Source organism: Vipera ursinii, assembly GCF_947247035.1.
Source record: "Vipera ursinii genome assembly, chromosome: 4".
Lineage (NCBI taxonomy): Eukaryota > Metazoa > Chordata > Lepidosauria > Squamata > Viperidae > Vipera > Vipera ursinii.
Genome location: NC_139514.1, coordinates 66,869,752 through 67,113,544, shown reverse-complemented (window position 1 = coordinate 67,113,544; position 243,793 = coordinate 66,869,752). Strand labels below are relative to the sequence as shown.

The window sequence follows — 243,793 nt, the reverse complement described above, 5'->3', positions numbered from 1 at the left end:
AGACAAAGCAGCTAGTACTTGAATGGGAAATCATCAGGAAATCCAAGGTTGGAAGTTAGAGTGGAAGTTGTAAAATATTCCAAAAGAAAGCACTACTTTGGTAGTGTTACCAAATGACTATATGGACACTTAAGGTTCCCCCGCACATGCGTGCTAGTCATTTCCAACTCTAGGGGCTAGTGCTCATCTCCGTTTCAAAGCCGAAGAGCCAGCGCTTGTCCAAGGATGTCTCCGTGGTCATGTGGCCGGTATGACTAGACGCCAAAGGCGCACGGAACGCTGTTACCTTCCCACCATAGTGGTCCCTATTTTTCTACTTGCATTTTTATGTGCTTTTGAACTGCTAGGTTGGCAGAAGCTGGGACGAGTAACAGGCACTCACTGTTACATGGCACTCAGGATTCAACCCGCCAAACTGCCGACCATCTGGTCGACAAGCTCAGCGTCCTAACCCACTGAGCCACCATGTCCCTCATATGGACACTTAGGTCAAGCTTAATTAAGAGCATCCTTGCCCTAACCTTATATTGAGTACGTCAGCTCTCCATCAGGCTGGAAAAGAATATACATACATACAACTGCTTCTGTATATAGTTACTGTATATTTTCTAACCAATAATTTGTTTCATTAAACTACGATTTGTGTTATGCCCCAAGAGCCTGGTGTTATTCTGCATATTACTCCAGTCCTTTCAGTCAGTTCTCCTCTACTGAACACCCTATTCATGTTAACGACTGTAGCCATGTACTTCACACTCACATGAACATCCCTACAATCCTCTGGCACTGAATCAGAAATCCAAGTGACAATGGTCTTAGGAATCTACCATTACAAAATGTTATTGCCTCCTTTTTGAATAGAATGGAGCTTCATGTTCGTTTCTACTGTATCATGAGTCAACCATCTAATAGAGTTGCCCTTACTTGAAACAAAAAAATTATTTTAGGCCAAAAAGACTGCCTTGGAATGGTGAGTCAAGTTGCATATTCAATGGCACTCAAATATTTATTTCTCATAAAATTTATTTAATAGTTTTTATTATAAACTACAGTTGACACATATTAAGACATGATTTAGAAGTCACAGAGACTATGTACATCTTATACCAAGGCAAAACAAATATTTAAGAAAACTTTAGCATCTGAATAATTTATAGGGGTATCCAATTTATCATGATTTACTTGCAAAAAATTCTGATGTAAATATTTCAGGGAGCAAAATATGATTGAAATTTCAAGTGAAATCAAACTGAACAACCAAACCTGCTGATTCAAAGGCCCTGTTTATCATAGTAATACACGTTTACTCAAGAAACAGCTTCAGGGTGCCAAGAACAACAAGTCAGTCAATTCCCAGGTCCCTGATTATTGCAATCACCTACAAGGAGAAACTGTTTCAGGCATGGGAGGCAAGCAAGAGGTGGATTAGGAAAAAACGGTGTAATTAATCCCTTTAGCAAATCTCAGAGATGAATGGGAAGACAAGGGATCGGGTGGATGGAAAGGATCAGATCACCAGAATGCCCTTTAGGGAATTGCAAGCTATTGCCAGAGATAGGAAACTCAGTAACTCTGTCCATTTGGTCAGCACTCGACTGGGTGACCCCTAAACTTCTCTAACAACAGGGGGCATCTTTCCAATAGAAGAGAATATCTGTAGCTCAGGGTTAAACTGTGGAATCCTTGATCCTCTCTGGGCCTGGTTGCTTGCTTGCAAACATTTCGTTACCCAACCAGGTAACATCATTAACGGACTGTTGCACATTAGCAAGGCACTGACGGTGCTACTCAACCAAACAACCAGGCCGAGAGCACCAAGGCTTCCACTGGGAGGTCTCCATTCCCTCCTGTAAAGCACGGAATTGTAGCCTCTTTCAGCCTCGAGCACATGTAGCGATCTGCAGAAATCGGTTCCCCACCTCCACCCCCAGCCTTGGTGGAGCAGTGGGCTAATGCCTCCTTAAGTAACACCAGCTGCCTGCAATCAGTGCAGGTTCGCATCCCACCAGGCTCAAGGTTGACTCAGCCTTCCATCCTTCCGAGGTAGGTAAAATGAGGACCCAGATTGTTGGGGGAAATAAGCTGACTTTGCAATAATGCCGCTTGGGGGTGTGTGAAAAAGCCCTAATAAGCAGGCATATACATAGAATGAAGGCTACTGCTAAGTTTGTAAGCCGCCCCGAGTCTTCGGAGAAGGGCGGGATATAAATGGAATTAAAATAAAAAAAAAATAAATTTGAAATATTGCGTTCCTGGGGGAAAGACCCTTTTTCGCCTCTGCGCCCCTCAGACGGATAAACTGAGAGGCCGCGAAAGCCATGCAGCGCGCGACTCCCTCGTCCCGCCCAGTACCCCGCCTCCCTGCGCTTTTTTGGACGCGGCGTCCGAGCGCGTGGGCGGCTGCGCGCGTGGGCGGGCGCGTCAGGAAGGCATCTGCCTCCTCGCTCCCGCGTGGCAAACTGCAGCTGCTTTCTCGCGCGCTCGCGGGGAAAGCGACCGCTTTGCGCCGCACCCGACTGGCCCGTTTGTCAGCAGATACGGTTCTGCCACGGTTCCGTGCAAGCCACCCCCTTCCGTTCCGCGATACGCCCAGAGCGAAGAACTGGTAGCTTACAAATTCGCACGTTGCGATTGTCCTACGTTTGCATATCTCCCGAGGCAGATTCCTGGAAGGAAGGCGGAAAGACGACAGCCGTTCAATGCAGGGCCTCTTCCGCCGTCAGGCCTTCTCAACCCGTATTTGCTCCCCCCCCCCCACCTCCCCCGGTCTTTGTAAACGTCTGTCTGAAACGCGAGTCGTAGTGCAACGATCGTCCATGCGATTGCCTCGGCTCTTCTGGGAGCATAAACTGAGAATGAGCGCTTTGGCCATAAATCAGCAGCCCTCGAACCTCGATGCAATAGATCAGCCGGAATAAAAATGCAATAGTCCCAGTTAAATTTGTTGGCGAGCGTGTGTAGAATTCCTGCCACTGCCTTAGTGCTTTGACTGGTTTGTGCATAAGTTTTGAATGAATGACCGATGATTATTCGTTGCTTCGATCGCAAAAATTTAAGGAAAGGCGGTGCTGGATGACAAGATTTCTAGATGTTGATCGGTTGCCGCTATGGTTTTACTAATCAGATTTCAGGATCCAGGACTATTATTGACGATGCTGAACATCGTGGAGATTGATAAACCTGTGTATGATCCAGCAAGCGAAATATTAATTCCCTATGGGTAGCGCCGTAAGAAGCCCTTGATAGCTTATGCAGAAAATCTGAGATGGTGGTATGCATTACTAGTTTATTTATAAATGGAATTTGTGTAACTTGTGAACTGCAATATTAGGTTAGATGTTAGAACTGAATTGTACTTGGAACTTTAAAAAAAAAGGTGGTTCCACTGGGGCTCGAACCCAGGACCTTCTGCGTGTAAAGCAGACGTGATAACCACTACACTATGGAACCTGTACAAAAAGCCAGCTTGCTTTAAGTCTCCTTATTCTATGTTTTAAAGGCTTCCCAGTTTGACGTGCTATCTGTTCTAATTTCTACTCTGCACAGCGTTGCTAGCAGCTCTTCAACTTATCTGAGACAATGTTATTCTTAAACAGCAGTTAAAAATTACGTTTAGTCCAAAATGCAGCAGCCTCTATGTTTTGAGGCTTTCAGAATTGGGAGTACATAGCACAGGTTGTGCAGAAGCTGCATTGGTTGCCAATAAGTTGATTGGTCCGATTTAAGGTGCTCTTAGGTAGAATTCTTTATTGGCCAAACGTGATTGGACGCACAAGGAATTTGTCTGCGGTGCATAAACTCTTATTGTACATACAAGCAATCGTAATAAAATACAACCATCTTGTTATAGGATCGTTCTTTTTCATAGCAACGCCAACACAGTGGAAAAACCTCCCAGTTTTGAGACGGTCAGCTCCCTCTTCATGGTTTTTCAAAAACTGAAGAATGAGCTACTGTGGAGAGTTTCCTTAATGTGATGTTATTGTATTGTTATTGTTATTATTACAGATTGCGCAGTTGGAGCTTTTATTTTATTTTTTTAGAACAAATGTTTTGAATTGTATTTTCAATGAAAAGCTGGTGAGAATCTCTTTGTGGCAGCACAGAAATATGTTTAAAATATGTATAAAATACTTTATGTAAAGAATAAAAATCAAAATGTCTTATTTTTATTTTGCTTTAGATCTATATTTTGCTAATGTTGTATAAGCTGCAGCTTTCCTTTTCTACCCTAATTAGTTGTCTGACTAAAGAGGTGTATAAATATAATAATCTCTCAATTGCAGAGTAGTTTGTTTCTTCTAACCTCCTTTGAAGTAAGCATAGGGAGGGAAGAAGAGTAAATCTATGCCCGTTAGCTGAATTCCATTTGCTTAGCTAGCTGACCAAAATAAACAAGTTTTCAATGAAATGAATAGAATAGAATAATAACTTTATTGTCACTTTGGATGTATACTAATTGGCATACATTAAAATGAAATTTCATTCCATACAGGTGTCAAAGGGTCACCACCTCTGATATACACTACATAAATATGGCAAAAATAAATAAATAAATGATGCATATACCTGCATATATTACATGACACAGAGAAACAACAGTCTGGTTCGAGTTATGTATACATGTGTGTGGCGAGAAAAACGAATCTTGCAAGTTCACCAGACGGATGGCATAGGGAACAAAGCTATTACAGAATCGGGTAGTCCTGCTAGAAATACTTCGAAACCTCCTCCCAGAGGGGAGCAATAGAAACAAACTGTGAAGTGGGTGTGTAGGGTCTCTAATAATGCTTTGAGCTCTAAGCACATAGCGCTTATAAGCAACATCCTGAATACCAGGAAGCAAGCTTCCTATGATCTACTGCTAAGTTTGTAAGCCGCCCTGAGTCTTCGGAGAAGGACGGGATATAAATAGAATTAAAATAAAAATAAAAATAAATAAATCTTCTCGGCTGTCCTTACCAATCTCTGTATGGACTTTCTATCTGAGGCACCAGATAGACAGTGATGCAGTTTGTTAAAATGCTTTCAATCACACCTCTGTAAAAAGTGGCCGGGACAGATGGAGAAAGATGTGCAGGAAATGCAGATGCTGGTTTGCACCCTTCACTAAGGATGACGTGTGGAGAGACCAATTCAAACTGTTAGTTATCTGTGCCTCCAGATACTTAATACTGTTGACCACCTCTACAGCTGCATCCTTGGTACTGAGTGGAGTATGACTATGCCAGCTCTTTCTAAAATCTAGAATGATCTCCTTTGTTTTATCAACATTTAGAACCAGGTTACTTTATTGCACCAGTCCACCAGAGCCTTCACCTCTTCCCTATGAACATCTTCATTGTCATCCCAGATAAGACCCACCACTGCCGTGTCTTCTGCATACTTCACAATATGATTCGTAGCAGATTTGGCAAGGCAGTTGTGGGTCACTAAGGTAAACAGTAGCTGACTCAGGACACAGCCCTGTGGAGAACCTGTACTCAAGGAGGTGGAATTGAAAACTTTCTTTCCAACTTGCACAACCTGGGGCCTATCAATAAGGAAATCAAGTATCCAATTACATAAAGGAATATTAAAACCTAATAGGCCAGTTTGTTCACCAGATACCGAGGGATGATTGTGTTGAATGCTGAACTAAAGTCCACAAACAGCATTTGCACCTGAGTATTCTTCCCTTCCAGGTGCGCCAAGCTAAGATGAAGCACTGAGGAAAGTGCATCTTCTACATAGCAGTTCTTCCAACAGGCAAACATTAGAGTCAAATGTAAGGGGAAGGCATGAACCATGTAGTCCTTTACCAATCTCTCAAAACACTTCATCATAATGGAAGTGAGTGCAACTGGACGGTAAACATTAAGGCATGTGACTGCAGTTTTAATATATGATGGAACCACGGCCTGATGCAACGAGAGATTGAAGATGTCTGTGAGAACAGTTGCCAGCTGGTCAGCACACTCCTTAAGTACTCGCCCAGGGATATTATCAGGGCCTGCAGCTTTCCAAGTGTTGACTTTTCGCAGGATGTTCTGAACAGCACTTGTATCAAACCTGAACACCTGTTCATCAAGAAGGGGAACAGTCTTCCTTGCTGGAACATTGCATAGGATCTTGAAAGAAATTCTGCACTTTCTGACTATAGGCCCGCTTTGTTGATTGTATAGCACACCTCAACTCAGCTCTTGCTATTCTAAGTGCTGCCGCATCACCTGATTTAAAATCTGTGTTTCTCATCTTCAACATTGCACAGACCTTTCGTGACATCCAAGGTTTCTCATTTGCTCGCATGATAATAGACTTAAGAGCACTGACATCCTCCATACACTTTTGGATATAAGCAGACACAGTAGAAGTACACTCGTTCACATCAGTACATTGTCTATTCGTTGCAGCCTCTTTAAATATGATCCAATTTGTGCACCCAAAACAGTCTTGTAGAGCTTCCATAGCTCCTACAGGCCACACACTCACTTGTTTCTAATTGATCTCTCTCAAATTTAAAAAAAAGGCTTATATGCTGGCATAAGCTTCACAGAGAGAAGATATGAGGAGCCAAAATAAAGGCGAGGGGCAACCTTAAATCCTTTCTCGAGTAAGCTAAATCCAGAGAATTCACACTTCTGGTAGAAAAATCCATGTATTGATGGAAATTAGGGAGGACTGCTTTCAAGCCAGTCTGATTGAAGTCCCCTACCACAATAAAATTATGACTGATAAGAATGGTTTGGATACAGAGGGGAAATTAAGCTTAAATAAAAATCTTGAAAACAGGACATATGTGACTTAATAAGATGACTTTTATAAACACAACTGAAATATAAACTGATAAGAAAAGATGCTGTATGATGATGTTACTGTTATTTGTATAAACACAAGAAAAAGTTTATATTTAACTTTATATGTATTGAATGTTAAGAATTTTTTTTGTTTAATCTTGACAAAAGGAGAATATTATTGGATGAAGAGAAGATCAAAGAAATATACAGTCCTGTGAGCAGCGAAGCAGTCAAGGAATTCAGGATGCCGAGCCCTCCAGCTGAGTTTCTTCCTGTTTGGGGACCTTAAATGGGCCAGAAGCTGCCCCGGAGAGGTGGCAATGAAGGAAGGTAGTCCCAGGGATCTAAGACAGATGGCGGTCTCCCCAATTGGTCCAGGAGAAGCCTTCCAAAACCAACAGGAGAAAGGCTAGCTAACGCCATTGTCTAGCCCCAGCTACAAGCAACGGAAGTCAAAAGCTCTACTTTAAGCTGATTGTAAACAGCGCATTTGAATCTGGGTAAGAATATTGATTTTCTCTATCCTACCTACTTTCCTGAAGAGGAGAATTCCCAAGAAGCAAAAATAAACCTCCAAGAGTGAAGAAGGGAGGGGTCCCCCCCCACCTTTTGGCTATTGGAAGCGGCCATCTAATTGCCAAATATGCCTATAAGAGGAGACCCCTGTTTGCTGCTTTCATAGACCTTACAGCAGCATTTGATATCGTAAATAGAGAAATTCTATGGAGTAAATTGACATTTCTTAAAATAGAACCCAGACTCCTAGCTTTGTTTAAAGCCCTTTACACAAGTAACTGTTTGAGGGTGCGGTATGGGGTTAATGGGGCTCTGACTAACAGGATTCACACAAATAAAGGGATAAGGCAAGGGTGTTTCCTGGCCCCAATATTATTTAGTTTATACATCAATGACTTGCCAGGGTTAATGAAGGATCCCATGGTACACATGCCGATGATCCTAAATACTTACTGTAACAGCTTGCTTTATGCTGATGATATGATTTTATTATCATACTCACAAGTAGGATTACGTAGGCTATTAAGAAGATTCAGCTCTTATTGCTAGGATAACTCCCTAATTAGCAAATCTAAATCAAAAATAATGATGTTTGGAAGACACCATCAGAGACATAAGTGGCAATTAGAAGGTGAAGCAATTGAACACATTAACACCTTTGTATATTTGGGCATAACTTTTTCCAAGACTGGATCTTGGGCCTGCCATCATCAACATACATTTAGAGGAAAAGCCAATTTGAATTTACTGCTCAAACTAAAGAACCATAGTTACCCAGGGTCCCTAGCCCCATTAATTAAGGTTTGTAAGGCTACGGTTAGCACAATGCTCTTGTATGGAGCAGAAATTTGGGGACTTTACTCAACCACAGTCCTAGAACAAAAACAGTCCCAGCATTTGAGATGTATCTTGGGTGTAGATCCAAGAACATCTGCTGCAGCAGTTAGAGCTGAATTGGGAATTCATACAATTCATGCATTATCTAAAATTAGAGCTTATAACTACTGGTGCAAAGTTAATGAAATGGAGACTGATAGACTCCCCAAGTTATGCCTACTAGAGCAATTAAAACTACAATCACAAATCTCCTGGATCACCAAACTAACAAATTTTGTAAGAAGCTGTGGCCTTCCTGTCTCTTGTGTAACAGGAGAACAATCCAAAAAAAGAGTTGCCCAAATAATTAAGGATATAGAAGCACAAACTGATATAGCTATCCTTGGTAAGGTGGGTAACTTGAACTGGCTGAGTAAATACAAACGTACTTTTCAAGTAGACAGTTATTTGAAGTTACAACTGCCAAAACATCTTAGGGAGATATTTACACAAGCAAAATTTAAACAGCTTGACACAATGGCCAGATAACATGAGATTTCATGTTATACCCTACAATGAGCATCTCTGCATTTGCGGAGCGGCAGAGGTAGAAGACCTGGCTCACATCCTATTTGACTGCTGCCTGTATAAGAGGGTGAGAGACAGGTATCTTGGTCTATATAACAAATGAATGACCCATTGGGATCCCCATATCAAAACAACTTACCTTATGTCTGGCCAGAACTTGAAAATAACATTTAACACAGCACAGTCCTTAAACAAAATGGTTCGGTTGAGATCTGCATATGTGGGACTGATTGGGGTAGATTGCAAGGGCAACTCCAAAATATAATTTTATCATATTTTATGTATATTTTAAATTATTGTACACTATTGCAATTTCATTTTAGATTGTATTTTATTCCCATTTCATTTTAAATTGTAATTTATTCTAATTCCATTTTAAATTGTATTTTACCAAATTCCGTTTTAAATTGTTTTTATCAAATTTTAGTAACAATTTGTTGCTGGAACTTTGCATTTTGATATGGCCCAAGGGCTAATCAATAAAGACTTATTATTGGCTATTGGAAGCATGGAGGAAAAAGATCAGAAAGATCTGAAAAATGAACCAATGCTGACACCTACTGGTGGATGAGAATTATGATACTCATGGTAAAATCCAGGGACAAATCTGCCTATGACCTTCAAAGTTTTAATAAAAAACAGCTGTTTAGATAAAGTGAGACATACAAATCTGAGGGAACAGAAACAAAGGGGAAAAAGACCTTTTTTATGATATTTATTTACTTTCTATATCTACAGCAATACCTATGATCATACGGAAAAACCCTTTGATTCAGCAAAGTACATTGATTAAGAACGATACTGGGCAAAAAAAAAGATTAAGATGGAAACTAAGAAAATAGATGATGGGACCTATCAGAGAGAATACTTAAAAAAGAAGCATTTGTTCAAATATGGTTAAAGAAATAGAAAATTTTTGGAATATACCACTCTAAGTGGGATGAATTATTCAAATAATATAGTATGCTTCTTTCTTTTCTGTAAAAAAAAAAGCTGAAATGGCTTAAATAAAGCAAATGTTGTAGATACTTAAATGTATCTAAAGTATAGATAGAAAAGTATTAAAAATGTTTTGAATCAGAGTCAAGGGATTAGATGAGTAGACCTATTGAATGGAATGTTTAAAGATTAAATATATTCTTAACTATGGTTAAAAAGAATAAGAAATTGAGGAATTAAATATATATTAACCTAGGAGGGATATATATTTTAAGTAGCATGTTATTTCTTATGTTTCGTTGCTCTTGCTTTCTTTTCTTCTTTTTTTGTTTTTCTTTCTTTTCTTCTCTCTTTTCATTCTTTTATCTATTTCTTAATAAATGTAAAAGTGTGAGATGGCTTATATGAAAAAAATAGAATTAAATCTGTCAATGTAAATGTAATCAATCGTTGAGAAAATTTTCACTAGTAAGAATATCTAGAATCTGGTGGGAGAAATAAACTAAAATAAGGATTGTAACAGGACTTGTGATAAGGCAACCAAAATGACTGAAAAGAAAAGAAATATTATACTAATATAATTATTATTATTTACGAATATTGGAAAAAATTATATACTCAATTGTTATTTATCAGAACAATAAGAATTGTATTAACTCAATGCTTGCAAAAAACGATATTTTGGGGAAAGAGGAAATCAACTGAAATTAATATATGGAATACAGATTATAGAAATTAATTGTTAAGGATTATTTTACAAATGTAACCCAGACAACACATTGTTTACCAATTATTGAGTGATTTATGCTTTGTTAAAAAATCAATAAAATATATTATAAAAAAGAAATATACAGTTAATTAATATATTGATTATGGAAATGTAGAAGTTAATTATGATTGATTGTTTTTTCAACATAGGAACCCAGACAATATTCTCCTAATAAAAGGTCCTTTGGAAGAAACTGCTTCCACGAGTTCTGCTTTCTTAGGATGAGGTATTGAAGTGGGCTTGATGACCAAAAAAAAAAAAAAGGAAAAAATTGGTAAAATACAGGTAGTCCTTGACTTACAACAGTTCACTTAGTGACTGTTCAAAGTTACAAAGGCAGTGAAAAAAATAACATGATCATTTTTCACACTACTGTTTCAGCATTCCCAGGGTCATGTGATTTACATTCGGATGCTTGGCAACTGATTCATATTAATGATGGCTTCAGTGTTTCAAGGTCATGTGATCTCCTTTCGCAACCTTTTGACAAGCAAATTCAATGCGGAAACCAGATTCACTTAACAATCTTTTATATCAGGGGTGTCAAACTCAATTTCATTGAGGGCCACATTAGCATGGTGGTTACCATTGGGGGGGTTTCCTTCCTTCCTTTTTCCCTCCCTCCCTGCCTCCCTCCTTCTCATTCCCATCTCATTCCTGCCTTCCTTCCTCCCCTCCCTCTTTCCCTCCTCATTCCCATCTTCCTTCCTTCCTCCCTCCCTCCCTTCCTTCCAGTGATGGCACTTCTGCAGAGCCCTGCAGAATCACCATGATCAGCACCGGGCTCCAGCTGATCAGCGCTTCTGGGCGGCTCAGCAGAAGCACCAGGTTCAGCGCCAGACTCCAGCTGATTGGTGCTTCGGGTGGCTTAGCAGAAGCACCAGGTTCAGCGCCAGGCTGGAGCTGATCGGTGATTCTGCTGGTATCAGCAGAAGTGCCAGGATCAGTACCTGGCTCCAGCTGATCGGTGATTCTGTGGGGCTCAGCAGAAGCGCCAGGATCAGCACTGGGCTCCAGATGATTGGGGCTTCTGCAGGGCTCAGCAGAAGCACCAGGATCAGCACTGGGTTCCAGCTGATCAATGGTTCTGCGGGGCTCAGCAGAAGCGCCATGATGACCGTTGGTCTCCAGCTGATCAGTGATTCTGTGGGGCTCAGCAGAAGCACCAGGATTAGCTCCAGTTGATCAGTACTTCTGGGCAGAATTCAGCAGAAGCACCAGGATCAGCGCCAGGCTCCAGCTGATCAGTGCTTCTGGGCAGCTTAGCAGAAGCGCCAGGATCAGTGCCAGGGTGCAACTGATCAGCGCTTCTGGGTGGCTCAGCGGAAACACCAGGATCAGTGCCAGGCTCCAGCTAATCGGTGATTCTGTAGGGTTCAGCAGAAGCGCCAGGATCAGAGGCGGGCTCCAGCTGATCGGTGATTCTGGGCAGCTCAGCAAAAGCTCCAGGATCAGGTTTATACTGAACTAATTTGGGTGTGGTCTCTGAGATTGTACTTGCCAAGATCCACCAGCCTTTGCAAATACTTCAATAAAACCTGTTTTGTTTTCCAACACCTTTGAAGTGGAATTTATTTTATTCCTCACAGTTTTAAAAGGGTTAACATTAAAAGTCACAAACACAGTTTTTTCTACTGCTACCCCTTCCCAGGAACATCATCTCCCTTAAAATCAGATGATTACCAAGGGTATTTGGGATAGGATTGAAATTTGGATTTCCTCTCTGCAGTAAGTGAAGTAGCAAATTATTGAGTCAAAAATACTTAAATCCAAGTTAGTTACTATTTAGAATCAAACCAACATTGTGGCAAAGATGCAACAAAATGGGGTACTTTATAGCTCTTTCATTACTATACTAAATTGGAGCAATCCTAATTATTTTCATTCTGGAGCTAAAGCTTTGCAAAGCTATGGTTCCAAATATACTTCCTGTTTATTTTCTCTCTGAATTCACTGTTCCCAAATTCTTTGTCTGTATATTTGCAGTCGGGTAAACATCTAATAAAGTATACTGCAATTCAGAAGTGTTCACAAATGTCTTTTAAAGGGCTTTGAGATACTTGCTATTGTTGCTTGCATGAAGCTAAGATAGCATTGTCTCTTCCCTAGAAAATACATTTTCTCTGTTCTTTACTTTGCTAATGTTGTGCTTCTTTTCATAATTAAGCCTCATCTCATACTTTAGCTTATTCTGTGGTTTTTGCAAAGCCCATTTGTGCAGTATCATTGGAACAATGGCCGTGCTGCTGGGAAAAGGCCATTTCGATAGGAAGCAGACCTTTCTCTCTGAGATTCACGAAGCTTGGTAACAGAAGTACATTAGTGTGCCTGGCTATCTGAGCTGCTCTTCCTATCCGCGGTACAGAGCCCTTTTTTCACGACTGGATGAGGGAGAGGAGTTGTTTACCTATTCTCTTCTACTGTGCAAAATCTGAACGTGAGATCTTTCAGTATAAATACAAAAGGAGTAGAAGTACACCCGTGAGGAGGCAATTGAAGGGTCGGCTGATTTCATGCCATATTCTATGCACTCTGCCTGGAAAGAAGATTTGTTTACAAAACCTGCTGATGCATTGAAAGAAAGCAGGTAATTTCTGGGTGATGGGTGGGTGGGGGGCAAGAATCTGTTAATGTCTGCTTTTGTGTGGAGGTGGATGGGTTTTATTTTTCCTAACATATCAGCCTATGTTGAGAGAAGAAATATACAGTCCAATAAAACTATGATGCTACACATCAGTCCTAATTCTCTTGCAGCTGAAATTTATGGCTAAATAAATGTTTCTGGGATATGATTTGGATCAATAGAAATCTTGATAGAAGACGATCTCGGTGATGGTGAAAGAAGTAATTATTGTTGCTTTTAATAGGATCTTAAAATTTACTTGTTAATCATCCCAAATTTGAGATTCCTTTGCATTTCTAAGATGTTATTAGCTTATATATTCAGCTGCATATGCAGGGATTTATCTGCCCACTTGGGCCCACAGAATGCTGTATATTTCATGGCTGTGTTCTGCAGAGGAAGGAATGGTAACAGATGCTGCAACTAATACCACAGAGCAGAAGTTGTGAATGAAAGGGAGTACACCTGCCAGGATGCCCTCTTGTTTGTCACTATTAAAAGACACACCTTTTTCTCTGTTGCATCTGATCATGCTACTCAGAAGAGATCTGGCTTGCAATACAGTACTGCCTCTTTCACTTTCTTTGTTTGAAATCTGACAATTTTGATTCTCATTCCATACTCTAGGATTCTAGAACTACCATTGAAGGGATTTTGGATCCTTCAAATAATTCTGCCAAGGCAAATGGTTGATTTTTCATGTCTCACAAATCAAGCTATTCTTGAAAACCAAGCAAGAGTCACTGAATTTTAATTCTAGATTTTCTATGCAAAAAGATGGCGTTCATTAGAACAATAATTAAGTAATCTCTTCTCAAAATCAGTGGCATATTTTTTCCTTCCTTCAAGATAAAATTCAATGTGAATTATATTAGTGCTAATATTTTAAAATATGAATATCAGTAGAATAATGTACCTCCAGATTTGCATTTAATTTGCTTTTATTTCAAATTTCATTATGCTTGCTCTCAGGAGCCCTCTCGGGCATAGTCAAAAAAGTCAAGATGGTGCATAGATGATAGGATTAAATCCAGTTGTTTTACATGTGTCTCATATTTTAAAAAAGAGGCAGGGCTTCAGCTGAGACATTCAGCCTCATTCTAAATTTTATCCCCTTAGAACGTTAACTAATCAATTTCACAGTGAATATCTTTACACATTTCAAAACCAAGTAATCCTTGGCATAACCCAACCTGTTTTGCCCTCATGGTATTTGAGTAGTTGCAGATGAGGTAGATCCAGTATGGAATTCTCTCTCTCTCTCTCTCTCTCTCTCTCTCTCTCTCTCTCTCTCTCTCTCTCTCTCTCTCTCTCTCTCTCCAACTTACCTCAAAGGGTTGTTACTGTGGAGAAATTAGGAGGAGGAAAGAGTATTAGGTATGCTTGCCACTCTGGATTATTTATAAAAATAATAAAGGCAGAATATATATTTATTATATAAATAATAAGTCATGTGAAACAACTGCAATGACACTTTGCACAATTCTTCCCAGAGTTTTAACCCAGTTCCATCATTTCCAGGACCTCCTATGACCCTCAATTTTTAAAGAAATTCTATGTTTGATAGAGATACAAAATATATGAGCATCAGAGGTGAATGCTTGACTATTCTTTGAAAGCCTATAAATTGTGTCTTAGCATTCAGCCTCAACATTTTTTCTTGCCTTGATTATTAATTCATTTCCTTTGTTACCTTTTTTTCTAGATAGCTTAAAATCATTGCCTTCCCTTCCTGCAAAAATCTTTTTCCACTCAATAAATAAATTTATAACATTGTTAATTATGGAATTTGGCCTCTCCCTTTGTTTTAATCCATGATGCCTAATCCTGTATCATGTCAGCTTTTTTCTCACCATTGAAAACAATGTATTTTCTATCCTCTATCAATCAAGCAACTTCTTCTGCTATTGACATATTTCACTACAGCCTATGTGTATGTAGTTCTCAAGTATTACTAGAAAGAAAAAAGTATTTCAAAATCATTACAGAAACTTCTAGTCACAAAACATTAAATACCTTTACCTTTTATATGTATTGCAATGTATGTAATTTATTATTGTTTTTTTATATTTTGTCTTTAAGAAGGTCATCTGTTTGGAATGGAGTCTGTTTTATTTTGATTTACAAATAAACAGTTTTGGGGGAATACTTATATTAATGTATACATATAATTGCTTCAAGTAAAAGAATTCTACCAAGCTCAATATACTCATCATATATATATTAGCAGAACTATAACTGGAAATTATTTTTGTTAAAATTAATTAGAAAATAATTGTTTAGCTAAAAGTAGGTAGCTCAAGCCAACTGAAGTTATTTTTAAAACATTATATAATAACTTAATATCCAGAGAGAGAATGAGACAAAATGTTAAATTATTAATTGTATTTATGAATTTATTGAAATTAAAATTTTATTTAAATTTTATAGCTGCCATTTCATAAGTATAGCATTGCAGTGATTGATCTACAAATCCTTAGTTGCTGAGCAACCTTGTTTGCTGAGACTGGGAGCGCAGCTAGGCATTATTTTATACACGGCAGATTTCTTTGCATTTCTTTTTTGTACATTTAATTTAAAAAATCAACAAACAATTGATTTTAAACATGTTTATCCCACTGATTTTAATTAGTGGAAATGTTTAATATTTCAAGTGGCAAAGTTCTCTATGGAAATAAGGACAGGTTCTGGTTTTCAACAGGAATTCAGTAGGCAGCAGGGCATTGATAACAAAGCTTCCCAATTTAGTTTGGACCATCACTACAGAGCATACTGTATGCTGGGATAATAAATTTGCTCAAAGGGTTTTTAGATACTAGACAACGATTGTCGTAAAATATAATTTGAATTCAATTTCCGGGGGGAGCAAGGATTTCTTTCCTTACCTGCCCCGCTTGTTCTGAGGCCGCTTTCTGCTCAACTGCATTGCTCTTGCCAATGGCCCGACCACCCACTTCAGCACCCTCCCTCCCCGAGCCTCCAGTGCTCCACCTGCTGCTTTGATGGCTCTGTTAGAGAAGAGAACTTCACAGCTCTGCCTACAGAGCCACCAAAGCTATAGCTGAATGGGCAGATGAGGGGGGAACCTGCCCCACTTGTTCCACGGCATTGCAGTGGTATTGGGTGCAATACACAAGGCAGCAAACAGCCGCATCACACTGAAACCAGCCGTTTGCTGCCTCCTGCCCAATGCTGCTGCCATGATGCTGCAGAACAAGCCAGGTGGTAAGAAACCGGTATACTGGTTCCTTACCTCTACCCAGCTTGTTCTGTGGCCTCATAGTAGCGGCATTGGGTGAGATGCTCAAGGCGGCAAATTGCCACAGCTGGTGGCAAACGCCACATTGCGCCAAAACAGTCCATTTGCCACCTCACTTATTGTGCCCAATGCCACTGCCATGAGGCCACAGAACAAGCCAGGAGGAGGTAAGGAACCACTATGCCAGATCCCCCCTCCCCTATTCTGCCTGCTGCTGGAGGGTTGGCCCGATATTCGCAGCAGTCTGCGAAACCCCAGAGTGTACTGGTTGAGGGGCTGGCAGGCTGCGGCTGCTGACGGATATAGTTGGCCCCCATGCACTCACTGTGTGCAGGGCCGATGGTGTCAGACAGCCGCCGCCCCGGCCCCTGCCTTGCCTTGCCCTGCTGCATTGACACCCCTGCCCTGCCCCCTGCCTTGCCTCACCTCACCTCACAGAATGAGCCTCCTGCCCACCATCTCACCTGCCAGAGACCCCCTGAATCTCCCCCAACCCTGCCCAGCCCCCACAAGCAATATTGAGTTGGCCACACCCATCCTGGCCATGCCCACCCAATCTGCCATGACCACTGCAGCCATGCCCACCCAGTGGGCCATGCCCACCCAGCACCCGATGATAAATAAGTGGGGTTTGGTTGCAGTTTGGCACTCGGTCTCTAAAAGGTTTGCCATCACTGATCGATGGGAAACAACAATGAAATAACAATATCCCAACTTCCTTTGCAATTTCTACAACAACAACAAAAATCACAATGATTGATCCAGTTAATCTAGATCAGCAGTACCCAGCCTTTTTTGGCATCAGGGACCGATTTTGTGGAAGACCATTTTTCCATGGACTGGGGGGATGATTTCAGTTTTGCTCACTTGCCCATTGCTCATTTCCAGCTGTGCAGCCCGGTTCCTAACAGGCCACAGACTGGTACTAATCTTTGGCCTGGGGGTTAAAGACACCTGGTCTAGATCATGCACCATATATGTATAGAGGAAAATCAGTTGCCTAAAAGAGATGACGGAGCCAATCATGGCTAGGAAGTAGCTCCTATTGTCCATAAAGCAATTCTTAATGCCTCATGATAAATGCAGAGAGTTTTTATAACCAAAAGATTTCTATATCTATGTCATGATTTTCACTTAAGGAGTAGGTTTTATACATTGAACAATAATAAGCTTATTAAATATTGTTGAAAGAAAAATCTTCAGGTGCAGTCCAAGCCGGGAATAAGAAAATGGAGACTACTTTAGGAAAGAAGGTCCAGTTTATTGAGTTGCCAGAAACCTCAGTGAAACTGCATGTGTTTCTGGGGTGGCTGACAAAATGGAGCTGGGAGAGGTAGTTTTTATAGCTTCTTGGGCTTTTGTGTTTGGAGTTGTTCCTGTTCCTGTGGCATTGTATTTGAGGCTCTTCCTGTTCCTGCGAATGGAACTTTAACCTGAGGTTCAGTGTGCCCTTTTGGAATTCTAGTGGTGGTAGATTAATCCTATTATGTCCTAAAGGTCACGTCTTTAGATTTTGGGTGGGGGATGTACATTTTTAGAGGTCTTTGTCTTTCTAATCCCATCAGCTCCAAGCTTCCTGGCTCCAGTCTTTTTGAAAGGATTATCAAATCTGCATTTCTACAGAGCTGGCCTGCTGAGCTTTTGCTTGAGGGAGAGGGAGAAGTTTCTGCCTTTTAAGATTTTCTCCCATTATTTCTTTGGGAAATATAATATTCTGCCTTTTTAAATATCCCCCCAAAATATTTCCTTCTCTGGGGGGGGAGTGCTGACTTCCTACAATATATTAGGACAGACACGTCAAACACAAGGCCCAGGGGCCGGATCCGGCCCGTGAAGTGGTTTCATGTGGCCCGCGAAGCCATCCTGGAAACAGTGAGGGAACGGCCCCCACTGCTTTGGCCCTAGCCCAGAGACCCTCCTTCTGCCAGAGACCCTCAGATCTGTCCCACTCCTGCCCAGGCCCCCATAGGCACCCTTGATGCGAATGATGTAGAGCTGGCCATGCCCACCCAGTAGGCCATACGCACTCTAGCCACGCCCACCCAGTAGGCCACACCCACCCTGGCCATACCCAATGCTGATGCGGCCCTCAATGAAATTGAGTTTGACACCCCTGTATTAGGACATTCTAATTGATAGTACTGATTTGGTTCTGTCATCTATACAGCAGGAATATATTTCACATTTTTGTTAAGTGAATTTTTTTTTAAAAAAAATTTTATCACAATCACATTAGTTCTAGCAAGACTTGTTTATTGTAACTTATTGACTACCACAGAAAGGCATCAATTAAGCTTCCCCATCTTTAAGAGCTGAGGAATTCAGAAGGCCTCTTGGGTCCTAGAGTACACAAACACCACCTTTAGATGAAGCTGTAAACGTAGTATATGATGACTGCTTTCCAATCCATATACCTAGCTGCTTATTAATTCCTTCTTCCTGAATCTATTTGGCCTACTGCTTCATTATTTTTCTTAAGGGTTTTGGTAGCATAGCAAAAAATAGGACCTCAAACCTTGTTAGATGAAATCCTTTTTTTATTTACATTGTGATGTAATAAGTATGCATGTATAACATGACTGATAATTGTTATGAAGATTTTTGAGGAACAGAGAAGCTTTGGGAAGGAAACAGTTGATCTTATGTTATTTTGCCGTCTGTGGAAGTGGGAAAAATGTTTTTGTGCTTTAGAAGTGGGGGGGGAAGTAAGGGAAAGTGAGGAACTCAGACAAAGAAAAATATTTTTTTAAAAAAAATGTTTAGATTCAGCCTCAAAGCAGCAACGCGCTATTTTCAGAACAGGTGTAAAAACCAGTGGACTATTATACAATGTGCTACTACATTATGCTATGGTAAAGGTAGCTTTAAAAATACTAGAGACAATGATAAGTAGTGATTTAGTTGAAGGTACATCCTTACCTTTGCAAAGTAACTAATTAACTTCTTATTGCAGCACTCTTAAATAGACAGGAATTCTCATGGCAAATTACAGGAGAAACTGAATTTCAGAAGTAGACCAGAAAAATGAGCTTTGAGGTTGCTTCCATTGTTCATAGGTAATTACTAAATTGTGGTGTTGTCTGTTCCTGCTACTGGTCTGATCTGGCAATAGGGTAGCCAGGCAATGTCTATAAACCCTAAATTTGATATTGGTGAGGGGTTTCTGTCCAGCTGTGGAAAAAGCTTAATATTGGGGGAGGGGGGATATGAGGCTTATAAAACAGATGGCAAATGGTATCAGCAAACAGTATGGGCATATCTGAAATTTCTGGAGCTTAAAAAAAAAGAAATTGTGAAATGCCCGCATTACAAAATGGTAGGAAACTGCTATCAGATTTCAGCAGTTATAGTCAAAGGGTCTCTGAGCACAGAAAAATAGGACTCTGAGGCCCATATGGTTCTGGGACCACAGGTTGCTCATTCCTGCTTTTATGTGCCTTGGTCACATTTCTCCATTAGTGATCCTATTGAAATACCTCATTTTAGAGATAGACGGGGGGGGGGGAATTGAGAAAGCAATCCATTGCCTATATGTATATAATTGTATTGAACTACTACAATATAATTCCATTGAACTTTTTTTTCCTCAATAATTACATGACAATTCTCTGCTTGCCGGATTCTGATCCTGGGATGTAAAGAGACTCATCCATGCTAAACTGACAGGACAATAGCTACAGAACAGTGAGCCCTCCTACTTTCACTGGTGTATGGATGACTCAGGTAATTATGGTCCATTGTGCCTTAGCAGCTGACAATACGAAATCAATGTTCATTGCATTCTTTTTTATTAGGGAAAATAAAGAACTGATTCATTACAGCATATTGTTGGATCGCTTTCAGCTAAAGAATTCATCCAGAATGAGGATACTTTAAACCAGCAATCCAGCCTTTACTTTACTGAGTCATGGGATGTGGCACTTCTGGTACAAAAAGCCAAACAAGTAAATCAGAAAAAGGTAAAACTTGCTTGCGCGATACAATGTTCTGTGGCAACAAGTAATACTATTGCACTTTCTTAATTTGTAAGTTTGTGGTTGTACGATTTGCATATGTTTTGTCATTTGTTTTATATTCTGTGTGTAAATATATAACTATCTAGGTAGACCCATCTCTCTATTTTCATACCTTACTGTTTTGAGTGGGATCCAGCATTTCTACAAAGTGATTGGTGGGATGTGAGATATAAAAGATTGAGAATCACTGACATGTAAGGCACATTAAGATCAAAAAACAGGAGCTTTTACCCAAAGTCCAACTGACCCTGGCTGCTTCGTTAGACAGGTCCACTCCATATGCTTGCATGTAGTCTACATGGGTGACGAAAAATTGCACTTGCTTTGGGTCTCTTCCGTACTTCAAGCCCAGGGCTGGGGCCTCAACGCCCCCTGGAGGATGGACCCCCTTGTGGCAAGGGCTATGCTGCCTGAGCGGCTGGTGGTGGGGCTGCCTGGGCGTGAGTGGGTCCAGGTGAGATTGCTGCCCCTCTGGCCTTGGCCAGTTGCATCGTGGTGCCATCTCCCACTGGTTCCAGGACCGTTCAAGGCTTGGTTAACTGGGTGAGAAGTTCGCAAGGTATCTCTCAGTACTCTTCAGGCTTGCTCCACTATGTTCTCCTGCTCAGCCAGCTCCCCTTGGATTTCTTCTTCAGCCCAATCGACATGCTGTTCTTGTCTCCGGGCTCCATGGCTTCCCCTTGTGTACATTACCCTGAGGGGTTTTCCCTCTATCTTTTGTCCCCAGGGTGAGCGACCACCAGGGCTTCGGCGCCTCCTCACTGATGCGCACGTTCCCCAGCCATTTGCTCCTGTTTTGGGCGATGTAGTTTGGTGGGGGATGGGCACAAGCTCCAGCCTCTTGCAAACCACTTTCATGGCTTGTCATTTTTTGGCTCAGTCCCCTCAGTAGACATTGGTCTCCTGGTTGACTGTTACAGCAGAGCTTGCCTACTGTCAGATTGGCCACAGCCTGCTCCCTAGGAAAGAACATCTCTTGCCTCCATAGATGCTAGAGAAAAGGTTCTTTCACTAGAGTTGCTGAGTGCAGCACGAGTGAGGCAAGCTCGGAAGAAAAGCCATGTGAAAATCATATATTGAAAGCAATCCCCAATGTCGAAAACCCTCCACCCAGTGAGAGTAGTCCAATCAGGCTCTGTTCTGATGTTTTGGGAACCTGGTGCTTCGGGCATTGTTGTAAATTCCTTTCCCAGGGCTGGCGTCCTTGAAAGCAGGAAGATGGCTCGGTTTGGCACCTCTGGTTCCTGTTAGTGTCCATACCCCCCCCCAAATTCTCACAGCATTCTTTCGCATCTCCAGCACTCTTCCCCTCACAAATGCCCCCTCCTCCTTTGTTATGGCAGTTGCTAGCTACAGTATCTTCAAAGAAAGTGAAGTTAGGCATCTGACACAGTATATGACAGTAAAACAAAATAAAAGCATAATAAAAATAGTAAGATGTACAAAGGAAAAAAAGAGCAAGCTCGTAAACAGTGACATGCTGGAATTTTTTTTTCTGTTTCATATTCTGTACTACTTTACATTGGAGCTGTGTTTGTTTTATTCATATAACAAATTAAATGTATCATAATAATATCGCTTCACTATTCCAAAGGAAAATGTTTTGCAAATGTACTCATCAATACAATGAAAACAGATCCCGTATGCACAGCTGATGACTCTAAAGCTATTGGAAAGGGAGTGGGGAAAAACAAAGAAGACTTCAATGGAATCTCTTCTCATGCTAAAAGTATATATAAGGATTTTCTGTGATTGCCTAATCTAGTCATTCCAAGGTTGTTTGGTACCTTTATGAAGGAAAAGCATGCATGATGTAGTCCATAAGGGTTTTGTAGGAAGTTGCTGTAACTAAATGTGTTTGCTCACCTGGACACCAAATGTAGAAGGAAGGAAAAGGAGGGAGGGAGGAAGGAAGATTAATTTTCTCTTTGAAGCCTTTATGTTATCACTCTAACATTAATTTGGATTCTTTCGTTGATTAAATGTTCAGTTATAGCACTTCCATATAGCTCTGAAGAAATTTTCTTTTAATTTAAGAGATATTGTTATTATGTTATTTTTATTTCTTTTACACTGTGTTTTTATTTCCTGTGTTAATGTCAGGACCCACTTCAAACCCACATCTTAAGAAAGCAGAACTCTTGGAAGCAATTTCTCCCAACAGGAACTTTTATTAAGAGCAGTTGATAGCAGGCATACTAGACAGGATCTGAGATTTCCCACGCAGAATGATAGGTTAAAGTATCCCGAAGCAAGACCCCACCCTGTAGTTCGTCCGGTCAGTGTGGGATGGCCAATCCCCAGGTGTTAAGTCCATCGTGGGAAAAGGGGAGATAACATTGGCCCGTCTCTGGTTCACACAGCAATGTTCGGGCGGCTCTTCAAACCTTCTTCGGAGAGCATAGAAATAAGCCAGGCACTGGAGTTTACAATCCTTGTTCCCTCCCTTGTTCTAGCTGACAGTTTAGGGAGAGAAAGTTCAGAGAGAGAGATAATGCAGGAAAGCAAAATGTTGCATTGTAGCAGATAGAGGACGCAGAGGCAATAAGCCCGCAGGCACATCCCCCCTCCCCCTTGGGAGTATGGCAGAACCCAGGGAGAGGTGAGATTTTATATAGAAATGAAATAGGAATGGGTTCTGACATCTTTATTTCTTTGAGTCACCTTGTGCAAGTAGGTGGCAATATAAATTTTCCAAATAAATAAGTAAATAAAAATTCAAGGTGAACATTAAAACAGAAAAGTCCTCCCAATGACATTACAGGCTGTGTGATTACTTGTTAATGGTTTCCACCCCAGGTGGCTTCTGGATGGAAGAATGGGGCTTGTAGAGTATATTAGAAGAAAAGTGATTGTAACATCTCAACTGAGTTGAGCACAGATAAGACAGGAAAGCTTTAATATTCAAATAAAATAACAAAATCAAAGGATAGAAAAGCAAAAGGATCATGAGATTAATATATTTTAAAAAGAGGGACAGGATACTAGTCACTGAGTATTGGAAGAGGTGAAAGCAAGGTGTGTGTCACATTCAAATATTTTAGAATTTCATTCTCTAACTTACAGATACTTCAGATCATATCATATGTGATCACAATATTTCCCTTCAACACCAGATGTTTATATGAATTCTTGGAAAGTTCAGCAATGGATACCTGCTGTCTTCTGAATCTTTCAGTTTGCTCCTTCAGGCATATTGAATATGGGCAATTCCTCTTGGGAATTGCTTTGGTGGGCATCATTGATAAGATACCTTGATTTATCATCTTAATAACAAAGCAGTATTTCTATCTGAATGAGAATTGGAATAATGAAATTATGAGCAATGATAAGAGCAATGCTCCAAGGACAACACATTCCTCTGCCAAGAATGTCATAGTAAAGGCAGGTTATAACTTGTTTGATGTGATATGTATACCTCTTAACAACTTAGTTTGTTCTACATATAGCAACATTTAGTTTTGCTAGCGTTGAATTTAATGATACCTACAGTATATTTAGCTAAGTATTTCTATAACTGTTAGCACCTTTTAAAACATATAGTACACTTTGTCTAGGTTACTAATGTCTTCAGGTTTGAAAAATTAGGAGCATTCATTTACAAAAAGTCAGGTCAATGATTCTGTGTCACAGAATTCAGTACTATCTGCTAATCTGTGTATGTACTTTTTACAATGATACAAAGGATCTCAAACATTATCCTATAAATTATAATAAAATTACCATTGCATTTGAGTTGCAGTGATATTTATAACCTTATTGTTTACCCTTCTGTATTTTACAAGAAACCATGTAATAGAAATAAATGTGAAATACAGGGCTCCATGAATTTCATTCATTTTAAAACTCTAGAGCCAAAAATCTGCAGAAATAATTAGTTGTCGCCAATTAATCTTATTTGGGGGGCACATCCTGTTTTGACAGCTATTAAAGCAGCTATCCTTATTCAAAGATGGTATCGGTCTTACATGGCCCAGCTAGAAATGAAGCGTCGATATTCCCTGACTATTTTCCAATCAATTGAATATGCAGATGAACAAGCACAAATGCAGGTTTGTATTCTACATTTCTTTGCCACAAACAGTTAAATCAAGTATACCATGTTTTCAGAGGAAGTTCTCTATAGTTCTTTTGTCTCTTAGTTTTGTGTATATTTAGACATTAGAAATTGTAGAGAATATTCATAGCTCAAGTTGTTGATTTAGGCAGATGTTACTAGTTTGGTAATGAAACCTCCGGGAGTCAAGCAGTAAGCTTGGAGGACAAACCTCTGCCTAAATACTTCATATTGTTTAAGGCTTGCAAAATAATGCCATATTGTTGGCTTTGTAACTGGTATCTCAGGACAATAATAATACAGTAGAAATATAAATATATAAGTTTATAAATATAACTGTATTTCTACTGTATTATTATATACCAGTCTTTTTTTCAAGTGGATTTTAAACAATGCTAGTTTTCATACGACTGAAAACATTTGCCTCTTCCTAAAAGCTGACTTTTTAAAAATGCACACTGGATCCAGGTTTTTCTAGTATTTAATCAATGCAAATGTTAAGGACCTTGGAGCTGGTCTTAAATCAAGTTATGACACTGGCACATATAGCACAGTATTGGGGATGGTTTGCAAGGTTTCAGAAAGGATTTTTTCAGCTCTAATGGATAATGCTGAAGATATAGACTTGGATCTTCTGCATGTGCAGTTCTATCACTGTTGTAAAGATTTAGCGCAAATAAACCTTTTGTTCTTATATATGTTACAGTACTTAAATAATGGAACATTTTAGGGCACAGTTTTAAGTACATGGTAGAATGTTATATTGTATCTGCAATGTGCTTAGAGTTGCACTGTAAAATCTTAGACTGTTTAAAACATGAAGAAAAAATACTGTTGAATTGCCTGGATGGGACACACACTGTCTTTGGACTTACTCACTTATCTTTTGGCATACATGTACATAGCTCTTCTCCCCGCACCCCCAATCCCCTTTTTTTCTTTCAAATACAACTTGGGGGCTGTGACTAGACTATGGCGAAGTGAAAACTTGTATTTAGATCTCCCTAGTCCTAATCTTCATTTGTAGGAAGTTGCTGTAAGAATGTAGAATGTTGCTCATTCTACACTCTGGCAGCAATATGAGTTTTCTTTGGGACACAGGAGGCAGAGAGAGAAAGTCCAGAGAAAGAAACATGTCTTGGCTTTATCCTTTTCTCTTCCTGACACTATTGACCTCCCTTGTAACAAGCAAGCCAATACAGATAGTCCTGGACTTACAACTGTTCATTTAGATCATTAGAAGTTACAACATACTGAAAAAAGTGACTTATGAGCATTTTTATACTTACTACCTGTAGCGCCACCCCTGAAGGGACTGCTGAAGTCCGGGTTCTCCTGGCCCTCTTGGTCTGGCTGCTTGGACACCTCTGCTTGACAGAGACACGTGGTGCGGTGGTGCTCTGTCTCTGTCGGCACCAACTCACGTGAGATAATGGCGGTCAGTCTCTCAGCAGGCAGCTCGTGTGAGGTGATGGCGGTCAGTCTCTCTCTCAGCAACAGCTCACATGAGATGATGATGGTCAGTCTCTGGCAACAGCAGCTCATATGAGATGATGGCCAGTCTCTAGCAACAGCAGCTCACGTGAGGTGAAGATGGTGGTCAGTCTCTGTCAACAAGCAGCTCCCATCTCTGGCAGCAACAGCTCATGTAAGATCATGATAGTCAGTCTCTTGCAGGCAGCTCACGTGAGGTGATGATGGTCAGTCTCTCAGCAGCTCATAGGAACACCCCCCCCCCTTATTCTATCTCCTCTACTCTCTCTGACCTTTCCCCACTGAAACCTCCCCTTCTCTCTTCCCTTCTCTCTCTCAAGCTTGCTCTACAGAAACCTCTCTATCTCTATTCCCCACTTCTCCATCCAGCTTGCCTCACCAAAAAGAATAAAAACAAAACCCAGCCAACCTCCTCCCTTGTTCTCCCTCCGTTTGGCTTGCCCCCCTGGAAAAAGGGACAAAAACTTCTTTTCCCTCAGTCAATTTCCTCTTCCTCTTTAAAAAATCCCTCCCCAAGAGCCACGCCCCACCACCAGCCACTGTGGAGGCCACCGGAGCTCCCGACCTTTCCACCGAATCCGCAGAGCTCCAGCAAAGCCTCCCAGCCAGCGCTGAACCCAGCCAGCACCAATCCCACCCCAACTCCCCTCTCCACTACACACTCCCCCCGCCCAAAAATTCTTTGGTCCCCCAAAGAGTGAGAAATGCTTACCAAGAGTCTGGGATGTCCGGGGGTGGATCAGAATTTCATCTGGCAGTAAATACTGCCTCTTCTGTGCTGTGGCTCAGAGCATCATATGTCAGTCTTCTAATTGGGTGTAACACTGTACTTTGGGTTCAGCTGTAATGAATGAGATCCTCCCGGGGCTTTCCACACCCAAAAGTCGCTGGGACTGGAAGCCAATTCTCTGGTTCTAGCTGTTGTGGGGCATGTGGAAAGGTTAAAACTGTCTCCATAAACTTCTCCAGCCCAGGAGCCTCTGGAGCTGGTGGCACTCTCTCCAGTTCTGGCAACTCCTCAGACTGCTCGTCAGCCTTCCACTCAGGTTCTCTAAGAACTTCTCCCCATTCCCAAGCTTTAGATACAAATTCAGGGGCATCTCTCAAGCTTGCTCTACAGAAACCTCTCTATCTCTATTTCCCCCTCTTCATCTGACTTGACCCTCCAGAAAAACAGACAAAAGCTTCTTTTCCCTCAGTCAGTCTCCTGTTCCCCTTTAAAAAATCCTTCCACAAGAGCCACGGCCTGCCACCAGCCACTGCTGAAACTGCCGGAGCTCCCAACCTCTCCACCGAATCCGCAGAGCTCCAACAAAGCCTCCCAGCCAGTGCTGATTCCACCCCAACTCCCCTCTCCGCTACACACCATTTCAGCATCCCCATGGTCACATGATTAAAATTTAGGCATTTGGCAACTGACTCATATTTATAACAGTTGCAGTGTCCCAGGGTCATATGATCATCCTTTGCGCTCTTCTGACAAACAAGGTTAATGGGGAAGCAAAATTCACTTAACCGTGTTACTAACTTAACAAATGCAGTGATTCACTTAATAACTGTGGCAGGAAATGTTGTAAAATGGGGCAAAAGTCACTTAACAACTATATCACTTAACAACAGAAATTTTGGGCTCCATTGTGATTGTAAGTTGAGGACTACCTGTACAGTGTGTTCTTGCCATACATCTGAAATGACTGCCTGAAGAAACTTTTGAAATGGGGCCAATGGCTACAGGAAATTAGGTGGTGGGGGTGCTGTAGTGCAAGGGCCAAGAGTTGCTTACTCCTGATCTAACATCTGCTCTGTACATTAATCAGGAACAGGGAGGAGTGATAGAGAAGTAGACCAGTTTTTATGCACAGAGTAGGAGTTATTTATATTTACGTCTTTTGAGCTGGAAAAGGTTTCATGCATGCAAGGGGTAGCATTAAAACTAAGTATGATGCTTGGGATTTTGTCAAGCATTCTTCTAGTACAGGGGTGGGGAACATGACTGGCTCAGGAATTCTGGGAGTTGAAGTCCACAAGTCATAAAAAGGACATGGTTCCCCACCTCTGTTCTAGTAGCTAGATCCCTGGTAAATGTGTAATAGATCAATGATTTTGATTTACAAACTAACAGATGCTTTCTTACTCAGCTCTCCAAATTCTTCACATTTATGCTGGACCATTTTACTCAGACCAATAAGACAGATCCAGGTGAGAATTTTAGAAAAATACTTAATTTTTAATAAACTGCATGGACATATTTTGCTTAGAAAAATGGCAATCTGCCACAGAAAAGTCTATAGGTATTGATACTATTTTTGTGAGTATCTTCAAAGCCACTTTAGGATCCACACATGCAGATGAAAGCTTTATGTTTTCCAAGAGTAAAAATCTAAGAATTGGATAAGCACCTGTGCTGTTCCAATTAAATGGTCAATTAAAGTAGGAATCGATTATTCATAACCACAGTGGTATAGCAGAAGAACTAGCACCTTTGCTATCCTGCTCAATGTATTTTTAATATTGATATTCAAGAATTCTAGCTGTTATAAAAGACTTCATTAATCTTAGAATCAATAGTAAGTAGAAAATAACAAATATTTTATTTTCATATTCATGCTAAAATATTTTCATGATTATCTAATTTTGAATATGCCAAAGTGTATTCCTAATGTTCCTGTGAAAAGTTATATTTGGCAATGTTTGTAATTCTGGTTTTAAATATTTTTTCCTCTTAAAAATTATTATTAATGAGTTTTTCTATGTAAACTAGTTATTTTTTCATGCAGAAGAGAACACGCTCACCAAAATTTGAAATGCAACTCCCACTAGTTACAGCTAACGAGACTAATGGAGGGATGCTAGAAATGGTGGCTCACTAACATTTATAGTTTTAGTAAGTTTAGTTTGTAACAGAAATAGGTGTTCTCTAGTGGAAGAAAAAATACTGATCATGAGAATAATCCTTTTTGCAGTTTCTACAATTAGGGGCAATTCCTGGCAAATAGATGGGGCAGAAATGGAGGTAGTGACAGATTTTATTTTCCTGGGCTCCAAGATCACTGCAGATGGGGACTGTAGCCAAGAAATTAAAAGACGCTTGCTCCTCGGGATGAAAGCAATGGCAAATCTAGACAGCACACTAAAAAGCAGAGACATCACCCTGCCAGCAAAAGTGTGTATAATCAAGGCTATGGTCTTCCCAGTTGCAATGTATGGCAGTGAAAGCTGGACCATAAAAAAGGCTGAGCGCCAAAGAATTGAGGCCTTTGCTGGAGAAGATTCCTGTGAGTCCCTTGGACTGCAAGGCGATCAAACTGGTCAGTCCTAGAGGAGATCAACCCTGACTGCTCTTTAGAAGGCCAGATCCTGAAGCTAAAACTCAAATACTTTGGCCACCTAATGAGAAGGAAGGACTCACTGGAGAAGAGCCTAATGCTGGGAAAGATTGAGGGCAATAGAAGAAGGGGACGACAGAGAATGAGGTGGCTGGATGGAGTCACTGAAGCAGTAGGTGTGAGCTTAAATGGACTCCAGAAGACGGTAGAGGACAGGAAGGCCTGGAGGAACATTGTCCATAGGGTCACGATGGGTCGGACACGACTTTGCAGCTAATAACAAAGGGAGGGAAAAATGGAGGGGGAACAAAGAAAAATCTGGCTGCACAATTGTGAATTTTTGCAAGGTTTCTCAACCTTGGTAATTGTATAGGTGGGCTTCAACAACCAGATTTCCGAAGGCATCCATGCTTAGCATTGAAGCCCACCTATCTTAGAGTTGCCAGGATTGAGAAACATTAATATATAGCTCTGAACATGCTATAAACAAATATTTTTTGTAATTATATCCATGAAAAGAATATACATAGTTTATAGTTTATTGAATCCATGTTATCATACAACAATTGAAAACAGCTGTGCTAGAAGGGTTTCCGGTTTGCGTGCATGGTGCTTCCGAATGTGCAGGAACAGTCTGCTTCCTGCCATCCATTTCTTTCTTTTTTGGAGGACCCTGAAAAGGGTCAAAAATCACCCTGGAGGGGCGATTACCGAGACGAGGACTTCCCTGCGATTGCAGAATGGTGGCAACCCTCCGCTGGAATCCGGGATCATCTCCTTTGGCCCGAAGAAGAGACCAGCGATAAAGATGGCCGATCACTAAGCCGCTCCCTGCCAAAAGCCAAAAGTACTACCTAGCACTAAGAAGCAATCTGGAGGACCTGCGTGAGCTTTTGCCTTTCCTATTCCCTTAACCATCTTCCTGTGGGACTTTTCTGAAAATCTCCTTCCCCATTTTTTGAGAAAACGGCAAATATCTACTTTCGGAACAAATCTAAAAACCTCAAAGCTACAAAAGAAATTCAATTAATTCAGCAAAGAATTTAAGCAATTTCATCTGTATTTACGAAAAAGCTTCCATTTGTTGCTGGGGATCCACTATCATATCCTTTCTCTAAGCTGTAAATTAAAGAAAAAATTTGAACTAATCCTACAAAAGTTCTATATTAATTTGGGGGGGGGGAAGAAAAAGGAAAAAAATTCTTACATTGCATGTCATATGTTATTGATGACATCTTGTGGCGAAACCTGGTACAGCAAGTAAATTTCCTTTTTCTGTTGTGAGAGCTGACTGAATAACAGAGCTGTCCTTGAAACAATGCTTAAAGATAAGTGTGGGAACACCTGGTACAGCAAGTAAATTTCCTTTTTCTGTTGTGAGAGCTGACTGAATAACAGAGCTGTCCTTGAAACAATGCTTAAAGATAAGTGTGGGAACACCTGGCACTGAATACAACTCTTCAGGAGGTGTAAAATCTTTGACTATTATTAAAACAGCCTCCATGGAAGATTTAACTGCAAACAATAATGAAATGGATGAATATATCTCACCACTTCATTATAAACTGATACTGGACACGATCTTGGCAATGACAGAGCAAATTAAAGCCAAACGCCAAGAAAAATCTGACAACTTAAAGCCACCAAATCAAATTCTGACTGTAAATGAGGAAACAATAACCCAAAACCAAATAGAAGAAGTGGAAACTAACACTAAAATAGGAGACTTCAACGAACAACAAAAGCAACCTTCAGAAAACCTTAAAGTCCAAACTTTAATGGCAACTACAAAACTTACAAGCCAAAAAGCAACAGCACCTGAAGAAAGCAACACCAAGAGTCAAGACACTAAAGGCCTTCAAATACACTATATTGAGAATTCAACTAATCAAATGACAACCATAATACCAACTACTACTTACTACCTAACCCAGATAGAATTGGAAGAACAAAAAGATTTGACTGATTTAATGACAATTATATTATATCAACCATCAAAAACTGAATTCTCAAAGCAAAAATACAATGGTTACAAAGGGGACATTTTCCTTGCAAAACTGACATTTGGATACGCTCCCTGGATTCAAATAAGGGGTATAGGAAGAAAGGAAGATACATTTGAGAATTCAAAGATGCCAAGAGGGAAGCCTGATTGGCACAAAAGGAAGGCAAGAGTTAGATTTAAAAAAATTGAACTTGTTTATCTTTTGGGATTCCTAAAGATAGACTATAAAAATATCTTTCTATAGATTAATGAGAATCTCTAAAAAATATCACTGATTTTACATTTAGCTTTTAGATCTGTAAAGGAAAACAAAAGTAAGCTTTTAGAATATAACTCCGAACTATATTATAGAATTTGGAATGATATATCAAAAGATATGTCATTTTAATAATTGATGTATGGTCAAGATGACTTATAGAATGTTCAGTGGTTACTTTTGAACTATAGTATAGAATCTAGAACTTTATATATAAAAGATAGCATTTTAATAATTGTTGAACTGTTAAGACAAAAAATATATTTCTAATAACTGGTGATTTGTTAACATGAAAACTAGACTTTAATGGTAAAACATAAGAATGTTTTGTAATGAACAATATAAGTTTTGTAGACAAAACAATTATTCTTTATTGAAATAGAGAATTGTGGGTTATCCAAAATTAAGCTTTTTCCTATATACTATAGGCTATGCTAGAATATCTTATTGCAATTAGATAAAACTTAAAAACAGGATATTGATATGTATTAGTGAAAATATATTTTGAATTTTGTTGATTGACTAGGTCAGGGGGAGGCAACCTCGGCTCTTTTATGACTCATGGACTTCAACTCCCAGAATTCCTGAGCCAGCTGGGAGTTGAAGTCCATGAGTCATAAAAGAGCCGAGGTTGCCTACCCCTGGACTAGGTGATAACTAGAAGTGTACTAACTTGCTTATTTTGACTATGTAATCACTAAGGGAATTAGAGAGCGCATTTCTGTGGATGTAACCTGAACTATTTACAACTGGTTATTTCTTATTTTAACTACCCAACCACCATATTGTTTCACAAATACATGTTTATGTAAATATTAAAAAATCAATAAAACTTGTTTGTAAAAAAAAGAAAAAAGAAAAAAAGCTGTGCTTGACAAGGTAGCATGGAGAGCACTTGCCTATAAAGTCACCAAGAGTTGGACTCGACAAAGTGGTTAAAAACAACATAGTTTATTGAAAGCAGCATTAATTACATCTTGCAATTGCTCTTGCAAAACAACACACTTTTAAAAGACTGAAAAAGAGAACTTTGCATTTCCATTCTTAAGTGCAGTTTAGCCCAACATGCAAAGCAATACAGTACTATAGCTGCTGAATATCCCAAAAGTGCTTTTTCAGGAGGCAACTGGACTCTCTTGTTTTTTCTTTGAAGATATTTCGCTTCTCATTCAAGAAGCTCCTTGAGCTCTGACTGGATTTATATTCCTTGCATGAAAATGACCAGTTGTCTGCAAGGAATATAAATCCTTCCATTCCCCACCATCCAGTCAGAGCTGAAGAAGCTTCTTGGATGAGAAGTAAAACATCTTCAAAGGAAAAACAAAGAAAGTCCAGTTGCCTCCTGAAAAAGCACCTTTGGGACAATTATGACCTGAATGACTGAGAATCTCCATAGACATTTAGTTAAGATGGCACCCCACTTCCTCTGGCTTAGCCTAGAGCAGGGGTAGGCAACCTCGGCTCTTTTATGACTCATGGACTTCAACTCCCAGAATTCCTGAGTCTATGCTGAGTCAGGAATTCTGGGAGTTGAAGTCCATGAGTCATAAAAGAGCCGAGGTTGCCTACCCCTGGCCTAGAGTCTGCTCAGAGTAGGAATAAATGCTACATCTAAGCCATTATCTGTGGACATGATTATTAACAAGATAAAATATTTATTAGCTGCATTTTCTGCTTCCTTTATAGAAATCAACTCCCACTTTTTCTCTACTAGTAGTGATTTTGATGCCATATCAATCTCAGATCATGCCATGACAGAGCACGAAAGAATAATACAAGTACCAACCTCTTATCCTGGGCCTCACCTTTCTTTTCCTCTCACTGTCACCGATACTGAAGTACTTCTTCAGGCTTTCAAAGATCAACAGGCAAGTTAAGACCAGTGGTTTAATAATTTTAATGCTTTATTTTATAATGTATATTATAATTACAAAATGGGAAAATGAGGTATCTCTTATGATAGTCTTTAAAGAAATACATCTACCTAGATGGGGTCAAATCAAAGGTAGCTCTAGTACAGGAGTCGGGAACTATGGGCCTTTTATGACTTGTGGATTTCAACTCCCAGAATTCCAATAATAATAATAATAATAATAATAATAATAATAATAATAATAATAATAATAATAATAGTAGTAGTAGTAGTAGTAGTAGTAATGGTAGTGGTAGTAGTAGTGGTAGTGGTAGTAGTAGTAGTAGCAGTAGTAGAGTTGGAAGGGACCTTTGAGGTCTTCTAGTCCAACCCTCTGCTCAGGCAGGAAACTCTATCTATATCATTTCAGACAAATGGTTGTCCAGTCTCTTCTTAAAAATTTCCAGTGTTGGAGCATTCATAACTTCTGGAGGCAGGTTCTGGGAGTTGAAGTCCACAAGTCATAAAGTGGCCATAGTTCCCATCTTTATTCTAGTACATCATAATTTGTGGGGTTTTTTTCTTTTTCATTTCTTTAGTTGGTTTTAAATCCAAACCATGGACTTTGGATACCTTGATAACCAAGCTGAGACTATTTAGCACTTAATTTTTTTAAAGGAGTGGCTTTTCAACCAGTGGTAGGGGTACCACCTGTGGTACATTGGCACCTGGCAGGTGGTACATGACCATCCTAGAAAAGTGGTAGCGGGGGAGGGGAATGAACTGAACCAGTGGCAGCACCACACATGCCTAAGCGAGAGATGGCTGGAGCTGCAGGGCTGTCAGGACTCAGTGGAAGTGCCAGGATCAGCGCCAGGCTCCAGTTGGAGCTCGGCGCTGATCCTGGCACTTCTGCTGAGCCCAGAGTAAGTGCCAATCAGCTGGAATGTTGTAGCGTCTCCAGGGTCTTGTGATTTACATTCAGATGCTTGGCAACTGATTCATATTTATGACGGTCATAGTGTCCCAGGGTCACGTGAAGTGACCAAAACCTGCTGCAACCACCCAGCAGACGTGGGGAATAAAAACCAAACACACCTCCCCACCCTCCACCCCCCGCTGCCAATCCTCCACAAAAGTGCTCACAACAATGAAAATCTCAGGCAGGAGGAAGAGCGCCTCCAGGTGCGCAGGCAGGTGTCTTGCTCATCTGTGGGTTGGGCACTTTTTTCAGTGCCATTGAACAGTCACTAAGCGAACTGTTGTAAGTCGAGGACTACCTGTACATCATCACTTTTTTCCTTTTTTTTTTGGTCAAGTTTTTGACATCTTGCTAGGCAACTGGTGGTACTCGGATGTTGCCATATCCTAAAAGTGGTACAATGGGTGAAAAGGTTGAAAAGCCCTGGTACAATACACTGGTTGCAACCAGTATTGCCCAAGTACAGTTCAGAGATCTTTATTAGAATAGCGTTAAAGATCTTGCCCACTTGTTCTTCGAGTGAGCAGGGCCTCTAAATGTCCTCTAAATGTTAAATTTTCTCTCAGACAGACAACATCCTTCTTGCTTAGCTTTAGTGAATGGATGCCAGTAACGTGCTGTTTTTGTCTTCATATATGATACTCTGCAGCAGTTACATGCTCGATATGTGCTTCAGCTGTTTCATGAGACCAAGAAAGTCCTTCAACAAATGCCAAACATCACTTATCTCTCAACTTCTTATGCCAAAGAAGTAACCATCTGTGGTAAGCTAGCAACATTTTTCTTCAGTGAAGCATAGTATCAGGGCGATATAGAATCTGAAATATCTCTTGAATTGGGAGGGCTGTGCAATATTTTTAGCTATCAGTGCCTTTGAGATGATAGCTCCTTCCTCCTAGTACAAATCCTTCCCAATTTGTCTTTATCATTCCAAAAAAGGATTGGTGACTCACACTCCAGAACATATTTTAAGTAAACCAAACAACTTCCTCCCAGTTTTTTTCTGTCAGATGTTACTGAATGAGTCAGTGATCCCACCAGGCAAGCTTTTATGAAAAGAGCTGCAATTTCCATCTGTAAAAAGTTCTTTTGTGCAGTAAATAATTAATTTCAACTCTAACCTTCTCCAGTCTTCAAGAAATGGTTCTGATACATTGTTACCAATTTGAAGGTACCAAATCTGGGCTGCAAAATTCAAGATGAATACTAGATGGGACCAAAGAGTTAGATATCTGCCCCCTAAAGGTTGTCCAGATTTTTGCCATCCACATCTGATCATCCTATTATAATAGAAGGAATGCCTATTAAGAAATGCTTTTTTCCGGAGCTATTAAAATTATGAAAATATACAAAATATTAGGAATTGTAATGTATAAGCTATATTTTAATGTATAGCTAAGAGAAAGGGAAAGTAAAAAGGAGAAAAAGTAAAATTTTCCACCCTTGCCTTCTTTAAATTTTTGAAAAGGCATTGATTGAGACTTGGGAATTTTCTGGGTCAAAATAGCACTGTTTGGTGACCATAGGCCAGTGGTGGTGAACCTATGGCACGGGTGCCAGAGACGGCACTCAGAGCTCTCTCTGTGGGCACCCGCACCATGCCCCGGAGGTGGCAACTATTCCTCTTCAACCAGCCACCTGCTAATTCACCGAGGTCCCACATGGCTGAATGCATCCCAGCACGGCTGGTTTTCCTCCCCCCCATCCCATCCCTCCTGGCCTTGCATGCTCTCCTTTTCCCAGGCACGACCCACTGCATCACCTCCTCAGCTGTTGGCCGACCATCCATCTTAGAGGCGGCTTCTTTGAACTGCTGGCGATGGGCTGCGGAGCCCCAGAGTGCACTGGTTGAGGGGCCAGGAGGCTGTGGCTACATGTGCGCGGGCCGATGGTGTCAGGCAGCAGCTTCCCCAGCCCTTGCCTTGCCCCATGGCAATGGCACCCCTACTCTGCCTCACCTCACCCCACAGAATGAGTCTCCTGTCTACCGCCCCACCTGCCACAGACCTCCTGGAGCTCCCCCAACCCTGCCCACCCCCCCAAGTGTCCCTCTCCACAAGCAACATTGAGGTAACCACACCCACCTTGGCCACACCCACCCAATCTTCCATAACCACCACAGCCACACCCACCCAGTAGGCCACACCTACCTGGCACCCAGCAATAAATAAGTGGGTTTTGGGCTGCAGTTTGGGCACTTGGTCTCTAAAAGGTTCGCCACCACTGCCATAGGCCATCCGTGTCTTCTCATTATCATAAATATTTTTATATCAGTAAAGATGTAAACATTTCAAGTTTCCTAATCATTTTTACTTGATTACATTGACATAATGTGGTTAAAGTGGTATAAGTACACAGCATTATTGTAGCACACAAATCAATCAAAGCTCTCCAAAACAGCTTAAGTAAATCAAAGTAGGTCAAGTAGAAAAAACAGGGCTCATCGTGCAACATACAATATAAGCACTGTAACAGCAATTATGTAGGACAGAGAAGCAAAAGACTAGCAGGGTATACTTTAAACAACTAGCAGTCAGACACAATGAACATTGAACATTCCTAATCTCACAACCCACAGACACACTCAATCACGGTTTAAGGGGGAAACTGTGAGCATCCTAGACCAAGCTTAATCCAAAATTGATAGGGAATTCCTGGAACTTTAGCATTTAGACAAATCAACTATCAATAGACACATAGAAATAAACCATATTTACACACCATTCAAACGAGACAATAAAAACGCCCAGAAGGAAACAAAAATACTAGAGCACATCCTCTCCAGCAGCCAACAACCAGATAAGCAGGGATTAAAATCAGGCAAACAATCTAGCAGAAAACAATACCCAAACAATACTCTAATCAAAGAATTAGTAAGGAGAAAACCACACCACCAAAGTAATTAGAAAGGCAAGCAACTGTATATAAATAGGGAGCAAATTCCCCACTTATTCACAGATATTACTGTTGAAAGAAAAATCTTGATCAGGGTCCAGTCCAAGCTGGGAATAAACAAAATGGAGACTGCTTTGAAAGAAGGTTGTAGTTTATTGAAGAGCAGAACCACAAGACATGTGGCTCTAGAGCATCTGACCACATGGTGCAGGGAGTGGTGGGTTTTTATACCTTCTTGGGCTTTTGTGTCTGGAGTTGTTCTTGTGGCATGAACTTTGACCTGAGGTTCAGTGTACCTTTCTGGTATTCTAATAATGGTGGATGTTAACCCTATTATGTCCCAAAGGTCATGTTCTGCTTCCTTGGGGCTGTGGCTGATGGCTATGTCCTGTGTTGGATTTTTTTGGGTCAGGGGTTGTTGGTTCTAGGGATCTTTGTCTTTCTAATCCCATCAGCTTTAAGTTTCCTGGTGCCAGTCTTTCTGAAAGGATTATCAAATCTGCATTTCTACAGATCTGGTTTCCTTTGGGGAAATATATTCTGTTTTTTTTAATATCCCCCAAAATTTCTTTCTCTCGGGGTTGCTGTCTTCCTACATTACCTAGTTGGGTAATGAGATATCTGCAAACAAAAAATAAGCTCAGAAACCACCAAGGACTCCACAATTCAAGCTTGCATATACTCTTTTGTTAGAGCAGTGATATATATTATGGATGAACTCCCCGAGTCTGCTTGAGGAACTTCAGCAATTGCAAAGAAGAATAATTATTTTGTTATAACTCTCAGACTCAGCACTGTATCTCCCAATCACAGGAGCAGCTAGCAGACTGAATTCATTGTACTCATGCAATATAAGAATGTTTTAATCAGCTTTTAATCCACTCATTGCAAAGCCACATAAGGAAGCTTCTATTTATATTTTATACAATTCAGTGAGTTCTATTCAGTGACTGCTGTGCATAAGAAAATACCATTATATTTCCTCAAAATGTGAGCCTCTTAAATAGGATGAAATTACAATTGTTCTTGCAAGCAAGCCTGTCCTTGCTAATCCATATGTACTTCATCTAACCGGTGTCCTCATTTGCACAATTATAAGAATATCTGAGAGAGATTACGACCTGCTCTTCAAGCAAATAATAGTTTCCATGGCTGAAATCTAATTAGTGACAAATGAAAGCATCATTTTTATTGAAGCTCAAGCCAAATTTCTGATTAGAAGTAAATGAGACATATCCTACTTCCAGCAAATCCTTTTTAGCTCTCTGAGTTGGCATTGAAATATTCATGTAGTGAGTTTCTTTATGTTGGTTCTTTCCCTTTTGGCTTCCAATTCAAAATCTATTAAAATACACTTGAGTGCCTACATTTGTTCCTTCACATATATATTTCTTTAATATCAGAGAGTTATGATTTCTAATTCTGGCAGCTGATAAGTTTCATCTGAAAGCTTTGTACTATATACAGTACTAAAACTGTTTTTCTTTCTAGGTGATTTACATGGAAAGTTAGATGATCTTCTGCTGATATTCTACAAAGTAAGTAACTAAAACATCGTTGAGTTTTTAAGATAGTGCTTAGCTCAAATGACCTACATACAGATGATCAGCACTTTTATGGTATCAATTATTAAGCTTTGGGCATCTTTCCACTGGCACACTGTTAATTATAATTGGAGGCTGATTGAAAGCACTACTAAAGGATATTGGAAAATGTGAAACTTAAAAACAAGGAGACTTTGGGATTCTTTACAAAATGTAAACGGAAGTTGAAATAGCTTAGAAGTTTTCTTCTTGAAAAGAAAAGCAGTTAGAAGCTTGGATGTTGTGAAGCATTTTGTTAAAAGAATTCAGAGTATTTGAACTTATGGGTGGGGTTGTTCTTTTTTGAAAGACATAAATATATAAAGTGGAGGGGCTATTGCTGGATGGATAGGTAGACGCTGTGTCCAGGGCCTTTTGCTCAGTTTTGGGTAATGTGCCAGTTGCAGGCTTACCTGAACCTTAAGGATCTTTGTGCAATAGTCTGTGAGAATGTCCTTGAGAGAAAGGAGAAAAATCCACAGATTAGACACCAGTCAGATAAGAGACATCTTAGCTCACAGAAGCAAGGGAGGCATGGCAAACATCTCGGAAGGGGCCATCCCTACTTTCTTGGACTGTAAAAACAAAGTGGGAAGAGATGTACTTTCAGCCTTGCAAGGTTCTGCTTCTTTAATCTTACATAAAGCTAGTATTAATACAGTGTAAGAGTCGTGGTGGTGCAGTGCTTAGAATGCAGGACTGTGGACTAATTCTGCTGACTGCTGACTGCCAGCAGTTTGGCAGTTCGATTCCCATTGGCTCAAGGTTGACTCAGCCTTCCATCCTTCCGAGGTCAGTAAAATGAGGACCCAGTTTGTTGGGGGCATTATATTCCCTCTGTAAACTGCTTAGAGCAGACGTGTCAAACACAAGGCCCGGGGCCGGATCCGGCCCGCGAAGTGGTTTCATGTGGCCCGTGAAGCCATCCTGGAAACAGTGAGGGAATGGCCCCCACTGCCTTGGCCCTGGCCCAGAGACCCTCCTTCTGCCAGAGACCCTCAGATCTGTCCCACTCCTGCCCAGGCCCCCATAGGCACCCTTGATACGAACGATGTAGAGCTGGCCATGCCCACCCAGTAGGCCACACACACTCTAGCCACACCCACCCAGTAGGCCATGCCCACCCTGGCCACACCCACCCACCCCCCTGAGGGCAACCGCAATGCTGATGCGGCCCTCAATGAAATTGAGTTTGACACCCCTGGCTTAGAGAGAGCCTGTAAAGCACTGTGAAGCAGTATATAAGTCTAAGTGCTATTGCTATTGCTATTACTGGTTGGTGCTTTTTGATTGGACTATCTTGAAGGACTGATATCATGCAACAATAACTAATGTTTTCATTACCATGCACACTGACTACTACAATGTGTTCTACATGGGGCTGCCTTTGAAGAATTCCTGGAAACTATGCTTGGTACAAAATGCGGCAGCCTGGTTGCTAGCAAGTGTTAACTAACAAGAAAATATTAGACTTGTGCTCAAGTTCCTCTATGAATGATAGTAAACTTCTGTCTGCAGTTCCAAGTGTTGCTTTTTATCTGAAAAGACCAAAGTATCATCATAGCTACGTTTTCCACTCAGAACCATTCTATCTGGTGTGTACACCATGGGAAAAACTGCTGGTTCTTCCATATGTTTGTAAGCTAAAAGGAGGCTGGAGCAAGGAAACAATGTTGAGGAACAGCCTTCCTTTTCACATTAGATTAGTCCCCCCTGAGGAAGCCTTTTTGCGAACAATTAAGACCCATTTTTCTTTGGTAGTTCAATGTTACCTTGCTTTTTCTTGTTTAATGATGGGCTGTTGTACCGTATCTAAAGAATATTAAATTACATATCCTATTTTATTAGGACAGTAAGGTATTATTTAGGACAGTAGATTATTATAATATTTATTGTGTTTGTGAATATTTTAATATTTATTATTACTCTACAACTTAATATATTTATATGTACCATGGATGTTTTATTTATTTGGTGGTGACACAGCCTTCCATCCTTCCGAGGTCGATAAAATGAGGACTCAGATTGTTGGGGGCAAGATGCTGACTCTGTAAACCACTTAGAGAGGGCTGTAAAGCACTATGAAGAAGTACATAAGTCTAAGTGCTATTGCTATTATTTGATTTTTTATTATTTTTATCTAATGAAATAGGAGCAATCTTAGTTCCACAAACAAGCTGTATTTTGCTGCAAAGGATTTCATTTTCATTCCATTTACAAAGGACAGTAACTAAAGCTAAAGCTGTTACACACTTAAGAAAAGGAAATGGAGACAGGAAAGTCTTATTATAATTTAAAATGGATGGGATGTTTTGCATATACAATTTAAATTTAATGGCAGATTTAAAGATACTTTAAAAACTAATATTACAACACACACACACCCCCCAAAAAACAACAGCTTTCCCAGCCTGGATAATTGTAACTTGCATATATTTTCAGAATATGCTTCATTTGTTATTGAGGACACTTTTAATTCACTGCTCCAATAAGTGTGTTCTGAAAAGTTTGTGGCTTTTTGTACTACAAACATATTCCTAATTACATGGGCAGGTGGGAGCTGACACATGCGTGAGAATGGAAGTATATATCTATCACAAAATATTATTATATTTATATAAAAGTAAAATGCCTCGTATTGGAGAAAAGAAAATTTTAAAATGTCTTCAGTTTCTTGTTGGTAAAGCAGATTCTAAATGTAACGAATTATTGTCATAATAATTTCACTGTAATGACAACACAGGCAATAATATATAAAACATGTTTTAACACTGATTTATATTAGTGTTACTTGCCAAAATTGGCTCAGCTAGGACTGTATTGTCCTATACAGAAGTTGATCTGTGTGCTGAAGTAGGTTGGTGATGGATGTTAATTTATTTTTTATTTGTATGTTTTCAGTTGATTTGTTTTATTTTAATTGTAATGGAGTATTTTATATTATCATTTTTCTTGAATGAACTTGAGTGCTATTTGGAGGGATATATGGATGTAAAAATATTGAATTATCCATTATATTGACATAGAATCTCAAAAGTTAGATAAGGCTATAATGCCTTCATGATTGATACAGCCCTCCTATTATGAGCTCTGGCAGAATTGGAAAAGTATTGCTAGGAAAGAATATTATATAGTATTCTGGTAATTATTGCAGGAATATTTCTATAATATTGCATTGCGATGTTAGCTACTCTGCTGTTTTGTTTTCTTCTGCAGAATGGCCTTCCTTCAGAAGAAAACCCTTACGTTTTTAATGGTGATTTTGTTGACAGAGGGAACAATTCCATGGAAATACTTATAATCCTGTTTGCATTTCTCCTTGTTTACCCTAACCATTTACATCTGAACAGAGGGAATCATGAGGACTACCTGATGAATCTTAGGTATGGCCATTTTTATTCTTTCTCCAGCCTGAGCTCTTAAATATGCTTTCTTTCTGAGAGTTTGATATTAATGTTTTTGACCTAACCATGATTTTCATGTGTTGGTATTTGAAATTGTATTTTACTATACTTTCCTCATCCCATAAATCTGGCTTTGGTTTTAATGATATGCAGGCAACATAAGACAGACATTTAGCTGGGATGCCTTTATTGCTTCTGGTGGATCTCCTGATTGAAACCTCTTCTGGGCTGATTTCTTCTTTTATTCCACTTGGACAGTCTTTCTCAGTTAATTTCTTTATTATATCAGGACTTCTGTGTCCAAGTCATCTGTCCCATGTGTGAATGCAGTTTGAATGTTTCTCCCTTTAGGCAGTATTAACCACCTGATTTCAATTCAGCTGATACAATTCATCATTGCTTAGATTAGCCCTTTCATGCAATTTTTGTTGTCTTTCCCACATTTCTTTAGCAGTTTCATACTTACATGTATGATTTGATCATCTTATATACCAAGAGAGATGGTGCTCTGAATTTTCTGATCTTTGTCTATCAACTCATCTGAAGGTTGTTCTGGCCTAACTTCATTTATACCAGGGGTGTCTAACTCAATTTCATTGAGGGCCGCATCAGCACTGCAGTTACCCTCAGGGGGCCAGGTGGGTGTGGCCTGGGTGGGTGTGGCCTACTGGGTGGGCGTGGCTAGAGTGCATATGGCCTACTGGGTGGGCGTGGCCAGCTCTACATTGTTCGCATCAAGGGTGCCTATGGGGGCCTGGGCAGGAGTGGGACAGATCTGAGGGTCTCTGGCAGAAGGAGGGTCTCTGGGCCAGGGCCAAGGCAGCGGGGGCCGTTCCCTCACTGTTTCCAGGATGGCTTTGCGGGCCGCATGAAACCAATTTGTGGGCCGGATCTGGCCCCCAGGCCTTGTGTTTGACATGTCTGATTTATACATTGCCGCATATCTTCACTTATTAGCACACTGGTGTCAAACTTGCTGCATCATGTGATGTGTCATGACGTATCGTGACTTCTTTTTGCATTGCCTGAGCTGGGGTGGGGGCGGCCTCAGTATGATGCAACCGGCCCACGGGCCGACAGTCTGTATTAGCAGAATTTTCATCTTGAATTTCCAAGAGTGGTAATTCTGGTTTGTCAGATTTGCAAATGAAATCTTTGTTCCAGCTTTGTTACAGGCCATTTTCTTTTATTTATTTATTCTGTTGCAGTCTTCTTTCTGTTGCTGTATCTTGCACTTATTTCCCGTAGCTGACTATGACTGGTTTGCTCCATTCAGTGCTGAACTTTATATTTCTCCTCTAATCTGGGTTTAACCTGGGTTTATACTGGCTTACCTCTGATTTACCTCTGAGTTCTGGGTTACTTTAGGTCAAAGCTGATTTACCTGGATTTATCTCTGGGTTAAAGATGGTTTATTTTGGTTTACTTGGGGTTTCATCTCTGAGTACTGGGTTTATCTCTGGTTTATCTCTATGTTGAAGCTGGGCCCATAAGTTAGAAAATTCTGTTTTATTCTATAGAAATTCTATTTTATTCTATAGAAATTGTACCAGAAGATTACAGGTAGTCCTCAACTTACAACAGTTTGTTTAATGACCATTCAAAATAATAATGGCACTGAAAAAGGTGACATGACCATTTTTCACACTTATGACTGTTGCTGCATCCCCATGGTCATGTGATCTAAATTCAGATGCCTGGTACCTGACTCATATTTATGACGGTTGCAATGTCTCAAAGTCATGTGATCACCTTTTCCAACCTTCTGACAAGCAAAGTCAATGGAGAAGCCAGATTCATATAACTACTGTGTTACTAACTTATCAACTGCAATGATTAACTTAACAACTATGGCAAGAAAGGTTGTAAAATGGGGCAAAATTCATTTAACAAATGTCTCATTTAGCAACAGAAATGTTGGGCTCAATTATGGTCGTAACTCGAGCTCTACCTGTATTATATAGCCATGCAGATTGGTAACAGATGATGGTTACATAGCCATATAGATCAAATAAAATGTACAGTGTACAGTCACCATGAGCTTTGATGGTGTCAACTGACACAGGAAACTCTCCTCAGAACATAAAGAACCATAGATTATAACCATAGATGCAAACTAAACACTGCCATCTACTGACTGAATAAATTTGTAGTTGTTGCAATGTAAAATGCATTCTAACATGTATTGCAACAATTATTTTTAATTTCAGATATGGTTTCACAAAAGAAATTATGAAGAAATATAAGGTTAGTATTTTATCTCCTTTTGATAAAGGCCATCAAGTTAACAAAGCGACAGAACAGATTGTGCTGTTTTACAAAAATTATCAGGCCATTAGCAATTACTGTCCTACATATGTCCTAAAAATACTTGCTTTCAAATTTGTTCTTGTTTTATTGTAAAGCCAAAATGAAGCTGTCCATAGATTCCTAAGGAATAGTTCAAGAGTGTCTAACCTAGTATTTCATTTGACAGACCTATGGGAAAACAATTTTGCATCTTCTACAAGATGTCTACAGTTGGCTTCCTCTTGCTACTATTATTGACAATCAAGTTCTTATTTTACATGGTGGAATATCAGATACTACAGATTTGAATTTCCTAAATTCATTCCACAGAAACAAGGTAGGAATTATACATATAAAAGTATGTTGTTATCTTATTGGTTTTAACTACAGTCTTGCTCACAAGAAGTAAAATTCTAAATTCAGTAAGCATTAAGCCTACTATTTTGTATGATTAAAGTACTAAAGATAATATATATAATATTAGGATAGGTACATTATTAGCAATTCTATAATAGTATGGATTATTTGTTGTATTATATACACATTAATCTTTGCATTTCATCTTAAAGTGGTTGAAGTCATGTTTTCAATATAAATACTTTCTATTTTTTTAATGTAAAGCAAAAATTGTGAGGATGGTGTTAGATTATTACATTATACATATATGTTGTTGTTGTTGTTGTTCTTAGTTGCGAAGTCATGTCCGACCCATCATGACCCCATGGACAATGTTCCTCCAGGTCTTCCTGTCCTCTACCATCTTCTGGAGTCCATTTAGGCTCATGCCTACTGCTTCAGTGACTCCATCCAGCACCTCATTCTCTGTCGTCCCCTTCTTCTCTTGCCCTCAATCTTCCCCAGCATTAGTCTCTTCTCCAGTGAGTCCTTCCTTCTCATTAGGTCGCCAAAGTATTTGAGTTTCAACTTCAGGATCTGGCCTTCTAAAGAGCAGTCAGGGTTGATCTCCTCTAGGACTGACCAGTTTGATCACCTTGTAGTCCAAGGGACTTGCAGGCATCTTCTCCAGCACCATAGTTCAAAGGCCTCAATTCTTTGGTGCTCAGCCTTTCTTATGGTCCAACTTTCACAGCCATACATTGCAATTGGGAAAAACATGGCCTTGACTATATGCACTTTTGTTGGCAGGATGATGTCTCTGCTTTTTAGTGTGCTGTCTAGATTTGCCATTGCTTTCCTCCCCAGGAGCAAGCGTCTTTTAATTTCTTGGCTGCAGTCCCCATCTACGGTGATCTTGGAGCCGAGGAATAAAATCTGTCACTACCTCAATTTCTTCCCCATCTATTTGCCAGGAATTGAGAGGGCTGGATGCCATGATCTTGGTTTTCTTAATGTTAAGTTTTAAGCCAAATTTTGCACTCTCCTTCTTCACCAGCAACAAGAGGCTCTTTAGTTCCTCTTCACTTTCTGCCATTAGAGTGGTATCATCTGCATACCTTAGGTTGTTGATATTTCTCCCGGCAATCTTAATTCCAACTTTTGATTCATCTAGCCCTGCCTTTCTCATGATGTGCTCTGCATTTAAGTTAAATAGGCAGGGCGACAGTATACAGCCTTGCCAGACTCCTTTCCCAATTTTGAACCAATCAGTGGTTCTGTGTCCAGTTCTCACTGTTGCTTCTTGGCCCACATATAGGTTTCTCAAGAGACAAATAAGATGGTCTGGTACGCCCATCTCTTTAAGAACTTGCCACAGTTTGTTGTGATCCACACAATCAAATGCTTTAGCATAGTAAATGAAGCAGAAGTAGATGTTTTTCTGGAACTCCCTAGCTTTCTCCATGATCTAGCGTATTTTGGCAATTTGATCTCTAGTTCCTCTGCCTCTTTGAAATCCTGCCTGTACTTCTGGTAGTTCTCGATCCACATACTGCTGGAGTCTAGCTTGTAGGATTTTAAGCATAACTTTACTAGCATGAGAAATGGGTGCAATGGTGCGATTGTTTGAACATTCTTTGGCACTGCCTTTCTTTGGAATTGGAATGTAAACTGATCTTTTCCAATCCTGTGGCCAATGTTGAGTTTTCCAAATTTGCTGGCAAATTGAGTGTAGCACTTTTAATGCATCATCTTTTAAGATTTTGAATAGCTCAGCTGGAATACTGTCACCTCCACTAGCTTTATTGTTGCTCACTTCACATTCTAGGATATCTGGCTCAAGGTCAGTGACCACCTCATTGTGGTTATCAGGGATGTTAAGCTCATTCTTGCATAGTTCTTCTGTGTAATTTTTCCACCTCTTCTTAATCTCTTCTGCCTCTGTTAGGTCCTTGCCATTTTGGTCCTTTATCATGCCCATTTTTGCATGAAACGTTCCCTTCACCTCTCTAATTTTCTTGAAGAGATCTCTGGTCCTCCCTATTCTATTGTTTTCTTCTATTTCTTTGCACTGTTCATTTAAGAAGGCATTCCTATCTCTTCTAGCTATTCTCTGGAATTCTGCATTCAATTGGGCATATCTTTCTTTTTCTCCCTTGCCTTTCGCTTCCCTTCTTTCCTCAGCTATTTGCAAAGCTTCCTCAGACAGCCATTTTGCTTTCTTGCATTTCTTTTTCTTTGGGATGGTTTTGGTTGCTACTTTGTTGTACAATGTTGCGAACCTCTGTCCATAGTTCTTCAGGCACTCTGTCTATCAGATCTAATTCCTTAAATCTATTTGTCACCTCTACTGTATATTCATCAGGGATATGATTTAGTTCATACCTGAGTGGCCTAGTGCTTTTCCCTACTTTCTTCAGTTTAAGCCTAAATTTTGCAATGAGAAGCTCATGGCCTGAGCCACAGTCAGCTCCTGGTCTTGTTTTTACTGAGTGTATAGAGCTTCTCCATCTGTGGCTGCAGAGCACATAGTCAATCTGATTTCTGTGTTGACCGTCTGGTGATGTCCATGTGTAGAGCCGTCTCTTGGGTTGTTGGAAAAGTGTTTGCTATGACCATCGTATTCTCTTGACAAAATTCTGTCAGCATTTGCCCTGCTTCATTTTGTACTCCAAGGCCAAACTTGCCTGTTATTCGGGTTATCTTTTGGCTTCCTACTTTAGCATTCCAATCCCCATGATAATAAGGACATTATTTTTTGGTGTTAGTTCTATAAGGTGCTGTAGGGCTTCATAGAACCAGTCAATTTCATCCTCTTCAGCACCGGAGGTACTTGGACTACTGTGATATTGAATGGTTTGCCTTGGATTCGAACTGAGATCATTCTGTCATTTTGGGGATTGTATCCCAGTATTGCTTTTCCTACTTTTTTTATTGACTATGAAGGCTACTCCATTTCTTCCGAGGGATTCTTGCCCGCAGTAGTATACCTGATGGTCATCTGAATTAAATTCACCCATTCTTGTCCATTTTAGTTCGCTGATTCCTAAGATGTTGATGTTCAGTCTTGTCATCTCTTAGGTTTAGGTTTATTAAATTAAATTAGGTTTAGGTTTATTAAATTTATATGCCGCCCTTCTCCCTGAGGACTCTTGTTTGACCACGTCCAGCTTTCCTTGATTCATGGATGTTACATTCCAGGTTCCTATGGAGAAAAAATCTTTACAGCATTAGACTTTCCTTTCACCACCAAATACATCCACAACTTTGGCCCAGTTGCTTCATTCTTTCTGGCGCTACTAGTACTAGCCCTCTGCTCTTCCCTAGTAGCATATTGGATGCCTTCCGACTTGAGGGGCTCATCTTCCAGCATCATATCTTTTTGCCTTTTGGTATTGTCCATGGGGTTTTCATGGCAAAGATACTGGAGTGGGTTGCAATTTCCTTCTCCAGTGGATCACGTTTTGTCAGAACTCTCTGCTATGACCTGTCCATCTTGGGTGGCCCTGCATGGCATAGCTCATAGCTTCATTGAATTACACAAGCCCCTTCGCCACGACAAGGCAGTAATCCATGAAGGGATATACATATATAATGCACATATATACCCACATATCTATACACAGCATATATGTACATACTCTATACCAGGGGTAGGCAATCTTGCCTCTTTTATGACTCCTGGACTTCAACTCCCAGAATTCCTGAGCCAGCATGGCTGGTTCAGGAATTCTGTGTATTGAAGTCCACAAGTCATAAAAGAGTCAACCTTTGCTGTATACATATCTGTTTATGTACTTTATATATACTGTACATACATATATCAAGTATTGTCTTAAGCAAGTTCTTCAGAAAAGAAAAAAAATCTTTTTAGATGGTACTTTCCAATTGTTTAGATTAAACTGATGACAAACAAGTTTGAAAGAAATGTTACTGAAAGAACAACTGCAGGTAATTCTATGCAATATAATTCTTTGACATTTCTTTGTCAAACCATAAGAGGGTACATTCCAAAGGTTTGTCTTCATAGTCACATGCATGCATACATACATACATACATACATACATACATACCCTTTAAGTATGCTTTTTTTCTTTGTGTCTCCACTTACATTTGGAATGGGCTCCCAGCATACACTGAAAGACAGATTAATCTATTGCTGACCAAACAGCATTTGCATATCAATATATATCAATGTATTTGCTCTGAGGATAATGATCATAAATTTTATCTTCATAGTTGAAGTCTTTGCTGAGACCAGTCAAGTCAAATAAGGAAGCAATCCATGAGCCACAGAGAACAAATCTTACAAATCTCAGAGAAACAAAAAAATGCAATTCAGGGCAAGACAAATCCAAGAAAAATGTAGTAAGTTCTACATTAGCATCCTGTGAGAGAAGACAATATGCCAAGGAAGTGAGTGATGTTAAAGGCAATCTTGATGGCATCCATGACAGAACCAGTTCTAGCCCATTTCAGAATGCACAGTGTCTTAAGCCTTACAACTTGACTACCACAAATGCATCTCCAGAATTAACAGCAAAAGAAAAGGAACAAGTATGCTGAAACTTTATACATAGTCTCTTTTTCCAAAATATGAGTTATAAGGATGTTCGAACTGGTAACAAAATAAAATAAAGCTTTAATTGGGTAACCAACTGCAAGCTGAATAAATGATTTCTACTAGAAATTTGCCACCCCAAATTTGTCTTGTTTGTTTATAACAAATACTTGCATGCTAACAAAAAATGTGGGGTAATGTGCAGCTCCTGTCTTCTAGAGATTCCATTTTTGTGATGATAAAAAGGCCTTATATTCTTATTAATATATCAATAATTGGGCGTCTATACTGTAATTGTCTCCCATTTGGGGAAGTTCCCTCTAGGCACTTTATTTAAACTTTATTTACCACCAGATGTTAGAATCAACTGCTAGAAGATGGGCAGAGTGTGTCAGCGTGGGTCTATTTCACTGAAGCTAGAGAGATAATTTTCTCAACTGCAATTATCAAAACCAGACTGCATTGTGATTTAACTTTCTTACCATTCTAATTAGTCCATCAGTATCATAAGTTTCACTGTCATACATATCAGTAAAGACATGAGTTCCAGTATTTCAAATACTGGAAGATAATAGGATTGTTTTATGTTCATTCATTTGCATGGAAAGGTGATGGATATTCTCTGGAGTGATCCTAAGCATCAGAATGGTTGTTCACCAAATAAAATTCGAGGAGGAGGTTGTTACTTTGGTCCAGATATTACTGCCAGATTGCTGCGGCGTTATAATTTGAAATTGCTCATCAGGTCTCACCAGTGCAAACAGGAAGGTTATGAGATCAGTCATAATGGAAAGGTAATTGATACTTTAAAGTTCAAATTTCACAAAAATGTTCACCAGCTAGAAAGATTTTACCAGATTGTACTAGAAAAACAGCTCCAACTCAGTATTGATATGGCAATCATTATCCACCAAAAGAGTACCTAATCATATGACAGTGTAATTTCTTGTGTTTTAATCACAATTTCATTTTCCCCCCCAATGCAAAATAGAATAAGGAGGAATCAGTACTCCATATTTAGATGGAAAGACTAGCTGAAAAAGAGAAAAATATAGTTATATTAGTTTTCTGCTTCTGTAGGAAATTGCTACAACTCTATTTGCCATTTTTGTTTTATCCTCTTCCATACATTGGAAAACATCATGACTGCCAGAAGCTTGGATGACTTAATTTTCTTGCCCTTCTTTCAAAACACACAAAATCTCTTCCATATTTGAGAATGTAGAATGTTTGATGAGGGAGAAGCTTTAGATACAAGGAAATGGATATCTACAGTATAGTTATTCCATTCTTGATCTGTAGGAGTGAGCTATAATATGTGTACATCAAAACACATTAAAAGATGTGTTCAGAACTAGATTATTTTCACTTTTTATATATAGAGAGCCATAGCTATGAAAACTTCTTTTTCATTGTTTTTCCAACAAAGGAAAAAGCTACTTATATAGTGCTCACAGTACATAGAATTATAGCATAATGCTTCATTAATTCTGTCATTTGTTCACCTGTCAGTCTGGTTTGAAGCATAGTGTATTTCAAGTGACAGCTGTGTTCTTTTTCAAATAGGTCATCACTATTTTTTCCGCCTCAAACTACTATGAAGAAGGAAGCAATCGTGGGGCCTATATCAAACTAAATCCAGATTTGATTCCTCGTTTTGTTCAGTATCAAGTCAGCAAATCTACACGTAAGCAGACACTTCATCAAAGGTAAGACTAAAAAAGCATGCCTATTGCTTAAAACAACACACATATTTGGAAACAGAATGCTAAACTATCCATTGGTATATATTACAGGTAATCCCTAAGTTATGAGCATTCATTTAACGCTCGTTCAACATTATGTGATGAGTGTCCCCTAGTGCTTACGAGCAAGTCCCAAAGTTATGAATATTGCAGCACCACAGCAGTCGTTTGCTCTTATGAGTGACTGCAGTGGCTCTACAACACACACCCTGGTTATTCCCTTCTTCCCCACTCCTGCCCTGGGTCTCCCTAAGCACCAGGCCATCAATACTCAACCTACAAAGATTGAGATCCTTCACTTTCTTGGCTGCTCCAGGCCTTCGGTGCATTTGCAGAGAATGGAAGCCTAAAGTAACGCAAGATCACAAGATCACGTGAGATCAGTGGGGCGAGATCTCATGCTACTAAACTTGCGTGATCTCATGGTAATTTAGGCCTCTGCTCTCTGCCACAGAGAATAGAACCGAAGCTGGGGGACACTTCCATGTGCCTCCAGGAGCCTGGATCGGGTTGGGAGGCATGGAAGTGTTCCCCAGTCTCAAATCTGGGTGGCAGCAGCCTGGAAAAGGCCTTTGGAGCCTGGATCGGGCCGCCGGGGGCTGTGGAAGCATCCCCCAGCCTCAGATCTTGGTGGCAGCAGGAACTGTGGCAGAGAGGAGACGGATCTTTTCCAGCTGAGTCCAGTGTGACAGGAGGGGAGGGGGAAGCATGCAGTATCTTAGTGGGTCAGGAAGGCCTTGGGGGCCTGTTCCATCACTAGGCCCTCCATGGCCTTCCCCACCCTGAGATATCTCATGTTCACTTAACGAGTGCTTGCGTTTTAATGAGCAAGGGACTAATCTGGTTCAAGGTATGAGATTCACTCTACAAGTTTTCAAGTTATGAGTGGAATGGGCAGGCTCCATTACACTTGTAACTCGAGGACTACATGTACTTGATGTCTGGCTATCTTGGAATTAAGGGCCAACCTATGATTTTAATTCACTGATAGCCCAGTGATAGCCAAGAGCTCCTTTAGCTTGTGCCAGAGGCAATTTGGCCCTCCTGCTACCTTTTTTCAAACCTAACTGGCAACCATGGCTAAGAGATTTTGCTTGCATCTGCTTCTATTCCACAAAACTAGCTGTTGATCAGCATTAACAGTACGAAGGTAAAATGCTGTTTGTAGGACTGCCAGAAAAGTTGAAATGTAGGATAGTAATGCTAATAACCATCAAACTCAATTTGTATTTAATCCAGTATAGCCCTTAACTTATTTATGCTTTGTTTCATCCTTATTATCATGGTTGTGCTGCATGTATGTAAATGTGGTAAGCATCTGTCTGTTGAATGTACATACTTTCTTGATTGGCCACTTTGCTTAGATTTCCTCACTTTTTCAACTTTTTTTTAGTTTATATCTAAAGAAAAAAATATAAATTTGTAACATAAAATCTCTGATTACAAGAACTATTGAGGTTATTTTTTAAAAAAAATTAAAATAAAATAAAGAACAGTTAGAATATTATAAAATTTGGAATAAATTTTACCTATGGTGGGAACAGAAAGTAAGTTCTTAATAGAGGTATACAAGATTATGAACTTAAGTAATATTAGAATAAGGTGGATGATAAGATTGAAGAAATTTATTGGCATAAATATATAAATATGTTTAGTGCACAATTGTATATAAATGATATGTATATAAAATGTTTATAAAACACAAGAAATGATATAAGACAAGAGGTATGTTAGACCGATAACACCATGTCCAAAGTTTTAAAATATTTTAAATAATAAAATTTGTTAATTTTTTAAAAGAACTGTTGAGATTATATTTCCACTCATGCAGTTGTTTTCCTAAATGCAAGTTTATTTTTTTCAATTTATTTAGCACTACTCAAGTTTACCGCTATGTTTAAGTATTTTGTTTGTTCTCGATATGGGAGTTTCAGAACTCCTAAAATTCTGTACTCTAACATGGACCTGTAAAGAGATTTTGTTGTTCTAATTGCCAGGTTTAATAATTTTCTTTGTAGAGTGACTGCAATTGAGCTTTCTGCTTTAAAGTGTTTGAAAGAGAAACTTTATACCCACAAATCAGACCTCATTGCAGCTTTTACCCAGTATGATCCAATTTGCACAGGTAATGTGATTTGAAAAAGTGTTTCATTTTGTTTGTCAGTATTGTATTTCCTTTTATGTACAAGCAATTTCATATGTTGCAAGTTACAGGAAGGAAATGTGACAAAGAGCTGTAAAAGTAGCAAATTGTATAACAGAAGAATAGAAGCAATAGATTCTAGATTTGTATGGGACAGATGCTACTATGAATCATTCATAAATGAGGCTGGATTGAGTAAAGATGCAATTTATGGGTGATATCAAATTATTTAGAATAATGGACACTCCTGCCCCAAAAATAGTGCATGAGCTTGGAGGCTGATCAAAATGACTCATGCAATCTTTTCCAGCTCTGTAATTCTTGTTTTTTTAAGAATTCCAGTGACAATGTTTCCAGTGTGCAATGTCTTTTTCAGACCATTAGAGAACAGTTAATGCCTAGCAGTAGAATTTAGTATCTCATTACTTGTATTAACATAAGTATATTTACCAAACCAAGGGAAATAATTGTTCCAATTTATTCTGAGAGTTCTGGGGATCACCCTTTAAAAGGGATGCAGACACATTAGAAAATATTCAAAAAATGATGGCAAGGAAATCAAGGGACTGAAAACCAAGTCCTATGAAAAGGGATTGAAGGATATTTAGTTTTGAAAAAGCCTAACTGAATATAATGGTGGTCTTCAAACACTTGAAATATTGTCATAGAGAACTTTAAGACCTGTTCTCTCTTGTCCCATAGTGCAGAATATGAAATGATGTAAGTTACAGAAAATCAGATTTCAATTCAATGTTAGAAAAAATTCCCTAACAATAAGAGCAATTCAATAGCATACAACCAATTCCCTGGAAAAGCAGTGGTCTTGTGTTCGTTGGGTGTTTTCAGGACAGGATTAGAGAGATACCTGACTGTCTGGGGAGCTTTAAGTTGGATCCCTGAGTAGAGGACTCTATCTAATGGCTTAAATGGTTATTTCCAGCCTTGTGATACTAGTAACAATCTGAATAAAATCAGATGAGAGGTAGAGATTCTCCTTCAAAAGAATTAGGAAATATTTTGAGGACAGGATATACCAACAAAACGGCTATTGTGAAAGAGTTACCTGATCAAAAGTTGACTATAATGTAATGTGCTGTAGACAAATACATCTGTGGGCGTATTTGTCTGTGGAGAGAATAGCCTTGCAGGACAGGAAGGAGAGCCTTTACCCAGGCAACAGTCAGACAAAACCGAACTAATCCTGGCCCAAGAAAAAAAATTGAGAAAAAATCTCAGACAAGCCTCTCTTTAGTTCACATGAAGATAAAAGGGAGGGAATAAAAGCACATTCAGATTTGCAAGATACTGTTACAGTAAAAGTGGTACCGACTTACATGTCATTGGTACCTCAGTCTGTTTTCCCTTGTAAGGGGCAATACATATCCAGTCCCAAACAGCCATTTATAAGACGCTGAAAGTAATCCTCTATAGTGCTCTCTCCCACCCAAGCAAGATCTTTCTGGGGCTTCAAGGTATGCAAATACCTATAATTTTAGAGCCTGCCTGTTTTTTTAAAAAAAGGAGTCAGGAAGCCTAGTAAGTACTAAGAGACTCAGAGCGCAGTTGAAATAATAGCTTCCCCTAGAACCGTGGTGGCAAACCTATGGCACGCATGCCACAGCTGACATGCAGACCCCTCTCTGTGGGTATATGCGACATTGCCCCACTCCTAAGCCTTCAGCTGGGTTTTATAAAACCTTTTCGCTTTAGGCCTCTGCCATGTGCAAAAAAAAAAAACAACCAAGGTTCAATCAATCAATTTCAACTTCTTACGGGGAAAAAAAATCTTGCCAAGTTGGAATTGATAGAGCTTTTTAGTCCTGCCCAGTCTGCCATTACCAACACAGCCACACCCACCCAATTGCCCAACCCATCCAATGGGCTACGCCCACCCGGCACCTGACGATACCCGGCACTCGATGATACATAAGTGGGTTTTGGGTTGCAGTTTGGGCAGTTGGTCTCTAAAGGTTTTGCCATCACTGCACTAGAAAATAATGAGAAATCAATAAATTATAAGTATCTCCTCCTATCTTCTGTCCAAATTTTGTAAATTGACATATCATACAGTAAAAGTAGCCTGAAATCTTAGGCAATTTAGATAAGTTGAAGATCCTCAATAGCTCAGAAGTATCGGCCACACTTGAATTAATTATGCTTCTCCCACTAAGGAGAAACATCTTGCTGTACAAAAGAGATGCCAGTTTCCCTTCCTTCCTTTTCACATTCATGGCCAGGGATATCATTGGAAGAGAGTACAAAGAATCAAGATGTTGCCCATGACTGCAAGATTCATGCTGTGCCCAAAAAGCATGGGGCTGCCACCTTGACCTTTCAAATCCTGCTCTTGGTTGCTCCTGGCTTGGTATTACCAAAGGAAAATTGCTTCATCCTACTTTGTGACCGTTGATGGGGGACAAAAGATCAAAGATAAATACATTATCTCAATATGAACAAAAAAAGAAAAAGCATATGTTACAGCCCTCTTGAGACTGCAATTAAAGAATTATACGACTCAAAACTCCAATTACCACATAAGAAAAAACCCTCTGATAATTAACAGCTGCATTTGAAGTCTAATTCTTCCATACATAAGGAATGTTGAAAGTGCAGAAGAGATAATCTGGAAGAATGGTATTGCCAATATGTATTTGCAGGAGGAGCTACCGTATTTCTGTTGAGCATATAGCTAACCAGGTTCTTCTTCTGTGCTCCAATTTTGGTGTAACACAACCTTGAGATCAGTTTTTTTCTCAGACATGTCCTTGCCCCTGATTTTAAATGAAGATTGCTATTGTTGCATTAGTATCTTAAAGAATCCACATATGCCAGTATTGGCTAATTAGGAAAGCATGCAGATGGCATCATAAATATAGATTGTCCACTAACTGGTGATTATTTGCAAAGCCCAATTATGTGAACATACTAATGAACGTAGTAAACTTACTAATGAACTCCTAGATGTACAGAACACCAATCAGTATCCACGAAAAATAGCAGCATTTGCAGGGAGCTCTCTGCAGGTTTCACAGTCCAACAGAGAAGACAATGGTATATGAAATAATATTGTTTTTTTAAATGCTTCAGATTATGAAATTATATATCCACTATTTGTGGTGTGTGTGTGTTAAATAATATTTTATTGATTTTTACAATCATAAGTGCCTAGTAAACAATGTGTTGTCTGGGTTCATTTTTTACTTGAAGATACATACTGAATTCCTGATCTCTACCCCTTTTTCCGGCCAGTGATAATCTATATCTCTTATTTAAAATTATTCTGTGTCTTTTTTTTTGTCCTTCAATATCGCTCTGTCCATTTCTACACATTACAATGTTTTCTTGATCCTCTCTTCTTGAGGTAATATTTCTTCATTTTTCAAACACTAAGCAAATACAATTCTTACTGCTATTAATACATACAATATATACATACAATATATAATATATACTTCCTCAACTTATTTTTCTAATATTATATCTAATAAAAATAGTTCCAGTTTATAACACCTTTTCTATCCAGCTCATATCTCAATTATATTTGCAATTGTGGCCACCTTATTAAACCAATACCCTGTTTTCCCAACTCTTATTTCAATTTTGGTTTCCCTTCAGTATTCAAAATTTCTTTATAGGTTACAATTTTCTCAAAAGTTGGTTAAGTTTGGGTGAATAAAATTTTCCCTTGTTAAAGGGCTTCTGGTTTTGAGCAGTAGTGCAGCAGCCGAGGGATTGTGGGGTTCTGCACCCTACAGCTGATTTCTGCCTGCTAGGGGACCCTAAATGGGCCTGAAGTTGCCCTGTAGAGGCAACAAAGAAGGAAGGAAGTCCCACTGATTGCGGAAAGATGGTGGTTGATCCGATCGGTTTGGAAAAAGCCCTCCAGAAACCAGCAGGATAAAGGCTAGCTTAACTTCAGAGTCCAGCCCAAGCTACGAGCAACCAAAGCCCAAAAGCACTACTTTAAGCTGACTGTAAACAACATGTTTGGAACTGGGTAAGAACAGTGATTTTCTCTTTTCCACTTGAAAATTGATTTCCTGGAAAGAAAAGAAAAGAAAAACCCCAAGAAGCAAAAAGCCTCCAAAAGTAAGAAGGGGGGAAAATTTTGCCACACCCTCCTACAGATGGAAGCTGTGAATTAAACTTTTCAGGGGGAACAGAAATATACTGAAATGAAATGAATATAAGACTTAATTTGAATAAGTTTGAAATTGGTGGAATCTGTTAAGATTTTTCTTTTAAATCATGAAAATAGAAGTAAACAATTGTCTATTACTGACTCGTGCTGACATCTAGTGGTGGATGAAAATATACAACAGCAGTTGCTTTATTACAGGGACTGGCAAAGCCCAGGAAAAGATAACATGGTTTTGGTGACCTTCAATGTCTTAATAACAGATAACAGCTGTCACAAAAAAGAAAGAAAACATTTTGGGCTATCTACAAAGTGAGAATTATAAACTCTAAAAAAAAAAGAATTGACCTTTCTGGATTACAAATACCAACTCAACGGTGACTTTAAAGCTGTCTGCAGAGAAAGGAAAACCCTGATTTTTAGCTATCATGGAAAACCAGAGATCTGCAGAAAGAATATACCAAGAAAAAACGAATACTTTCTAGAAGGAGATCTATGCTATGTTGCAACTAATCCAAACAACAATGATCTCAAACCAAGAGGAAATTAAAAATAACTTTGAAAATATAAATGAACACATCTCCAATTTAACTTTACAACACAAAAAATCTCAGAAAATAAAAACAGAGAGTGAGCAGAAAAAACAGGCAACTAAATATGAGACAGAGGAGAGAGATTTTAAGATGGAACTTATCAATAGAAGAAAGTAGGACTTAACCCTGATGGGGAAAATCTTACAGGAAATACTGGACGTGGAAAAGATAACCTAAGATTACAAAATAAGTTTGAAGACATGAATTTTTTTTGACAAAATGGATTCTGCCAGGAGAACTACAAGAACTTGAGAGACAAAAAATGATAAATAAAATCAAGAAAGAAAGAAAGGAAAAGATTCTCAAAGAATACGAAGGGGCAAAACCTTCTTAGAAAAACATCTTACCTGTTTTGCCTTTTGTACCTGCAACAACACTTTTAAGATTATGGAGTCTTTGATTCAGTGAAGCAATACTGATCAGGAAAGATGTTTGCCCAAAAAAAGGTTAAAGTGAGAATTAAGACATTAGATGATGGGATTTACCAGAGGGAATATTTAAAAATTAAACATGTTTGAATATGGTTAAAGAAATACAAAGATTTTGGATATAAATTAAGATTAGTTTAAGAGGGATGAAGCCCTCAAGTAACATAGTATTTCTTTCTTTCTTTTTTCTTTTGTGTTTTGTTTTTTGACATGAGAAATATAAAACTGTTGGGATGTTTTGTTTTTTTGTGTGTTTTTTAACATGTGAAAATGTAAAAGTGTTGGGACGGCTTGTATGAGAAAAAAGACTTAAATACTTAAAAGGTAGTGCTAGTCGTTTCCAACTCTAGGGGCCGGTGCTCATCTCTGTTTCAAAGCCGAAGAGCCAGCACTTGTCCGAAGACGTCTCCGTGGTCATGTGGCCGGCATGACTAGACGCCAAAGGCGCACGGAACACTGTTACCTTCCAACCATAGTGGTCCCTATTTTTCTACTTGCATTTTTACGTGCTTTCGAACTGCTAGGTTGGCAGAAGCTGGGACGAGTAACGGGCACTCACTATGTTACGCGGCACTCAGGATTCAACCCGCCAAACTGCCGACCATCTGATCAACAAGCTCAGCATCCTAATTTTGAGGAAAATCTTAACCAGTAAGAATGCTTTGAATATTGTGGGGAAAACAAATTTAAATAAGAATTCTGTAACCAGGATCTATGACAAGGCAATTAGAAAAAAAGCTTTATACTGATTTGGTCGGTGCTTTTTTTGTCATAGAATGCACTGGAACAGTGTTCCGGCACCTTTTTTTGAAGGGAAAAACCAGTTCTTTCTAAGTCGCCAGTGCAAGTAAAGCTCTGGCTTGGTGAAAGGAAGCTGCCCGGGGAAATCAGGGGCATCGAAGGTCGACCTGGAAACATTTCCACGGCCCTGAAAGCAGACCCTCTCGTCTGCCTTGGTTCACAGGACTCTCCCCCGCCACCACCTGACCTCACCCCCACATTGGCTGCCAGGGACCAGGACTGGCTCCTGGAGCGAATTTCTTCAAGGGACCAGGTGCATTCCCAAAGCAGCAAAAGAGGTGGCAGAAGACATCCCAGCTCCAAATAAGCACTCTCTCAAAAGTCACGACAATGGCATCCATCAGCTGATGCTGCTCATGTGATATGTACCTTGGAAGCTCCCTAAAGTGATTCCCCCCCCATTAAAGGGCTTTCAACTGGAGCTGGATGTGGGTTGCTAGAGGCTTCTGCCAGTCCACCAGAGCTGTGTGAGTTCTGGCACCTGTTTTTTTTTTTTACAAAAAAATCACTGGATGTGGTTATTATTTGCAGAAACATGAGAAAAATGTCTATATTTAATAATAAGAACTGTATTAATTTATGGTTGGCAAAAGAGAATATTATTGGAAGAAGAGAAAATCAAGCAACTATAGACTATAGAACAGACATGTCAAACACAAGGCCCGGGGGCCAGATCTGGCCCGCGAAGTGGTTTCATGCGGCCCGCGAAGCCATCCTGGAAAGAGGGAGGGAACGGCCCCCACTGCCTTGGCCCTGGCCCAGAGACCCTCCTCCTGCCAGAGACCCTCAGATCTGTCCCACTCCTGCCCAGGCCCCCATAGGCACCCTTGATGCGAACGATGTAGAGCTGGCCATGCCCACCCAGTAGGCCATACGCACTCTAGCCACGCCCACCCAGTAGGCCACACCCTCCCAGGCCACACCCACAGGGCCCCCTGAGGGCAACCGCAATGCTGATGCGGCCCTCAATGAAATTGAGTTTGACACCCCTGCTATAGAATTATAGAAATTAATTGTTATTGTTTTTTAAATACTAACCAAAACAACATGCTGTTTACCAAATATTAAGGGGATTATGTTAAAACTCAATAAAACAATTTTTTTTAAAAAAAAGTTTCCCTTGTTAAGAGCCATTCTGATGTTTTCATATTTCCCATCCCATGTGAAATAATATTTTTTCAATGCTTCAGATTATGAAATTATATATCCACTATTTTATGTTTTTTTAAGTGCTGTTCTCCTGCCATTGTTACATTTATTACCCTTCAATATATAGAATCTCTTCAATTACAAATTATTTAGATCTAGAATACATAGGATGGAATTGATTCTGTTGTTATACCCAGGCTCACATTTCCAAAGCAGAAGAGGTTAAGACTTTGCCTAAGGCAAGGTTTTGCTTTTTCTCTTTCTTCTGTAGCCTCCAAGTAGAGGTTGGGGGACAAGACCAACAGAGGATGGAGCAGAGCAGACAGACAATAAAGATGAGCTGTGATTCTAAGAGGAGTAATTGTGAACTCATAATTATCAAAGTTTCTAATTTTTCTTCTCATTCCTCATACAATACCAGGAACAGGTAACATTTGAGAAGCCAGATTTTTGCCACCCTCCCCCCACTAATGGTTAACAGGAGGGAATGGGAAGACCGGAAGCTTAATGTTAAAATCCAATTAACATTCCCAACTTAAATCTTACCCCCAAGTTAGAAACCAGCCATTTTTTTCAAGGAGGGATGACTTTTAAGGAAAGATAGTTTATTGATTCATTAGTCTTACCAACATATCAAAAAGACTCTTAAGAATGGAAATAACCTTGTCTTTGAGATTTTAATTTTCCATTCTCCCCTTTAAGTCCTCCCCCACCTGACAATCAGACATATACAGACAAGCTGAAACCTGCACACCTTTCATTTCATTTGAGAAATTTCTGATGTTTCATGTTGACAAGAAAAAAAAAGCAAAAGCAAATTAAAACTCAGTGCTGAAATGTAACTGTTTCCCTACCAGATTTCAGTGATGTGATGAGATGTGCTGCAAATAGCATACCAACAATCTGTAGGTTGGTCATCCTTCTCTATTCCCTATTCTACATAGTGTACTTCATAAGCTCTAGTGAAGCTGGTAGAATGTTTGTGTGTGAGAGAGAGGGTGTGTGTGTGTGTAGTGGTCCAGTCTTCAGAACAGTGATTTTCAACCTAGGTCAGTTTGATATATGTGGACTTCAACTCCCAGAATTCCCCAGCATGTCTGGCTGTGGAATTTTGGGAGTTGGTCCACATTTAGAAGTTAGGCACTATGCTTGGCCAGTTTTTATTAAAAAGTAGCCCTGTAATTTAGTTTATTGAAATCTCAATGCTACAATACCTCCTGCAATGATGTTTCAGTTGAAACATAAAATACTTTTCATTTTTTAACAGGAAGGATTTCCCTTAGCCAATGGGCTTCTGCCATGGAATCGGTTCTGCATCTTGACCTACCCTGGAGAACTCTCCGTTCTCAACTAGTTTGCCTGGCTCTGGATGGAAGTGTGGAATATCTTTCATGTTTTGACAATATAGAAATCATACTACCCATCAAAGAGGTGAGGTGATTTGGAACAAGGATGATCAACTATTTTTCAGAGGGTCTGAACTTTATTTTGAACAACAGGCTGGACATTTCATAGAGAGGCAGGGCAGGACAAAATAGTGTGCAGAGACAGAAGGAAAAAATGTTATTATTCCATTTAATTTTATTTAATTATAGTTATTTAAATATAGATATTAAATATAGTTACTGTGATCACGCCCTCTATTTTTATGTATATACAAGAAAGGAAATTCAAACATACATGCTTCTCAAAACTGATAAAAACTGGTTTTGTATGTTGCAACATGAAACATTAAATCAGCATTTAAATCAGTGTATTTAACAATAGCAAAACATGGGAATATATTAATATATATAGTCCAAATTTTAAAATGGTCCTTCAGTTGGAACTTTCAATAGTATATAATCCTTATTCAAGTACATGTTGAGTTTTCAGATCATTGCATGACTGACAGAAGATACATATTTTTCCAGGCCCTACATGCTCAATAGGTTTTTCTTCTGTCACTTTAGAAATTATAAAAATTCTATTTGGTGACAACCTTTGGATGGGATTTAAAGGACATAGTAGTGATCTCAGTCTTGAAGCTCTAGGTTGTAGACCTTAATGTAGGAAATGGCTGAATTAATAGCATTGTAACTTAAAAAGGTTTGTATAATACTATTAATTTTATTTAGAAACTTGTAGACACAATTGTGCAATGTGACTCAGTGTACACATAGGGAAATAACGACTAGCATTACTAATCAATGGCATTCTATTAGTTTCTTCCTTAATGAATTTTCTTTTGAAGTATGAAGGATAAAAAGTGGCAAAGTTACCAATAAATAAACATCTGGAGTTATTCTACATTAGAAGTTTAATCTGGAAGCTTTCTTAGGATAATGCATATCTTCAATTAATTTTTAAATTAAAATCCTCCCTCACTCTTTGGTCAGCCTCACTTTCAACTGGTGTTTCTTCTTGTTTTTTGGATTCCGGACCATCTCACTCCAGAAAGGCTCTGTGACTGTCAAAGAACTCCATTGCTTTAAGTGGTGTATCCAGTCTGTATCTTTTAATCTACCCAGTAAATTAAAATCCCTTCTGGAATCAGCCATCTAAAGTTCACTCCTTTTTCAACAAGTTTCTTAGTTAAAAATTGGTAGTCTCTTCAGGCCTCTGTTATCCTTCTAGGGATTTGCTTGAGAACCACGATTTCTTTTTCTTTGTATTTCAACGATTCATCTCTTACTTCAGCTGACGTCACCAGAAACTCCTAAATTAAAATCCTTTAGAGTTTAGAATTTGCATTCTGGATGTTGGTTTTGCATGAAATAAATTGCATTTTAGAAAACATTTTTACAAGATATAAAATAGGTTGCAGTATTGTGATTTCAACCATAGACTGAGTATTGTATATTATTATTTCTAATCTCTCTCTCTTTCTGTCTTACTTTAGGTTCAACCATATTTGGTGGAAACTCTGTGTAGATACAAAGCTGATTTGGAGATTATCTTTAATATGATTGACCAAGACCATTCTGGTATGTTAAAACTTTAGCTTTCCAAAAATTCCATAGTAGTGTATCTGAGCCTAGAAAAGAGAGTTACAGATACCATAGTAGGATGAATTAGGGGAAGACGGTCTTGTATTTATTAAAATTATCTTAAAATACTTTAAGTTGGCTTTTTTTAATTAAAGGCACTCAAATATTGATTTTCAAGGATATGTGCAGCAGTTGTTTATTTCTACCTAGTGAACGAAGTTAAATCACAATACATAATTAAAAATACAAATTTTAGTTGATTTTTCTAGTCACTTAATTCTCTTAAAAAGTAGTGCCTCTTGATCATGTGATGCTACACTCCAGCGAAAAACTCATTAACATCTTCTTGTCAAATGCCTCCATTTCTCCTTTCCCTCTTTGCAGGTTGGATCCCCAAAATGATTTGGTTTCAAGAATATGAAACATGATGCTCAAACAAGCCAAGACAATGGCAAAACAAAGTCTTGATGCAAAACAAACTCCCTGTGTCTTATGTCCCTATCCTGCATTTATAGCAATTTCCTTGACTGATGACTATTTTGATTATTGTGCTACTGATTAGCACAGCATTCGGAAAATAATGGATTGGATGTTTAAAAAAATCCACTGAATTTTTAAAAATAGAATAATAAGTAAACAGTGCCAATAGAGGGCATGTTAGTATGTTGTGGAGTCTATTCTGCACAGATGTTGCAGAACTGGCTCTTTACAGCCTGGACCTTCTCTGAACAGCAGTTATGGAATCTTTGCCCTGAGAGTCACATCAATTTTCTGTACCCATCCAGTCTTGGAAGTTACTGCCCAAAGTTATGAATCAGAATTCTTAGTAGAACAATAATCTCTTACAATCTAATAAAATAACAGGGGGAAAAACTTTTCAATAATTTGCAAAAACCAAACCAAGCCATGTTTTTAGGGTAAAGAATTCCATGTTATGATCACATGTGCAACCTTCCCCCTCAGCCTCAGCTTTCCTATTTTATGACATATTTAATTTCTAAAGGAAGAGATTCTAATCATTCACATGAATTACACAGATTCATGTGAACCTAGCCTGCATTTAGGTAGGAAGGTCCTATGCTTTTTAAAGTTTTTATAACCAGCTTTTGAAATCACACCAGACATAGATAGCAACATGTACAACTGATGTAGCTTGAAGTTCTACATTGTTTTCTAAGTGCATTCTCAAATAGAAGTAACATATAGTATTTAAATTCTTTATGCAAATTTGTAGTGCTTTTTGTAACACCAGATTTCCCTTTATTTAGGCCTTATTTCTGCTGATGAATTCCGCCAAACATGGAAACTCTTTAATGCACATGTGAAGAATGATGTGAGTGATGAATCCATTGACAGTTTAGTTCGCACCCTGGATTTTAATAAAGATGGTAGCATTGACTTCAATGAATTTCTGGAGGCTTTCCATGTGGTACATAAATTTAGAATTGGTACACAGTAATGAAGTTGGATTTTAGACTCAGTTTTTTCTGTCATATTTTGTTATTAATGAATTGTGGTCTTAATGTTATGTTACAGTTATCAGCTTGAAGAGCCAACTAGTTGGAGAAAGCCCTTCTTCTTTATATATTAATATTTTATAAAACATGGCAAATTTATTAATGAGAAACAATACAGACTGTTCAAGATGAATTAAGGAATAATTTAAATAATTTAAATAATATTTTTAATTTTATTCTTTTGAAACTCTTTTTCATAAACATATTTTTCTTATACAAGTTGAAGATCATATTTACTGTTTTTCCTAAGTTGGTCTCTTCAATATGTATTGGTTTTCAACTTCCATAATTCTTAGTACATGCATTAGTCATGCTGCTGAGGTAATGCTTAGCAAAAGATATGAACCATGGATATCTTCTCTGATGAGTCATAAACAGTGAAACTGACATTGTATCATCTTCATACCTTGTGCGTTCTTAGGTGAAATTGAGAAACAATTATATGATATAAAATAGCCAGAACCTATTTTAATTACAGAATATAGATGAGAGGAGACGTGAAAGATCAGTAGTTCTACAAGTATAAGCATTTTTTTACTATATAACTGTTGCTTACTAGTTTTGACATTACAGAAATTACAAACATATAATTCTTGCTGGTTCCAACTATGGGCTTATCTAATCATATCTATAGTGCCAATAAGCCCCCAGGCAAAAAGTAATAAAAGATGATCGGAGATCCTGCATGACTTTGGTTAATGCCCTTTTAAATCCATCAACCAATCATGTTTATACAGCTAATTCCATATTTCAATTGTAATTATGTAACATTTTCCTTTTTCTGCATTTCTTCATTGGATGTCTCCCTCCCCACTTTTTCCATACCATGTACATCTCTTTTAGTATGTCTTTTTTTTCTGAATTAAGAAAACAGAAGTAGACATGGTAGCAGTTCCTCACTGAAGAGTTTCTCCAGCCCCTGCAAGATACTGAGATGAACTCACCAATTATCTTGGCATTTTAATTGCACTCAGTGGTAGAATCAATGCATTGTTCAATTTGGCTTCCTGGAATTACTTCCCTTAAATGTTCACTTCTTTCTTGGCTGCTTTTATGTTTTTGAAAATGACTGTGGTTTTCATGCACCACAAGTAAAATGTATTTTGTTCCTGAACTATTAGAATTCTTCCTGAAAGAAATCACTTCCAATAACTGGCTAAATGGATGGATGGAGGAAAAGTGCTATAGAGAATCTGGCCCCTGCTATAAAGGAGAGAGGATGGGAGAGAAGGGAGGAGAGGAATTTCTGAAGGCATGTGGATGGGAGAAGGATCACTTTCAGATCTTCAGGGGATAAATTATGTGAATACTATAGTTACTAGGGATGCAGGACTATAAGATTTCTGCCCTACACACCAATTGTGAAAATATAATTTAGATATGTGTAGTTACTCTTCATCTTCAGCTCTGAAGATAGTCAAAGAGGTCATTCATAAAAAATGCTAATTTATGTAGCCTGCAATCCTTTATTTTCTTTTGGCATTTCTGTAACCCCTTTTAAAAATAACTCATTTTCAAAACACTATTTGTGGTGTGTAGGTGCCCTCTAGCTGTTACAGCCAGGGAAGTGCCAGGATCTAAGATGATTCACACTTAATTCATGAATTAATCCAGTTGGATCTACGAATTGAAATTTTTTTAAAAAAATCATAAGGAATATAAATTTCTACCTCCTTGTTAATACTTTGTATGAAATTGATCAATTTTTAAAGTAAACTTCAGGAATAGTCATACAATATGAGGAATTTGCAAAACTTCAAGAAGCATACTAAATACCTCCTTGATTAAGCTAGCAAACTTGTAATTAATATCTGAAGGGTAGATATCTCAACACCACTTTCAGTTCCAAAATAGAAAAATGAATAATATAATGAATAATCTCTATACTTACTCTGTGAAAAAGGAATACTAGAGGCATTAATGCCATTTTGGATCTCACTTGAGTTTTGACTTCAAACACTGCTGAAATATTTTATGACATTATCTGTCTAGCAGTGACAGAGGAAATACTGTCAGTGGTTGATATACTTCACTATTATTATACAGAATAACAGAATAAAAGAGTAAGAAAGAACCTTGGATATCTTCCTAGTCCAATCCCCTCTACAATTCAGACAAAAGGCTGTCCAATCTCTTCTTAAAAACCTCCAATGATGGAGGTCACACAACTTCTGGAGGGAAGCCATTAAATAAAAGTTATAGGATTAAGTTCTGACTTAAACTCTAAGTATGTACAGAATTATATTTCCAAAGACAGCATGTTTTTGTATGGCAAATTATTACAAGTAATAATAATAAACCATATATATATATAACTTAGATCATAAAGTTATTGAGTGAACTTTACTTTCACAGGCTTTATAGCTGGTTTTATGGCTAGATTTCTTCTGCTTTTAGCTTTTATGTGATTATTTCATTGTGAAATATGCATGTGAATTTGAAGTATCACTATCCAGCAGCCCACTGAATCTGATTATGCAAGCTCAAGGCCAATAAAACTTTGGTAAAACAGACTGTCAGAAACCTCTTCAATGCTTCTTTTTGGGGCTCTGCCATTCTACTGGGAGGGGGAGGATTTTCTCTGATGGGAGGGGGCCTTGTGGCTGTACTTCCTCTACTTTGTTCTTCCTCAACTTTGATCTCTTTGGGTGTGAAAAGGGGAATGGAGTGTGTCAGGGGCCATCTGCCTTATCTTCAGTCCCTTGCAAGATCTGGTGAAGTGCCTGGAAACCATCCCTTATCAGCTCCGGTTCCCATAACAACTTCACACCTGTGGATTGGCCGGATGTGAATTGGACAGTTCAGCTCTGAATTGGGGTTTTCTGAAACAAAAGTTTTAATATAGCAATTTGTGCAGGAAACCTTTAGATCTTGTTTTGTTTCCTTGCTATCACTATCTCTCAATAAAAGTTCCTTTTGAAACAATGCCTGTTTCAAGAGTTCTGCTTTCCTGGGAGGAGTGGTTGAGACAGGACTTTACATTAAGCAAGTTCTGCAAAAAAGGTCAACCCAGATAGGCAACCACCTACCGTGGGGCCCGTGCACATCATGTCCCTCCATGGTAGTGAACGAGACCGAGAGTTGGGGAGAGACCCACCCAGAAGAAAGCTCCTCCAATGGATGGAAAAAATGTAAATGCAGAAAGTTCCATGAAGCCGAGATGGTTGGTCAGAGTAGGGAAGATAGGAGAGTGGGAAGAAAAAGTCCAGCAAGTAACATTCACCTGAGGCAGCCGGAAGAAGGGCTGGAAGCAGTAGATGGAGCTGCTCTCCGATGATGGGCACGAATCCGAAGGAGAGCAGGAGTCGATGGACCAGATGACCTCCAAGGTCCCTTCCAACTTTATTATTATTATTATTATTATTATTATTATTATTATTATTATTATTATTATTATTATTATTATTATTATTATTATTGTTATTGTTATTATTCTGAAGCAAACCGTGCAATACATGGTGGAAGCCTTTCAGGACCTAAAGACAAAGTCCAGGCGATGCAGGAGCAAAAGGAAGGATCAATCGGAAGAAACAGTGTGTGGGGGGAGTGAGTCAGGAGTGACCAAAAGCTGCGGAGGGGGCAATTGGATCTACAGAAATGACAATGGCCACCCTGCTGGCACAGCAGCCTGCAGCCCCCAGAGGAGGGAACACCTCACCAGCCCCTAGAGGGAGAGACCCATGAGAGGAACCAAAACTGGTTCCAGTGAAATTTGATGGAGACTCCCAGCAACTGGGCTTCTTCCTGGCCCATGTGTTCACCTACATGCAAGTGTATGGGAGAACCCTCCCCAGCATGGAGGCCAGAGTCAGGGTCGTCACTCTAGTCCTGGAAGGAACCGCAGCTTGGTGGATGGTTACCCTGCACAACTGTAATGCACCAGAGCTCCGAAACTTTAATCATTCGAAGACTGCCTGGCTGATTGGGAGGCACAGGACTGAAGCAAGACTGTGAGGCAGGGGTGTTGACCGGTGGCAGAGTAAACGGAGGAGTTCTGAGACCTGGCATTCTCAGCATTCCGAGACCTGACCCACTGGTAAGCGGGCTGATTGCACCGATGACCATGCCCATAGAACCGTTACATTCTAGGCCAAGAAGGAAAAGTAACCCTGACCGCCCTTTTAGATTCAGGATGCACCAGATGCCTGGTCAGCCCATCCCTGGTTGGGAAATTAGGGTACGGTTAAGAGAGATTAAGAACACCAATCTCCTTCTGCCAACTTGACGGGTCCATTGCAGAGGGTGTCCCAGCCACACTAGATACAGAAACCCTGGGGTTAATCATAGGGACCCACTCAGAGACTTTAACCTTCATTGTGGCACCTGGAATGGAGTGGCCTCTCGTCCCGGGGTTGGCATAGGGCAAAATAAAGTATATTTTTCTATATCTATTAAGATGAGGCAAGGTTTGCTTGTACATTAGCGAAGATGTTTCCACAAAGCGATAATTACATTAACATAGTTTATAATGTTTCTTTCATTACATATTGTCTTTGATATAAAACCATGAATAGAAAACCGCTTTCAACTGCCCCCTTGGATGTTTTCAAGGGAGTTTTGGTGTACCTGGACTACCTCCACTTTGGTGCTGTTATATTGCGGCATTACTTAGTGCAATGCTGAAATAGTAGCAAAACAAGTGTAAAAAAGCACTTATCCAAAACTAGAGGACTAAAATTCTATGTCAGTCCTACAATAGGTTTTTACTTTTCAGACATTTGCTTCATATTCAGTATTTTTCTTTTAAAATGTAGGATAAAATAAATATGAATGTGTGTTAACATTCTATTACCTCTGGAAAATAAATTCATATCTACTGTATAGGAAAACCTGGTTGAGCTGCATTTGAAATTCAATGTCTGATGAAAAAATACTATCCTGGATCAAATCAAGACATTTTTTCCCCAGTCATATCAAAGAAGGCAGGTCCTTCTTCACAACCAGTCATTTCAACTGATAAATGAACTGGCCAATTTTGGCCAGCTGATCCTGCCAACATGCTTAATGTGTTGATGTGGTTTTTAAGATGCTTTCTGTTTTACTGTGCTCCAAGTAAGTGTACAGCTACTGTGTTTCCCCAAAAATAAGACCAGATCATTTTTTTTCCCTCCAAAAGAGACACCAGGTCTTATTTTCAGGGGATGTCTTACCTTAGGACTGCTGCCTCCCATACCCTGACACCTGTTGTGCTGCTGACGTCTTCAGCAGCTGCTTGCTGCTGCTTGCGGCTGGACATGACATGGCACATAGTGCTAGTGCCGCCGCTCATGGCAGGAGGCTGCATGGTGCTTCGGGCCAGTGCTGCTACTTGTGGCAGGAGGCCACATAATGCTTGGGGCCGGTGCCACTGCTCATGGCAGGAGGCTGTGCAATGCTTTGGACCAGTGCCACTGCTCATGGCCACATGCCACATGGTGCCAATCATGCCAGTGCTGCCGCTTGTGGCAGGAGGCCACGTGGCACTTTGGTCCGGGGCTGCTGCTCATGGTAGGTCATGCAGCACGTTGCATTGCGCCATGACGCCTGTGAGTGGCAGCACAGATGCAAAGCACTACACAGCCTGACATGAGTAGCAGCACTGGTATGAATCACCACGTGGCCTCCTGCTGCAAGCAGCGGCACCAGCCCGAAGCATTGTGTGGCCTCCTGCTGCGAATGGTGGCACTGGCCCAAAACACTGTGCAGCCTCCTGCCATGAGTGGCAACACCATCCTGAAGCACTGTGCAGCCTCCTGCCATGAGCGGAGGAACCAGCGCAATCAGCGCAATGAACCATGTGGCCACAAGTGGCCACAGAACTTGGGCAGCAGCGCAACAGGTGTCAGGGCACGGGAGGCCTAGTTGTGGCTGTTGTGATTCAGGGTCAGCCTGTGGGTTCGGCAGTTGGGTTGGACGACTCAGAGGAGGAGGGGGGTGTTGAAGAGCTTGCTGAGGGGGTTGAAGATCTTGCTGATGAGAGCCCTCAGCCAGGCCCCTCCCACCTGGTCACGACGGAGACCCAGCTGTGTGAGCCTGACAGCGTGGATGAAGATGACCCACAGCTGGCCCTGTTCAAGGACGCCCGACGCAGGAGGCAGTCAATCAGGAGTAAACAGAGGAAGGCAATGGGGCACCTCGGAAGGAGGCAGAGAGAAGCCACGCCCTGAACTGTATAAAAGGGGAATGTGTGGGAGGGCTGGTTTGCTGAAGGTAACCGCTTCCTGTTTCATAGCTGCTGTTTCATGGTTGGTGTCTTGTTTTGCTCTGTTTTATGTTAATAAATTTGGCAGGCTTAATTCCAACCTCTTGCCGTTTGTAAAGGGGTTGTCCCTACCTTTTCTGCAGGGCCGGTAGTAGGCTGGTACAGAACAGTGGCAGCCATACCAGTAAGGTAAGCAGGTTCAGGGCACATGGGGCACCTCTACCTCTACCCCCACCCCCACCCTAGCTAGATTTTTAGGCATGTGCCTCACCCCAATAACTAGGGCTTATTTTGGAGGTAGGGCTTATATTACACCCACCCCCAGAAATCAAGCTAGGGCTTATTTTCGGGGTAGGTCTTATTTTGGGGAAAACACGGTAGTAATTTCTTGTGGAACAGCTTTACTTATTTTTCAGTCTATGCAGATGTCTGACAACCAGAGAAACCAGTTGCCTAAAACAGATTAGAAATAAAGGAACTGACTGACAGCATTCTAAAAATACAAATTCATTATAGATAGATCCCTGCTATGATAATAGTGGAATAGCTACATGCTCTCAAATAGCTTGAGAATAGATATACTCAATTTGGAAAACAGCCTTCACTTCTCCTAACAGTCACTGTTTATTTTTAAAGTTAGATTCCTGTATTATAGTATGAGGAAAGCAAACTTCTGCCTAATATATTGGCAAGTGCTATATATTTCATTCCAAACATCAGGTCTGACTCTGAAATTGAAGTGATGGAGAACAGAACTATGAATGGGTATGCATCTCAACATGTGTAGGAAGATGGCTTAAGCCAGTCCTGCCAAACACTTGCAGATCAGTCTTAAATTGTGAAAATGATCAAGGTCCATCTAACCTGAACTTGGTCTGTTCAAGAATGTATGCCGTATCCAACTCTTTACACAAGAAAATGAGTGTTTTCTTTTTCTCATGTGAGGCTGTGAAAAATTATCAAGGACAATTCACAGCCTGGTTTAATGGTATGCACCACTCTCTTGGCAAGGTATATTTGACTTTTCTATTGACCTACCTTTGTTCCATAGGCAGATCTCCTGAAACTTGAAGGCAGCAGTGATTAGTTCCTCTCTTACCTCATTTCAGCCAGCACATTTGAATTAATGTAGTACCATTATTTGATTATATGGAAACCTTGACATTAGTGAGTTTAAACCAAAGAACAAAGATTAGTAAGCCAATGGCTGAAAACAAGTAGCTTCATATAAATTGTCCAAGATAAACCATTACCCTGAGATAAGCTCAAAAGTAAAGGAAGTCAGGATATAGCGCTGTATTAAATATCCTAATATTCTTGAAAGAGAACATAATTACCAGAAGTGTAGCTTTCACCTTTTAAAATTTAGAGCTACATGCAATTAAAAGGAGCAGATTGTAGGACAGTAGGAGAGAACTGTAATTTGGCATTTATTTCACTGTAATTTGAGCCAAAGAGATTGATTTTGCTAATATCAGAATTATCTCATATTGAGAGATGGGAGCATGTCAAGACATGCAATTTAATTATAAACAATCAAATATTCAAAATATGAAAAGCTTGTACCTCCAATCTGTATAGATATTATTTTCCCTCATTTAATAAATGTAAGCTTCTCTTATGGTAGGAAATAATAAAATGCTGCTAATTCTTGCTCGTGAATGCTCTTGTATAGTGATGATAACTTTATTGTCACTTTGAATGTACACCAATCGGCATACATCAAAATGAAATTTTGTTGCATACAGCTCTCAAAGGGTCACCACCTCCGATATATACTCCTTGTTCGTGGCCCGCTCAAATTTCACATTGTCCATTTTAGTCTCTAGGGAGTGAACCTAAGGTTAACCTAAGGTACTAGAGTTCAGCTGTAAATGGTTTTTTCAACACAATACAACTGGATTACTGTAATGAGTTTTACACGGGACTGCCCTTGAAGAGTATCCAGAAGCTTCCACTGGTACAGAATGCAGTGCAACAGACTGTTATGTTTGCTCCCAGAAGAGCTCATATTACATCTCTACTTCATAAGTGCATTGGTTGCCAGTCTGTTCTGGATCCAATTCAAAGTGCTAGTTTTAACTGCCCCTTCATTGCAAGGGGATGAATTATGAGGGACCACCTCTTCCCAATTAGGTTAGTCTGTCTCATTAGATTGGCAAAAAAGGCATAGTGCAGGGACCTACATTTTGTGGATCCCAGGAAGTGGGCCTTCTCTGCCATGATGCTCTTCCTATGGAACATTCTTCCCTTTGAACCTCAGGTTAACTCCATCCCTTTTATTTTGAATGACCTTCAAGAGCTGTTTATGTCACCAGGTCTTTGGGTCCCAGGGAACCAAAGACATTTTAGATGCCTCCATTGTGGTTGATCTTTTTTACTTTCTATGCGTGATTTGTATATTTTTTAGAGTGCATTTCATTTTTTTTGTTCTTTATATTTGTTATTTTATTGTTGTACATCATCCAGAGCTGCTTCTTGTTAAATGGGCAGCCATATAAAATAAATAAATAAATAAATAAATAAATATTGACTGTTCTCTTAAGATACATACATCTGAAAGCACATTTCATCTTAGACTTTATTACTTAATCCATTAACAAAATAACTTAATATACACTGTCAAATCACACATATATTAATCAGAATAAAGATACATGGTCCTTTCATAAGCACTATTGTGACCTATTAACGTGCTTTTGTTATTAAAGTAGCTTCAGTTCTTTAAGCAGAAATCCAGAATTTCTTCCAGTTTAGACATACTGTATGCCTTCTTGGAGATAATTGATTTTTGTTTATTGTTTTTGTCTGGAGTTGCAATATTTGAGTTTGGTTGTTTAATAATTGTTGTTTATGATCATATTACAAGAAAGAGACTATTGCTCCAAATAGCCAAGTCTGGATTGCTGAGGAATCTTCCTCTTCCTCTGCAGTTTCATGTATCTTTTGAATGAGAGACACCAAAGAGCTACCTGGACAGGAAGACAAGCACCGCAGACAAACCAAGCATGGGAAAGTGATCATTATCTCCTCTAATGAGGAACCCCCACTAGTTCCCTGTGACTTATATGCTCAGAAACAAAATAATGTAGCCATGCTTGTAATTTACAGGACCAGTTAAGTTCTTGATCTTCTATCACACATGGTAGATATATCAGCAGTACATTTTGCCTGATCATCTGTCCTTCAGACAGCAAAGTCCATTCATTCCTCAGTGTTATAGATATTAGGAAATGACACTATTTTTTTTAACCTCTTTTCCAATACACTCTGAAGTAGAGACTGTTTCACTTGAAAACTCCTAGCATTTGTGGGTAAATAAGCTTTACTTATGTTGAAACATCCAAGAGAAATAAATCTATTTTGTGAATATCTAAGATATACAAACAATATCCTTTCTAATAAAGAATAAAGGTAAAGGTTCCCCCTGCACATGCGTGCTAGTCGTTTCCGACTCTAGGGGCCGGTGCTCATCTCCGTTTCATAGCCGAAGAGCCAGCGCTTGTCCGAGGACGTCTCCGTGGTCATGTGGCCGGCATGATTAGACGCCAAAGGCGCACGGAACGCTGTTACCTTCCCACCGTAGTGGTCCCTATTTTTCTACTTGCATTTTTACGTCCTTTCGAACTGCTAGGTTGGCAGAAGCTGGGACGAGTAACAGGCGCTCACTCTGTTACGCAGCACTCGGGATTCGACCCGCCAAACTGCCAACCATCTGATCGACAAGCTCAGTGTCCTAACCCACTGAGCCACCGCGTCCCTTAATAAAGAATACCCTTATATAATAATTTATTTTATCTCCCCTGACAGGATTTATGATAATTCTTTTCCTATTAATTATTAAATAGCTTTTTTCAATTTATCTGGGTCATTTTATTTTTGAATTGTCACACAATTAGGTTGCATGGATATAATTCTATAACAGTTGTATATATACAATGATGCATTTGCAAACTCCCTGTATTCTGCCTCTGGATCAAATATCCTTTGGGAAGATACTGAAAAAAATTATCAAAAAACAGATCTGTGAACATCTAGGAACAAATAAAGTTATAACTAGTAACCAGCATGGGTTTGTTAAAAACAGATCATACCAAACCAATCTTATTTCATTTTTTGACAAAGTGACTAAATTAGTAGACCAGCAAAATACTGTGGACATAATATACTTAAGGTTTTAATTTTTAATTATTTGGGGGCTATTTAATTTAATTTTATTTTAACCTGTATATATTGTACTGTTTTAATTTGCCCTGTAAACCGCCCTGAGTCCCTCGGGAAAAGGGCGGTATATAAATCGAAATAAATAAAATAAATAAATAAAATAAATAAATTTCAGCAAGGCATTTGACAAAAGTAGACCACAATCTATTTCTTGGTAAACTAGAAAAATGTGGGATAGACAGCATCACCGCCAGATGGATTTGTAACTGGCTGACAAACTGTACTCAACAAGTATACCTTAATGGTACTACATCTACATGGAGACAAGTAAGTAGTGGGGTACCACAAGGTTCCCTCTTAGGCCCAGTACTCTTCAATATCTTCATAAATGACTTAGATAAAGAAATAGAAGGGGAATTCATCAAATTTGCAGATGACACTAAGCTGGCAGGAATAGCCAATACCTCAGAAGACAAGCTCACGATCTAAAAAGATCTTGACAGACTTGAACAGACCCTATCCAACAACATGAAATTTAATGTGGAGAAAAGCAAGGTTTTACACCTCAGCAGGAAAAATCAAAGGTACAAGTACAGATTAGGCGAAACCAGGCTCAAAAACAGTAACTGTCAGAGGGACCTTGGAGTCCTAGTGGATGATCACTTAAACATGAGCCAGCAGGGTGCAGCAGCCACCATAAAAGCTAATACCATCCTTGGTTGTATAAACAGAGGCATAGAGGAATCAAAATCCTGTACCACTTTATAAATCTTTAGCAAGACCACATCTGGAATACTGCATCCAGTTTTGGTCACCACATTACAAAAAAGATGTTGAGACTTTGGAAAAAGTGCAAAGAGCAACTAAGATGATTAAGGGCCTAGAGATAAAAATATATAAAGAAGGATTGCAGGATTTGGGTTTGGCTAGTCTAGAGAAAAGAAGGGCTAGGGGTGAAATGATAGCAGTATTATGAATAGCATTCTAAATGCTGCTTAGGCCAGCTTGCTTTAAAGTATAACTTTATTACATGAGGCACTATTTAAAAATACAAAACTAACAGTGCAGTTATTTTAACATGTTCCTAGTACTTTAGCTAACAGTGGTAATCTTACAAGTAATTTCTTATTACTAACAATGAATTGCAATGTTTAACAGCTGTAACTTAGTTCATTTGACATATTTCTTTGCTATTATTATATATATGGAATTTTAAAAGTCCCACAATGGAGGGAAATGTACAAAGAACCTGAAAAAATGACTGATCCCAATAATGTTTTGGACAGCAGGAACAGGCAAACCTATTTGGCAACACTTATTAGTTAAATAAACATTACATATAACAGTAACTTCTCCAAGAAGAGAAGTTCTTAGTTGCTGGACTTTTTTTTCTGTATAAAAGACCTGCCCATGTTGTAACAATTTCCTACTCTGACTTCTATATTATAAGCTACCTGCCAAGTGGCAAACACTTTTCTGATGCTCAATCTGAAATCTTCCTATAGATACATGTACGCTATCTGAGGAACAATTTAAACCATCTTTAAGATCAGCCTCCACACAAAAAATTGAAAACATAGCACTTCAATCACTAGTTGTCCTCCCAGTTTACAATATGTGAACACTCAGCAAAATCAGCCAAGCATTCCCAGAAAGCTGCTCTCTTTTTCCTTCTCTCTCTCTCTCTGCAAGATTTTCAGAAGTAGTTTGCCACTGCCTCCTTTTCAGGGCTGAGAGAGTGTGACTGGCCCAAGGGTCCGGCCCTAAGGCAGGACTAGAACTCATGGTCTCCCAGTAAAATTTTAGTAACCAATACATCTTAAAGCAGAGGTCTCCAATCTTTTGGGCAGTAGGGACCGGTTACGTGGAGAGAGGTTTTTCCGTAGACTGGAAGGGGTGTGGTTTTGTGTGCTGCCTGCATCCCACAGATGGGGCTTTGCTTGTTTGTACAGCCTGGTTGCTGGCATGCTGTGGCCCAGTACCGGTCCACAGACTGGGGGTAGGACCCGTCTTAAAGCATACATTAGCTGTTCAACCAATGATCAGATTGGGGCAGATGTTCTATCCATGGGTTTGCTGGCTAGAAATGCTTCCTTTTTCATTGCATTATCTTTTAGACTTCCCTGCTTCAGTACTCTCAAATTGTTAAGTACTCATTTCTCATTATGCCATTCCTCTCCATGGAATTTTTCCCATTAATTTCAGCTTAGATTCATGCTAGCTTTAGTAGTGCTCCTCCTCTTCATAAATGCAGAATAGGACTCATTTTATTATGACAAATGAAGAGTTGATCACAATTAGAATCTAGCATTGATATGCTTAAATTAAACCAACAATGCAAAATTCAAAACATGAAGCAGGTTCATATGTGTCTCTGTGTGTACACATGTGCATGCTAGAAAGCTATTTCTCTCCCTTGAAATTAAATTTAGCTTTTTTTCCTCCTGCACCAATAAGACAACAATTAATTGCAGATACCTGAGTCCGAGATGATCCAGACAATGCTCTGCAGATCTGCACAGAATTGTGCCTTTGGTCTTGCTTCCAAGCTGAGGCTTTATGTTCATAATAAAACGATGCAGGTAATGTTGAGGTAGCATGAGGAGCTACAGGGAGCCTTCCCCAGCAGTGTCCAGATGTAGTAGGACTCAACCTCCAGAAGTCCTAGCCATTGAGGGCTCAAAAAATTATGATTATAGGAAAAGTCCTTTAAGAATGGATGCTTGTATTTTGGACAGTTTACTGCATCAAGCAGCCTGCGCTTGGAAGAAATTCATGGAGATAACTAGCTAGTGCTTTTGTTAGATAAGTCATGGTTCCATAAGCACCACTTGGAGCACTGTCATAGAAAAAGTAGCAGATACCTGTGCCTACATCTTGTTCCAAGAAGCCATCAGCTAGTCCGAGGGATTTCTAGGGGAAAAAAGTGAAGAGAAAGAGGTATGTAAACATAAAACAATCCTCAGTTGAAGAATGGTCAAATAGCCTAAAGCATTATTTTTCTGAATAGGAGTTCATCAGCTTTAATTTCAAAAAGGGGCTGCTCCTCACTCTTGAATGAGCTGCTGAGACCTGTATGCATGTAGACTTATTGTATGAGGGTCAGTCATACTTTCCCTCCAATTCTACAGTACATTGTCAATTGAGAATAGTGTCAATCAAAGTCAATATGAGTTTGCTCAAGTGCTGACAGCCACTGCAAGGCAAAGGTGAGTCATGCACTTGAAAATAGCAAGAGAGAATGCTGCAGTAGGAAATTATATAGCAAACACCAAGAATATAAGTAGAGAGCTGTTAACCTTAAGGCAAATGTTGTCAGCCGGCGGTAAACTGCAGGCTGTGTTAATTGTGGGTAGCCAGGAGAAAGTAAAGAAAAGGATTACGTGACCTTTTCTGCACTACCACCAGCAGCACTAGTCCTAAATCCCATAGGAGTCTTTCTGCATTTCAGTCATTAAAATATATCCTTTCCCCCATTCCCTGTGATTCAGCCACTAGTGTATTTTTACAATACAATACACTCTCCCAAGTGACCAGAGCTCTTGAAGGCTGTAGCAAGGAATAAATAAAAAGGGGGCTTTGTACCTGCACTACCCAAGATAGCTGGCCTCCTTCCTTAACTATATTTACCCCCACTGGTCAGCACTATGAGATGCAAGGTTGTTGACTGGAGTGGCCACCCCTGCTTTGCCTTTTTTGTAACTAGCTGGTCGTGAGTTTGCATGGTGGTAATAAAGGTAAAGGTTCCCCCGCACATGCGTGCTAGTCGTTTCCAACTCTAGGGGCCGGTGCTCATCTCCATTTCAAAGCCGAAGAGCCAGCTCTTGTCCGAGGACGTCTCCGTGGTCATGTGGCCGGCATGACTAGACGCCAAAGGCGCAAGGAACACTGTTACCTTCCCACCGTAGTGGTCCCTATTTTTCTACTTGCATTTTTATGTGCTTTTGAACTGCAAGGTTGGCAGAAGCTGGGACGAGTAACAGGCGCTCACTCTGTTACGCGGCACTCGGGATTCGATCCGCCAAACTGCCAACCATCTGATCGACAAGCTCAGCGTCCTAACCCACTGAGCCACCGCGTCCCTTATGGTGGTAATAGAGGAGTGCTAATTCCACTGCCCAGTATTTAAAACAATGGTTTTTAATTTTAATTTTTAAATTAAATTGATAATCTAGTGTGGAGCAGAGAGCAGTGTGGTGGTCTAGTGGTAAACACGGTCACCTCCCACTTGGAAGTTTGACAGTTCAATCCTAGGTAGCAGCAGATGTTTCTCTTTCAGGGCGCAAAGAGAAATTATCTGCTGCAAACTCCATGCAGGTGTCAGGAAGGGCATTCAGCCAATAAACGCTCAGCTCCATTCAGTCACCTGTCTCTATCCCAAATTAAGGGATTATAAGGTCTTAAAGAGAAAAAATCTAGTGTGGAGCAGATGGAATAACAGAGAGACGACAATATGGTTGATAAGATATTCATTTATCATTTAGTTATTTTATTATAATAAAAATAGTCAGTGAAACTCAGGCTGAAGAATGAAGGAATAAATCTGCATGCAGAGGTTTTGTTTTTGTTTTTCAGAAATCACATCAATAGAAGGAAAAAGCCAAGAAATTAAGCCACAATCCACAAACTACTACAGAAAGAGAATTCAAACAGGGTTTACAGATCACAAAAACAAATTTATTTTGGAAAAGGTTAAATAGGAAAAGTTTAAACAGAAATGATTACAATGATCTGTTTAATAGAAGGGTGTATTTTTTCAACAATCAATGGTGAATGAACTATAAATATGGTCATAGAACCAGAATGCAAGAATAATTTAACTGAATAAGATCTAAATGCAAAATTAAATCCAACTTTTTTCTGCATGTGAGAAATGGGGAATCTATGATACTGGGATCATAAAACAAACAAATAAATGGAAGCTCTAAAATAAGCCAGTCACAAATAAGCTAGTCACAGAAGTCAGTGAGGCTTGCGGAGGCTTCCTCTATTACAGGGGTGTCAAACTACCGGCCTGCAGGCTGGACGTGTCAACCGGATGCTGCGCCTACCCCATTGCCAGCAATGGCAAAACCATCCCGATACGTTGCACGATGTCACGTGATGTCGTGAGTTTGATATGTCTGCTCTATTATCTCAAAAGAATCCAGAAAAAATTAAAAATCCCAATCAAACATGCATATATGATTTGCCTATGATATTTTGTATCATCACCTGTTCTACTTACAGTAGGTGATTCCCACAAAATCCATTATATAATATAGATAAACGAGCAAATGTACTGATAAAGCTACTAGGGATTTTTGATGTAATGCAGACCCCAAATGTAGCTCTGAATAAAGGCCTGATATTAAAATTTACCATAATCGGGTCCTTTCTAAAATATACACCCTATTAGGGACATTTGGCAATTGTTCTTTTAACTGTCTCATTAAATACCTTGCTTGAGAGAATGCAAGCAAGAAAAGCAGCTGCCAATAAGTCACCTCTCTGTACATTACCCTCAGGATTGAGCAAGCAAATGGGTATTAACAATGGCAAATAGGGTATATAAAAATGGGGACTCTGCTATGGACCTCCTACCCAAGAATCCTCCCATATTCTACAGCTCACACATTCAGAAGTCTCTTTAGGTAAGAGGAAATCCTCCATTATACCTACCTGTTCCTGAAGGAAGAGGTCATTTGCTATGTGCACAATCCGATCCACATGAATTATACCCCCAATGCTGTTCACATCTATTTCTGACAATAGGGTCAGTACAAGGATGGCCTCCACTAATAACTGTCTGTATTCAGGCTGGGGTACATGGTTCAGCACTGATTCCACATGGACAGCAAACTTAATTTCACAAGCAGTCATCTATTAAGAAAATATGATGTTGGTAGGAAAAAAGAGGAAAGAGAGTAAGATTAACAAGAATGACATCACTGAAACTTCTAAAATAATGTTTAAATGTCAGTGTCAGTCAAATGTCAGTGATACTAGAATTGCGAAGCAGACAAGCCAGTTGGCATAGATGATCTCCATCCCATATACCCCAAGCATCTATTCCAATGTTAGCAGAAGTCTAAGGATATACAGTATATGGTGCTTTTCATGTTGAATAGGACCATATCCGTATATGTGAACAGAAAGAGATATACAAACACTATCTTTTTGAGAAGAAGAAACCTGGGAAATTATGGCATTCATAGAGCACAGTTTTGTATACAGCTGCAACTTTCATTTTAGCAGCTTTCACTTACTTTAGATAGTGTGAGGGCTATACATAATTTCCCTGCAGTCTCAGGGTAATTGAGAACTGGGTTTATATTAGAATGTGTTCTACAAAAACTTCTGCAAGTGACTCTATTGCAATATCTCTTAAAGACACCAGGAGAAGGTCTATGATGAATCAGTAAAATTTATTTGGAAGCATTTCCATAAAAAAACAGAAATACTTAAAAAGAGAACTAAAATTAGCTTGTGGTTTAAATTTATATTCACAGAGAGAAGAGAAAGAAGAAACAACCTCAAAATCAAATACATGGAGCGTACTGTCAGAATACTGTCAGATCACAACCCCCTCATTATTGCAAGCAAACCCAAGCAATCTCATTTGTGTCAGAAAAATATGGAAATTTCACATGGAATCATTTAGGCTCAGGAGTTCTTGGACTTAACTAGGTTTGATTCCTGTTACACAACAAAACTGAATTCTGTCAAGGTCTGACAGGCCTATTAAATTGATTCCAGGATTTTCAAATCTTCTCTAATTTATCTTCTCCACACAATTATATTACCAAGACAAGAAAGATGCCAAAGCACAACACTGTTTTTAGTTCTTTCTTTCTTTCTTTTTTTTGCACGTGTAGAAATAAACTAGCACCCTGGTAGATAATAGCTGGAAATTACTTTTGCCTCTTGGTGGATTCCTGCTCCACCTAAAGCATGATTGGTTGGGAAAAAAAAGTACATTGCTACTCTGTTTGGGAAAAAGGCAACACACATGAGTGGGTGAGGAAGGGTAGACAGATATACTCTTAGCAAGGAGCTGCTCGCTCTTTTTTTTAAAAAAAAAGTTAAAATGGAGTTGCAAAAGAAAAAATATAGAAACCATTTAAAATTGTAAACAGTGACATTGCGTTTGGACACTTTTTCAGCAGAGTCCAGTCTATTGCTTACAAGACGGGAGTAGTATGCCCAGATATAATATTTATCTACAAATACTTGGCACCTTCAAAAATATTGTTTAAAAGAAATGGACCAGATTTCTTTCTTTCTTTTTGTGCTAGTTTTGTGAGAAATTTGAGGGTTCTTTAACTTGTATGAATTGGTCTTTTCTAGCTATAGATTAGTTTTGATTTCAAATCATAGAACATATTAAGATCATTTTGGAAATAAATATACTATTTAAACATGTAAGATAGTAAACTATATTTCTAACATACAGAATTTGAATTTTATGTAGAACTTTGGCTCTATTGAGCCTAGGGCTTGACAAAGTGGATAATCTAATATACATGGAAGGATACTTATTTTCCTAACACTAAGGAAGTGACTCAGGATAACAGAGTTGTATTTTTTTAAAGCCTTTACCTTCTGAAAGTCATTAGATGAAGCAATGTTTCCACATAAGCTTAAGGATTAAGTTAATTCTGTATTGCTTCTAAATGGATACTACTGGATCTTCTTTTTTTCTTTAATATTTTCCTTTTTTTGTATATTCATTACATATAGTGTATTTTAGCCATCACAATATACATACCGGTAGGTTCTTCCTTATTGTCCATCCACTGCTATATCTCCCCCTTTCCCTTGATATTATAATGGTTTGTATTTTACTAGTATTTCACTAGTATTAAAAATGTTTCTATGACCCTAGACAACAACCAACTTTCCATTTTTCTTGCTAAAAACTGGACAAATAAATTTCATTGCTAAAATTAGCATTTGCCATGAAGCCATAATTAATAACCCTTGGCAAGAACTGAGCTGCTCAAAGCATACAGCTGGCAATGGATTCTCCTCCCTGCCTCTTCCCCACCCCCCGTCTCCTCAGTAAGTAGCAGGCAAAGGAAAGAAATTCAATTTTTTTTCCAAGGACAGAAAACACAGTAGTAGTAAAAATTGAAAATGCCAAATTATTATGGATGAAATGCACTGCAAGTTTTTTATATCTTACTAAAAAAAATAAAATGTGAATACATTTTAGTTTTATGACATAACCTTAAGAAAAAAAAAATTCTTTGTAACTATGTGTAACAATTGTTGCACCTGTGTGGGGATAAAAAGGTAAAGGTAAAGGTTCCCCCGTACATGCGTGCTAGTCGTTTCCAACTCTAGGGGCCGGTGCTCATCTCCGTTTCAAAGCCGAAGAGCCAGCGCTTGTCCGAGGACGTCTCCATGGTCATGTGGCCGGCATGACTAGATGCCAAAGGCGCACGGAACACTGTTACCTTCCCACCGTAGTGGTCCCTATTTTTCTACTTGCATTTTTACGTGCTTTCGAACTGCTAGGTTGGCAGAAGCTGGGATGAGTAACTCTGTTACACGGCACTTGGGATTCAACCCACCAAACTGCCAACCTTCTGATCGACAAGCTCAGTGTCCTAACCCACTGAGCCACCGCGTCCCTTTGTGTGGGGATAGGTCTATCTAAATTAATATGCCGAGGGTTGGATTCTAAGGTTTAATTTATTTATTCACAACTTACTAGTTTCTGCTCAAGAATCAACTGAATAATTCAAAAAAGAGATGTGGTTCTTTAGGTAAATTGAGTGCTAACCTTAAAAAATTACCATGCTATTTGTTTCAAGAGACAGTTGTCAGCAATCAATGTGCTTTGAACCAATCATTTTTTTTCACTTGCCCTCCTAATCCTAAATAGGTAAATAATGGACTGAGTAAGATTCAGAGACACACACTTTTCAATATTAGCAAACCCCTGCTATTAACTGCAAGCACCAATACTATTAGGCATTATTTCATTTTACCTCATGCTATACTAGGCTTCCTTGTACCATAGTCTCTATAATAAAATGAAAGTTTCTCTTACCTCCCTTGTGGTTGAAGATGGAAGGACATACCCATCAATGGAGAGTCCATGACACTACAAAAACAATACTGCTTTACTATAAAAATATATAAACCAACTATAAATAAACAAATTAATTACAGGAATTTGTTAAGATAGAGGATGGTTTACGTTCTTTAGTATTAGTATCACCAACAAATTTAACACTGGTCTAGTATAACTTTCAAAGAAAACATTTTTATATCAGACTAGAAGGTGGGCATAGTCTCAATTCAGTGGTTTATTTGGGGAAAAGAGCTTGCCATAAATTCTTCTGGAATGTTTCTTGGATTTCTTAGCTTAGCCTACAGCCTTTGGGTTTTTTGGTGGTCTGTAAGATTGCATCCTTTTGGGGAGGGGGAGGGAGTCAATCAAATTTAGCTAAGTGCTACTATCTGATGTAACTAAAGCACTGAATCTGGAATTCTCCATGAAAAGCATAGTTTTTTAAACACAAAACCAGCTTCTCTCTCTCTGTCATATTTTTTCTATAAAACAAATTTTATATGCTCTTTATGGCACTAAGAGTATTAAAAACTGGATATTTTGCACAAATAATAAAATCATGATAATTTTAGTGGAATTATTTTTTATAAAAAATTAGCAAACACCAAATATTTTGGAACAGAAAGGGTAACCAGAATAAAAAGTACTTTCAGTTAATTCTGCTAAATATGCAATTTTACTCTGAGAAGTTTGTCAAACTTCTTTGTCATTTCATTAGTTTCACTAAGTTCTCATTAAGACATCTGTCATTTTAAAGAGCTTATTGCTGTCAAATAGTTCTCCATTATACTGAGGTGTATTTCGCCTCTCTTCCATTTATTGTAAAAAAAGAAAGAAAAAAAGTTTTGACTCTTAACTTTTTACATTTAACCTTACTTTGCATTTTTTCAATGATGAAGATTTTTTAAAAATGTGTAAAAGTGTTAGGGATCAAAGTAACTCTAGTGAAAGCAATTTAAAATTGTGATTTGGTATACCTACAAATGCTTGAATGAGTTTTATCTAGTACACAGGAGGATGTACCATAGATTTTTTTAAAAAAAACAAAACCTCAAAAGCAGAAAATATTCTGAAAATATTTTCAGAAAATATATATATTCTATTTTAATGAACATTGAATTTTTAAATAAAGTCAAGTGTGCTTATTTTGTTCATAACTATTTGACAAACACATTTCAAAATATTTCAATATAATAAGTTTAGCCAGAGATTTCACTGACTGTTTTAAGGTTTTTTAAACCAAGTAGCTAGATTCCAAATGTAACAATGCACATTAAATTCACATGGCAGTATTATCAAGCAACATTGTTCTGCCTTCTGGCTTTTTCTAATTACCTTCTGAAGGATCTTCCATACTTTCTGATAGAAACCCACAGGGACTCTATTAATGGCACCATCGAGCCGTCTCCTGCGAAGCCACTGCCCTTGTCGGTCACCCCAGCTAATAAAGTGTCCAACTGACCCAGTTAGGGATGATGTACTAGTAGGAGAAGATGGGCTACTGCATCTCTGTAGAAAAGACAAAATTAATCCCGTAAGGCAACAGAAACACCAATTTCTTAGAAACACCTCTGAGAAGATAGAAAAAAAGAATGCTTGTAGAAACCATTCCTGTCCTCATCTCTTCAGTGCATGCCCAGCCTATTTTCTCTTGTTGATGCAATCTTTCTTTTCATATGCCTTTTTAAAAAAAAATCTGTCAAGAATTTCTTGCACATTTGTCAGCAACATCGAAAGAGGAGCTAAATCCACAGTATAGATCTAATATTTATAGCCCGAGCTAAGTCCACAGTATAGATCTAATATTTATAGCCCCATCAAGTTATCTAATGAGACCGCTGATTAGATGAAAAGACATGGACATTTCATTAAAACCACTCTATACCTCTTTTTCCTCCCAGCCTCATTCAGAAACCTGAAAACCAATGTGGCTGATGTAATTACAGTAATAGCAGATGTGCTCATGTAAGCTAACATTTCAAAGCTAACATAGCTTTATAAACTATATATAAACCAGCAAAATTAAACTGTAATTTATTTAAAATATTTAAACAGCTCACGTACTTTAATTAGTTATGGGAATGTGACATTTAAGAACAAAACATCTATTTTGACCAGTGACTAACATCCTTATATTTCAAAGGTCTGTCTGTTAACCTATTTAATACTATGCATTTATTGAAATGGACAACTAGCACAAAAATGGAGAAGCTAATTATTTAAAATGCTTTTTTCCATAAGCCATTGTTTTGGGATTATTGTGCTATTCTGCCACCTATTGCTTTGTATGAGCAGGATAAACTGCCTCACCAAGGATAATAATGGGCTGAGGCTTATTTATTTATTTCTTAGATTTATATCCTGCTTTTACTTTGTCCAACTCAAGACAGCATACATAATGCTCCCTTCAACTATTTTCCCCACAGCAATGTGAGGTAGGTTGGGCAAAAAGATACCTAGTCAGTTTCTGTGCCTAAGAAAAGATCCATAATCTCTGTAAGTCCAGCTCCTTAACTGTTAGGCCACGGGTGGGCAATTAATTTCCCCAAGGGGTCACAAGAGGAACTGGGACTGTTGTGGAAGGCCAAACCAGTATCTCCCAATTGCGGTCCCCCCACTCGCCTGAAGGCCACACTTCAAGTGAGGTGGCCGTGAGTGGCAGAGCCTGGATCCCCTCACATGATGAACACCGCCACCTCCACAGGGATGAGCACTGCCAGGTACAGAAAAGCACTTTCTCTCCTCGCCTCCAGCCGACTGAAGGAGTGCACAGTAACTGCACAGAGCCAGACTCAACTTGGCTTCTTCTTTCACCCCCTGCAGCATGCTTATTTATGTTTGATTTCTGATTTCCAATTGACCGCACATTGGACAGGGACAGCCAAAGGGTTGGATATGGCCCAGGGGCCGTAAAATGCTCAATTTTGCATACTGAATAAAAAATTGAAATAAAACATTTATTAGACTACCCCTTTTACTAAATCAGGGGAGAGATTCCTAAGTTAAGTTTTGATGAGCTTCCAATAATGAAGCAATTATATCATGATAAATATATATCACATTATTTACAAAATATTACATACATTTATTTAGATAAAATATTGATTATAAATGTATATTTCTTTTGTATTATGCATGCTAAACTAAAGGTCTTCAGGCATTTTATGAAGAACTCTGGCCCGCTATAGAATACAATTTATAAGGGTGCATTCTTTAGGTGCTGTGCTACACCAGTTAGCCTGGCTTAGCTTAGACCAATGTTTCTCAACCTCAGCAACTTTAAGAAGTGTGTATTTCAACTCCCAGAATTCCCCAGCCAGCTCACTGAGGAACAGCAACAATATAAATCAATATTTTTCAAAATGTTTCACAGAATTTGTAATGGCAGAAAAAAGAAGTTTGGTTTCCATTGTTAGAATGTGCATTACATCTCAGATCTCAGTTAACGACCTTTTAGTGTGGCCTCCAAGAATTCAAGATGATATACAGTAAATGATTCTCTCCTCCACAGATGTTAACCTTGAGAAAATCCGATAGCTCAAGCTCAAAGTCTCATGACCAATTTTACATTATGCCATACTGTGACTGTTATCAGAGTATCTGGATATGGACCATACCATCAGCTATTAAATTGCCAACCATAAAGTAAACTTCTTGATAGGTTTACTACAATATGCAAAATGTCAGAACATATATTAACTATATCATTTATAGCATTTGAAAACTCTTGCATAAGAGCCTGGACAGATGCTGCCAATCAATGAGTTACATTGGACTAGATGGAACAATAAATAATTTGCAGATGTTGCAACTATCTCATCTCTGCACACTTCCTCAGAAATATAAAAGCATCCTATGAAAGACCTCATGCTTTGCAAGGCTGATTTATTCTGATATGTAGCCTTATGCTTTGAGAATTGAATTACTGATCTATGTTAATTCTATTTAAACCTAGATCAGAAGAGAAGGAAACAAATCCATCCCCAACCCACTAAAGTCATTTGAATGATATATGCTAGGGGTGTCAAATTGCCGGCTTGCAGGCTAGATGCGTCATGCTGAAACCGTGCCCACCCCATTGCCAGCAATGGAAAAAAGTCACGATGCATCGCAACACATCACGTGACATTGCAAGTGTGACACCCGATATATGCTGTCAGATACAAATAGTCCTTGAAGTACAAACATTCGCTTAACAATGTTTTGAAATAATGGCAGTGTCAGACTGGCTACAGCCTGCTCCCTAGGAAAGAATGACCCTTGACTCCATAGGTGTTAGAGAAAAGGTACTTTTACTAGAGATTCTGAGTGCAGCCTGAGCTAGGCAAGCTCTAAAGAAAAACTGTATGAAAAGCATATATTGAAAGCAACTCCCAATGTCCAAAACCCTTCCCCCTGTGAGAGTAGTCCAGTCAGGCTCTATTCCAATGTTTTGGGAACCTGGTGCCCCAGGTGCTGCTGTAAATCCCTTTCCCTGGGCTGTTATCTTGAAGGCAGGAAGGTGTCTTGGTTTGACACTGCTGGTTCCTGTTAGTGTCCATACCCCACAAACTCCCACAACAATCTTTCATACCTCCAGCACTCTTCCCCTCCAAATGCTCCCTCCCCCTTAGTTATGGCAGTTGCTAGTGAGCGTCAAAGAAAGCAAAGATAGGTATCTGACAGGTAGCATCAGAAAGGGTGCTTTACAACCGCTAAAGTACTTCCAACCACTGGAAAACATCACGCCAACCCTTTTGCCACTCACATGAAAGTGCTCTAGGTGCTAGGAACCCGTTCATACTTAAAACTGTCTGCCAAGCGCCCCTTGATCACATGATCACCATTTGCAATCTTCTCTGCTGTCTTCCCCAGAAAATTAATGGGGAAACCAGCAGAGAATGTGGCAAACCACTGCCACCTGCTGAAAAGATTCCCCCTTGTGTCTGGGAACTAGCTCAAAGAGCTGCCTCTCCAAGGACTTTAGCTCCCCAGGGATCTGCTCCCCAGGCATGGTGGGGTAGGGACCAGGTCCAGGGCTGTGGCAGGTTTCCACATGTTAGTGGGTCCTGTAGCCTGCATCAGGTCTCCTAGGGACTCCCCCACCCCATGAGGCTCCCCTGCACTCTGCTTAACATCTTATGTGAATGTTTAATGATCACAACTGCTAGTCCTAGGGTTGCAGTTGTTGAGCAAAGCAGCTTTGTTGAGGACTATTCAGCAGAGATGACGACGAGTCACCTTATGGTTCAGTTGAAGTGCCAGCACTGAAGCAATTAGAGTCCTAACTACTGGGATTTTTTTTTCTTTGTACCTAAAATTGCTAAAATTCTTCTACTAATAAATCATTGCAAATCAATCTTTCAATCTAGGTGAAAGCCTATTCCAATACAATTTCTTTTCTAATCGAAAGGAAGGAATTGGGAAAGAAAAGTAAAGTATTCTTCTCTCATATCAGCAGAATTTCAGATTGATCCAGACTGACCATTCACACTGGATTTATTATTATGTAATTTGGCATTATGAAATGTAATAATAATTGTATTAAATCACATTTAAAAAGATTGCCCTTGTGCTCATGGAATTAGGTATTACAATAGTTTCTGATTCTTATTTGATTTTAGTATTTAGATAACTGCATCTTTGTATGTGGACAGAGATTGTGTCAATTTATTCCCGTACCAAATTTGAAAATATTTTTATTTAATTAATAGAAACTTATTTTCTACTTTTTAATTTTATAAGCATGTGGCAAATTATGAGTTCACATAATGAGTCATTTTAATAAAAAAATTTTTTTTAATAAAATAAATTTAGATTATATATTCTGGGATTCATTTCTCTGATAGCATTACAACCAATATTACTAATTAAAGAAAGCATGAAGATTAATAGGGAAAATAAATGGTTACTTTACACCAGGGGTGTCAAACTCAATTTCACTCAAATAAATCTGGAGATCTCTTGCTTGTGGGCCAGGGTTCAAGTGAATGGCAGTTTAAGCTTTGCCTGCCAGATGCCAAATGGTGCTCACCACTGCCTGTTGTGAGAAGGGTCAGTGTTCTGGGTTCATTTATGCTGATGCATGCTTTAGTTATGTGGTTGGGCACAATGGTATCCGGCTGCCTTTTTTTTTTTTTAACTACATTTACATCTTGCTTGCACAAATATAATGCCCTCTCCCTTAGCAAGTAGGGTGAACAAATGGCTGCTTTGTAGTTCCTGAGGTCCCATCAGGTACATAGTGTTGAGAAATGCTCCTATTTCACTGCAGCAATTTAGACATTCAGAACACAGAAGAGGAAGCCCATGAATCAGATATCATCGATTAGATACCTTGAAGAGAAAAGGCCCTTTGAGCACCCTTGGGAATGGTCTGCAGCTGCCTTTGGCTGGGGAATTGGGTGGGTGGGGGCCTCATCTGAATCCCAAAGGTAAAGCTCTGCTTGGAATTAATTGGGTATTCCGTTGGATGGTAGGCCAAGACTCGCTAATAACCTGTCCCATATACGTTTGAAAGATCAGGTGTTGGAATTTGCCAAAAAGAAAGCCTAAGTAAACTGATACAGTTGGGCCTCCCTGGCTGCAAAGCCAAAGGTAGAGTTGGGGCTGTTGCTGTGCAGAACTGCGTTTATCCTAAAGACCTTCAGGTCGCTAGAACAGACTAGAGTAGACTGTAGCTTGCTTTTGAAAAGCCCCAAAGAGAACACAGCAGTAAAAATCTCTGCTGGGCCTCGGAATGCCGTCTTCCTTCAGGAGCTTAGCTGGTGGCACACAATGCCTGCTTAGCCCCTAAGAGCCGAAGAAGGTGTTCCTTTGGGCTGCCCCTCTCCCCTCCCCCTGCGAAAGCTGTGCTCCACGGGGATCTGAGAATGGTGCCTAGCTTCTAAGTTATTATTTAAGATTTTATTTTGAGGGGTGCCTTGTTAAAAATGACACGGGCTCCTCTTTTTTTTTTTTTTTTGCTACCCTGTACTCTGAATATTTTTTAATCAAATATTTAATTTCCTGATAGCAGAGTAGGGAGCTCTTTCTTTCAGTCTGCTCAGGAGATTGGATCTTACAGCTTGGCCCCTTCTTAGCAACATATCTATATTCTGTGCCGCGCCGAGCCGCTGGTTGACTCTGGCGGCATCCCGGAGCTGGCTCGGCCTCAGCTGATGGGCCGCGGTTCGCAGGGTCCGCTCATCGGGCTGCCAGGCTTCCTGGCAGCACATCCCGCAGGGGAGGTCTGCTAGGGAGGCGGCAGTCAAGCGTTGTTTCCCTCCTTGTGCGTGTGCATGTGTCAGACCTGCGGGAACGGCTGGTAGAGGTGGCGGCAGTCCGGTGTTTGCGTTTTTTTGTGTGTCGAGCCCCGTGGGCCCGACACACAGGAAGGGGGGGAATACCGGAATGCCGCTTCCCTACCAGCCATTCCCGTGGGTCTGACACACACACATATACACACACGCACGCACGAGGGGGAGAAACAACGCCGGACTGCCACCTCCCTAGCAGACCTCCCCTGCGGGATGTGCTGCCAGGAAGCTGAGAGAAGGGGGCGGCAGGGGCTTGCAGAGCCACTCCCTTCGGCTCCTATTCGGACCAGACAGGTAAGAAAAGGGGGTGGCAGAGCAGATCCCCATACGGGGGGGGGGAATGCCTCTGGGTCCCTGCACAAACAGCGACAGGGGCGGTGCACCAATGGCTTGGACTTGTTGCCAAGGTCAGCAGGCCTGGCAGGCACCACAGGGGAATCTCTTGTAAGGTCTGCCAGCCGCGGCACGCCAAAAGGCAGGGGCTGACGGAGAAGCTTCTAAGACCCCTGTGGACCCCCGCCCCAGGCTAGCAGAGGTGGCGGTGCAGCAGGGCAAGGGGAGACCTGCCGGGCAGGGAAGAGGCAGGCCCCCCGGGGCCCCCCAAGACTGGCCGCCCCCACCCACGCAGCAGGTAGAAAAAGGGCCCACTCACATTTCCAGTCCTCCAGTCCCTTCCTCCGCTGCCCCCACGTGCAGTCTGAAAAAGCAAGTTCAACCAATCAATTCAAACTTTGCAAGGGGTTTTTTTTGTGAGCAGTTTGAATTGATTGATTGAACTTTTTGAGTCTCACTATTTTTTCCGAAACTGCACATGGTGGAGGACTGGGAGCCGCAGGAGACGGCTCTGGCCAATGAGCTGTCGAGGGGCTAATGAGCTGCAAATGTTGCTGGGCTCCACCAGCCCACGTGCACTTGTCTCCTACTGAGCAGGTGCTCAGCTGGGCCGGCGCCAAGATGGTGGGGGCCGGACCTTGGTAATTTCCAGGAGAGTTGTGCGGGCCGGATTCAATCGTATGGCAGGCCATTTGTGGCCCGCGGGCCTTGTGTTTGACATGTCTGCTTTACACAATTTTGTCCCTTTTCTAGCTTTTGTTACTGGAAAATCTACATGCCCTGTAATTCTAATCACATGAAAGCTTAATTTTTAATTAATAATTTGTATGACTTTCACTGTAAAGAAAAAGATTACAATATCTTGAGAAATTAAGGCCAGGTGATCTTAGCTATGTGCCTCTCCATAGTAAGGGAAAAGAGAGAATTTAAGTTTCTGAATGATGGATTACCATAGACCTGGATGAATACATGCTGCTGGATGTGGAATGGCCCCCATAGAAGAACTATAAAACAGAAATACAAAACATATTAAAATAATCAGTAGGTAAAATCAACAAAACATAGATAAAATTACTAGGCGTTAAAAAAGAATAAAACTCAAAACACTCATTTCTCCCTTTGCTAATGTCTGCTAAATGGTTACATTACTGTACTTTCAGTAGTATTAGAGAAAACTGAATATTTTCATTGTGCCTGAATGAAAATATATTCTATTCTGTTTGACATACTTCTGGAATTTCTGTCCAATACTGTTACTGAGAATACTGATGTACCAAATAATGAATGAAATCCACAAGCTTTAAAATATGAAGCAAATATGCAGTAAAGATCAAAATCTTGGCCTATATCAAGAAGATGCATGCAAAAGCAATGTCAAAGACAAGGTTATTGCAAAAATTAAAGTTAATGGATCACTTTGCTGAAAATGCAAGGGTTAAATAAAATTATTCATATATATGTGTGTGGTGTTGTTTTATCCATGTTATAAATCGTATGAATCTTCTAGGAGTGCAACAGTATAAAAAAGTAAATCATTTCTGAGAAGCCGCTTTCTCTTCCTTTTCTGCAAATACCAATTCGGTGCATCTTCTTTCGTGAATTTTAAATTCACAGAACCACAGAGAGGAATTCATTTTCTCCATATTTAAACTCTAGTTTTGCATGTTCTCCTTGCTGAGTTTCTAAGCTACTTATTGCTAAATGCAAAACGGAAAGACTAGATTCCTGGAGAGGGATTTGAGAAGGCCTATCAAACTGGCATAGAAGTTTGCATCTAAAATACTATTTCTAATTTTTGGAAAAAAGGCCAGGACACAAATATATTAACCAACCAGCAATTTGCTGCAAAGCAGTGGTATCTGCATGCAGGAAATGGGAGGGTCAAAGAGATGAAAGCAGAATCACAATTGCCCCCTTTGTACATCATTCTGGCAAAGGCAGCAATTGTCTCGCAGGGTCTGTTCTGGCTTTCGAAGGCTGTGATTAGGTAAGTATGAGTTCCATCCTGAAAAATCCGGTTTTGGGATTTGGGGGCATCCCATGGTGAATGATGAAAGAAGCACCCTATTTATTCTTTAAAGACTAAAGCTTACAGAAATTTAAAGCAAAAGATATATTCACTATATAGGTTTTCACCATCCTTCCCTAAGTCAGTTCATTATTTATTATTATTAAAATTTATATATCACTCGACTCCCAATAACTCTGAGAACTACACAAGTAAACATTCTTTTAAAATGAAGATAAATCTAAGTAAAACTTCAAAATTCCAAACTTGGATCTGTTGTACTCCTGTTAAGTGTCCTGACCTTCAAAAATTCATTCTTTTACAACCATACCATCCCACTAATCAGTTTATACTGTAATACAATAACACCTGTAACGGAAGACTTCTAATGGAAAATTATTTCACAGTAAGCAGTTAATATACTCAGAGAAGTGGAGTATAACCTGGCCACATATATTTTGAGATTTGTTTTTTAAAAAAGAGCATTACATAAGCATCTGTTAATAGTGTTATAGAAAAAATAATTCTAGGTAGGACTGCTTCCTAATCAATTCTAAAAATCACAATTAGGTTGAGGTATATCATTTCTAAACAATTGGACTTGTATGTAGGAAAAAATGTCCTCAACTTATAGTGGCCATTCAAAATTATAACTTCACTGAAAAAAGTTACTTATGACTGTTTTTCACTCTTCTGACTGTTGCAGCATCTCCATGGTCATGTGATCAAAATCTGGATGCTTGGCGACTGGTTCATATTTATGATGGTTGCAGAGTCCTGGAATCACGTGATCACCTTTTGCAACTTTCTGACAAGTAAAGACAATGGGGAAGCCAGATTCAACCATGTTACTAATTTAACAGCTGCAGTGATTCACTTAACTGCTGTGGCAAGAAAGATTGTAAAATGGGGCAAAACTTACTTAGCAAATATCTTGCTTATCAAATTTTGATAAGCTCAGTTGTGGCTTAGTTGTGGTTGTAAGTCGAGGACTACCTTTAGTTCAAAGACAGAATACGCCAAGAAATGTCAGATTCAACTCTTGAAGTTCTCTGGGTAAGACTGATTAGACCTTGTTTGAAATCTGCCAGTCAGTGTAGATAATAGTATTGGGCAAGATAACCCCAAAGAAAACTTTCTTTATTCCCCTGAGGGGGGTATGTCTAATAATTGAGCTAGTGGTTCTAAACAGTGTAAAACAAAGTTGTTAAGTTGTATTTATTTCCACTATCACTTTCAAGTCGGGAAAGTAGTAGTAAAAAGACATAGCAAATACAGAGACTTCAAAGAGCTCTGGGTGGCTGAATCTCTACTTCTCAGAGAGTCAAAAGACAAAAGGAATTCTTGATAGTCCTGGCTTGTTAATTGGCCCTAAATCATACACATGTTTTTCTAGTCATCTTTACCCTTTTCATATTTAAATGTGCAAACACAGTGAAATGGCACTGAGAAAATTGCTACTATAGTATGATAGTCCTGCTATGCTACAGTAACAAATTACAAAAAATATTATAGATTCAAGAAAACAGCCTTGAATTAGTGAATCTGGAAACAGTCTGGAGCCCACATAAGCAGAGCAAGCCCATAAAAGCTTCATATTACGCACGTGCCTCATAATAATGTATTAGTAATTTTACTAATAATTTTTGATACTTTATTCCGTGCATCTGCAAATGCAGCTGAGCGATACCACAGAAAAGCATGCAGATTTAACAGCTTCCTGTGCATAGATAGATGATGGTTCATTTCACCTGTTCATTACTACTCAGTCTCCTATGTTTCTAGAAAAAGGGGGAAAAACCATTGTCAATAGTTATATTAATAATGGTATAAATATTAAATAGTCTAGAATTATGAATAAAGCTGGTACAATAAGTGCAACCTGCAAGTTACTACTATCATTTCAGAGATATCACAAGTACTTTTCTTTAACAAAGTATTTGTAAAATAATGATAAATGGTAAACTTCCCTTTTTCAGTTGCTCATGCAATATTAAGCATTGCTCCAGAAAGCCCATCAGCCTGAAGAGACTGTGATCAACAGTGGCATTCTTATATCATCATTATCACTATTTCAATTTTTCACACACTCATTTCACAAGTCCTTGGGTAAATAAATTTGGCCTAGTGGTTAAGGTACCAGCCTAGAAACCAGGAACCTGTTGAAAGCTGGCTGGGTGACTCTTGGCCGGTCACTTTCTCTCAGACAAACTCACTTCACAGGGTTGTTGTGGTGGGGGAAATAGGAAGAGGAAAGAGCATGATGTATGTTCACCCCTTTGAGTTATTTATAAAAATAATAAACATGGGATATAATAATACATTAAAATATATAAAAAATAATGACATACGACAATGTTGGTGTAGTTCCAAATCCTTGGTGGATGCAGTAACTAATATACAATCCTGGGAGCCCAGGAAAGATATATACAAAAATTAAGAAGTGCTTAGGTCAAAGTTACTGACGGGTTGTAGCAGTGCTTTTTTTGTAAAAGAAAAAGGTGCCAGAACTCACACATGTCATACAACCTGCCTTGCCTACCCTACAAGGTTCCATCCAAAAAAGGTGCCGGAACTCCGTTCTGAGCGTTCTATGAGAAAAAAAGCCCTGGGTTGTAGCCACCATAAAGTAACACTTTTCTGTCTTAAGGTGCTTAAAGAGAGCCGTGGTGGTGCAGTGGTTTAGATACAGTATTTGCAGGCTAATGCTGCCCAAAGCCCTGGAGTTTCAATTCTGGCTGGCTGAAGGTTGACTCAGCCTTCCATCCTTCCAAGGTCAGTAAAATGAGGACCCAGATTATTGGGGGCAATATGCCAACTCTGTAAACAGCTTAGAGAGGGCTGTAAAGCACCATGAAGCTGTCTGTACTTAAGTCTAAGTGGTATTGCTATTGCCTAAAGCTAAGCAAAGAGGAAACATGTGTTCACCTGCTTCATCTCACTCTTCAGCCTCATAATGCCACTTCTTTCTGTCTTTGTGGCTCCAGTGTTATCCACTTCATGGATAGATATAGCAGGGCTGGATGTAGAAGAATCAAGAGGACGCACTGAGAAGAAAAAGGAAAGATACCAAAAATAACTTTTTAAATACATAAAAGTGGATTTTTAAAATAAGAAAATAAGAATGCTCTGTGTGTGTGTTTGTGTGTGTGTGTGTGTGTGTGTGTGTGTGTGTGTGTGCATATGTGCATATATTACTGCTCCTTTCGACTCCAAATTCTTTTCCACTGAGAATATGATGAAGGAGATTTTTCATATCAAAGGGACTCAGATTCATTAAGCTTTCAGATGCTTCTTCACCTGTAGGGGAAAAAATAAGACCCTAAATTTCAAGGGCAAGTAAAATGAATGAAAACATATTCTCAAAATCATTCATTTTGCAGGGATAAAGTTGCTATTGCTCAGCTTAGTAAAAGTATGATGAACATTGCAGTCAGTTCCTTATCCTGTAAAAATCAATAGCTAGTGCAATTGTTATCAGGAAGATAATTTTAACATTTTTCCCCACTGTTATCCTGCCTATAATTCCATCATAAAAAAATATCACGTTGTGCCGATGAGGCAAAGTACTACTCTTCCCCCTCCCCTGACTCAAACCCATATCTCAAAAGAGTATTTCATTTTTGACACCTAGAGCTTAGCTTTTTATTTATCTATAGTGAGGAAAATATTATTTGATCCTCTGCTGATTTTGTACGTTTGCCCACTGAAAACGAAATTATCAGTCTATAATTTTAATGGTAGGTTTATTTTAACAGGGACGCGGTGGCTCTGTGGGTTAGGACGTTAAGCTTGTCGATCAGAAGGTCGGCAGTTTGGCGGGTCAAATCCCGAGTGCCGCGTAACAGAGTGAGCGCCTGTTACTCATCCCAGCTTCTGCCAACCTAGCAGTTCGAAAGCACGTAAAAATGCAAGTAGAAAAATAGGGACCACTACGGTGGGAAGCTAACAGTGTTCCGTGCGCCTTTGGCATCTAGTCATGCCGGCCACATGACCACAGAGACGTCCTCGGACAAGCGCTGGCTCTTCAGCTTTGAAACGGAGATGAGCACCGACCCCTAGAGTCGGAAACAACTAGCACGCATGTGCGGGGGAACCTTTACCTTTACCTTATTTTAACAGTGACAGAATAACTATAAAAAAATCCAGAAAAACACTTTTCAAAAAAAGTTATAAATTTATTTGCATTTTAATGACTGAAATAAGTATTTGACCCCTTCGCAAATATGACTTAGTACTTGGTGGCAAAACCCTTGTTGGCAATCAAAGAGGTCAGATGTTTCTTGTAGGTGGCCACCAGATTTTCACACATCTCAGGAGGGATTCTGTCCCACTCCTCTTTGCAAATTCTCTCCAAGTCATTAAGGTTTTGAGGCTGACATTTGGCAGCTCGATTCTTCAGCTCCCTCCACCGATTTTCTATGGAATTAAGGCCTAGAGACTGGCTAGGCCGCTCTAGGACTTTAATGTGCTTTTTCTTGAGTCACTCCTTTGTTGCCTTGGGCGTGTGTTTTGGGTCATTGTCATTCTGGAATACCCATCCACGACCCATTTTCAATGCCCTGGCTGAGGGAAGGAGGTTCTCACCCAAGATTTGATGGTATGTGGTATGTGGTCCATCATTCATTTGATGCTATGAAGTTGCCCTGTCCTCTTAGCAGAAAAACACCCCAAAAGCATAATATTTCCACCTCCATGTTTGACAGTGGAGATGGTGTTCTTGGGGTCACAGGCAGCATTCCTCCTCCTGCAGACACGGTGAGGTAAATTGATGCCAAACAGCTCGAATTTGGACTCATCCGACCGCAACAGTTTCACCCAGTTCTCCTCTGAATCATTTAGATGTTCACTGGCAAACTTCAGACGGGCCTGTACATGTGCTTTCTTGAGCAGAGGGACCTTGCAGGGGCTGCAGGATTTCAGTCCTTCATGGTGTAGTATGTTGCCAATTGTTTTCTTGGCGACTATGGTCCCAGCTGCCTTGAGATCATTGACAAGATCCCCCTCGTAGTTCTGGGCTGATTCCTCACTGTTCTCATGATCATTGAAACTGAGGTGAGATTGAAACACGAGGTGAGATCTTGCATGGAGCCCCAGACTGAGGGAGACTGACAGTTATTTTGTGTTTCTTCCTTTTGCAAATAATCACACCAACTGTTGTCACCTTCTCACCAAGGAGCTTGGCAATAGTCTTGTAGCCCATTCCAGCCTTGTGTAGTTCTACAATCTTGTCCCTGACATCCTTGGACAGCTCTTTGGTCTTGGCTATTGTGGAGAGTTTGGAATCTGATTGATTGTTTCGATGGACAGATGTCTTTTATACAGGTAACAAGCTGAAATTAGCTCAGATCATTATCTGTATAAAAGACACCTGGGAGCCAAAAATTTTGCTGATTGATAGGGGATCAAATACTTATTTTACTCATTAAAATGCAAATCAATTTATAACTTTTTTGAAATGCATTTTGTGCATTTTTTTGTTTTTAAACCTACCATTAAAATTATAAATTGATCATTTCTTTGTCAGTGGGCAAATGTACAAAATCAGCAGGGGATCAAATAATTTTTTCTCTCACTGTACATAGCAAAATATTTCCTGTACTGAAGTCTTTCTTGGACTATTTCTGAAAATGGAATTTGGGGCACACGGTATCAACCATAGAAATCCCAATGAAAACTATTTAATTTGACCGTTTTATTAGACAATCTGTTGCAGTCTTTGTCAAACACATGAGAAGCTGTGAGATACAGGGAGAAGTAGCAAGCCAATGGATTTTTTTTCATGGTAAAATATGAGACATACACGACACGTAGAATAACTTTCTTCAAATTGGTGCTCTCTTGTGTATGGATTACAAATTATTTCTAGTTATGCTTTGCTATCTGGGAATTAGAGAAGATGTAGCTTGTGAAGGAGAATATCTGGTTGCAAAGATTCTGCAGGAAAAAAAAAGAGCTTGTAATCCTGTGCATGGTAAATCCTCTCTAGGGGATATGAGCTCTTATCTCCTTGGAATTTCAATGCAATCCATTTATGCATTTAGCTGCAAACTCATCCTGATATTGAAAAAGAAGCCATATTATACGGATGAAAGACTTTAAGTTCTATAACAGTTATTATATAATTACTGGATTGTTTTTAATCTATGTAATAATTACACCAAGATAACACTAAGATAATAATAATAACACTAAGATAATAATTACACTAAGATAATTACACTATTATAACTCTAGCCATTATATATCTGTGCTCCAGGTTATAATAGGTCATTTATTTATTTGCTCAGAAAAATATTTATTTATTTATTTATTTTATTACATTTATATACTGCCCTTTCCCTGAGGACTCACGGCGGTTTACAGGGAGTTAAAAGACCAGCAATACAAAAGTTAAAAACCAATTTAAAAAAGATTAAACTAACCCTGTGCAATTAAAAAACCCCCGATTAAAATAAATTACTCCTCTATAAAGGCAAATATAAATCCTAGCAATAGAAATGTCAGATTTTATAAGTTGCTTGAAATTATATTCTTTGAAGGAAAAGAGAAAATTAACAGGGGAAATTGATTCTGACTGTAATCACCATTGGGTCACATGCTCACAAGGCAAGAACAGGCAGTATCAAGGGATCCCAAAAAATATCTTGTCAATTATTTATTTTATTTATTTATTATTTAAATTTATATACCGCCCTATTCCCATAGGACTCAGGGCGGTTTACAGGGAAATTAAAAGTTAAAATACATCACCTTAATAGTGTAGGTTAACAAAAATAAAAAAGAGAAGATGGCCAACTGAATAGATCCCTGAGGGGATTTTCCCAGGAATGTAGCTGCTTCAACTATTAACAGAAGGAACTAGCATTCCTTTAGTTTATATGACTCTCCTGAGTTAAGGAGAGTCCTAGAATTATCCCTCAAGAGCCTCCAATAAAGCAACAGGTCTGCAAGTAGCTTCAGGAGCTGTGTTTCAAAGTAGCTTGTGTGCTGAAAGATGAGGGGGGGGATGTAGGGCTGCAATCAGTTTGTGGTTGAAGAAGCAACAGTTTTGGGATTTATTTTTCAAACAGACAGTATGTTGTACATTTCATTTCTTAATTTTTAAGGACTATTAATCTTTATTAAGCTAAAAGATTCCTTTTTGAAGATCTGTGCCATTTTGGGGATTTCTTCTTGTTAAACAACTGCTTAGGCTGCTTAGACAAGGTAAAATAAGGAAATGTGAATTATCTTTTTAAAAAATTGATGAGGAAATATAAGGGCAGAAAGTTGGGTTTTAGTTTATTCTTTTTAGTAATTTGTAGCTTGGTCTGCTGTGGATGACTGAAACTAAAACTTTCCAATTTTTATGATTCATGATTGGTCAGCAATTCTTAAATGACTTACAAAAAAGCTACTCTTTGACTAAAGAAGGAGTAAAGAAAATGGAGGAGCAAATTATTAGAGATGTATTTGAAAAATCTTTAAATAAGATATATCAGTTTATTGATCAGCTATGTTCCAAGGATTTTAAAAAGACTATTCAAACTACTTCAGAGATGCAAATATGTGTAGAAAATCACCAAGCCACTGAGGCAATTTCACAAGTAGCTGACAATGCAGAGGAGTCAACTGTAATTTTGGAATATAAACCTGACACCAGTTTTTATTGTGATGGCTAAATAGAAGATTCCCAACACAATTGAAAGAAGAGCTCCAAGAAAATTTGCATGTTTTAAAAGGACAAGTTTTAAAAGGATCCTTTCCTTGTAGATATTAACAAGGTTGAGAAATCCTTGAGAAAAACAGAAGCTTATAACTACTTGACAAATATTCCAGAGAAGAAAAAGATTTTATCCCATGAAGACAAACTGGAAGGAGTGACTTAAACTTAATGAGTCAGTTAGAATTAGGATGGATTTCCATCGGTTTGATATTTATAATTGAAAGTCTTAATCTAAAGTTTGAAAATGTATTTTTCTTCATATGTAAGGCTTAAGTAATTCCTAAAGTTTGTAAAATATTATTGAAAGTGTATTTGAAAATATATTAAGAGAAAGTTAAAGAAAAAGATATATTAGCTTAAAGAAAAATCTAGACCTTTAAAAAGGATGTATACAAGAAGAAAAATTATTCTATGAGGGTAACTTAGAAGGAGTGTCCTAAATTTTATGAGTTAATTGTAGTTGGAATTTTATTGGTTTGAAAGTAAACTTTAAAATGTGTATGCTAAGAGCACGTTTTTTAAAAAAGATGCATTAGAATGTTTTAATTTTAGAAATGTTCTTAAAGAAAAGCTTAGCGTTTAAAAGTGGATGAAAAAATATTTTCCCTTTAAGGTTAAATAATCTGAAATACCATAAATTTTGTTAATATAAATGGTGATAGTTTATAAAGATTATTAAGTGCAAATAGAAATACATATTATTTCAACAGAAAAGAAGATAAAGCAGAAATGGTTAAATTGGTTGTTCTATGCAAAGAAGAGGATATATTTATACTTTTTATTTGGATATCACTTCTGGATTTTGTGCTTCTGATAAAAAAAATGAAACTTTAACTTTGGTTTTGCCTATTAGATTTGTTGTTATAGAAATGGCTAGTTATATACTAATGTGTAAAAGTAAAAGTTGAGTTGTAATGTTATCTTATACTGTGCTAAAAAGAGTCGGAAGTCAATGCCTTTTTCTTTCTTCCCTTGTACCTCATATTTTCTTTCCCTTTTTTCGTCCCTTAATTTCCTTTTTTTATTTTTCTTTGTATTTTATACATTGATAAAACAATAAAAGGTTTATTGCAAAAAAATAAAATAAAGTATTACCTATGAGTGTATTACTCCCTTAATATACTTTCTACTGGCCTTTACCCATAATCTTTTTCAGTATGCTTATTATATGCAAATCTTCTAGTCATCCACCTCTGAAATATACTTAGAATCCCCTCTTTTATTCCAGAGTAATAGGAAAGTAGCCTTACCTGAACAATTCAAGCTGCGAGCAAGTTCTGTTGCCATCACTTGAATAATGAGCCCAATGCGGAGTCTGAGCATTTCTGCAAAGAGACTAGGTTGTGACCGGACATACATGGCCAGGTACACTATAATTTCCTGCCAGGATTGGGGAAGAGAAGAGAAATTGATTTTAGAGATCTCTATCCACACAATGGCAATAATAAAATAATTTATTCAAAAACATTAGCAAGGCTTTTTTTTTCATGTTACCTGTGTAAGGACTGCAATACTGATATCCTGACCACTGGCTTCATATATTAGTTTGGTCAGTTTTTCAGGAGGCAAAGGTCTATGGAAATTGAATTTATTAAAGGCATAAGCAAAAATCTGTCAGTAACTCTATGGCTATTTTTCAAGAAGACTTTTCAGTACCGTAGCCTTATAAATTACTCTCCCAAATTATCAGACTGCAATTTTTATTAGACGGCTAGAAGTCTAGCAGGCTGTGTTGCTTGGTTTTAATCTTTTTTGCCCTCTAAATCAGGGCTTTTCAACCAGTGGTACGGGTACCACCTGTGGTACATTGGCACCTAGCAGGTAGTACGCGACCATCCTAGAAAAGTGGTAGTGGGGGAGGGGAATGAGCTGAATTGGTGTCAGCACCAGACAAGCCTGAGAGAGAGACGGCTGGAGCTGCAGGGCTGTCAGGGCTCAGCGGAAGCACCAGGATCAGTGCCAGGCTCCAGCTAAAGCTTGGCACTGATCCTGGCACTTCTGCTGAGCCCAGAAGAAGCCCTGATCAGCTGGAACGTTGCAGCATCTCCAGGTGATTTAGATTCAGATGCTTGGCAACTGATTCATATTTATGATGGTCATAGTCTCCCAGGGTCATGTGAAGTGACCAAAATCTGCTGCAACCACCCAACAGATGGGGAGGAATAAAAACCAGACACCCCACCCCACCCCTGCTGCCAATCCTCAACAGAAATGCTCACAACAATGAAAACCTCGGACAGGAGGAACAGTGCCGCCAGGCAGGCAGGCAGGTGTATTGCTCGGCTGTGGCTTGGGGGGTACTTTTTTCAGTGCCATTGTAACTTCGAACAGTCACTAAGCTAACTGTTGTAAGTCGAGGACTACCTGTACTTCATCACTTTTTTCCTTTTTTTGGATCATCAAGTTTTTGACACCTTGCTACGCAACTGGTGGTACTTGGATGTTGCCATATCCTAAAGGTGGTACAATGGGTGAAAAGGTTGAAAAGCCCTGCTCTAAATGAGTTGTAAAAGAAAGCCTGCCTTCATGCAGCCTAAGATTGGAGAAAAGTAAACTTGCAGAATAAATCTTTCCCTATCTCTACCAAATGACTAACACCTGTTTTGAACTCATAATTGTTCCTGAATCCCAGGACAGTTAATAAATCTGAAACTGTAGAATACATTGAAAAATCCTCCTTTTCTAGAATTTATTTTTTATTCAGTTACATGTAGTTGGGGAAAAAATGGTTCCATTGTTTCAACCTTTTCCTGACTATCAAGCCACAACAGTGCTAATGAAAAGGACCATTTTTGCTATTATATATTTAACAACCTGGCTAAAATCCTGTACGATCTCAGACATGACTCATGTTTCCTAAATTAATAGTTTTACTACTAAAATACTTTCTAAACAATCTTATAATGTAGCTGTCAAGAAGTATGAAAAATAAGACATTGGTTTAAGATGGAGAGGTTCACATACGCTATAATTGTTTTTTCACGGGGCTCAGGTGGGAGGCCAACTGTAAGTTGTTTCTGGTGGGATAAAAGATCTGTACAGGCCTGGCACACAACAAAGGAAAAAAGAAGATTCAAGTTATTAAATATGCAGTAGCAATTGCACTGGACTTAAATTTTGAAAAATTGATTTAGTCATTCCATATCACTAATGTCAACATGAAGACCAAGTCCATATTCTTCTATCTTTGCATCTGAGATAGAAAAACACAACAAGATTATCTCTCAATGTTTCATAGGGAGGTCCAGCAAAGGTAGCAAGGGTTTTGTTCTTCATCCAGTTAGACTGGATGCAGAAGAATGCAGAAGAACATGCTTGCCAGCTCCCTCGCAAGTCAGAAGCAAGCATTATAGAACCTGCTGACATAAAGCAGCATTTAGAGTGCTATTCATAATACTGCTATCATGTCACCCTTAGTCCTCTTTTTCTCTAGACTGGCCATAGCCAATTCCTGCAACCATTCTTCAAGTTTTTGTCTCCAGGACCTTAATCATCTTATTTGCTGTTCTTTGCACTTCACACTTTTTCCAAAATCTCATCATCTTTTTTGTAATGTGGTGACCAAAACTGGATGCAGTATTCCAGGTGTGGTCTTACTAAGGATTTATAAAGTAATACTAATACTTCATGTGATTTTGATTCTATGCCCCTGTTTATACAGATGTAAAATCTTGCTTTTCTCCACATTAAATGATATGCTGTTGGATAGGGCCCATTGTTCAAGCCTCACAAGATCTTTTTGGATCCTGAGCTTGTCTTCTGGGGTGTTGGCTATTCCTGCCAGCTTCGTGTCATCTGCAAAACTGATGAGTTCCCCTTCTATTCCCTCATCTAAGTCATTTATGAAGATATTGAGGAGTACTGAGCCTAAGACAGAACCTTGTGCTACCCCACTGCTTACTTTCCTCCATATAGCTGTTGTACCGTTAAGGATGATTCATTGAGTACAGTTTGTCAGTCAGTTACAAATCTATCTGGTGGTGATGCTGTCTATCCCACATTTTTCTATTTCACCAAGAAGTAGGTTGTGGTCTACTTAGTCAAATGCCTTGCTGAAGTCTAAGTATACTATGTCCACAGTATTTCACTGGTCTACTAATACAGTCACTCTGTCAAGGAATGAAATAAGATTGCTTTGGCATGAACTGTTTTTAACAAACCCATGCTGGCTATTAGTTATAACTTTATTTGTTTCTAGATATTTTTTCCAATATCTTCCCAGGTAAATAACTACTTCTGGCCATTTGAACAGGGATTCTCTGTAAGGCTTGAATGCGTGGTACAGGGGCAATTTTTTTAAAAATAAAATGCTCTTCAAAGTTGAGAGAAACTGAAATGGAAACAATGTATTTGATCCATACCTCAGCCAGAACTTCAACTTTTTTTCTCAGTATGCCAGAAATGTAGCGGATGAGCCCCCATTCTTGGTTTACGCCTGCTTTGCTGTACAATTCATTGAGGAGGCAATGAACTGTGACTCCGCACTGGCCATAGAGATGTGTTTCCCAATCAAGACCTCTTACAAAACAAAAAATATCATAGTGGTTATATATCCTTATTTATTTTTTTTAAAAGGGAACGTGGATATTGTAAGTCATGGGTGTCCAACCTTTTGGTTTGTGTGGACTGCACTGAGTGAAAAGGAATTGTCTTGCGTCACATATAAAATATATAATATAGTTAAGGTATAAAAATCACATAATAATGTTAAAAAATTATGATCTTGTGAGGCCACATTACTAGCTGTCCAGGGCCACATGCAGCCCATGGGCCATGGGTTGGACATGCATGCCATGGGTTGTATGTGTATCAGTCCTGACTGAATTGCCAGAAGTTAGTAAAAGTTCCAGTCTTCAAAGCAGTTCTTGATTTAAGAACTTAAAAATTCAGTGAAGGTTACAGAATTACAGGTAGTCCTTGTTTACTGAATTGGTTTTGGGAAAATGGATGCTCATCAACACAGTTGATATGTGAATCCCATGACAGAGAGAGATAGAGACAGACACACAGATACACACACACACACACACACACACAGAGAGAGAGAGAGAGAGAGAGAGAGAGAGAGAGAGAGAGAGAGAGAGAGAGAGATATCACTGGTTGCTGCTGTGTTCAAATAAAGTTCTCTTGTACAGGTAGTCCTCGATTTACAACAGTTCACTTAGTGACAACGGCAATGAAAAAAAAGTGACTTAGGACCATTTTCATACTTATGACCATTGCCGATTCTCATGGTCACATGATCAAAATTCAGACTCTTGGCAAATGGCTCATATTTATCATGGTTGCAATGTTCTGGATCCTGTGATCACCTTTTGTGATCTCACAAGCAAAGTCAACAGGGAAGCCAGATTCACTTAGCAACTGTATTACTAACTTCACAACTGAAATGATTCACTTAACTGTGGCAAGAAAGGTTGTAAAATGGGGCAAAATTCACTTGACAACTGTCTCACTTAGCAATAGAAAATTTGGGCTCAATTGTGGTTGTAAGTTGATGTACCTGTACAATGTTCTGTGCCTGATCCATTCCCCCCCTTTTGTTTTGCCTCACAGGGTGGAGAGATTGCTTAAACAAACTATATTTTCCAGAGTTGTTTTTCTTCTGTATTATACCATATCCCTAAAAAGTGCTAAGAGCAAGTTAACAAGCTCACTCTGTAACCTTAATTAGTTGATTAGAATCTTCCCACCAGAACATAGTTTTAGTTTCACACTGAAAGCTTCGGCTACTGTGGATGTGTGCTTATTGGTCAAAAAGGGATTTTTATTACTATTTATCACCACTGTATTTGCAAACAGTTGCTATCCAAGGCAGTTGCTAAATAAGGACTATCTCTACTGATTCAAAATTAAACAAGCATTTATGCATTTTCTTTGTGCTTGCTCAAAAGACTTTTGCATGAAGAGTTTTAAGCCTTTAAAGCTTAATTTGTAAAAACAAATAGCTGCTCCACTAATGGCAGTTTGTCTTGATAATGAAATAATAATTTGACAATATGAATATGGAATACCAAGTGAAAACCAGATGATGTGTCAGATGAGTTTATTGGCACAGGTAATCCTCAATGTATGGTACTATTGAGCCTGGAATTAGAGTCATAAATTAGTGCATTGTAAGTCATGGCATCACAAGACTGGATCCAAATTTACAACAGTTTTTTACAATGGTTGTTAAGTAAATGCCACGGTTGTTAAGTGAACCCATTTTTGCTAAGGGGCATTTTATGAAAACATTGCAAATCATGATCACATGATTGTGGGATACTGGAAATGGAGGTAAAGGTGAACTGGTTGCCAAGCACCCAACAGGTGATCATGCGATTGTGGGTGTCTATGCAGCCATCGTAACTCCAAAAACAGATCATAAGTAGCTCTGGAGAGGTCCATTGTAACTTTGTGAGGCAACCAGTCATAAGTCAAGGACTACCTGCATTATTAACTGGAAGTAAAATAAGCAATACTAACAGGAATTTCAAGATTAGAATTTCAGGGACCAGGAAATACAAGGTTATAATATAAGACTAAGCAGGATAGAAACAAATGGCAACCTCACATAAAAATCAGTACAGCTGAATATTTCATTTTCTGGAATATCATTTTTAAAAATAAATTAAGAACTGTCCATAGAACATAAAAAAACTTACTTTATTAGATATAAGATGTATAATATATCTGCCTGGTCATGTAAAGTAGGACATTCTGTTAGCTGCCCAACTAATTTCTCACAATCCAAATCACCATGAGCATCCTTGGGCAAATGAAGAGCAGTTTTAAATTCCTATTAATCAAAACAAAATACAAAAAACTTTTTTGGAATATGTAATTTACCTTAATTTTCCAAATAAAATAAAAAATTATTTAACACCCCCCCCAACACACATGAAATGACAAGTCAAAAGGAGGACATATAAGGATACATGGTTGAACATTCATCATGAGTGCACTCAAGGCAATGCAATATACAGTATATAAGCATTCCTATAATGCTCAGATATCTACTATGTTTCTCTACTAATCTCTATTTATTTAAAAAGCATCAGGTCACACCAACTGTGACCTGGTGCTTTTTTTAAAAAAAAAAGATAAAATCCCTTGCAAATTATAAAATATACATATATTTTGACTGATTGAAAAAACAACATGGGTTATAACTGACAAGTATCTGAAAACTTGGTATACCATGTTGACGCTATGGAACTAAGGCTAGAGTTAGATTTCAGAAGATAACATTGGCAATTAAGTTGCAATCAATTAAGACATAAAGGAACATAACAAGTTGTGAAAGATAAGCTCCAAAATAGCAGAGATGTACAACTTAAAGGATGTATGTCTGTATTTGATTTCTAACAACCTCCAATATTATTGCCAGAGATTCCAATAGCTGGTATCAAATAGCAGTTCTTAACATATTATTAAATCCTGACTGACCATTCTTACTATCCATTACATATGCATTCACAAAATGGCCCTCAAATGCCACATAAAGCTAGCTAACAAAAGTGATTCCTGCTTGGGGTCAAGGGCTGTCTCACTATTTTTATATGGTTAGGTCTCACATCTGGGTGGAGCCAGAGAAAAAGGATATAATCAAAACATAAAGTAGTTTATCAAACAGATATTTTCCCCTCCTATCCTTTCTTAAAGCCATTAAATTTAAATGTATAGCTGCTGTGTGAAAGTCTACCTCTGTTCCAATTGTACATCTTCGACTTTGATAAATGAATTACAGTAATTTATATAACTAGTAAATATAATATTTTCCAAAAGGAAATAATAGAACTTCTTACTTGCTCCACTTGTGGATGAGGGGAGTCAACTAGGTTCAGAGATTTCCGGTGAGTGTTTAAAACTTTTGTAGGCAAGGACATTGAAACATCTGGGGAAAAATAATGTAAAGCCATTTTACAGATCTGCTACTGTACAAATCCAAATGTTGATGGAAATCAAAATATAAATGATACTGAGGATCAGTTACAGTATAAGCAAATGAATTTAACCAAACTCCAAAGATCTTTTACAAGAAAGCTGGCTTGTTATGGAATAGTTTGCCTTGTTGAAAGAGGAGAATATATTGTCATTTCTAAAGTAGATTTTCATAAAAAGAAAAGGCTGGATGATTCAAAGTTTGGTCATACAAATCTGTAACTTCTATTTAGATTATTATCAATGTTCTTCTACCTAGAGAAAAAAAATGCTAACACTTGTGTTCAAATCCAGAAAGATATATTGACATGAGAATATTCCAGTATCAGCATATTTAATAATAGCCAAAATGTTAATTCCTAAATGTATGAAATTTTACATACGCCCACATTATTTCATGTCCATGTGATATAAAAATGTACAAGGTTGCACATGCAGATATAATAATAACAAGAACAAGAACAACAACAACAACAATAATAATAATAATAATAACAATAACTGTCCGTATATATATCCAAGATATTGCAATGGAGTTTGGCTTGGACAAATGTGCCACACTTACTCTCAAACAAGGAAAAATAGTGAAAACTGAAGGAATCAAGATGCCCCACAAAAATAAAATTAAGAGTCTGGATGAAGACGATTACTACAAATACTTGGGTATCCTTCAAGCTGACAACATCAAGCACACTGAAGTCAAGAAAAAGATTACAGGTGAATACTTCAAAAGAGTGAAGAAGATCTTAAAGTCCAAACTCAATGGAGGAAATACTGTGAAGGCAATCAAGACCTGGGCAATTCCAGTCATTAGATACACAGCTGGAATAGTGGACTGGACTCAAGCAGAACTAAAAGCAATGGATAGGAAGACCAGAAAAATAATGACAATGAATCATGCCCTTCATCTATGCAGTGACATTGACAGAGGCAAACCAAGGCAAATAGGTGGACGTGGAATGCTGCAAGTACATCAGATGGTTGAAGAAGAAAAAATGGCTTTGGAAGATTATCTGAAGGACAATGATGAAGATGCACTGAAATTAGTATATCAGGAAGGCTTACTGACTACTGGAGAGACCAAACTGGCCTACAAGAAAGACCAAATGAAGAACAGAATAGAGGCATGGGAATACAAAGCACTACATGGCTAGTACATTAAAAGAAAAAAATAGCTGGGGAATCAGATAATAACAAGACCTGGCAATGGCTAAGAGCAGGAAAGTTGAAGAAAGAGACTGAGGGACTAATTCTGTGTGTACCAAGCCTTAAGGACAAATGCATACAAAGTCAAAATTGAGAAGACAGTAAGTGCCACCTATGCAAAGAAGCTGAAGAAACAGTGGACCACCTGGTAAGCTGCTGCAAGAAGATCGCACAGACTGACTACAAGCAGCGGCATGACAAAGTAACAACAATGGTGCATTGGAAGATCTGCAAGAAATATCATTTGCCTGTAAGCAAGAACTGGTGGGATTATAAAATAGAGAAAGTCATAGAAAATGATAAAGTTAAACTGCTCTGGGACTTCAGAATTCAAACAGACAAGCACCTGCAACATAATACCCCAGACTTAACAATTGTCGATAAGAAAGACAAAAAAGTCTGGACAGTGGATGTGGCAATGCCTGGAGACAGCAGAATAGACAAGAAAGAACTGGAGAAGATAACAAAATACAAAGACCTACAAATAGAAATAGAAAGACTGTGGCAAAGGCAAGCAAGGGTAGTATCAATAGTAATAAGTGCCTTGGGTGCAAACAACTGGAGCACCACTTGAACACCATTGGCATTGACAAATTTGCCATTAGTCAATTGCAAAAGGCGACCTTACTAGGAACTGCTTCCATCCTGTGACGATATCTATAATACCATCAAACATCCACATCTGCCTATCCCAGGTCCTTGGTAAGGACTTGATAGGTAGACAAAAATGCCAAATCCAGTCTGAACATCTCGCTGACTGTGCAACAATCAATAATAATAATAATAATAATAATAATAATAATAATAATAATAATAATAATAATAATAAAGTTGGAAGGGACCTTGGAGGTCATTTAGTCCAATCCCCTGCTCAGGCAGGAAACCTTATACCATTACAGACAAATGGCTGTCCAGTCTCTTCTTAAAAACTTCCAATGCTGGAGCATTCACCGCTTCTGGAGGCAGGTTGTTCCATTGGTTAATTGTTCTAACTGTCAGGAAGTTTCTCTTTAGTTCTAGGTTGCTTCTCACCTTGATTAGTTTCCATCCATTGCTTCTTGTCCTGATTTGGTTAGGACTTTTATGTGCTTACTTTACTGTCACAGATTCTAACATACCATGTTATCCAGACCAGAAACTGTAGTTCATCACAAATTCTAAACCAATGTACTTTTTTAAAATTTTACATGTTGAATTACCGAAATTGTATTATAATTAACATTCTCTCCTCAAGGCAAAACAGATTCAGGGAATCTGGAATGAAAAACTGCTAAAGAGAATAGGAAACGGAAGGGGTGGTCAAGCCTAGAGGCTCATTTTGGGGCTTTCTCATAGTGGTAAATCATGGCAGTTTTGTGTGCTAATAGAGCCATATAATTTCCCAAATACTGAACCAAGAATTGTTATAGTTTGCACTCAATTTTGTCCTGATTTTCCCTTTACTTTTAAATTTTAGCACTTCATAAATAACTTACCTAACCAGGAAATCTCTGTCTCTAGCCAAAATAATCAGAGGAAATATTTTTGACTTTTTAATTAGTTGAAACTTTTCTTCCTCCACCTTTATCACAATGTATTTTGTTGCTTAAAATAACATGATTCACAGCCTGCTCTATTCATCAATCAATACAGTATTCTCCAAATGTTGGATTCTTATTTCTATCTGTACTTACAATATACTTTTTTTTAACAATTTATGACCAACTGGGCAAATTTCCCAATAGGCATGTACCATGATAGTGTCTGTTCTATTAACTATATGTTGGGGGCAATAAGCTGACTTTGTAATAATTCCGCTTGGGGGGGGCGAAAGCCCTAATAAGCAGGCATATACATAGAATGAAGGCTATTGCTAAGTACATTGATTTGTGCTTTAGATTGTAAGCCGCCCTGAGTCTTCAGAGAAGGGCGGGATATAAATGGGATTAAAAAAAATAAAAAAATAAAGCCTTAGTTTTTTGGAAAAAGTGTTGTAATCTTACTAAAATAAGTTTATTTCACGTGAGATGACAGATTTTTGCAGAAGCAAGCTGACAGCATTTACAGGCATTCCATCTGTTAAATGACATAAATTTAAAGTGTTATAAAAACTTACTTGGAACATCCAGTCCCTTAGCCTTGGCCATGATTGATAGTATTTCTCTAGTAGAATGAGCAGCACTGAACACGTAGGATGAGCCTGTGCCTTTTGTGAGTGGAGGCAAGTATGATTTCAGAGCAGTACTCTGTAATATATTGTTTATGTACTGGTCCAATTCATCCTGGCTTTCTGTCAAAAAACATTTTAAAAAAGCTGTTTGAAGTAAAGCATTTATGCTTCCACCCAATTAACTTTATATTTTGTCATATAAGTCTTCGACTTACGACCAGAACTGAGCCCAAAATTTCTTATTTTTTTAATGTTTTGTTGATTTTTTAATTTTACATTTAAGTGGCAGCTTAGTTAATCGATAATTCAATGACATACAAGTATCTTTAGTACAAGTCTCAAACTACCACATCAGATATTTCCTCTCTTTCCCCCTCTTAGTATTTACTGTCTCATGTTTAAACTAATACGATTCTTATTATACCAATTAAATAAAAATAACATTCTTACATTTATCAGTAATTATACATATCCTGGTTATTTTAACGTTCAATCTTTATAGACAATGTATGTCCTAATTAGTTTTTCACAATTTTTAGTTTCCCATTAATATTTAAATTTAACATTTAATATTTATAATTTCCAAGTTTTAAGTAACCCAAGTTCCCTTTATGACAATTCATCACAAAGTCTAATATTCAGGATACACGTCTTTATCTATTTGAATATATTCTATTTCTCACCATCTTACATCATCTAATTCTTATTTTCTTTTCTTTTTTAGTATTTTATTAATTTTACATTTGAGTATTTAAAAAGCAACATGGTGACTGGTTAGTCAATAGTTTTCAATAACAAAATCTTTACTACAAATCTCAGGTTACAACATCAGATATTTCTTCTCTTTTTCCCTTACATTCTCATATTCAAGCTAATACATTTCTAATTATATCAACTCAATAAAAACATCATTATTACATTTATCAATAATTTTTTTAGCTTATACATATCTTAATTACATCCAATCTTCATAAACAATCCATATCCTGTTATTAATTTTTACTCAATTTTTAATTTCTCATCAATATTCTAATTTAACCTTTGATATCCATAATTTTCAGACTTTGGGTAACCAGGGTTTCCTTTATCTCACTTCGTAACAAACTATGAAATCCAAAATAAATAAATAAATCTTCAGACTCTACGAATACACATGTAAGATGTTAAAATTAGTGACTGTGCATACTCTCAATATTTAAGATTTTTATATTATTATAACTTTTCCAGCCTCAGTTTTTCATAAATAGGTAGCCTCTTCAACTATTCTGTTATACATGAAGGCCCAAATTCCTTTTTAGAATATCCAGACATCTGGTCCCTCTGCAGTTAAAGAACTTAATCAACTTTTAACAAACCACACAAGTGTACTTGCTGAAATGTATTTTCTGATATATATATATTTTAGTTTTTTGCTCTTTATTAATATTATCTATCAAATCATTTCCATTTGGCCTGCCATGGACTTAATTTAAATTTTTAACAAAGCTTGAAAAAAATTAAACAAAAAAAACATATTTTAAAATAGAAAAAAAAATTGAGGTAATTATAGCATAATTCAGTTTTAACTCCTCTTTTAAAATTAAATGAAAGAACCTCTCTGATTTCCTCAGAAAAATTCCTCCACTGATATATCCTAGAGAGAACTTTGTCCATCTTTCTGCTAATAAAGCCTTTCTTGATCCTTTCAAGTAGCTCTTGATTACAGATTCATTTGAGAGATGAAGGGGGGGGGCATTTAGGGATATTATCTCTCTCCAAACCATTTGAGGATTTATAAGTTATAATTCTACCTATATAATTATAGTTAGAAATGAATTGACAAGTTTATTAACATAATATAGCCAACAAACTCACATCAAAAAAAATCCAGTGTATGCATTTTGTACTTACTATAGCTCCTGAACACTCATCCACTCATCTCAATTGTAGAACATGCCATAATACTCATTAAGGCATGATTACTGTGGCTACATATCCAGAAAGGGCATGTTTATCAACTGTGGCCAAAATTGCTCTTGGTTACTATTTGCAATTTCTGTACATGGATATACTGCTCAAATGAAATGAAAAGACATCATTACCTTTATTACAAAAGTCTGCATAATCTTCTAACTCATAGCCACTTTCAGGGCTAGAGTAGTCTTCACTTTGATCATCAAACAGCTTGCTGTCACAATCAGGATCCAAGAAGCTTAGGTTTGTATAGAATGAAGTGGTCAGAAAGTCCGAAAGTTTGCCCAACTTCACTCTGGAAAAGAACAGATTGAAGAGGAAGAATACATATTTGTTACACACACACACACACACACACACACAAAATATCTATGCACACATACAAGCACACAGATACACGCAGGCACACAAATATATACATATATGCATACTGTTGAAAAGAAATTCACAAGTACCACACTGTTCAACAATTGATAAATAAATGTTTTTTTTCACAAGTATTTGAATCATGATGGATAAGCAACCATATTAAGATATATTGTTCCATAGCCAGGCGCTCAGGAAATAAAGATGCCCATTATCATCGCATCTTCTTTTTACACTCTGCAGAGTCATCTAATTTGTCTCCTTGCATTACCTTATACTTCCAAACTTCCTATAAACCTGCAGCCTAATTTATTCATTAACCCCTTTTATACTGAATTTCTGGAACTGAAAAATATTTTAAAATATACTGAATACTAAAGTAGCAAATGTAAATACAAACAATCCAGCATTTATACAAATTGTACAGTAACATCCAATCAGAAAAAAACATTAGGCAGAAAAGTTTTACCCAATAATCAAAAATAGGAAAAAGGAACTCTCTTGGTTATTTGTAATGCACATCAATGCTCACCTTGCTCCTCCAAAATATCCATCTCCAAGCTTTCTTATGGTGGCAAGAATTGCAGGATCAATATCAGTCCCATCATCCACTAAAATAAATAAACAAACCAACCAACACATACTTACATATATTTTGGAAAAATATTTTTAATGATTCACTTAAAAAGAAAATCCAGTATGAAAAGTTTTGGCTTAAGCAATATCTAACCTAGATTGTCTATCATTCTGATCTTCCCTTCACAGATGAAGAAAAAGCAGCAACACAGCACGTGTAGGCAATTTTATTCACCATACAGAGACATATTACATAGATATTAAGCATTAGGGCCGAAATCTTGAGTTCAATTGGATTATGTCTTTTCCCAAGAGTGGGAGGAGGGACTGTCATGTATTTCATAACTCACTGCAAAAATTATTCAAATTCTATACTGCATATCCAACCAAGAAACGAGTCTTGGGTTCACCTCAGATAGTTTGATAAAATCATTTACACAGTGTGCTTTAAAGAAGGCAAAAACCATGCTGGTGTCATTCAAAAAGGGCTAAAAAAAATCAACTGATAATATATATATAGTGTGTGTGTGTGTGTATGTATATATATATATATATATAGTGTGTGTGTGTGTGTATGTATGTATGTATATGTGTGTGTGTGTGTGTGTGTATACGTGTTAAATATTTGTCAAGTCATTTGAATATGCCTTGCTAATTAACTCTTTCTTTCCTATTTTGGCCTAACTTAAGGCTATCCACAGGATATAGTCACAACTTATGACAGCTCATTATTTCTGTAAATTATTCAAATTGCTAATAAAGAATTTTAGGGAGGCTGAAATGATCATTTCAAACTTATGTTCTCATCAGTCAGTCATACCCTTTTTTTAATCTGACATACAGCTCACAAAAGCTTATGACTTTTAATAAAATGTGTTAATTGGAAATGGTGCCATCACACATCCAATAATATGTTTCTAGTTATCAAAAGGAATATTGTGGAAATGGAAAAGGTGCAGAAGGCAAACAAGATAATCAGGGATCCGATATACAGTATAAGGAAAGGATGCAACAGCTTAGTTTAGAGAAAAGATTCTTTTAAGGAGATATTATAAAATTATGCATTATAAGAAAATGGTGACATTTTTCTATATCATTCATAATACTGGAACAAGAAGCCACCCAATGAAAATAACTAGTAGATGATTTAAAAGATAAATACTTCTTTACATAGCTTGTACTAAATTATCTTGTGAAATATACTGCCTTTCCCAAATGCCAAAGATGCTGAACAGGGGCTGTAAACTAAAGCAATATCATTTCCCTTTGTTCTTAGGAATAAGGAGATCAAGCTGTGAAAGAAATATCTTTGTCCTGTTATCTTTGTTAAAACAAAGCACCCTTCAAAGAATTGCAGAAGTCTCCTTGGGAAAACCAAAGGAGGTTTTTGCACATGCACATCACCCACATAGAAGCCTCATCTGGCTTTGATGAACACTGCTGGAGAACACTAAAGGACATGCTAAGAGATCAGCATCTCTTCCTACATTTTCCTCTAGCACACAACAGCCGATGCATCTGAGAAAACCTTCAGCTTCTAACTTTGTTGAAATCCAAGGTTATGGTGTGAAATCAGTAAATGTGCAAACACTTTTTCTAACTTTTCCAGTGTCAGAGGTAAGAGAGAAGAGAATATTTTAAGGCAACAAAAGGGCTTTATTGAAGCAAATCATATTGACTCTTTGCTTGGATGAAGAAAATCGTTTTCCCTGTCCAAGTTGACAATAAGTCACTTTACACAGGACTATCCTAAATGATTTGCAATGAGTATTTTATTTCTGTGAATTCTATTATTTTAAACTGTTTCTTCTTAAGAAAGCCAGGCTAACAGCAACCTATAACAAAATCGAATTTATTTTCAATAGTAAACCAATATTTCCAAAGATACTAATTTGTTACTTTGTGTCTTCATGTTGGTACCAAGTAGGGAACATTGCTTGAAATCAAAATGCTAATATTCCATATTATATGAGCTTAAACATTTATAAAAATACCAAATAAGTTTTCTTACTGACCAAGCATTGTACTGGTGATTGGGAAAGTAAGAATTGGTCTTCCAGTCATTCTCCAACAGGAAGTTAGATAAGCCAACTCAGTTCGTAGCATCTCCACAATCATCCGATTGTCTAAAGCCAAGTAGAAGTGATGCTGATCTGTAAACTATGAGGAAATTCAAAGTATTATGCATTTAGAGTTGGAATCCCAAATCTGATGTCTTCCAGATGTGTTGGATTACTACTCCCAACACTGCTGGACAAAGTACATATTAGCATCAGACTTATATGACTATAATATGTAAGGTCTGTATCACAGCTTTCATCAATTCACACTGGGACTGATGCTTAGTTAAACATCAATGGCCTAATTATAAGCATTCAACATTTGTTAACTTCCCACTTGGTCCATTGAATTTTATAGGGAATTCTCCCTGAAAATGCTTTTGATACTAGTTACCACAACAATAAGATCAATAATTGGATTAGAAGACCTTCAAGTTCCCTTCCAACTCTGTTATTCTTTAAGTTCAACATTTGGATTATAGGTAAATAGTAATTTACAAGGACTAAAATTTGGAAACAGAATCCCTCAAAATCATCCTACTTCTAGGTAAATCTCAAGCTAGGACAGAGAAACATTTGAGCTATACATGTGCACTACTTCTGGCTGGATGCAGGAAACTGGAAGGCATGATTCCAAAATTATCAGTTTAGTTTTGAGGGTTGCTCACATTCGTGTTGGAAGCACCTAAGGCATTTTCAGGTTGAAAGGATTAGTCGGTGACATCACCATTGCCCTGGGAGACTCGGTTGAGGACTCCATTCATGTCCCCAATAATGTGCCTATTGAAGTTTTATCTATCTATCTACTTGTGAATGAGGGTTTAAGAACTTTGGGAATGGAACTAGGAGTTAACTATGATACAAACCATTACCTTCTCAATTTAAAATAATCTCCAAAATGCCCTGAAATACAAATATTTTGCTGCAGAATTTCAGTATAATGATTTTTAGATACTTAGAAGCCAGAAGTAAGGTACAAGATTGCATGAAGTATGCCCACATTACTTGAGCTTGGTGGGATTACCTGTCTCAGCCTAGTGTTACTGGTGGTTGTATTAGTTGTTTTTATGTAAACCACTTCATAAAATTTCTAAGATGATCAAAAAAAATGCATATCACAGTTATTTTTTTTATTTTAATCCCATTTATATCCCGCCCTTCTCCGAAGACTCAGGGCGGCTTACAAGCTTAGCAGTAGCCTTCATTCTATGTATATGCCTGCTTATTAGGGCTTTCAGCCCCCCCCCAAGCGGCATTATTACAAAATCAGCTTATTGCCCCCAACAATCTGGGTCCTCATTTTACCTACCTTGGAAGGATGGAAGGCTGAGTCAACCTTGAGCCTGGTGGGACGCGAACCTGCACTAATTGCAGGCAGCTGGTGTTACTTAAGGAGGCATTAGCCCACTGCTCCACCAAAGCTCTAGTTATACGTTAGAAGTTGGCAAAGAAGTAAAAGAATTATGGTCAGGCATTTTTTTTTCTAATTAATGGTGATAACAACCTGATACCTAATGCACAAACCAGAATCACTTGTCAGGCCAGATTATACCATAAGTACTAATAAATAAAATTAAAGTTATTCATCAAATGAAAGGAGGATTACCAGGAACTGCTATGCTTCCAAGCCTTTTGCACAAACCTTCGAGTAATTTTCGAGTAAGAGCAGTCAACAAAACATATGTAGTACAGTATGAATTTATTATTCCTTTTAGGTTTGTGCCACTGGCAAGACTAGGATTCTATAAGTGGAAGTTAAAGTTTCTCAGTACTTCTACTTTGTCCTCCTCTACATAGCTCTACACAGCTTAAATAAAGATTTTTATCAGTTCAACCTTTGTAATATCAGTTCCAAAAGCAAGTAGAATAGAGCAGTAGGAAGGAGCCAATGTTCTTGTTGATATTTGCAAAATTACCTGAGGGGTAAAGGTAAATATTTGGTTTCTTATGATATATAATTTGGATGTTCCCAGGACACCAATATGCCGATAAGGCCTCCCACTCAACTTCATGTTCTTGTTACGTCCTAAATGAAGCAAACAAAAAACATCCCAAAGCTAATATTTGGTGTCTACTTGTATTTATCACATTCACATCTTAGAACTGCCTATCTCTGTCACAGATGGACTCTGTATATTATATATTGTTAAGCAATTCAAATGTTTCATCTCTATATTCTGGTACTTTAAGCAAGTTTGGCTGTACCCTTCACAGCTGAGGGTGTGTTAGAAAAAATGGATGCTAAGCTATCGTTTAATTGTGGTTTATTTATAAGTAATAGTGACTTGGTTCACACATAAACCATAAGCTACAACACTGTTTTTCAACCTTGGAAACTTTGTTTGAACTCCAACTCTCAAAATGCTAGCATGTTGGCTAGCGAATTCTAGGAATTGAAATCCACACATCTTAAAGTTGCGAAGATTGAGAAACACTGAGTTACAATTTCTCCAACTTGCTCAAAATTGTCAACAGAAATGAACACTGCCACTCGAGATTACCTAGTGTTGAACTGTATAGAATAATTGTGAGATTATATAATAAAGGCACCTGGAGTTTAACTCCTAACACAGTTTTCTCAACAGTATAGAAGAGTTTGTCCAACCCAGGATATATTTCTCAAATTTCCTAGTAGTCTCTTCTGCAGATGTTAATCAGTCCAACAGTTCATCATTTTAAATCAACCATGGTGGCATAGATGCTGCCACCTGCTGGGGGGACTAGAAATAAAATTAGTGTATATTTCCCAACTCAAAAGGAACTCTTCCAATATAACTGTTAACTACCACTCAGTATGTTTATGGAGATTCAAAAGCTTCTTGGATGAGAAGCAAAACATCTTCCTCAAGGAAAAAACAAAGTCCAGTTGCCCTTTGAAAAAGCACATTGGAGACTTCCAGTCAGTTTGGGGCAAAATAGACAATTTTTTGTAAGGGCTAAGAAGTTAAGGCAACCCAACTGTGTCTTAACTACATTTCAATCCTGAAAAGAAACCGGTCTGACAATGTTTTCCCTATGCATTTCAAAAGTGCCTTGGGGGCCACAAAAGGGTGCTTGACTTCTACCCTACAGGAAGGTCATTTTTGTGTTAAGCCATGGCATGTTTTAATGGTTTGTTAAATATACAATGTAACAGCAGAAGCCATAGAAGTTGCTATTTTTGTAAGAATAATAAAGCAACATCCAGGTATTGGATCAGAAGAGACATCACAATGCATCTAGAAAAGAGGTGGGCCTTGCATTGCCATGCCACACTGCCTCTTTTGTCATTCTGGAACTTGTTTGACCACCCCTTCCCCACCATTGGTGCCAATCCAAAATCAGACAAACCATATCATAGCTTAGCAAGATGGGTGAATCTTGCTTTTTGTAACAATACAAAATAAACACATTTGTTATCACAGGTAATGCAATAATTCCTTTAATATAAGAGTACAATTCAGTTCTGAAATCCTAAAAACATGCAGTTGTGCTTCTTATATCAAAAACTGAACTTTATAAACCAATACTGTCTGTCAGTATTTTTTTAAAATAGCTTACTGAAAAACAATCATTAAAATTTATTAAAAAATGTCTCAGTGGCGCAATGCTGGAAAAGTCCAATAAAATTACTCAGTTGTTTTTTTAATAGCACCTACCAAGCTTGGCATAAAGATTACTCAGAATCCGAGATGGCTGCACTCTGGTGGGACTCAGATCAGCAATGCTTTGTACATTAATTCCATGATGTCGTAAGAGTTGCTTAATTTCATTTGTTTCTGCTAGAACGTTTACTATTCAGAAAACAAAATGAAGAACCACAATCAAGGATGACAATTACTTTTATTTTTCTGTGAACAGAGCATAATCAAAGAGGATCTTCAGTAAAAAAAAAGACTTTTTCACTAGACTAGTGTTGGACTAGTACAAATAAATGGAAATGATTGCCTATCAGAATGACACTTTACTAGGTTTGTACCAAGCATTCCAAAAGGTCTTATTATAAAGCATATTAGAATAGGCACAGCACCTCTTCTCAGTATTTTAGCTACTTTAAAGATTCCCTGGTTCTTTACACATGCATGTGCATACCCGGATAACATCATTTCTAGCACATCCAGCAGTGCAACTAGACACCTGCAGGCACAGACACTGAGGGATACCTTTTGGCAAAGTTGTGTAAGCATCCAAGAATGCAGCTGCTTTAATGTTTCAAGGAGAGGGGCTTCACAAAGCACAATTCTAAACAGCACTTCACCTTTTCCAAAGTTTTGGAATACCTAGGTATTAAAAATGATGCAATAGGAACTTCTGAAGAAATGGGCTTAAAAAGTCCCCAGATGGCAGTTCCATTGCACAACTGAGTGAAGCCCTGCTCTTTTTGTCTTTGCGTTGGCACTGCACCCACACACAAATAGGAAAAGTTGTGACTGAGTGGTTGTGACTATATCTTGGTGCTATAACCCTGACTCTGCTATGCATCAAAACAGTCTGATTTTTTCCTGACTTTTGTACAAGCCTGAAAACAAGCTGCTGGTGTTCACTCATTCACTCATTAAAAATTATAATAACTTTTAAAGGAGCAATACCTTCTTTCAATCCCATGTCTAAATCTGTGAGAGATCTGATTACTTTAATGAACAGCAGCTTGTAGAAGGTAAGAAACGCTTTTTCCTGAATCCTTGTGAAGCCATTTTATAACTGAACTAGTTACAACTAGTGGCCATTTTTTATCAGACTGATACCCATTTTTGTCCTTATCCTCCCTCCTCTGCAGCTTCAATCCAGAATTCTTACAAAGTCAGTAAAGCAAAGGCATGGTATAAAAAGACTTCTAAATATTTTCCCCAATATGTAAAAATGATCTAAATAATAGGCATTTCTGAACAACTTAGGTTCAACCTATATTTTAAATATTATTAATGACTATGATTAATTGCTATACATATGGATTTGCTGACTCCGGGATTTGGGAAGGTACAACATGTGATTGAATTTCATAATTAGTACTAAGAAACTCCTCTGACCCCAGTGTAATTTAATAAACAGTAAAGCATTTCAAACTTTATTTCTGCTGATGACTTAAACTACCATTTGAGTTACAGTGAAGTGATTCTTGGAACAAGGTGACATGAAATTGCTAAAAATATATTTTAAACTATGATCAAAGTAAGTTGACCATGACTCTAAGAATATGTTTTTGTATTTGATAAAAATGAATTTCCTTAAAAGAGTGACAGAAATTGTGATGGTATCCAAAAGTTCTGCTTATCCAGGTTTCTCAAGTTTCCTTGCTTCAATGTCAAAAGCAGTTTAGACTACATAACACAGTACGCACGTGTAGAAATACAACATCATTCTGAATAATGATCTTTTACACTACAGGTAGTCCTCGACCTACAACAGTTCATTTAGTGACCAAAGTTATAATGGCACTGAAAAAAGTGACTTATGACTGTTTTTCAGTTACAACCTTTACAACATCCCCGTGATCATATGATCAAAATTCAGATGCTTGGCAACTGGTTGATAATTATGACCGTTGCCGCATCCTGGATCATGTGATCACCTTTTCCAACCTTCTGATAAGCAAAGTCAATGGAGCAGCCAGATTCACTTAACAATCAGGTTACTGACTTATCAACTGCACTGGTTCACTTAACAACTGTGGCAAGAAAGGTCATAAAATAGGGCAAAATTCACTTAAATGTCTCACTTAACAACAGAAATTTTGGGCTCAACTGTGGTCATAAGTTGAGAAATACCTGTATTCACAATGCTGTGAAATATCTACTAAAAGGAACAATTAAGAACTCGATGTGTGGATGCCATGAGGAATCAAAAGATACAGGGAGTGTGATAATTAGGAAAGTGTCACACATTTTGATAGCTGAACTGCAGCAGCACTTGTCTCAGCAACAACCTGAGATTTAGTGACATGTCTTGTTAGTTGCCGCTACCCTTCTATACATATAACACCTCACGAGTAGAAGTGACAGCCTTCTATTACATTATTTCATTTCCTTCTCCACTTTTCTCTACAGAGTTAAAAATTTCACATGCATCATCACCAACCTTGAACAACCACATCAGGCTTAAAAGCTGTTGAAAACCTTCTATTCAATGGATCAATCTCACCCACAGCCAAAAATCCCTAAAATGAAAGAAAGGAAGAAATGAGGCAGATTTCAGTGGTGATAATAATGTTCTTTAACAACTAGCATGGGAATTTCAGAAATATATAAATTCATTAAGAACTATATCAGGTGTCCAGTAAAAAATGTACAATTCTCAGCTTAATGGATAAGGCCTTTGGTCTATTTTCAAAAGGCCTCAACAAGCAATTCCAACTTATAGAAATATTCTAGCCTGCTGAAGGAGCAGAGGTCTCTGCAATGAGAGGGGCAAAGGGGGGCAAAATGGCATATGTGAACATTCTATGTATGAAGAAAAGGGTGGGATATCCAATGGTGGTCATGCCTGCCATTTTGGCTCACTTGAAGACATGCCTAAGAAAAGGTAAGGACAAAAGGGAAAAAAGTATTGGAAAAGACATAGAATAAAAAGAATCTTTACAAAAAAAAACCACACCACCACACAAATTGTATAAAAGAGGACGTACCTCTGCTAGGAGGGCAGAAAGAATATATAATGACTGGCCCCAAAGATGAGGAAGTTTCCCAGCTGGAACACGATCCACTGTGTGAGGATTTTCATACTCTTCACTCACCTGGAAAACCAAACAGTGAATGAACACTGATTCATATGAATTTATTCACAACTTGTAGATGCTTAGTGAATAAAATCTAGAAAGCTTTTTCTCTTTTAGCAAGAGTTTATTTGGCAATTACAAGCAGGTTTAGAGTATGCTTACAGCAAACCCTCTATTGACAAGTACTTTTAAAATATTCTTCAAGACTATAATCTTTGCTTGCAATAAATGAACAAAGAAACAACATATAAAAGTTATTTGGTATAAGGTGTAAAATACACTAGCCCATCTATGGAAATGTTAATTTATCCACAGATTTTTTTCCCCAATTTTATAGAGAGCATATGATATTCAGTCTCAAATTCAGTATGGGAGAAGAAACACTTATTTTGATAGCAAAATTATTAGAAGCCACAAACTGCAGTGGAGCTTCATCTCTGTTATATCCACAAAAATTCACTAGGTAAATTTGGATCAGATTTATAGAGAGATTATGTAAACAGTAATCTATCTACAAATCAAGGAAGAGCATTTTACGTCATAAGTGAATTATTTACAGATTAAGGCAATTTGGGAGGAAGACCTTATCTGAAGGAACTGCATACAGTTCTGGCATCAGAAGAATTCCATTCTTTTTTCTAATAAGGATCCCTTCCAAAGCTTCTCTGTATTCCTGCACCTAGTAAATACAAAATAAGACTTTTACCATGCAGGCTCCTATTTCTAGGAGGCAAAAAAAAACACAAAGTGAACAAAAGGAAAAGAAAGTGGTGAGATAGTCAGACATATAATCCAATAAATAAAGAACTATGTTCAAATAAAAGGGGGAAAAAAACTAAACAGTACAGAAACAACCTTATTCTCCTGAACAAATTCTAATAGTGAGAATGTTGACGTGTTGTTGTCAACAAAGATTGCTTTGGCTTTATAAGTCCTCACCAATGTTGAGCCAGAGAACAAATTTAAGAGAGCAAAGGGCCTGGCTTTGCAACCAGGTAAAAAGCACTTTAGAGTAAGAGAAAGGTGACATTTATGCTTGCTGCATTTAGAAACTCAGTGCAAGAGTTGAGACTGAGGTTTCTGCCACCTGATGTGTTAAGATTTTTTCACTTACAGGGGATTTCTCTTTGATTTTTTTTTTAGATTAGACCACCTAAATCAGGGGTGTCAATTTCATTGAGGGCCACATCAGCATTGCGGTTGCCCTCAAGGGGTCAGGTGGGTATGGCCAGGGTGGGCGTGGCCTACTGGGTGAGCGTGGCTAGAGTGGGTGTGGCCTACTGGGTGGGCATGGCCAGCTCTACATCGTTTGCATCAAGGGTGGCTATGGGGGCCTGGGCAGGAGTGGGACAGATCTGAGGGTCTCTGGCAGAAGGAGGGTCTCTGGGCCAGGGCCAAGGCATTGGGGGCCGTTCCCTCACTGTTTCCAGGATGGCTTTGTGGGCCACATAAAACCACTTCGTGGGCCATATCTGGCCCCCGGGCCTTGTGTTTGACATGTCTGACCTAAATCAACTCTTTTCCAGCGTATAGAGACCAGGCCTGGCCTCGCTGCAGGTGTTTGGGGAAAAATGGTGTATGTCTGTCTGTGTGTGTGCGTGCGCATGCACTTTAGAGCCCATCCTTCCACTATCCTTTCATCCAGAAAAAAATGATCCAAAAAGTTTTATTTTACCTACCTGAATTCTGTCATTATTGAACACTCCATCAATTAAAAAATATGCCCAGAATACAGGCCATTCACATTCTATGTTCTCAAATAACTTGAGTTCAGCAGGATCATAATGTAATCTGTTTGGATCCTAGAAATACATTAATTGCATAGTTTATTGTTACCATTTCACTTTATTGCAGAAAACATTCTGCCACTATTAAAATTAACATCCTATCGACCTCCAAGGTCCTAAGGAGTTTTGCCTGATGAAATTTTCACCCGACATTTATATGTAAAGTAATCAAGCCTTTTAAAAACACCAAGAAACTGAGAATTCTGGAGGCTTTGTCATCTATCCCTCTAATTGCAAGATGTTTGGAAAGAGAAAGGATAACATGTGAGAGAGAAAAATAATCCTCCAAATGAATTGTGTCAATAGGACAGATTTGATTTCTAGGAACATGGTCTCAACTATCCAATGAATTTCAGCTGGCATAGAATAGGCTGCATCTTATAAGGAATAATACATTTTTATTTCAGTGCATAGTGAGCCTGATCAAGAGGGCTTTCAATTTAATCCTGTAGAGATTGTAGATAAAAATCCTGCAAAGAATATCTCACTTTAGAAGGAAGTGAGAGTGCTGCTGTGTGGAAAATATTCTGCAGCACTTTAAGTTAATGACTATATCCTGGCACTCAGAGTATAGAAAATAAACAAGATAAATGGGATGCATCAAAAATAAAAGGAAGAGAAAAGAATCAATAAACCTGTTGTTCATGAAGAATATAAATCAGGCATGTCAAACTCGCGACGTCACGTGAAGTTGCGTGACATATTGTGACTTTTTCCCCATTGCCAGCAATGGGGTGGGCACAGTTTCAGTATGACACATCCAGCCTGCGGGCTGGCAGTTTGACACGCCTGATATAAATGATCAGAAACATAGGTACTAAGAAAAAAGATTGAAGGAATATTTAGCTTTGAAAAGGCTGAAGGGAAGATATGACAGTATTCATCAAATAACTTGGGTCAAAACCTGTTCTCAGAAGAGTGGCAGCTAGCTGTGGCCATCTCAAAATGATAACATGTCCATTGTGACATCATAATGAATGTTTTGCTATGTTTTGTGAAAATGTGCCAGGAGTGGAGTTTCCAGTACAACATTGTGATGTATTTTGTGTTACTTGCTACCATCCATCGTCTGTTCCCATTTCTCAATATTGTCCTTTGTTGCTCGAGTAAGAAGCCAAACTCCTTGAATGAGAAAGGAGCTGTGACCCATTTCTCCGAGAAACCTAACCTTCATTCAATAAGGTTAGTTTCAATAAGACAAACATCAACAATGGTACTGAAATTTTAAAATGGGATCTCTAGTCCCTGTTTATTAGACCCTGCTAATTTGTTCTTAAATATCATAATGTATATATCTGTACTAATATTTTATAATATTCCAATGTTTAATGTTTATTCGGAAGCTAGGCACAGTCCATGTAAAAATTTTTATAACATTGTTATTTATAAAGTTGTAAAGCTTAGAAAGCTTCAGCAATCCAACCTCTCTTGGTGTTTTATAGCCATCTCGGAGGAAACGACAGCAGCCATAACGCCCCTGTAAAGATATAAAGTGTTTATGATGCAAGAATTGTTTTATATAGAATAATACTATTCTTAATCATACCGAATTAACCTTATCCTTTGGAAACAAGCAAGGTTGAACATATTACTCAAAAAGAAATTAATCCAAGATTTATTTTAAGCCAAAATTAAGGACATACTTGCAACTTGGTGATAATTTCATTTTTTGTTGCATTAACAATATTCATATCTTCTATGGCAAAGGCTGGATAAGAAATAATGGACAAAAGGCCAGCATCAATCTCCTTTGATGTGGATGCCCTCGGTAACATGGAGTATAGAATAGACTGAGCAGGACATACATAAGCAGCATTGAAAAACAAGAAAAAACAAAGATTAAAAAAAGCATTAGTTTCATTCCAAAGTATATTATCAGATGTAGAAATAGTACTAGTTTGTATTCTAAATTGTTATTAACAAGACGTTCTCCAAGAAATTATCTTCCAATACATCCATGCTTGATTCTTCCAGCAACAGCATAGGACTGTTATTAATCAACTGAAAACCATGATCATCAGGAACTTGATTCAATTACCTATGCAATTTGTAAATGTATGTGCATTCCATAGAATAGAATAACAGAGTTGGAAGGGATCTTGTAGGTCATCTAATCCAACTCCCTGCTCAAGCAGGAGACCTTATACTATTTCTGAGAAGTGGATGTCCAGTCTCTTCTTGAAAGCCTCCAGTGATAAACAACCTGTAACATCTGAACTCAAGCTGTTCCATTGGTTGATAGTTCTCACTGTCAGAAAATTTGTCCTGATTTCTAGGTTAAATCTCTCAATTAGTATCCATCCATTGTTCCTTGTCTGGTCTTCTGGTGCTTTGGGAAATAGGTTGTCCCCCTCTTCTCTGTGACCGCCCCTCAAATATTGGAACACTGCCACATGTCACCCCTGGCTCTTCTCTTCACTAGACTAGCCATGCCCAGTTCTTGTAACTGTTCTTTATATGTTTTAGCTTCTAGGCCCCTTTGTTGTTCTTAAAAAGAGAAACTGGCAATAGATCTGGGAGGTAGATTATGTAAAACTGATTATAATTAATCCTTCAAGTCATTTACCAGATGCTGCTTTCACGTATGGAAGGAGAAGATTGAAGAATATAAATATTTCAGAATACATGAAAGAAAATTCATCTTTCTCTCCTCGCGTCCCTCCCCTGACGTCACTTGACTTCACATGCATTGTTTGGTTAAGAGCTTTAAAGGGCTTTGTTACAGCTTCTTGGATATCCCAATGAAAAAGACTCAGATTTACCTGACAATGTTCAACTTCATCTGGGAGTACATGAATAACTGACTTATGTCCTCCTCCAGCTCCAAACAGGTCCAGTTCATCAATTGCTTCCAAAGCAGCCTTCAGAAAAACATTTGTCAATTCTTATTACTAGAAAAGGAGATTTAACTCATATGCATATTATCCCTGAGCCTGCTTGGTGTAGTGGTTAAGGCAATAGGCTAGAAACTGAGAGACTGTGAGTTCTATTCCCACCTTAGGTACGAAGCTAGATAGCCTTGGGTTACTCATTCTCTCTCAGCACTAGGAAAGCAGTGAACATAGAACATAGAATAATAGAGTTGGAAGAGACCTTGGAGGTCTTCTAGTCCAACCCCCTGCATGAGCAGGAGACCCTGTATCATTATAGACAAATGAAATCAATGATGCAAAACAAAGCATTTCTGAATGGCAAAGCATTTTTGAAGAACCTTACAAAAAAAACTTTAGAGATTGGTCCAGGCAGTTGTCAGGAGTCACGACTGACTCAAAGGGACCCCATCTATCTATCTATCTATCTATCTATCTATCTATCTATCTATCTATCTATCTATCTACACATACATACATACGTGTGTGTGTGTGTGTGTGTGTGTGTGTGTGTGTGTGTGTGTGTGGAGAGAGAGAGAGAGAGAATTTCAATTTGGATGAATTTCTCCCATATAAGTGAGGATAGGGGTGCTATCAGATATTAAATAGTGTATGCATAAACTATTAAAATAATTAAGTATTAAGGCAGTGCTAAGCATTCCAAAAGAGATATTTTGCGACTAGCAGGCATGAATTTAAACCATTTATTTTCAAATCATTAATGCAATCAGAATAATGACCATCAGAACCAATTTCAAAAGCAGTTGCACAAGTCTTGCAATCAGCTCAGCTGTATTAATACAAGAGAAAGATTCATCCACAGTATTATGCACTGTGAAACAAGTTTTTAATGCTTTGTCATATTAAGTGTTTCCAATACTTAATTTTAAGTATACATTTTTAAATATTAATTTTAAAAACAATTTTTTCACAAAAACAGGTGGATCTAGAAATGATCTTGTTTTCTTCAAGGTGACTCAATTTAGTATCTTTATACTGTCCCTGGTTGATATTTACTAACACAACTGCCATATAGTGAAAATATCAGCTTTAAGAAAAACAAGCCAGTTTATATTGAGGTATATTAGCACGAGCATCCTCATTAAATTGTGTTTGGTCAGAATGGTCAGTTGCAAGAGGATCTATGGTTAGTAATACTTCTATACATTTTGGAACTTTGATCCTGCAACTGAAGATGTGCAAAATCCAGTTTCTTGATTTCCCTATCCCCAAAACCTCAGCTGATCCTTATCCACTGGCTTGTTTGCATATATTTTACTTTCACAGCCAGAAAATTAATCAAGATCCTTAAACGTGAATATTCAGAAATAAGCTTTGTTAAATTCAAGTCTATAGGTATAGGTCTTTAAGTTTCAATCAACTCACAAGTAGCTGTGATTATTTCTGATCTATTTATAAAAAACAGAAACATTCCTACTTTTGCCATTCCAACAGAGCTTGCATTCAACTCAGGAATGCCCTGATTTGTCTTATCACCACGTTCCCACATGCCATAATCCTGAAACAAAACAAGAGAAAAAGAGCAAAGGCATTTTAACAACACAGATCCAAAAATATGGAGAAACAGTAATAGATTGTTATGAACAACATGGAGATGCCAACCAAGTCAATCAATCTGAAAATTGTCATTTTATAGGTTCTAGTTCAAAATTATGTACATGGGCATATCTGCACGAGGAGCAGATGAAAAAATATGTCTCCTCAAAGACATTGGCTCCCCACATTCCATTAACCTTAGGAAAAATACTCTGAGAAAAGAAGAAATTAAGGAAAAAAGAAAGGGGAAAAATAGATGGAAGCAGAATCAGGGCTTGGTTATGAACATCCTGCTAGGATTATCTCTTTTTAACCAAGCTCTTCACAATAAACATGGAAAGAGCTTATTTAGGAAGGTTTTAAGGGTTGGTTTAGTAAGGCTGACTCTGTGGATTTTATCTGGAATTCTCTGAATGTGGCATTTTGGTTTGAGAAGGAAATTAACATTTAAAGCCCTCCATACATGCAAGACTGCATCATTCATAGTTCACCCCTTGTATTCCAGATTGGAACAAGATTTGTGACATTCTGCATTTCTGGGATTTGGACAGTAGGACCCAGAGCATGTTCCTTTTTATTTTCCTAGAGGTGGGCTAAAGAGATATCTTAAGTAGGGTAGGGTAGGGTAGGGTAGGATAGAATAGAATAGAATAGAATAGAATAGAATAGAATAGAATAGAATAGAATAGAATAGAACAGAACAGAACAGAACAGAACAGAACAGAACAGAACAGAACAGAACAGAACAGAATAGAATAGAATAGAATAGAATAGAATAGAATAACAGAGTTGGAAGGGACCTTGGAAGTCTTCTACTCCAACCCCCTGCTAAGGCAGGAGACCCTATACCTAAATGGTTGTCCAGTCGCTTCTTAAAAACTTCGAGTGTTGGAGCATTCACAGCTTCTGGAGGCAAGTTGTTCCACTGATTAATTGTTCTAACTGTCAGGAAATTTCTCCTTAGTTCTAGGTTGCTTCTCTCTTTGGTTAATTTCCATCCATTGCTTCTTGTCTTGCCTTCAGGTGGTTTGGAGAATAGCTTGACTCCCTCTTCTTTGTGGCAACCCGAGATATTGGAACACTGCTACCATGTCACCTGTAGTCCTTCTCTTCATTAAAGTAGACATACCCAATTCCAGCAACCGTTCTTTATATGTTTTAGCCTCCAGTCCCCTAATCATCTTTGTTGCTCTTCTCTGTACTCTTTCTAGAGTCTCAACATCCTTTTTACACCATGGTGACCAAAACTGGATGCAGTATTCCAGGTGTGGCCTTACCAAAGCATTGTAAAGTGGTGTTAGTACTTCACTTGATCTTGATTCTATCCCCCTGTTAATGCAGCTTAGCACTGTGTCGGCTTTTTTGGCAGCTGCAGCACACTGCTGGCTCATATTTAAGTGATTGTCCACTAGGACTCCAAGATCCCTGACACAGTTACTACCATTGAGTGAGGTACCACCTATACTGTACCTGTGCATTTGGTTTTTCTTGCCTAAATCTAGCACCTTACTTTTTTCACCATAGAATTTCATTTTGTTAGATAGCACCCAATGTTCAAGTCTGTCAAGAGCCTTCTGTATCTTAAGCCTATCTTCTGGAGTGTTGTTGACTATTCCTGCCAGCTTGGTACCATTGGCAAATTTAAAGAGTTCCCCATCTATCCTCTCATTAAATTCATTGATGAAGATGTTGAAGAGTACTGGGCCTAAAACAGAGCTTTGAGGTACCCTACTGCGTACTTCCCTCCATGTAGATGCAGTTCCATTGAGAACTACCCGATGAGTGCAGTTGGTCAGCCAGTTAAAAATCCATCTGGTGGTGATGCTGTCTAACCCACATTTTTCCTATCTTATTTAGTAGTAGGTTATGGTCTACTTTATCAAATGCTTTACTGAACTCCAAGTAAATAATATCCACAGCATTCCTCTGATCCATTAATTTTGTCTCCTTGTCAAAGAATGCAATAAGATTTATCTGGCTGGCGTGATCAGTTTTTGACAAACCCAAGTAGCTAAGAACTCTCCAAGTGGAGAGATTAAACAGGATAAGGAGATGACTATTGTTATTAACTTAGAATAAATTTCTGATAGGGAGATTTCAAATGATACAAACTCTCAATTTGGAATGCCCATGTAAATACTTACAGCAACTTTATAGGCAGCCTCGATGTAAAATACAAGATTCTGTATAAAGGCCACTTCATCAAGTGTGAAAATAATACGCAATCCTGATTAAGAAAGAACCATTAATAAGACATTTAACATAAATCACATACAATAAAATGAACTACGTGTTTCTATTCCATTCATTTATCATTCTTATAAGAAATTTCTCACATAAACAAATTTTAAAAGAAGCATGGGCATATAGGTGCTTTCCTTAAAATACAATTCTTTGCAAAACAACCTATTTACAATTCATACTTAAACCCAGTTAAAATATTTCAGAAAAAAAAACCATATATGACCTTCTCAAGGATGAGGAAGACTAAGAATTTTAGACAGCTACTAGAAGCATGAATAGTAACTTATCCATATCTGCTTATTGAATATGGCAAAACAATAAGTCAAATATTGAAGTTAATTATTTTTATACAGCTAGCTGATTATGACAACATTTAACTCTCCTCAGAAGGTCACTATTATTATGACATAGCTTACCTGATGCTATCATCTGAGCCAGGAAAAGAAGGTAAAGGGAAGTAGCATCTACTTGTAGATGCCCCCACTTGTCATCTGCAACTACTGTTCCACAAGTAGCCGTATTATATTTGGCATGCAGGCAATCCTTGGTACTCTGAGTGTGCTTGAACTTTTCAACCTTATCTACCTAAGGAAATCAGGCAACATTCCAAAATCAATTTTCAAAGCATAAACTTTCATAATTATAATTTTGTCTCAGGACTCAAATTTTCACACAGTTTAATTTCAGGAGATTTAATCAACAAAACTTTAATAAAATATTGTATGTACATGTGCGTACATCTTTGAATCAGTTCTGACTCTTAGCAAGTGCCTGGACTAGTCCTTACAGAGTTTTTTGCTAAATTTCAGGAATGGTTTGCTACTGCCTTCTTTCTAGAGGGAAACTGACTTGATCAAAAGACAGATAAATTTAACAAATAACTAAATGTCAACAGCTGGCTTTATGCTTAAGGCAAGACTAAAAGTTACTAGTCTCCCCATTTCTAGCCTGGTACCTAAACCGCTACACCAAACTGACTCTTTCTCATTCTCATTTAAAACATTTATCAAAACCAAAATTTAATTGAGCAGATTACTTTTGAATGGAATCATTCAATCTAGTGAAGCAGCATATTACTGCAACAGTAATACCTTGTTTTATTAAAAAAAAACACAAGAACAACTGAAAGCTTAAGTGGGAAATCCATCATTGTGTAATCAGGTATATATTACATCACATTGGGATAACTAGCAAAAATACAATATTTGGAACTAGCAGAGTTAGGTAGTATTCTTAATTCTCAGCTGCTAAACAGGGATATAAATTACTCTAAATGCGGCCAATACATCATGCTGGAATTGAAAATTTTGGTCAGATTTTTTGGGAGGGAGGGGAACCTTGTGACCATTTAAAGTACCGTATATACTTGAGTATAAGCCGAATTTTTCAGCCCACTTTTTGGGCTGAAAAATTCCACTTCGGCTTATACTCCAGTCAACAAAAAAACTTACCGAGGACTTGTGCGCGGCCGAGGCTTTGGTGCTTCCGGGATCGCGCGCACCTCTCCCAAGCCACCGCCATCCGGAGACCTGCCGAAGTTTGGGGAGGTTTGGGGAGGTGCGCGCGCACCTCCCCAAACCTCCCCAAACGTCGGCAGGTCTCCGGACCTCCGCGCCTTGCCTGCCTGCTTCTTTCCGCAGCGGAAAGAAGCAGGCAGGCAGGGCGCGGAGGAACAGAGACCTGCCGACGTTTGGGGAGTTTGGGGCGCCTCCCCAAACCTCCCCAAACGTCGGCAGGTCTCCGTTCCTCCTGCCGACGTTTGGGGAGGTTTGGGCGCCTCCCCAAACCTCCCCAGGTCTCCGTTCCTCCGCGCAGACCTGCCGACGTTTGGGGAGGTTTGGGCGCCTCCCCAAACGTCGGCAGGTCTCCGTTCCTCCTGCTGACGTTTGGGGAGGTTTGGGCGCCTCCCCAAACCTCCCCAAACGTCGGCAGGTCTCCGTTCCTCCGCGCAGACCTGCCGACGTTTGGGGAGGTTTGGGCGCCTCCCCAAACCTCCCCAAACGTCGGCAGGTCTCCGTTCCTCCTGCTGACGTTTGGGGAGGTTTGGGCGCCTCCCCAAACCTCCCCAAACGTCGGCAGGTCTCCGTTCCTCCGCGCAGACCTGCCGACGTTTGGGGAGGTTTGGGCGCCTCCCCAAACCTCCCCAAACGTCGGCAGGTCTCCGTTCCTCCTGCCGACGTTTGGGGAGGTTTGGGCGCCTCCCCAAACGTCGGCAGGTCTCCGTTCCTCCGCGCAGACCTGCCGACGTTTGGGGAGGTTTGGGCGCCTCCCCAAACCTCCCCAAACGTCGGCAGGTCTCCGTTCCTCCTGCCGACGTTTGGGGAGGTTTGGGCGCCTCCCCAAACCTCCCCAAACGTCGGCAGGTCTCCGTTCCTCCGCGCAGACCTGCCGACGTTTGGGGAGGTTTGGGCGCCTCCCCAAACGTCGGCAGGTCTCCGTTCCTCCTGCCGACGTTTGGGGAGGTTTGGCCGCCTCCCCAAACCTCCCCAAACTTCGGCAGGAGGAACGGAGACCTGCCGACGTTTGGGGAGGTTTGGGGAGGCGCCCAAACCTCCCCAAACGTCGGCAGGTCTGCGCGGAGGAACGGAGACCTGCCGACGTTTGGGGAGGCGCCCAAACCTCCCCAAACGTCGGCAGGAGGAACGGAGACCTGCCGACGTTTGGGGAGGTTTGGGGAGGCGCCCAAACCTCCCCAAACGTCGGCAGGTCTCCGTTCCTCCGCGCCCTGCCTGCCTGCTTCTTTCCGCTGCGGAAAGAAGCAGGCAGGCAGGGCGCGGAGGTCCGGAGACCTGCCGACGTTTGGGGAGGTTTGGGGAGGTGCGCGCGCACCTCCCCAAACCTCCCCAAACTTCGGCAGGTCTCCGGACGGCGGCGGCTTGGGAGAGGTGCGCGCGATCCTGGAAGCACCGAAGCCTCGGCCGCGCGCAAGTCCTCGGTAAGCTCCGGGCGGTCACTTGCTTCGCGTCTCCTGAGGGAAGGGGGGGCGACTGGAGCGGGCGTGTTTCCTCGCCTGCTGGGCGCCGCGATTTGCCCAGGGAACGCGCGGGCCCCGAATGGCAGCGTGGAGCGAGGAAGCGGACAGCCAGGGCTTCCCCGAGAGCCGCGGCCACACAGGGTATTCCTGTGTATTCAGGCTTGCAAAATGGCGGATCGAGCCTCTGCTGGCGGCAGAGTCTTGCAGAACGGTGGATCGGCTTATACTCGAGTCAATAACTTTTTCCAGTTTTTGGGGGTGAAATTGGGGGTCTCGGCTTATACTCGAGTTGGCTTATACTCAAGTATATACGGTAATACTATAAACATATATATTACAGAAACTTAATACATTGTGTATAACTCTTTCCCATTCCAAAAAGAGGAGGAATTCAGCTCTTTTCCACAATCTAGAGGGATCCTAGTGCTACTAAATAGTGTTCAAAACTCACAGTCACTTATACATTAAGTTAATAAAGATTTGTGTTGATTTTTACCTGTCTCATCATACATTGTAAGAGCCCCCGCATTAGTTTCACAACATTCTATGGAAGCAAAAGAAAAAGAAAAACCATTACTATCCAATTTAATTTTTAGAAGGTATACCTCCAGTATAACTAATAATCAATGCTTATACAAAAATTGAATATCTAGATCTACGCATTTATATACGGTGTTTTAAAACTCTTCCAGGATTTAAAAAAACATTTGTCTTAGATCAGTGGTCCCTAATCTTTGTGGCTTGGCAGCCCAGCAAGCGGTGGGCCAGCATGCACGAGCACACAGTACGCACACAAGTGCCCACCAACCGCCTTTCCTTCAAGTTGAGCTACTCGTGCGCAAGCTCACTCTCTGGTATAGCTCAGGAGTTGAGGAGCTCTGTCTTAGATAACATTTTGACATATTACAATATTAAAGATATGCTGTCAATTTATGTGGTTGTAAATTAATCAAGATATCATATAATTAAAAAAGATGGCATGCCAAAAGCTTTAAAACAAAGTTGTTCTTATTCAAAAATCCATGTTTATCTTTTTTCAGTTCTCAAGTTTTAACATTACTCCCAAATTAACAGATTCTGTGATATATTTAAAATGAAGGGCACATTCTTAGAAAAGCACTGGTGATATTTACCTATCTATATATTTCACACACTGTATATGGAAATAAGTGTAGTAGCAATCAAAGGTCTACCTGTTCTAATTCATATGCTTTGGCTTTATCTTCATCCCGGTCTGCATTCTTCCTGTAGGCCATCCCTAGGCCCCAGACAGCCAAAATGCTGTATATATTATCTCGTACCCAAGCATCTTTTTGTTCTGTGCTGGCAGAAAGTAGTCCTGTAACTGGATTCTAAATTTTAAAAAATGAATGGAAGAAAATTAAGAAGCATTTTATTAAACAGAACAGAGAAAGTTACTGTTCCATAGTGGTTGAGGAGTAAAGCTGAGTATTAGGAAGGTTTTTTTTCCCCAAATGTAATCTCTATAATGAAAGTAGATGGCCATGGGCACTCTACTATTTAATTAACCAACATATACAAAGTCTATTACGAAACATTACCAGCTACGTTATAGGGTTACTTTAAAATTTATTAAAATGAAGAACACAATACATTTTGAGACAATGACCACAAGATCCCATTTACTTCCCTTTGGTGAACAGGAAGCTTTTACACAAAATAAAGACATTCTAAGTTGCCATTTGATAAACCTCACCAGATTGAAGTATGAGATTGCAGGAAAACGAGCAAAATGCAAATCCACTATGATAAAGGCAAGATAGTTAATTCTAACACTGTCATTTTGTCTAAGACTTTCTGTTGACCATGCAATATTAGAAGATACTAGACAACCCATGACCCATTGGATCATCACTTCAGAGGGATTTCCTTACCAGACTCCTGAATGCCTTTAGTAATGACAAGAGCTTCTAATGCACTTGAAAAGTTCTTTAAAATTCAGGGAAATATTCAGAGATTGAAAGTTGCACAGCTCTATAGATGCCACATTGCAATACAGTAGTCCAATTGGGAAGTGATCAAAGCATGACTGACATAAAGGGTTTCCCTGTCTATGTATGGCACTACTGGTACATGAGATGAATTTGGGCAAAATACATTCTGATCACAGCTATTACCTGCAGTTATGTTCAATTAAAACATGACAACAGCCAATGTTTGTGTAGTATTATTTTAAGCAGACTGTGTTTTTCTATTGTTGTTTAGAGTGCATTTTATGGCCAATTCATGCAAAACTCTACGTAATCCCAAAGGGTTCACATACTTTTTCTTGCAACTGTATATATTTGTGTGTGTGTGTGTGTGTGTGTGTGTATGCATATATGTATGTGTTTTCGTAGATTTCGTAGATATATGTATGTATATATACACATTTATTTTATTTTTTTTTATTTTAATTCCATTTATATCCCGCCCTTCTTCGAAGACTCAGGGCGGCTTACAAGCTTAACAGTAGCATATATTATGTGTATATATATGTCTATGTATATAGATACATATACATATATATACACATAATATATGCATATGTATGTATATATACATGAACATGTACTTGTGTGTGTTAAAAAAGCTTAGCTGTCCCTGTATTCTTACATACACACACACACAGTGTATGTGTCTGTCTATCTAGGTGAATATCTGTAGCTCTGTAACAGAAGTGAAATTGTCACAAAACATTATTTTGTACATTGTCTTGAGCAAATACCTGTACCTTCTAATCATACATAAGTGCATGATGTTGTTGTTAGTTGTGAAGTCGTGTCCGACCCATCACGACCCCATGGACAACGTTCCTCCAGGCCTTCCTGTCCTCTACCATCTTCTGGAGTCCATTTAGGCTCATGCCTACTGCTTCAGTGACTCCATCCAGCCACCTCATTCTCTGTCGTCCCCTTCTTCTATTGCCCTCAACCTTTCCCAGCATTAGTCTCTTCTCCAGTGAGTCCTTCCTTCTCATTAGGTGGCCAAAGTATTTGAGTTTCAACTTCAGGATCTGGTCTTCTAAAGAGCAGCCAGGGTTGATCTCCTCAAGTGCATGATATGTACATTTTAAATATAGTATATATTTATGATTGAAGAGGTTCTTAAAATAGATCTAATTCCAGTGAGTCTGATAGTGTGTGCGTGTGTGTGTGTGTGTGTGTGTTTGTGTGTGTGTGATGAGGGTGAAAGTTCATTTTCCAAGCTTGTGGGTTGGTTTCTGAACGTTTCATTACCAGGCTAGGTAACATCTTCAATGGAGTTTAGGGGATGTCAGTGTCAGCTTTTTCTGTTAATAAGGGCTTCAGGTGTAGGTGTATCAAGTGAGGGTTCTGTGACAGTCTTGAGATGGGGCAAGTGTGAGTCATCACTGAGTCTTGTATACACAAGAACAGGATCCCCTTATCCCCAATTGTGTCTCTGCATGGAATATCGACATACAAACTAGCAAAAACCCTGTAGAGGAAACTCAGACATCTGGTCAATGACTCAAACCGCTCAATAAACTCCCCAGAACAATTTCTCCAATGCATCAAACATACCAAGATCAACAAGGAAGAAATTCTGGTCTCCTTTGACATCACCACTCTCTTTACCTCAACTGACATCGACCTGGCTAAACAAATCATACACTACCTACTCACTAATCACTATACCCACAAAGATGATGCCACTACAGAACATTCCATGTCCACAGAAGCCATCATGAAACTCCTACGCCACAGCACATACTTCAAGTTCAATGGGAAAATCTACAAGCAAGTACAAGGCACCCTGATGGGATTACCCATATCAGGCCTAATAGCAGAAGCAGTCACACAACGACTCAAATCCATATCTCTATCCACTATCCAACCAAAATTCTAGACATGCTACATCAATGACACCTTCATTTTCAAACACTCCCAAATTGAAGAAACATACCAGCTACTTAGTAACATATTCCTTGGGATCAAATTCACACATGAAGAGGAAACAGACAACTCCCATTCCTTGACATCGACCTAAGGAAACTGGACAGTGGAGAACTGGAACCCCCTGTCTACTGCAAACCTATGCACATGGACCAGATCCTCAGCTTCACAGGCACCCCACTGCACACAAAAGAAGCTGTGTCCAGACTCTCTTCAGAAGGGACAGGACACACTGCAGCACCACAACACTAAGAAAAGCAGAAGAGAAACGACTGTTCAACATCTTTCTCTGTAATGACTATCCAAATACACCCAAACTATAACACCACAAAGCCAATCACCACACAAAAACTAACCCCACCATACACAAAACAGGTGTCAAAAATGACAGCCAGAATTCTCCAAACTCTAGGAATAGCAATAACCCACAAGCCCACAGCCACATTCTGCCAGGAATTATCCAGAACCAAAGAAAAGATATAGAAGGATGAAAGAAACAATGTAATCTACAACATAAACTGTAACCATTGCAACCAATTCTATATGGGACAAACATCACATCAATTAAAAACCAGGATCCACAAACACTGGCTGACAGTCAAACACCACAATCCCAAATCTTTAATCTTTACCCACACCGACACCAAACAGCACCAGTTTGATTGGAGCAACACAAAAATCATTGGCTACACTACCACCTGCCACACTTGTGAGTATCAAAGCCTGGCACTCCACAAGCAATTCCATCAACTTGCACATCGACCTACAACCAGCCTATGAACCTTCAGAATCCAAATCAACTGCAAAGCCAATCAAAGACAGCACCGACCCTCAACCAACCCATGCAAGCCACCCTCCCACCTGCCAGTGGCGTAGCGTGGGAGGTGCAGGGGGGGCTGGCCGCACCGGGTGCAACATCTGGGGGGGCGCACTCGCACTGAGCTGCTCAGGGAGCCCCAAGGGCTGCACACAGTCGGCTTGGCTCCGCTTTCGAGCTGCTCTTTCTTGCAAAGCGAAACGAGTCCGGCAGGTGAGATGGGCGGCCACATAAACTGAATAAAATAAATAGAAGCACCCAACTCTCCGCCCAGGCTCAGGCCAACCTCAAGCGCCCCACAGGTGCCCCGGCAGGCTTGGCCGAGCGAAGACGGACCCGCCGGCCGGCCGGCCTAGCTTCGTGCGCATGCGTGGCTTTATTTAGTGGGGCTCACGTGCAAGCTTGAATGCAGCGGCTCTTGCAGGTCGGAGCACCGCCCAGCCGCCCTCGAGAGGGACCCAGAAGCATCCCGCATGCGCGCGACTCTTCTTGGAAAGTCTACGCCGCTGTGGGGCACGTCTTTTTGGCGGTGCCGTGACGTCACTTGCCTTGCCCCGGGTGCTGACAACCCACGCTACACCACTGCCACCTGCAGTTCATCTCCCAAAGACCCTGACCTGATGTAACCTCCCCATCACAAGACTCAATGATGACTCACACCTGGCCCATCACAGGACTCATCACAGACGCTCACTTGACACACCCACACCTGAAGCCCTTATAAACGGAAGAGCACTGTCACTGATATCCCCTAAACCAGACATGTCAAACTCGCGATGTCATGTGACATCACACAACGTATCGGGACAGTTTTGCCATTGCTGGCAATGGGGTGAGCGCAGCTTCCGGATGATGCGTCCGGCCCGTGGGCCGGCAGTTTGACACCCCTGCCCTAAACTCTGCTAAAGATGTTACCTAGCCTGGTTCAGAAACCACAAGCTCAGAGAATGAACCTTCACTCCTACACACACACACACACACACACACACAAAATTACATCAGATTCATTGGAATTAGTTCTATTTTAAGGACTTCTTCAATCATAAATATATACTATATTTAAAGTGTACATATCATGCACATAATTATGTATGATGAGAAGGTACAGGTATTTGCTCAAGACTATGTAGAAAATAATGACATAGAGGTAGAAATAACCAAAAAAACAAAAGCAATGCTAACTGTTATACTAACAGAAGTGAAATTGTCACAAAACATTGCAACTAATCCATTCTCCCACTTTTTTTATTTAAACCACACCTCAATGTAGTTTGATATTCTGTAGCTATTAAGAATGCTCAGTAAATATTAACTTGATACCTCAATCCTTTTAGGTATTTGGGAAGGCTGGAATTCTAAAAATAGGTTTCCTCAAATCTACTAATACTCCCTCTAATATATTTTTGTTGCTGCTTTGGATACATAAATAAGCAATAGCACTCATAATCTGACTACCTGAATCAACAGGAGTGAAGTTTAACCTGTGAATTTCTTACTAGACAGAGCACTCAGCACTCAGAGCACTTAGCTATTTTTTTAATGGAAATGTTACATTCTATAAGCATATTTATAGCAACAGTCTTTAAAAAGGCCTTTAACTCTTCTTAATCATGCCGTTTCTGCTATCAGATTTCCATTCTATGAAAGCATCATGTGAGATAAATACTTATGGATGAGGCAGTTGCTTGTAAATGATTCCTGGACACTTGGATAGGAAAACCAGAGAGAAGCCTGGGGAGGGAGTAGGACATTCTTCCACGAATATCACACATTTTATTATTGTCAGATGAACAAAAATGATAGGAGCAAGGAGAAGACAAGCCTAGTTGGAAGGGGGAGCTAAAAGAACAACAAATATCTGCCTAACTACAGACTTCAGAAAGATCACAACGGTCTATGATGCAACCACACAAGTAGAGACCACATGCCATACTTTATTTTTCAGGAACATGCCTTTTCATTCTAAACCATTTAAAGCTTTTTCAGCTGCCTCAAAAAACTTTGGAACAGATTAGTAGAATTACTCAGAAATCTACAAAGCTTCTGATTTTAACCAAAAATAAATGTTTCTTGTACTACGTTGGCACTTATTCACAAACACCTATCCATATAAAACCAAAGGTTCAGATTTCTTTAAAAATAGGGGAATTGAACTTTTATCAGGCTGCAGAATCCTTTAGTTAAAACAAAATCCCAGAAGCGCCGATTAAGATCAAAGACATAATGATAGAGAATTAGCTGAATTCAAGTGGACTCTTTTTTCCCCTTATTCTAATAGAACGCTAATCATGTTCTCATTGGCTATTGCTATTGCCATGCAATAGGGGGAAAAACAATTCTACATAGCCCTAAATATCTCACACAGTACATTTATTTATAGAGCCAACAAATCTAGAGAGATGTGCCAAATTATAACCAGTAATGTACTGTACTCACCTGATGATTCAAAATTGTCTGTTGAACAAGCCGAGCGTAGCCATCTAGGCGGACTCCAGAATTGCTCCTGCTCCTCATTTCCAACCTCCTCACAATCCCTTACGAAACATGAAAAATGTGGCTGGATACTGTGCAAGTTGACAGAGCCGCTTTCTTTCTCTCTAGCATCCGTTAGCACGTGGTTCATTCACTCATTAGCATGAGGAACCGCAATTCTTGCTGGCAACAGGCAAAACAAACAGCAGCTATTAACAAGCAGATAAAGTTTCCCCTTTAGCCTACATACCAGGTGCAGTCAAAATGACAACTTGCAACTTATATGTTGTTTAAAATTATAAATTATCACAGCCTTTTTCTTATTTTCTTCTTGTGATCACAGGAGCATAAAGATCTGACAGTGGTTTGTGAAAAGAACTGTGGTTTAATATACAATGTGAAACAATAATATTCAGGAGCATACAGAACACAAGACAGTCAATTACATTCAAACGGTTGAAGTGAACAAGCAGGTTCCAACAGCAATTCACCTCAGACACAGTCTCTTAAAGGGATACTACCCCAAATACTCTGCTGACTCTGCTATCACTTCTGCCGGTCAGCTACTAAATCATAATTACCTTGCCACTCCTCCCATTTAGAGCTGAACAGCTGATAATCCGAATGCCTTTACCCAATTTTGATGCTTGTCTGAACTCAAAGGCTTTGTTAATAATATCAGCCAAATTATTTTCAGAGGGGCAATGCTTTAACTCTATTAGTTTATTCTTTACTGCCTCTCTTACATTGCAATATTTGATATCTGTGTTTACTCCTGCTTCCAACTCGTCCTGTTGCCATTGTTATACATGCAACATTATCTTCCCATACTGATATAGCCCCTTTTTTGTGGCTCAGTGGGTTAGGACGCTGAACTTGTCGATCGGAAGGTTGGCAGTTTGGCGGGTCGAATCCCGAGTGCCGCGTAGCAGAGTGAGCGCCTGTTACTCGTCCCAGCTTCTGCCAACCTAGCAGTTCGAAAGCACGTAAAAATGCAAGTAGAAAAATAGGGACCACTACGGTGGGAAGGTAACAGCATTCCGTGTGCCTTTGGCATCTAGTCATGCCGGCCACATGACCACGGAGACGTCCTCGGACAAGCGCTGGCTCTTCGGCTTTGAAACGGAGATGAGCACCGCCCCCTAGAGTCAGAAACGACTAGCACGCATGTGCGGGGGAACCTTTACCTTTAGCTTTTTATATCTTTTAGTAGTTGTACATATTAAATTAACTCCGAACACGCCTCTAACAAAGCTATAAATTAGGCCTCTGCAGTTGAAAGTGCCACTGAGGATTGTTTTCTAGATTTCCATCCAATTACATTGCCAGCAAATAATATTACAAAACCTGTGTTTGATTTTCTATCATTCATATCATTTGCCCAGTCACTGTCTACATAGCATTGTATCAATAGGTTACTAGAATGTCTTATCCATAACCCTAGGTCCATTGTTCCTGTCAGGGCCCACTTCAAAACCTCATCCCAAGAAAGCAGGACTCTTGGAACAATTTCTTTCTAAAAGGAACTTTTATTAGGAGAAAGTGATAGCAGCAATGATAGGCAGGATCTGAGGGTTTCCTGCTCATATCAATAGGTTAAAAGAGTCCCAAGCATAATCCCACCCCAATAGATCATCCGGTCAGTTTGAATGGGCCAATCCCAAGGTGTTAAGTCTGCTGTGGGAAAGGAGCTGATAGGTCCTTTCCCATGCTTTCCCATGCTTGTGAAGATTTTGTTGGGTCTTCGCAACAGATGTCGGAAGCACATTCCTTTCTCACCCCAAGGTAACATCAAGGGAAAGACAGTTCAAAGAGTAAGTATATAGGAACAGCAGAAAGGATACATTGCAGCAAAGCAGAATAACATACCACAGAGCCTTCCCCCCCTCCCCTTCAGAATGGCAGAACCCTCAGAAACAAATGAATTAGGAAAGAAATGACATAGATTCCCCGCCCAGGGAAAGATTGGCTTCTGGTAGTTCCTTTTAAACATCATAATAGTCTTTTTATCCCTATCCAGTGTTGTTCTTTTGGCGCTGACATGTGTCTACTCAAAATGCTAATTGCATTTGTTATATCAGTCCGTGTCTTTATCATATTATGTGTCATTTTTCATCTCCATATTATTCTGGAATCCTAAAACCACAGGAGTAGTTACTTGGTTACATTCAAGCATGTCATGCTTGTGTGCATAAGTATCCCTATTAAATAATTTATTGACGTAAAGATTTTACTGTTCCATTCTTGTTCCAGGAATCTCAGTTTGCATGGGATTTTTTTTAACATTTATCCTTACAAAAATCTTGTGGGGAAGAAGGTGGAAACACTGTAGCAAATCTACATCTTGAATAGCATACATGACAACTGGCTATATATGCTTCAATGTCCTTCTTCATTTGTGGCCAACAAAACTGTCTCTTTACAAGGTGAAGGGTTTTCACAAAACCAAAATGCCCCACTGCCTTTGCATCATGGCTTTGTTGCAATACTAAAATCCTCTGGTTCACCGTAACATGTAGCTTATTCTACATTCATGCCAGTCCACTGCTTAATGACAGTTCACTCTTGTCTTGCTGGAACCACTAATCCCCTGCCAGGGCTTCTTTTAGTGGCCGAGTTAGATACGTGGTCAATGTTGATAATGATGCTTCCTACTGTCTCATGAGGGCTGGTGCTATTTGCTTGGAGGGGTTGATGGAGTTGACTACCTCTTCTTGAGCAATGTTATATAGTAGCATCTGGGAAAGGGTATCTGCCAAGAAGTTCCGGCCTCTTGGTAGGTAGCAAAGGATGAAGTGGGATTAGTCAAAGTATTGGGCCCGTTGTACCTGTTTGGGAGACAGCTTTCAGGGACTCTCAATGCTTCTAGATTTTTATGATCTATACATACTTGAAAAGGGATTTTACTGTCCTCCAGGAATTGTCTCCAAGTAAGGAGGGCCCAAAGGGACGCGGTGGCTCAGTGGGTTAGGACGCTGAGCTTGTCGATCAGAAGGTTGGCAGTTTGGCGGGTCGAATCCCGAGTGCCGCGTAACAGAGTGAGCGCCTGTTACTCGTCCCAGCTTCTGCCCACCTAGCAGTTCGAAAGCACGTAAAAATGCAAGTAGAAAAATAGGGACCACTACGGTGGGAAGGTAACAGCGTTCCGTGCGCCTTTGGCATCTAGTCATGCTGGCCACATGACCACGGAGACGTCCTCGGACAAACGCTGGCTCTTCGGCTTTGAAACGGAGATGAGCACCGGCCCCTAGAGTCGGAAACGACTAGCACGCATGTGCGGGGGAACCTTTACCTTTACTTTTTAAGGAGGGCCCAACAGACTGCATAGGCATGCGGGAGGTGTAAGCACATAGCTGTAATTCTCCCTTTGTGTTCTTCTGAAGCAGCACCACCCCCATGGCCAGGTTCGTGATCAGTAGGACCATCTGAGCGAACGTGGGGATTAACTAATAACAGAAGTTAGCGAAGCCAAGGAAACTTTGTAGTTGTCTCCTTGTTTGTGGAGGCACCCACTCTAGGAATGCTTGGACCTTCCCAGAATCATCTCTATGCCATCATTCAAGAATTGGTTGCCTAGGTAGTCCAAGCTGGTCTTATGGAAATCACACTTGGACAGTTTCACTAAAAGCTGAACCTTCCACAATTTCTCAAGCATTGCCCTGACAAACTTCACATGCTCCTCCTTGGTGTTGGTATAGATCGGTATATCATCCAGATGCACCACAACCTCCTTGTACAAGTGCTCATCTAAGACCCCATTTATTAACTACATAAACACTGTAACCCAAACGGTACCACCTGGAATTGGTAGCAACCTAGAGGGCAGTTGAACACTGTCTTCCATTCGTCCCCCTCCTTAATTCTCACTTGGTAGTACACCTCCCTCAAGTCTAGCTTTGTGAAAATGTTCCCCTTTGCAAAATGGCCCAACATGTCCTTCATTAAAAGGAGGGGGTACAAATTCCCCACACACATAAAATTTAGTGCTCTATAGTTGACACACAGCTTAAGGGACCCATCTTCTCTCTGAACAGCACAGGGGCCACCATTCTCAACTTCACTGGTTGAATGATGCCCTTAGCTAAGTTCTTATCTATGAATGTGCTCCCATATCCTGGGTGTCACTGAACATAGCTTTGGCAGCTTAGCCCCGGATAGAATTTCAATCACACAGTTTGTGGGACAGTGGGGCGAAAGCGTGTCAGATTCCCTTTCACCAAAGACCTCAGCCAGGTTACAATATTCCTTGAAAATCAGTCATTCTGAGTTATCACTCTCTTTTAGTGTATTCTGTTTCCGCTTTCACTTTCTTAACTGTAGGCACATGCCAGCTTCTTAGAACTTTCCCTAACTCTTGCTGGCTGGATGCTTTCCTTCATATCTGCCACTTGTCTCTGTCCCAACTGGGACAGAGGGCTCCATTTTTTCCACCATGCTGGGCCCAGGACCATGGTTCTGTCATCCCCAGAGCCACAATAAGTCAAATAGTGTGGGTCCCGACTTTTAGCTTCACAGGCTCAGTTAGGAAGGTTGTTGGCACTCCACCTGTTATTGAACTGTCTAGCTGGGGAAATGCTATGGGCTTCTTTAGCTTCCTTAGTCTCATTCCTAGCTTCTCTACCACTTGGGGGCTGACCAAACATCTCCAACCTGTTGCCCCACATGAGTTTTCTCTTTTGGCTTCAATGGAGTTTTTGTCTTCTTCAATTGAGTTGGAGGAGGGGGAGTGGTCATTGGCCATGGTGTGAAACATTCAGCAGCTCAGTGTCCCTCCTTTCAGCAGCAAAAGCAACCACCAAGGTTCTGCTGGGGTCTTCCTCCTCCAGATGGAGGTGCACTCCTCTCCCTTTCCTGGAAGCTGAAGAAGCTTCTTGGATGAGAAGAGAAATGTCTTGAAAGAAAAACAAGAAAGTCCAGTTGCCTCGTGAAAAAGCATCTTTGGGATAGCTATAACCTGGATGACTGAGAACCTCCACAGACATTGTGGGAGCTGCTTGCCTCTCCACTGGCCAGTGGGTCGAGTCTCATGCCTGGTGTCTTCATGGAATTCCAACAGGTTGATCTCCACCTCTGTGGCCATGTGGTACCATGCTCACAGGTTGCACTGCACCCCCTGGGCAGGTAATTCTGGTTCAGCTCCTTGTTTAACCCTTCTCTAAAATGATGAATTAGCAAGCATTAAGGCCAGTCTTCTAAGTGGCTGGCCAGGCAGCGGAAGTCTTGGATGTACTCTGTCACCGGTCATTTTCCTTGCTTTAGGGAACAGATATGGGCTTCTGTGTGCCAAGCCACCATAGGGTCCTCAAATTGCTCTCGTAGAGCTGGCATAAAAGCGTCCAGGTCATTCAGCTCTGGGGCTTCATCACACAATGACACCAATCACTCCAAAGTGCTCTCCTCCAGGTTGACTGCTGTGACATGGATCCAAGTTGCGTCATCTGGGTACATCGCCCCATAAGATTCCATCTGGTGCCAAACTTGAGCAAAGACATGGGCTAGGTAACTTGGGACTACTAAGGGGGGGCTGCTGATCCTCCCATATTAGAACATATCCAGGAGGTGTAATGTCAGTTGTCGCCACCAGTCCTTGGACCCTGGCTATGAGTGCTTGTGCTACGGCCCCAACCATTGGTGCTGCCAGTTGCAGTGGGGAAGGAGACATGACTGCTGCTTGTGTTGGGGCTCCAGCCACAGCTATGGCTACTAGTGCAATCAGCTGAAGTATAGGGGGAGGGGGAATCGCCAGGTCCATCAGGGTTTTCATGGCCACTAAGCAGGCAGTAGCAGCCACTGCGTCCTGGCGTCATTGCTGTATGAATCTCCATCCCTCTGAACTTCTCTCTCAACTGTTCCATGGACAGGCTGTGACCATCAATTGGGATCTTCCATTCAGTGGGGTCATCCCAGTTGGCTAATCATCTCACTTGCCATTTATTGCCTCAGGCCACAAAGACCTCCGTAGGGAGAAGAGGGTCTTCGGCCTCTGGTGCATTACCTATGTTCGTCGCCCAGCGGGCCTTCAGCCCTGGTAGGGGCTTTCTTCACTTGCTGCTTTATGGCTGCAAGTGGCTGCTCAGACCTCTGTTTTTTGCTTCAGGGGAATATCAATAATTTGCCTCCATGCTCCAGCATGAAGCAGTGCCGGTTCCTCCCAAGCTGGGATTTCTCCTGGCTTTTCTCCTCCGTGTCTTTGGCTGTAATCTCAAGGTTGACCTCCTGGTGGAGTCCAGGTAGGCTATTACTGAGAGAACTGGTTTAATGTCCATCATCCTGTGACATTTTTTTTTCTCCAAGAGTATACTTTACTGAAAAGCCACGTGGGTATAGAAGTGGAAAAGGCAGTTCTAACATTTCGTGCACGAAAGCTTAAGATAAATTCCCCTTTCCCGCCCCCATGGTCCTCTCACGGTCCTTTGTCCACCAATCAGTTCCACCTGGGGTGTTTTGAGAACAATCTGTTTGCTTTGGACATTCCCAGTGTTGGTGACCTTGGGGTGGAACTGTCTCTGGCTCCAGATGCACACTTGCATTCCAGAGTTTCCCTCCCAAACCACCCTCAGATTCCAATGCCTTCCCTTCCCCCTCCCATTATTGTTTTTTGGTTGCAGGCAGGCAGTGTAGCAAGTCAACCATGGCAGTTCAGTCTCCAAAGAGTAGAGGTGATATAATTGAAAAGATAATTTTGCTGTAAGAGCAATATTTTGTCTCTCCCCCCCCCCCGTTTTGCAGGATAAAGAGGGGCTTGTGAAAAAAATTTCCTACCTCCAGCCTTAAAATCCTACCAACCCCCCAAATCGGCTTAAATTGAACCCTTAATACTATGTATTAACTTGATGTATTGATGTATGTATTAACCTGGTCCACACTACATATTAAAACATAATATGGTTTGCTTGTTTTGGCTTCGCCATAGTAGTTAATAAACCATGGTTTATAATTTGTCATGCATGAACATAGGCTCCCTAGAACCCTTCTTTGCCTAAAATGTTATAAAATATGTTTATCAAGTAAACATTAGAGCAGGGATGTCAAACTGCCGGCCTACGGGCTGGATGTGTCAGGTGGAAGCTGCGCCACCCCATGTCCGGCAAGGGAAAAAAAGTTGCAATAGGTCGCGACAAGTCACATGACGTGGTGAGTTTGAAATGCCTGCACTAGAGCTACTAGATCCAGGCTACAAAAAATTATCATGACCACCAGATGGGAAGAAACAGATACAAAATACTAAACAATTGCTGCTATCTTGGGCCATCTGATCTTTTGAAATACAGATCATATATATGAAAATATGAACAAAGAAAGCAATTGTGCATTTAAACTGGCTGCAATTTTATACAAACTATATTAAATCTATGACAGTTCTATTTTCTATCTATCTTCTATTTCTGCTTCTATTAGTCCAGACAGATCTGAAACTTATTTCTGCAAAATGCAGCTCCAAAATTACCGGTAATCAAAATGGAGAAACAAACTAGTCAACTGCCTAGGTTGCTTACATTCAAGATTTATCTTTTTTCCTATATGTGAATCTAGGCAGCCATTTCCTGTTTTCTGGAGCATGCCTTATAAGTAAGAATGTGAACTTTATGTTTACCACATCAAGCACAATAGTGTTTGTTAACTGAAGAAAAAAACACTAATTTTCTATTTGGAAGCATTTTAGATAAAAAGTCATATTACTTTCTGTACCTTTTCACTTTTTTAACTTTAACATGAGTATTTTACAATGTGATGTGTAGATCTTGCAAGGAATAGCATGTTAGTTATATAATAAAATGAAAACTACAAGATCCAGATTTGAAGACTTAATGTAGCCTTTTCTATCTTGCACATTCCTCTGCTGATGCATTGGTCTCTCTTGATTGAGAATTTATGGGAAATTCAACCTAGCATGTCAGAAAGGGACCAGATCACCATAAAATGGTGAGCATTACAATTTGTGTAGAATGTGATTAGGAGAGCAAAAACGACTAAAGACTTTGTGACTTAATATTAAATCATATTACTTCATTACACATTACAGATGTATGTCCAGGGCTCTACGATGTCCTCCAATGCCGAAGTAAAAGTGATTCCAAAACATTATGACACATACATGAATAGCTAGATAGAAACACAAATATACGCAGGAGGACTAGGAAGAGGTCCCAAGGTCATCGAATCTGGCTCTCAGTAGATTCTTATTTGATACTTCATCGCAAACAAACTAATCCCTCGTCCTCATAACTCCAATGCGCCATAGGCAGAGATGCCGATCTTACCTGCCAAAGACTGACACCAGCTCTCATTTTCCAGCTAGCAGCAATCTGCTTCTCGAAGCTATTCTGTCGGAAGGAAATATTCTTCGCCCCCCCTCCAAAAAAAACCTAAAACCAATCCACCAAATTCTTGCCCAATGTTACAATCGATGTTGTTTGCCCTCTAAGAATCCAGTGGCTAGTTTGCAAGGTTGCAGCAAGGGTATCTTTGTTGCCGGTCACAGGGTTTCGCGTGGGGGGGAGGGGGTTAGAAGACTGTTCCTGCGGGAGCCCGCGAACCTAAACATGCTAGGCGAGGCTAATTACGTCCACACGTCACCAGGGCCTGAAGAGTGTTCCTTCCTCATTAATAGACTCTTTACAGGATCCGCAAAAGCCGGAACCAAACGCCATCTCTTTCTTAAGAGGCTCGCGCTTTTAGCCGCGTCCTGAAAGCTCAGTAGAGAGCCTTAAAACTTAAGATGTTGGCATCGTTCTCCAGATGCGGGCAGGCGACGGGAAGAGATTTTATTTGGTAACGTATAGGCTCAGCGTAGGGGAAGATCGCCCTTCGTTTTATTTTCAGCGTTATGTTAAGGTTTCTTTATGAGGCTATCAGGAAGCGAGCGGCTGCAGCCCGCCTTTACTTTTGCGTCAGCAGGATCCCCGGGAGCGATTTGGCGGTTCTGAAGGTCAAAGTTGTGTATTGTGCGTGATTGGCTCACATAGAGTTAACAAGCTTTAAAGTGCGTTTAAAATTACTGTGCTGCTAAAAAGATAGCTATGTTAATACTATGTAAAACATAACCGCGAATAATTCTAAAGTATTTGGGCGGATAACTTTAGACTTCAGACTGAATATCCTTAGGTAACCCTTTGAATGCATATTTATTTTAAAATTTGACAGCCATATTTTAACTTTTTACCAATTCTGCCGTGTGGTATTTTAGACACTAGAATCTGCAGAGATTTGAGATTAAAGTCCTTGTAAAACCAAATAATGCCGCTTGGGGGTGTGTGTGAAAGCCCTAATAAGCAGGCATATACATAGAATGAAGGCTACTGCTAAGCTTGTAAGCCGCCCTGAGTCTTCGGAGAAGGGCGGGATATAAATGGAATTAAAATAAAATAAATTTAAAAAATCATATTCATTTTGTAGAATGTGTTTTTATAAGTATCCATTTTTATGGGTGAAAATATTCTGAATATAGAGATAAAACATCTATGTCATTATGATATGTTCACCAAAACACATTATGGTATCTTGGCTACTACTGGGAGACATTTTATAATACTTAGATATATCCTTCATTTCATGCACACTTAAGCGTAGTTCAAAGGAAAATAATTCATGTTTATTTTGTTTATAGGAAACAACTGAAATTGACACTGGGCAATATATTTAGTATGATGACAAAATAATAATCCTCTATTGTGTATGTGTGTGTGTATGGGTTAAGAAATAGCTCAAAATTAAATCATTGCAAGAATATAAAAGTAAATTGCTTATATTAAAGTATCAGGCATGGATATAATTGCAGGATGCAATTAAGACTTCATCTCAGCAGTATTAGTTGTCAAGGTAATTATAATTTAGTGGCTGACTGGCAGAAGTGATATATAGAGAATGAGTCAGCAGAGTACTTGGGGATAGCAGTTGGAACCTGCTTGCTCACTTCAACCATCTTTGTATTCTGTATGCTCCCTAAATATTGTTGTTTCATATTGTATATTAATCCACAGTTCTTCTAACAAACCACTGTCAGATGTTTAAGCTTTGGTGTTATCACAAGAAAAAAATAAGCAAAAGGCTACAATATTTCTAAACAACATTAGTTGCTGAAATGGAAAATAGTACTTGATTTTCTATATTTAAAAATATTGATCCAATTTTTAAAGAGACTTTTTGCCTTCAATCAGATATGTATTTCTTAAGAGGAAAACAAGAAAAAGAATCTGTTTATATTAACAAAGCTGATGGATTTTCCTAGTATCTAGATATGCATCCTTGGAGAGTAGAGAACTTTCTGAGATCTTGATAGTCCTAATAACAAGATTGCCTTGCTGTGGAATTTTTTGATTTTCCCCCACGTCTTGGAAAATATCATATTAGATGAACAAATATTTTTGTAGTGCTTAAAGCTAGAATATTTATCTTGAATCAATGTCTTACCTAGAGCTGCCTTTGTCCCGTCCAAAGAGATGAAAGGTGGGTAGGGTGGTATAGATACAAGGTATATACCTTTAACCTGAGCTTGAGAACGGACATAATTTTCCTCTGAAAACCAAATAGGATTTCTTTTTCCATACTTTCTGCCACTCCACCCCCCAAAAAACCATGGAAAATATTCATGGAGTTATCTAAAGCACGGGTGTCAAACTCAGTTGTGTCACAAGACATATCATGATGTATCATGATGATTTTTGAGTTTGTGGAACCTGGGTGGGTGTGGCCTGTGTATGGCACATCTGGCCCATGGGCCGCCAGTTTGACACCCCTGAACTAAATTTCATCACCCTGATGAAGCTTTGATTGACCTATTTGCAATCGGTTGTCCAATTAAATATAACTTGTGGCAGCTGTCTTAGAACCTGCACTCTTTCTGACATTTCTGACATTTATTTAAAATTTATGTTACACTTTTATATTAGAAATCAACCTTGGGTTTACAGCAAGATTGTCGGTTATATTTATCAGATTTCAGGGTTGATTTTTTTAAGCTTGGTAATACTGAATTGGATCCCAGCCCTTTCCCAACTTTTTTTTTTTGCATGAGGCAAACTAGATCTCCAAAATAATTTTTAGTAAAGCACTGTTGAATAAAGGTTCAAACTGTGTATGTGTTATATATTTCTAACTATAAACATTTTAAAAGAATATACTGCACAATTTTCTAAATAGAAGAGTAAATTAACACTTTAAAGTATTGCTGAAATCTATTAATAAACTAGAATAAATCTTAATATGTAATTAAAGGCATATGCTGTTTTCATTATTTTGTATAAATAGAAATTAAAGCAATTTCATGCGGGACAGTGTTCAATTTGTTATCACATATTTTGATGTTTAAGGAAAAAGATCAGATCTTTCATAGATTTCTCTTCCAAATATTTACATCTTTTATCTTTATCTTTTATCTTTATTTATCTTTTATCTTTTATCTTTACAGTAGATTGTAAATCTGCATGCAAGAAGTCATCTTTTAGGTAGTTTTTAAACAGCAACAAGGATTCAAGGAGAAATTTATCAATTTACCAACAGAGATCAAGGCTGGCTTCATGTGAAAATACTATCAATTTCTCTTGTCTCTACTCCTTTTTTCTTGTTAAAAAGTATCTCTGGCAGACCAGTCAACTACCCAACTGTGCTGCCCATAAATAGTGCATTTTGTTGAACGAGATCGGAAGGTCGGCAGTTTGGCGGGTCGAATCCCGAGTGCCGTGTAGCAGAGTGAGCGCCTGTTACTCGTCCCAGCTTCTGCCAACCTAGCAGTTCGAAAGCACGTAAAAAAATGGGAAGGTAACAGCGTTCCGTGCGCCTTTGGCGTCTAGTCATGCCGGCCACATGACCACGGAGACGTCCTTGGACAAGCGCTGGCTCTTCGGCTTTGAAACGGAGATGAGCACCGGCCCCTAGAGTCGGAAACGACTAGCATGTATGTGCGGGGGAACCTTTACCTTTACCTTTACCTTATAGCCCAGCTATTGTTCATTTATTCCTGCTTGCTTTCTGTATTATCTCCATTATATTCTAAATTATGCTGACCAAAGAGAATGTTTCTGTTACTTTAAACTGTGTTGTTCCAATAAGATAGAGACTGAGACACCCAGCTTATTCCTTTGATCAAAAGAATAAACCTATGTTTATATCAACTGCCTCATGTTCAGAGTCTCATTGGGATTTATTTGGATTCTGAGCTGAAAAACCTTACAGTTTTTAAGAGGATAAAGGGAAAATGTACAAAGTACTTCTGAACAAAATATTGTCCCATTATTAAAATGAAACCAATCTGGGTTGAGAGTTGAAACAAATACTTCAGGTAATAGCTACAGTATATCATGACATTTTCCAAAGGAAGGAAACTGTAGGAGAAATTGGTTTCTTAATGATCACTTGAGATGGACTCCGATTTGTAGTTTCCAAACAGATGGTGTGGGAAAAGATCTGTAGTATTTAAACAGACCCTTCAGCAAACAAAATGCACTATGTATAAATCTTTTATGTATAAAGATTATATTTTAAAAGATAGTATTTTGCTTGATCTCTACATTCCTCCCTTTTTTTTAGGAAAATAGAATGCTTTCTATTTTCGAACTAATAGAGCATATTCTTCAGGTAGTGGCATCAGGGTTAGGACCTTAGCTGGTTTATCTTGCTTTCCTGTTGCTATAACAGTCATGCCAGAAATTGTGCTAGCAACAATTGATCTTATTAAAGGTATTAAGCAAGGTAATAACATTAATCCTGCAAAGGATAGAGCTATGAGGAACAAAATTCTTTTCCAATCTCCAAACATCCCTCCAAACCTTCCAGCAGAATCTAGAATTCCATCCTAGGTTTGGACAGGCACGTGGGCAAGTTTCCTTATTCGGTCTGTGATATCCTCAATTACTTTTGCATTATCATCAATCTGGATACAGCAATTAGTTAATTTTTCCACAGACTCCTCCTTCTTTGGCTAGAAGATAGTCTGGAGCCAATCAATTTTGATAAATAGCAGTCCTTGTCTGAGAATTAGTTTTTGCCAACATATTAATGGCGGAAGAAGTTTTATTAGTAATAATTTCCAAAACTGCTTGTAATCTAATGATTCTATTTAGCATATATGGTTTGATATCCCCACATACCATCATTGACTCAAACTGCAGAATCATACATTTGAATGATCTTTTCAGGGGGCCACTCCTTATCTCTTTCCCAATCACCTATACCACAAGGTATTTCTCTTTTTACTCTTCCCAGTTCATTATTGTAACCCCATGTTTTTCTCCTTGTTTGAGGGGTAACAAGAAGAAACTTGATTTGTTGGTTCCCAAAATACAAGCTCCTGTCTAGTTTAAAAGTAGCTGAGTATATGCCCTTCATCCACAAATCCAATACCAATGGCCAGGTGTGACCCATGATTTAGCCAGGGCTTTCCGGTTTACTCACAACGGAGTCCTCCATCGTTGGTAGTCACGAAATTACCAGGGGCAATGGCCCTGAGAGCGCTCTTGATGTCTGGAATGTCGGGTCCAGTTTCCTCCAGGAGTTTACAAGAAGGCTCTCTGTCGTATCCAAAATGTTGACGGCCAGTGGGGGCTGAATGCAAGCCATCCTAAGTTCTTCCCCCCATCTCAGTCCTCCCTCCCTGAGATCAAGCAATTCATAAGGAAGTTGAAACACTGATAACCAATAAAGCAAGCAGCTTCCATTGTTGTATAATTCTTATTTACAGGTAGATGGTTTATTTAACTTTACCATTTTAAAGCTATTTACAGATATAGATACAAATGGTTTGTATGCCAGAATAATAAAGCATTCCATGTTTGTACAATAATTACAGTAAAACTTCAAAAGTAGACTTATTTTTGTACAAAGGAATATTAACATTAATTAGAAATAAATATACACTTATTGGATAACCAAAAGACAGTTTTCTGTATATAAAAATATGTCTGTGACCACACCCTGATAAAAGGAAGTTATAATACCATGTACATTATTCAGAAAGTCAGTATTAGCATCTTTTCCAGAGTTTAGCTTATTTGTATGTATGTTAACATAGCATTACGGCATTATAGTTTGAGCTATTTTTAACTCTGTCAAGTACATAAAAAAACTTTTAAAACTCATTTTTGGTGTGGGAAAAGAACAAATATGCAATTGTTCATGTTTTGCAACCACAAAACTAGTTTTAAAGTATGTTGTTAATATCTATCAATGGCATTAAGAAGAGCAATAATATTATAGAGTCTTTGACCTCAAAGTTGAAGTTTTGCTCCTGTACATTACATGACTTTCTTTTTCTTACATTATGGGTAACAGTTAAAATAAACCTGTATATTATTTGGTAAAATAATGGAAAATATTTTAAAAATCATAATGGTTCCATAAATTGCAGGCTCTTTTTTTTTGAAGTCCTTCTCAGTGAAATGCAAGACTTTTTATGGGATATATCATTGTTTTCATGAAAGACATGCTGTTTTACTGAAAACTCAGGAAGCTGGACATCATTATTCTGTACATGGAAAGAAACACCATTTTTTTCCAGGAAGATATTTCCTGAAATGTAAAATTAAAAGAAAAAAGTTTATTACAATGTAGCATACTGGGCCTCAGTACTGTTTTCCTGTGATGTGATAGGTACACCTAATCTTATTTATTTAGTTATTTATTAATTATTAAATTTGTGTCCCTGATTCATAATGTCTACTGATTACTAAAACTAAACAGCCTGTGAAAAAAGGTCATGTTTTCCCCCCTGTAATATAAATGATTAATCAGGGCTGAACAAACATTTCAGAGTCAAACATGGCAAAGGCACTCCAGAGGACCTGGAGGCATACATGTAGTACTTTTCTGCAACCCCTTAAAGCAGTTGCCTCTTTCCAACTGCATATTCCTTGGAAACATGCATTTGGATTAAGGGGTTGCAGGCAGATGTAACATGGTTACATGGTTCAAACGCTCTTGCTGCTTTCAAACTCAAAATACTGTCCTATCTTATTAACCTTGCTAAATATGGTGGCAGTACATAGCCAAGATACCATAATGCATTTTGGTGAACATATCACAATGACACAGATATTTTATATTTTAAAAAATTACCCATAAAATTTGATACACTTATAAAAATGCATTCCAAAAAATAAAAATGGTTTGGCTTTACACGGACTTTAATCCGGCCCTATCACATAACTGACCCATTCTTTAATCTATCTTATTTTATACTGCCTACATTAAACATATTGTTGCTTATAAAGAATACTTTAACATACGTACCATTACTATTTGAGTGCACAGAATAATCATTGCTCATTAGCATTGATGTGGAATTAGTAGAATTACTATTGGATTGTAAAGAATGTGAAGAATTGGATACACCTTGATTAATATTCTGCTTCCTTAAGCCATTAGTAGCAGTTCTACTCCAGTCTATAGTAAAAAAAAAGATTACATAACATAGTGTGGTATATATTAAAGTCAAAATAATAAATTGAAATTTGTATCTAATTTAAAGATTCCTAGTAGGATCTGCAGGATTATCCTGCTTTTGTCAGAATGACAAAAGCAGGTTTGTCCAACAATGGCGCCCACTCTTCCCTTTTGTGTGTGGCGTATATACATTATACAGAAAAGGGGTGTCATCTTTAATCAGTCCTGACCTTGCTCCCCCTTTCCAGCATAAGTATCCCAGCAAACCAAAATTGCATCAAATGGTAGTATGCATGCAGTCATGTCATGGTACAAATTCCACCCCATCCGATGGAAGTATTTCTGCTTTTTTGCATCATGATACAATTCATCACTTGTTCTGCTTACTTCCCCTGGCATCTGTGTTCAGGACGAATCAGATTAGCTGTGTTTCCCTCCCATCTTTTGAAGCTAGCTTTTTTTGAGGTTGGGATATCTGAAATGCATAAAGTCCCAAATACAACATGTAATAAAAAGGGGTGAAGAACTCAAGGCTCTAAATTACCTTACTCTTTCTTGCCCACAATCCAAATCAAAATATAAACAAGCTATTTAGCTATTTTTCCTCCCATAATTTGTAATAATAAGAAAATAAAATGGCTCTGGAAGAGAGCAGAGAGACCCAACTAATTTTCTACCCTCATTTCTGCCTTGCTGCTATAGCATTTTGACCTGAGGAAAGAAATGCTGGGTTGCTCTGTAATTCTACTTTAAAGTCCATGCCAACATAGAGCTAAGAAAAAAGTGTATACGGATATCTACAATCATAAAAACAAAAAACTACATGCATTTTCTTCAATAGCAAACAATATATTATGGAACAAGTTTATTTGCCTTCAATTGCCACATTTATTTGAGAAAAATATAAAGTGAGTAGAAGAATCAATAAAAAACAGTTATTTATACAATATTCCCCACCTTCTGCCTTCCACTAATCCCATTTCTAGCCCTGGCTTCCAGCTATACTTGCTGAAATCCATTTCAGAAAGGGGTGGGGGGGGAAGAAGACTCTGAAATAAAACCAGATGGGATCATGGAAAGACATAGAGGGCTGAGGTTTCAACAAAAATAAAACAGTTTTATACTCAAGTAACAGAACTTCAAATCACTGTGTCTGTAAACTGCATAACTAAATACAGTCTTTTAATAAACTAAATACAATAGTCTTTTAATATTTACCTGAATTTTCAGCCAGCCGGTATTTTCCACAACACAAATATCTTCTCCACTGTTTGCGAACATTCTCCTTTGCAACACAGTAAAAAACAAAAATGAAAAATCCTGCAAAGTAATGTTTAAAGGAAGTTATGATATTTTACTTTAAGAAAATAGATACAATTCAAACCCCATTTTTTCAGAAATTATTTTACCTTTTAAAAATCTGCTACATGAGGGCAATTTTGCATAACACAGATGCCAGCATGCCTGCATATGCATGCCAAAAAATAAAAATGCAGGTAACATTCATATCCTCTGCAGTTCATAGAGCAGAATGAATGCAGATAGTCTTCATTTAGTGACTGTCTCTGGCAACTGTTCATAGTTATAACAGTGATGAAAAAGTAGCTTTGTGACCTATTTCATATACTAGGGCCTTTGCTTTAAAGCAAAGGAAAGCTGAAGTAGCATCATAAACACAACGGTGGTTTCATTTAGTGATCGCTTTACTTAACAACTGAGTTCCAGTCCCAGTTCTGGTCACTAACTGAGGACTCTGTGTATGATTTTGCCTCTTACGAGAGAAAGTGGAAGTCACCTTTCAATTCCTTTTGTAACATTTCCTTAGGTCAGTGTTTCTTAAAACTTTCTCACGACCCCTTTTCATTTTTAAAATTATAGAGGACCCCAAAAGAGCTTTTCTTTACGTAGTTTATATTTCCTAATATTTAAAATATTAAAAGTTAAAATTGATGCATTTGCTGTTATTACCACTTCTTGCAATTGTTTAATGGGATTTTAATACTATATTATTTTTCAACATAGACTGGCAAATGATTTTGATTTTGCAGAAGGGTATTCCCCCCCACCAGGGTTCCTAAGACTACACTTTTAAGAAACATTGCCTTAGGTGCTTTAGATTCTCTTCTGTATTTTAACCCGAGAGTTTTTTTCATTCATTTGCTGATTCTAAATTTAAGGGGTCTGCAAGAGGAAGTGTCAAAGAAAGTAAAAGTGGCAGCTAGGTTTGCTCAATCAACATCTCAGCCCTTTTGTACATGTTTTGACCTCAGACACATGTAAAAATGGATGGGGTTTTGATTTTGTGGTGATGATTACCACACTGACTTTTTCAACTCTTCCTCAGAGACAGCCATGTCAAATATTTATGAACAGTTTTGACAGCGTTTGCAATGTAATAAAATAACATTTGTTTTACTATCACAGCATCATGCTTTTCAAAAATGCCTTAGTTAAACATCAATATTACTAAGCGGTGCTTGGCTTATGTGATTTACTGTTTTGAAAAAGATTTATTTAAATATAACAATAATGCAATTTAAAGCTTATACAGAGCTGATTGGGTTAATTATTTTATAGAATGATAAAGCAAAATAGTAAAATAGGATGAAATAATTCAATTTTGTACAGTTAAAGAGTATCAGTCTATTGTGAGATACTTAAATCACATACCTTGCAAAGTATTAAAAATTGCAAAGAGATACATAAAAATAAGATTTACAGGACCCCATGCAAAAAAGGCAAATCCCCAAGTAATTCCCAATAAGAATGTAAGGCCGGCAACACTCCTGAGATCTTGTATACTAGTTTTCCTCTGGGCACCAAGCTGCTTCTTCTTTTTGATTCTACAAAGCTGAATCAGTACTACTATGAACATACTGATGTTCAGCAAAAATATTGTACAGAAGTATCCCACAACTGTGATGTAAAATACAATGTCATTCTTAATCCAGCAGCTAAAATACAAAAAAATAAGGTATAAATCAGCTGAAAATGAAGAGGCCAAAATTTAGATCCAGCAAGTCAGCTAACTAGACCCATTAATTGAAATTAACTGAAATTAATAAGTAGACAATATGCATTCCTTAAAGATATATCTAGCTTAATCTAGCTTACCTGATTTAATGTACAATTTGAACCATTATTGCAACTCATGAATCATATCTACAATAAAACCTTTTTAATATCCAAGGTAAGCCTTATTTAAATTTTAACTTTTATCTTTTTATTTTTATACACGTAAGTGCTAGAGAAGTTGTTACTATGTTGATAACTAATACCATAGAGCAGGGGTGTCAAACTTGCAACGACACATGATGTGTCGTGACTTTTTTGCCATTGCCGGCAATGGGGTGGGCACAGTTTTGCTATGATGCATCCGGCCCGTGGGCTGGCAGTTTGTCACCCCTGCCGTAGAGGGAACTTTGTGAGCTTTTCTCTTGGATTCTTAGCAAGAAGCCATTGTTGCTGTTGGACAGCTGATCATTTTTTCCCACAGATCAGTTGGGGTGCAGCTCAAACAATAAAACTCTCATTTTGCAATTTGTGATACTGGAGCTTTGGTAGTCTTGAGGAAATTTACATCAGTCTTTTGATTCCCTGATCTTTTCCCTTCACAGCTGCCAGGCTGCTAGAGTATCACAATGTCCCCATGACGTGCTTCCGAGTAGTTTTGTAGCTAATGACATGGACTGTTTCTTTCATGACTTCACTGCAAAAAGTAAATACAGTGAAAGTCAAGGAAGGGAATCACAGAGATACTGAGGTTGAGTTTGGCCCTCCATTACTGCTCATTTGAAGATGGTTTGTTGTCTCTGTTCATTCTTTTTACAACAGTTGTAGCAACAACAATAATATAGTATTACCAGACTAAGTCTGAAAGTTTGAGAAATATTTCTGGAAGGACAATGGAGAGTGGCTATATAGCAGCAAGTTTGCTGTGGAATTCTGGCAGTTGAAAACAATACATCTTTAGCTGATATATAACAATGTCCATCATATGTATTGTAGAGAAATTTAAAAGACTTGTGTTTTATAAGAAAGGAAACAGGTTTCTTGCTACTATTTAATACATACAAATGTTTTAGATGATTGCCTAAGTTTTACTTACAATTCATCCGATGAGCCATTGGGAAATTTTCCATATGATCCAAGCCCATAGTTATATGGAGATACTGCTAGTACAATGATTACTACTATGGCTGGTAACCCTGAAAAATCAAACACCAGCTTGAGAATATGGGTGGCTATAATACATTTGAACAAATAAACAAGTATAAATTACTTAAGAGTTGGCAGTGGGATTTTCAAGAAACAGAAAAAAAAATTCCCAGTGGATTTCAAAAATTCATACCATTTCATTTCGCTATCTCAATTTATCCTATAGATCTGGAATGTTTTATAGATAGGATGATGTTTTGAAATCTACAAGGAAATTATTGTAACTGTCATTTATATAGGTCTTTTTCCAAGAGCGCACAATAGCTAGCAATATACAAATATCCTTCCATTTGAATCATATTTAGGTACTAATTAAAAATTTCCTTTGAGTATTAAAAAAAACCTTCCTTTTAAGATATCTAGATTGGTGTCTACTAACAGCAGTTTTATTTGCTGGACCTTCACATGATTGCTACCTAGGATAAAGAACCCGCTCCAATAGCTTAGTATGTAATTTGGTCTGTTCTTCAAATCACCCCCATATAGAAGTAACACTCATAAATGAGGACCCAGATTGTTGGGGGCAATAAGCTGACTTTGTAATAATGCCACTTGGGTTGGGGGGCGAAAGCCCTAATCAGGCATATACATAGAATGAAGGCTATTGCTAAGCACATTGATTTGTGCTTTAAATTGTAAGCCGCCCTGAGTCTTCGGAGAAGGGCGGGATATAAATGGGATTAAAATAAATAAATAAATAAATTAAAATAACAGAGAAGCACAAATTGCAGAAGGTAAAATCTGAAGACTCAAAAATGTGATGGGAGGCTAATATGAATGTTCACTTATTTACCTAATATAAATTACTTAAATTTAGCCTTTGCAAAGTAGGAAGCATAAGAAATGCCATATGAGATTCTATATAAGGTATTAACAATGTTAGTATTATAAGCTGTTGAATATTATGATATATATATGTACTTTCTTAACGTATTGGGTGATAAAATACACTGGAAGGGAACGTGAGTTGCAAAGGTTAATAGTGTGTCTCAAAACCAAGTGTTTTCGTAAATATTAGCCCTGTTCAAACCAACAGTATACAATATAGTGATGTATAAAACAGAAACAATATAATCCACGAGGCTGAAGCTAGTTTTCATGAAGCCTAACTGCCCATAACTTCTCCATATTGATAGTTCTTGTCCACTGGAATAAATAAAAGTAAACTGTAGTCTTTACAATATAAATTCGGAACATACATATATTTATACATATACTTACCCCAGCCAATAATGCAGAACTTTAGAATATATTTCCTAACGTACGTATTGAATACTTTCACAAGGGCAAGATACATATGAAAGGCTTCAAGGCCCATCCAGGTGAAAGAAACCAAAAGAAAATAATGAAGAAAGGCAGCAACTGAAATGCACAGACCCTGGATCTCATACAGAGCAATCCAAGAATCCAGCAGGAAAACCAGGTTTAAAAGAAGTAGAGCAATGCAGAGCTGGATAAGAATTTTAGATGGGTAGTCTCTTCGGATTTTCCTATAAACTCAAATAAATTAAATATGTAAGATGACACCTTTTTTGATACATTTAATAATATACAATATGATGTAGGGAATATTTATATTGTTTTAATCTCTTAAACAAAAAATGTAACCTTTTTCAAATGCTGTTGTAAGATCCTAGAAGCATGAGAATCCTTGCAATTTCTACCTGAAATTACAACTTTCTACATTATTTATTTTTTTTACTTGCATGACAAGCTGTAAATATGTTTTTCTAATAATGGCAAGTTAGTAAATTATAAAACTATAATTACTGAAGTACCAAAAGTTATTACTTGAAAATTGCAGGAACAAAATCTCTATAATATTTTGCTAGTAAAATATAGAGAGAAACCAGAGAATAAAAAAACAAGGAACAGGGTTTTTTCCAGGTGAAAAGGTATTAGGTGAGGAAAACCTTGAATAGACCCATGTGAAATCTGTGTCAGGACCCACCCCAAACCACGTCTTAGGAAGACAAAATTCTTGGAGTCAAATCTATTCCAAAAAGAATCTTTACTATGACATGCTTGGTTGTAGGAAATGAGACAGGACTTAATATTATCCCACGAAGTAAACCCTTATAAAGAGTTCCCGGTTTAACCCCCCTTAACCCCATTTGGTCAGTCCCCCATCCTTTCTCTCGTATCATCCATCTCGTGGGAAAAAGGAATTTAGGACCCTTCATGTTTATTGCTCTCTTCCATGACAAAAGCCAGATGCTAGCCCCCCCTTTTGTTTCCCCAGTTCAAAAGGCTTCTCCTTTCCTTTGAAATGCCTAATACCAGTTCAATACACATCTATTCTCTTCTCTTCGGGAGATGGCAGAATCCATGGAATAATGTTTGAAACATTCCATTTATGAATATGATATAAATGGATTCTGACAATCTGTGAAAGGAAAATCTGTGGAAGCCACTCATTTAAATCACTAAATCTAGAATCAAAAATTCTAGGATATGTTGATATATTTTTTTATTATGAAATGAATTGAGAAAATCAGTTTGTCTTATTTGACATATTGCTTTTCCATTTCTACACTTGGCTTCCTAGCTAAATAAAATGGTTGTAATCTAAACTTCTTTTACTTTTCAGTTGTTATTTATAAAAATTCTTTCTCAGGCTAATCAAAGATGCCTTATAATATCATAAACATGCCATATAATTTAGCATAGCCAAATACGTACTCAAATGCAATGTAGGTAACAAGAGTCACAGAAAGAAAAATAGCTGAAAGTCCACAACCTATGTAGGTGATGAAAGTTAGAATTAGCACTTGAACTGGAGATATAGTGGGGTTTCTTGATAAATCCTAAACAGAAAGAGAAATATTTTTAAAAAAATCTTATTTAAATTTTAGCAGTTTGTCAATATACACAGCTATGTGTATATTTGTGCGTATACATGTACGCTATATCCATTAATTATGTGAGTTGCTTTGAGTTATAAATGTGAGATATGAATTAAATAAACACACACAAACATCTATATACTACCAAAACACTCATGTTTGTAAACTTTAAATGGATGAAATGATGCATCATAAGGCACCTTTTCACCTAAGGCAGGGGTGTCAAACTCGCAATGTCACGTGACATGTTGCGATGTATCATGACTTTTTTTCCATTGCCGGCAATAAGGCGGGCCAGCAGTTTGACACCCCTGACCTAAGGTCTCTCAAATAAGTTAACTTACAGAATGCATCAAACATCTGGGACCAATGATTTATGGAATTGAAACTATACAAATTTTATTAATATTACGATACACAAAAATGATCATAAAGCATTTATAACATAATATAAAAAGTCTTAAAACATTTCTCATGGTCAACTCCTAATGTTTGACTGTGCTATGTTATTAAGCATGGGTTACTTTCAAGACAGATACATCTCTGAATATCTTTCTAAATTTTTAGGAACTTTTGAAGTACACTAGAAGCTCTGCCATTTTTGAAGGCATTGCGATATCTGATAAGGAAATATCTCTGAAACGACGACCAAATTGTTTACAGGTTACATGTAGTCCTCAATTTACAACAGTTTATTTAGTGACTGTTCAAAGTTACAATACTGAAAAAAGTGACATGACTGTTTTTCACATTTACAACCGTTGCATCCCCATGATCACATGCTCAACATTCAGACACTTGGCAACTAAGTCATATTTATGATGGTTTCGGTGTCCCAGGGTCATGTGTTCATCTTTTGCGATCTTCTGATAAACACAGTCAATGGAGAAACCAGATTTACTTAATCGTGTTACTAATTTAACAACTGCAGTGATTCACTTAACCACTATGGCAAGAAAAGTTGTAAAATGGGCAAAACTCACTTATCAAATGTTTCACTTAGCAACAGAAATTTTTGCTCATTTTTGGTTGTAAATTGAGAACTATCTGTATTTACTATATGTATACATTTGAACCATTTCCTCTGCCTGCCCGCCTCCTATTCCTGAATCCAGAAGCTTTATATTTTAAAACTTATTATAATGGCAACCTGTGAACCTTGAAGTAAGTTGCCTTTTCTCCCTTTCCATCCCACATTACAGCCACTGAGAAACTCTCAAGACACGCTAAGCCTCTATGCAGCTTTTGCTTAGATAGTATAAGCATTACCAGTAATATGCCAAAGCTTGTCAGGTGATTGCAGCTACAGACGGTTTCATTCATTGTTGTTTCTTTTACCACACAACCTTCAGAATTCCAACTACCTTGGCCATCTGCCAAATATTAAAATACTTCTATTATCATATTATAAGCAATATAGTTTTTAACTAGCTTAGTTGACATAAATGAAGTCATATGATTGTGAAACATACCATTTTTATCCCAGAAGGCACATCTAACAGTCAGATTCGCCTGATTGGAAGAGGGGAAAAAAGCTTAGCTACATATCACATGATTCATATATTAAAAAGAAGTACCACTTGTTTGCTTAGATGTAGGTACATCTATCACTTCAGACTGTTCCTCTAGAGCAGGGGTCTTCAAACTTGGCCCTTTTATGACTTGTGGACTTCAACTCCCAGGATTCCTCAGCCAGGCACGCTGGCTGAGGAATTCTGGGAGCTGAAGTCCACAAGTCATAAAAGGGCCAAGTTTGAAGACCCCTGCTCTAGAGCTACAAGGAATTATAAAATACCACAGAAACTCCCTACAGAGTTTGCTCAGGTAAGTCCTCTGAATCAGGGTCCTAATTTATTCCTGTTTTTACAAATAGAAAGTACTAGTACAAAGAATAAATCATGAGGAACTGAGTGTGTAGGAGTGTTCTGGATATCTGTCAAAATATGCAAAACATCAAGCAGATTTTGAACCTTATACAAAAAGGCTTATAAAATCTCTATTTAGTAATGCAAAGAAAAATTAGCAGAAATGGACCTTTTTTATTAGTAGTATAAATATGGATCTGCAGCTTCAGTTTGAAAGACACATCTGCCTACATTATGTCAGAATGACAACATAATTAGGTAAATTGTACCTAGATTTAAGATTATTCAGCTAGATTAATAAAAATATCTAAATATTCAGGTAATTAAAATGATTAACTTCTGAAATAAAGCATAAGGAAATAAAATATAGTGGTACCTGATTAGGCCTGATATTTTGTAGCGTGATAGTCACATTTGTCTTCAAGTTGTTGACTGAAAGGTTAGCAATACTTGATGATATAACGTAACTGAACAAAGAGAAATTTTTCTGTGTAGAATCCTATGAAATACAACCATGTGTGTTCTTATTAATTAAGTATAATTTTGATTGCAAGAAAAATTTCAAGCATGCTTTGAAACTATAAAAATACCTGGAACAGAGTTGTTTTTTTAAAAAAGTTAAATGTAATTCTAGAAGCTATATGCTTATCTTGAGGTTTCAAGTCTGCCATTAATGATGATGGAAGTGTAATGGCTCCAATAATCTTTGATGGCACTTCAATTCCAAGGATAGCCTTTTTTAAAAAAAGAAAAAAAGAACACATTGTTCCCTAAAAATAGATAATTAATCTATATGCTTTGTGCTTTGTATAATAGATCAACATTAATGTAATAAAAACATCCATGCTTGAGGCATGAAAAGCAGGCACATAATTTTGTTTATTTTCATCCCATCTTTATTATTTTTATAAAAAAAATTCAAGGTGGGGAACATACATAATATTCCTTCTTCCTCCTATTTTCTCCATGGCAAGCCTGTGAGGGGGGGGTTGGGCTAAGACAGGGGTAGGCAACCTTGGCTCTTTTATGACTCATGGGCTTCAACTCCCAGAATTCCTGAGACAGCACAGCTGGCTCAGGAATTCTGCGAGTTGAGGTCCATGTGTCATAAAAGAGCCAAGGTTGCCTACCCCTGGGCTAAGAGAAAGTGAGAGAAAGTCACCCTGTTGGCTTTCATGTCTGAGGCAGAACTAGAACTTATGGTCTCATGGTTTCTAGCCTGATGTCTTAACCACTAGACCAGACATGTCAAACTCAAGCCCTGTGGGCCAGATCCAGACCGTGTTGTGTTTAGATCTGGCCCACAAGCAGACTAGTAGGAGGAAATGACTTTTATGTAGTGCGGTTGTGAGCTTGCATGAAATTTGTCCCTGACGCAAACGCTGATTACAAAAGTGAGATAGCAATAGTTAGGCTACAACAATTGCTTTTTGTTCCAGTTACAGAACCTCTCAATAGGTTTTTCAGATTTAAAAGTTTATGTGTTATGCTCAGTGCTTTTTTTGTAAAAGAAAAAGGTGCTGGAACTCACACATGTCATACAACCCGCCTTGCCTACCCTACAAGGTTCTATCCAAAAAAGGTGCCGGAACTCCATTCTGAGCGTTCTATGAGAAAAAAAGCCCTGGTTATGCTTATTGCCACTCTTTATAGCAGACAAAAAGTGCACCATTATATTAGTAGCCATTCAAAGTTACAATTAATCTCCAAAAAAGGTACTTATGACCTGGATTTGAAATTTCAATGACCAGGCCCTACCCCAGTCCTGTGACGGCATTTTTAACACTCAGCAAGTTGCTTGCATTTACAACTACTGTATCTGCAGTGTCCCACAGTCACATGACTGCAATTTACAATGGTTTTTTCCTGGAAACTGGTATTTGGTTTTGCTTAATGGCAAAAATGTTTGCTTAATGACCATTGCATTTATTTGATTATCATCACATTTGCTTAACCACAGCAGATAAGGTTGTAGTCAGACATGCTCATGTGATGACCCACTTGAAGACGGGCACAAGTTATAATTGTAATTCTGAGCTCAATTATAGTCATACATTGAGGACTACCTGTATTGCATTCTTTAGAAACAAAAGCCCAGCTGGGGCTAGTTAAATAGACATGCAGGATGTATTCACAATAAAGCACACCTATACCTGCCTGCATCAGGTTATACAATGTACAGATCCTATACTTTTAATTTTAAATTATTTTAAAGCCAACCTAATTAAAAATGGGCAAAAATCTAAACGAGTTGTATTTATCTGCTCTTCTGATACATCTTTAGCTTTGGAGACTTTGGATTTACTAACAAATTCTATACTCAAACTTATAAAGAGTGTTACTTAAAGCCCTAAAGAAATTTAAAAAATAAAAAAATATGGCTTACCTCAAGATCTGAGGAATGTTGAACAGCAAAAGAAACTTTGCTAAAAGAGCTACTGTTGACTTTCAGGACAGCCAGAGCCAAAGTAGGAGTGGTAAGATTAATGGATGTTGTTGAGAATTTCAATTTTAATCCAATTACATCCACAATATTTATTATTCTATTGAGATAGTAATATAGATAATTACTTGTGTGATTTTTATTATCGATTTTTAAAAGTACAATAATTTCATGAAAACGTGTCTCAGTTGAATTACATTAAAGTACAAACATGTTCATAAATTACTATGAGAAGTTAAATTTCTTGAGAAAAATATAGTTTCTCTTCTATACCATCTCAAGAGGATCATGTGAAATATATTTGGAAAACAATGAAAAATTACATTTCAAAGACTTTAAAAAGAATCACAGGACATCTGTAAACACAACGTTCATTTCAAGAAAAAGATTTTATACAGAAATATGTTTCTTACATTATAGACACATACCTTTTAGACACTGGATATATTTGTGATTGGGGCATGCTTAGAAGGAAGCTAACCCTTTCCAGCATCGACTGTCCAAGAGATGGTGCTATTGTTTCTGCAGTTAAGTAGCCTTCAAGCTCAGAAACTATGCTGCTGACATTGGAGGTATCAATACTATTGGTAGTGCTTGAATTATTATGAGAGATTTGCTCTGCAAAAGATAGAGAGGGGAAAAAACAGCACTTTTAAACAAGACTGAAAATTGGGAAAATGAAATATTCCATAAATATTTGGGGTCTTTTGTTTCCTTACTTGAATAAAAAAAAAATGGCATGGGCAAAATACCATTAAAAAACTTCAAACCATTATATATGTTTTGTTTATTAATGCAGTCCTTTGAACACATTCCCTTTAATTCATAGTAGAATCTGATGCACATGTATCTTTTTTTGGCATGAGTGCAGTGGAGGCCAAAATCAGCTCGATGAATAAATCACCACTGGATGGAGGACAGATACAGAGGAGAAAAGATAACATTCTGTCAGGTCCCCAAATCCTTATTGTCTCCCTGTCACATATATATTCTTGTGCTTTGCTTTAGGGGCTGCCATTTAGTTGAGGGGAGGGGGGTTATTTGCTTTTGCTTGGGATTACTTTTGCTTTCTGCTTTTCTTCATCTACCTCTATCCACTTGAGAAAGGAATGTGTCTCCCTTATCAGAGAGACGATTACAAAGAAAACTGGAGAAGACCTTGAGATGCACACCAACTGTGCCAGTTACCTGAACATCTTTGCCACCTGTGGATTGGCTGAATTTCAAATTGACATTATGACTATGGTGGGAGGAGGAATATTGCTGGTTTAACTATACTGTTTAAGCAGGATTTTCTCCTGTGTCTCCTCTTGAAAACTCTCTCTTACAGGAGTTTAAAACTGCAGTAGAGACCAATGAGTGGTTTCGAAACCACAATAACCTGTGCGTGTTAAAGATGGACTAGCATGGATTGGGGAGAAACTTTATGTCCCAGCACCTTTAAGGCTTAAAGTAATGCAAACAGGGTATGACTCAAAAACTGCTGGACATTTTGGATTTGTAAAAACTTTACATCTCATTAAAAGGCAGTTTTGGTGGCCTGCTTTGAAAAAAGACATAGAAAGCTACGTAGCCAGCTGCCCCGTGTCTGCAGTGGCTAAACAGTGACAAGGAAAATCCCCAGGATTGCTTCAACCAGTAGCAAGTCTGTCAGCACCTTATAGAGAGAGAGATCTCTATGGATTTTATCGTAGAACTGCCTGAAAGTACTGGAAACACTGTAATTTGAGTTGTAACAGATTTGTTCTCTAGACAAGTGCATTTTATCCCATGCCCCAAGATCCCAACTGCAAAGACCCTTGCCAAACTCTTTGTGCAGAATGTATATTGTTTCCATGGGGCCCCACAACATATAATTTCACACAGAGGGGTTCAATTCACCTCTAAGTTCTGGAAAGCTTTTCTGGACTTGATGGGTTCTAGTCAAGGGCTATCATCTTCGCACCATCCTCAAATGAATGGGGGGACAGAGAGAGACTGAACTCAGTTCTAGAACAATACCTGAGATGTTTCATTAATTATCAGCAAGACAATTGGTCTGTCTTGTTACCATTTACTGAGGTGGCTTATAACAATGCTGTGCACTCCAGTACAGGTTTTATTCCATTTCAAGTAGCTATTGGTCAAACATTTGTGGCCATGCCTGAACTTCCTATCAAGGAGCCTGAAATCCCCTCCTTGCAAGAATGGATTAAATAGTTACAAAATACCTGGTCAGTAGTCAGGAAAGCTCTGAATGAAGCCAGAGAAGCCTATAAGGTTCAGGCCAATAAACGGAGAATGGAGCAAAAACCATATATATAGTATACCTCTCCACAAGTATACCTCTCCACAAAGTATTTGCAGTCTTTACAGCTATCTAAGAAATTAGGCCCAAATTTGTAGGATCTTTCCCTATCAAATGCATCATCAATCCTGTGACAGTTGAATTAGACTTGCCAAAGAACCTACGGAAAATCCACCATTTTCCACTGCAGTTTACTCAAACCAGAGGTCACTTCTAACCTTAGGCCTCCTGCCCCTCAGGCACCTACATCTATCATGTTTGAGGGTGAACAACACTTTGAGATTAAGGACATTCTGGACTGTCAAATACATCATGGAGTGACACAATATTTAATAGCTTGGAAGAATCTCCCTTTTGCTCAGAATGAGTGGGTGTACAAGAGACATGTTAGAGCCCCTAAACTTTTAAGATGTTTCCATTCTCAATATCCTGATAAGCCTAATTAATCTGTATATATTGTTGTTCCCCTCCCCTTTTTGTCTTTTATGTGGATTTCTCATTCTTTTAGGGGGGGGATACATCAGGTCCCCAAATCCTTATTGTCTCCCTTTCATATTCTTGTGCTTTGCTTTGGACCCTGCCATTTAGTTGGGGGGAAAGGAGGTTATTTACTTTCGCTTGGGATTACTTTTGCTTTCTGCTTTTCTTCATCCACCTCTGTCCACTTGAGAAAGGAATGTGTCTCCCTTATCTGGGAGACGGTTACAAAGAAACAAAACTGGAGAAGACCTTGAGATGTGCACCAACTGCGGCAGTTTCCTTTCGAGACAGTGCCTGTTTCAAGAGTTCTGCTTGTGGTTGTGTGAAATCAAAAGCACTTCCATTTCTGAAATATGCACAACCCTAGTACTTCCACATACTAATCAAACTTCATGCATATATCAGGGTCACAATAGAAGTTCCATTTAAATCAATGTTACCTGTGCTTTTTTTACTTGGTCCTCCAATATCATTAGTGTAGATCATGGAAGAAGACATAGACATGATGGCCGAAGAATCTGATGTTGTATGCTGAGCATTAGATATGGTAGATGTTGTAGGATATACTTCAGGAAAAGTAGTAATATGCTGGATAGAATGTGTTGTAAAATCTGAATTAATTGTTTCAACCAGGGTTGAAGGAACAAATATATTGGTTGACTTTGTAGGAAATTCAGAAGAAAGCACTGTAGTTTGCTCAGTGGAAGGATTATGAGTAACATATATATTAGAAATATTTATTGTTGCAAGCTCAGTGAAAGGAGGTGTCAAAACAGTTGTTGATTCAGAGGATGATTCAGAGGAAAAGGCTTCATGCTGCATTGTAAAAGAGGAAGGACCTACAGGTGAAACTGGAGAATCAGGAGTACTATGACCACTACAGGCAATTGGTTCATGAATATCACTATAAGAAAAACAGAATATTGGCATCGATTTAGTTGCAGCTTATACTTTTAAAAGGATAAAGAAAAATCCAAATCTTTGTCTGCCCCATCTTTTCAAAGAATTTGATTATTATAATATTTGCTGATTTATGCTTTTATTTTTACTATTTTTAATGAATGCTGCACAGTGTTATGGTGTTGGACAGCTTTCTAAAATTAATAAAATATGTTTACCATTAAAATATCCTAAAAGTCTATTTTTGCATGCTTTCAACAGCATTCTTTACTACATTTAATCATCAATTCTCATGTCAAGGGGTTTGGTAAAAATATATACTAAAGAATTTAGCTTTTCTATTGTCTCTTTTGAGTAGCACATACAGGAAACAAAAAGACTAAAACATTTCCTCACTACACAGTCAATACCCAGATAAGCAGGAATAAACCCCAGACAAACAATCAGGCAATAAACAATACCCTGATCAAAAAACTACCAACTCAGACAATCAAGTAAGCAGTAACCAACAGCCTAAACAAGGAACTACCAAGGAGAAAACAATACCCCATTAATAAATAAGCCGCTTTAAAACAGAGAGCAAACCTCATTCCTTTCTAGCACTGAAAATGTTACTTAGTCCAGTAATGAAACATTTGTATGCAGATAACAAAGCTCAGAGAAGCACCAAGCTCTCCACAGTTCAATCATGAGCTACATGTATTCTATTGGTACTAACACTTGAAAAATATTCTGTCATCATACCAATTCTTCTCAGATATATTTTGAAAATTATGCTTAATATGCAATCAACTATTAAAGACTTAATTTTATCTTAGAATAGCAGTTACATAGGACTGTCTATTGGGTAAGAAATTATCTCACCTTTGTCCCATCATCAGTTTATAAGACTTTTATAGTATGTTACTTTTTCTATTTTTTCCCCTCTCAATGCTAAGAATTATGGTGCACCAAATAATGAGCATGACAAGTAAACTCCAAACTTTCTAAATAAAGCAGGTTACACTTACCACTGAAGACGTTGCAACTCTTGGGCATTTGGACAAGAAAAAGGCTGCATGGAACAGCAGCATGATTCTGTAAACAACAAAGAATTATATGCACATACATATTAGTATTAATTAGTATATTGTTGTGAAGGCTATTAAATCCTTTGATGGACTAACTTCTATTTGTCCTATAAAGTATTAGTCTTACATAGGATCATTATGCAATCACCATATCATGGAACTTCACAGTGAAATTCCTTGTTTAGAACTAGCTAGCTGTAATGTCTAATAACAACTACTTAGCCTTCACTGTGCATTAGCTTGTGATATCTGCATTATGCAATTAACATCACTGTTATTTACTATGTCCACTATTACATCAGTACTCATAATAAAGTTAGCCTTCACAGATGAATCAAATGATTTGCCATCATATAAGATCAAACCCACATGTTTAATGGACAGGTTTGCAAGAGGAAAGCCTCAGCAGTTAATGGGCTGTCTTCCACTTTACTCAGGGCTCTTACGCCTTATGTGTACTGCAGTACACACAAAGACTTTTATCCTGCTGTCATCTGTACTGAACTGGCTGGAGTCTTCAGAATATGACATCGTTCAAATGGTGTCAATGGACAATGGGGTTATATCTCTGTTACCAGGGAAGCAAGGAAGCTCAAAGATGGAATATTTCAATTGGTGTCATGTCTGAATAAAGCAAATTTCTGTCTAAAGAATAGACCTGTGCAAATAATTAAACAAACAAAGCACCTCTTTGGATTCACTCTTTGTAGGCATAAAAATTACAGTCATTTGAAGGTTTGACCCAGCTGCTCCAAAACTCTTTCAAACAGCTGGATGACTTTGCCCACAGGTGCTGTGCTTTGCTGAACAATTTATACAAAACTACTAAACAGCACTACAAGTATGTTTTAAATGATATTCATAATTAAAAGAACTCAAAAATTATGTGATAGAACATGCAATCTTGAAATAAAAATCCTGTGTTGGGAGACTTCTGATAGCTTTTTCATCATCTTAGTTTCGAAGATTGGGACAGATAAAACAAGCACCATTGTTACCAAGTAGCTCTAGAACAAAATTCTATTCAAAATTTTCTTACCAATTAGATTTAGTTCTGCTTTTTCTTCTAACTCTGATACTATGTTGCTTATATTCATTCCTTTCTCCAATTTTATTATAAAAATACAGTTGACTATACTGCAAAGACAAGGAAAAAAGCTTAAGATTTTTTATTACAACTGCTTCTGATTAAAACTTCCAGTATTCTTAATGCAAATATAATGCAATAATATTTGAGAAATGTTATAATACAAACCTCTGGTTTATGTCATTACACTGAATGAGAGATGACTACAAGAGAACAAGATACAATGAAAGTAAATTATTTGGTCCCAGTGACATAGGCATTCTATACAGGTAGTCCTCTACTTACAACAGTTCATTTAGGGACCATTCAAAGTTACAACATCACTGAAGAAAGTGACTTAGTGCCGTTTTTCACACTTATGACTGTTGTAGAATCCCTTGGTCACATGATCAACTATTTGGCAACTGACTCATGATGGTTGCAGTGTCCCGGAATCATGTGATCACCTTTAGTGACCTTCTGACAAGCAAAGACAATGGGGAAGCTAGAGTCACTTAACCATGTTACTAACTTAACAACTGCAGTGATTCACTTAACAACTGTGGCAAGAAAGGTAATAAAATGGGGCAAAATTCACTTAACAACACTCGCTTAGCAACAGAAATTTTGGGCTCAATTGTGGTTGTAAGTTGAGGACTACCTGTAATAAAAAAGATATTTACATATTTAATTATAGTATTATGTTATAGATTACTTACCTGACTTAGCCGTTGAAGTGTTTTATTGAAATCTGAAATACTAAAAGACATTTTTAGTTTCTTAATTAAAAGTTCCAGATTTCATTTTCACTAGGAAACAGGGTGGAAGCCAATTAAGTTCCACCAATTTCTCTGAACATGCAGTCTTACCATCCCCACATCTCATCCAATCCTAGGAATCTCCCCATTCTCCACAGCCAGAAACTATATGAGGACTGGAGGGAAAAAACACTGGGCAAGTGAAGTTCCACTTGCAGAATGATAATTCCAACTAGCATAATTGCATATGTATATTGTAGGAAAGCAAGCTACAAAAATTAATTTAAACTATATCAATATTTATAATCATTAGGACAAATATGCTTCTATAACGGCAAAATCCTGTGCCACTAACGCCACATGAGATTTCTCAAAGAAGCACCTTTCCTATTTATTGCAATTATAGTCAGCAAGTTTGGAGCAGATAAAATGGTGACTAAACACTCATGACACATTATCTTTTCACTCCAGACTTTCCCAATTAGCTTTAGCCACACTCTTCCACTTCCCCATCTGCATGTCAATCAGTCTACAAGATATAAGAGTCCTGAAATCAAAAAAAGTATGCATGCTTGGGACTTCCGGTTTGGCATCATAGCGAGATGGGCGCAGGAAGACAGGGCTCTGCTTACCATGGCCAATTTCACCATGCTGGGGACCCAAAAAGAGTCTAAAGTCGCCCTGGAGAGGCGACAAAGAAGGATCATGGAGAGACAGTGGTTGATCCTTTTGATTCAAGGAAACCCTCCTAACTGGCAGGGGAAAGACTGGCTGCATTTATGTGGCCAAGTCAGAAGCTACTGACAACTGAGGAAAGCACTAATCAGCAAAACCTGAACATCGTGGCTGGAACTGGGTGAGAACATTATTCTTTCTCTATAACTTCAAAGGAAGAAATGCACCACCTAAGACCTTTTTCAAAATGGCAGAAGAAATTTGTATACAGGATATCTGGAGAGAGAAAAATCCAAAAAAATCTCAGAATACATTTTACTCAAATCATGGTCTAGAAGTGACATGATATGGCTATCCACTGAACTAAAAATGAATATACACGAGACTGAGATAGAAACCAATATATGGGCAGACCATAATCCATTAAAGATGACCTGGAGAGGAAGAAAGAAAAAACTCAGATGGTCTCTGAATCAAGCTTTATTAAAACAGAAAGAATTTACAAAAATAGCACTAAAGGAAATGGAATTCTTTTTTAAAGAAAACAAGAAAGAAGAGACATCACTTCAAAACATTTGGGACACGGCCAAAGCATACTTTGGAGGTTTAGCCATAATGTATATGGCAAAAAAGAAAACAGGAAAAATAACAACAAACGAAGTTAAAGGAAGACCTTAAGAAACTGGAACTAAAATTACAAATAGACCCACAAAAGAAAACTTGTAAAAAGCAAATGGAGATAATAAAACACAAACTAAACTTAATAGAAGCTGAAGAAATGGCCCAATGAATTAAAAGGGCAAAACAAAACTTCTTTGAAAATGCTAATAAACCGGGTAGATGGAGAGCTTATAAATTGAAAAAAGGGGAAAATGATAAATAAACTACAAGATGGGAAAGGATGTCTACAATTTCAAAATGAAACAATAAAAAATAAAGAATTTTATGAAAAATTATATGATATAGAAGAAATCCCTAAGAAAAAATAATGCGATATATGGAAAAAGCTAAATTACCAAAAATAGCTGGAAATTTTAAAAACATGTTAAATGAAAAAATAACAATGATAGAATTGTTGGAGGCTATAAAAAGACAGAAAACTGACAAGACTCCAGGAAAGGATAGATTAACGGCAGAGTTCTATAAATGTATACAGGACACCTTAAGTGTCGCGCCCCGCGGGCTCGACGCCCAGCGGCGCCACGGGCGCGACACTCACCGGTGCCGGTTTCTTCTGCTCCTGGGGCTCGGGCTGAGAGAACGCCCAACGGCTCGGGTCGGGAGAGCGCCCAACAGCTGCAGCAGCAACAACGGCCTCCACACACGAACGCCGAGCCGGCTGAAGCTCCGCGCGTCGTGCAACCCGGCCCCGCCCTGCTGGCTACGGTGGCCTCGCAGGGTCCTGGGCTCAGCTTCGTCCTGCCGGCTACGGTAGCCTCGCAGGACCATGGGCCCGAACCAGATAGTGACTCAGCTCTTGCGGCGCTGGCGGGCGGGGCCCTCGGCAGCGGAGCCCGTTTACAACGAGAAAGGACTGGGGGCTTGCCAGCCTTGCGAAGGGGGGCCAAGCAGCAGGGCAGAGGTGTGTCTGCAACAGGAGGGAAAGTGCCGGGATCAGGGACGGGGGTGGGGGTGGTGACTAGCGGCACTGGGACGAGCGTTCGCGAGAAGACTCACCTGGGAGGTAGAGGGTGCCGGGTGGCAGGGCGTGTCGCAAAGGAAGGTGTTTGGGAGAAACGGGAGTTAAGTAGGGGATGGGCGGAAGTGGGTGCGTCTGGGTGGGGCGTGGGTGTGTACATGCAATGTGTATTTAACAGCGTTGGATGCGGGTAGCAGCCAACGCTGGCTTTGTTCCGTTTGAAGATCGTTTGCTTTGCTTATTAAACCGTTTTGGAAACTCAGCTTTCGTCTCGGTTGCTTGAATCTCCTGCTCTCCGGACGAGGTTTGAGAGAAAGCCAGCGTTCTCACCCTTTTATTTTTCCTTCCGAGCGACAAGTGGGTGAGTTGTATGGCGGAGGGATTGCAGGGGTCCGCCTCGGCGGCTGCTTCTGAGAAGGAGGTTGGGCCTGAGATGGGGGCCGGGGCTGGTGTAGCCTCCTCCAGGACAGTGGATGTGGGAGAGGTTGTGCTTCCGGCGGTTCGGCCTAGGCAGCAGCCATCGTTACTCGAGGATTGCATGGTGGAGCCAAGGGAGGCAGGGGGCCAGGGCCTCGGCAGAGGGAGGAGGCCGGGCCTTGCCCTGAGCCATAGAGGATACGAGGAGGCCCACAAACCCCGGCTGAGGGGTCCTTCGTCAGTGTGGAGGGAGCGGTGCCTTGTGGAGGACGAGGGGGAGGAGTGGAGTTATTCCACCACCCCAGGCAACCAGACTATGGACATTCTGCGGACCAGGTTCGGGGAGGCTGGTGGCCAAGAGCCAGGCCAATGGTCCCCTGCCGGGGCTCCGGCAAGACGGGCTGCACCGACCCATTCACCTCTGGATGCGCCATCCCACCAGAACCAACCTGGTCTTGGCATGCCTTGTGAGGGTTCTGCTCCTGTAGGCCTCGGGCGAGGTGCTGCAGGGATGTGGTCAGGGACGGACGATAGGCCTGGCCAATCGACAACACGGCTAGTTGGAGCTTCTCCTGTGCTGGGCCCGCAAGTGGCTTCGTGGGGACCCGGAGTGGTATGGGGACCTCCACCTTTGTCAGTTACTTATGATGGCCACCCTGACCGCCTGGCGATGTTCCTGGGCCAGGTGATAGGACATATGGACCAGTATGCCCAGGCTTACGTGTCACAGCGGGCTATGGTGGTGGCAGTAACAGCTTGCCTGCAAGGGGAAGCAGTGGCTTGGGCAGCCGATTTATACAGTGACCACGCTCGGGAGCTCGGGGATGTTGGCCTGTTTTTGGAGTCGTTGCGGACTCGTTTCGAGGACATTTCCCGAGTGCAGCGGGCCGAAGCCGACATCCTTTCCCTACGGCAGCGAGGCAGATCTGCGGTGGAGTACATGAGGGAGTTCCGTAAGGTGGCCGGGAAGTTGCGTTCGTGGCTGGAGCGTCTTCTTGTCCACCATTTTAGGGCTGGCTTGGACGGGGCTCTCCGCCGGGCTTGTGTGGTCCGCGGCGTTCCAGCGCGACTGCAGGAGTGGTACCGTGTGGCCGTGGAGCTGGACGTGGGTTTGCAGGACATGCGAGGCCGGTTCGAACCTCCTTCTGGAAGCCGACGGCCGGCTGAGAAGACGAAGGTAGAAGAGCCATCTGTGGCGGCGTCTACACGGCCTTCCTCCCAGCCAGCACGGGCTGTCCTGAGGTGTTTCAGATGTGACCAGCCAGGACACCGGGCAGTCGATTGCCCTCTGCCTCCTGCCCGGCCAGCCCCTTCTGCCTCCCCAGCACGGGGGACCGGGACCCGGAGATCCATGGAGCGGACACAGGCAGCTCACCAACTAGGCGGAGATGTCTCCAGACCAACTGCTCCTGTTCGGGTGGAGACGCCGGTAGAAACACAGCCCCCACCGTACGAGAGTCCAGAGGAACAGGGTCTAGACGAAGACCCAATGGTAAGTGCTCCGGTTTGTCCCTTCGTATTCCCTGTGGTGCTGGTCAGTCCCCGCACCGGTCAGAGGAAAGCATATAAAGCCCTCGTTGACTCAGGTAGCACACGGTGCCTAATAAGCCAAGCGGTGGTAGTAGGACTGGGGGTTACGGTGAGGCGGCTAACTAGCCCTCTACGCTTTCAGCAGGTGGATGGGTCTCTTTTGGGGGGGCACCTGTCACTCACGTCACTGAACCGATCCGGTTGGAGATGGGCGATCACTGGGAGATTTTGCGGTTTATAGTGGTGCCTTCTATGACCGAGGCAGTTATTCTGGGGCTCACATGGTTGGATCGGTGGGGCCCTACGATCTGGTGGGAGGGGGGTTGCCGCCATCTCCGGTTGGGGTTGGGCCCACAGCCTCCGCGAGAGCACGCATTCCTGGGACCACTACACACGGAGGAACGAGAGAGGGCCTGTGCGGGTGGGTTAGCGCAAGAGGCTCAAATACCCCGTGAATACTCCGACCTGTTGGACGTCTTCGATGAGCGAGAGTGCGACACGCTACCACCTCATCGCTCCACGGATTGCGCCATTGAGCTGGAACCGGGTGCTAAGCTACCAAAACCCCGGATGTATGCTATGTCCCCGAAAGAAATGCAGGAACTCCGGCGGTACATCGACAAGAATCTGGAGCGGGGATTCATCCAGCCAGCACGGTCTAGGATGGCGGCGCCCGTGCTGTTCCGCGAGAAAAAGGATGGTGGGCTTAGACTGTGCGTGGACTATCGCGGTGTGAACGCGGTGTGCGTTGAGCACCTTTACCCGCTCCCACTAATGAAAGACCTGTTGGCCCACCTGGCTAAAGGCCGGGTCTTTACCAAACTGGACCTCAGGGAGGCCTATTATCGTGTCCGAATCAAAGCAGGGGACGAGTGGAAGACGGCGTTCAACTGTCCTCTGGGGAGTTTCCAGTTTAGGGTGATGCCGTTTGGGCTACAGGGTGCCCCTGCCGTCTTCATACAATTAATTAACCAGGTCTGGCATGAATTCTTATATCGTGGGGTCTTGGTTTACCTAGACGTCATCCTGGTTTACACCGAGACGATGGAAGAGCACGTCGCCTTGGTTAGGCGGGTGTTAACTAAATTGCGGGACGCACGGCTCTTTGTGAAACTGTCCAAGTGCGGGTTCCACCGGCAGCAACTCGATTATTTGGGGTACAGAATCTCTGCAGGGGGGGGTGGAAATGGACCCAAAAAAGGTGGAGGCCATCCAGCAGTGGCAGGCCCCGCGGACACGGCAGCAGTTGCAAGGGTTTCTAGGCTTCGCGAACTTTTATCGCCAATTCATACCCTGTTTTGCGGCCATAGCCCTGCCACTTACGGACCTTCTTCGCACACGACAGCTAACAGTACAACCACGTCCCGGATTACGGGTGGGGTGGACTGCAGAGTGCCAACGAGCTTTTGATACGTTAAAAGCTCTTTTTGCTAAAGAACCGATCTTACGACACCCAAACCCTGCCCTGCCTTTCGTGGTCCAAGCCGACGCAAGCGACGTTGCCCTCGGAGCCGTCCTTCTTCAACGAAACAACGACGGGGTGCTTCAACCATGTGCCTATGCGTCTAAAAAATTGTCTCCTGCAGAGCGTGCCTGGGCAATATGGGAGAAGGAGGCTTTTGCGGTACGCTGGGCATTGGAACTGTGGCGACATCACTTGGAGGGGGCTGTCCACCCGTTTGAGGTGTGGACGGATCATAAGAATCTGATGGCGTTGCAGACACCCCGACGGCTTTCCCCCAAGCATGTACGGTGGGCACTGTACTTCCGTCGATTCCGCTTCACATTGAAGTATGTTCCGGGGGGGAAAAACTTCCTGGCGGACGCGCTGTCGCGTATGCCGCAGTTTGAAGGGAAGAGGGAGGACGTTGTACAAGCGCTTGTGCCTACCGAAGGTCTAGTTCAGGAGGGGAACACCGCTCTAGCAGCGCAGGACGAGTTCTGTGAAGACCTTAGGAAGGCCCTTCAGGGGGATACCTGGCTACAGGCCCACCCAGAGTTCGTGGCCATGCGTGATGGCTTAGCTTGGCATGGGACCCGAATTTATGTACCAGCCCCTTTACGGGAACAAGTGCTGTATCAGTGTCACGACACCAAGCAAGCTGGACACTATGGGTTTCTGAAGACCCTGCATTTGGCACGTCGGCAATTTTGGTGGCCACACATGAAAAAAACGGTGGAGGACTATGTGCGGCGATGCCACGTTTGTGCTACCACAAAACCTATGGTGGGAAAACCTTTGGGCCTCCTACAGAGGGTGGCCGACCCTACTCGTCCATGGCAGGATATAGCCATGGACTTCATTGTTGAGTTACCCGAAAGTAAGGGCCATAATGTTATTTGGACAGTGGTGGACTTATTTTCTAAGCAAGCCCACTTTATTCCCTGTAAAGGGTTGCCCTCAGCACGTCGATTGGCTTGGCTCTTTGTAACTCACATCTACCGTTTACATGGGGTACCACGCCGTATCATTTCGGACAGGGGAGTACAGTTCACGGCGCGTTTCTGGAAGGAATTTGTTAGATTCATCGGGTCAACCCAAGGACTCAGTACGGCGTACCACCCTAGCACCAATGGCGCAGCAGAACGAGCCAATGCCGCCGTTGAGCGGTATCTACGTTGCTACGTATCGTACCAGCAAACCAACTGGGTGGATCTTTTAGCGTTTGCGGAAGTAGCGTATAACAACGCTGTACATAGCAGTACGGGGTTTTCCCCCTTCAAAGTGGTTATGGGTAACGATTTTGTCCCCATCCCCGAATGCAGCCCGGGGCACGAGGATCCCTGTCAGCCACAGGAATGGATGAGGCAGATTGAGGGGGCCTGGGGTGCAGTGAAAAAAGCGTTGGAGCGGGCTGCGGTAACGTATAAAGAGCAGGCTGATAGGAAACGAAAAGCGTTCGCAGTCCCGAAGGTGCGGGACTTGGTCTACCTGTCTACCAAGTATCTACGTGGCCAGGTTCCCTGTAAAAAGCTAGGGCCCAAATACATCGGACCATTCCGGGTGGTACAGGTAATTAACCCCGTAACAGTACGGCTACGACTACCGAAGATCCTAGGCAAACTTCACCCAGTGTTCCACAGTAGCTTACTGAAGCCTGCCACCTCAGCCGCAACGGCAGTGGGGGAGGGTGGGCCTGGGCCCACCCATGGCGACCATTATGAGGTCCAAGAGATCCTTGACTCCAGAGTTCGTAGGGGGGGCGTCCAGTACCTAATCAGGTGGAAGGGATATCCTGTGGAGGAAGCGACGTGGGTGGGGGATGCAGATGTTCATGCTCCTCGGTTGGTGCGGGCATTTCACCGGTTGCACCCTGGTAAGCCGAGGGGAGGACGGGGGAACACCGCGGACAGGGTGGACGATTGCTTACCTCTTATGCCTCCACACACGAACGCCGAGCCGGCTGAAGCTCCGCGCGTCGTGCAACCCGGCCCCGCCCTGCTGGCTACGGTGGCCTCGCAGGGTCCTGGGCTCAGCTTCGTCCTGCCGGCTACAGTAGCCTCGCAGGACCATGGGCCCGAACCAGATAGTGACTCGGCTCTTGCAGCGCTGGCGGGCGGGGCCCTCGGCAGCGGAGCCCGTTTACAACGAGAAAGGACTGGGGGCTTGCCAGCCTTGCGAAGGGGGGCCAAGCAGCAGGGCAGAGGTGTGTCTGCAACAGGAGGGAAGGTGCCGGGATCAGGGACGGGGGTGGGGGTGGTGACTAGCGGCACTGGGACGAGCGTTCACGAGAAGACTCACCTGGGAGGTAGAGGGTGCCGGGTGGCGGGGCGTGTCGCAAAGGAAGGTGTTTGGGAGAAACGGGAGTTAAGTAGGGGATGGGCGGAAGTGGGTGCGTCTGGGTGGGGCGTGGGTGTGTACATGCAATGTGTATTTAACAGCGTTGGATGCGGGTAGCAGCCAACGCTGGCTTTGTTCCATTTGAAGATCGTTTGCTTTGCTTATTAAACCATTTTGGAAACTCAGCTTTCGTCTCGGTTGCTTGAATCTCCTGCTCTCCGGACGAGGTTTGAGATTAAGCTTACCAATGAAAGAGTTTTGCAATGAGATTCTATCAGAGACCAAAATACCAAACACCTGGACAGAAGGCAACATTACTCTTAATTCCAAAAGAAGACTCAGATTTGATTCAGATAAAAAAAACTATAGACCAATATCACTATTAAACGTAGATTATAAAAAAATTTCCTCAGTAATAGCAGAGAGATTGAAAAGATTATTGACTGAATTTATTCATCCAGACCAAAATGGATTTCTACCCAAGAGACAAATAAAAAACAACTTAAGAATTATTTTGGATACATTGGAATACTATGAAATGCATCCAGGGAAACAAATGGCACTAATTTTCCTAGATGGACAGAAAGCTTTTGATAATGTAAATTGGGAATTTATGAGACAACAATTAAACTGTATGGACTTTGGGGAAAAATTTATAAATATAATTAAAACAATATAATCAGCCAAAGTAATTGTAAATGGAGATTTTATAGAGAATGTTAATATAAAAAAGGGTACAAGACAAGGGTGTCCATTATCTCCATTGCTTTTTTATACTAACTTTGGAAGTGTTGAATAGAAATGTTAGACAAGACCCAGAAATTAAGGGAATGGAGATAAAAGATGGAAAATAGAAACTGCGGATGACTTGGTATTTATACTTGAAGAGCTCTTGGAGACAAGCCCTAAATTACTGAAAAAGATAAAAGAATTTGGAGAAGTAGCAGGATTGAAAATAAACAGTGAAAAGACTAAGGTTATAGTTAATAACCTTACAAATAAACAAAAAAGTCAACTGTCAGGAAAAATAGATCTCCAGATAGTCAAGAAAGTTAAATACTTGGGAATATACCTCACAGCAAGATACGCAGCAATAAAAGAAGACAATTATATAAAACTATTAAAACAAATAAAACTAGACCTAGAAAATGGAAAAATTTACAGTTTTTAATGTTAGCAAGAATAGCTATGGTCAAAATGAATGTTTTACCAAAACTATTGTTTCTATTTCAAACAATATCTATAAAAATAGAGAATTTTTTTTTTGATGAGTTAAACCCATGAATTTTTCCCTTCTGGCAAGGGAAAAAAGCTAGAATCAGATTGAAATTGTTACCAGAATTTAAAGAAAATGGATGCTGGGACCTCCAGACTGGGTTTTATACTACCAAGCATGTGCATTAATATGGTTAAAGGAGGTAGTTTCCAGTGACGTTGCAGCAATGCAGGTGTAGGGGAATGAGGCTCCGTTTCCCAAGCCTGATTTCTACCAATACTTTGTAGATCATGGGCTATGCAGTCAGTCAGAAGCTGCTGATTGTTGGAGACAATGAAAGCGGAAAGCAAAACAGCTGATCCGGGTGAGACTACTTTCCTTACCTCTCTACAAGTGAAAAATACTGGTTCTGGAAAAAAGCACCCAAAAGCAAGAAGTTCCCAAGCTTTAGGGAGTGGGGGATTTTTTTCTCTACCCCCTCCCTCCTGAACTGTAAGCGGCGGTTTAAACTTTGGGGAAATTCAAACTGACTTATAACAATATTGTGAAGTCAACTGAGGGATAAAAGAAGGATAATTTGGGAAACTTTTGCATTTTTTTTTATTCCTTGTTTGGAAACCATTGGATTTTAACTTTTTAAAGTTCAGTGGGAATGGATATCTAATGACATCTAGTGGCAAAATTGAGAACTACATTTAACCTTGCTTTTTTAAATCTTACTAAGTTGTTTTGATTGGAGCTCTAAAACTTGGCTATATGCCCAGACACAGCTTGTAGTTTAAACTTTTTGGTGTTCTTGGAATCTATAGTCCTGAAGATTGTGGCTGTAAAAGAGAAGATTCATTTTGGATTGCCCTTTTCTAGAGGATGGATTACAATTATAAATAAAAATTGTTTTTGAAGTCATCTGACTTCCATGGACTATAAATACAACTTGACCTGGAATTTTTACAAGCTGTTTTGACAGAGTGAATAACAAGAAATTACTACTAATACAACACTTTGGATTACAAATTTTTGTATATTTTTTCCTTTTTCCCTTTTGTTCTTTTTTATTACTTTTTATTTTTTATTATTTACCTCTCCTATTTGTTAGGAGCCTATTGGATTACAAATTCTGATTTACCTGGTGGATTATAAAGTATGATTAAAAGATAAAGATGAGCATCCCTAATCTATCTAAAGTTGGAAAAAAAGTAACCTCTACTCCCTCTTCTGCTTCTGCAAGTCGTTTATCAGAGATCAATTTATACAATGCTCCAACAAGAAAAGGTGTATTGTTGCGTGAGAAACTTTAGATTCCATCTGACTTTACTGCAGACAGCATCTCTTAGTAAAAATACCTTTAGCTTCAACTCAAATGAAGTTGAGAGTTTTTCTTCCCTAGGGAATCAGACTGGGGCAGGTATAACAGTCTCATTTCTTAAACAGTCATTTGTTGTTAGATAATTCTTGCTTAGGCAAAGCAACAGTTTTCCCAGTGAATTTAGCTTTCAAGTATCTCCATTTTCTACAAAGTGAAAGATAGGATTCAGAAAGAAGAGAAATGGATGAGATGCTGATTAGAGGAACAATCAGGTTCTAAATATCCAAAATCTGGAGACAAAGATAATTTCCAATTATAATGAACTCTGAATCTGTCCTGAAACTCAAAAACCCATATAAGGAAATAATTAGTAGCTACTTTCATTACTTTAATACACATTTATTTGGCAGTTTCTGTTTGTAGTTATTGTCTTCACTCATTTTATACTATATTTCACTTTTCCAGTTAATTCCATTTTAAATGTAGAAATTTGGCTTGTTTTAATAAGGGAATTTCTTATTACAGTAAAATGTGTGCTTCAGGGTTGATGCAGCATTTTTCTATAATTCTGTACTAGGGGCAATTAAATCCAGAGATCTTTCTGCCTAGTATGCCTAGGGCTGGGCTAAAGGCAGAAATCTGTGTAGAAAAGCTGGAGAGACTAAGAGGCAACAGGAGGTTTAGACTAAGCAGTGGTACCTTACTGGAATTATCTGTCAGGGAGATTTTAAATTACCGCCCACACTAACATCCCTGTTTGTGCCCGTGTGTATGTGGAAATGGAGATGCAGGTGCTAGCGTGAGTGGAGGGAATGTGTACCCATGCATGCATACACCAGTCAGCCATTTCCACGGCCCACTGGCCAAGAGCCTGCAGCCCAGTCCCAGGCCGTTGACCATAGGTTGGGGACCCCTGCTATATAACAAATAGCACGAGCATTTGTTGATGAGAGTAGAAGAAATTGTTCCTTAAGTATTACTTTAGATCTCTTACATTGCTCCATCCCTAAACCAGGCAGGTGTGCTAGTTTCAATGTGAATTCCATTAAACTGTTTATTTTTTTATTGCTAATTACAAACTTGTAAGAAAAGGTAAAATATCTTTCCTTGAAGTCCAGGATTCTATACCATTGTTTAAGGTTTTAAAAAGTAATTATTTTAGGAAGAACTGTGCCCTCATTTATCATTTCAGTTGTTTACTGGATTGTAAGGGACAGGAGAAAATAGCCAAAATTTAGGAAAAGTAACATTCTTCCATGATTCAAGAAAAGTAGGTTAGGATACCAAGTAGTTTTTTAACAGATAACTATGTAACTATATATGCAGACATTGCATAGTAGTTCCAAACAAATTAGAAAAGGACCATTCAGTGAAAAATGACATAGCCAGGCAGAAAACCAACACCAACACACCAATCAAATACATATAAAAGTATGGTGAATATCTGTACTGAACATTGCATATTAGCCCTGCTGATTTCACTGCAAGTAAACTAGTATACGTGGATAATCTCCCAAAGGAATTGTGATGAAGAGACATGAAATTAATTTGGCAGTATATAAATAGATTGTAGCAAACCAGAAGTGATAAATTTAAAAAGTTTTTTTTTCTTCCAAATGCATTAAAACACAAAAGTATTTTAAATATGACTTGCATGCAACAGTGGCAAGGAAGAATATATTTTTAAAATACTCACTTGATTTCGGGTTGGGTTGAATAAACTTTTAACTGGTACAGATTAGTGTTATTGCCAGGATATCTCTAAAAACAATAAGGAACTCATAAATACATTATACTTTTATATATTGTCTGCATCCAGAGAATATAATGGGCATAGCAGCATAATATGGCCTGATAGGGCACAGATTATTAATTGTTATTCATAGCAAAGAATGTACTGTGAATGAAACCTAACAAAATTTTAATTACAGAATGAGTAAATTATAATACAAAGCAATTATTCCATTCCAGGTGACTAAGCAGAGGTAAATTTATTTTCAGTCCCATTTATCACTTACTTTATGCCTAGACAGTTAATGTCAACTGTAATTCTTTTATGCAACGTTAGGATTGTGACAATGGTTAATAACCCCAATAGAAAACTGAAATTTGATCACAAAATAACAACAATAATAAGGACTCTTACTACTGTTATGTTATATGAAGTATCTGAATTGTTTTCACGAATTTGAAATTTCAAACTGCCCATGTAGAAAACTGAAAAAGAAGGGAGAAAAAAAAACTTTTGCATTAGGAATAATTTTGGTTTAGAAATTAAAACATATATTTTAGAAAAATAAGAAAGCATATATCTTCTCTTTTATTCTTTAGTTTCCTTGTGTGATTATACACTGATATTCTGTCCTTTGCATAGAAAGAAAGTTTGAGGATAAATACTTCTATATCGTGTTTATCCTGGTTTAGTTATATGACAAACTATAATCTGTTATTATAAGAACCAGCTCTCATGATCACATATCCTCTTTTCTACATTTTCTGTGCAGAGAAGCAAGGCAAGAAGGACCTTTAAATCTAAAACAGAACTGAATCCAAACAACACAATAGTCTATTAAACATATTTGATATCAAGTAAAAAAAAAATAAAAACCACTAACCTGAGTCTTTACAGATATCTGATAACTTACACACTTTCTTATGTAAAATGTTTGCTCCTACAAAACACGAATAAAAAAAGGAGTTTGCATTTTTATATAATCTGTACATTTTTCCTAACTTGGAATAGCTCCCAGCATAGAACCAAAATATGAGTATTGCATTTGTTATTTTAAAAAATGAGCTAGGTCCAATATTACAAATCCAGCTAAATATATGAATTCCAAACTCAAAAGAATGAAATTGCTTACAAAAAAATAAGAGCAACAGGGAAAATTATGGTATCTTGGCTTACAAAGTTGTCTTTAGATTAAAGATTCTTATTTATACAAAACAAAGTAAGCATGCTGGGCTTGTTAACACTTGTAAATTTTGGGCAAAATGTGTTAAAATGGAGTCTTAGCAGGGAATGCTTCATGTAGCATAAGATAACTGAGACTAATACGGTAACTACAGTACCTGACTTTTTTAAACATTAGCTTCAGTTAGCAGAAGCTCTTATAGGCATAGGAAATCAATATTTATTGGCCCATCTGTTAACATTATATGAATGATTGCAATTTAGATTGTAACATGAACATGTGGTAAACCTAATGAATTAATGACATGAGGTAAAAATGAAATAAAATTTAGACAGACAGAATATTTTTCTGACACTAAGAAATGGAGGACAAAAGAAATAGAACTGAATGGTGGTCTTGTTTTTGCAGATGTTTGCTTTGAACACAATTTCAGCCTATCTACTGATGCATTCATATGGAAAGGAATTAATCTAACTTCATGGCTGATTTAACTGTTTATGATGAAAGATCAAAGGATTTAATAAAGGCTGCAAAAGAGATGAGAAGTTCTGAATGCAGAACAGACTTTTATTTGATAACGTGAGTGGATCTGGGAAGAAAATGGACATGAAGTAAAGGAGAATGATATATGGAGTCATTGCAGAAAGAGAAAGACCATATATAAAAGTATTAGAAGACAGAAGAATCCTTCAACAAATAAATAAATAAATTAAGGAAAGATTAAATGGAAGCTCCCTGGAAAAAAAAGAAAATAATTCTTTTATAAAAAGTCCACAGAAGCATATTAATGTAAAGTATATTTGTATTAAACAAAGTAGAGCAAGGAAATTTATTTGTTTAGCCCAAAGTACATTAAAGGGAAGTATAAAAAAGATGCTTGGTGGAATGATGAAATGAAATTGATTGTAAATGAGGAAAATTGTATATAAGAAAATGATTCCTCCGTCATGAGAAGCAACCAACTGAGCATTTGGAGTATTTAACAATTTTATTTCCTCCTGACTTTTGGTAGATTTCCTTTATAGCAGATGTCATGAATTTTATTTGTTATGCCATCCTTGTTGCTATGCAATGAGCAAGCAACCTAAACTAATGCATTACCTCTTCTTTTTTCTAAACAGGATTTTCAGACATTGAATTATGCTGTGTCAAAGATTTAAATGCTTCTCTGTTTGTAAATGATATGCTTTTTAAGATGGTTTACCTAATTCCCTGTTGTGGCATTGCCTCTGCCCTGAGATACTCATCTGCTAATTCAACAAGTTTTCTAAAGTCCAATGGTGACCTAGCCCGAGACTGTCTTAACTACATATTCTGTACATGGGAACTCACAATTTCATTTGTTGGTTTGTTCATTCATTCATTCATTCATTCATTCATTCATTCATTCATTCATTCTAGTGATGACATGATGTTCCAATATCTAAAGGTTTATGACAAAAAAGAGGGGTCAACCTATTCTCCAAAGCACCTGAAGGCAGAACAAGATGCCATGGATGGAAACACCAAGGAGAGAAGCAACCTACAACTAAGGAGAAATTTCCTGACAATTAGAACAATTAATAAGTGGAATGGCTCGCCTCCAGAAGTTGTGGATGATCTGTCACTGGAGGTTTTTAAGAAGAGATTGGACAACCATTTGTCTGAAATGGTATAGGCCCTAGGGTTTCCAGCTTGAGCAGGGGGCTGAACTAGACCTCCAAGGTCCCTTCCAAATCTGTTATTCTGTTATACTGTTATGGAATTTACTAGATTGAGAAGAGGAGGGAGAAGCAAAAAAAATATATAGAGAGAGTGATAAGAGTGGAGACTGGCAAGTGGAAACCAGCTTTTCCAAAGCATCATTTAAACATTTAATAATTGTTCAGCTTCATGGTTGCAAAGTGCTATGCCAATTAACTTTTAATTTGGAAAGGCATGTGGAAGAAAACTTTGTGTTTAAATCCATGGTGTGTGGGCAATCAATACTTGGGAACAGTCCACCTACAACTGCACTTAAATAATTTTAATCTATACTGCAATAAAGATTCTGAATTTACTGAGCTGTGTCTGCCAGTCTATTCTTAACCAATCTGAGAAATTAAGCTACACTGTGAAGTGTTAGGATTTATTGTGATTTATTGTGGAGTCCTAATCAAGGGTTCCTGATATCAAGATGGTTTGAAAAGATAAAAAGAAATGGAGGGAAATAGTGAATGGTGTTGGTGTAAACTAAATTTAGTTAAACTGCTTTTTCTTTTCCTTTTCCTATCTTCAGGTATTGCAATGTCCACTATCAAAAAAAATTCACTTTCTTATTGACAATTGTTAATGTGTTAAGGAGGGTGGGTGCTTTGGCATATAATATACCAGATTCAACTGTGGTTGAAAAGAATAAAGTATGGATAGTTGATGTGGTAATACCATGGTCCATAGCAAAAAGCCTTGAATAGCAGTTAGTTCATTGGCAAAATTTCCATTTCTTAGTTATAAAAGGCCACACTGCTTCGATCCACACATAGACTAGTGATATATTTTAGAGCATCCTAAGTGTCTTGGAAAAAATTTGATATGAATGAAAATCAACACCAGCTAAAGAACTCGCAGCAGTGAATTCACAATGTTATGTGTCACCATCATAATAATAAACATACCATCTATTTTTGAAAAGTCAAGTTCCATTATATTTGTTGTTTCTAAGGAAAAATGAAATGAGTTATAATGTTTAATAAATTATACTGTACATTTCTAGAATTATATAAAATTATACTTTTTGTCATACAATATTTTTATTTACAATGATATACTAAAATATCATTAATATGCAAACATATTTATATATAACATTAATAATATATATTATTAATATATGATTATTATACTGACATTAATATTAAATGTAGGAATTAAGCTATTTAAGCAGATTGATAAGATATTAAGGAATTTTCTATGGGAAGGGCAATCCTTAGATACACAAAAATGTGGAACGCAACTGTATCAAGAATTATGGCTGTAACAACTGGGACTCATTGGTAAGAAGTATTACTTTTCAATACTGGAAAGAGAACATGATTCTAAATTTATAGTCTTGAACTATGTGTTCACTTGGTGCTTTTGAACTGGCACTTTATTGAATTTAGTCTAATTTATCACTGTCTATTAAGGTTTAATGGTGTGTTTAAATTACTGAGCTGAAAGTTTATTTCATATATTTCACTCATATATTTTTGCTGTTTCCTTTTTCCTTTTTGGGTGTAGTGTATATTTCTGTTTTCCCCTTTTTTCTATTGTTCTTTATGTTGAAAGAATAACAAATTAAAAAAAGTTCTATCAAGAGACTTGTGGCTTCTTCAAACAATTGTGGTGTACCATCCCAACTGGCTTAGTGGGTTAGGATGCTGAGCTTGTCGATCAGAAGGTCGGCAGTTTGGCGGGTCGAATCCCGAGTCCCACGTAGCAGAGTGAGCGCCTGTTACTGGTCCCAGCTTCTGCCAACCTAGCAGTTCGAAAGCACGTAAAAATGCAAGTAGAAAAATAGGGACCACTACGGTGGGAAGGTAACAGCATTCTGTGCGCCTTTGGCGTCTAGTCATGCCGGCCACATGACCACAGAGACGTCCTCGGACAAGCGCTGGCTCTTCGGCTTTGAAACGGAGATGAGCACCGGCCCCTAGAGTCGGAAACGACTAGCACGCATGTGCGGGGGAACCTTTACCTTTACCTTTACCTATCCCAACTTTATAATGGATTGTGATGATTGGCTATTCTGGTAAACACAATGAGCTAGTATAGAGGTGTTCTACCACCATTTTATATTTTCCTTTGGCTTTGGCTGTTTTGCGTGAAGAATATGCCAAACAGAAATTTAGCCTTATGGAGAAAATACCTCTATTAGCATTTTAAAGATCTGCAGTTTAATTATTAAGATCTTTCAGACTTTCTTTGTTTTTGCTCAGTTCCAAGAAAAATGTGTGATTATATTTTATTTTCTGTCTTTAAATATCATTTTCTTTCTCCAAATTCCACTGCAATTTCCTTATTACCTCTTGTTCAAAATATTGCACAACTGTGCCATTTACTTTACAATACCTTTGTTTTTTTCTTTCACTTAAGGAGACCCAAATTTATTGACTGAATTGCTGCTTTACAGTAATAATTCAATCAATCTAATTTCATCTCCATTACTCCTTAAGACAGGAATCCCATTATACTAAACAATGTCAGTTATACTGTATATAGTTGGGTCTGTTTTATTGTAGTTAAATACCAGCCTATCCCTTGGTTAAAATCATATTGATAATGGTTCATCAAGAAAAATGTTGCGCTGAAGCGGCCTGAATATTTCTCTTCCTGAAAGGATAGTTTACAGGATGATTTGGTATTTTGTTTAATTTGGTATTCTATGGTACCATACTGCTTTAAGCCAAACAGTTTTTAACCTATTTCTACTGAAATTAAAAGTGGTACAAGATGTTTTCTACATAATTATAAACAACTCACTCTTACCTGCGGTATCCAGAGTTCCAACTGAAGACAAATCTAAGAATACAAAAACACAAAAGTTAATACAATAGCAAAAACAGAAGAAAAGTAATAAAAACTAAACCTACTCTATGTCAATTTTTTAAGGAAAATCTTGCCTGTAGCACTGTTAGGAAAGGTGACAAAACTGACAATGGATGAATCTGCTGTAAATAAAGAAACAGTTTTTATTTATTTAAAAAGCAGAAGAATAAAAACAGCCATAATCTTATATTTTTTATAAACTGAAATGTGATTTTTCCAAACTTTCTCATAAGAACTCAGTCATGGTTTAGGGAATAACTCTGTCAACTGAGTACAACAAAGAACTGTGGCAAAAGACAAGGAAAAGTAGAAATGTTACATTAATATTCTTTGTTACTTTAGAAAACAGAACTAGAACCAGTAGGGTCTGGTCTAAACAGTAGGGAAACAGTTTGTTTCAGCTTTAGGACAGGATAGTTGAAAAAGGGATTTCTGGAGCATAGTGATCTTACTGCAGAAGCAAGTTTTTCAATCCCATTTTTGCATTCTGAGGTAATTTTTTACAAGATGAAAATAAAAGCAGAAAGCCAGGAAGGTAAATTGTTTTTTCTATGTCTTTAACAATCCTCAATGGCATGACGTATGGAAAAAAATAACTCACAAAATGGCCAAATGTTGGCAATGAGAATTGCTTTGAGAACTGATTTGCAGCTATATAGAAGCCAGTCTATGAGAAGATATTAAAGGTGAAAAGGGAAGCGATTTTTCCCCCAGAGGCCTTGCACTCCCATTCTTATTCTTATTTTTGAAAAACAAAATGGCATAATTTCAATGGCAGCATACGTTGCTTACCTTAATTTAGGAGAACCTGTTAACAACAGAATTTTGACTGTCCTAGAAGATGCTCATCTCTAAAGCAAAGCTTACAAGACTACAAGTAGTCCTAGGCTTACAACAGTTTGTTTAGTGAACGTTCAAACTTACAGCAGCACTGAAAAAAGTGACTTATGACCATTTTTCACATGACTGTTGCAACATCCCCACGGTCATGTGATCAAATTCAGATGCTTGGTAACTGACTTATATTTATGACAGTTGCAGTGTCCTAAGGTCATGTGATTACCTTTTGCAACCTTCTGACAAGCAAAGTTAATGGGGAATCCAGATTCACTTAACCGTGTTACTAACTTAACAACTGCAGTGATTCACTTAACATTTGTGGCAAAAAAAGTCATAAAATGGGGCAAAACTCACTTAATAACTGTCTGACTTAGCAACAGAAATTTTAGCTCAGTTGTGGTCATAAGTCAAGGATTACCTGTATTTAGTTGCAATGTAGATCTTATGCTGATTAAAGGGCCAAATTAAAAGACCTACAATATCTAATATAAATGAATTTTATAAAATATAAGCATATTTGTCAACATATGATCATTTATATGTAGGGAAAAATAGTCTTCCAGACACCCAGAGTCATGTTGTATTTTTCAGATTTCTCTCTAAATATTTATAGAATGCCTAGGGGAAAAGGATAGCAAACCTATAGCCTGTGGGCGCTATACAATCCTGTGGTCTTCTCGTCATGCTCCTGAAATACAGTGGCAATATTCTGCCATATTTAGGCAGAGATCATATTGACATTATTTTACAATAAATTTGCAACAGTATTTTAATTTCCAATTCCTGGGGCAATGGGGGGGGATTGAAAATCCCAGCTTTTTCCTTTTAGATCATTTGGCCTAACCAATTTCACACTATCACTATGCCAGTTAATGTAATGTCCCATACCCTTTGCATCATTGCTTCACTCATTCATTTCAGCCCTTGGCACTAAACAAAAACCATATGTAGGCATCTGTGAAATATAGCTTGGTAAAGGGCATCAGGTCTCAAAATGGCTTCCAGTATTATTTATAATTTTAAACTGCAACACTTGTTTTGAAGCTGTCTTTCACAGTACTCTTTTCAAACTTGGATACTGTCCTATCTGTAAACAAATCAATAGTCTACAAGGACAGATTACTTATCTAGGGTCTGTAATCTATGCTCTTCAAGCAGAAATTAGGTCTCCAGTTCAGCTCTATTGAGCTGCTGTGCTATCAGCCCTCTCTACCACTCTATCCTGAAGAAGAAGGGCAGTTTGGACAACCATGGGATCTGGCAGGGTGAGAGCTGTGAACCATAAACACAAAGCTTTCGCTGTGTCCCTGCATAACAGATGCAGTGCCCTTGCTGACCTTAATAGGGACACTAAGGAGACAAGTCAAGGTAGTTGTGATGATGATAATTCAAACAAGGAGGGGATCATGGTCCGAGATGAAGAACTTGTTTTGGACAGGGGAAAGTGTGAATCAGGTAATACACATCAGTCACGCAAGAAGAGCAAGGCATCCAAAAAGAGAAGCCACCTTCTGGTTGGTGATTCAGTTATAAGGGATGTAAATTTAGGAAAGGATACAGAGGTTTCGAAAGAGGTCAGTGTCTTCCAGGTGCTATTGCCAGTAGGGACAAGAAGCATATTTTTAAGATAGTTAAGATAAGAATGCCAGCACGGACTGTGATGTGGATGCTATTGTACATCTTGGCACTAACGATCTGTCCCAAAAAGATGTACTCTCTGTGCAGAATGATTTCCAGAGCTTGGGGCAGGAACTTAGCAGGATAGGTCGCATGCTTACTGTTTCAGAGGTTTTACCAGTGTATAAGGAACAAAATGGAAAAGGCCAGCATATAGCAGAATTCAATATGTGGCTAAAGGAGTGGTTTAAAGGGGAAGGCTTTTGTTATATTAGTCACGATGTCTGCAGCTGGTCCAATGAAAAAGTGTACAAAAGAGATGGTTTGCATCCATCAAAGAAAGGGACTGAGTTACTTGGCAATACATTCACAGATTTTCTGGAGAAATATTTAAACTGAACAACAGGGACAGTGAGTTAATTGATACAGAACATTTCTGTCCTCAGCAATCTAAAAATTATAGAGTTATCAGTGCATGTAACTTAGAGGTGTGTGTGGACAGGAATATCAACCTAGCTGTCAAGCAAAATCAAGCTTTTAATAGTGAGTGCCACACCAAGTGCACTAATCAAACAGGTGGTAAGAAAATAGGGTTATGGTTAGGAACTTCAGAATGCTGAATGTATTGAATAGCCTGATATCTGCAAATATCTATACATCTGCTGCTTCCTAACTCAGAAGGCTGCACACAATACAAGTTATACTTCTGGAAAGCTTTGCTGGCCTTGAAGACTTTGAAGGTATTAAATGTTATATTAAAGGAAAGCTAAGTAAGAGGCTAGAGAGGCAGTGTGGTATAGAGGTTAAGGCACCAGATTTAGAAACCAGAGACTGTGAGCTATAGTCTCACCTTGGGCACAAAGCCAGCTGGATGACTTGGCCCAGTCACTTTTTCTAAGCCCTAGGAAGGAGGCAATGGTAAACTACTTCTGAAAAACCTTACTAAGAAATGCACTGATCAGGCAATTTCCAAGATGTGAATACAATTGAATGGAAGAAAATTTAAAAAAAGATAAAGAATGTGTATATAAGTTTCTTACCTGTTGTGCTTACAGAAAAGTTTCTAAGGTTTGGTGAGATACTTGTATCACTGGCTGTAAAATATAATATATTCTCAGATTAAAATTAAAAGCATTGCATTTAAAAATTGTCCAACAATATTTACATTCCCTACACACCACAAGAGGGCAATACAAAGCTATTTAAACTTATTACAGCTGCAAAGAAAATTCTAATAATTCTGAAGTAATAAATCAGAAAGTATTTTTCCTATCAAATACTCTTTCATGGGCAGAATGCATAGAATAAACTGAATAAAATATTGAAACAACTAATTATATTAAATTTTCTGTTTCTTACATCTATTCATGAGCAAAAAAAACCAACCTCTCTATGTGACAGGCAAATGACAGTAAATAAACCTCTTAAAGAGCACAGTACATTGGCTCTGTTTAGACAGAATATTAAATTGTAGTTTAGTGTTAGAGAAACAAGGGTAAATAAGCCAGGAGCTCACATGTATTTGTGGCATAAGTGCCTACAGCTGGTCATGGTAATGCCAGTAACGAAACATATCTTGTGACACCATAAAGCAAGCTCTGCACTTTCATACTGTACTGTACTTGTGAGGCTTCAGGCAGGTATTTCAGGGGTAGAGTTTGTACGGTGATATTGTGACACATGTTTTGTCATTTGCCTCCCTTGTTGTTTTATTTTTTTTTGGGGGGGGGTTGGATACCCCGGCCTAGATTAATGTTTCTCATAGGAGGCTGGGAAATTCTGGAACTTGAAGTCCGTCCATTTTGAAACTGTCAAGAGGTGAGAAACACTGCCCTTGATTGTCAAAAGAGAAGGCTGGAAGTACTTGGTAAACTATAGACCATAGTTTATCTGAACATAAGAAACTGATTAGATAGAACTCTTAACATCTTCTTAAGGGCATTTGATATTATGCATTTCTCCCAGTTTTCTTGATTCAGCAGGTACTTTGTCAGTAAACACTACAGCAGGGGTGTCAAACTCGCAACATCACCTGATGTGTAGCAACGTATCGCAACTTTTTTTCCATTGCTGGCAATGGGGTGGGCACGGTTTCAGCATGACGCATCCGCCCCACAGGCCGGCAGTTTGATACCCCTGCACTAAAGTATAGAAAAATTATAATAACCTCATCTGGGAAAGTACCAGCAATTAACACCTGACAGAATGTCTCTTTCTCCAAATTGACCATAATATCTACTTTAACAAAAAAAACCCCACTAGATCTAGCATTCTTTTAAAAAAATGACTAAACATCTGTTCCAAAACTGCACTAAGTTCATGCATATAAGGAATACCCAGAGAGATGAATCTGTGGCCTTCTGATTTCTAACTTCTTTACCAGCCCAGGCCATGGGCGGCAGGACCCAGTGAATGGCGGGGAGGGGGCATGCCCAATCGCTTTAAGCAACCAATTAAATCTAGGCAAACTTGGTACCATCATCAATATTGTCAACCAGGTTTTGCAATTATTTCATATTGCAAGAATTGTGTTGAAACAAGATGGAAAGAACACTAAAAGTGGAACAGCTAAAGATGATTTTAGTTTGCCTTCTCAATAGGCTACAGCTGAGTTGAAAGCAATCTCAGATAGATACCTTTTTAAATACCCCTAGAGAAATATTTAATGCTGCAGTTTGTAAAGTAGTTATATATGTTCTCTGAGAATTTCATTTTACTATAATTTATCTGAATCAGACAATTTGAAACTGGTTTGTAATCCTAACTTTATAAAAATCATAATTAAAGTCAATGGCACTTCCAATGTGAACATAGTGATTAATAGTTGTTTTAAAGGCACTCCAAAAAAGCTTATCATTTTATCTTGATAATGTGAGGAGGAGTTTGACAGCTCAACCCAACTTATTCTGAGACCAATTTCATTTTGTCCATTATTGTTCAGCAATATATTGGAACAGGGCCACTGACTAATTTATACTAACTGATTTGAAATTGATTGGTTATGATATCATTTGGAATTAGAAAAAGTAAATTCTTAAATGTATGTTTTTAAGATATTATCCGCTAAGATTTTAAGTCCGCTAACTGTAGTGGAAATTATTTTGGTGTAAATATACATAAGATTGCATTCTAATGTCATTTAAGGATATTTTGGTGATATTTACTTTCCACATTTTTATTACTGATGCTCAGGGAACTAAATATTGACATACCAACAGTAATACACTCAAACATAAAAATAGTGAAATAATAAGGCATCAATAAGCTTAGATTTTCAAATGCTTATTTGAGTCATAAAAGGCTTTCAAACTGTTTTGCAAAATTAGAAAAGCTAGAATCTTTTCTTAGATTTACAAGGTGAAATCGAATGATTACTAATCATTACTAAACACTAATTTGAAAGAATGCTTAGCTATGCTATTAGTGAAGGAAAACTGCTTTGGATGCACAAGTCTTTACTTTTAAGATACTGGGTGCAAGCCTTAATTCAAGTGATCATCCACTGTTTAAGCATATTCAGTGAAGGTTGAGAATTTAGTGAGCACCTTCCTAAAATTTGGAAAGTATCTTGGCACGAACATACCATTAAAAGAAAAAGGATCTACCCAAAATTAATATAACTGAATCCTGTACATATTTACAGACTTTACATACAAAGAGTGCTATGATTGGCAATATTCAACTCATTTGTTCTTGCATTCAAGAGCAATTGAAAAGGGCACATGACAATAATGCTGAATAAAATAGTAACAAAGCATTATCACAATTCATATCAGTTTCCCAAAATTTGTTGCCTTAATCTTCCCCAAGTTGTCTGGCTGAAAACTTACCAGTTATCAAGTCTAAGACACTGGAAGAATGTATGATGAAAATTGATTGTATCAATGAATTTATAAACAAATCCAAGTGATTGTTTTTAGCTTATTAGATACAGATGCAAATCTGCAAATCTAAAGATCCAATCTCTGAAGACAAGTTTAAAAAAACAGTTTTCAAGCTGAGCTTGGCTCTTGGTGATTCATGATGTTTTCTTGGCAACACTACTGTTTTTTTTCCTTGGGTCCATAATCAAAGTATCTAAACATAATTCCCTTGATGCTGAAAATCCAAGTTTGTTGTAATTTATAGTTTTACATTAGAATTACATCCCATAAAAGTTCCAGGTACACAGGTTATTTTCTGTAGCTACCAATGAAAGCAAAATTCTTACAAATTCCAGAAGACCTCTGAGGTTCATCCATAACAACTTAACACCTTTTACAATCATGCTGACAACTCAACAAATGAGCACGGCTGTAGCCATTTTCCATATTCATTTTCAGTTGACACATAGAATGGAGGGAGGGGGTTGCCAGGTGCTTCGCTAGTCTAAATAAACGTTTATCCCGTGGGAACCAAGGTCATCGGATGCTCCTGAGACTTCAAGCTGGGTGTTGTGTAAAAAGCCCACCAAGAAGATGTATTGGGGAACGTAGTTGCTTGCATAGTTTAGGGGTGGGATTTTTTTTAACTTTGTATTGGGGAACTGTTACGTGTGTCTCCATACTTGGTTTCACTTTTGATGTGCCAATACTTTGTAACTAATAAATATGTTCTTTGAGGAATTTCCAAGCCTTGGAGTTCTGCTTTATTTATGTCTGTCTGAACCAAGACATTAAACCAAGTCTCTTAAAACTTCATTTTCTCAGGGTGCTGGGATGGGATGACTCTGGAGAGTCAGTTTGCTGTCCACAGCCACTCGCTTGAACAACTGAAAGAGAAATTCGGCTGGCTGGAGGTAAAGGATACTATTCCTGTTGCCTAGGAGGTGGGTGCCAAGGAGGAAAATGCCAAGAACTACCCATCTCTTTCCCCCTTCCCCTCATCGGAATTCCAGCCCAACTGCTGGGGCTCATGCTGCTTTGCTCTGCCAATCACCAATTTACTCAAAACAGAAAAGGAGGGGGAAAACCCAACCTTGTCAGCCATTGCAATGGTCATTAGAGTGCCAGGCAGCATTCGAAAAACTAAAGAGACTCTTTGCAGCTGAACCAGTTCTTAAGTACCCTGACCATGGACAACATTCAAGCTGATGCAAGTGACATGGCCATGGGTGCCGTTCTCTTACAAAGAAATAACAGAGGGGAGTTACAACTTTGTGCTTACACTTCCCGGAAATTAACTGACACTGAAAGGTGGACAGTTTGGGAGTAAGAGGCTTTTGCAGTTCATTGAGCATTGCTGACATAGCATCACTTCTTGGAAGAGGGGGAAATACCTTTTGAGGTATGGACTGGTCACAAAAAATTGGAGGCTCTCAAGACCCCCCATAAATTATCCCCGAAGCAAGTTTGGTGGGCTTAGTACTTCAACTGTTTTAATTTCACTTTAAAATATTTTCCTGGTGGTAAGAACTTTTTGGCTGATGCCTTGTCTAGAATGCCCCAGTTCAAGAGCCACCAAGAGGAATTAATTAATTCCATTATTCCTCTGCCACACTCTGCTTCTCAAATAACAACCAGATCGCAGACATACAGACCCCCTGCTGGTCCTGTCGATCGCTCACTAAAGGAATTGAAGAAGAAATTAGACACTGATGCCTGGTTTACAGATAACAAATCTATATTAACCTTAGGGGGAGGACTAGCTTGGAAAGATTCTAAGTTATACCTCACAGATGGCCTCAGACTCCAAGTCATGATGCTAAGCAAGTGGGTCACTTTGGATTTTTAAAAACATTGCATCTGGTTGGAGGCAATTTTGGTGGTCAAGAATGAAAAAGGACATTGAAAGTTATGTTAAGAGTTGTGCCACTTGTGCTACTATGAAGTGGTGTCCTGGAAAACCACCAGAATTATTGAAACAAGTTGCCAATCACTCTCAGCCTTGGGAGGAGATAGCCATGGATTTTATAGTGGAATTACCTGAGAGCAAGGGAAACACTGTAATATGGACTGCGATTGATCTATTCTCCAAATGGGTGCATTTGCATCTTTGTGACAACCAAGATGTGGATAACTGAGAATCTCCATAGATAACTATTCAAAAACTATCATTTGAATTTCTTTTTGTTCCTGCTAACTACAATTACACATGACTAGGGTTTAAGAAAACAACCCAATTCAAAAAGTCCAATCTTTTGATTAATTGCAGCTACACATAATCAGAACTTAAGAAAAATAGGGAGTAAAGTTTTTGTGCTGCTCCTCACATCTAGGCTGGAGGAAAAGCAGAGTATATCAGCCTAAGGTTTGTTATTGTAATACTAAATTGTAACCAGAGTCAATCTCTCTAGCTAAGTATTTTTAGCAGGAACTTCAACATAAAGAATACATGAGCAAATTTTAAAAAATTAAATTATTTCAGCTTTTCTTTGAGAATTAGCTATATGAACAGTTATGGCTCCTCCTCTATGACTCCTCCTAGAGTTGTAGCAAATTCTTTCCAGCTCTCACCCTTTTGAAATAAATATATTCTGATTTAAAAAAACAACAATAGAGCGCTATCATGCTTGCAAGTGCTGACTCTTCCATTGCTTGTCCTAGATTTCTAAATCATCCCAGTCCCCAGATCTGGCATCATGGAAAAGTAAGTTATTTTTCCACAGGAAAAGCTACACTTCATGGAGCACAGGCAATCTTGGATCTCCTGTATAATCTCAGAATGACACCTTCAGATTGGAAAGTATATTTTTCCTACTGTTACCACAGGCCTAAGGAAAGATTTCCAACAACAACGGCTACAAAAGAATCCAGCTTCAACCCACTTGCCTTGCTTTATGAAAGCCATCAGAACTTTGGAAGTTCACTCCTGTCCTAAATAGGTTTTCTTAAACAAATACCCCATTGAGATGTCACAAACGTTGAATAGAAATAACCTCTTATAAGCATTTTGTTCAAATTCTTTTGGTTAATTCTAAACCGTCTTCTTTTCTATAGAACATTTCCATAATGTTCTAATAGTTTTGTTAAGAAAAATTACAAAAACATCCTGCATTTTCTGGGTTTTCTCATCCAAAAGAAATGGAAAACTTCAGGAAGTAGGCATAAACTATGGTATTTTACATGTTATTCTCCCTAAAAATTAGATTATAGATTAACAAAAATATCCCACCATACATTCCAATAATACTATCACTACTCTACTGCTCCCAAAGTTCAAACACCCAAAACAGAACCAGTGTACAATCTGGAGGGTCCTTCTGGAGTCAGCTCCTATTCAAAAAAAAAGATGGATAGGAGGATGTTTTTACAGATTTGTGTTGTGCACCAATCTCATCCTGGACCAATAGGCTCAGCTCATGGTGACCACACAAATGGACTAATGCAGTGCATTTTACATGGGGCTATCTTTGAACAATATCCAGAAGCTACAACTGGTTCAAAATATGGCAGCTCAAGTAATTATCAGCACTGCTTAATCTGCACATGCTACACTTTTGCTCATGAATTGCATTGGTTGCCAGTATGATTCCAGGTTCAATTCAGAGCGCTGATTATTTCCTACCAGTGCCAATGGACCTGGGTATTTGCAGGACTGCCTCTTCCCTGTTCAGTTTACTCATCCAATAGGATGGGAAGAATGATGCTGGAGGAATTCTTAAATTTTGTTGCAGTGTCAGCAATGTTTCATTTATTCATCTCTGGGCTTAGTGTATGTTTTTATCTTTTATTGCAGACTGCTTCAGTCTTCAGAATAAAAGAATAAATCTTTTTTGCTTCATAGTTTAAACTAAGATTCTCTGACAGTCTTATTCATCTATATTTCAAATGGGAAACTTTTTGGTGATCAAGAACCATATTTAATGTTTTTGGGAGAGATTGAAAGTTAAAAAGTGAATGGGGCTTCACCATCCTTATATGGAGGACATTTTCATTAGAGTGTGGGATTCTTATTTAAGTACTTGCATTAGGGCTTACATTGAAGATTTCATGATGTTTTTCACTTTTTACCCTTTTCAAAAGAGTAAGAAATCCTGCAGTCAGTTTTCATCACTCCTGATTAGGAGAACTTCAAGGGCTGCCTTAAATGGGGCACTAATCAGTATTGAACCACGTTTAATAACAAAGAGACTGAAAGAGTGTTAATATCAAACTTATATTCACTATTTATTCCCCTTCATTATAGCTGAATAATTGAAATGATAACTAAAATCATTTCTCAGGCCATTAACATTACACAGGAGGAAAAATAGGGCCTACTTATTTTCCTTCCAGAGATCTTCATCTGCCGTCTACAAGTTGGAGGTAATCTGCAGAAGACCAGAAGAACTAGTAAAAACTTTGCCTTTGCCTCCTTGGGCACCCTGGAACACTCTTCTGCCATGAAGAAAGGCAACATGTTTTCAGAAAGTTTCCATGCTTCACACCTAGACTGTCAGTATGGTAGATATGAAACCATCTTGCAGAACTGTAGCTAACAGGAGGTATTATGCATCACCTGTTGCAATATATATAAAATGCCTGAAGAAAAGGTTTGATTCTACCTCCTTAGAAGAGCTCAACAACTGGAAATGATGTAACAATATCTTATTCTACTATCTAAATTTGGGGTCTCTATATGGCAAACATTTGTTAAGAACTTCCTCAAATGTTCCAAAAACCAGCATACGATTTAAGGGAAATTGAAGACTTCCAACGATATTCTCAGAATCATACATAGAAATTAAATATAAAACCCTTTAATATGGCGTTGTATATCTCCAAGCATGGGTATAGATATTCTAGGTGACAAAGTTCAGATTTTGTTACATGACACAGTTCTGTAGTTAAGAAACCATCCTGAGCTGTAATAATAAAAAAGAATTTTTAAAATTATTAGGCATAAAATTATTTGTAAATTATTAAATTATCTGTAAATTATGCAATTTATGAATATATGGATTTGGGAGATTATTTCCAGAATCATTTGAAAATGAACATTGTATGTAATGGATGTAAACATAAACGGATGTGTTTGAGTCTAGAAGTAAAGATTTCTGGAAGTCAACTTTCATCTCTGATGACTTTGTAGATCTGTCCATGCAGTTTTCCTGACAACACAGAATTACTTTGACACTTCCTTCTTCTGGGGCTTTTATTTTCCTCTTCCAGACTGAAATATCAACTTGGATGGTCAACTCCCATCCAAGGATCAATGGGTCCAACTCCATCTTGGCTGGGTTAGGGGAATTCAGGCAAGGCAAACTAGGTGCTAACTCCTATTGAAACATATCTGACAGACATGCTAATCAGCCTGTCTAATTCTTTACCTTGATATTTCTCCTCAGATATCTGCTCATTGGGATTGCAAAGCTACCTTAGAACCTGCCAAGAAAGAGTTGGACTCATTGATTCTTGGTTGGGATCTAATCTAAATTCTAACTAAATCTGCCCCCACTTCCATGAAGAGGCACTATTCTAAGTAAGTGTGTTTCTGGATGTTATTGATTTTTATAAGGTTTTGAGCCTTAGTTGTCCATAACTGTATTCTTTTGTTCTTGCAACTGTTATAATATTCCCCTGCTATTATTTTGTTTTTATGAATATAAAGAATATGGAAAGAATCAAGGGCCCCAGCAACTAGTGAATAAAATATCAGTTATATACCTGTCTACTAGGTGGTCATATTCCTTTAAGAATAATTTCAGAAAATTTCTCCATTCTACAAATTCTGATTACCACGAATTGGAAATCATAAAATTCCATGTCTTCAAACACATATTTTAATTAAAGTGAGATTTAAAATCTGTGATAAATTTGCTGGCTGTATTTTCCTCAATACGTAAACCATGAAGCTCATAACCTGAACCATGATCTTGATGAAAATATGTATAAGCAAGTATTATACCTTTAAATATATTATAAAATATAGACAAATATACTGGTTATGCTTATTATCTTCTGTATAGTTCCTATTTCTGCACTTACTTCCCTTTCCATCTGCTATGCTACCTAGCTTATCCACATCCTCTAGCCATACATTTAAAGGGACAATGATTAGAAGAGCAGAGAAAGAAAAACCTTACCTCTGCCAGAAGCCAAAATTAAATGAAGCAACAGGAGACCAAGAGAAACCTTGACGTTTAGTAAGCATTCCCATACTTTCTCCATGAATATATGGCTCACTTTACAGGCTGCCATCCTAAAAGGTACAAGATAAACAATTAGCTACATGTATAAATGAGGAGTTATACAAGCAATCCTCAGCTTAAAACCATTTGTTTAATAACAATTCAAAGTTACAATGGCACTGAAAAAAGTGACTCATGACCATTTTTAACACTTAAGACCATTGCAACATCCCCAAGGTCATGTGATCAAAATTTGATGCTTGGCAACTAGCATGTATTTATGATGGTTGAAGTTTCAGGGTCATGTGATCTCCTCTTGTGACTTTCTGAAAAAAAAGTCAACGGAGAAACCGGATTCACTTAATAGTTGTGTTACTAACTTAACAACTGCAGTGATTCACTTAACAACTGTGGCAAGAAAAGTCATAAGATGGGGCAAAACTCACTTAACATCTCGCTTAGCAATGAAAATTTTGGGCTCAATTCACATCATAAGTTGAGGACTACTTGTACCAATGTTTTTAGATTATGTTTGATATGTGTAACAGTGATTATGACTCTCTGGAAAACTGCCTATGTTTCATTATCCTGCTCCCTATTATGAACTGCTAAAATAACATTACCAAACCTTTGTTCAATCACATTGAATAATAATAATAATAATAATAATAATAATAATAATAATAATAATAATGCAAAAAGCCACACTGAACTTGAATCAATACTCAATGCAATTCAACTGTTTAGCAGTGATATCAGAATGAACTTTGGACTTGGAAAATGTGCTATATTATCCATGCAACGAGGAAAAATGGGAAAAATAGAAGGAATAGAACTGGGAAATGGAAGTATTGTGAAAGCACTAGGAAAGGATGACGGTTACAAATACCTAGGCATATTGGAAGCAGATAACATCTTGAATGGAAAAGTCAAAGAGTCAACGCAAAAGGAATACATCAGGGGAGTTCGCAAAATACTAAAATCAAAGCTGAATGCTGGAAACATAATTAAAGCCATTAACACATGGGCAGTCCCAGTGATACGTTACCCAGCTGAAATTATCAACTGGACTTCAACTGAACTGGAAAACTTAGACCAGAAAACGCGTAAACCTTTGAATATGCACCATGCTCTACATCCATGAAGTGACATCAACAGGCTGTACCTGCCAAGAAAAATAAGGGGCTATTGCAAATCCACCAAACTATAGAAGAAGAAAAACGAAGTTTGAATGACTATGTGAATCAAAGGACAGAAAAATTGCTGCAGGCTGTGAAAACAGACAGCATTGTAAAAATAACAGAAACAAATGCAGAATATAAGGGAAAACGGCTGGATGACAGATTAAATAAATGGAAAACCAAAGCTTTGCATGGACAAAGCGTGAAGATCTTGTGGGACTTTCGAATACAGACAGATCGCCATTTGGAACACAACACGACAGATATCGCAGTTGTAGACAACCGAAGTGTACAGCTGATTGATATCGCTGTACCAGGAGATGCCAGAGTCGAAGAAAAAGAACTGTAAAAAATTACAAAATATCGTGACTTGTCCATCAAAACTGCGCGATTATGGATGAAATGCGTAACAGTGATACCCATTGTTATCGGAGCACTGGAAACTTTGTCCAAAAACTTTGCAAAATACATCAAGAAACTGCAGCTTCCTGCAATAACTCCAGCAATGCTACAAAAAAACTGCGCTACTTGGAACATCAAGCTCCCTTCGTCCAGTGCGCTCCCACAGGGAGGGTCTTCTCAGGGTACCGCCGGTAAGAGACTGCCGGCGGACAACACCCAGGGATAGGGCCTTCTCAGTGGGTGCGCCTGCCCTTTGGAACCAGCTGCCAGTGGAGCTTAGGACTGCCCCCGACCTCCGTTCGTTCCGCTGGGACCTGAAGACCTGGCTCTTCGAGCTCTCTGGCCCAGGCTGAGAATTTTAATTTTAATTTTAACTGGGGTTTTATTTGTTCAGGGGCGGATATAATTTTTTTTAATCTGTTTTTAACTTTTGTATTTTTTGTTTTAATCACCCTGTAAACCGCCCTGAGTCCTTCGGGAAAGGGCGGTATATAAATATAATTAAATAAATAAATAAATAAATAAATAAATAAATAAATAAATAAACATCTTGCATTTTAAGGAAGTAACTGGTTGATATGCTGGCAGCAACCCGTGTCAACCATCAGCACCAGTCAATTTGAATGTTCAGTTGACTGAGGTTCATGTTTAATGAATAAAAGACAACAACAACAACAACAACAACAACAACAACAACAATAGAGCTGGAAGGGACCTTGGAGGTCTTCTAGTCCAACCCCCTGCTCAGGCAGGAAACCCTATACCATTTCAGTCCAGTCTCTTCTTAAAAACTTCCAGTGTTGGAGCATTCACAACTTCTGGAGGCAGGTTGTTCCACTGATTAATTGTTCTAATTGTCAGGAAGTTTCTCCTTAGTTCTAGGTTGCTTCTCTCCTTGACTAGTTTCCATCCATTGCTTCTTGTCCTGCTTTCAGGTGCTTTGGAGGATAGCTTGACTCCCTCTTCTTTGTGGCAGTCCCTGAGATATTGGAACACTGCTGTCATGTCACCCCTCATGTCACCCCCCCTTCTCTTTGTTAGACTAGACATACCCAGTTCCAGCAACCGGTCCTTATATGTTTTAGCCTCCAGTCCCCTGATCATCTCCCTTGCTCTTCTCTGTACTCTTTCTAGAGTCTCAACATCTCTTGTAAATCATGGTGACCAAAACTGGATGCAGTATTCCAAGTGTGGCCTTGTAATTTATGCAGAACAGCAGTAAACTCAACAAATTGATTGATTCAATACCTGATACAAATGGATTGCATCAAACCCATCCGCACCAGCCACCAGGACATTTATATACTGCTCCTTGCTCCTTGCTCTCTGTAACATTTGCCTCCGCCACCCCCACCCCCAAGGACCTGAACTGCAAGGAAGGCAATGAGCTCAAATATTTTTTATTACTTTATCAAAAGATAAAATACAGAAATACAAGAAAAATGAAGATAATGGGAAAAAAGGGAGGAAAGGGGAAAGAAAGAAAAGGGTTGGGGAAAGGGGAAAACAAAAAGAAAAGCACTGACTTCCAACTTCCAAAAGAAAGGTTTAAACTAGGCAAAAGAGACAAAAAGTGCTATGGATCTGATTTTGCAAAAAATGAATTGGAAATCTTACTGTGTGGTAATGATAAACATATTCAAGGTGTTCGTAATGACTTACAAAGCCCTACATGGCATGGGTCCGGATTACCTACGGCAACACCTGCGGCCGGCGTCAACCTCCCTCCGTCCAGTGTGCTCCCACAGAGAGGGCCTCCTCAGGGTGCCTCCGATCAAAGAATGTCGATTGGTGGCCCCCAGGGGGAGGGCGTTGTCTGTGGGCGCGCCAGACCTATGGAACCGCTTGCCGGTTGAGCTCCGGACGGCCCCCGAACTTCGCTCCTTCCGGCGCGATCTAAAAACGTATCTATTTGAGCAGTCTGACCTGGTCTGATGGGTTAGGGTTGGGGTTTTAAATACGTTTTAATTATTGTTTCAACCTTGGGCCTTTATTTAATCGCTTTTAACTTTTGTATCCTGTTTTGTATTTATTCCCTGTACACCGCCCTGAGTCCTTCGGGAGAAGGGCGGTATAAAAATATAATAAATAAATAAATAAAATAAATATTATTGCTAAGGTTTATAAATTGTTATTGAAGTTGAATTTGGAGAATGAGCATGTAAAGCATTGTACGATTCAGTGGGTAAAGAACTTGGATATAATGCTTGAACAATGGGAGAATATGTGGATGAAAGGTTTAAAATTCACATGGAATTATAATTTAAAAGAAAATTTTTATAAGATGATGCACCGTTGGTATCTAACACCAGACAGATTGTTAAGAATATATAAAGGTATTTCAAATGAATATTGGAAATGTAAAGGTAAAGAAGGAACTTTTTATCATTGATGAAGGAAATGTAACAAAGCAAAGTATTATTGGAGTAGGATTCACATTTTAATACAGAAGATTTTTAAGGTGAAGGATAAAAGGATAAAACCATAGGCTTTTCTTTTAGGTTTAATGGATAAGGATTTTTTTTAAAAAATGGAACTTTGCTATTATGTATGTTAATGGAAACAAGAATACTTTATGCACAAAAATGGGATACCTTGATTCCCACCATTGAGGAATGGCTGCAAAAGTTGGAGTTAGCAGAGATGGCTAAACTGATTGCTTTGATTAAAGAAAGGAACACAATTAATTTTGTTTCTTCTTGGAAACTGCTTTTGGGCTTTGGGCTTGAGAGAGAGAGAGAAAATGAAACTTTCATTTTAGGTTTTGCTGATTAGATAGGTTTGTTGTTGTAGAAATAGCTAGTGTACATTATCATATGATAGTAAAAAGTTGAGGTTTTATGTTACTACCTTATTGCACTATAAGAAAGGCAATGGGAAGAACTGCAGTAAGTCATTTTTTTAAATTTTTCAGTAAGCTTGATATCTACATGTAGAAACGATTGCCCAAAGATAATGTCAAACAGCCAAAGGTTTATTATGATCCTGCAATCAGTCAATTAGAGTGTCTGTTGTACCATAGATCAATTCTTCTCCTAATCCATCTATCTTACTTTAAAGCTCTTTTAACCACTCCTTTTCAGTTACCTATTACAATTTTGCTGAATCTCTTTGCAAAATTTTACTTGTTTGCTTGACTATAATCACCCAAAGCATTATCATTATTTATTTATGCTGGAGATTTAGTCTACAATGAGAGGAGAATGAAATGGTTCAAGCTATTCTTAATTGCCAGCTGCAAGCCAACTTAAACAATCTTAAATGTTCTAAATTTGCATTGCCCAGATGCTGCAGAAATTGGCAAGGTGTTGGACCCTGTCAACTAATGCATACCTGAGGAAATGCAAATTCTAGGCTCTTGGCTAGAGAGACATGGTTAAGCAGCTCAAATGCATTGTCCAGAGATCCACGAGATGTAGAGATATGAATCTTTCCCATTTTTATAAAATAAACCACATTATTTATACAATTTCCCTTGGTTAAGATTCCATACCTATGGGATGGGTAAAGACTTCATAAATTTTGCAACCATTTCCTTTGCTAGCAGATAGACAAGAACAAATCTGAGAATTTCTCTATGATCCTAGCTATCTTTGTGATGAAAATGTCATCCCTAAATTTGTCCTCAAGGGAATAAAATAGCATGACAGCTTGTCGTGAAAATTCTTCTTTTTTGGGATTCTTCTGGCCATTTTCTTGAATTCAATAATGAGTCCTTCAGCAATACAGTTAACTTCTTTGCAAAGACTTGGAAAGGAATCATTCAGTGTCTTCCAAGAAACTCATTATATATTGGATTCTTTCCTCCATGCTAAATTTGGATCCATGGACGTTTGTTTTGAATATTAGTATATCGCAATATCTTGTAGTATATTGTTGTGATAATGCCGTAACCACTCAGTGAGACTTCAAACATCACTGTGTGTCTGCCTTCAAATCCAAATCTTTCTAAATGTGGAAGATTAATTAGTGCTCCTTGATCGTTTATCACAAGGAGAACAGCATTAATTCCAGAATACCATCTACTTATTAAAATGGAATGGGAAATGGAATATTTTTGGCACTGTTTTACTAGATTGATGGAAATGCCCCAACTTCTATACATTTTCTGCGTTGCATGAGAAAGAAGATCTTCCTTCCCCTGTCCTTACCACTTTCTACAGAGGGACGATCAAGAGCATCCTGTCGTACAGCATCATAGTCTGGTTTGGAAGCATTACTGCTTCATACAGGAAAGTGGTGCAGAGAGTGGTGAGGATGGCTGAAAAGATTATTGGCAGTTCCCTCCCTTCCATCCAGGACATAGCATATAAGTGTTCCTTGAGCAGGGTCCGCAAAATTGTCTGGGACACTACACATCTTCTTCACGACCTGTTTTTTTTTTGTTACCTTCTGGAAGCAGGCTTCATAGTATCTGAAGCAGAACATCCAGATTCAGTCACAGTTTTGTTCCATACAGTATTAACCTTGTGAACTCTAAAGCTTCCTCCTTCCATTATGTATTCAAGATGGACAATGATTAATATTTATATGTACTTATATGTAAGGGTGTAGGTCTATACATATGTTGTATATATTATGTTTAAATGTGTTTATGTATGTGTACATTTTGAGAGCAAGCAACTAAATTTCATTTTTAATGTGTGCCTTTATGCCCACAGTAAAAAATGACAATAAAGGTTATTTATCTATTAGCCAAAAACTCTTTGACCTCAGGAGTCTTTCCCAGGCATGTATGCCATAATTTCCAAGAGTATGTAGCAGAAGGTAAAATTATGCCTGAGGATTTTCACCTAGATAGTTTTCATACCCTTCTGTGCCCATTTCCTATTTGTATCTGAAGCATTATCATACCCTTAACTCTTATAGCTCAGTCTTATTTTCTGCCAACATCTCCTTGAACTGTTCAACAATGTTTTCTCATTTGTTTTATAATGCTTTCCTGCACAATCCCATAGGGACATTTGTCCTTGACAAGTTAATGTTGATTCTTAGCAACCACATAGAACTTTTCCATGACATTCTGTTTCTAACTTGGTCTTTCTGGTCTACCAACAGTGCACCTACTGCCATTGTAACTTGTGTCCATCCATCTTGCTGCTGGTTGTCCTCTTCTGCTCTTTCTTTCCATCTTTTCCGGTGTTAAAGCCTTATCCAGAAAGCTGGGTCTTCGCATAATGTGTAGAAGCAGGATAATTTGAGTCAGGTCATTTGTGCCTCAAGTGAGGATTCTGGGTTGATTTGTTTGATCATCCATTTGTTTGTTTTCTTGTCTGTCTGTGGTATTTTTATGAGACTTCTCCAACACCAAAGTTCAAAAGCGCCACACTGGTCCTATCTTGCTTCTTCAAAGTCAACTTTTGCTTCTATAATGTGTCACATGGAATTCCATTGCTTGCATGAGTCTGATCTTTATAAGTACTCCTCCAATATTCCCACTTAAACAGAGTCTTCTACCCATGGCCTCAGAAACACATGCCTCAATTTTTTGGATAAAACCCACAAAAGCAATAGTTACCAATTTCATTTGTTATTTAATTCAAAAGAAAGCAAACTTCTTTATCTTGGCCCAATCCAGTTTTGACATGTGCCTCCTCCAACACACCTTCTAAATATGCTTTGCCTGAAAAAAAGTCATGCACCCTTCTCTTAGATAATTTTTTTGTTTTTATATTTATTCTGCCCAAACAGCACAATTCATTTTATTCCTCTAACTTGGAGATAGAAGCACTACCTAATCAATCTCAAAGCAACTTGATATTTAATATCCATCCATTTTATTTTTAGCTCACAATTAATGCTGTATATAAAAGCTTAATCTATGCACAGAGAACTTTTTCTTCTCCAAGAAGTAACTGATCTCAATATATTATACATAAAAGCAGTTCATATTTCCACTTCAAAACCACATCTGTCAACTACCTTGTCACTTTATAGCAGGGAACATTCCAGAATTTCTAGAACTCAGAGCTACTTAAGGCATCAGGGAAAGGTTGTTAAATTTCAGCTGCCGGGGCATTATGCAGTATGATCAATAGTGGAGAGTGGCAGAAGTTGTAATGGAGGAGTGTGCATTTCATACCACGCTTAGGAGAAATAAAGTGAATCTTTTCCATAACCAATAAGTTAATCCTTTCCATAAGCAATAAGAGTTCTTCATCTTTAAGCTGCTGTCTAAAAACACAGACAGCATATTTCATTTCTATGTTCTGGTAGGATATTGTAGGAAATGGTGTTATGGCTTTGAGTCAGTTCTGCCATTTTTCAGCCTGCATCTTTTTTTGAACAGAACATGACATTTACATGAAGTATTGATTCTGATCTTGTTATTTTAAGTAAAGTTGCATTATTAATTTCTTACCAAAGAATAATACTTTTTACTGAAGAAGCATGCTCATATAAATCATTCTTAGGCACTTGTTTTAAAGCTTTAATCCATGGCAGTCCACCCAGTGGTGCAGTGCTGGAGGTATAGATGGTGCATTCACCCTTTCTTTCCTTGACCTCAGTGGCTTTCAACACCATTAACTATGATATTCTTTTGGGATGACTTAAGGAGCTGGAAATGAGCAGCACAGTTTTGTGCTCCAATTGGTGTTAATAGGGAGCAAGAAGTCCACCTCACTGCCAGTGGTGGGATTCAAATATGTGAACAATTGGTTCTCTGTGTGGATGCCACTTCTGGAAGTCCATTCTGGGCCTGGGCAACAAAAAATTAGCTACCAAACTGGCTGCTCAATGCCCTTCTTTGTGAATGCCACAGGGCTCAATACTCTCTCTGCTCCTTTTTAACATCTACATGAAACTGCTGTGTGACATCATATGTCACCATGGGACGTAGTATCACCAATATGTTGATGATAGCCAGCTATATATCTCTATCCCAGGCGAAATGAGTGATACAGTGGATGTCCTTTGTGATGTTTGGAGGCTCTGGAGAACAACAGATTTCAACTGAACCCTGATAAGATGGAGTGGCTGTGGGTGGGCCCCTCTGTATCCAGGAGTTCCTCAGGCTTGAATGGGGTTGGAGTATCCCAGACAAACCCAATGAATAACTTGGGGGGGTCCTCTTGGACTCATGGCTCCTGCTCGAAAAGCAGGTGGCAGCTGTGGCCAGGAGGCTTTTGCCCAATTTGATGTTGTACGGTAGTTATTTCCCTTCTTGGACAGGGAGACTCTGCTTAGTCACTCATGTCTTAATCATCTCCCAACAGGACAAGTGCAACATGCTATTCATTGGGCTAATGTCATGGTTCCGACAAATGAAACTCTTCAAAGAACTTCAAGGCATTGTTTACCTTAAAGAACCTTTAATACAGTAGTATAGCTTCAGCACATACACGGTTGAAGCCGAAATCTGAATTCCCCTCCCCTAAACACATAGTATCAAAGCACAATTCACTCCCCTAATTTACAGTCATAAATCACATTCTCCAATTAGTTTGAAATGCAAGCTTTCCTTCCCATTCTCCAACCTGCCATTTCTTTATCATCTCTTATTTCAAAACAGCCTTGAAAAATGCTCTACTGCTATGTTATTATGTCTAACCAATCCCCATACACATTCTTCCTCTCCCCAACATCATCTAATTCTAACTCTAAAAGTAACACACAGGTTAAAGAGAAAATGGCTGCATCTTCATATATTGTCAAAGCAAGAACATCCAATGTTAGCAGCATTGACAGCTACCCTTGAAAAGTATACAGAGGTTTCAGCTTCAGAACGCAGACCACGAGCCATATTGGGTGCCCAAAGAAGGACACATATAATACCCTTGCTCTGCAGACTGCCTTGGATGCTAGTTTGCTTCCAGGTCCAATTGAAGATGTTGGTTATCATCTATAAAGCCATAAATGTCATGGCACCAGGCTACTTAGGAAACTGGCTTCAGCCCATCACAACAGCCCATCCCACTTGATCAGGCAGGGAAGGTATGCTGCAGAACCCATCAGTCAAATTTTGACAAGTGGGATCTAGGAAGAGAGCTTTGTCTGCCACTTCCCCTGCATTATGGAACATCCTGCCCACAGAGGTGAGGTGGGCCCCCGCTGTCCTGGTCTTCCATAAAGGGGTCAAAATCTGGCTCTGCAGGCTGGGGGGGGGGCACAGAAGACCATGCAACCATCGGCTTGTTGGCTCCATGAGCACCTCCCCCACTTTCATTAACTAAAGTTAAATGGCTGTTTTAGAATTTTTTACCTTTCTGAAATGTTACACTGTCTTATTGCTGTCTTATAATTTTAAGATTTTCAATCTTAAATTAATTTTAATATTTAATGTTAATTTTATACATTATTTCATGTGTTAATTATATTGTACACTGCCCAGAACCCCTCTTTGAGGGAGATGAGTGGTTTAGAAACATGACATATAAATAGATAAATGAGTAATCTAAACAAACATAGATCTAGTTCAGGATACCCAAAAGCATTTGGGCTTTTCTTCCCCAAAGTGTATTTTTAACTTGTCCTGCCCACAAACCACACTGCATTACAAATTATTTTGAAATAAAAGGTTTCAACAATAATTTTCCATGTTGTTCTAATCTGTGATAGCCATTCAGTTCCTGAATGGGATCAGAACTGACAAATGTATCATGTTAACAAGTATAGTACGCACAGTAACATAATTTAAATTATGTAAACAAAGCAAACTCTTTGTCTAGTACGAAGCTAAAAATAATTCAAAATATTTTCCAGATAGTCTATAGCAGGAGAGTTCTGATCATGCCTAAACATCAGCTTCTTTTCACAGAGATGACAATAATACTTCTTACCCTCCATGTATGCTAATTGCTATTTCTCTTTCAAAATTAAACAGAATCCATAAAATTTCATCCAACAATTAATGTGCATCCTCCTAGTTATCCTCAATACTTTCTATGCTTAACAGTGAATCTTCTTCTTCTCTTTTCTTCCTCTTTTACGCTTTTGGGTATTCTGGCTCTTGATCTCCATTAATCATCCACTTTGGACAACTTTGTCATATACTATCTTTGATAATCTCCTGAGCTAGTATTTATCTGTAATTTTTCTTGTACAATCCCCATTGGGCAATTGTTTCAGATCCTTCACCATTCTATGTTCCAAACTCTTTGGTCTCTCATCCTCTTTCCATGTTCTGCAGTCTATCGATTCTAAGTTTTGTTCCCTAGTCTTTCTTGTTTCTCCTCTCTTCTTTGATTACATTTATTGTTTCCATTTATGTTGGTTTTCATTCTAATAATAATAATAAAGTTGGAAGGGACCTTGGAGGTCATCTAGTCCAACCCCCTGCTCAGGCAGGAAACCCTATACCATTTCAGGCAAAAGGCTGTCCAGTCTGTTCTTAAAAACTTCCAGTGTTGGAGCATTCACCACTTCTGGAGGGAGGTTGTTCCACTGGTTAATTGTTCTAACTGTCAGGAAGTTTCTCCTTAGTTCTAGATTGCTTCTCTCTTTGACTAGTTTCCATCCGTTGCTTCTTGTCCTGCTTTCAGGTGCTTTGGAGAATAGCTTGACTCCCTCTTCTTTGTGGCAGCCTCTGAGATATTTGAACACTGATATTATGTCACCCCTCACCCTTCTCTTCGTTAAACTACACATACCCAATTCCAGCAACCGTTCCCTATATGTTTTAGCCTCCAGTCCCCCAATCATCTTTGTTGCTCTTCTCTGTACCCTTTCTAGAGTCTCGACATCTTTTTTACACCGTGGTGACCAAAACTGGATGCGGTATTCCAGGTGTGGCCTTACCAAAGCATTGTAAAGTGGTATTAGTACTTCACTTGATCTTGATTCTATCCCTCTGTTAATGCAGCCTAGCACTGTGTTGGCTTTTTTGGCAGCTGCAACACATTGCTGGCTCATATTGAAGTGATTGTCTACTAGGACTCCAAGATCCCTCTCACAGTTACTACTTTTGAGCAAGGTACCACCTATACTATACCTGTGCATTTGTTTTTTCCTGCCTAAATGTAGAACCTTACTTTTTTCACCATTGAATTTCATTTCGTTAGATAGTGCCCAGTGTTCGAGTCTGTCCAGATCCTCCTGTATTTTAAGCCTATCTTCTGGAGTATTGGTTATTCCTGCCAGCTTGGTGTCGTCTGCAAATTTGATGAGTTCCCCATCTATCCCCTCATCCAAATCGTTAATGAAGATGTTGAAGAGCACTGGGCCCAGAACAGAGCCCTGGGGCACCCCACTACACACTTCCTTCCATGTAGATGCAGTTCCATTGAGGACCACACGCTGAGTACAGCCTGTCAGCCAGCTACGAATCCATCTATCTAACCCACATTTTTCTATCTTATCAAGTAGTAGGTTGTGATCTACTTTATCAAATGCCTTACTGAAGTCCAAGTAAATTATATCTACGGCATTCCTCTGGTCCACTAAGTTTGTCACTTGGTCAAAGAATGCAATAAGATTTGTCTGGCATGATCTGTTTTTGACAAACCCATGTTGACTTTTAGTGATGACTTTGTGGAACAACCTGCCTCCAGAAGTGGTGAATGCTCCAACACTGGAAGTTTTTAAGAAGAGACTGGACAGCCATTTGCCTGAAATGGTATAGAGTTTCCTGCCTGAGCAGGGGGTTGGACTAGATGACCTCCAAGATCCCCTCCAACTTCTTCTTCTTCTTCTTCTTCTTCTTCTTCTTCTTATTATTATTATTATTATTATTATTATTATTATTATTATTATTAATCCCATTTATATCCCACCCTTCTACGAAGACTCAGGGCGGCTTACAATCTAAAGCACAAATCAATGTGCTTAGCAATTATTATTAAGGTGTTCGCTGATTTGTTGTTTGATTATTTTTTCCAGAATCTTCCCAGGTATTGAGGTCAGGCTGATAGGTCTGTAATTTCAAACTTTCCCAAGCTTCTTGAGTTGTTTTCCCCTTTAGGATTCTCATCCATGGAATTTTTCCCAAGGTCTCTCTAAGTTTATTGAAATTAGCTCTTTTAAAGTCCAAGACTCTAGTTTGGCTGTGTTCTATTGCTTGTGCTTCCAGAATGTTGAATTCTAATATTGCATGATCACTTCCCCCCCAAGGTTCCTGTGGCTTCGACATTTTCTATGTTTTTTCTATTCATCAATCTTCTTCCCTCCCAATTCAAGACATAATTTCTAGATTTCCAAGCCAAGCATTAAAGAAAAAAGAGCTATTAGTTCTACTGAAAGCAACAGAGATATCAAATGTATAAGGTTAGAGCACAGAATTTAACTGTCTTTGATATGTGTGGATGAGTAGAGGGGATTTGAAGAGATCAGAAGTAAGCAGCAATCCTTAACAATTCAGAGTTGATGAATGTTACTTTACTATCTATATCACTACAGCTTTACTTCCTTGACTATATTACTATAACCTTTCTTCCTCAAATGTCACAGCATGGCAACACACTCTTCTTTTCAGAAGCATCTTGTGAAAATATTTTTAATTGTTTACACTGACTTTCTGCCAATTCTCAAAAGCAGCACAATACTTCTAAACCCTTATCTCTCTACTCTCATATCATAATATAGCCTTGATAATAAGACCTTTGCTCCTCCAGTTTCATCCTTATTGCCTAGTTTGCATTTTCTCAAACAATTCCATTCTTTTTCTTTTACTTTCTCTTCAAGATACCTGCATCATACCAATTTATTTGTCCTCCAAATAATTTTACCATTATGGTTTTGCAGCAGTCCTGTCAGAACCCATAGTAATAGGTTCTCCTTTCTGTCCTCCCCCCTTTTCCTTCTCTTTTCCTTTTTCCTCATCTTTCACCCTGACCCGAATCTCACTCTCTTCTCACTCTGGGTTCTTCCATAATCCTAGGGTGGAGGGGGAGTGCTTGAGGGCTATTGCCTTGGGTTTCCTCTATCGCTACAAAGTAATACTTTGCTTTCCTGCATTATTCTTCTGTGAACTTTCCCATCCTTTGATGTCAGCTACAGAGAGAGGGAGAGAAAGGAATGTAACCTCCGGCAATTGGTTTATCTCTACGCTCCCAGGAGAAGGTGCGAAGAGCCGCCTAAACATCGCAGCTACAACCGGAGTCTGCCTGATGTTATCTCCCTGTTCCCACAAGGATCCTGACACCTGAGGATTGGGCCATTTGAACTGACTGGATGAACTATGGGTGGGCTTTTGCTTGGGACACTTTTTACCTATCGATTTGAGCGGGAAATCCTCAGATCCTGCTTAGTATGCCTACTATCAGCTTCTCTCAATAAAAGTTCATTTTGGAAGAATCAGTTTTCATGAGTTCTGCTTTCTTGGGATGAGGTATTGAAGTGGGCCCTGACAAGTCCAGTAATTCCTCTTATCCTGATGCAGGAAGGAGTAATTATGCTGGTGAAAATTTAAGTCCAGAATCCAAAAGCTAACAGATTCTCCAATCATTCCCTAAAATATTGGTGTACTTTAGTATTAAGTAAAGTAGTTAAAATATTAAATAATTAAGCGGAATAAAAGTATTTTATTTGCAGGAAACTTTCTGGCTAGTTTTGACAAAGAACTATCCAATTGAGGATATCTACTCAAACGACAGAAGATATTGACAGAATAATAGAAAAAAACTTAATGATATTCTTAGTAGTCTACATAAAATACTACATATCAAATTAAAATCAGAGTGCAAAAGAGAATAGTAGCATGCTACCCTTTGAACAGAATTTCCAAAGTCTAATTATGGGAATTAATCTACTGCCATGGTGGAAAGGGGCAAATGAAGAAATGCCTTCAGTTCACCCTTTTATATTAAAAAAGTAAATAACATTTTCATTTTAGAGCATTCCATTACATTTTTAATGTTTAGCAATGAATGTAAAGGCACACCCAAAGCTGATAAAGAATAGAACCAATTGGCCTTTTGTGTTATTTTTTTTAAAAATATGTAACATTCTATATATATGAATAAGCAAAAATTTCATATCAGTGTCAGCTATGGCAATTCAAACCTTGCCATAAAAGTAATAATAGGTATATAGGTGTCAAAGTTTCTTCTGAACTGGAAAGAGTTAATCCAAAGAACAAGTCTGATCAGAGTCCTAGTTAGTGGTCCTTAAGAAAGATGTTAAAATTACAACACAATAATTCCACAAAAAATATTCTTTCAAATGAGAATCTAAAATTACAATATTCTAGTCTGTTTTTTCATACTTTTTTGCAGCAACGGGGAGCATGCTGTCTATTTTGCGAAAATAGGGCAGTCTGTATCTATTTATTGTTTTAGTAATTGCAGGCTAAACTTAACAGTGTGAGAAATTACTCTCAAAAAGGGTTTATAAAAGCTCAGATGCAAGGAAGCATTTTAGACCACCTTGCATGTTATAATGATGCACTAATTCCTCTTGGCTTCAAAAGGCCACTTTTAAGCTTCTTCCTAATCAATAATGTTTAAAGTGTATTTGGCTTTGGGTCATGACCTCCAATAAAACCTTTTTGCTCATTGGTAAATATCCTTTTAATAATTAGTATAGTCAATGAATATGTATACATTAGACATATATATAATAACACATAATCAAAGATAAGCAATTTTATACTTTTGAAGTCCTGGGTACTTTGAGCTTGGTTGTTCGCTTGAAGAGATGACCTTACCTGATTTGATAACATTATCAGTACTAGTGAGTGAAGTTTGCTCCCTTATATACAGTAGCTTTTCCTGTCAGTTTTTATTTTTTATTTATTAAATTTATATGCCACCCATCTCGCTATCCAGAGTGACTCTGGTTTGTAGGGGGTGGCTTTCTCCTCAATAGTTGCTTGATCAGGACATTGTTTTGTATTTCACTTGACTGTTTTTATATTTCACTTCAAAGTTTATATTTCACCTACTGTAGTGATAACTAATCTGAAATTAATGGGACTTCAAAATGCATTTCACTCACATTTTTCTGGTAATGAATAATTTATTTCATAAAGAATTGAAGTTGTATTACATCTTATTGCCAATATTTCCTTTCATCTTACCCTTAAACATACTGAAAAACCTGTTCAGCTAGACATGTTATCTATATTAATCACTTATTTCTATTCATTAACCAAAAAATGGTAAAAGGAAACTGAAAAATATGTTGCCTTTTTCAGAAAGAAGCATTAGATTCTCCTTTTGAACTTTCCCTCAGATGGAAACCCGAAGTAAGCCATTCTGAGATAACTGTAAAAGAGCAACATACTGCAAAGGAAGCAAACATATTTCAATCCTTTCGAATCAGATTTCTTCCTTTTTCAATTTTCTAGTTTCAGTTATAAACTCATCTTGGTGGAAATGAGAAACAAATATCTATCTCAAGTTAAACATGCAAAATACTGCCATCACATAAGCTCATGGGAAACCATTATACCAAATCAGGCCACGAACTGATAGTAGAGTCTATCCTGGATTTCAGAAAAGGATTAAGCCACACTTGAGCATACCAGGATGGACCCAGAACATTTAACATATTATTGCATTTTCCCCAACCCAAATAACTACCAGGATCAATGAATGAAGATCATAATATTGTGACTGTGGGTTCTTTTACATAACTGAATACGTTTTAGGTATGTACCTCTGACTTCAGGTGCATGTTTCAAGGATGACTCCAAGACCATACCGAGTTGCTTCTCCCATTTTGCCCTCTCCTTCAGCTGACTCACGTCAATATAACAGCAGCCATGTCTAGTCACAAAACCTGTATGCCACATGGAGTCATATTCTTCTCTAAACAGTTACAGAATGGACTATATGTCACATCCATTCCAGCTGAGATCACTTTGGTCTCAATATCCAACTAAAATCAGTGACATGAACATGGTTCAGTTTGCTTGGATTACATTTTTAGGATTCATACATGACAAAGCTAAGCACTCGTTGAATATGATCCTGATGTAAAAAGTGGATTCCATAAGACTGGTTTTCTAGTAAAGGGTGATTATGATTGCAAATTCAGTATTTTTAATTCTATCCCACTAAAAGTTAATAGGACCCACTGTATAAATAATAGGCACAAAGTAACCTATTATGTCCACAAAGAAAATACTTCTACAATGCTTCAGTTACACCAGGCACACTTTATATTTACACAATCAAGTTGGCTTCTACAGAGCTAAATAGACTTTTTTCTCCCCAAGCATACCATAGGGCTATTATCAATAATGTTTCATTCAGGTTATAGTTAGTGGACTGCTCAGATTTTCCTGACTAGTCCCACGCTTTTAGCAGTGTCCAAACAACAAGTGTTATGAACTTCCTTCTGCCTCTAAAGAGTCCTAAACAGTCAAAGGCTTAATTTGTATATTTTTGAGCATGGATTATCCCTCTCTTTCAAATTCCTCTTCACGTCTACGAAGTTGTGGCTGTGACATTTTTCGCCATAAGGCAGAGCAATCCTTACACCTGTTATATATTCTGTTTCCTGAGTGTGGGTGGGAGAAGAAATGTATTTCTAATGACTTAAAGCCAGGGAGGGAGAAACCCTAGCGAGAGCTATTGCTGTCGCTTTCAAGTGCAAAGTTAATACTTTCTCCACTCACCTTCCTCCTCTCTCATTGCTCGAGATCTACCATCTGATGGATGGAAAGACCCAGTGAAGGAGTCCCGGCCTCTTGGAAAGGCAGAAAGAACCTGTCCTGCTCCAACCCCATCGGAGATCTTCAAAGCCAATCTTTCCACTCCGGTGATTCGCTTTGCCTATTTCCTCTTTAAAGGCAGTCCCAAGAACTCTTTTTAAGAAGAAAAGAAACGGCCTCTCCCCTACAGCTGCAAAATGGAACTCAGGAGCAACTTTCTCCCGCGTGCCCGGCGTGCTTCGCCTACCCCTTCGCCCCGCGGACGCCAGGCACCTAACATTTCCCGGCTCACCTCAGTCAGGCCGGCGGCGAAGCCCGACGCAGTGCCCAGACTCGCGGCCAGGCGCTGGTGGAAGCGCGATCTTCCTCCTCTGTCCCCCTTCGCTCTCCCTTCTTCTTCTTCGGGGCCGCCCAGCGGCCCGCTCCCCAGCCCCGCTCCCTGGCCACGCACTTGGCCGACCTCTCTACCTCGAACCGCGACACCCCCGTTCTGGGTCGGCTGCGCGGGGCAGGCAAGCGACCGCTTTGAAGGGGAAGGCGCAGCGGCAACCGCCAGGAGGAGGGAGCGCGGGCGGGAGGAGGAATCTAAACGTCAGGGAACTCCTTGGAAGTGGCGTGGCGGGAACGTTGGTGGTTCCAGTTTTCGAATGAAGTATCTACTTGCGGGCACTTTCACAACAAGCCTCGCTAGAACAGCGAGAAACATGGCTTTCGCCAAGCCAGATTTTCCCGCCTGGCAACTGGTCGCCGGGATAGCCACTATTGTTTACCGGTCCTTTCTCCAAACCGCAAGACTCCGGCGCATATTTGTTTAAAAAGACCGTCCAATGATGGAAGCGCGTGCCTTAACTCGCTAGTTTGTCATGGAAGGTCACTACGGATGAGAACAAACCCTGGGGTACCAGAACAACGTGGCTCAGTTGGCGCTGGGACAAAAAAAAACCACACGCACGCACACCCAAGTTTCAATAAGCACAGTAACTGGAAAGCAGAGAGATGCCCATGCTACCTGAGCTTTCTCTTCCCAGAGCTGTTTTCTTTGAATTACATCTAGGACCAGCTGTTAGTTGGTGTGAGGAGTCCTTAGTGCTCTCTGAGCTTGCTTGTTTTTTTTGCAGAAGGTTCGTTACCCAAACTAGGTAACATCATCAGTGCAGCACCAAAGACCCTCATTTCAACCCTGAGCTACAAATATTCCCCTTTTGTCAGAATCCATTTATATCACATTCATAAATGTATGTTTAAAACATTATTTCCCCCCCCCCCCCATGGATTCTGCCATCTCCCGAGGAAGGAGGAGCGCGTGTGGATTCAGCCTGCCTTAGGTTATTTCAAAGACCAAGGGAAACCTTTTGAACTGGGGGGAACAAAAGGGAGGGTTAGAGAAGAAGGCATCTGGCCTGTGTCTCCATTTGAATCTGTAGAGGAAGAAGGCAATAACCATAAAGATTCGAAGTTCCTTTTTCCCACGAAAGGCGTGACACGAAGTAAAATGATGGGGGGCCGACCAAATGGGGTTGAGGGAAGGGGGGTTGAAGCGGGAACTCTTTATAAAGTTTCAATTTGTAAAACAATACCAAGTCCTGTCTTGTATTTCCACAACCAAGCATGTCCTAGTAAAAATTCCTTTTGGACTAGAACTGACTCCAAGAGTTTTTATTTTCCTAAGACATGGATTGGGGTGGGTTCTGACACCTTTATTGTTAATGGAGTCAAGTCGTGGTGAATTTCTCTCTCTCTGTCTCTCTGTCTCTGTCTCTGTCTCTGTCTCTCTGTCTCTGTCTCTGTCTCTGTCTCTGTCTCTGTCTCTGTCTCTGTCTCTCTCTCTCTCTCTCTCTCTCTCTCTCTCTGTGTGTGTGTGTGTGTGTGTGTGTGTTTGTGAGTGTTTTAAGCAAAATCAACATTTTTATAATGTGCTTCTGTATATTAAAGTAGAATTTTATAACATATATGAGACTCCCATAACTCCTAGCTATAAATAACCATTGGAATTGAAGGCCAGCAAACTCAAAGGTACCTGTTTAGGGCAGGAACATTAAACATTCAGTCAACATTTACTCCCATTGTTGTAGTAGATTCCTTTATTCTTGACTTATGTAGAAAGGTTTCGTAGACCTTATTCAGTTGGTGATTTATTCATCTCCATAACACGGCAAGACATCTTTTTATTTGTTCACTATTGTTACTTCATATACTCTACTTTCAATAAATGTCTTGTTTTTTTCTGGATATAAAGCAGTTTTAACAGTTGAATTCTGCAACTCCTACCCTGTTCTAGGGGCTGAAATGTGCTGAATTAGACCTGTTCAGAATTTGTGGCTCCATTTGTTTTTTATTTAGGCAAGATGTACAAATTTAAGAAGTTATAATTACAACTATTTTGAAAAATTTCCTGTAGCATGAATGAAAATTAAATATTTGGTTGATCAAACTTCATCTTCTAAATTACCCATTTTAGAGTGTGATTTAAAAAAAGTTCAAAGAAAACTAAGGATTTTACTTTAAGGTACTGTAGTGTAAGTAACCACAAGTATGTGTAGTTGCATGAATTAGGTTAACTAGATCAGATGAATAGACTGATTTTCCAGCTGTTGTTGGATTCAATTCCATCATTCTCAGCCAATATAGCTAGCAGAAATAATAGGAGCCGTCTAACATTATTTGGAAGAATAAAGAGAATAGCCCCTTTACATTATGTTACATAATTGAATTTGGCACAATTTTGGAATAGAGACATCTTTAGTTTACAAAATAATTATGAGTGCCTGTGTACATCTTTAAGAAGAGATTATACTAGCTCACATCCTTTTATTTTGCTTTTCACTGATTGTTCACACATCTGGATTGCCTAATGTTGACATTGTTCAATAACTATTAAAAATTTCTGTGTCTTCTTGATCCTGGAATTGTGTTCACATTAAAAATATACATGTGTACATCTCAGTATATATATTGGTATGAGATAAATTATAGTGATAAGTATGAATGTCGTGAATTTGTAGCAACTTGAATATGTGTCCACCTATGCATATATTCAGTTACTAATTTCTTTTAAAATTATTCTAGGTGGAGAACTGGGGAAGGCACATTTCAGTTACAAAGAGGTTTAGAAAAATATGTTGTGCAATAGAAGATAAAAAATGTGGGTTTTTTGTTACACTTACTACAACTTTTCTCCTCTTAAATATGAAGCGTTAACAGTTAAATCAGTTTCATGGAAATTTTCCAAGAATCTACTTAGAATAGAAATTCAAGTAAAATGACCTAAAGATGCTCCAATTGTTTCAGTACTGTCATGGTAATCCTAAAATTGTTCTGCAATCAAGCAGGAAAAACCAGTACAGAGGCTATTGCAGTACTCTATGGGAATGAATTTGGGGAAGTTCATATCTTCAGTAAAAATTCGTATCATCCAAAGTATGTGTGTGTAAGCCAGATAAATAATGTAATTGAACAATGTGGACAAATATTTTAACTTACATCCAGTATGATGGATACGTTGGCTATGATTATTTTGCTATATAATTGTAAGGTTTATTAATTATGTTTGATCAAATAATAAGTCCCAGAGATTAAAAGCCAAGCTAATTCATATTTCAAATTTTGTCTACTAATTGTAAGTTGGCAGGAAAAGTTTAGCTACCTAAATAAATTTTGAATATGCATGTATACCGTGTTGTGTATCTTTGTGTGTGTGTGTGATTGTGTGTATTCTGTATCTGTCTTTATATATTCTCTTTATACACTTTATACTTCCATTTTATAACTAAGGTTAAACAATAAATTATTAAACAAATGAATATGCTAAAGCTTTTCTGCTTTTCTCTTTTTCCTAAAATAGAAAAATGTGGATTAGACAGCCTCACCACCAGATGGATTCCTAGCTGGCTGACCGGCTGTACTCAGCGTGTGGTCCTCAATGGGTTAGGGTTAGGGTTACATGGAGGGAAGTGTGTGGTGGGGTGCCCCAGGGCTCTGTTCTGGGCCCAGTGCTCTTCAACATCTTCATCAACGATTTGGATGAGGGGATAGATGGGGAACTCATCAAATTTGCAGATGACACCAAGCTGGCAGGAATAGCCAACACACCAGAAGACAGGCTTAAGATACAGGAGGATCTGGACAGACTTGAACACTGGGCGCCATCTAATAAAATGAAATTCACTGAGTGAAAAAAGTAAGGTTCAACATTTAGGCAAGAAAAAACAAATGTACCAGTATAATATAGGGGGTACCTTGCTCAATAGTAGTAACTGTGAGAGGGATCTCGGAGTGACTAGTAGACAATCACATAAATATGAGCCAGCAGTGTGCTGCAGCTGCCAAAAAAGCCAACACAGTGCTAGGCTGCATTAACAGAGGGATAGACTCAAGATCACATGAAGTATTAATACCACTTTACAATGCCTTGGTAAGGCCACACTTGGAATACCGCATCCAGTTTTGGTCACCACGATCTAAAAAAGATGTTGAGACCATGGAAAGAGTACAGAGAAGAGCAACAAAGATGATTAGAGGTTTGGAGGCTAAAACATATTAGGAACGGCTGCTGGAATTGGGTATGTCTAGTTTAATGAAGAGAAGGACTAGGGGTGACATGATAGCAATGTTCCAATATCTCAGGGGCTGCCACAAAGAAGAGGGAGTCAAGCTATTCTCCAAAGCACCTGAAAGCAGGACAAGAAGCAACGGATGGAAACTAGTCAAGGAGAGAAGCAACCTAGAACTAAGGAGAAACTTCCTGACAGTTAGAACAATTAACCAGTGGAACAACCTCCCTCCAGAAGTGGTGAATGCTCCAACACTGGAAGTTTTTAAGAAGAGACTGGACAGCCTTTTGCCTGAAATGGTATAGGGTTTCCTGCCTGAGCAGGGGGTTGGACTAGATGACCTCCAAGGTCCCTTCCAACTTTACTATTATGATTATGATTCCTTCTTTTTTTTAAGTTTGTGAGACAACTTCAGATAGGAGAGACAAGTTTTCTCTTCCTTGACTGTCAACACTGAGTTTAATATTTTATTAAGAATAAAAGAAATAATGTTTGATTAAAAAAACTATGGTTTATTAGATTAAATCAGAAACAAACTGGATATTCAGAGGATTTCCAGGAGAAGGAGCAGCCAAGGAGATACTTAGACCACTGCTGAAGGAAAACAAAGCAGGAATCCAACCAAACACAGATAAGGGCCTTTTTTAGGCATTATCTTATGGTGATAAGAACAGCAAAACGTAAGAGTGAAGTGGTGGGGGTGCTCATTGTATTCACAGAAAGCCAGCTGGTGGCCTTGTTCAGGGTGAATCAATTAGATTTGCTCAGAGTTGGATTCTAATTATACAGATCCTATCTATTGAAGATCTGAGGGACAGTCTTGTCTGGTTATCTTGGAGGACTTTGCATCTGTTAGTTGGCAGAGTCCTTAGGACTGTGAGTTTGTTGTGGAGACAATAGGCCAATCTACTCAGAAGGTAATTATGGCATGGATGACTGTAAGAAGAAAAAAAAAACCTAGTTCAGGAAAGGATGCAATTGACACTCAAAATGAAGCCCCTTAGCTTGCAAAGGTTGCGCCAATGCCTCTTTTTTTATTTCCCTATCAGATACGCCAGAGACACTACATACTAAGACAGAGGCTCCATAGCATTATTTGATTGGCTAGGAAGAGATATAAAGCTGAGTATCATCTGCATACTAACAATTCCTTAGCTTGTGCTACTGCATAACTTTACCCAACGGTTGCAGAGAAGTTAAACAGACATGGGGATAATAGCATCAAGCTCTGAGGCACTCAGCAAGGCAAGGACTATGGGCTAGACCAGGGGTAGGCAACCTCAGCTCTTTTATGACTCGTGGACTTCAACTCCCAGAATTCCTGAGCCAGCCAGGAATTCTGGGAGTTGAAGTCCACGAGTCATAAAAGAGCCAAGGTTGCCTACCCCTGGGCTAGACCTCCCCACTCCCATATCAACACCATCTGGAACCAGCCCTAGAGGAAGGAAGCAAAGCAATACAATTCATGGCCACCCACTCCCACCCCTGAAACTAAGCCAAAAGGGTACCATGAAACAATACAATTTTGGCTAGATTGTCCCTTGATTAATGTGCCTCTTGAGTGTGTGTTTATGTATTGTAAAGGATATGCAAATTCTTTAAAATAGGCTATATCAGCACATTTCCATATGAATTTGAGATACAAATTGGTTATGCTCATACTGAAATGCAAACTAAAATGCATTCAACTTACCAACTTCTCTGTTTCTAAGGCATGACAATAAATTAAAGGTAATATTTATCAGAAAGCAGTTGTTTTCAGTTTCCTTGCATGTGGCAGAACAAGAGGAGCTTGAAATACATCTATCCTGGCTTATTTCCAAACCACACTATCTAGGTATGCTTTTTAAAAAGGGTCCACACCCTTTAAAATCAATTCAAAATGTGCATTGTGACAATACGGTTCTGCTTTCAAATATATTTTGTTGAGGAAGATTCTCATAAATCTATTTTAGTAACATCTGATTTAAGTTCTGATGACTTTGCAAGATATTGTCTGATTAATTCTGGAAAGGACCTCCTGAGTCAGTTTATTTGCTTTTGACAAAGTTAATAAATAGATATACGGTTGTCATTGTCATTCAGAAGAGTTCATTGGAGGTTTTGTAAGCCTAAATGATTCAATGGACTTTGGAGATATGGTAAGTAGGATACAAACAATCTGGACACTTTGATGTTAGAGGAGATTCTGAGAATACTAGAAACAGTAAGATTATCAAACGAACCAACTGTAAATCCTCACTTGAGGTACAAATGACCAGGATCAAATTATCAAATTTCCAATATATTATGCAAAGCTGGCTCTCTGGAGTAAGTGCTAATGCTAGGAAAGATAGAGGAAAAGAAAATTGGAGGACAACCAGCATAAAAATGGAAGGACTCAGTTATAGCAGCAATTCAGGTTTCGAACTTAATGCTATGAGAACGCTATAAGAGGTTCTATATTAAAAAATTTATCTCATGAAATTAAAGTCCTGTATTGTTTATTTTTAATATAGCCAAGGAACATAAAAACTGCAATCCAAAAGGATGTTATACTATCCTTATGTAAATGTTACTCTTCAATATATAATAATGAGCAGAGTTTGCAATAAGATTTGAAGTACCATTTTGAAATTAATACTGATGTGCATATACATACAGACAGACACAGACACACAGACACACACCACATGCATACATACATACATACATGCATACATACATATAGTTTCATCATCATCATCTTAGCTATAGTCTATTCACTGCAGGATGAAGACCTCTTCCACATGATTCTAACCTATGCGGTCCTGAGCTTTCTTTTGCCAATTGTGCCCGCAATACTTTATTTTTTATTTTATTTTTTTATTTTTTAAATTTTAATTCCATTTATATCCCGCCCTTCTCCGAAGACTCAGGGCGGCTTACAAGCTTAGCAGTAGCCTTCATTCTATGTATATGCCTGCTTATTAGGGCTTTCACACGCACACCCCAAGCGGCATTATTACAAAGTCAGCTTAATTGCCCCCAACAATCTGGGTCCTCATTTTACCTACCTGGGAAGGATGGAAGGCTGAGTCAACCTTGAGCCTGGTGGGATGCGAACCTGCACTAATTGCAGGCAGCTGGTGTTACTTAAGGAGGCATCAGCCCTCTGCTCCACCAAGGCTCTTTTACTTGCTGATATTGTCGATCCATCTTGTTTTAGGTCTCCTTCATGGACGCTTTTTACCAAGTGGGATCCATTCTGTGACTGCCTTGGTCTACCTGCCATCAGTTCTTCTTGCTATGTGACCAGCCCATTTCCATTTCAATTCTTTTACTCCAGACATGTCAAACAGAAGGTCTTCAGGCTGGATTCAGCCTGCAATGGGCTCAGATTTGGCCCATGGGGCCGCCCCAGAGACAGCGAGGGACCAGCCCCAGCCGCTCTGGCCCCAACGCACCCCAGCATGACTGGGCACCCACCTGGCGTACGCATAGGAGGTGGCAAGTGTATGGGGCCAACAGCATCTGGCATCAGCCACAGTCCACTGGAACTTTGGCCTGCACACTCTGGGGCTTCATAGCCTGCTCCATCCATTGGGTTGGCCCACCAAACAGCAGGCATGGCAGCAGCACTGGTAATAGGCAGATGCATAGGCATGGGGGTGCGAGGCACATGATCTGGCCTGCTGAACATGCCTGGTTCGTCCCACCTTCTGTCTTTGTGGAGCCGCAGGACAGGAAGGGTGGGGAGCCTCCATACCCAAGAGGCAGCCCGGACTCTGCAGCCTGTGCAGCACAGGTGGGTCTGAGCTCCATGACTGCTGGGTCGGCCCTCCCAACAACAGGCTGAGGCAGAGGCACAGGAGGGAAGCATGTGATCCAGCCTGTTGGACGTGCTGGGTGGCCCATGGCACCCTGCCCCATCCCAGCTGCAGCAGCCACTTGCAAGCAAAGACAGATGGTTGGGCCACAGCAAAGCATCCCAGCTGGTCACCATCACCACCACACTGCAGCCCCTGCATGCTTGGCCCCTACCGTCCAACCTCGTCTTCCAGCAAGTGCCACAGGAGCTCAAAGGACGGGCTGGGCACCTGCTGCCCAGGGCCCCAGGCAGCCAGTGCTGCCATCCAGGGGCCTCCCACATGACCCTTTCTTTCCACAGTTGTTAAGTGAACCACTGCAATTATTAAATTAGTAACACATTTGTTAAGTAAATCTAGTTTTCCCATTAACTTTGCTTGTCAGAAGATCACAAAAGGTGATCACGTGACCCTGGGACACTGCAAATGTCATAAATATTAGTCAACTGGGGATGCTGCAATGTTGTAAGTGTGAAAAGCTGTCATAAGTCACTTTTTTCAGTGCTGTTATAATTTTGAACAGTCACTAAATGAACTCTTGTAAATCAAGGACTACCTGTAATGCCTCAGGAAAGATTTGAATTTCATGATGATCATTTCCAGTAATTTAAAACTAAGCAGTTCTGTTTTATAACATACTAACATTGACCATATTGTGTACCAAAAGATGTAAAATTTAGTTAACAGCTGGAGTTTCTGTTACTTGAATCAGCTGTATGATTTTCCTACATGTTGCTGCATGTCAGCAATATTAACTGTTGTAAGGGAATAATAACTCATCAGACTTGATCAATGGGGCTATATGGGAATGACTGGTATAGCTTGTAGATTGTGATTGTGATTTGCAATTCATCTTCCAAACTACGCTGAGTCTTATGTTGATGGAATGTTTGTCACATTGTCAATTGTGCCAATTCCATTGCTATAAAAATAGTTGGAGTACAATTTATTTTAATGAATACAAGGTAGATGTTTGTGTTTTGAGGTTTTGGGAGTAAAGATAATATCCCAGTAGATTAACAACTGTATCTAGAATTCCCATCTTCCCCATAAAATGCAAAGGAATGATACCAATAGTTGATTTTTTACTCTTGCTAAATGTTTTTCCTCTTCAATCGTATCCTTAATGCTATACAGTAGGTTACTCTATTTTTATGTATAGCTTTATTAAATTAAAAAACCAATGAAATCCAAATTAACATAAAGGAAAGGGAGAAGGGAATAAAAGGGAGAAGTTAAAAGGTGCCAAAAAATGCATAAAATAAATATAAAGAAAAAGTGACCTTTGACTTTTGTCAGTACAGAGAAAATACAATAACCTCTAAATAAATAATATCAATAACTGAAAATGTTTAAAATATTAATAACCAATATTTGAAAAACCAATAATCATATAATCTTAGTTTAATTTTAATTGAACATGCAAAAACATAACTGTAAATAAATCATAGCCATATATTTAACAATCCACAATATTTCTCTAGTCAAATCTAATCCTCACATTCCAAAGTCAAATTTTCTTTTATTCCTTATCCTACCATAGGTTTTTCTAGGGCATGATTCTTTCAGGTAAATATGCTAATTGATTTTCTTCTTTCTGAAACCCAAAGAGATGGTAATCCTAAAAAAAGGTACATTTTTATTAGACCAGCACCAAACAGCAATGTTTTAAAGACAATTACAAGTGCTGAAAGGCTGATATTATCACACACCCAAAATGAAAAAAGAATGGAAAAATTGCCAAAGTATTACAGCTCTGAACACCTCAGTAGTACTAAGAAAACTCCAGCACTTCAAGATATGAACAAAGTATTTTATAAACACTTGTCAACATTTCTATTCCACAACATATTTTTAAGGAGTTGTAACTTAGTCATAAAAGTTTATTCAGGGTGGACCTTGGCAAGGACTTTTTCATTTTGGAACATAGACCATTTTGAAAAATCAAGGTCCAAATTGTATGTAATATATCTTTAAATACTTAAAAAATAAACATTTTTTTCTAAATATTTTTTAAAAATGAAAAAAATGATTTTTTAACGAAAAAAATTAACATTTAACAAGAATAAAATGAATGCCATATCAGTAATGATTTAAATATATTATATATTGCTATATGGAATATATTTAAATATATGTAATATATTTAAATATAGATAAATATAGATCCGGAAAATGGAGTGACAACATCAAAGATACAATACAGCAGCATCAATTAACAATAGTTGAGACCGTCAGAAGAGCAAGAGCCAGAACATTTATCTTCCTTGACACTTAAAGTGTTAAAAGAGGAAGAGAGGAGGAGGAGGAGGAGGAGGAGGAAGAGGAGGAGGAAGAGGAGAAGAAGAAGAAGAAGAAATATTGCTGTAATAATTAGCAGTAATAATTATTAGTGAACCTCTATATGCAGGTGTGCATATATTTACAATACCTTCATATTATCCATCATCCTGCTTTTGTGCCACAATGCTTAGCCGCAGCTTTTAAGAAGATGATGTACTACCTCCTAGTACTGTTTTTTACGCTATCTGTTATTTCATTCATTTTCCACTTATGTACATACTTTAATAAAAAAACACCTTTTTTTAAAAAAATAAATCTTTATTTACATTTCGTGTTAAAAACACACCATACACCAACAAAGACAAAAAAAACATTTACAATATACAGAAAACGAAGAAATCAAAAAATTGAAAACCATTTCAAAAATTTCAAATTATATCTACTTCTAAACTAACAATTATATTCCACTCATTAAGTCTCTTATAACTATCCAACTCCAAAGCTTATTCATTAACAAAAACTATATCACTTCATTTTTGACCAACCTCCAAGCCATCCTCATTTCTTTAATCTTTTATCCATCCAAATATACCATTTATTCCATGATAGAAATGCTGGTGTCTCTTCTTTACCCTTCAGCTTCTTGGTCAATGTGTCTGCTTCTGCACAATCAAGTATTCTCCTAATTATAGTTTCATCCGGCGGGGTATGATTTGCCTTCCAAAATTGAGCATACCCAATCCTCTCCTCCGTTAGGATATGTAAAACTAAATACCATATTCCCCTCTTAATATTTCCAGGGCTGGAGCCAAGCAGATACGTCTTTGGTTTAAGATCAATTAAACACCCTGTGATTTCCTCTATCCATTTTTGGATCCTCGTCCAATATCTAACCACTTCTGGACATGTCCACCATAAGTGATAATATGTGCCAATCCCTTTACCACACTTCCAACAATCGGCTGACAATCCGGGGAACATTTTGGAAAGTCTAGCCGGAGGGAGATGCCATCTATAAAGCATTTTGTATATGTTCTCCTTATATGACGTGGAAACCACCAGCCTCATATTAGTCCACCAAATCTCTTCCCATTTCTCAAGTGGAAGTGCATAACCAAAATTCTTCCCCCAGGCAATCATTGCGTCTTTTACCACCTTCTCCCCTACTACCCTAGTTAGCAACAATTTATAGCACTTAGATATCATCCCTTTCTCCGGACCCAGCAGAATCTTATCTAATTCCTGCAGATTCAGATAAATACCCCTTCCTTCCTTATCCTTCTTATACCTTGACTGGATCTGCAGGTAGGCCCACCACTCCAGCTGAAACCCTTGCTGAGCCAGATCTTGTCACATTTTGAGTTCTCCCCCGCTATCTAAGAGTTCTTTGTAAGTTGGTCTTCTTCCCTTCTTGAGTAGGGTCGGATGGGTCAAGGCTTCCAAGGTTGATAACCAACATGGAATTTGCACATAGTACTTGGCCCTTATCTTATCCCAATTCCGAATCAGTATATCCCTTATGTAATGACGAGTAAACTGTATGCTTAGAGGAGTACCTTCCCGCCAAAGAGCTGCATGCCATCCCTGCAGCAAATCAAATCCTTCCAAACTCAACAATCGATTATTCCTTAAACTTATCCATTCCTTGCCCCAAACTAAGAGGGCAGCCTGATAGTAAAGTTCCCAATTCGGTAGGCCAAGGCCCCCTTTTTCCTTAATTTCTTGCATCATTTTTTTTTCCAATCCTGGGCCATTTCCCCTGCCATACGAATCTAGAAACTACCCCCTCTAACTCTTTTAAAAATTTCATCGAACGTTTAACCGGTGCTGTCTGGAAAAGAAAATTCCATTTCGGCAAAACATAAGATTTCACCGTGGTTACCCTTCCTAATAATGACAACTGTACCCTACCCCATTTTCCCAAGTCCATTTTTGTTTGTATCAGTAATTTAGAATAATTATCCTCCCTAATACTTGAACATCTTCTCGTCAACCAGATTCCTAAATATTTCACCTTCTTCATGATTTTAAACCCTGTAATGTCCTCTAACATCTGTTTACTTCTATTCAAAAGATTTTTCATTAATATATTCATCTTATCTTTATTTACTTGTAGACCAGCCACGTTTCCAAATTCCTCAATCCTTTTTAGTAATTCCGTGCTGGATTCCAGAGGGTTTTCCAAAACGAAGACCATATCATCTGCAAACGCCTGCAGTTATAAATTTGGTCTCTTATCTGAAGCCGAGTAATCTCCTCATCTTTCCTTATTATTCTCAATAGGGGTTGTAAGGTTAGAATAAATAAAAGTGGGGAGAGTGGACAACCCTGCCTAGTGCCCTTACAGATATCAAATTTGTCAGTTAAATTCCCATTTATCAACATATGAGAAAACATATGAAAGATCTATTTAATGAAATTTTGGATGAGGCTATAGTCCTGCAAACTTGGTTAGAGGCAAATATTAGTTTGATTCCTAAGGATGACTTCCCTTCGAAGCATATTAAAAATTATAGGCCAATATCCCTTCTTAATTCAGATTATAAAATAAAAAACACCTTCTGGTAATCTTTATTCTAGGAAGCATCCACCTCAAGGGTAATTGAGCCATCACAGATCAGACTTAAACTTTTCTGATTCCGAGAATAATGTAGCAGCTTATTTGCCTATCTGGACTGAACATCAATGGAAAACAAAGCTACCCTTTCTCATCTTACCACATACATTCTTCCTGGTCCTGCCACTGCTCGGGTTTCAAGGTAAAAAATATTGCAGATTGTGGTTTCTGAGAATGTAACCAGCAGCAGATTTTTTTGCAGATGTGAAAGATCAACAGAGGGAGTCAGTTTTTTCAAAGTAGCTGACCAAAGATATTCCCTCACTCTCCAGATCATGACTAATTTTGACATTAATTCAATATAGCCCTGGAAGCCCTACTTTTGTAATTGCACATATTTTGGATACTATGGATTATAGGAATTTTAGCCTAACTCATCTATATTTGTAAAGATTGTATTCAAATATATTGTTAAATGCAGAGCTGTTCTGTCTCTGACTCTTCAATGAATTAGCATGAATTACATCTATTATCTTCTTTTTTGAGTTGAATGCCTTCTGTATACCCATGCCAATGCTAAATGCAAATGAAGTTTTAAACCCCTTATTATCAAAAAGATTTTCTACATGGCCTCCTCAAGTTCAAATAGAACTATAGGGAAAGGACCAATGAACTAAGTACCCATTGGTACTTAGATGGAAAGCTGAGCTGAGCCCCCAGGAGGATCTGATTAGTTTTAAAAACTTCCTCCAGAACATAGCCTCTAAACTGCCTCTGTCTGATATGATTTTTGTCGGTACTCCATGCAGCCTGTAGATCTGCTTCAAGAATAGTTTCGCCAGCTTGTGGGCAGAAGGAAGACCAGGGCAGGTTATAAAGTGAGCTTGTTTGGAGAAAAGGTCAATAACAGTCCAAATCACCGTATTCCTGCCATTTTCAGGGAGCTCTGCTATAAAGTCCATTGCCAGGGTCAGGATGGCTTGGCAACTTGTTGCAGTAGCCCAGGTTTCCCTGGCCTTTTTTTATCACTGCACATATTGCACAGCTCTTTACATAGCTTTCAATATCTATTTTCATTCCTGGCCACCAGAACTGCCTCCTCACCATGTGTAAGGTCTTTAGGAATCTTTGGCATCATGGCTTCTTTGTAGGACCTGGACTCGGAGAGTGTTGGGAAGGTGCAGTTTGGAACCCTTCTATGCCAACCCATCTCTAGAAGTCAGTAGCTGTCTGTTGTCCTTAAACCATGAGTCAGATTGCAATTCAGTCCTGAGTTTCTGGGTCAGATTGCTGCTTGACTCTGCTGGCTGTCTTTGAGCTTGTTACCTAGTAGTAACTTGAAAGGCTTTTTGAGGAAGGGGAATGATAGCATTGACTATTTCCTCGTGACTGCTCTTGTATTGTGGTATCCTGGACAATGCATCAATTAGAAAGTTTTTTTTCCCCAGGGATGTACTTTAGGGTGAAGTTAAACGGTTAAAGTACTGTGCCCATCGAACTTGCTTAGGTGATAGTTTCTGAGGGGTCCTAAGTGCCTCCAGATTTTTATGATCAGTCCATACTTCAAATGATACTTTACTCCCCTGTAGAAAGTGGTGCCAGGTTAGTAATGCCCAACAAATGGCAAAAGCCTCTTTTTCCCATACAGCCCATCACCTCTCAGGGTTGGTGAGTTTCCTGGAGGTGTATGCGCATGGTTGCAGGTTCCCCTTTCTATTTTTCTGGAGGAGAACTGTGCTTACAGCTACATTGTTAGCATCCATTTGAAGTATGAATGGCTCTTCAGGATTAGGGTGTTTGAGGACTGGTTTTCCATGAACAGCCATTTGAGTTTTTCAAAAGCCACCTAGCACTCTATAGTTCATTCTAGAGATTGATGTGGATGGGGCTTAGCTCCTCCTTTTCCAGTTTTTAGTAGTTCTGTAACTGGCAGGGCTATTTTGGCAAAGGAGGAGATGAACTGCCAGTTAGAAGTGTGCAAATCCCAGAAAGCTTTGTAGTTGCTAATAAGTTCAAGGGGTTGTCATTCCAGGATGGCTTTAACTTTATCAGGGTTCATTTTCACCTTCACCGTCACCAACATAGGGAGCAGGTAGCTGGTGTCCCTCAGCTGGAGTTCCCTCCCCTCCATTTAGGGGGGATGAGACCTCGACGGCTTGGTTCTGGCATGCCGTTTGATTTCTCCTGATCCTTCTGCTGAGGCTTTCTTGGCTTTGCTGTAGTGGTTGGGTTACTTCTTGGCTGGGGAGTGGGTGCTAGGCATTCAGCTGCCTGATAGCCTTTCTGGCTGCATCTGAAGCATTTGATAGGGGAGACAGCAGGAGCAGTAGGAAAACCAGTCACTAGGGTTGCTGCTGGCCCTCGACTGAACTAGCGCCTATCCTGGCCTTGTTTTGGCTTCAACTTGGGAGCACTGGGCTTCTTATACCTCTTTAGGTATAAGAATACCATTCATGGATTTGATCAGGAATTCCCCTGTAGGTGCATGCTTGGAACAGATTGTGGTCCAAGTCCTCTTTGAAGTGGTGAATCAGCAGTCATTCTGGCCACTGCCTTATCATCCCTGCAACCTTCTGGAATTCCTGAACATACTCCTTCGCCGGCTGGCCTCTCTGCTTCAGGTTGTGTATTTACACCTCAGCCCGCTGGCCTGGGACTCATCTTCAAATCTAGCTCTTAAGTCCTCCAAGAAAATGTCAGTGTTTCTCAGTTCCAGTGCGTCCTCATCATGGAGGCTTGTCACCCACTCTGCAGTTTCCCCCTCCAGGTTGGCTGCCACTGCATTCACCATGACCCCATTATTTGGGTAGTCAGGAGCATAGTGGTCCAGATGAGTCCACACCTGGTTCAGAAAGAATGAAAGCTTATACAGGTCCCATCAAAAGTAGCTCTCTTCGGTGGTTAGTTTGTGGGGAAAGGAGGTGGAGGTGCCCAATGTCCTTGACACCAACCGTGGCTGGGTAGTAGGGCTATGGTTGAGGTCTGGCCCATCCATGGAAGCCCCTTGGCTGCCCATCTGGACTCACAGCTCACTGCTGTCACAGAGGACTTTGCCTGGGTCCCAGGCTTGATGCTGCCACAGGTCAGGGAGGCGGGCAAGCCGCTAAGGCCATGGTAACTGGGCTCAGGCTTCAACAAGCTGGGTTGGCTGGGTTGTTTTGACTGTGGCCCCCACCAGGGTCTCAAAACTACCAACTGGATTTGCTCCCAGGTGGTCAAATTTCTCCCTCGGCCTCTCGTCCAAGTGGCCATGGATGGCTGTCAGGTATCTCCATTCCCCTGACTCACCCCACTATGCTCTCCATTTTGGCATGAGGGGCAGAGAGCCCTGGGGGAAGCTTTTAGTGTCTTTTTGTGCCCAGTGTCTTCCTCCTCTCAGTAGAGGTCCTTGATGGCTAAGGCTTCCTCCTGTGCCACTTGCCTTTTGATCCTCTCTGTGCAGACTTTCTGCTTGCCCTCCCGTGGAACTCTGTCCAGGGTTTGGGCAATAACCCATGTTCCATCAGCTGGGATTAGCAGCCACTTCCTCTTTATTCCTCCATCTCAAAATCTTCCCTGAATCTTTACCATCCTCCTAAAAGGATTGGATAGGCAGCCAGGGCTCAGGACCCTGAAGAGTTGCTCTTTAATAGTCGTCTTATTTCAGAGCAATAGAAAAAGTGAGAGTTGGTTTAATGTCAGGGTTCCAACTAATGATCCCAAACAAATCAGAACTGCGAGGCTTGAAATTTCCTCAAAGAACATGTTTATTGGGTACATTATATCGGCACATTCAAAAGTGAAACCAACTCTAAATAATTCTCACAGATTCAGTGTAATTAAATGTAACAAGTCCCTTCCTCCCAAATGTCACAGATCATACTGTCCAATTAGGGCAATTGGCAGGCTCCTTGTTACTCAACCCCTTCTTCCTCTGACACCTGTGGAGATGACCTTGGTTCGCATGGGATCACTCTGAGTTGTGTCTGGCATATATCCGGCCTCATTCCCCCCCTTCCCCCCATCTGTGTGGCAACTAAGAATGAAATAGAATGGCTTCTGCCAGGTTCATTAAAGAAGTTGACATCAACATTTTGCATATTTTTGATAACCTTTTGGATGTGTTGCCTTATGAAGCATTTTTTTCTTTCCCCCATATTTTGGTATTGTCCTTGAAATTGGCAGAATTCTTATTTAATAGAATATAAATTGCTATTTTACTGCAACAGATTTTTTAAACCCCATTCGATTAAGTAAATTTATTTCTCATTAGATGTGATGCACAGATTTGAATTGGAAGAATTAAATCACATAGTACATTTTAAACATAGATAAAAAGAGATCATTTTATATGATACTATCATACTTTTCAGTAGAACTAATTTACTCTATATAATACACTCTACATAAGAGTTTTTCATATGAGAGTGGCATTCATATTTTGTGCACAAAAGGCAAAAATGGTTATAAGGTAAAGTGAACAGTTTATAACTTTCCAGATTTTGATTAATTAAAATTGTCACATTTCACTACTAGGGCTATATAAAATTGAACCTGAGCACAATGATACTCCCAGGATTCCCCTGCCTTCATTAGAACATCAAAAGTCACATCATTAGCCTTATTCCTTTGGGGTATGCATGTGATATCACAAGACATATAGAAGAGGTTGTTAAATCAGGATGCTGCAATGTGTGTTTGTCATCTTTCATTTGTCTGAGTCCTTGCCTCTGGAGGCAAAAGTGTTTCTCATCCTTGTATATACTGTTCTATAAACAAGAAATGTTAATAATAGAAATGTAGAAAGATTTAGTCTTAAATGACAACCATATTCTAGATTCAAGTTTAATGTTAAGTGTTGGAGATGATCTAGGAAAAGTTGGAATTGCAACACTGACTTGTGGTAGATATTTTGTTCTTTGTGGCCTTTTTTTTATTTGTTATTATTTTGTATTATTGTTTTATTTTATATTGCTGTTATAGTTTAACTTTTTGCCACAGAAAAGAATAAATCACTCAAAGTAACACATAAGCCTCACTAAATAAATAAATAAATAACAAGTTTAATGTTTTACTAATATAATTTTACAATGCAAAACAATTCACAAAATGCTACCGTAAATCAGAAAGATATTGGAAAAGGATATTGATGTACTTTTTCTTAGAGTGGTAGAGGGATCAGAATAAGTATGGTACAGAATAGGAAAATATGTTTCCACACACAATAACAATTTCAATTTGTAGCCCTTCATTATTTCTATTGATGTATACAGTTGTTCTGCTGAAGTTTGGGGTTTAGATAATTTTTTTTAATTTAAGAATTGGCTATCAAAGTTTGTTATTTGCTGTGTATCTGAAGTCCTTTTAGTCCTTATTGCAATTCTTATTACAGATAATTACAACAAAGTTAAATATACTGTATACTTTATGAACTGGGTGTTTTGAACATTGCCTCCTAGATTGTTCTTTTCTAGTTCATTGCACTGTATAGTTATATTGCAAATAATAAATGGTTTAAAGGTGCTACCACTGCAGGCAATATATGTAATTACATGCACAGATCAGTGGTGAGATTCAAATATGTGAACAACTGGTTCTCTAGGTGGATGCCACTTCCAGAAGTGCATTCTGGGCCTGGGCAACAAAAAATTAGCTACCGGTTCTGCCGAAGTGGTGCAAACTGGCTGAATCCCACCAGTGGCACAGATGTCTGGCTTCTGTTGATCTGTGAAATAATTTCTGCTTTTTTACTTCAGTTCATGATGGCTCTCACTCCATGCTGAAATTAAGATGTGAGATCCATGCAATCCATGCAAATCACTATTTCCTTTTGCCATCTATGCCAATTGCAAATTTATTGCTGAATTCATTTACATGTAGTCAGGTTATAAGATAGGGAAATGTGCCATCAGCACTTTAAAGATTTTTTTCTTTTAAGAAAATTCCAAAAGACCTTCCAATTTTATCTCTAATAAATTAAGTTTAAAAATACAAACATATCTTTAAACTTATATTTCCTTGTTGAGTGATTATAAATATGTGTTGTTTCCTCTATATTAGGGTCTTGCCCATAGAAAGCTGAACATATCCACATATGCTTGACCTACCTCTTCAAACCCATCATAAAGAGTTTGGAGAATGAATTACCCTTAGGTCCTGTTTGAGTAGATAAAGTGAACTTTAAAATCTCTCTTACAAAGTTTTCTCCAAAAGTGCCAAAGAGGTACTTTTTATAAACAATATATGCCTATTTTTCTTCCTTCTGATCCATGCTATTTTTCTATTCACCCTCTCTCAGAATACAACCCTATTTTTAAACCCTTTTTAAATCTCTAATTGTTTCTTTCAGGTAGTTTCATCTGATCTCTTTGGGGAAAACTTAAAAAGAGCATGAGAGCTCCAAATGTGAAACTTTATGCTAACAGGATTAAAATGGAATAAAAAAGGTTTATGACAGCTAACCTTGGTGGCAGATGGTTTAAATCTTCTCTTTGTTCTGTTATTATATAACTGTAGGAGGTAGAAGAATTTTTT

The 243,793-nt window shown here is 39.0% G+C and overlaps 3 protein-coding genes across 12 annotated transcripts; 1 reads left to right on the top strand and 2 right to left on the bottom strand.

Moving 5' to 3' along the window:
* Nucleotides 1-20,193: 20,193 nt before the first annotated feature.
* PPEF1 (protein phosphatase with EF-hand domain 1) lies at nt 20,194-64,933 on the top strand (the record flags this gene model as incomplete). The annotated part of the gene is made up of 16 exons (XM_083361280.1): nt 20,194-20,245; nt 24,227-24,354; nt 27,992-28,052; nt 33,127-33,308; nt 34,924-35,038; nt 38,661-38,707; nt 41,969-42,135; nt 44,367-44,403; nt 44,633-44,782; nt 49,022-49,339; nt 49,952-50,137; nt 50,910-51,052; nt 53,107-53,213; nt 61,608-61,771; nt 63,222-63,306; nt 64,578-64,933. 16 exons carry the CDS (start codon nt 20,194-20,196, stop codon nt 64,766-64,768), a joined length of 2,133 nt encoding a protein of 710 aa, XP_083217406.1. The 3' UTR covers nt 64,769-64,933.
* Nucleotides 61,816-152,038, bottom strand: PHKA2 (phosphorylase kinase regulatory subunit alpha 2). 10 transcript variants are annotated; one of them, XR_014492560.1, is made up of 36 exons: nt 151,388-152,033; nt 143,091-143,309; nt 137,114-137,272; nt 136,417-136,464; nt 133,363-133,531; nt 132,847-132,929; nt 130,584-130,664; nt 129,038-129,136; nt 127,919-128,065; nt 127,699-127,752; nt 126,168-126,290; nt 125,072-125,167; nt 124,399-124,506; nt 123,852-123,930; nt 121,436-121,570; nt 119,714-119,823; nt 117,753-117,897; nt 115,694-115,772; nt 114,924-115,090; nt 112,789-112,962; nt 109,352-109,440; nt 108,209-108,342; nt 105,923-106,079; nt 104,526-104,605; nt 103,056-103,134; nt 102,812-102,941; nt 97,052-97,153; nt 96,782-96,900; nt 95,605-95,634; nt 92,796-92,849; nt 85,571-85,744; nt 84,212-84,265; nt 80,833-81,033; nt 77,650-78,084; nt 65,064-65,242; nt 61,816-63,038 (listed from the first exon to the last, which is right to left on the bottom strand). XR_014492560.1 is itself a non-coding variant. In XM_083362920.1 (34 exons), exons 2-34 carry the CDS (start codon nt 143,166-143,168, stop codon nt 77,911-77,913), a joined length of 3,711 nt encoding a protein of 1,236 aa, XP_083219046.1. In that variant the 5' UTR covers nt 143,169-143,335; nt 151,388-152,034; the 3' UTR covers nt 73,571-77,910. The 10 variants fall into 10 exon arrangements, 3 of the variants coding, with proteins under 3 accessions (XP_083219046.1, XP_083219045.1, XP_083219047.1); XR_014492561.1 differs by lacking the exon at nt 65,064-65,242; XR_014492562.1 differs by lacking the exons at nt 61,816-63,038; nt 65,064-65,242 and adding an exon at nt 65,253-65,745.
* A 5,405-nt stretch (nt 152,039-157,443) lies between these two features.
* Nucleotides 157,444-224,043, bottom strand: ADGRG2 (adhesion G protein-coupled receptor G2; the record flags this gene model as incomplete). Its single annotated transcript, XM_083361278.1, has 26 exons — nt 157,444-157,628; nt 158,349-158,501; nt 159,720-159,821; nt 161,172-161,455; nt 162,610-162,709; nt 163,941-164,209; nt 165,402-165,526; nt 166,835-166,938; nt 167,038-167,077; nt 167,807-167,929; nt 168,021-168,164; nt 169,817-169,973; nt 170,302-170,491; nt 173,081-173,544; nt 174,551-174,617; nt 175,650-175,747; nt 175,866-175,900; nt 176,396-176,435; nt 188,695-188,759; nt 189,145-189,215; nt 189,614-189,670; nt 192,547-192,588; nt 194,399-194,431; nt 194,533-194,580; nt 197,956-198,009; nt 224,028-224,043. The coding sequence occupies 26 exons, from the start codon at nt 224,041-224,043 to the stop codon at nt 157,444-157,446; spliced, it is 3,066 nt and encodes a 1,021-aa protein (XP_083217404.1).
* Between the last annotated feature and the right edge of the window lie 19,750 nt (nt 224,044-243,793).

What these genes read in the sequence shown, in the direction of transcription:
- PHKA2 (XM_083362920.1), bottom strand. Translation starts at nt 143,168, where the DNA reads ATGAGGAGCAGGAGCAATTCTGGAGTCCGCCTAGATGGCTACGCTCGG. An exon ending in CGTGAAAAAACAATTATAGC is followed by an intron (nt 103,135 to 104,525) that starts GTATGTGAACCT and finishes CAATTTCCATAG; the next exon opens with ACCTTTGCCTCCTGAAAAAC. An exon ending in ATTTGGAGTCGAAAGGAGCA is followed by an intron (nt 96,901 to 97,051) that starts GTAATATATGCA and finishes TTTTCTTCTCAG; the next exon opens with TGCGTCCTCTTGATTCTTCT.